Source organism: Cryptomeria japonica, chromosome 3, assembly GCF_030272615.1.
Source record: "Cryptomeria japonica chromosome 3, Sugi_1.0, whole genome shotgun sequence".
Taxonomy (NCBI): Eukaryota; Viridiplantae; Streptophyta; class Pinopsida; order Cupressales; family Cupressaceae; genus Cryptomeria; species Cryptomeria japonica.
Genome location: NC_081407.1, coordinates 556772504 through 557060861, shown reverse-complemented (window position 1 = coordinate 557060861; position 288358 = coordinate 556772504). Strand labels below are relative to the sequence as shown.

The following is a 288358-nucleotide window of genomic DNA, read 5'->3' as shown; positions in this document are numbered from 1 at the left end:
CTGTAGATCTTCTTGTCGATTTTCCTTTGCCATAGATCCTTAACAAACTTCATGCATGGCATACCAATCATTTATACATCTCCAGATAATCATTGTCCTTCATTAAATAATGCTTTTATCCATCCAATATGCATTGTCACAACTCGGTTGCAACTCAGTAAATACTAAACCTTACTCGGTAGACATTCCGCCTTCATTAACCGATATCGGTAACCTTAGGGTTTACCGACTAAGTTCCTTAGGGTTTACCGACTAGGTTCTTTACTCGGTGACATAGTATAGTATTAACCTTACTGATCAACAACATATGTAGGATATCAAAACAATCTAAACATCATGATCTCATCATTGTCTAACTCGGTAATAGTTTCCCATTGAATAACTTATTTCTCCCCTTATTCATCACATTTTTTCTATGTCTTTTACCGACATCTTAATTCTCTTCTAATCAATCTTCTCCAGATATGGCAATATCATACTAAATCAGATAATCAATTTCTTGACATCAATGACAAAATAATGTTATAAAGATAGTTATCATCCTTCTTCAGTTATATCAATAATCTTCAACAACCTTCTCAATATCTTTATTGAATATCAATAATCTTTCTTTCTACTGAAATGCCAACAATCTCCCCCTTTGGCATTGATGGTAAAACCAACAATTAAATGCTAATACCAACAAGATGTTCAAATTGATTCGGATTCAGATTGGTGTTAGACTTTCTCCTGTTATCCTTGATCTGTTGTCTTGCATTTAGTCTTCTCCCTGTTGCAGTAATCTCCCCCTGTCATTAGTCTTTTGTCATTTTCATCATTCAGGGCTTTACCATTCAGTCAACCATTTAGCCTACCAACAATTTAGTCTTCTCCCCCTTTGACAACAATGCCAAAAAGTAAAAGAACTAAATCATAATTTCTTCCTCTGTGAAGTGATTTGCCTTGTTGTGTAACATCTCAGTCTTGGTCAGATCAACTTGTTTCTATTCACTATTTCCTGCACACCTTTAGAAAACCTTCTAAAGTGCATAAATTAGCATCAATCCACACATAATATTATGTAGATTCATCAAATTGATGCTTTCACCGAACTCGGTCAGTGAGTAGAAGATAGGGGTAGGACCCCTAACTTGCTTCTGAGATACTCAAAAGTGTCCCTTGGCAATGGCTTTGTGAAGATGTCTGCTAATTGCTCCTTTGAACTGATATATTCCAGCACAACTTTCTTCTCTTGAACTTCTTCTCTGAGATAGTGATACTTTATAGATATATGCAGAAATAAGTTATATATTACTTATTTCATTGGATCCTTTGAAATGTTAATGGCACTAGTATTATCAAAGAATATAGTTACTGGCTCGGTAACTTTCTCATTTATACCTTCCAATAGTTGTTTGATCCATGCTATATTGGTACAATTCAATGCTACAGCAACATATTCAGCTTCTGTTGTAGACTGTGAAATACATTCTTGTTTCTTGCTAAGCCAACTTACTAGTATTTCTCCTAAAAAGAAATCTCTGCCACTTGTGCTTTTCCTGTCGTCTATGTTGCCTGCCCAATCAGCATCAGTATAAAATTTTAAATCAAAATTATTCCTCTTTTCATATACTAAGCCATAATCTTCAGTGCCTCTCAGGTATCTGAAAATTCTCTTGATTGCTGTCAAATGGGTTTCCTTGGGATCTGCAGAGAATCTTGCTACAATACCTACTACATGTTCTATATCCGGTCTACTATGCACAACATATTGCAACTTTTCAATCATAGATCGGTAAAGTGTCTCATCAACAGATGTAGATTCATCATTCTTTGATAGTTTACAGTTAGTAGTCATCGAAGTACTTACTAGTTTAGAATCCTCCATTCCTAATTTCTTCAAGATTTCCTTTATGTACTTGGATTGAGTAATGAAAATCTCATCTTTCATTTGCAGTATCTATAAACCTATAAAATACTTTATCTCACCGATTAGTGACATCTCAAATTCTTTGCACATTTTATTTCCAAATTTCTTGCATAAGGAGTCATTACCACAAAATATAATGTCATCAACAAATATGGCTGAGATTAGTATTCCATTGTCCTCATCTTTCTTCATGTACATATTGTTGTTTTCACTTGTCCTTATAAAACCAATCTTGATTAAATAAGAGTGCAATCTTTCATACCATGCTCTAGGTGCTTGTTTCAGACCATATAAGGCTTTGTTTAGTTTGCATACCTGATCTTTACTCATGTCTTCAACAAATCCCTCAGGTTGTTCAATGTAAACTTCTTCTAGTATACCATTCAAAAATGCAGATTTAACATCCATTTGATATACCTTGAAATTTTTGAAAGTAGCATATGCCAACAATGTTCTTACTCCCTCAAGTCTAGCCATAGGTGCAAATGTCTCACCATAATCTAATCCTTCTTCTTGAGCATAACCTTTGCAAACTAGTCTTTCTTTATTGTGAATAACCTCACCTTTTTCATTTAACTTGTTTCTGAAAATCCACTTAGTACCAATTACATTTTTGTCCTTTGGTCTTGGGATCAATGTCAATGTGTCATTCTTCTTGATTTGATCAATCTCTTATGTCATAGTATTTACCCAATCTTCACTGTTAAATGCCTCTTTTACTATTCTCAGTTCAAAGTCATATATCAAACATGTGTTATGTCTTCGTTTGTTTCTTGTCATCGTCGGATCATCCTTATCTTCTATAATCTGACTTGATGCATGATGTCTTCTAACATATTTGGCTAATATAGGCTCGATAGGTTCTGTATGATCTTCTTCATCACTCGATAACTAGACATTATCTTCATTTTCTTCAGCAACTTTCTCGGTAGGACTTCTCAGTTGAACATAAACAAATTCTTCATAATCTTCTGGTTCTTTGGAATTTCCTTCATCGTTTCTTTCTGCAAATTCATCAATTTTCACATTAGCACTTTCCACTATTTTGTTAGATGATTTGATCAGACATTTAAATGCTTTACTTCTAGAAGAATAACCAAGAAATGTTCCTTCTTCACTTTTCTGATCAAACTTTCCATTTTTGTCTTCTTTGTGAACATAGCATCTACTTCCAAAGATTTTAAAGTAACTTACTTTAGGTTTCTTGTCATACCAGATCTCATATGGTGTCTTTATAGTTCCTTTCTTCAGTTGAACTCAGTTCAGGGTGTAAACTGTAGTACTAATTGCTTCTCTCCAAAATGTTTGAGGTACCCTCTTTTCTATCATCAGGGTTCTCGCACAATCCACAATTGATCTGTTTCTTCTCTTAGCTAACCCATTTTGTTGAGGTGTTCTCGGTGTAGATACTTGCCTCTTTATACCATGATCATTGCAGAATAAGTTAAATTCATCGGAAGTGAATTCTCCTCCTCTATCAGATCTAAGACATTTTAGTTGTCTTCCTATTTCATTTTCAACTCTTGCCTTGTACAATTTAAACATTTGAAAAGCTTTCGATTTTTCTTTTAAAAACATGACTGACATCATCCTTGAGTAATCATCCACAAATAATATGAAATATTTATCACCATAATAACTTTGAACTTTCATAGGACCACAAAGATCAGTGTGTACTAGATCTAAAATTCCTTTAGAAGTGTAGGACTTACTTGTAAAGCTTGATCTTGTCATCTTACCCATCTGGCATCCTTGGCACATAGCATTCTTAGGTTTTTCCAGACTCGGTAGACCTCTTACTCGGTGCTTCTTACTTATTTTGATCAGATTATCAAAATTTACATGACAAAACCTTTTATGCCATAACCAGGTATCATCTATCTTTGCATAAAGACACTTGTTTCGAGTTGAGTCAAGATGTAATGTATTACCTTTTGTTTGTGTCCCGGTAGCAACTAACTTTCCATGCTTGTCATGAACTTTGACAATTCCTTTCTAAAATTCTATTTGGTATCCTGTATTGTTTAGCTGTGCTACACTCAACAAATTGTATTTCAAACCTTCAACCCAGTATACATCATCACATTTAGCATTGTCAAGAAGTTTTATAGATCCTTTACCTTTCACCAGACATGGTACATCATTACCAAATCTTACATAGCCTCCATCATAGTCTTCTAATTTAACAAACTTGTGTTTATCACCTGTCATATGATGTGAGCATCCAATGTCTGTGATCCAAGAGTCATTTTTATTTATGTGAGATATTAGGGCTTTTTCTTCATACCTTTCTTCATCAGATCCATCTTTAATAGCCACATAAACAACTTCCTCTGTATCAGTTTCATCAGATTTGTCATCGTTGGATTCCTCATCTGCTACTAGACATGTCTTTCTATCTCTCCTTCTGAAGTCTCGGTTTCCTTTGTATTAGTTATCTTTCTGCCTGTTATCTTGGTATTCTCTCTTTTCACTAGATTCTTTGTCAGGGCAGTTAGAAGCCATATGTCCTATTTTATCACAATTGAAACATTTTAAACGTAGCTTTCCTTTATACTTGCCTTTTCCTCTTGGTAACCTTCTAGCTAATAATGCTTCAAATTCTTGTTGCTTCTTGATTTCCTCATACAGTTTGTGCACTTTTTCCATGTTCTTGCGAAATCTTTCACTTGCTCCACTGTGATCCCCTTCAGAGTACTTACTCATTCTATCATTGTAATCATCAAATTCACCAATATGAAAAGAACTGAATGCATATTCTACTTTATTTACCGAAGACCCACTGTTATCAAAATTACTTAACTCAAATGCATGAAGCTTACCAATAGTAGCATCCAAAGAAACTGGCATGTTAGGTACAAACCTCAGTTCATTGATTGCAGAGACTCGAATAGCATAAGCTGGTAGAAGGGTTCTCAACAACTTACTTGTTATATCCTTTTCTTCAATAGTTCCATCTGCTCCTTTAATTTGATTGACAATCTCCTTTAGTCTTGTACTGTATTGGGTTGTGTTCTCACCTTCATTCATTCTCATGGATTCAAGTTGTCCTCTTAGACTATCTACTTTAGCTCATTGAACATGTTCATCACCTCCATATATAGATATGAGCTTAGTCCACATTGCTTTTGCATCATTACAGCCTTCTAGATCATTAAACTCTGAGTCGGTCAATGCTAATGTTATTTCAATCATAGCTTGAATATGTTCTTGCTTTGCCTTTATCTCTTCCAAGGTCATAGGATTAGTGCTCGTTGCAATGTAATCATTCTCCAGATAATATGTTGCATATTCTCCAATTCCTGTTAAATGCAGCTTCATCCTTTTCTGCCATGTGGAGAAACTTGACTTGTTCAGCTTCGGTGCATCCCTTTTAAACATCTTCGGATGTTTGCCTCAAGTACATTTAAACTTTTTCTTCCGGAGTCCAAAGCTCTGATACCAATTGTTAGCTCTGATACCAATTGTTAGTTCTGATACTAATTGTAAAGTACAGATGCCAATAGCTAACTAGATGAGAGGGGGGGGGTGAATCATACAAACTTAAACTTCCATAAAATCAACAAATTCAACCTCGGTAACTTATACTTCAGCAACTTAACCAAAAACTGCTAAACATACAAACTTATGAACACATAATCATCATAACACCAGATTTAACGTGGAAACCCAAATAGGGAAAAACCACTGTGGGATTTCAGACCCACTAAGAAATATACTCTTCTAGAGTATGCTCGGTTAAAAGCAAATCCTGTTAAAGATTACAAACACATTGCTAGATGTGACCCGGTTAAGGGATTTCACTCAGATCTGTTAGGATCTTCACTTTGTTAGAAGTGACCTTGTCAAAGGATTTCAAACACTTATTTAGAATGTTACCTTGCTAGAGGGTTTACAAATAATACTGTTAAGTCCACTCAGTTAAGAGATTTTTTGTTACTTACAAAATAATAGTAATAAAATATATCTGCAACTTCACATCTAAAATGCTAAAGCAGATTCTTATTTGCTCAAAACAATCGAGTCATAGGACTTATCTTGTCCCTCTGCTAGGCTCTCTACTCTGTTATTCAAACAGGTCTTCAAGCTTCTATGCTCGATAATCACTATGTAGCCTTCTTGTTCTTACACTTGCCCGAATTCATTGTTTTTTAACAATTCCTTATTTATAAACAATTACTAACCGCTAAATCTCCTTGATCACATTTCTCATGATCAATCTTAGCCATTAGATCTTCAAACTTGACCAAGTTCAATGTATCCTTTCGATCTAAAATTTTTTTACCTTGCCTCGGGACTTGCATTCCTATCTTGAAACTTGCACAAGGTTATTGCAGTTCAATCTGCGTTGTAGATCTTCCTGTCGATTTTCCTTTGCCATAGATCCTTAACAAACTTCATGCATGGCATACCAATCATTTATACATCTCTAGCTAATCATTGTCCTTCATTAAATAATGCTTTTATCCATCCAATGCGCACTATCACAACTCAGTTGCAACTTGGTAAATACTAAACCTTACTCGATAGACATTCCACCTTCATTAATCGATATCAAAAACCTTAGGGTTTACCGACTAGGTCCCTTAGGGTTTACCGGCTAGGTTCTTTACTCGGTGACATAGTATAGTATTAACGTTACAATCAACAACATATGTAGGATATCAAAACAATCTAAACATCATGATCTCATCATTGTCTAGCTTGGTAATAGTTGCACATTAAATAACTTATTTCTCCCCTTATTCATCACATTCTTTCTATGTCTTTTACCGACATCTTAATTCTCTTCTAATCAATCTTCTCAAGATATGGCAATATCATACTGAATCAGATAATCAATTTTTTGACATCAATGACAAAATAATGTTATAAAGATAGTTATCATCCTTCTTCAATTATATCAATAATCTTCAACAACCTTCTCAATATCCTTATTGAATATCAACAATCTTTCTTTCTACTAAAATGCCAACACATTAGAGACTAGTTTTGGACATGGACAAAGTTTTGATCACTGAGTTTTTTATGTTTTTGATTTGTTTTCTCCAATTTCAGTTTCAGGGATGAAATCACAGTAAACACGCAAGATGTATAATGACTTCAATCACAGCACGCTAACCCTACGAAAGTTGTCTTAGAGAAGAAAATCTTTGCTTGTTGACTTAGGTACACACCCAATAGCTAATCAAAATATGGTCGTTGAGTCTCAGGAAATGGATTCTCAATGTCATATTAGCTGACTCCAAATGCTAATGGGAGCACGATATGGTAAGTGTCTTGGGAGAGTTATTATCTCTCTTGCACAAAGATTATCCCCCTTTCGGAGGTGAATCGAGTAGCTTCTATCTTATAGTTCTTAGTCAGTAATTCTGTTCGAAATTACCCCTTAAAGTAATGCAAGTATGATTGAGGCCTATAGCCCATCAAGGTACTGAAACAATCTATAGTCACGTAAACAAGATTGAGACCACGAGGCCCTACAAAATGCTTGATATGAGAGATCTCAAAGAGAAAACTCAAATAATCCTATCCTCTGAGACTTTAATCATCAGATTCTTATTTATTATAGGGATTTGGAATGCTCAGGTACAGTTATACTCACTTGGGTTGTTCTCATAGGATGATTACATTTTCCCACTATGACAAGCCCGCCAAAGGTACACAAATCTCAAAACTTAGAAAAAGCTTCGAGGGTCTAGAGTTTTGATTGTCTATAAAAGATGAGCATACTCTCCTACCTCTTATATTTTTCTTCAAGCACAAAAGATAGATTTGTTCATTAACCAGATAGCAATTTAAGTGCCTAAAAAAAAATTGAACTTTAAAGAATACACTATGTTTGGTCGATTCTTTTTAGGCAACCTGCAAGAACAATGCATTAGTAGTCATTTTGCTTTTGATTCTTTGACAGGCGTATGTTCGATTGATAGATTCTTTGACAAGCATTCTGCAGAAAATTAGTTAGGCTATAAAATCTCAAGCAGATAGAAGACAGACCAGGTTTAGCGTCAGTGTTAGTAAAATCCAAATTTAATTCAAGAAAAAACCCTAGAAAGTATACTATTTTTGAAACAAGAAAACATAAATTCGTACGACAATGTATACCTTATCGTACGAGTATTCTCACAAGCCCAAATGACAAAACACAGAACCAAATAGTCAGAGCAGAAACTCATATGAGTATTCTCTCTGAAGCGCACGATAAAAAATAGGTCTTGACAGAATGTCATAGGATGAAGGATATATACTCGTATGATCTTTTCTAGAGGTTGTACGGACGAGACCTGAAAGATAAAGAAGTGATTTTGAGGCCAAATAATTGAATTTCAAGCCCCATGGTGGGCACCAAAAATGTGTGTGTGAACGGTGGATCGTATTTGTATGTGGAGTACACAACACTTCAATTAAGTCATTAGATGCATGGTTAGTAAATCAATCAATAATAACAATAAACCATCACAAAGCGACCTATTTCCTTCTAGTAGATGCGAGTTTAGTCTTTCTCTCAGATTTCATATGCAATACCAGTGATTAGACAACATCTAAATGAAGGATTTAATCTATATGTATGAAATTGAGTTAAATGAATGCAAGATTTAAGCTAGATATGCATGATTAATCTAACATGATTTAAGCAATATTAAGCTAAATGATTTAATAAGTATGCAATAATTAATATGTAATATATCAATGCACAAATCTCAATGAACCTAGAGCAAAAACAACATTATATTCTCCACGATCCTTGACTCAGAGATGAGAGCCTGAATTTATAGAAAATTTAGAAAGAAACCAACGGTTGAGATCAAATGATGATGAGCAGTCAATATTTTCCAAGAGGAAGCACAATCCAGGTGAATTGATGTGATTGGCTTCTTTCTCAGTTTTAAAGGAAATTGAACTAAAATTAAGATAAAATCAGAAAAAACTGATTTATTCTCTATTTTATTCAATTTTGTGATTTAATTGTTTAAATTGCTTTCTTTGAGATTTTTTTCAATTTTTAATTTGATTTTCAAGATTATCTCCATTTGATTTCTTTTCAATTTTTAATTCTTTTTTTCCAATTAATTCCTTTTTTGGTGATTTAATGGCAAATTTATTTATTTATTTAATTAAATATTCTAGGATATTCAATAAAATAAATAGGATAATTGTTTAAAAATGATTTACTTGAAATGATCAATTAATTAAATAGTTATTTAATTAATTCAGAGTGATTAATTTGCCATGTGATATTGATGATTTAAGAAATTAATTGTGTGCTCAAGATTAATTTTAATTGCCTTTGGTTAGGACCTTGGTGATGTTGTCGAGACTAGGGGCCCATGGTTTAGATGACCATTTTTAGGGTATTACAGATAGATGCATAGAGAAGACCCATAATGGAGCCTAAGTTGATTATTTAGACTCACACAAAGATGAAAACTAGGAAAAGTATAGAGTGCCTTATTAAATAGAAGTATTTTCCTCTTAAAGTTGTCACATTAAAAGATGATTATTTTATGTAGAAGTATCAACAATTAATTAGTGTCAAGGACAATTCTTGTGTGAAGGGGGATGTGGCATACCCTTAATTGTATTGTGCATGGAGATATAAGTAACCTACCTATGACTACTATAACTCTTGATTAAGTTGTATGATCACTAATTTTTGTAGGTAGTTAACTTAACCTAGGTTGCATCTAAGGTATAAATTAGGCATTTATAGGCAGCAATGTTTAGTTGATTAGAATCATATTATGAATTGTGGTATTATTTTGTACTTTTGATGTTTTTTCCCCTCAAAGGGGCTTATTATTCTCAAGGATTTGCAACATATTTCCTATTTTATTTTATATTGTATTCATCTATTGTCCATGTTGGTCTCAATAAGGCCATTGAGTATACATAATCTCACAAAAAATCCATATAGTTTCATCAACCAACAATGACATTGATGCGGGAGCATTTAGTCGTGTAAGGGCAATCCTGCATCACCCAAAAAATATTTTCTTTTGTTAGTTTTTCTTTCAATGTTTTTGCATTTCTGGATACCCATTTGGGTGAATAAGAAATTCCAACTTTTAGAATTATTTTGTTGCTTTTTCTAGTCAACGTGCTATTTTTAGAAAGTATAAATTTGAAGGCGAATGGAGACATAAATTTATAGGAAAACTTCATAATAGAAAAATAAGAACTTTGGCGAAAGACTCGGGCCAAATCATTTACAATTTAAAATTTATTCAAGTTTTAGTTTCCCAAAAAAATCCCTTGAAATCTCTTCTAAGTCAACTTTGAGGCACTAAATAGTCTTGTACGGCCCTAGAAATGGTAGGAATTGGCAAAACAAATTCTTAGCGCATACTTCACTCTGAGATATTTCCAACACTTCAAACGACACATCAATTGAACCACTAGATCAAAAGCTATGGCTTTCGGAAGTTGAACAACTTTTGGGAAAGTTTCCTATTTTCAAATTTGGCTCAGACTTGAAATTTCCAATTTCAAGTTTTGGCACCAGATCGCCAAATTTCAAATTTCAAGTTGTACTTTTGGCTTTGAATTGTAGGGAATTGATTTAGGACCCATTCCGGGAAACATGTAACAGTTTTTGGGGATGGCAAAGTTGGATTGTGAGAAAGAGAATTTTTCAAAAATTATGTAAGCTACAATGTGTTGCAGCCTATGAGGATTTAATCCTTCTGATTGTATTTTTTTGTATTGAAAATATATTTCAATCAATTAATAAATAAATCTTTTATTGTCAATTCTTGTGTTTTTCTAAGTATTGGGTTTTGCCCTCGTCAGGTAGTGTCGAAGTTAGTTGTTCCTAAGCGTGTGGACGGATCGCTGATCATGAGGCAATTCGCATAGGACTTGTGGTCATTAGCTCGAGATCAAGATGCCTCCAAGAGTGATGTGCGGTGGTAGAAATGTTGGTGGAATAAATGCTTTGGCAGACAAGGGTTTTAGAGCCCTCCAGAGACAAATTGATGCATTGCAAGAGGAGCTAAGAAGAGGGTTTAATCTGAGAAGACAAGAAAGTGAAGATGAAGAAGAGATTGAAGATCCATCTGAGTATGAAATAGAAGAAGCAGAAGATCAAAATCAAGTTAACTGTTAAGGGCCATTTCAAGGATAGGAAAGAGACCCAAGATTGAAGATTCTAATTATTCCAAAAATTTGAACCTGGAAGAGCTTATCGATTGGATAAATGAGATGGAAGAATATTTCGAGTATGAAGAGATAGAGGATCCAGACTAGGTCAATTTTGCAAAAACAAAGTTGAAGGGTCATGCCAATATTTGGTGGAAAGCGGTCTAGCTAGAAAGAAATAGGAAAGGGAAAGATCACCAGATGGGATTGGATGGTCAAGAAGCTAAATAAAAAGTTCATTCCAATGGACTACGAATTGGATTTGCTAAAGAAACTATAAGGATTGAAGCAAGGTAGAAAGTTTGTTAAGGAGTATACAAAGTATTTTTACAAAATGATTATTAGAACAAGCCATGTAGAGGCCAACAAGGAGAAAGTCGATCATTGCCTTAATGGGTTAAGGCCAAGTGTTCAAGAGGAGATAAGCCTGGTCAGAATGACCAATATTGAAGATGTGTATCAATTTTATTTGAAGGTGGAAGAGAAGTTGAATAAGAGATTTGAAGACAAGCAAAGAGGGTGAGGTTAAGGCGAAAGAGGTGGTGGAAGATCCTTTGGGAATCAAAATGAGGATCAAAAGAAAAATAAAGATGTGGGTACTAGTTGAAATCAGAAGAGTGGTAATTTTTATCACTCCCATGATCAAAAAAATAGTGAATAGAGAGAAAGAGGAATAAGAAAACCAGGACAAGGATCTAGGAGAGGTGGTTTCAGAGGAACTTATTTCCAGTGTGGTGAAGAAGGGCATTGAGCCTATGAATGTTCACAACACCAAGGAAGGACAGACAAAACAACTGAAGGTCATGCACAATTTGCACATGCAAACGAAGAAGCTCAATCTAAGAATTGTGATGATGCTGAAAGGGGAGAGGCCCTAATTGTCAGGAGAACCCTGCTAAATGAGGAGAAAGAACTAGATCAAAGAAAGAGTCTATTTCGCACAAAATACTAATCTGAGGATAAGTATTTTGATGTGATTATTGATAGCAGAAGCACTTTTAATCTGGTGTTCGAAGAGATGGTCACAAAGTTGAAGTTGAAGAGGGAAATACATCCACATCCATATCAAATTTCCTGGTTGTAGAAGGACCACAAATTTCTGGGCAATGACAATAGCTGGTGAAATTCAAGATTGGAAATTATTATGATGAGGTACTATGTGACATCATATCCATGGATGCGTGTCATATGTTGTTAAGGAGGCCATGGCAAGTTGATAGGCATGGTGCACACGATTTCCATGCTAATACCTATGCCTAACAAAGGATGGAGTTTTCAATATGTTAAAGCCCCTGAAGGAGGTGGAAGAAAAGCTATTAGAAGTGATAGAATATGTTTTGTTGATGGAAGAAAAATTTTGGAAGGCTTGAAACACGAACATGTGTTATGCTTTAATTCCTAGACTAGATAGAGAAGACAATGAAGAGGCACCTATAGAATTTTTAGGTTTGTTGAATGAGTTTCAGGACATTGTGTCTAATAATGTGTCTAAGGTTTTACCACTACTAAGAAAGATTTGTCATCAGATTGACTTGATCCCTAGAGCCAGTTTCCCAAATAAGACAGCCCCTAGGATGGCTTTGACATAAAATGAAGATTCGAATAGACAATTTCAAGAATTATTAAGAAAAGGATTGATCCGAGAGATTCTGAGTCTGTGTGCAATGCTTGAAGTACTAGCCCCAAAGAAGGATAGGGAGTGGAGGATGTGTATGAACTCTAGGGATATAAACAAGATAACAATCAAGTATAGATTTCCCCTGCCAAGGATGGATGACCTTATGGACTATTTGAGTGGAGCTCACTACTTCACAAAGATAGATTTTAAGAGTGGATATCACTAGGTCTAGATTAGAGAGGGTGATGAATGGAAGACCGCATTCAAAACAAAAAAAGGGTTGTACGAGTGGTTAGTCATGCCTTTTGAGATAACCAATGCATCAAGCACATTCATGTGGCTCATGAATGAGGTACTAAAAGAATTTGTGGGTAGGTTTGTTATTATGTATTTAGATGATATTTTAATTTTTAGTAAGAAACCAGATGAGAATTTAATGCATATTCATAGAGTCTTTGAGAAGTTAAGAGAGGAGAAATTATTTATTAATTTGAAGAAGTGTAGTTTTGTGAAGGAGTTAGTGTACTTGGGGTTTGTTGTCTCAATAGAAGGTCTTAAAATGGACCCAAAGAAGGTGAAGGATATTCTAGAATGGCCTATTCTAAGGAATACTACTGAGGTGAGGTTTTTCCATGGTTTGGCAAACTTTTATAGAAAGTTCATTAGAAACTTTAGTAGTATTTGTACACCCCTGACTGAAACAATGAGAGGGGATAGGAAAGAGTTCAAGTGGAGCATAGGAGCAGCAAAAAATTTTGACATGTTGAATAAGGTAAGAGAGAAACCTATTTTAGCCCTTCCAAATTTCAATAGGGTGTTTTAGGTGGAGTGTGATGCTAGTGGTAATGTCATTGGAGTTGTTTTGAGCTAGGAAGATAGACCCATTACATATTTCAGTGAAAAGAAATGATGCGAAGAAAAAGTATTCTATTTATGATCAAGAATTCTATGCAATAGTTCATGCATTGAAGAAATGGAGGCACTATCTATTGCTAAAAGAATTTATTTTGTAAACTGATCATCAAGCATTGCAGTATTTGAATAGCCAGGGAAAATTGAATCATGGACATTTGAAATGGGTGGATTTTTTGCAGAGTTATGGTTATGTCATTAAGAATAGGAGTGGAAGGTTTAACAAAGTTGTAGATGTCTTAAGTAGGAGGTAAAAAAAATTGACACAAATGAAGTTTGAAGTGGTTGGGTTCAATGAACTCGAGACATTGTATCCTGAGGATCCTGATTTTGTAGAGGCTTGGAAAGCTTGCAAGGAGCTTGTGTTTGGTGTGGAGCCTGATTAGTCTCCAAGTGGGAGATTGTTGATATGTGGTGATTGATCAGCAAAGTATTGTACACTCAGCACGTATCCTTGCCAGGGTCCGGAGTCGAGCCGGGCCCCGAGAAAGTGGGCGAAGCCCACTGCGAGGGTTCGAGGACGGCAACCCCCGAGAAATTTTTTTTGCCATTTTTGTTGATGAAAACCGACATTGTAATAAAACCCTAAAAAGGCCGACTTTGTTTGTTGCCCTAAAAACACATGTTATAAGCGGCTGGGATGCTTAAGGCATTGTAAGGTTGATGTATTGTTTTTGTTGGATAATAAGAAAGATTGGACGGTTGTGTATGGTGGACGTAATCCATTCTGGGTGAACCACATTAAATCTCTGTGTTATCTGTGTCCTATTTTATTCCTTTATCATTTGTATTTAAATCTGCATATAATTGTTAGTTCATATTTGCTTCGGATCTGCTTGAAACCCTAACAATTAGTATCAGAGCGAGGTATTCTATAAATTGGTAGGACTCTCAGATTTGAGTGGGAGCAATGGAGGATTCCAAATTCAAGGTCGAAAAGTTTAATGGCCAGAATTATCAATTATGGAAAATGTAGATGGAGGATTACCTGTATCAAAAGGATTTGTGGCGGCCATTGGAAGGAAAGGCAAAGAAAGCAACCACAATGTCAGATGAAGAGTGGGACATTTTAGATAGAAGGTTACTGGGATCCATTCGATTATGCCTTGCACCGTCTGTAGCTTTCAATATAACAAAAGCAAAAATGACTGTAGATTTGATGGCAACATTGGCTAAGTTGTAGGAGAAACCCTCGGCTTCAAATAAGGTATTTCTTATGAAGCGTTTGTTTAATTTGAAAATGTGTGAGGGAGGATCTGTAGCGGAGCATTTAAATGAATTTAATACAATTACCAGTCAATTGTCTTCAGTAAAAATTACTTTTGCAGAAGAGGTTAGGGCTCTCTTGATTTTATGTTCTTTGCCAGAAAGCTGGAATAGCTTGGTTATGGCTGTAAGTAACTCTGTCTCTGGTAAAAATACTTTGGTATTTTATGATATTGTTGGTGTTATCCTAAGCGAGGAAATGCGAAGGAAAAGCACAGGTGAGACTCCAACATCATCAAGTAGTGTTTTGAATGTGGAGAACAGAGGAAGATCAAAGGAAAGAGGAAAAGGCCCTTGGAATGAGATGTCATGAGGGAAGTAAAAGAAAGGATGAGGAAAGAAAGATTGTTGGTACTGCGGAAAGCCTAGTCATCTAAAGAAAGATTATTGGTCTCGGAAAAACAAAGGAGACAAAAATGAAAATGACAGTAAGGAAGCTAATATTGTAAGTAATACTTTACAAGATGCTTTAATCTTATGTTTGGATAATGTTAATGATTCCTGGGTAATAGATTCTGGAGCTTCATTTCATGCTACACCCCATAGAAAATATTTTCTAGATTATGTTCAAGGTGATTTTGGACAAGTATATTTGGGTGATGATGAGCCCTATCAAATTGTTGGAAAAGGAAAGATAAAGATCAAGTTGCAGAATGGAAATGACTGGTTTCTACAGGAGGTAAGACATGTTCCTAACTTAAGAATAAATTTAATTTATGCAGGGCAACTAGGTAGTGAAGGTTGCGTAGTTACCTTCTTAGATAGTATCTGGAAGGTCAGTAAAGGATCATTAGTAGTATCATAGTTACAATTGGTAGTGAAAGTAAAGGATCATCTTGTCCTATCATAGTTACCTTAGATAGGACAAGATGGATGGATTTAATAATCCAAGAGGGCATGTTGTTTAGGGGAAGCCAATTGTGTATTTTGAGGAGCTCCATGAGAGAGAACTTGATCAAAGAGAAGCATGATGGAGGAATGGTAGAACACTTTGGTCTAGATAAGACTATTGCCATTATTAGTGAACATTATTATTGACCCCGGTTATCGTAGGATGTGAAGAGATTTGTGCAAAGTTGTAGAGTATGTCAAATGGCTAAAGGAGTAAGCCAGAATATAGGCCTATATCAAGAATTACCTATACTATAGAGGTCATGGGATGATATAAATATGGACTTTGTCCTTGGTTTACCAAGGACATAGAGAGGAAATGATTCGATATTTGTGGTGGTTGGAAGGTTTTCAAAGATGGCACATTTCATCCCATGCCAAAAGACCCATGATGTTGTCCACATTGTTGATTTATTCTTTAGAGATGTGGTAAGACTACATTGTCTACCAAAAAGTATAGTTTTAGATTGTGACACGAATTTTGTTGCATACTTTTAGAGGACCTTGTGAAAGAAATTGAAAACAAAGTTGAAGTGCAGTTTTGCACACCATCCACAAACCGATGGGTAGACTAAAGTAGTGCATAAGATTTTGGGTAGCCTATTGAGATGCTTAGTAGGAGATAAACCCAAGGGATGGGACCTAATCTTACCACATGCAAAATTTTCTTATAACAATTATGCCAACAGGAGAATTGGTAGATCACCATTTCAAATTGTATATGGAGGCAGTCCAAGGACTGCTTCAAAATTGAGGATGGACCAAGAGAAGAAGACTAGTATCAAGGCCAAAGACTTTGTAAAGCACATCAAGAATCTATATGAAGAGGTGAGGAAGCAGATTAACAAGATGAATATGCAATATAAGGCGAAGGTGGATCGGAAGAGAAGGTATAAGGAGTTCCAGATTGGAGACCAAGTGATGGTCCACTTGAGAAAAGAAAGATTTCCAATGGGAACCTATAATAAGTTGAAGATAAAAAATCTCATCTCCTATAGGATTCTAAAAAAGCATGATTCAGGGAACGCATATGAGGTAGAGTTTCCAAATGGAATCAATATTTCCCTTGTGTTCAACATTGTAGATTTAATAGAATATCAAGAAGGTGGCACAGAGGAGGGACTGATAATAAAACAATGTAAAATCCCTACACCTACTTCAGAGAAGGAGGAGATTGAAGAAATCATGGATAACCATGTGGGAAGGAGTACCAGAAATAGGCAGTATGAGGAATATCTAGTGAAGTGGAAAGGAAGACTTGTTGAAGATTCATCATGGTTGTCTAAGGTGAAGGTTGACCATTTGGATTTTCCTCAACTAGCTAAGACATGATGGGGTCACTTCTCAAACTACTCTAGGTGTCTAATGCAAGATAATCTAGTGGTGTAAGGGCAATTAGGTGCATCACCCCAAAAAAATTCACTGGTTTTTTCATTTCTGGATACCTGTCTAGGTGAATAAGAAATTATAACTTTTAGAATTGCTTTGTTGCTTTTTCTAGTCAACCTGCTATTTTTAGAAAGTATCAATTTGAAGGTGGATAGAGACAAAAATTTATGGGAAAACTTTAGAACTAGAAAAATAAGCAATATGTCAAAAGAATCAAGCCAAAATCATTTACGGTTTGAAATTTATTCAAGTTTTAGTTTCCCAAAAAAATAGCCTGAAATCTCTTATGAGTTAAATTTGAGGCACTAAATGGTCCCATACGGCCCTAGAAATGCGAGAATCAGTGGAGAAAATTATTATCACATACTTCACTCTGGGAGCTTTCCAACGCTTCATACGACGTGTCAATCGGACCACCAGATCAAAAGTTATGGCTTTTGGAAGTTGGACAACTTTTTGGAAAGTTTCCCGTTTTCAAATTTGGCTTAAATTCATAATTTCCAATTTCAAGTTTTGGCGCCAGATTGCCAAATTTCAAATCTCAAATTGTACTTTTGGCTCCAAACTGTAGGGAGGCTATTTAGGACCCATTTCGGGAAACATGTATTAGTTTTTGGGGAAGGTAAAGTTGGATTGTGAGAAAGAGAATTTTCCAAAAATTGTGTAAGTTGTAATGTGTTGTGGCCTGTGAGGATTTAATCCTCCTAATTGTATTTTTTTGTATTGAAAAATATATTTCAATCAATAATAAATAAAAGTTTTGTTGTATAGTGTTGTGTTTTTCTAAGTCTCAGTTTTTGCCCTCATCAGCCATATGGGTATATAATTAATGTAAAGTCATATATATGTATAACGACATATATTAGTAAAATGCAAATCTATGCATATAAATTCATATATGCATAAAATGATATATGTAAAAAATACAAATCTACACCTACATTCCTTGAAGCCACATAACAAAATGTCTATACATTAAAGTTATAGTCTCATCAAATGATCACACTCTCTTGGCCTATTGGGAATATGAAGACTCAATCTTGTAATTTACACCTAGCCTCCACTTATCATATTTCCTACACTCAAGGTTCAATTGAATAACCACCTATTAATACAAATAAACAATGTACACATTAGTATATAAAACATGAAATACAAAGTGACATAAAAATTCGATGATTTTTGCCGCCCCCAACCCCCCTCTTTCCCTCCTCCACATTTTTTCCGATGCCCCTGCATGGGTTGGTCAGTGGGTAGTTTTTTTCAGCCCCCTAAACTTGTTTTTTGGCGCAACTTTTTCAACACAGTCAGATTTTCTAGCGAGTTTTTTCAGTGCCGATATTTTTTCCGGCAGGGAGATTTTTTTCAAGTAGATGGGGAATATTCCACAGACATTAGCATGATGTGGACGGTACGGTCAGCTATGTATGGCCCCTATGACCCTCTTTGTGCCCTAAAAGAGGGGTTTTTTTTTTCTTTTGGACATACGATATCGTTTTTTGGCAAATGAGATATCGCAAGAAAGCTAGTTTTGTCTACTTTTTAAATATGTGGGTCTCATCACCTGTTTTTGTTGCTTGTGCATTCTATAGCCATTTGAAGTCACGGGTGCTATTTTTAGTTCCAAGCTCATAAATTTTCACCAATTTCTCTATTTTTCACAATTCCAGTGGCGTTGGGACTGTGTTTCAAAGCTCTACACATCCACCTATGCACTTTTTCCAGATTTTACTCCAAGTACATTTTATTCAATTTTTTGTTTTTTCACACTCTGGTGAATTACTTATACATAGGAACTCGTGGAAACTTCTTGTTTGCATTGGATGACTCATTTTTTGGTTGTTCTTCATGTATTTCCAGTCTTGTGTCTGATTTTGACATTCTGAGCTTTCATTGTAAGCACTTATTATTTTGTAAACGCATTGAGATAAAGTGCCTCTGTATTGCACATGTATTATGGGATCTTGCACATCATTTTTGTGTCTTATTGTACTTGCACTATGATATAAAGTGCCATGGGGGTTTGATGTTTGCCTTTGTTTTGCCTTCATACCTTTCTCATGCATGTGTGCCTTGATTTGCACACCCTTTGTATTTTCTTGTACTTTCATGTTTGCATGTTCAGATGTTCTTAGTTCTTCTTCATGCTACATTAAGGAATTCAGATTCCATGTACCTATCATACCTCTCCCTTGTCAACATTATGGGGGGGTTTCTACTATTGGTGCTAATGCTTCCTTGGTTTCATGTTGGAGTGATCTATGTATTTAGTATTTATTCCTATGTACTAGGTGGATGCAGCGGCTAGTTACCCATGCATTTCGATGAGGTGAAGCACTTACCATATGGACACTCTTGCATTCCTATTTCTGGAGGCGACCTTCTATTTTTACACTTGATCAGTTTTTCAAACTATTGGAACTTGTTCCATCTGTATCTTTGGGTTCCACATGTTTTTCTTGTATTTGCCATTTGATTCATATTCGAGTAGTGTCATTGAGGGCACTCATGCAGATTCATGTCTTCTTGATCCTGATCATCTTTTGTTTCAGAGGAGGTTCTTATCTCAGCATCATAGTAGTCATTCTACGACAATGTTTGCAGCTTCTTCATGCTTCAATGTTTCTTCATGCTCATCTTTTGTTTCTATCTTTTGGAACATTCTTGTTTGGAGGCTTCTTAGTCCTTCACTTGTGTTTCTCTTCTTGGAGACGAGCTTTGTTACTACAAGGTTCTCTCCTTTTCTCCACTTTACAGAGATTTCATTGTACTTGGGTACTTCATTAGGCTTTGTTGTCGAGACCCATTTTTTTCTTTCATGCATCTAATCCTTGGTTTTTCTAGCTTCTCCCTAAGTTCATCTTGAGGGGGGGTGTTGGAGTAATAAGGTTCTTTACTTAATTAATTAAATCATATTGATTCATTAATTAAGTCACCTTTTACTTTATTTTCACTTAAGCTAAACTTAGGAAGCTAAACTTAGGCACATTAATAATTAATTCATTATTAATTATTAGTTGCTCTCCTTTTATAAGGATTGTTCCCTTTGTAATCATTACACTAATTATTATTACTACATATTTTTTCTCTAGGGTTTCAAAGAAACTTTTATGTTTTGTGTGAATATTCCATTGTTGTGACAGGTTATTTGCATACAGGTGTTCACTGGGTTCTATGAGGTTGTATTTCACAACTTTAACATGTTCTACGTCATGCTAACATCAATGGTATAGATTATTTCATATAATTTTTTGCTTCAGGCTTTCAAAGCACCTTGTTTGTGTTTTAGTATCTCTTGTATGTGACAAGTTATTTGCATGCAGGCGTTAACTGGGTTCTGTGTGTAATGCCCCGCCAGGAAACCCCTAAGGGTTTAAGTTAAAAACACTCAATTAGAGTGTAAATATTTTTTTTTTTAAATAATAATTAAGAGCATTAACGAAAAGTTACAACATCAAGATAATTTGGAGTTGTCTGAAACTTAGATAACACAGCGGAAGCCTAAATGATCCTAAGAGGTTTCCCAACGCGATTACATAACCTTACACCTAACTCAACTTGCGTCAAATGATACATAAATCTAGATGACTTAATTACGAGATAATGCTTAAGACTTGATTATACATATGTTCAATGATTTGACATCTTATAATAGATAGGAGGCGTTCATTTAATTTGGGTGGTTAGGAGGCCGTCGTGAGGTTATTTACTCAATGCACATTAACACCTAATTAATTTAAGAGGCCTCCCTTAAGGTTTAATGCGATTTAAATAATGAAGTTCATTCATTCGGTTTTAAGATAATCACCCACATTGATATCTTTCTTGAATATTAAAAGTATGGTTAATAAGAAGGATTCGTTCATTAAGGATTAAACTCCCATTAATAGAGTGTGGTTCCCTCATTAAGGTTTGAGCATAACCAAACTAAAGATTCATAGTTTCTTTATGGAGGATAGAATGCAAGTAGCCATAGAGTTCATTCATTGAAGTTTTAATAAATGCAAATAGAAGGAGCTCAACTTATTAAGGTGGAAATGTATTAGGACACATGAGTTCATCCTTTAAATTAAAATATAGTTAGCAAGATGAAATTCATCATTACAGGATTAAAATATAAGTTCATAGTGACGTTCTTCCCTTAGGATTAAAATACAATTATCTTATTGCATGTCACTATTTTTAGTAAATGAAGTTAATATGAAAGGATACATTTACCAAGATTAAGATATAAACAACTATATGAATACTTCCCTTTTCAGTTCAATTTTAGCAACATAAAGAGAATTCTTTTATAAGGGTTATAATTATGGATAAATAGTTGAGTTAACTCAATTTCCAAGTTAATTTTGGTAAGGATTATTGTTAAGATTAAAACGTGAAATAACTAAACAAATTCATCCAATGTAGTGGAACATAATTAACATGGCGTTGCTCATTTAAGAAGATAAAAGTAAATATCTATATGAGGTTCATCCTTTAAATTTCAACTTAGAATTTTAAAACATTAATTCAAACTTTGTATTCACATTCACATTCGATCAATTTACATGGTTAATAACAAGTTAATCCAAGGATGTAACCCAGCAAGATTCTATTCACTAGTACTACTTTTAATTCACATTTTCAAAATACTTTTCCATAATCTCATTTACAATCTTTCAAGAACCTAATTACTACATTTGTCAAGATGAATAATTTTATGCACTTAGAATTAAATTCGTTAGTTTTTCCATCATACACTTATACAAGATAACAACCATCCATGATAATTTAAAGCATGAAACATAGGAAGCTAAAACATCGCATAACACAAATATGATCTCGGAGTTCACCCCTAAAGGGCTACATCTCCGGGTCTGCTCAACTGCAAGACCCCTTTGGCAATTAATATCGTTAGGAATACATAAATTACATGTCTTTTACATCTTTGCCACTTAGGCGGATACAACCAATTTACAAATGACCACTTTGATCCCCAAGTCCTAATTGACTTCCACGTAGAGGCAGAATCAATAGTGCATGCTACAAGGAAGTACAAGGTCCATTGCCCAACAGTACCCTATTTAGAGACCTAAGACTTAACAGGTGTCCCAATGACAACACGACAGGGTCCAAACAATTACATCAAGGTTTTTCCATCACTTTAACAAGAAAATAAAAATCTTAAACTTATAACTTTCCAACTCGATACATTGTCCAACTTCCATTCATTTTACTAGCATATCGATGAAGTAATAACAAAATATACGAAGATAATTTAGATTCAAATTTCATACTCTCCTATACTCTAGTTTTCATTTCTAAAATTCTCGGGAGATCTTAATCATTCAAATCGAAAGACCATGCTTATTTAAAAAAAACGTCTTATTAAAATATATTTCATAACATTAGCACTGGTGTTCTATTTCAAAGGTCTTCAATTACAGACAATATTTGAGCTCTTCTCCAAGGATTACCCTTCCTATTAAAAGAAGTTCCAAATTTAAACGTTTGTTAATACCCATTTAATAAATCCAAGATTAATAAATTTTAATTAATCTACAAATAAAAACAGAATATGCAATCTCCATTATTTGATATATATATATATATATATATATATATATATTTGGCACTAAAATCTAAATTTATATTAAAAAAAATAGATTTTTCTACGAACTTATTACAACTTCTTTATTTCATCCCCCATGACATTTTCTTTCATTTTATATTTGTCAATATTATATATATATATATATATATATATATATATATATATATATATTTAAAATATATATAAAAAAAAATGAAATAAGTTTTATTTTATTGGGGAAACCCTAGCCTACGGGCCCCACCTCCCATCTCGGGAGTGGGTGGAACCCGCACGCAGGTCCCTGCGGCCCACAGCGTGGACGCAGGTTACTGCGAAGCCACACTGTGGACGCAGGTTCCCTGCGGCCCACAGCGTGGACGCAGGTCCCTGCGAGCCACACTGTGGTCACAGGTCTCCCTGCAGCCCACAGTGTGGACGCGGGGTTCCCTGCGGCCCACGTTGTGGACGCGGGGTTCCCTGCGAGCCACAACAGCGCTGCGGGGGAGGGGCGGGTTGAGCTTCGGCTCCCCCCCCGAAACCCTATTTTTTTTTTTGGGTTAATATATGACCCGACTTACTGTCGGATTTAATCATTAAAAATCTTCAAAAAAAAGAAGATATATATATATAAAAATAACGAAATCTCCCATTTTTTATTTTTATTTTATTTTTTACAGACCCATTCATTTTTCCAAATTTTTCCAAAATCTTCATTATGGGAAGAATATTTCCTCATCAAGTTTAAAACCACAAAATCTATTAACAAACAAGAATTTGATCCAAGAACTACCCACGTTTTCAAAACTGAATCCTACATTTAAACAACAATCATGGAGGTTTTGGAGCAAGAAATCTTCAAGACAAATTTCGGAGATATACTCACAATTTTAAAAGGAACAAAAACGGTGCATTCGAATCCTACCTCCAAACGCATTCCGGGAAGAGTTTTGATGAAGAGCTCCACCTGCAACTCCAAGCAAGAGAACTCCATTTTCTCCAACATTTTTTTCATCTCCATTTTTTTTCTTTTCCAAAAAAATGACCAAAAGAAAAGAACCCCCAAAAACATCTTCAAACTAGGTTAAAATGAGAAACCCTATTTTTGACCTAATTTTCAATTTCGAATTTAGGCATTTATTTTTAAAATAAAATAAAATAAATGAAAATCAAAATGGAAGTCATTCCTTTCCATTATTTATTACATCTTATTTGTTTTCCTTATTAAAATTAAAATGCTTCTATTTCTTATTGAGTTTTAAATTTTAATTTCTCAATATTAATTTTAGGCCTACTTCATATTTCGAAACTATTGACTAGGGTAAGGCGTTTTGATTAATTTTATTTTCTAAAAATCAATCTTTTATGCTATATCAACTTTACAAGTAAAAAGGAAATAATTTCTTTTAAATAATAAAATTTACCCTTTTTCTTCCAAAATGCGAAAATGAGTAATTTATTTCTATGTCCCAAATGACTTTAAATCTTTCCTTTCTAAAACGCATAACTCATTAAATTCGTTATTATTAAAATTAACTATTAAATTAACTCGCTATAACATAATATGGCGACCTTTTTAATAAATGATTATTCTCATGAAGGAGATCTATTTATTCTAATTTTCTCAACTACAAATGCGTAAATGAGCACATTAATCCCAGTTAAATCCTTTAAGCTTGCTACAATAATGATTAAAGCGATCTCTTTAAATTAACGATTAATCGTATAAAAGAAAACCACCTATTATAAATTTTCTACATTACTAATGCGTACATCCACACATTAAATTGAATTGAATATTTAGGATAACAAACTCCACTTACCCCGCGCAAGGCATGCAAATCGAGGAAGTCCACCAAATCACACGACATGCATTCCAATGAAAAGAAAGCCCCATGAATCCACACACGATGCTCTCCTGACCATGGCTAAGGCAAGACGAGAGTTTAATGACCACCAAATCTGAATTCTAAGGATGAAGGAAGCATACTCAACCTTGCAAATCCCAAAGGAGATGAACCTCGCCCTAAGCGGTGTTGTACCTGAAATCTCCTGCACCCATGAATCACGCAAGCATACATATACATATACATATTCAATGAAGGCGTTAGCTCGAGATTTATCACAAGAGTTAGGAAACAATTACATATACACAAGAATCGGTGCAAAAGTACAATAATAGGTATGCACGGTTATTTATATTATCTAAACTACACATAGCACCACGGTTAACCTACCATTCAAGAATGCCACATAGGAAGTCAACCAAGGTCAAACGGGTTTTACAAGTCCAACTAGGGTAGGGGCATTACACTGTGAGGATGTATTTCACAATTTTAACAGTTTGATGATCCTTAAAAATAAAGAGAATTATTTAAAGAAGTCATCAATGAAAATAAAACTAAGGTTATATTACCAAAATAATGAAATTCTTTTGGTATGCTACCTTAGTGTGTGCACAATAATGTGTTTCATAATTATCATTCATCCACACCTCATGTGAGCCCTATGGATATTTCTGATACATTTTAATATGGATATGCCTCCCATGATGATGACATACATTGTGATAATTTTTCATTAGCCTTGCATATATGCATTATTCATGCCTCAATTCATTTTCCCACAATACATGATATTATGAGCCTTAGTGAATAGATATTGTGGTATGGTTAAATTATACTTCTTTGTAATTATGAGCATTTAGATGATGAGATATTTCTTATTAGTGAGTTTAGATAATACTTTTAATTATAAGTTTTTACAATAGTTTGAGGCATCTTGTTTTCCTTATCCTTCACAAATTTGGCTCACTTTCATTGACTATTCTCTAGCCTAAGTTGACATGAGAATAGTGTGGACTTAGTGATGTTCTCTTGTGATTTATCTTCCAATCCTTGTGTAAGGCCTACCACTATGTGTAACTATTATAACTCTGTAAGGAGTCTTGATTAGCATTAAAATGTATGGTTTTGCCTCATTTATCCTTCCTTTTCCCTTTTCTTACATATTGGAGAACTTGAGCATTATTATAAGAAAATGGTATGTGCCTTGTATAAATGATTGAATTAAATTATTAGCTTGAGATTCAGTGGATTGGTAAATGCAAATTGTTAAGTCCTGAACTTATTGGATGGATTTCTAAACATTGATAGGTGTTTTATTAAATGATATTGAATTTAAGTTGGCTTAAGGATTGGATGTAATATTTGGCGATTGAGATTTAATAGCAAATGACCTTGTAAAACAAGTAAAGTGAATACAAGGAGATTATTGATTTAATATTGATTAATGAATTCTACTAAGACATTGAATTGGTCAAGTAATGAGGGGACAATGGAATGGAGGAAGAGCTTTATGAAATTTTCAAATAGTACGAGAAGAGACAACACAAACTAGATTAGAGGATGAACTTCAAGTATGTATAAGTGGTAAGTTACAGAATAATTTATTACTCTTATTAATTAGATTGGAGATAATTTAGGTAAGGCAACCAATGGTTAATTTTAATCTGAATGATCTTACTCTTTGTGATTTGGGGTTTGGATTTTCAATAATATGTTGGATAAATGTTATTAAATAATTTATAGAATAACCATGGTTAAATTAGTGATTATCATGATATACCAATGATGCTAGTAAATCGAATGTATAAATGTGATAGCTAATATGCAAGGTATAATGCCAATGGGAGGAAAGGGAGATTCACCAAAATACTATAAGTACTTCATTTGTTTAAGTGCTAGTTAAGACATGCCGTGTTAAAATATGTTCAATTGTTGTGTTAATTTATTTCTTTTGAAGTCAATATAATTAGTATTGATATTTATTTAATGTTGAAACCCATTTTGTGTTTGGTAAGGAGATGCTTAGCTTTGTGATTTTCGGTGCTTGTTTTAATTGGGTTAAAAATGCTTTAAATTGAATATAGTTTATGTTGGACATTGTTGCTACTAAGATATGTTATTGTCATTAATGTACACATATTCCTGCTCCGGTGATTGCAGATTGGTTTATTGGGATTATGGTTTGGTGTATGGAGTATTTATAGTATCATTATATTCTTTTGTCTTGGTTTTGGTGATCCAGGAAGCTTAATTGATCATATCAGATGATCCGGTTTTGCAGTTTGTTTTTCTGATTAGTGCTTTGTAGAGTTCAATATTTCCTCCGGTATATTCTAGTGTGATCAAATATTGTGCTAAGATTTTGGGAGACTGTTTGCGATGGTCTTTTGTATCTTGATTTTAGATGGTTCGTGATTTGGTGTTCCACAAGTTATCTTTCTTCGTGACAGTTGTTTTTGTTTGAGTGTTTCTGAGTTTCAGATGTTGATCGATGAAGATTTGATAAGTGGTGTTGGTGCAGTTGTTGCTGATGATTCTAACATATTTGTTGATGTTTCCTAATCATGTCCTATTTGTTTGGACGATCCATATTGATTGTTGTGTGAGTTTTTGGTGATTTTATTGAACCAGTGATGTTCTTTGTGTTATGCGGTTTTCCTGGTGGTGCAATGTGTTGCGGTAGGTCTTGGCATGATTTCCAGTGGTTTTGCATGTTTGGATATTTGATTTAGGTCCATGTTATGTCGGTTATATCATTGTATTAGTCTGTTGTTCAATCTTTTTATCGTGTGATATAATATTGTAATTGTCAATTGAGGGTTTAGCCGACCTTGTTGTCAAGGTTGATGAATTGTATAAATAGGTGATATTGTCATGTAAATTAGGTGTCGTGGTTGTGTCTACATTATCAAAGAGTGGTGTATGTGCAATCAATTCATTCATCCTTTGGCATTATGATTGAGCAAAGATTGGTATTGCAGTGCAAACAATTGAGCTTAATTGGAACTGTCATCAGGCATTTGGAGATGCTATTATTGTAGTTCATTCCTTCTCGATTGTAGTTTGAATCTTGTTGTAATTCAGTGAGACTTCCCTGATGGTTGTAGCCTTCTGGTTCATTATCTTTTGAGAAGTGAGCTCTAGGCAGTGTGCCTGAATGCATGTGCATTCCTCATTGTAATATTTTCACATACTACTACAGAGTATCATCTTATTGTGGGTAGGTTCCCACCATGGTTTTTCCTTTAACAGGGTTTTCCACGTGAAAATATTGGTGTTATGTGTTGTGCTATCTATTTTCTTATCTTTGTTATTGTTGTAGTTTATCAGATTTATTTTTGTGATTAAGTTTGTAGATCCGATGAAAAACAATTCACCCCCCCTCTCAGGTTTCCCTCATTGGTGTTGCCAACAATTGGTATCAGAGCTAGATCCTCTGGAAGAAGCTTAACCACTTGAGGAGATCTGAGATGGAAACTAGAATTGGAGGTGTTATCTTTAAGAAGAGACTTTGAGATTTGATGGCAGTAACTATTCTATATGGAAGAATCGGATGGAAGTGCACTTGAGATGTCTTAGAGAAGATTACTGGAAGATTACAAAGAATGCCTATTCTGCTCCTCTGAATGGACTAGTTACTACTGATGAGATCAAGAAAGCTAAACATAACATTAGAGCGAAGGAAGAATTGTTGAGTGCCCTGACTGATTCAGAAATGATAAATTTAATGGGACCTTAGATCGCACATGAGATCTGGGAGAATCTTGAGACCCTGTATGAAGGAGATAAACAAGTGAAAGTTTCTAAGTTGTAGAGTTTGAAAGGGAAATATGAGATGCTGAAGATGGGAGAAGATGAGAACATAAATACTTTTATGGCTAAGGTGAATGATCTCATCCTAGGTATCAGATGTGCTGGTGGAACCCTTGAAGAAGATGAAATTCTTGCTAAGGTGCTAAGATCTTTGCCTACTGCTTATAAACACAAGGAAGTTGCTATTAATGAGATCCGGAGTGTGACTATAGTGACAAGAGATATGTTGGTTGGAAAGATTGTTTCTTTTGATTTGAGCGAATTTGGTGAATCACATGGAAAGTCTGAGAAAACATTTAGAGCATCTATATTCGGTAAACAGAAGTCTAAACCTGAAGAATGCAAAATATCCAAATGTGAAAGAGAAAGAAGAGAGATGGAAAAGAAAGAAAGAGAACTGGATGAGCTTAAAGCATTGATTGCCTGGAGATTGCCTAAAGGAGTCGGTAAGTATGATGGAAAATTGCCCTTGAAATGTTTCTCTTGCAATAAGGTAGGGCATTTTGTTTCTAGGTGCCTAGAGAGAATGGCTAAGTATGATAGGCATGATAAATTTGATAAGCATGACATAAATGATAGATATGAGAAGAATGAGAAGTATGATAAGCCTTACAAGTCTAACCAGAAGTATAGGAGTTAGAAGAACTGATATTATGTTGTTGATGAAGGTGTTACAAATGAAGAATTAGAAGGAGATGAAGTTGTATTTCTTTCCATTAAGGAAGATGGACATGGACCTATTGATTCCACTAGCTGCACTATTGAGGAGAAAGCTTTAGTTGTTAAAGTTGAGGAAAGAGATGAATCAGTTATTGACAATGGTTGTTCACATCATATGACCGGTGATAATAGAAAATTTGTGAGTATGAAAAGGTATGATGGTGGAATAGTAAGATTTGGAGATGACAAAGCCTGTGTGATCTGTGGTAGAGGTTCTATATCCTTTGATGGTAAGCATAATACTAGTGATGTCTTTTATGTTGAAGGTTTGAAGCATAATCTTTTAATTTTTGGACAGATGGTTGACAAAGGTTATGATTTCCAATTCAAGAATGGTAAATGTAAGATCTTAAATGCCTCTGGTATAGAGATTGCATTTGGAACTAAGACTTAAGGTAATATCTTTCATTTGAATTCTGGTGAGAAAATTTGTTTGTTTACTCAGATTGATGAAAGTTGGTTGTGGCATAGGAGAATGTGCCATGTTAATTTAAATTCCATGATTAAGATCAGTTCTATTCAAGTTGTTAAAGATCTGCCTAAGATTGTTAAGCATGTTAATCCGGTATGTAAAGAATGTCAATTGGGTAAGCAAACAAGGATTTCTTTCAAGATCAAGTAGTATACATCTGATGGATTGCTAGGTCTTGTGCATACTGACCTGTGTGGACCTACAAATGTTAGAAGTGTGCAAGCTGATAGATATTTCATGTTACTAATTGATGATTATTCCAGGATGATGTGGGTTATCTTTTTTAAGGAAAAATCTGAAGCATTAGACAAGTTCAAGATATTCAAAGCAAAGGTTGAGACTAAGTCAGGATTGAACGTGAAATGTCTGAGATCTGATAGAGGTGGATAATTTTGTTCTAGTGAGTTACATTTATTCTATGAGAAGCATGGGAATAGAAGACAATTATCTAATCCTAGAACCCCTCAGCAGAATGGATTTGTTGAAAGGAAGAACATGAGTATTTTGGATTTTGCAAGGACTATGTTGATTGAAGGAAATGTTTCGAAGATCTATTGGAGAGAAGCTATTAGCACTGGTATTTACACATTCAACCGAGTTCATATTAAAGGTGATACCAGTAAGACTCCTTATGAGTTATGGTTTGGTCATGTTTCTATTGTGAGATATTTCACAGTATTTGATAGCAAATTTTATATCAAGAGAGATGAGGACATAGGAAAGTTTGATGCAAGAAGTGATGAAGGAATTTTCTTGGGATATTCAACAAAGAGAAAAGCTTACTGGTGCTACAATAAGAGATTGATGAAGATAGTGGAAAGTGCAAATGTGAAGATGGACAAGAACATTGGAAAAGAGATCAGAACTTGTGGATATGATGATGGTCAGCACATCATTCTAAATCTTATTCAGACTAAGGAATTGAAGCAGATTGATCCGATAGAAACTGTTAATCCAGATGTTGCTACTGCTGGTGGAGAGGTGAATGAACCTAAAAATTAGAACAATCAAAAGACTCTGAGGTATGTAAGATTGAATAATTCGGAAAATAAGATTATTGGAGATAAAAATAAAGGTGTGATGATAACAAGAAGGCTAGTTGTTGAAGAGGTATGTTTGATTTCTAAACTTGAACCTAAAGATGTTGCTGAAGCTTTTAAAGATGAAAACTGGATGAGAGCTATGGAAGAGGAATTAGATTAGATTGAAAAGAATAACACTTGGGAGCTTGTGCCTAGACCTAAAGATAAGAGTGTGATTGGTACTAAATGGGTATTCAATAATAAATTGAATGAAGTCGTTAAAGTTGTCAGAAATAAAGCAAGATCGAAATGCAAAGGATATTCAGAGAAAGAAGGAATTGATTATGAGGAGACTTTTGCTCTGATATCTAGACTTGAAGTTGTTATACTATTTCTTGCATATGTTGCTTATAAAGATTTCAAGGTGTATCCATGGATGTCAAATCTGCCTTCTTGAATGGTGATCTTGAGGAAGAAGTCTACATTGAGCAACCTAATGGATTTTCTTTATCAATTGATGGAGACATGGTATGAAAACTGAAGAAAGCTCTTTATGGATTGAAACAAGCCCTTAGAGCCTCGTATGCTAGATTAGATAAGTATTTGCTGAAATTAGGATTTAATAAAGGGACTGCTGATAGTAATTTGTACTTTAAGATTGAAAATGATAACATCTTGATTGTTGAAGTATTTGTTAATGATATTATCTTTGGAGGTGATGATAACTTGAGCATGAAGTTTGTCGGTGATATGCAGAAAGAATTTGAGATGTCTATGATAGGTGAGATAAAGTTTTTCTTAGGTTTGTAGATTTCACAGACTGGAAAAGGCATTTTTATATCTCAAACTAAATATGTGAAGGAATTGTTGAAGAAGTTTGGGTTAGATGACTCCAAACTGGTTGGAACTCCTATGGTGACTGGTTGCAAATTATCTAAGAATGATGAATCTCTAAAAGTTAATTAGAGCTTGTACAGGTCTATGGTTGGTGGACTGCTATATCTTAATCAAACTAGGTTTGACATTATGCATGTTGTGTGCATGGATGATAGATATCAAGATGATCCAAAAGAGAGTCATGTCACTGATGTGAAGAGAATATTCGAATACTTGATGGGAACTATGGATTATGGTTTGTAGTATCCGAAGAATAATGATTTCATGGTATGTTCTTACACTGATGTTGATTGGGTTGGTGATGTTGATGACCGGAAGAGTACCTTTGATGGTGCATTCTTTTTGGGTAATAAATTGGTTTATTGGGCTAGTAAGAAACAAGATTCAGTACATCCTTGTCTACTGCTAAAGCTAAGTACATTATTGTTGCTAGTAGCTGCACTCAGGCAGTTTGGATGAAGCAAATGTTGAAGGATATCAAAGTTATCTATAATGAGCCTATTGTTATATACTGTAATAATTCTAGTGCTATTAATATGTCAAAGAATCTGGTGCAACATTGAAAGACTAAACATGTGTCAATCAAATATCATTACTTGAGAGAGAAAGTCAATGAAGAGGAAGTGAAGTTGGAATATGTATCTAAAAAGGAACAGATTGTTGTTGTTCTCACTAAGCCTTTACTTGCAAATGCATTTGTCTATTTGAGAGACAAGTTAGGGGTATCCACCCCTCCTAATGAGAACTGGATGCATTGAGTTGCATCAATCCGGTGGACTTCATAGTCTTATCTCTTTATCTAGATTGATGAGTTGGTGTTGCTCCTTTGGTGGAATAGTTTGGTTATGTGTTTTAGGGGGAGAGAATCATGATTTTCCTATCAAAGTAGGAGAGTTTGGTTATTTTCTTTGAGATCTTTGGCATTGTTGTCAAAGGGGGAGAGAAGCATGTGAAAAACTATTTTATCTGCTTGATCTTAGGGGGACTTTGTTGGAGTTAATTTCTTTCTTTGCACTAATTGTTTTTCACGTTCATATGTTGTCAGCAATGCCAAAGGGGGAGATTGTAGGACATTGTTGCTACTAGTATATGTTGTTGTCATTAATGTCAAAATATTCCTGCTCTGGTGATTGCAGATTGGTTTATTGGGATTATGGTTTGGTGTATAGAGTATTTATAGTATCATTATATTCTTTTGTCTTGGTTTTGGTGACCCAGGAAGCTTAATTGATCATATCAGATGATCCAGTTTTGTAGTTTGCTTTTCTGATCAATGTTTTGTAGAGTTTAGTATTTCCTCTGGTATATTTTGGTGTAATCATATGTTGTGCTAAGATTTTGGGAGATCATTTGGGATGGTTTTGTGTATCTTCATTTCAGATGGTTCATGATTTGGTGCTCCGTAAGTTATCTTTCTTCATGATAGTTGTTGTTGTTTGAGTATTTTTGAGTTTCAGATGTTGATCGATGAAGATTTGATAAGTGGTGTTGGTGTAGTTGTTGCTCATGATTCTAACGTGCTTTCTTATGTTTCCTAATCATTGTGCGAGTTCTTGGTGATTGTGTTGAACCATTGATGTTTTTCGTGTTATGCGGTTTTCCTGGTGGTGTAGCGTGTTGCAGTTGATCTTGGCGTGATTTCTGGTGTTGTTGTGTGTTTAGAGATTTGATTTAGGTCAATGTTATGTCGTGTATATCATTGTATTGGTCCAGTGGTCGATCTTTGTATCGTGTGATGTAATTTTATAATTATGAGTTGAGGGTTTAGCTGACCTTGTTATCAAGGTAGATGAATTGTATAAATAGGTGATATTGTCATGTACATTAGGTGTCGTGGTTGTGTCTGCATTATCCGAGAGTGGTGTATGTGAGATCAAGTGATTCATCCTTCGGCATTGTGATTGAGTAGAGATTGGTGTTGCAGGGCAAACAATTGGGCTTAACTAGAATTGTCATCAGGCATTTGGAGATGCTATTATTGCAGTTCATTCCTTCCGGATTGTAGTCTGAATCTTGTTGTAAGTCAATGAGACTTCCCTAAGGGTTGTAGCCTTTTGAGTCATTATCTTTTGAGCAGTGAGCTCTAGGCAGTGTGCTTGAATTCATGTGCATTCCCCATTATAATATTTTCACATACTACTGCAGAGTATCATCTTATTGTGGGTAGGTTCCCACCATGGTTTTTCCCTTAAACGGGTTTTCCACATGAAAATATTGGTGTTATGTATTGCGATATCTATTTGTTTATCTTTGTTATTGCTGCAATTTATCAGATCTATTTTTGTGATTAAGTTTGTAGATCTGGTGAAAACTGATTCACCCCCCCCCCCCCCCACCCTCTCAATTTTCCCTTATTGTTGTTGCTAACAATTTCTACTATTATTTATATGGCTTTAATAAGGGTCGGGAATGTTGTGGAACCTTATATGTTGGTTTTTATTGAGTTTTGGACACTTTTAATGGTCATTTTAGTTGATAACAAAATTTAAGGGTTGGTAGATGGAATGGGTTATGTGTCCTCATCCTATTCCATCCACCAAGGTTTGTTGGGGAGTGGGTTGAGGTGGATAACTCCCTTCCATGATTCACCCCTTTTGATGGACACATGGAGTCACTTTTGAGGGATGATCCCCAAACTTCTATGACTCATTAAAAGATAAGATTTTCTTGTTAAATGGGAGGTGAAGGTGACAAGTGTCACCTACACATTATTGGATCCCAAATTGCAATTTTATATTTAATTTCATTGGGAACAGAGAGAAGGGGATTCTTGCATTCTTTTTGGGTTTTGGTTACTTCATTTTTTTTTTCAAATTCTAGATTTCATCTTTTTTAAACAAGGGGTTGTTGATTCCTTTGGGAAAGGCTTGTATATTCACTCAAAAAAGGTGAGGAGATTGGATGCTAATGGAAAGGAGGGAAGAATAAGAATTCACCCTTTTCATTCAATGTAGAAAGGTTAGTTTTTCTTATCTTATTGGTCATTTGAAATGTTTATGAGTATTCTTAAAATGGGTAATTTTATTGTTGCTATAGTGTATGGTATAGTTATGAAATTTTATATTTTTGAAAGTTTAATTTGATGAGTTCATGGAAGGTGTTGAGTCTAGGATGTATTCTTGAGTTATTAAGGTTATATTAATTGTCATAACCCTCTTTTTAGACCTTGATATTATTATTATTATTATTATTATTATTATTATTATTATTATTATTAATATTATTATTATTATTATTATTATTATTATTATTATTATTTCTACTATTATTATTACTATTATAATTACTACTATTATTATTACTACTACTACTACTACTACTACTACTACTACTACTACTACTACTACTACTACTACTACTACTACTACTACTACTACTACTGTTACTATTACTATTACTATTATTATTATTACTTTTGTGAGTAGTGTGTGTTAGAAATACTAAATGGAATAAGGTTGAAATTTAAATAAAAAAGGAATAATAAATGGTGACACACACACGAAGTCATGAATTTATTGGTAAAATTACTAAATTACTCAGCAATTAATGGAGCACATGGCATAGGAGAAATAAGACGAAACCTAGACACATGGCACATCAAGGGAAAGGGAATTTCAAATTCAATTTGATGAAATAATGGACAAGTGTTAACTCCATTGTGACAAGCCATAAGGAATATGTCATAGAATATGACAATAATAGTTTGGCATGAAATTATTTTGGGAAAAGAATCACTAAAACATTAATTTCTATTGAAATGGTAAATTACTCTCTTTTTCTATATAATGAATACTATATTTTTGAAAATGAAGGTCATTGTTATGTGACAAGTTAGTCTTTGAATTTATTAATAAATTTGTATTGAATTATGCTAGTTGTGTAGGAGAATTTTTGTGAACGTATTTCATAGTAAGAAGTAGAATTTTAGAAGCTCTTTGGAGGAGATCCTTATCAGGTTTCAATAAGAAGTTGAAGGAGGAGAACTGGAAATAGGTGCTTGATTAAACAACAAGAGTTTGATCTTCTTGCAGGTCCAAGTTCCAATCTTCCCTTTCTTTCGTAGTAATTACTTTTGTGCTCTCTTTCAAAAATGAAAAAGAAAAGAAGGGGTTTGCTTGTATGCATGTTGAAATTCCTTGGGGAAAAATTTAGAGGATAAATGTGTTGGAATCCAAGAACATTGAGAGGGGGGGGTGAATCAATGTTCTGCCGGTATTATCAATTTTAACCTTATTAACAATGCAATTCAATAACTAGTAACCATAAAACAATACAACAACAAATAGAAATGAAACAACCACAAGATCATACACCATAACACAGACATTTATACGTGGAAAACCTAAAAGAGGAAAAACCATGGTGGGATTGGTGACCCACAATATCTATCCATTGGCCAAATGAATAAATATTACAATAGAGGCCTGCACATGCAAGAAGGCCAACAACCTAGAGCACATTGCTCATTAAAAAAGGAGCCTCACTGACTACAAACACCAAATATGGAGTTACAAACAAAATTTTGAACTCTGAGAGTGCATCTGCTATGTTGGATGAGTTCCAGTTAAAGCATAGTCTGTATCGGTTTTCACTATGTCCTCGCTTATTGGTATCTTGCCTCACTTCCCAAACCTCTAAACCAATATCCAAGACCGACTACATAATATTACAAACACATTTTGTCAATCAAGATTGCTCGCACAATATCACATCACTGTAATTCATTACCTTGTCTATATCTTCAAAATAAACTAACCGGACTGACTTAAATACCCTTCCCAAACACAAACATAAATGCCTTATGTCGGCTTAGAGTGATATTATAATTTATTTGCATGTCGGCCTATGCAAAAATAAATTCATTAAACTTCGAGACCGATGCCTTTGATCATTGCCGTGTAGACCTGTTGGATCAATCTACCATGTTGGCCTCATATATCGGTTCCTAGTTTGCTGGTTTCCCTTGTCTATTGGTGTCGGTTCCTTGTGTACCGGATGACTTGAATGTCGATTGGTAAACAATGAATACCAGTGAGTAGCGGTTAAGTGACCAACCCAAAATGGTGTTTGTTGTCAACAATGACAACACTACTAAACCGGATGAGTATCAATTGCCAACAATCTCCCCCTTTGGCATTGATGGCAACACTCATGTGGAAAATGGATTGCTAAAGTGTTGTTTCGGTTCCCTGCCAAAAATTCCAAAATTGATCCCAAAAAATGTTGGAAGACTGCTCCCCCTGAGCTATACATTACTTCTTATGTCCCAATCATTTTTCACATCAACCTCTCCCCTTTTGACATCAATGACAAAGAATGGCGCAAAAAGGAATAAGAAATAAAATTTTGTACAAACCAAAATGTGATTACTAGATCTAGATATACTTGAAAATATTCGAGTAAGCATTCTTCAAAAATCCTAAGTATGCATCCCAACACGTCTTCAATGTGCTCAAAATGGATACAAAACCATTAAGAATATATGCATGAAGCTCTTCTTCTAATAGGTCTGTCGGAGTAGGTTTGTTCATTAACTCTATGCTTTCCCTCTTGTGAAGTAACATACTGTTCAATCGGGGACTCACCAAACCTCTTAATTTCCTTGCACGTCGGATTAGCCTATCCATGTCCTTCTCCAATGCAAAAATCTCAGACTCTGTTATCAAAATTTGACCATCAGTGGTATTGGTCAGTGTCTGAGTACCATCAAAACTGTTAGCCAATTGTTCTAACTGAGCCTTTTCTGCCTTTATTTTCACCACAAGTTTAGTTGTTAGTTTGTTGGTGTTAGTACATGACCTATATATAGTGCTACACTCATTTAGAGCCACATAAATCTTTGTTATCTCATCTATCAGCTTAGCCTTATCAAATCAAATCATGTTGTCACAAGTGACCTTACAAGATACATTATACCGCTCAATCAATTGTCGGTTTGATACTTGTTGAAGAGTTTTAAACTATTTGGAAATATGCTTTGTCAAACCTTTCACTTTATCAAATGGACTTCCAATCTGTCTACCTTATATTCTAGTGCAAGCTACTGCAAAAATGAAATGGCTTGCTCAATAACCTACTTATCTTCAGTCCCTTCCTTCCTTAATTTCTGAACTGCAACATACATCAATTCAAAATTGCTCAGTTGCTCAATATTATTTTGTGCAAAATCAACTTGACCGGATGAGTCAAGTGTCAATAATTAATGACTACCCAAAATCTTCCCAGAGGATTCAACCTTATGACTTGCACTGGTGGCTTCGCCACTTGGTACAGTAACCTGTTCAACATTAAGCTCTTCAGTATGTACATTTGGTGCTGGAGGTTCAATATCCTCAACATGTTTATTTTATGTATCCACATCGATAACCTCTATATCCTGAATGATTTGTTTCGGTGTATCCTTCTTATCCTGTACAGTTTCAATATTATCTAAAAGTATCTCTATATTAGGTACAAGTGATTCTATTGGAGGAATATCCTCTGATATTCTCTGATCCAAAACCGGTGTATCCATTCCCAATATGCCTTTTCCCTTATCATCTATCGGGATGTCTGGAGTGTTAGATTTTTGACAGACTTCCGGTGATGTAAAGAATCCAGGTTTATCTACAAAGAATTTTACCCAAGCCTCATGTGTCTCTTTAACTATCTCATTTACTCTACCTACCATGAGACTCACATGTTATTGTTTGCTCCGAAAAATTGTTTTATTCACAAAATCTAAACATTGTTGCATCTTTTCATCAATTATGGCTCCACAAATGGTTAACAACTCTTGTACCTTTATATGTCTATCCTCTTCAACCACAGATAATCTCCTAGCATCTAGTTTATTGTACAAGTCTGTCGGTATCTATTTTTTAGTCTCTAACAGTGTTTTTTTATATATATCTAAGTATAACAAAACCGATTCCTCTATTTCCATTTGCTCTATATCATCCATATGTACATAGTAATGTTGTATATTACTCAAAATTCCATCTTTAGTTATTTGATCAATCGACTCAACAATTGAGAGGGGATGAATGACTTTAATACTCTTACCAAATTTGAGAGCTATATATACATCTGATTTCTTCTTCTTGATATGAGTAGAAGTAGACCTCTTAACCAGTTTCCTCTTCTCTATGGGCTTCCTCTCCTTCAAAAATTTTTACTCTCTGCTTCTTTACTTCCTTAGCCTTCTTCCTTAGTATCCTGATGAAAGTTTTGGGAATCTGTGAGGGCACAACATCAGTATCAGAACCAGATGTAACAGGGGCAATATAAGTCTTTGGTTTCTTCCTCTTTACTATACCCTTGCCCGTTGCAGCTGTCGGTGAGGCCCGAACTGCTGTCAGAGAAGATCCTTTAGCAAGTCCATAATCTGTTTGATTTCAAAAGACATATTTTGTACAACTTCCCCAACCTTCTTGATCTTTCCTTCCATTTTTTTATTACTCAATCCAATTTCAACTTTAGTTTCTTTTTGCTTTGCAGTCCCAAAGGCTTTCTCTGCTTCATCAATCGGGGCATCAATAAGAGTCTTGGAATACAAGTCCAAGATCTCAACATCTACCTCATAGCCCATCTCTGTGATCCAAATCTTCTGTGGTTGCACTACCTCCATCAGTGTGTCATCCTTCTATACCATAAAATAGATTTCAGTTGAGTATTTGTCAACTATATGCTTTGGAACCCTTTCTCTCTTCTTCATTTCTTTCTAGAATGATTTGAAATAAACCCAAAGAATGGAGTCCCTATCTTGTCCCATATTCCTTATAGCATCTTTGATTTTTTTTCCTACCGATATATCAAATTCTCATTGGGTCTTGTCAGTTCTAGGTAACTCATTCAGAAAGAAAAGCATTAAACAGACAACAAGATTGTCATACCGGAAAATACCCTTCTTCTCACTCTTATTCTTCCCTAAGTTTATAATTAACTCATCACGCATCCATTGAAATAGATCTATCTTTTCATCCTCCTTAATCATTTTGTGAACACAGTAAATGCATGAACTGGATACAGAGTTCAACCGGTTTGATTGGGTTACCTTGTAACCAATGATCATGCTTGCAAATTGAACAACTTTGTCTCTGATAGTACTAATTCTTATTAACCAGCTGTCAGATGTTGTACCAGTTAACTTCTCCACCTCATTGCTAGATATCTTCTTCTTTCCATGGGTTGGACCGGTCTAGGGTAAACCGGTGATCACACAAATAGCCTCCTTGGTGATCTTGTGAGGCCAATCTAGCCATATGAATTCACCATGGACTCATCTCAGTGCATACCGGATCAATTCATCTTCAAATTTCAACATCTCCAAAATGTTGGTAAAACCCTGATCCTTAAGAATTTGAAATTCTGGTTTCATCGACCCATTCTAGTTTAGCAAGGTGCCAATATACATGTTCTTGATCACAGCAGAACCCAAATCCTGTAAAGTGTAGTGAATATATGAACGAACATCTTCGACATACAAAACTCCCTCAGGAACCCCAGAAAATGCACTGACTGAATCATTAACCTTCACGATCTGAGGGCATTGCTTGAAAATAGGGTGTGGGGGTTCCTTGATCTCAACAACAATAGGGGTAGCCACACTTGTCAGAGCAAAGGTCGATCCAGAAGCCATTGCAAACAAAAGATAGCTCGAAAACTGATAAAATACCACAAAACCTTCGTCACTGAAAGCTTTCGAAAACCATTGTGAATGCATTGGAATTCGCTTGAGATGTTTTTGATCATCTTGAATCGCCTTGAACTCGCTCTGAATGTTGTGTGATCAAAAATAAACCAACATTTCCCTTTTATTTTGTGAAAAAATGTAATTTTTTATTGACATTAATGCATGTCGGCATATCATACCGGATTCAAAATCCATTATCTCAACGTCGATGAATCTCTAGACTATCTTCACCAATATCTGAAACAAGCTTTCAGACCTCTACCATGGGTAATTCAAGATTCATCATTAATTTGCCTCCCCCTAAGGCTAAAGCCTTAGTTACCAAATGAGTTTCTTGTCGGTGCACGAACATTCTGCTCTACCAATTGAGTAACCAAAGAATTTACCTCTGTTGATTGATCTTCAATCTTCCTAATCCACTATTTAGCATGAGCCTGGTGGATCTCATCAACCTTTTTCTTTCCTTTCTCGTTTGATGTTTCATTCCCTTTCGATGTATTCTTACTTCTGCAATATTTGGCAATATGTCCTATTTTGTTGCATGCATAGCAAGTAACATTGTTTTTCTGAATTGCCTTGTTGAGTCCTTGACCATTCTTCAACCTACATTGATTAGCCATATGTCCAAACTTTCTTAATGCATGACATCTCACATTCATTCTACAATCTTTTGTCCTATGACCATACTTATTACACTTTGAACACTGACCAGGAAAAGTATTATTATTCTGATTTTCTCTATTTCTGCATTGACTTTCTCTATGACCAAACTCATTACAAACAAAGCATCTACCATTAAATTTATGTGCATTGGGTTGTCGTACCAGTGATTTCTGATTCCGGTTGTCTAGTAGATTCCCCTGATTTGCAATACCTAAGCTTTCTCCATGCTCAAATCCAAGACCTCCAATGTCTCCAGTGTCTCTTTGATCCTTCAATAATTCATCAAGCCTTGAAGAACTGACCCCGAACTTTTCTTTGTTTTCATTTGCAACATCCAGCTCACTTCTTAGGATTGACATCGTTCTTTCCAACTCTTGCTCATTGTTTTGTGATTAGACCAATTCAGTTCTCAACACTTCATTCTCATGCGCCAACCTAACGCATTCCTTAGATCTGTCTTTCAGAGATCTACCAAGATTTTCTCCATTCTTCTTCCGGTCTTCAATCTCCTTGGACATCCTCATAGTTATGGCTTGCATTTCATTCTTCATGACACCATTCTCCTGACTCGGTTTCTCACATTGTTCCTTAAGGGCATTCTTCTCTTCATCATTCAGATTTTGTAAAATTTCCTTCCGTTTAACTTGAACAGATGACAGTCTTTCCTGCAAGGTAAGAATGAATTCCTTTGGAGAGTTCAATTCATCTTGCAATTTCAAGTTCTTCAACCTTTCAGCATCATAGTCCTCAAGTGCTACTTCAAGTTCCTTTTGTAGACTCATCTCCATGAATTCCAGATTCATGATCTTCCTTAACCTATTAGACTTACTCCAAGGCACCAAGCTCTGATACGAATTGTTGGAATCCAAGAACAGTGAGAGGGGGGGGTGAATCATTGTTCTACCGGTGTAATTAGTTTTAACCGTATTAACAATGCAATTCTGTAACTGGTAACCATAAAAGAATACAATAACAAATAGAAATGAAACAACCACAAGAGCATACACCATAATACAAAGATTTATACGTGGAAAATCTCAAAGAGGAAAAACCACGGTGGGATTGGTGACCCACAATATCTACCCATTGGCCAAGTGAATAAATATTACAATAGGGGCCTGCACATGCAAGAAGGCCAACAACCTAGAGCATACTACTCATCACAAAAGGATCCTCACTTACTACAAACACCAAATATGGAGTTACAAACAAAATTCTGAACTCTGAGAGTGCATCTGCTATGTTGGATGAGTTCCGGGTAAAGCACAGTCTGTACCGGTTTTCACTGTGTCATTCCTTACCGGTATCTTGCTTCGCTTCCCAAACCTCTAAACCAATATCCAAGACCAACTACAGAATATTACATTTGCAATCTATCGATCAAGATTGCTCGCACAATATCACATCACTATAATTCATTACCTTGTCTATATCTTCAAAATAACCTAACCGGACTAACTTAAATACCCTTCCCAAACACAAACATAAATGCCTTATGTCGGCTTATAATGATATTACAAGTTATTTACATGTCGGCCTAAGAAAAAATAAACTCATTAAACTTCGAGACTGATGCCTTTGATCGTTGCCGTGTAGACCTGTCAGATCAATCTCCCATGTCGGCCTCATATAACAGTTCCTAGTTTGTTAGTTTCCCTTGTTTACCAGTGTCGGTTCCTTGTGTGTCGGATGACTTGAATGTTGGTTAGTAAACAATGAATACCGGTTAAGTGACTAACCCAAAATAGTGTGTGTTTCCATCAATGACAACACTACTAAACTGGATGAGTGTCAATTGCCAACAAAATGTAGTTTAAGGGTTTATTTATTTTTGCTTAAATCTGAAAAATAGATTCTAAATAGGTTAGGATAAATAATGTTGAAGTTTTCTCTTCTTTATATTTTTTATATTAGTGTTAGGAAAGATACTTTATCTACCTTCATCAAATTTAAAATTTAAAATTTAAATTTAGCAACTTAGTATTATCAAGAGAAAAAAAAATGCATATAGAAATGTGAATATTAGTTAATCCATTTTTTTTTGTAGGAAACCCATCTTTTTATTTAATCCAATTATTTATATTCTTTTCTCTACAAAATGTTAAAAGAAACACTTTTTCACAATTATAGCTATTACATTATATGAGAAATGGCATAAAAAAACTCTATATTTTGATTTTAATTATGCATTCCATAGGCTTATATTAAAATTGAGAAAATGAAGAAGTTGGATCCAAAAAATTTAAATGTATGATGATATGACATTTAGAGGGTTCCAACACTTGGAAATTGTAAGATCCTTCTATTTCTAATGTCATTAGAAGGAGAGGTGTTTTTTCATAGAAAATGAGAGAAAAAAGGGTACCAACCCTTTATAAAAGTTCCTATAAGGCAAGACAAAATAGATCCCCAAAATTGGGGAAAACACTCCACAGTAGTGAGGTAGAATTGTATCCAATTTTCTGAAAACAATTACAAAAAAAAAGAAATTAAAGAGCTAGGAACCCTGAGATCTACCATAGGCAATTCCAAGCCTTTTATAAGTTGCTCTATCACCCAACATATTATCATGAGTTTGGGATACAGATTTAAGAAGTCCTCTCTTCCTCCTAGAAATGATCCAAGAGATATTTGTTGTCAAGAGACATTGCTTAGGTAGTCAGATGTTGTCATTGATGGCAACTAATGCTAATGCACCCAACCGAATTTCATGATTTGTTCATATCGGAAGACAGATTGAGTTTTGGTTTGGTCTGGTGAGATAGAATAGGACATTTGGTAGTATGCAGTAATTTGGTTGGTGTTTCCCTTCTATTGAATATTTTGGGTTATGGATCTGTGGGAAGCTTTATGAAAGTGTTATTTACCTTATTCCAGGTTTGTGGCCTCTGGTGATGATTCTTGAGTGAGTTAAAAGGTCCGGTGTACATGTTTTTGGGTAGAACAATGTTCATCAGTAGTCTCGTGTGGTTAATCATTGTGCAGATTATGTGGATTGGTTTTGTTGGTTGATTTTGTGATTAAGGATGATCAGCCAACATATGGGAAGCGTGTGGACAATTCTTTTTGGTCCACATATGCATTTGAGTTCGGATTGAGCCTACTTGGTATACATGTTTGATCATTTGTACCATGTTCTTGAAGTCAACATGTAAAAGACCTAATTTGATGTTGTGAATATAAAAGACTAGTGGATATGATTATTTTATATATCGGTGGTTGTGTGAAAAGTATTTGTGAGTGATTGTGCACATTTTTACGTGTGCAAGTAAAAGATTTTTGCTCTTGAATACAGCAGAACAAAGCAGTGTAGCAAAGCAAAGTAAGATTGAATATTTTGAGCTTAATCGGAACTATTTCGAAGCATTTGTAGATGTTATGCATTAGTTCATTACTTCTTGTAATCTTTGTAATCATTTGTAAGGCAATGAGCCTTCCGAGGTTGTAGCCCTTTTTGTAAATTGAGCAGTGAGCTTTAGGCAGTGTGCATGAATGCATGTGCATTCCCCTTATGTAATATTTCTATACTTCTAACAGAGTATATTAATATTGTGGGTCTCAATCCCATCGTGTTTTTTCCCTTAACTGGGTTTTCCACGTAAAAATCCTAGTGTTATGGTGTTGTGGATATTTTCTTTATGTGTTTGCATCTTTCTTTTGTTGATTTGTAGTAGATGGTTGAAGAATCAGATTAATAATGTTAAAGATTCCATAACAATGATTCATCCCCCTCTCAGTGTTCTTTGATTCCAATAATTGGTATCAAAGCCTAGTTTCTCGGAAGAAGCCTAACAACTTGAGGAGGATCTGGGAAGGTGAATCAATGGATTTTGGTAGTATTCAACATCAGCTAATTGTTGCTCTTGAGGATCTTGATCAGTCCCGAGATCAAGTCTGAAATTTAAAGGAAAACCTTGAGGATGCTTAGAATTTCATCCAATCATTGAAAGATCAGTTGAACAAGTCAAGAGAGAAGAGAAATGAACTTGTTGATAAGATAAAGGAGAAATAAAGCCAAATCATTGATGACCAAGCCTTGAAGGAAAAGATAGAAGAATGTGAAAAACTTGCTAGAGATAATACAGTTCAGAAGAATGAGATGGAATCTATAGTGATGAGATTGACAAAGAAGATTGGGGAAAGGATGAAGAATGAGGAGAATCTTGTTTAGTCCCTGAAAGATAAATCTGAAGAATGTTGCAGACTTCAATGTGAGAATGGCCAATTGAAGTTTGACCTGCAAGAATCAAGAGAACATGAGGAAGAACTTGGAAAGGAGATCCTTCTTCTTAAATTTGATCTTGAAGGTGCAAATGAGTACAAGGAGAAGTTCAGGATCATCTTAGCCAGACTTTATGAGATTCTTGAAAGCCAGAAGAATCCAAACGATATGCAAGGTCTTGGATTTGAGAAGGGTGAGAGCTCCAAATCAGCACATCAAAAGAACAATTCTAGAGGCCCTTCAGTAAGGTAGCCTAATTCTCATAAGTTTAATGGTAATTATTTTGTTTACAATAAATTTGATCACATGGGTAGTCAATGCAGAAATAGGATGAATAATAATGGTCTATCTTTCTCCAGTCAATGTTTCAAATGTAATGAGTATGGTCATAAGTCAAATGAATGCAAAAGTGTGATGAACAATTTTTAAAATAGAAGAAATGTTAGATGCTATGCATGTGGTATGTTTGAACATGTTGCTAATCAATGCAGATCAAGAGGAAATCAAATGAACTTTAGGCCTATGCATGGAAATGTTGTTTTCTATGCTTGTGTAGTGTCATGAAATTGTGACCCTTGCAATTGTCGACCACATTAGGGTCCTCACGCACATGATTCAAATCCCTACACCATATCGGAGACTGGAGACTTGCTCGACACTTGAGAATTATACCTTGCTTGCCCTCTGCATTACCCGAACTGCATCATGTCTTGCAAAAAAGGGCAAGACAGGGGTGTGGTACCCCTGTCCCCTACCCCATTTTGGGGTAGGACCCTTTTCAAATGTTCTTTGGAGGTTGCACATTGAACGGGAAAACTCCCCCAGTGTCGGCCTATGATGAAAAATTAGTCAATTATCCCTAATTGACAAGTATTTAAGTCACATTTCCCCTTCCATTTTGGCATAACACAGATACATGAGATCACACATTTAAGCATTCATTTCCAACATTGAGCATTCCCAAGTCTCCCTTCAAGGCTAGGTGTTGCAATCAAGTCAAGGATTCAACCATTGAAGAGGAGATTCACTCCAACATTCAACTCCATACAAGCAATTCTATCAGCATTTCTATCACAACCTCCCTTGAGGTGATTTACATTTCAGTCTTTCATTTACATTTACTTGCAAGTGTAGACACCTAAAATTGTCCTATCTAATTAAATAAATATTTTTATTTATTTAATTATTTTAAGCCTAATTCTTTTATTAATTAAATAAATCTTTATTTATTTAATTAATTCATTTATCCTCTTCTAAGCCTTTTCTCATTTAAATAAATACTTTTATTTATTTAATTGATCCCACTTCTTCTATTAATTAAATAAATCTTTATTTATTTAATTAATTCATTAGCCTTTTCTACCCATGACACATGTCATTCATCTCTTAATTCCTACACTACCTACCCTCTCATCATTTTCTTATTTCCTCTACCTACCCTTTAATCCTAGTCGACCATCTATCTTTTACACATCTTAATCTTATCCCTCTGTTTCCTACAGTGTCTTCTATATAGGAGGATACTCTCCTTCATTATCAACCCTAAGCTCCTAGCATTCTAATCAATCTTATGATTTCAAACATTTTTGCGATCAAGCTATCAACCACATTTCCGTTCTTTGTTGAGCTCTTGTGCACACATAAAATCTGAGAGCAAATATATCAAGCAAGATCAATGGAGATTCAAACCCTAGTCGACATGTGATGGTATAATCTTTTTTATTTTGTTGATTTGCATTGTCTTAGGTAATCTTCATATGTTATGGTGGATCTTTGTTGTTGTTGGGCTAGGGTTTTGTGGTTGAATTCATTTAGTCTTTCAATATTGTTGTTTCCATTATCCACTTTTCACCATACACATTTTGGCACGCCCCGTGGGACATGGATTTTTGTTATATCTATGTTTTTTGCAGGTTTTTCTAACCCTATATTGTTGTTATGTAAAACAATTTGGAGAATAACCTTGTGCAGCTAGAGTTTTTGACACAAGATTAAGATCTTGGAGAGATCTAATCCGATTTCACAAATAGCTTGGAATTTTTGCACCAAATCTTGTTGGCAAGTTGAAGATAGTATCAAGAGATTTTGATCCAAAATTCAGAATTTTTGGAGCATATTTGTATTTTTTATGATTTTTTTATGATTTTTCATTAAAAAAATTAATTTTGAGAGCAAATTAGCGAATTTTTTGGATTTGTTTACAATTTTGGAACTTTCTCAAAATTATATAGGGCGTCTATTTTTTCTGATTTAAATTTGGGTGCAAATATTTCACCCAAATTTAAATCATGAAAAATTGGATCTTTAAAAATAAGGGTTTTGCATTATTTTGATCAGATCTCATAAAGGGCTTAGAATTTTGGCATAAATTTGTTTTTTACAACTCGAGAAAAGTAAAAGAAGTGCGCATTAAAAAATAACATTTTTGGGAGCATATTTGAATTTTCTATGAATTTTTTATGTATTTTCATAAAAAAAATAATTGTGAGACCAAATGAGCGAATTTTGCGGATTTTTTTTACAATTTTGGAAATATCTCAGAATTATACACAGGATCGGTTCTTTGTGATTTTAATTTTGATGCAAAATATTTCATAAAAAATCCAATCTTTAAAAATTAGGTTTTTTCATTATTTTGATCATATCTCCCAAACTACTTGGAATTTTTGTAGGAATGTTTTTATGCATGTTTAGAAGGCTATCATGAGGTTCTAGTTAAAAAATCAGATTTTTTGGATCAAGTGTTTTTTTTCTATGAATTTTTTATAATTTTTCATAAACAATTAATGTTTGGAGCAAATTAGAATTTTTTTTGGATTTTCTTACATTTCTGGAAATGTCTTGAAAATTTTACAAGTGGTATGTTTTTAATGATGCAAAATAAATCATGTAAAATCATATCTTTGAATCTATAAAAAAACGTCTTGTCGAAGGCCCCTATTTCACAGAGTCTTTTGGATCTAAAATTTACCTAACTTGTTTGCTTGCAGGAAGGGGTAATCATTTGAAACAACCCAAATTACTAATAAATCTTTGTTGCAAGACCTTGGCAAGGGTTTTCTTTTGATTTTGCATTGTGTGCCTTATTTCCATAGATTAGCAAACACTTCATTTCATGCACTAAAATTGAACCAGTGTCTTTTGTGTCTTGAGAAATAGGCTCTTTGTGTTTAATCTTTAGAGGGCCTACCTCCCCATATGGTCATTAGGACTACTAGCAAGGAGGGAATGATCCAAGTGGTAGCGAGGCAAACCCCCCTCTTTCGAACCACTATAAATAATTGTATCCATGGTGAAAGCCATGGGTAATATGTGCTAATTAGTTCATACCGACACTATGTCTCCCCATAAACCTGTTTGATCAAATTTATTTGATCAATAGTAGCGTGTAACCCCTACCAGTTGGGATTCTTCTATATTTATAGAATTGAAAGTGTCGCATGTATGGCCACACAACTGGATGCCCTTACTAGCACCTTTTTGTTTTAGAAAGCCAAAATCCTTCTAGTTGTTGGGGCGGGAGGTCGGACCTCTGGAGCGGCCCACACACATACGGTTCTTAGTAGAGATACAAAGTTTTCCACTGGGATTTTTCATGGAGATTGGTGCTTGGCTGCCTCAGAGAAGTGAGTGTCGAAGGTGGAGCCAGTGGAGTCAAGCATCTAAGTATCCGCTTTAAATAGCATAGCCTCGGGGGAAACCCCATGTGGGATTAACAACTATTGTCCTGGCCAACCATAAGAATTGTGTTTGTCTTCATTTAAACGTTCAAACATTCAAGATCAAACATCAAAACATTGTTTCTTTTGTGTCTTCAAGTGTATGCAAAACATTTTTACATCAAACAACACACTTTTCTTTGAGTCATTTTGAGTCTAGACACTTGCAAACATAGAGTCCTCATCAATATTGTGTCCTCTTGTCACGAAAAATGGTCACAAATTTATATTTGGTCACAACAACTTCACAAATTGGAAAAATTGCACTCAGGTTTTAGAAACGTGTTTGTGTCTGATAGAAACACGTTTGTGTCCTGTAACCGCGTGTAGGACAAAAACATGTCTGTGTTATCATAGCAAAATGCATTCACAAGATTCTTTGAAACGCGTCTATGAAGTATACAGGCACGTCTATATTCAGTATTGGGAAAATTTACAGTCCAGCAAACAAGAGCAATCAGTTTCAAAATTGTTGAGCTTAATAGGTATTTCTCCAGGTTTTCATCTAGCATTCAACCTATTTTTGGGTCTCACAAAGTTCATCATTGCTTTACACTTTGCATTATATTCACATTTGTCTAAATTTGAGTCAAAAGGTCACTTGTTTGTCCCCATATTGCTTTGTCAACACAATACATACAATAATATTTTGCTAAGTGGTCCCTCATCAAGGTCTATCACCTTTGGGTCTCATTTGGTCTTACTTGGAGTCAAGGTCAACTTACCTCATCAAGAGATCTATCATCTCTTGGGAAGTCACACCTACTCAACTACATACATACTTGGTCTTACACTTTGGACATTGCAAGTATGATAGAATTATAAAGCACTGAGAGGGGGGGTGAATCAGTGACAGGAAAAACAATACTACTTTAAACACTGACCGGTTTAGATACTTAACAAGTTTACTAAACACTATCCATGCAATCCAAAATGATATTAAAGCATCCACAATAAGTAAAGCATCCACCATAACACAAGTGTTTATACATGGAAAACCCAAATGGGAAAAACCACGGTGAGATGGGACTCACGAGTTAACTATCTGGAGTAATAGGTAACTGACCGGTTAAGGTCTACAAAAGTGTTATTCTAGGAGAAAATCTTGTTAAAGATCCCAAAGCTCTATTAGGAGTTATACCCTATTAAAGGTAGTACCCTGTTAGGAGTAACCTTGATAGAGGATTTCTTAATTCAAACTAATGCATCACCTTGTTAAAGGATTTGTACAATGAAGCTTGTTAGAGCTTACCCGGTTAGGGGATTTGAGTGTTGTAGTGATTAGAAAACAATAGGTGGTGTGATCTAGAAGTAGCACAACTTGCTTGAATAGATCCTCTTCTACGCACTCAAAACTACATCACCAACATATTATGCAATGCCTTCAACAACTTAGCACTTCTATCTCGCATCATATCATATATCCAAAATAATTCATCATAATGTCATTATATAGACATTAGATTTCATGTCGGCTTTAGAAATCATGTCACAATTTCCTAGGTGTAGTGTATCTAGACAATCAAACATAACTCATCACAAATTACCACCAAAATTTTTCAGTTAGGGGTAACTCATCATGACCAGTGATAACTCATCACACAATCAATGAATACTGGTTGGAACACCAATACTGGTTAAAGTTAACCACTATCAGCTTGTAAACCGATTGTCCTCCATTTTCTTCTTTGATGATCTCCGCTGAATCTTCAAGTTGGTGTCAAGTCATTTCCTATATATACTGGTTATCTACATGTACCGGTTTGACACTCTCTAAATCATCATAAACTAAACTTCCAATACCGGTTGCAATACAAGTAACTTTTAGAAGTAACACCGGTTTGTCTTAACTAAGATGACTAAGGCAATGTGAACATTTGTGTGTGTATGCATGTGCCATCAATGACAACACATGAAGTCATCCATTACAATCATCATCAAGCCAACAATCTCCCCCTTTGGTATTGATGGCAACACTTAGAAAATTTTACAACTTTACAACTAAGTGTGCTTACAAAAATTCTACAAACATATTTCTACTCTCCCTTAACAATACATACAAAATTTTCACAGCACATACATATTTTTACTCCCCCTTTGACAACAATGCCAAATTGAAAAGTAAAATACATATATATATAGCAAAATTTGCATCAAATGTTTACATATACAAAAACTTAAAAGTTTGCATTAAGGAGTGTTCACTTCAATTTGCAAGAAAATGTCACTGAAAGTAATCTTCATCTGAGGAAAATCATTATCCCATGTTTCCAATAATGTTTTAGTGATCTCAATGGTTGTCATAACCTGTGCAGAAAATTCTTCCATTGCATCAATTGTACTCATCTCTGGAGTCGCCAAAACCACTTCTACATCCTTGTATACCCATTGTAAGATGTCCACTTTAGGTCTTAACTAGTTCTTTAGTTCTTTCAAGGATTAGATTCTCTTAGCATGTTCATAATCATAGACATCTAACCAAATTTGCAAATCATCAACTGATTTGCCAAAAGCTAAGACTGAATCTTGTAAAGGTATGTAGGCATTACATATCTTTTCCAGTTCCAGTTTTGTCTTTGTCCACTTCTTAACTAAATCAACATAGAAAAATGAAACATTAGATGTGTAGGCTAGAATTTTGCCTCCTATCTCAATAGCTTTTCTCAAAAGATCTTTGTTCAAGGATAAAGCAATCTTCCCTATATCAATATCTTTCATTATTTGTTCTCCTCTTTTCTTCCTGTAGTTTTTCTCAGCCATAGTCTAGGTTGCTTCCTCAAGGGACTTCAATTGGTCAAAAGCATCAGCAACCAACTAGCCAAGCTTATCAATAGGAGTTGACAAGTTCCCTATAACAGTCTCTGGTAGAAGACTTGATAGAATTTCTACAGTAATTTAGATGGCTTATGCTTCCTTCCTTTGTTCCTTAAGCCTCTTCTTCTAAGCTTTGGATTGCATCATAGTTGCAATCTCTAATAATTTTGATGCACTCATATTGTCAACATCTATAGGCCCTTTGATGCCAAATGAGTCATCATCATCATCATTTTGTTGCTTGACTAATGCCTTTTTTGGTTCAGCAGATTTCTCCTTCTTAGTTTTCTCTTCCTCTTGTTCTTTCTCCTTTTCTTGTTCAGAGGACTTCTCTACAACTTTTTTTGCAAGTTTCTCCTGGGTAGCTTGTGAAACCGGTGGGAGTTGTGATTTCACTGGTTGATCTTTTACTAGTGGGGGTAGAATATCCACACTTGGTTGAGTTGTCGGTATATCCACTGCATTAACTAGTGAATCAGTACTAATGGGTGGCTGCTTATCTGGTTCAATCATGTTCCCAGATAGATCAATGATATCTTGTATGTCATCAACAAATATTATCGGTTGAGAAGTAGTGCCATCCTTCTTGTTGATCGGATAGATAATATCAACTTGTAATATTTCTTTCTCATCCATTTTCGGTCTTTTCATAGTATCTTGCTCATTAGCCGGTTGGGACTCTATCTTCTTATGCATTTTCTGAATGTCCCTTGCTATCTAATGAGTCTCAACTTCAACAGATTGCATCTTTCCACTTATTAGATTTAATCCCCTTTACTTAAAAGGAAATTGTGTTTTGTGTTTATCAAGCAATGCAATTAACTCATCTTTTGACAAATCAGGAAAATATTGAATAAACACATTATCAATAATTTATTTTTCTTTCTTCACAGCTTCTTCCCATTTATTCAAAAGAATAGAATATTAAGAATTAGAAATATCCTTCTTAAGATCTTGAGGTAATCGATTGTAATGACACAAATAGTTGATTGCATTGCTGCAAATGGCACACTGTTCATTCTACTGGAATAGAATATCCTATAGCCTATAACCATAGTAGCCAGTTTAACTGTTGGGTCCTTAACGTTATTAACAAAAAATGCACACCCATAAGAGGTAGATGAGGTTAAAGTGTTTACAGTCTCTTTACAAATTCGCCTCAGCTAGGGAACTTCATCGGCTGACCAAAAACCAGTCACAGCATGGATAGCTTCCTTGGTTATAGTGTGTGTCCTTTCCAGATACATGTTTTCGCCATGAACACGACTTAGAATGATTATGTGATGTTCTTCTTCAAAATCCTCAAGAAAATAAGCTGCATTATGAAAACCCTTCTCACAAACCCTAATATACTCGGGTTGAATCTTTCCTCTCTTATCGCAAAGGGATTTCAATTGAGAGTAAATTGACAATGATCCTAAATCTTCGATTTTACAATCAATATAACTAGATAAATCACCTTTTATGATAACACCTTTAGGAACTTGAGATGAAGAATTGTAAGACATTATTTTTTCCAATTCCACAACCTCCATAGGTTTTGATGTGATCATTAGCCTCTCTACTTGCTTAGATGACGAAGCCATTCAGATAAACTTGATTCGAAAAGGGATTTACAAAGAAATGCCTTAATTCTCGCATGTTGCCTCAATTACCAGTTGATTACTCATATGCACACCAGTTTCGCCTTCACTAATCTTCGAATAAGCTTCAATCACACAGTTTATGGTACAAATTCGTCTAAGACCAGCTAGCAAATCTCTCTTCGCTCTGCAAGTGCTCAAGAATTCTCTTTCGAATGTATTTAGGGTAAAAATAACATAGTAAAACTTGCTTTTATCCTTTTTACCTACTGCATTAATTTCTCGACTGCTAGGGTTACAAACCCTAATACACCACTTAACGATGCATACAATATTAACAAGTCTAAAGCCGGTTGCCAGACTTTCAAAAAACCGATTGACAAAAATATCAAGATCTCTCACAGAATAACTCAAAAATGCAAGCTTTCTTACCACTCATCTTTCAAGGGGTCTGGAAGTAGATTTACCGCTATGCTCCCCTTAGCCCTGTGAAAGGCTCAATTCACTAGTGCAGGATTATCCACACTGGGTGAAGGATTAGGTTCTTTTGAAGGCATATCATCACTCTTCTTTTTCCAGATTCGATTCATCTCTTCTCTGGTTTCCTCAACATTTACCTTCTTCTTACCTTTCTGATCTATAGAATGATTAACCGGTCTATTCTTTATGGTTCTACAGAACTTCGTCATGTGTCCCATTTTATGTCAATGATAGCAGGCCATTCCAGATGATCTCTAAGGTCCTGCATTGCCTCTTCTAGTTCTCCTTTTGCAATTCATAGCCACATGACCATAATTGTTACAAATGGTGCAAATGAAATTAGTTACCTTTTCCATCTCAAATGGACTAAATTGGTTGACATAGGGTTTCTGCCAGTTCATGTTACCCTGGTTGTCATAGATTCTCCTCGAGTTACCATTAGGTCTGGGATTCATGTGAGGTACTAGATTATTTGCTCCATATCTGCATTCAACTGATCTATGTCCATACATGTTGCATGTAAAACAATGACCTTCAAATCTCTTAGATACATACCTAGTATTTGCATTGTAGCTTGTATTCTCATTGGGTCTGTTTCTACACACATTTACAGTATGTCCAGGTTTATGATAGACAAAGCAAATAGGTTTAATAACTTTCTTACCGGTAGGCTTGTTAGCCTTAGGAGCATTTTTGTCCTTGTGAATGTTGCTCTTTGTTCCAGAAGACTCTCCTTTCTCAAATGTGTTGAATCCTAGTCCAGATGTATCTCCTTTCATCCTCTAAGATTAGATCTGTTCATCCAGCATAGAAGAACTCTTATTAAACTTTTCTAGCTTTCCATTAGCCTCTGTGAGCTTTCTTGTAAGATCTTCATTGTGTTTTGTAAGAGTCTCTCTTAGGGATGGTGCCATTTCAAGATCTATCCGCAAAGCTTCTTTTTATTCTTTTTCTTCATGCCAATGTTCACGCAAAGTTGTTTTCTCTTGTTTGATCTTAGCAATCTCATGATCTCTTTCTTTGACAAGGTCTTTAGCTTCCAACTCCTGGCTCATGTGGATAGTTAGGGCTTCTAACTCTCTTCTCATATTTATCTTTTCACCGTTCAGTTTTTCACTTCTTCAGCTAATGCATCAATGTTAGCTTCATCTAAAGAGCTATTATCAGATATTTCCAATATTTTTTCAATCGGCTCTCTCCTTTTGACTTATGAAGCCTTAAATCTGACCCTTAGGGTTTCAAGCTCTTCCTTGGTAGCTTCAAGCACTCTAGCCATCTCAAAGTAGCTCATATCCCCCATGGTGGCTTTAGGGTTTCCTTCCAAGCGATTAATCCTTAAAGAAGTTAGGCTTTAATACCAATTGATAGACTTATAAAGCACTGAGAGGGGGGGATGAATCGGTGACAACACAAACAACACTACTTTAAACACTGACCGGTTGAGATACTTAACAAGTTTACTAAAAACTATGCATGCAATCCAAAATGATATTAAAGCATTCACAATAAGTAAAGAATCCACCATAACACAAGTGTTTATACGTGGAAAACCGAAATGGTAAAAACCACGGTGAGATGGGACTCACAAGTTAACTATCTGCAGTAATAGGTAACTGATCGCTAAAGGTCTACAAAAGTGCTATGCTTGGAGCGAATCCTGTTAAAGATCCCAAAGCCTTGTTAGGAGCTATACCCTATTAAAGGTAGTACCCTGTTAGGAGTAACCTCAATAGAGGATTTCTGAATCCAAACTAATGGATCACCTTGTTAAAGGATTTGTACAATGAAGCTTGTTAGAGCTTACCCAGTTAGGGGATTTGACTATTGTAGTGATTAGAAAACAACAAGTGGTGTGATCTATAAGTAGCACAACTTGCTTTAATAGATCCTCTTTTGCACACTCAAAACTACATCACCAACATATTCTGCAATGCCTTCAACAACTTAACACTTCTATCTCGCATCATATTATATATCCAAAATAGTTCATCATAATATCATTATATAGACATTAGATTTCATGTCGGCTTTAGAAATCATATCTCAATTTCCTAGGTGTAGTGTATCTGGACAATCAAACATAACTCATCACAAATTACCGCCAAAATTTGTCGATTAAGGGTAACTCATCACGATCGGTGATAACTCATCACACAATCAATGAATATCGCTTAGAACACCAATACCAGTTAGAGTTAACCACTATCAACATGTAAACCGATTGTCCTACATTTGCTTCTTTGATGGTCTCCGCTAAATCTTCAAGTTGGTGTCAAGTCATTTCCTGTATATACCGGTTGTCTACATGTACCGGTTTGACACTCTCTAAACCATCATAAACTAAACTTCCAATACCGGTTCCAATAAAAGTAACTATTAGAAGTAATACCAGTTTGTCTTAACTAAGATGACTAAGACAATGTGAACATATGTGTGTGTATACATTTGCCATCAATGACAACACATGAAGTCATCCATTACAATCATCATCAAGCCAACAAAGTACACCTCAGATTCATTTACATTTCATCCAACTCTTGGTCTTCCATACTCTTTCCATTTTCATCTAGTCTCACACATCTTGGTCAAGACCTAGTTCATGGTTGAAACCCACTCCCAAAAATCTAGGAGGGAAGCTAAAGAGGCTTAAGAGTCTACAAACATGAGTGGTTATAGAAAGACTAACTTACTGCATGCAATGACACCCCTTACTACCTTCTAAAATTGCAATTCAACAAGATCTTGCATAGAGGAGTTGCAATGAAAACAAAGCATTTATAGATTTCTTTTACATGATCGACATGATGGAAAATCACTCTATAAAAAGCAATAGTATTGAACTAGATTTTTATGTTTCTAGTTTGTAATGTAGCTACTATACATAATTACTCAAAGAAGGTAGTTAATACTGTATATGGTGAAAATGGATAACAATAATAACGATATTGAAAGGCTAAATAGATTCAACCACAAAACCCTAGCCTAACAACAACAAAGATCCACCATAACATATGAAGATTACCTAAGACAATGCAAATCAAATGAAATCACAAAGATTATACCATCACATGTCCAATAGGGTTTGAATCTCCATTCTTCCTATCTCCATTGATCTTGCTTGATATATTTGCTCTCAGATTTTATGTGCACAAGAGTTCAACAAAGAACGGAATGTGGTTGCTAGTAGGATCGTAGTGTAGTCAAGTCCTTAAGATGATTCATTAGGGTGAATGATTAGAATGCTTGATTAGGGTTTGATAATGAAGGAAGCATCTCCTTATATAGAAGACACAATAAGAAATGGAGGGATAAGATTGAGAGGTGTAAAAGGAGGTCGGCTATGATTAGAGGGTAGGTAAAAGAAATAATAAAATAATGAAAGGGGTAGGTAATGTATGAATTAAGAGATGAATGACATGTGTCATGGGTAGAAAAGGTTAATGAATTAATTAAATAAATAAAGATTTATTTAATTAATAGAAGAAGTGGGATAATTAAATAAATAAAAATATTTATTTAATTTAGGAAAATGATAATTTAAATAAATAAATGTATTTATTTAAATGAGAAATAAGGCTAGAAGAGGATAAATGAATTAATTAAATAAATAAAAATTTATTTAATTAATAGAAGAATTAAGCTTAGATAATTAAATAAATAAAATATTTATTTAATTAGACATGACAATTTTGGGTGTCTACAAATACCACTAGTTCAAATTCAAATAACTATAGAGGTTTAAATTCACCATTTGTAACATCTCCACCACGAAAAATAAATGATTACTTATGTAGAAAACAACAAACCAGAAATTGATTAATTCCTTTCCTTTTTTTCTCCTCAATTCCTTGGAGTGTTTTGTGAAAGAAGTGGTTGAGATGCTAAGAGGACATGGGAAAAAACCCATCTCGTTCCACTGAGGCCTTATTTTCTGCCTCTACCATTTCCACCTTGCTTTGTGCCCCCATAGGAAAATCATTGTGCATGAAGTCCCACATTCTGCTACCCCTCCCTTGGCCAACATTATTGATTCCCCTGGCTCTAGCATGAAAAAGTGCATACAATTTCCATGTGTTGCCAAAACTGCTTCCCAACTTGGGTCTGCCAAATCCTCCACACCCTCGGTGACTGAAAATGAACCTAGGATCCCTAAATGCAAAGCCTTGCTTCCTAGTAGTTGCAAGAAGAAAGGGAAAAAGACTGCCCCCTCGCAAAAAAGGCCAAATTGACCATCTAGGAGGTTGTTAATGAGGAGGAGGAAGAAGCATGGGAAGATATTAGTAAAAATGAAAATACCCCTAGAAGGTCATATAGACTAGCTACCCACTCTATTGAAAAAGAAAATTGAAGAACCTAGTGGATTATGATTCAGAGGAAGAGGAGGAATAGGGTAGTGAGGATGAAGAGGAAAGAAAAAGTGAGGAAGCCGACAAAGGGGGGTAGAAGGAGGAGGAGGAGAGGGAAAGCTTTGAGATTGATGAAAACTCCACCCATAGTTTTGAGAGTATAAAAATGGGGCCAATCGATCTCACTAATGATATGATGCCAAAAGAAGAGGAGATGAACAAACCCGGGACAAAAGGGACCTATAAAACCCAAGAGGACGGGCCTTGTTCTAAATGTAATAGTATTGCTAATGAGCTAGAAAAGGTCAAAGCCAAGGTCACTAAACTCGAAAAAAATGGGAGTGTCTCCTAGTTTAGCTTTTGGATAATGCATAGTTTTGCCACCTCCTTGTGCCTGATGCAAAAACAGATTCTAGGAACTGATGAGAAAGATGAAGGAAATCACAAGGAACTGTTTAAGTTCCTCACTGAAGATTGGTCCAATGTCCTCAACCAATCTGGCTGCAAATTCGAGGATGTTCGCTAGGCATAAATCCTTTTTAGTTTTTGTTGTTAATGATGTTTATGGCCCTAGGCGGTCCTATGCTAAGACTTTTACTAGTTTAAATATTGCTTATGATTTAGATACTCTTAATAGTTTAGATATTGTTAATGTTGTTTATGGCCCTAGGTGTCCTTTTGCTAAGACTTTAAGTAGTTTAGCTAGCTCATTGGAGAAGGGTTCCAGAGGTAAAACATTCTTTTTGGTGATGTTGTTGATGATTAGTTTCTTATGTTAGTTAGTTGTTAATGTGTTGCTATTATTATTGTTTTATTTTATGCCCTTGGGTTGTTGTTTATCGAGACGACACCCTTTTTTTGTTGCATATTAATATAAAAAACAAACCAAAAATTGAAACAACTAGATATTTAAATTTAGTATTCATTTTATGATCACAAGTCTACAAGAGAATTAAAAATCAAATTAATGTGGACACATCACCCTCACCTTACAATATGGCATGGGAAGAGTATACTAAATGCACAATATCCAATCAAATCTACTATATTCAGGGCTACTAATCATCATATATCAGTGATGTCATAAGCCAAACTCAAAATGAATCACATATAAATATAAAGAGGATATGATAAAATTATTTTTCTATTATTTTATTCTATTGTTTCTCCTATTTGTAGCAAGCCGCTAAAATCATGTATACACTAATTGACACCAATCAAGTTTATCTTGGTCATTCATCACTTATGCAAGGAAATACATCATGAAAAAATTTCAGGCATGCATCTAAAAGGATGTACATTAGACAATTGATGCAAGAGCATTTGGGACCACAACAAATTATGTCACCAATAATAGTAGTAGGTTATGTTTTTCACTTTCTTTGGTTTTGAGTTGTTGCTTGGAAGGTTTTGCTAAGCATGCATACTTGAAGGTTTTCTATAATTGTTGTCCAATGCAACAACCTTATGTACAATTATCTTACAAGTCAACTACAAGTTATCTAAATATGGAAAGCTACTACAAGTTGTTATAGGTGTTTTTTAGCTTGTTCCTACTACAAGTGACTTGATAGCATGATGTCTTTATATACAAGGCATAGTTGGGTTGCTTTGTATGTTTGTCTTCACTATTCCACTTGGTGACCACTTAACTTCAACAAGGATCATGTTATTATAAGGCCCGCTTTTTTCATTCCCAGTGACTAATTATTGGAATTACAGATTATCATTATTATTATAGATATTCTTTATGATTATACATTAATAATATGCTATTGGACAGGTAAATTTTTAATATTATGAGTTATCTACATGATTTGTTATGCATGGAAAAGAATTATACTAGTTTCACTTAATTATCATTAAAATATGTAGTGAATCTTCTAGTTCGTTGAAATATATAACCATTTACTTTATATTATTTAAATTATTATTGTAATTTTTTTTATTATGCAACCACAAATGTTTCAAGCATGTAGGTGATATCAAGGCCAATGGAAGATTTTGGAGGTTCTCAAAAAAACATTCACCATGTGAATTCCCTATGACACCTAGACCTAACGTTATGTCACAATTAAGATTTTCAAGTTAGAAAATGTGTTAAAACTATTTTTTATTAATAAAAGTAGCAAAACAAGGGTTGGCCCTTTAAACAAACAGCCCATAGGCAACCAAAAACATTTAGCAAACCAAGGGTGTTGACCCTATACAAACACAAGTCGAATAGACCATCAACAACAAGTCACAAAACCATTGTTAAAAACAAAGGCCAAACAAACTATTGACAACACACTAGTAGAACCACTAGGAACCCTTCGAAAAAGTACGAATAACACCCACCACTCAAGAGGAAAAAATACATTTACACCTATGATAAACAACAGTCCAAGCAATGCTATTACGTGTTGGCCTGTTGTCATTGATGTGGTTTGGTCTGGCAGTTTGCTTCAGTATATGTTATAGATCTATTTCTTTAGCTCCTTTATTATGAAATGTATGAATGCTTACTTCATGCAACTTTGAGGTACGGTATCTATTTTACGGGAAGGTATTTTGGATCCAGTCCCATCCGATCATGATGAAGCCATAAGCTACAAGATGAATTTGGATTCGGTGTTATCCGAATATATTAGAGGCATGTTCTACAAGGTATTTGGGGATCAAGTTTGAAGTTGGCATCTTATGAAGACATTTTGTTGTTGTGTGTGGATATATCGCTCTCACCCCCTTTCCGATTGAGCCGACTTATCAAAATATTTGGTGTGGATATATATTACCATTTGTTTTGCAAGTTGGAGACATGGTTGTTGAAAAACAACTATTGTGTACATATTTTATATATGAATATTGTTATGCAGTGTATGTACAATGGATGTAAAAAGCAGTTTATGCATTTCAATGAAAATGTAATTATGTCAAATGCAACTCCAACAATTCAATTTTTGTATTCCAACTATAAGCCTATCATTCGGCAGTGAGACACCCCTTTGTACTATGTAACTCGATACACATTGCACTATACTGGAGAGATCACTCTCTTTGTGGTTTTTCCCATATTGGGTTTTCCACGTATAAATATGGTGTTATGTGTTTTGTGTTAGTTTCCTTTACTGCATTTTAAATATGTTATGTGAATGGTAAATAAGAAGTTTTAATAAGTTCAAGGGAATACGGATCCACCCCTCCCCTCTCAATATTTCAGATATTCAACATTAGGACCATCATTACAAGTGGGATCAAAGGGGAGAGTCCTATTAGAAGGTGTACTAGCACATGGAGCAGAAGGTTGTTGCAGAACAGGAGCAATAGGTGGAGCAAAAGGTTGCTACAGAATAGGAGTAGCAACAGTAACCACAAGGCTAGAGGACACCATATCAACAACACCTAGGGTGACTAGGGAGGCCGCAATCGCAATAAGAGGTACAACCTCATCCCAGAAAGAGTTGCCATCAACATGTGAAGAGTTACCAAAGTCATCAAAAGCAAAAGCTACAACAGTCAAATGATCACCATCAACATCCTTCCACCAAGTAGCAGCACCTTTACGACATGTAAGAGAACAATCCGCTAAATGGGCAATTGAGAAGCATCTACAGCATCGAAAGGGGATGCCCTCATAATCCAACGTTTAGGTCCACGACCTATCCCCAACCATAAGAACCACATCCCTAGGGAGAGGTATAGAGATGTCAATATTGGTTAGAATGCGAACAAACGTAGAAAGGCCCATCAAGGAAATGATATCATCAACTTTCAAAAAGTGGCCGATACAATTACCAATGACATCATAACAAGAATCTCCCAAAAATGGAGATGAAGATTGGGAAGACAAACCCATACTGGATGCACATTGAGTGGTTAGTAATAGGGTTGAAAGAAGATGTCCAAGGTTTTCCCAAGAGAGAGTGAGCTCCCCAAACCCACAACTTACTCAGGACCAGCCCACGAGCATCAAAAGAAGCAAAGGAAGCAATAAAGAAACCCTTAGCACAAGGGAAAAGCTCAATGCTACCAACAACCAAACGCTTCCAAGAGTCACTCACCCAACAATGTAGATCCCGGAGGGAAGGACAAAGTCGAGTGAATTTGCATACCAACCCACAACATTGGTAGACGACAACATTATCCTCCACATCTTGGCCACAAACCACAACAGGGGAAGTCTTGGCATAAAGAAAAGGTTGAGATTTCCCTTTAGGAGGCTGAGTAGCAACAGATCTAGCCACAAGGGCAAAGTTTCATCCACCACCATTAGAAAGTCTAGGAGTGGGCACCCCAACACACACAGATGCCTTAACCAGGTCACCATCAACAACTACCGATCCACCCGCAGAGGGCAAACCCTCCAAATTCGTAACAGGCACAAAATCCTCACCGTCCACCTGCAGCCGAAGGGATACCCTAGGCAACATAGGCCCAGTACCAAGCAGGCCAAAGACCATGTGGCAGGCGAGAGAAGCAGTGGGAGCAGACGCAACAACATTTGTTTTCAAACTCAACTTAGCGGGAGCAACAAGAGCGGTCTCCATTTTTCTACTAACATGTTTTAAATTGTTGTATTGACTTTTACATTGTGGTTCTAAGTGGTCTAAAGAGTTTTTTCATTATTATTTTGTGAAACTAAGTGTTTAAACTATGATTCTATTGGTTGGATATTTATTTGAGTAAATATTTTATATTTTATTGAGGTTTTGACCCTTCCCAACTCATGAGTCACCACCTCTTGGGAAGAATAAGAGTTTACTTGTTTATTTGACTAATCTTCTTAGAAGGTAGAGGGTCGTTTTTTGGATGTGTTGTAAAGAATTTTAACTTCAATTTTAATGGTTGATTGCAAGATTGAAGAATATGGAATGAATAAAGGAATGAATGGAGATTTGAAATCTTCTATTTTATTTAAAAATTGATGAATGAATTTTATTTGAAATTTTCCATTGATTATATAAGTGATTTTCTATGACAATTTGGTATTATTCTTATTTATATGTTCGTATGGAAATCATAGTAGTGTAGCTCTCCTAATTTATTAAGAGCAACTCCCTTGAAGTTTGAGGGAGTGAGGCCTTATTTGAGAAAAAAATTAATTTCCTTATAAAGGTAAAAATGTTGGCAATTTTTATAATTACCAATTTGTATTGGGGAATAGTATTACAATTCTTTATGAAGGAAAATTCTTACAAACAATGCCAATATTATTAAAAAAGTATTAGATATAAAAATGGTTAAGGGAGTGACATTAAATAGAAATGGGTGTGTGAGTATTTTGTTGTGTTTGTAATTATGGGAAAAGAATAATTTTTTTGTGAAAACTATTATTGTTTGTGAAGTTATAAAAAATAATTTGATCCCCCAAATGAGTGAATCCACCCTTCTCCCACTCTACATGAGTTTGTTTGAGATTCACAAATATTGTAAATATTTGTAAGGTTCATGTTAAATGTGTATTCTTTTAAGTATTATATTTGTGAATGTGCTATGAAATCGATTTTTTCGTAGACATATCCTAGCTCAAGGGTGGGTTAGAAAATCAAACATTATGACTAAGAGGAGAGCAACTCCTCCATTAGTTGTTTGTAAGAATTTATATTTACAAATTTATGGAAGAAAATGAAAAGATTATAACACTAATTGTACATTCCATCAAAATCTCAATGAGACAAACTTGTACTTTTTTTTTGACAAGTAATATTTAGAAGAAACTATTTATAGTTATAATTATTTATAAAAGATTTAATTAAATTTGAAAAAATAGATTATATTATTTAAATTGTTGCACAATACATTTGATATCATGGTGCATGTTTGATTATCATAATTCCTTTTTTTTCATTTCTCTTTATCATAATATAATCTTCTATGAAACATCTATTTATATTAGACAAATAAGTGAGTTACAGATTGATATCTATTTTTCATTTTTTTAGATGTTAAATTTATCTAATCATATTTAAACAATTCATTTTGTAAAACATATTCATGTGATTAATAAAAAAAATTGTTCAATTAATATCTTTTCACATAGAAAAAGAAATTTGATATTTTGTAATAAGAAGAGACTTGATCTAGTGCTTTACATCCCAGGAAGCTCTCACCAATCAAGCTAAGGCACCAACCCATATATAATACATACTTGTAAATTAAAAGAAAACTGAATTTATTAATTGTATTTATTCCCATAAATATATATATAATCCCAAAGAAAAATATAATTTCTGACTAGTCTATTAAAAACAATTTTAATAAAAAAAAGTATATATAAGAAAAAGAAATTTTGTTTAAGAAAAACAAGTAGATTGTTTTTTTTATGGTGAGGGAATTGAGGAAACCCCAACCCCAACCCCATAGCCGCTGCTCCTTAAAGGGGCCATGACACCTCAAAGAGGGCCAACCCATTTGGGTAAGGCAGTATCATTTACTTTTAATTTTTATAAAATGAATTTGGTTATTAAAAATTCTGAATTAAAAAGCAGAGAAAAGCATTGCTGTTTTCAGAAAATTTAAGACATCTGTAAGCATCAATAATAAAACAAAAATTATTCTGTGATAAAATAGAGCTCTATAGATCTTTGTGTCATCTGAATATGACTTCAAACCTTTATCTTGCTAATATCCTGAAAAGCACATAGGAAACAAGAGAATTAGAAAAACAACTCAAGTAAATGAGCAAATCCCATTTATCCTCAGACCTGTAAGATAAAGGAAAAAGAAAAATATTCTACCTGCAAATGAAAACAAGACAAACTAAAGTGGCTATTTATAAACTGATCTTTTTCCTTTAATATCAAATTAATTTTTTTTAATTATCTTTGTTTAATATTCAACTATTTATAAATAGTTTAATGTTTAGATTTGAATATTGATATTAAGATATTTTTTATGACTTCGAAGTTTATATTAGTTATTTTAATTTAAATATTTAAATGTTAAATTATAATTTAGTTAAGAATTTAATTAATTTTTAATATAATATTTATTTTTTTAATTTCAAAAATAAGTTTTTAATTGATTGATGAATCTCTTTAAGCAATCTTCTTAATTGCATCCAATGATTTTAAAATCTATTGAATTTCTATAATTCTAAATTCATTTTATAGGCTTTTGCAAATTTTTATGTTCTATAATAAATTATTAGTTGATGATTTTAAAAAAATTGGTTGGATTTTCATTTAGAAACATGCTTTTTTGGGATTTCCATTTAGAAACATGCTTTTTTTTTATTGTTTTTGCCTAAGTGAAAATTTGATCATGATAATGGTACTTTTTATCTTTGGCAACCAATTTATCTATTAGAAGTATGCTTTTGCAAATATTGATGTTCCTTAGTCAATTATTAGTTGATGACTTTTGAAACAAGGGACAATGCGGCATGTTACTGCGAATAGTTTTATGATATGTATTTAGAGTTAGGGTTAACTGAGATTAGTTATACACACCTAGTAAAAATTTGCACTTTGTGTTCTTGTATCGAGTTAGGCTAATTCAATTCTTGTATCGAGTTAGGCTAATTCAATCGTATCAAAAGACATTTTGCATATGAATACTATTCATAATTTTTGTTCTAAATTACTATGGAAGGGTAAAAAGGAGTACTTAAACCATATCAAACCAATTTACAGATACAAAACAACAATACACATGGGAAAAGCCTATCAAATGATCCAACTATCTCTAAAAAATTTGTTTGATGCTCTTGCATTGACAAGTACAGAAAAAATGGATGTATACAAGATTCAAAAAGGGAGGAGATCTGAAAGTGTCAATAAATTTATTGGAGAGGCATTCAATAACTATTTTTAAATGGATGTATACAAGATTCAAAAGGGGAGGAGAACTGAAAGTGTCAATAACTATTTTCGGCCTCTTAAAGCGTTCCAATATATGATAATTATAGTCTTGCATTTGCACAATCAAATTGAGCCTTACTATTCACCTTTTAAGCATCTTATTTTCATTGTTCCACTTTGCTAGTGGCATTAATATATTCATATGCTAAAAGTAAGCACCCCATTTTTTTAATTTTAGATAATTTTTTAATTAAAATAAATGTATATATATTGAAAAAATATATATTTAAAATATTCAAAGATAAATATTTTGTTATTAATAAAAAATATATTAATAAATAAGTCAATTTTAATTTATTCATATTATATTTATTATTTAAGTTTTTTAATAAGATAAATAATTATAAAATAAATTAGTTCTAATAACGTCTAATTATTGTAATTTCATAAAAGAAAAACTAATTAAATTAAATTTTAATGTTTAATCTAAATTAAAAATTCAAATACATTATACTAGATACAAAGTCAATATATCAAAATATAAATATTAATAAAAACAGTTTTTTTTAAAGTAATAAATAATAAATTTATTAAGTGAATAATAAAATTATTTTTGGTTCAGACCCCTATGCCTTCTTGTTGGCCTACTAAGCTTTTCTGGCATTTTGCTTGTCTTCCAAAAGCAGGGGCTTTTGCTTGGTTGGCGGTCCAAGATAAAATCCTTACTGGAATGCAATTGGATAGACTTGGGATTACAGCAGTTTTTCCTTGTGTTTTCTGTGGTTATTGTATGGAATCGATGGATCGCCTTTTTCTGCTATGTCCTTTTGCCTCTGAATGTTGGTAATGGTTGCTTGGTATGTTAGGATGGTTTTCTACTCTCTGTTCAAATCTACTTTCACAATTTATGTCCTGGCCCTTGTTGTTTCCCTCTTCGTTCTACTCATCTCTTTGGTTTGTTGCTCCATCTCTGGTGATTTGGAATCTTTGGCTTGAAACGAATTCAAGAATCTTCAAACATAAGTTTGCATCTTTGGCAGACATAATTGGTAAAATTCAAGCTTCTATTAGTGAAGTGATGCTTTCTTTCATTCATAAAAATTTAGATAATCTCAGGTCCTTTTCTCATTGGGATAATTAGGTTACTTGGCGATGGTCTTCACTTCATTTGATGCCTTCTCATGGGGTTATATCAGACAGATTTTCTTCGCTCCTTAAGCACAAGATGGCTAAATGGAGCCCTCCTCCTTTCCCTTCATTCAAACTTCAGTTTGATGGGGCCTCTAAGGGCAATCCGGGGAGGTCTGGGATTGGGGTAATTATTTTTTATCACTCTTCAAAAATCATCAAAGCAGTTGGTAAATATATTGGTTATGGCACTAATAACGTGGCTGAGTTTCAAGCTTTATCCTTTGGACTTGATCTTGCTCTTTCTCTAAACATTAAGGATATTGTTATTGAAGGTGATCCAATGCTGGTCTTTCAAGCGGTTGCTAGCAAGAAATGTCTCTCTTGGCACTTGCAAAAAATTTTGGAGCACATTCTCCTCCAACTTAATGGTTTTTCCACTTTCTCTATTTCTCACTGTTTTAGAGAGATTAATGTTTTCGCGGATTTTCTTGCAAACAAGGTTGTTGTTGAAGGTGCTGATTATATAGAACTTCCCCCTTTGGACTTTCCTATCTCCTGCATGAAACTTCTCTCTCGACAGTCCTTCCATTCAGAAACTTCCTTCATTCCCTTTTCTTGGTGTGGTTGTTCTTTCGTAAGTGCCTATAATGAGGGTGTTGGCCTTTGGGGCAATATCATTGTTATTGACATTTATTGGGAGAATCTCCTCATTAAGGAAAGAGTTTGTTGTGGTTTCTATTTTTGGATTGACCTACCTTTTGTTCGGTTGGCCTCCCCCATCTCCTTGCTTTGTGGGGAGTTTTACTTCCTTGTATGGCTATAGGGGGGATGGTGTCTTGCCTTATGGCAGTATCTCTGTTCTAGCTATTTTTGGTAGTAGCTCCTTATTAAGTATGGACGATGGAGGGGCAATTTAAGCCCAGTTGACATTTATTTGATAGTATATGGGATTTGGGTCAATTTTCATGTTTGTTCTATGGCTACATTTTTTAATATTATGGATACCCCCGTTGATGGATATCTTCGTTCTTCTTTTGTTAGTTTGGAGATTGTCCTTTGGTCTTTCTTTATTTTTCAAGCTTTGTGCCACGTTGGTTGGCATTTTATATGGGTGAGATTGTTTGGGTTCTCGTGTAATTATTTTCCCAAATGGTCTGAGAGAGGATACCTTATGATCGGCTGGCAGTTTTGGTAATTATTGGTTTTTTTTTCTTCGCATTGTCTTGTCCCATGAAGCTACATGATGGGTTTATGGGATTATCATCACAGTAGATGGATACCTCGGTTTCCTTTGGACTTCTTGGGGACTGATCTGGCATCAGATATTCTATGTTAATCATTATTTTTTGTGGTTGAATTTTGTTATAATGCTTTGATGCTCTGCTTTTTTGGTAATCACTTCTCTTTGCGGATAGATATGGGTGACCTTGCCATGAGCTTTCGTTTCACATTAAGTGGAGCTGATCCTTCTGTTGAATCATTATGCTCTCTGGGTGCCTTGTTGTTTAGGCAATTGCTTTAATGATTGGGCTTGTTGTAAGATATGAGGGAATTTTCATCTTTTGTTATGAGGTCTCTTGCTGGACATTTTCTCTTATGATGACAAGATAATCATGCAACGGTTATCCTCTTCTCTGTTATATTCCGGATAGATGTGCAGGTATGGCATTCATTCTTTTTTGTTCCTTTTCTTCCTATTACACAATGCTCTGCATTATTTGGAGATTTTTTGGCAAAATTGGTGGTTGGTGGCTTTTTCTGAGGAATTGGAAAGTGCAGTTTATTTGGTGGTGCAGATGGCTCCTAATCATGTTGTTACTGATATGGCTTTTGCTTTGGACTATTTTATGGATTGGCCTCGCCCTGTTTCCTAAGGGTTTTCTCCATCCTTCTCTACTTCTTATATGGAAAGGCATATGTATGCTAACCATTTTTATGTTGACAGGATTACTCTTTCTTGGTTCCCTTTTTGTTGTGTGTTTTGTTCTTTGCAGGGCCTTAGATTCATGTGGTGCATAGACAGATTGGTTTTTTGGGGTGCTAACACTGATTTTGCTTAAGATGTGGTGGCTTCATTTTGGGGTGTTATCTTCTTCACTGGTTCCTACAAGCTTTTCAAAGCTTCCTTTATATCTAATGTGATTGATGATGTAATCAGGGGTTGTATTTGGGTTGCCTATGGGCTATTGTAATGGATAGATAGGCTCTTGTTTTCTTGAGCAATACTGAAGGGTTTTCTTACTGGTTCTTTCCCTTCAGTGCTCATTGAACCAAACACCATGTAAAAAATATAAAGATTTAATATAATTTCAATGGGTCATCCACTTTTATATATATATATATATATATATATATATATATATTAAAATTAAAATATTAATAAAATTTATATCAAAATTATAATTAATATTTATCCCGATTTTATTCTAGTTCTAGGAATCCAATCATACCACATTATAATTATAAATGGGGGCATTCCTACATGCCCACAACATTCACAGGTTGAATATGGAATATTTTATAACGTGCACTTGCACCTTAACAAGGTGCAATGGTTACGTCGGTAGTCAAATATAGTTTGAATTATATTTTAGAGGCAAGAGGTTGTACGAAATGAAAAATTTCTTTGTTGGGATTAATTGTGTAAAATATAAGTAAATTGAATTTGAGAACGAATGAAAATTAGTTTCAACTCAAAAAATTGTGCAAAATGTTTCTACAATTCAATTTTTTTGCACAATGTTTGAAAACAATTAATATTAGAGGTTGATTATGTAAAATATGTTTGTTGTTGATGATTGAGAGAAAAGCATACAAAGTTTTGTATTATTAACTTTGTAGCATGTGTACGACAAAAGACCATGTTTGTGTAACATTGTCTTTGTTAGTGACATTACACCAATATGTCTATGCATCAAATCTATATTTGAGTATATTGTTTCAAGTACATTCATTGAGCATAATAAGTACATTTCATTATATTATTTATACAATAGCTAATAAATTATGTTAGTGCATTGTAACCAATATTATGTTGTAATTAATGTTATATTTTAACTAATTATCTTATTATTATTATTATTATATAACAATAATTTAATCTCCAAACACACATAAATATTTTAATTACTATTCATATTTTAATTATAAATAATTTATAATAATTAAGTCTAACAAACACAACTAAAACAAAATATGTTTTCAATTGATACCCATTGTTCCATTCTCAAACCTATTTTGCATCAAACCTAATTGAGCTTTAAACCTAACCACAATCAAAACTCTTATATAATGTTAACATAATACTATAAAAACAATGATTGCATACTAATTGAAGTATTAGTGGCTAGGGATTTTTTTGAACTGTTGCCGCTCAAAAACTCCCGCCCAGTGGCCTGCGTTCTGGGTAGGACGCTTGGAGGAAGCCCTTTGGCCTGCGTTGTCCCTGGTCCTGGAGGTTGCCCTTCGGCCTGCGTTGTCCCTGGTCCTGGAGGTCCTGGAGGTAGCCCTTCGGCCTGCGTTGTCCCTAGTCCTGGAGGTCCTAGAGGTAGCCCTTCGACCTGCGTTGTCCCTGGTCTTGGATGTAGCCCTTGTGCTGTTAGAGGGGCTGCCAAGAGTTCGTATGCAAATCGATTGGGTAAGGAGACTCAGTCGTTCCCTGTTTGTCGCTCCATTGTTGTTAACTTGGATGATGAAATGATTAATGAAATAGATCAAGTGGCCTATGATCTATCTTCTCATGTGGTTATCTGTCGATTTAAAGGCTTTTGGCCTAGTCTTCCAGGGCTTCATGATTGGGTCTCTAAGCAGTGGGAACCCCTTATTTCAGACTCGGTGCAAATTTTCCCTCTGGCCAAGGGTTTCTTTGTTGCTAAGTTTCAAAATGCAGCTGACAGAAAGATTATTCTTTGCAATCATTTTTTTTATTTGGGAGAATTGTTACCCTTTGATGATTAAACCATGGCATGAAGACTTCGTCCCTTTGTTTGAATCCTTCTGTAAGATGTCAATCTGAGTTAGACTCCCTAACCTCCCTCTTCACTTTTGGGTGGATTCACTTCTTGAGGTTGTGGGGGATGCTTTGGGAGATTTTCTGATGGTAGATGTTGAGTCTTCTCGATATCCTTCATTCTACCTACGCTCGTATCTTGGTGGACATTAATGCTTCTAAGGGGTTGCCCAAGGAGATTAAACTATCGACTCCCAAGGGTTTCTGGATCCAACCTCTGGATTATGAAGGCATTTCCTTCAGATGCAGAAGGTGCATCAAGACAGGTCATGTAGCGGCTAAATGTGATTTACACAAATTTAAAGCAAAGAAGCCTCCATCTTGGTGGATTGGGGCTTCCTCCCACCATTACACGATGTTAAAGGGCTCTTCACAAATGGGTATGAGGCCTAATATTTCTCCTGAAAATGTTGTTGAAGATGTTCCTCTTGCCTCTAGTGAGATGGTTCGTTCAGATCCAATCGGCGGTTCGAAGTTGTCAAATGCTACTGAATTTGTCCCTATTGCTGGTTTTGACAGGTCTGAGGGTGTTGTTCATGTGTCTAGGGAGGTTGTTGGAGCGGTCCCTGTGCCTGTTGTTGTTTCCAGGGGTGTTTCTAACCCAAGTGCTATTATGCTTGTTGGAGCTTCGTTGCTTGTTGGCTATCCCTCAATCGGTGGTTCGGAGGTGTCAAATGTTGTTGGATCTGCCCTTGTTGTTGGTTTTGACAAGTCTGAGGATGTTGTTCATGTGTCAAGGGAGGTTGTTGGAGCGGCCCCTGTGCCTGTTGTTGTTTGCAAGGGTGTTTTTGACCCAAGTCTTGATATGCCTATTGGAGCTTCGTTGCTTGTTGGCTATCCCTCAATTGCTGATTTTCTTGCGTTAAATTCATTGGAGTGGCAAGATGAGGCTACTAAAGTTGAAGATGGTTGGATAACAATAAAAGGTAAACGGTCTAAGAGGTCCTCGCCTTCTCTTGACATGACCCTTTGATCCCAGATGAAGGGTCTCAAAGGGAAATCCTAAGTGAGGGGGTTGTCTTAACCCTTGTGGGCAGTTGTGCTCTGTTTGTTTTGGGGTGCCTGTAGTTCCTCAGGCAACTTGTCTCTTTGGGGTTTCTACCCCTTGTTTATCTAGTAGGCTTGATGGTTTTCTATGTCTATTTTTTTTCACAGCTTCATTGCTTTTGTTGGAAGTTGTTGGGTCAGTTGTGCTGGTTTTTGGCTGTGGTTTTCATTGTTAATATCTTTGCACAGCCTACTTTGTTGGGTTCTAGATCCTAGTAAAATCTTTTAGATTTCAGGTCCCTTCAAAACTTGTTGTATGAGGTTTCTAGTCCCATTAAAACATGTTTTCCCTTATTCAAAAACATAATACTATAATATTATATAATTTTTTAATATTAATATTTATATATAATATTAATATAAATATTACATTGAAATTATGTTCATGTAAGGTCAAGCTTATAATACAAAACTAGTATTATATCATTGTATGTTATCATGCTATAGTATAATGGCTACTTATTACTATATTTTTAATTTTTGTATTAATAAATTGCAGTACATGAACCTAACCTAAATACTATAATATTACTAATTTATATTTTAATATAAATTGATGTATTTAAACTTTTTTTTGTTTGAAAGATCTAGATTAAATTAAAATAAATGAAATAATGACCCTAATTCTTGACATCATATTAATTGTAATCTTTATCAAACAATGTGAGCCATTAGCCTTAATCTAACCCTAATCATATTTCTAATTGATTTCGAAATGAAATTGTTATTGTAATATTTATTATATTATATTAATGTATATTATTATATAATTGTTTAACTTTTACTTACCTTCTCCTTCCATTATAAGTATCATTTACCAAAATAAAGTGAAAACCTACTTTTTAATAAAATATATTGATTAAAGATTTATATTTATATTTATTTATTTACTTATTTATTAACTCGCATAATTTTTTTTATTATACATTCCAAGGTAACCATAGTACATATGAATAATTAGGAAAGAAAACTTTCTCATTCTGTATTAAACTACCCAAAATTTAAGGTGGAGTTTCTCATTTAAATGAATCGAATATTTAATTTCTGTTTTTGTTTTATATACTAAGCTCCCTGATCTGACGTAGTATTTGTATAAGACATTTCATTAGATAATTTAAAAATCTGATTGCAAGCATGGATGAACTTTAAAGATTGCAATTACTAATATATAGTAAAGTGAATGGATTATTTTAAAGAGAAGATAATTAAATTTTTATTTAGCATCGCTAAAATGAAACCCTAAATCTAATTGCACCGCTATATCTTTTCTTTCATGCTTTTTATTCGTGTTTATTGATTTATAATTTTATTTTTATGACCTCCATTATTTTGTTCGTGTTTATCTGCTCTATTTGGCAATGTGGTAGGTGAGAACAACATTTGGTGGAGCAGGGGTGCCTCCATCTTGTGCTTCGGTTGGACCACTAGTAATTAATATCTTCAAACATTCTAAATCAAAAATTAATATAATATGATTTATCATATAAACAATATAGGAATTTGATAAATTTCAGTATGTGTGCGTGGTGGTAGCTGCGAGCCCCGTTATACAGGCGGTCTTGAGTTCGAGCCTTGCTGCTGACTGCCAGCCTGGCCCGTGGTTGACTGCGGGGACTCACACGGTGCCCCCCTTGACAATGATGGAATTCGTCGTCCAAAGGATCCAACCCATGTTCATCCGCCAGTTGTTGCCAGACATACTAAGGGTAGTTCATCCGCCAGTTGTTGCCGACATACTAAGGGTAGCACGAACCGCGAGGATGGCTCAGCACAGGTGTAGGGTGAGGTAAGCAAGGTATATGGTGTCAATGCTCATTGTCAGTTGCTCTCTTGATGGTTTGTCCCCTGTTCGTTGGCCAGGTAACTGATGGTTGGTGCTCTCAAGCTATATAAGTGTTTCATTGAGGATGCCTTGGTTCGGAGATGAGGTCCTCCCTTGTGATCTCAGTGGTTCATAGCTCCAGTCAAAAGCACGCACTCAAACAAAAAACAAAAAAATACAATTTCAAACATTAATTCTTTGTCTATATATCAGGGCAAACCGCTATATAGGTGTTTCATTGAGGATGTCTTGCCTCGGAGATGAGGTTCTCCCTTGTGATCTCACTGGTTCATAGCTTCAGTCAAAAGCGCCAAAAGCACGCACTCAAACAAAAAACAAAAAACAAAAAAATACAGGTTCAAACATTAATTCTTTGTCTATATATCAGGGCAAACCGCTATATAGGTGTTTCATTGAGGATGTCTTGCCTCGGAGATGAGGTTCTCCCTTGTGATCTCACTGGTTCATAGCTTCAGTCAAAAGCGCTTACTCAAAAACAAAACAAAAAAAAAAAGGTTAAAACATTAATTCTTTGTCTATATATGAGGGCAAACCGCTATATAGGTGTTTCATTGAGGACGCCTTGGCTCGGAGATGAGGTCCTCCCTTGTCATCTCACTGGTTCATAACTCCAGTCAAAATAGCTTAATCAAAAACAAAAAACAAAAAACAAAAGACAAAAGGCAAAAGGTTAAAACATTAATTCTTTGTCTATATATCAGGACAAACCGTCTGTAATACCATAATACCATGGTCAAGAAATCATGAGAAAGAATGTTACCTTAAAAGAAACCATGACATCTAATTTGAATTTTATTCGATCAAAATCCATATATGATTATGAATCCCAATTTACAAACACAGCCGTAGATGTTAGCTTACCTGCAATTGTCGCAGATAGCATAAATGATATCTGCCAGTATGGAGAGTAGAAAAAATTAAAGGGATGTTCAGGTGGCCATCATACGCAGCAAACTTCAAAATAAACGTCCGCCATTAAGCTTCTCATTTTTTGATTTGTAGAAAATGTTGCAAGGAGAAAGTCGGTTGAGTAAAGCTTTGTTCTAAAAGAAAAAGAAGCCGCCTAGAAAAAAAAGAGTAGTGTAGCGAATTTAGAGGTGGTCCATAGATCAAGGACATACTTAATGAGTTTGAAGTGACCGACATTGATGGCAAATGTTCCATCAAACTTTTATTGAAAAAGCCAACATAGATTGTGTACGTTTGACTCCAGATTTTTTGTTATATTTATATCGTGTTGACTGTAAACCAGCATAGAAAGTAACAATCCACCTCCTTATACCTACTCCATCGACATAACATTTACTGGTAAAGTTTACTTGCGTCAGAGGACATCGCTGAACACGCAAAGACCGTACCGAAAACGTAAATTTGGACGGAAAAAATTCTCGACGTAAGACATGAGGAAATCCATTGGCAGTTTCTCTCATATAATAGCCTATTGGCTAATTATTATTTTTAAGAAAGAAGAGGTACTATTTAAACATCTAGAGGTATTATAATAATATGGGTGTATATTGGTGGACAGCTACCACTCCATGTTATTATTGTTATTATAATTTTCAAAATAAATTTTTTGCTAGGGGAAGAGCACCAGTAGTTGATACCTTTTGTTCCAAAAATTGAACAAATAAAACGTATTGTTTGAAACATAAAATATCATTTTTTGTTAAGAAATGTACCAATAGTTGTTATGAAATGTACTAATATTGTAAAAAGTAACCAATCAGGTGATGTCATATCAGCTGCACAACTATTGGGGCCTCTCACGCCTAATGGTCTCACTTTTTTTTTTTTTTTTTTTGACACCTTGGCAAAAAGCATGCTAATGTGGCACCATACTTGATGATGTGGTGCTGAAAGCTTAGTTATAAGCAGGGCACTTGCCAAGTAAGCTACTGTAAAAAATTGGGAGTGATTTGGAATTTCCACGTAGGATTTTGAGAAGCGCGAAGTTAGGGTGCTCAACTACTGGTGCTCTTCCCCTAGACCAATTTAAGATCTCATTAAAGTGTACTCTACTTTTTTGTTTTACTTTGTTTTGCAAACGATAAGTGGCCAGTCCTGACAAATCGTGCAGCAAACTATTAATGCTCCGACAGATTTAAATGCAGAATTGCCTTTAATAAGGTACGAAATTCTTTGTGATGATTGGTTAAACCAATCAAAAAATTAGAATAGATGGATGCAATAGTATCCTGGATTGGCAGGAACTAAAAAAGGTTGAATTTTTATTTAGAAATATACTTTTTTTTGTGTTATCTAAGAAAAAAATTGAGCATGACAGTCATATTTTCTTTCTTTGACAACATTAAAAGCTAATCATTATGTTTGGCTGCTTATCACATATTCTTGTCATATATCTCTATTTTTCCTACTATGATGCTGATTAATATTCATTTAGACACTTCTCCTAGATTGATGTTTATTTCTTTGTTGGGTCGTGAGCTTTCTTTTGTCATTTAAGCATGGCCTAACTTTGTCAAGGTGATACACTATTATTCATTGATGCCAAACAATTTATTTGGGCCATAATGTTTCTTTTTTTCTTCTTCGCAAATATTTCCTATCTCCCCCATATGGCAGCCCATTATATTGGTTACCTTAGCTTCTTTAATGCTATGCAGGTTGTGCATGGGCATTTTCGATTGGCAGTCACAATCTTAGTAGTTTCATTTTGGAACAATTGTTAACTTTGCAAGAAAATTCGCCGCTTTCTAATAGGATTGTTGCTGGGGCAGTGCAATTCCTTTTAGAGAGAGAACCCTAAGTTGAGAAGTAATAGGGAATAGAGATAGATCCACCATTGAAGGGGGAAGAGTCAAGCTGTGAAGCTAGCTTTGCATGAGAGGAGTTACAAAGGAGGAAGAATAATATTGTGGTGCATTATTGAAATATATGATATGACGTTGTTCTAAGCATGTTGTAAGCCTATTACAAGGAATTTGTGTAATGTAGCATGCATGTGTAGCATTTCGCCTTCATTGTGATGCATGAGTTGATTGAGTGTTGGGTTATTAGGTTAGTTCATCCTTCATTGGACCCCCTTGCCTAGACTACATCAACACTTGTCACACATGCATTCACAGAAGAGAGGATGCATGATAGCCTCTTGTCACACATGCATGCAAGATATATATTTGAAATCTAATAACAAGCTTTCACACATTTCCTCTAGAAGTGTTATAAGTGATTTTTACATGTTCCCACGATTATTTCTCCAAACTTTGATCGGTCAATCACTCAAAATATTTGAACTCTTAAATTATCTCAACTCAACAAGTTAACAGATTATGATTGCCGAGATTGCTTTGGAAAGCCTCCTTCCAATAAATTCAAATAAATAAATGGTGACTAAATGTGAAGAGCTTGGTGTTTCCTTGTCGACCAGGATAGCACCATATAGAGATGATGAGATTGCTATTGGGTACAAGGCTACATTCAAAAGAACATTCACAAATGTGCATATAGAGTGTTGTATTGAGTGAACTTGGCACTTCACATCTATAAATCATTATGTTTAAGCTTTTTGAAACAAGTACAAGAAAGAGACTCATTAATGGTGGTACCTATGTAGCTAAGGCTCTATTCACCTGCAATCTCTAGCAATAAATATTTTATCTCAGGTGCACATCATTTTATTTTTTAACTTTTTCATTTTCCTTTCACTACTATATATTATAATTTCTGTTTTTATCAATGTAAATGTGATGTCTCCATCTTTAACCTAGAAAGTTAACCAACAATAAACAACTAGGTGATCAAGGGCGGGCAGCCTTGATTAGCATCTTCAATTAGCTAGAAGTTAGAAGATAACAATTTGAACATAGTACTAATAGTTAGCTGCATACTTATATCGATTATAACATAGAAACATTGTGGAAAATCATCTTATTCCATAAGACTTAACGATTTTCCTATCAGGTCTCCAAGAGAAGCACAATAGATCAAGATGTAATGAAGACAAGCAAGGCAATATGTATCCATTCATCAAGGGAGAAAGGCTTCATGAGCATGCAACACACCAAGTACATGATGTCAAATAAGATCCATACTGAAGCAGTACTCAGAATACTAAGGATACACAAGTAGTGATGAAGATCTCCTATATAAATCCCTCTTTATAATGAAGGCAGCACATATCAATGCCTATATCAATGCCTCATCGACCATACATATATCCATTCCTTGCCATCGCTGTCATACGGTTTCAGACAAAGTACTTTCAGGAATAAGACATAAAAAGATATACGATTTTCTCACTACCACCATTGCTGGTCCAGGGTTAAAGATCCGATTAAGGTTTGAAAATAAATAATCAACAGTTTGATTAAAAACCTTAACAAGCCACCATCGATTAACAACTTGATTTCCTATAAAGGGGTGCGATTTGCATAATAGACTAATCTGTATAATTCTTTGAGTGAAACGATTAAGGAAGTAATTACAAACAATAATAACAATTAGAACACTTAACCGGTGAGATTTAGAAGCATTAATCATTATTTATGACAAGAGGCGATTAAGGGGATATGTCTCTTCACCACCAAAGGATGTTACATCCAAGTTTACAAGATATATAATGGATATCCAATCCATTCTATCAATCATCAATTTGGAAACCTTTATTTCTGTGTATCTTTTATTGGATCTGCTCGTAGAGCATCAAGCTCTTGGCATATTTCAGTTGCATAGTTTGAAGGCATTATTCAGAGACAGCACCATTGTTGCAAGTGCAAATTGACCATAGCAGATACAGCATCATTATCATTGCTGCAAGAATACATATTCATATCTGAAACAGCTACATATTGCTACAAGCGATATCATCAAATATAGATTGCATATATTTAAGGATTGAAATCAGAAACAGCAATTCATCGCTATAGGCGATAGGAATCTAATATAGCATACTCTCCATTGTCAAATCAGAAAGGCCAATATCATATTGAACATCAAGATCATCCTTGCATAATTGTTACAAGTTATATCAGATACAGCAGTGATCAATATCTAATATATATATTGTTCTATGAAACATATATATATATAATCAATTGCATAATTTATACATTCATAAGTGGTATCATAGATCATAATTCATATTGATAAGTGAGACTTGAAGGAAAGAATTCTCTTGCAATTGATCTTTGCAAGTTAATTGTGTTAGGAACCGGGAAGGACAACTGAGAGGGGGCGGGGGGGTGAATCAGTTGTCAATAAATTATAACCCAAAACAAATTATTCCAACTTAAAACTCAGTGCCGGTAAAACAGATTAACAGTTATAGTATTACCAGTACAACTTAATGCATAAAACAGAAAGAGAAACAACATCCACAACACATGACACAAAGATTTTGACGTGGAAACCCTGTAAGGGGAAAAACCACAGTGGGAAACCTTACCCACAATCAGATGATACTACTGCAGATAGTAAGTGAATACAATAATGGAATCTGCACATGCAGAAAAGCCAACCACCTAGAGCTCACTGCTCAATCACAAAATTAGGAGTCACACTGACTACAAAGTTGGATGGTTAAATCCAATAACAATGTACTACCTCAATCTAGCATCTTCAATGCCGGATTCAGTACCTGTTTAAGCTCTGCGCATGAGGACCAAATACCTTCATGACCTTTAACAACCTTCAGATGATATTTGTGTGATTTGCACAAGGATCTGCTTATTTTCGCTCTTCACAATGATCTTCAATATACACACACTCACCCTTTTCTTCCAAATAAGATCTTACAATTATGTACACAAAACCTAAGACCTAATCATTAGGTCGGCTCCCAAAAGATATTACATTTAAATCAATTACAAACTAAGCCTTGGTGCAATACAATATATCGGCCTGAATACATTTACACATTATCCAATCAATAAATCATTTCCAAATCGTGTCGTGTTCATCTGGAACATGTTTTCCTATGCCGGTTCATAACCTAGACCTATCTGCCGGTTAAGGCAAATATGTGAACCCGATTAGCCCAATATGCAAAACACCAAATGCAAACATCCAATCCATGTCTTCGACATAACCAAATGATCTGCAGATGATAACAAGTCATCATCAACTTCCTGAGCTACCAGTGAAACATATATCGGTAATTGTGCATAAGCCAATATCCACACCGGGACCACAATGTGTCGGTTCATCAACAAACCAATATAACCAGAGTGCCAAATCAACAATGTGACCTCCAGAAAGATAAGTGTTGACATCAATGACAAAACCAATGCAACACATGACGAAGTCATCCATAATACCAACAATCTCCCCCTTTGGCATTGATGGCAACACTAGATGGAAAAACATCTAAGTGCCAAAAACATAATGCCAACAATCTCCCCTAAATAGATTAATCACAAAGTTTTGTGCCAAAAACAGAAATAGTATAACCAAAACCAAAATACATCTTCAAAGTACAATGTTTTTCCATAGACAACTCTCCCCCTTTGACATCAAATGCCAAAGCAGTTAAAAAACAAAATCAAAACATAACATACAGCTAACTACTCCCTCTGAGCAGTAGCTCTCCTTCATCAAGCCGGAAAAAAGTTTTTTTGTTAGTCCCTGTCGGTTTGATGCTAATCTGCATCATTTAGGTCTCTGTCTGTGGGGTGATTACCCCAAGCTTCTCTCTGAGATATTCAAATGTTTCCTTAGGCAAAGGCTTTGTAAAAATATCTGCAATTTGCTCTTTAGTGTTCACATAAACCAATCTTACTTCATTTGCTTCAACGTTTTCTTTTAGAAAATTATACTTAATAGAAACATGCTTTGTTTTAGAGTGAAATACCGGATTCTTTGATATATCTATTGTTGTTGAATTATCACAGTAAATAATTACCGATTCTTTGCATTTTACTTTGATATCCTTCAACATTTGCTTGATCCATAATACCTGAGTGCAATTAGTTGCTGCTGCAACATATTCTGCTTCTGTTGTAGATAATGATGTGCAGGTTTGCTTCTTGCTGATCCATGAAATTAATCTTCTGCCAAGAAAGAATGCACCGCCAGTGGTACTCTTTCTATCATCCACATCTCCTGCCCAATTTGCATCTGTATATGCACATAACTCAAAATTGTCATCCTTACGATACCATAAACCAAGATTTGTTGTGCCTTGCAGGTACCGAAAAACCATTTTTACTGCAGTTTCATGATTTTCTTTAGGATTGCTTTGAAATCTTGAAACAATACATACTGCATTCATTATATCAAGTCTGGTTTGTGTCAAATATAGTAACCCTCCAATCATAGATTTGTACCTTGTCAGATTTATAGGAGCTGAATCATCCTTTGATGTCAATTTATCTGTTGTAGTCATTGGAGTGCTTACCGGTTTAGAGTTTTCCACTCCAAATTTCTTCAAAAGTTCCTTCAAGTATTTTGTTTGACAAATGAATATACCTTTATCTGTTTGAGAAATCTGCAAACCTAGAAAAAAATTTATCTCTCCAATCATAGACATTTCAAATTCTTCCTGCATCTTATTAGCAAAGTCTTTGCATAGCTCTTCTTCTCCTCCAAAAATGATATCATCCACAAATACTTCAATAACCAAATATCATCATTGGTAATTTTGTTATACAAATTATTGTTAGCATTACCTTTTGTGTATCCAAGCTTTAAAAGATATTTATCCAGTCTAACATACCAAGCTCTGGGAGCTTGCTTCAATCCATATAAAGCTTTTCTTAATCTGCAAACCATATCCTTATCATCTGTTAATGAAAATCCATCAGGCTGCTCAATGTAAACTTCTTCTTCAAGATCTCCATTCAAAAATGCACATTTTACATCCATCTGATAAACCTTATAGTTCTTGTGAGCTGCAAATGCAAGAAATAGTCTTACTGCTTCAATTCTGGCTACCGGTGCAAAGGTTTCATTATAATCAATTCCTTCTTTCTGAAAATAACCTTTACAAACTAATCTTGCTTTGTTTCTGATTACTTCACCGTCTTCATTAAGTTTATTTCTAAATACCCATTTAGTTCCAATTACATTGTTGTCTTTAGGCCGAGGAACTAATGTCCAAGTACTATTCTTTTCAATCTGTTCTAATTCATGTTCCATTGCTTTTATCCAATGTTTATCCTGACATGCTTCAACAATTGATGTTGGTTCAACTTGAGAAATTAAACATACCTCTTCATTTGCCAATCTTCCTCTTGTTATAACACCTTGATTTTTATTTCCAATTATCTAATTTTCTAAATGATTCAATCTTACATACCTAGGTTTATTCTGATTTCCATTCACAGGTTGTTCTTCAATCACAATTGTGTTCTCTGATGATGTCGGTGTGACTGGTTCTTCATTATGTTCTGCTGCAATCCGTGTCGGTTCATTTATAATCATTTCTACTTCCGGTTCAAAACCTATAGATCTTGATTCTCCTCTAAAATGTTTATCTATTTTCACACTAGTACTTTCAATGATTTTCTGCAATCTTTTATTATAACATCTATATGTCTTGCTTCTAGTTGAATAACCAAGAAATATTCCTTCAACACTTCTAGGATCAAATTTGCCAATAGACTCATCTCTCTTAATATAGCATTTGCTTCCAAATATTCTGAAATATTTAAGAGTAGGAATATGACCGAACCATAGTTCATAAGGGCTCTTACCGGTTTCACCTTTGATGTGAACTTTGTTGAAAGTATAGAATGTTGTATTTACTACTTCTCTCCAGTACATATGAGGTAGATTTGCTTCCATCATCATGGTTCTTGCTACATTCAGTATAGTTTTGTTCTTCCTTTCCAAAACTCCATTCTGCTGGAGTGTCAGGGGTGTTGATAGTTGTCTTTTGATTCCATTCTCTTCGCAAAATGCATTGAATTCCCTATATGTGAATTCTCCTCCTTGATCGGATCTCAAACATTATATTTTCTTGTCGGTTTTATTCTCTACCATTGCTTTGTATATCTTGAATCTCCCAAAAGCTTCTGATTTCTCCCTGAGAAAACTAACCCAACACATTCTAGAATAATCATCAATTATTAGCATAAAGTATCTATCACCCTGAGGACTTCTTGTTATTGCTGGACCACATAAATCAATGTGAATTAAATCAAGATTATTATTGGATTTCTCATAAATGCTCTTAAATGTTGTTCTAACTTGCTTTCCCATTTGACATTCCTTACATACCGGATTATGAGGTTTCACAATCTTACGTAAATCCCTTACTACTTGTTGTGACGTTTTCACACATCGCCCCATTGCAAATGGGGACCCTTGCTTTTTTGCTTTTTAGGGTTTGTTTTTTTGGTCTTTTAGGGTTTTGTTAGTTAGCCTTTGCATTTTTGAGTGTTGTCGGGGAAATCAATAGGATAGCAAGTCCGGCTTGAGTGATGTCCTGATCCTGAAATTTGGCTAAGTCTGGAATGTCCTGATCCTGAAATTTGACTAAGTCTGGAAACTGAAAAACCTCAAAAAACTAGATTTTGCAATATAACTCCTGGAGGTCCAAAACCACTCTCAAACATCCTGAAAGTATATATGGAATATAACTTAAAGTCAAATTTCGCTCCTCTCCTTCGCTGAGGATCCAGAGCGAAAAGCGCTCCTGTCCCTCTCCAAGGGTCCAAGGCGAATCGCTCATGTCCCTCACCAAGGGTCCAGAGCGAAAAAGCTTAGTGGAGTCATTCCTGACCTCGTTTGGACAAATTGAGACATCAAAGGCATGATGGAGGACAAAATGAACGTGATAGAGCATCCAGACTTGATTAAGGACGATGAAATGATGGAGTATTTGTCTAGAAAGGTAAATTCGCTCCTGTCCCTCACCAAGGGACCAAAGCGATTTTATTCATATACACATTTTTAGACCTTGTTTGGACTCGAACTTTTATTCATGGCGTGTAAAGAGATGATATTTTCCTCAGCGAAGGAAATTTGAAGTGAAAAGTAAAAAGATTTGGCCCTGAGAGCAAAAATCGCTCCTGTCCCTCACTGAAGGACCGGAGCTTGAATTCCAATTTCGCATTATCCTTGCAAGATTTGAGTGGTTTCGCGATTTGAGGAGGTCAAGGGAAGTATGTTTTGCCCGTTGAATATAACTTAGGTACGCCACAATGAAGAAAATCGGCCTAAGTAACAAGTTCGCCCCTGTCCCTCTCCAAGGGACCAAGGTGACTGGCTAGGGCGCTCCTGTCCCTCTCCAAGGGACCAGAGCGATTTTCCCTCAAGACAAGATTCGAGCAAGAGAAAAACAAGTTTTACGTTTGAGGTGGGTGAAGGAAGACGCAGTCGATCCGTTGAAGATAATTTTCGAAGCTAGCAAAGGACGAATTGGCTTGTAATTGCAAAAGTGCTCCCGTCCCTCACTGAAGGACCGGAGCTTGAATTTCAAATTTGCACTGTTCTTGCAGGATCAAGACAATTTTATGATTTGAAGAGACCAAGGAGAACATGATTTATCCATTGAATATAATTTGGAAGGCTAACAAAGGACGGATAAGCTTGGATTTGCAAAATAGCTCCTGTCCCTCACCAAGGCACCAGGGCGAAAATGCTTTAAAGTGCACTCATTTCAAAGATCGAATAAATTGAACTCGAAATTCTAAGTAAAAATGCCATCTTGGACGTCAAAAATGAGGTCTTGGACGTAAAAAACAAGAAGTGTGAGGTCTAGAATGAGATCGCTCCTGTCCCTCACCAAGGGACCAGAGCGATCTTGTTAATAGCCATTATTTTTCATGATTGGGCGCCAAATATCCTTCAAATTACATTAAATGCCAGATTCGATAAAACCTTGAAATATTTTTAGCATTTAATAAAAGCGCATGGTATTTAATAATTAATTTTGAGCCTAAAAAAATCGAATTTTTTAATTATAAAGGCATTTAAAATTAATTATTATTATTTTAAAAAAAATAATAAAATAAAATTGGAGCGCTTGGGGTATTATTTAATGTTTTTATCAAGTCGGCCTCTTCTTTTATTAATTTTTATTTATCTTTTGGCCTATTTTTCCAAGTCGGCCCATGGAAATAAAATGGTGAGCGCTCTATATATTTGAGGCATGTTTTTCATTATTCAAATCATTCACTCATCATTTCAAGTGCGATTTGGAAGAGCAATTTGAGGAGCGAATTTCTACCAGGAGTGGAGACTAAGAAGGGCGAAATTCATCTTGAAGGCTATTGGAGAGGCGTATTTCTTGCTAGATTGGAGGATAAATTCCAGATGTTTTGAAGGTATTTGAAGGCGAATTTCCAGATCTTGAAGAAGCTAGTGGAAGATGGAGTTCTTTTCCAAGCTAAAGGGGGCGCATTTTGCTAAAGGGAGTCTTGATCTACATTTTGCCTAGCGAATTCATCTATTTTTACATCATTTCTTAGAGTTAATACTCAAGAGGAGGTATGGCGAAATCATCTTGACACCCTTATTCAAGGTTTGATTTTTTAGACATTTTTTGGAAAAATCTAAGTATTACATGGTTAATTAGGAAATGATAACTCAAGATTTATCATGAAGTTTCCTAATTAAAATTTTGAATCTTCCTTTTAAAGTTTAATTTTTAGATTTCAAGATATATTATTAATTGTGAAATGTTGTGTAGGTACCAAGATGGCGACTCCCAAGCTCGAAAGATCCACAAGTCGGAAGACTCTCCTCAAGGAAAATCAAGCCAGATCAAGGACGGTCAAGCAAGGACAAGGGCGACCTCCTCCAGCCTAGCATCGACAAGGACGGCCTTCTTTGGACTAACATCATCAAGGGCGACTTCTCCAATCCAGTATTCCAGGTCGAGGTACATCAATCATCCTGCACATCAAGGACACAAGAAGTTAGAACAAAGGGTTCGTTGAAGTAGATAGTTCCAGATGAATTAATTAAAGCTAGCTTCTCAACAACATCAAGTTGAATATTTACCAAGTTACAAGTGTCAGACGAGGTGGCATCCTAGTCATCACTTCTCCAATCAGTGTGGTCCACCTCAGCATTTCCAAATTCAATGTACCTAACTCATGGAAGGTGGCGCAAACTCCGATGTACCTACCCCAGCTATCCATTGGTGGAATTTTCTAGAGAGGACATGTGTCCAAGCAATACAATTTTATCATTGGTCAAGCATTAAATGTTATGTAATGGTTGTAACAAACCCTAATTAGGGTTTTCATTGTTGAATCTTGGCCATTGATCTCAAATTGATCTAAGTCATCGAATTGTATTGAGGGCACTATATAAGCCCTGGCATTTCATTTTGTAAAGGTGATAGTTAGAGTTAGAATATAGTTAGAAGCAGTTAGAAGATAGAGAGAGAATAGCAATTAGAGTAGAGTAGAGAGAGAAGGCAAAGATTGTTGCCAAGATGTTGTTGTAAGAGACTTGTAACTTCATTGAAGAAATGGTGAAATTTATGGGTCGATTCGACAATTTGCATGGTCTTTATACTTCTCATATTTGATTTCATGTTATTAGATGAGTGGAAGAAATGTGCTTGATTGATGGTGAAATTCGTATATCCATACTACTAGCAGTTTGTTGATTGCAGACTTGCCTTGCGTAGTCAACTGGAATCGTTCAGCTTAAGCCTAACTTCAATTATCGCTTCTTCATTGATATGCATCAGCGTGATGGTGTCTATGCCTGCAGTGATGATTTGAACATCATAAAGCTTTCCTTCGAAGATCGCACTAGCCTTGTGGAGATGGTCCTGCGATGTCAAAACAAGACCTAGTTAGAATTTCATCAAAGATCAATCATTGCTCCTACATTCTTAGTGTTAGGATTAGATCCTTTCCTCGCCCTCATCTTTTTTTCTTTTTTCAAATCGAAGATAGTAAAATCCTGTGTCCAGCAATATTCAAAGCAAATCAGAAGTTCAGGCATCAAGTGTAAGTCCCCTTGTGATTCCAGCAAATCACATCATACCACAGAGAGCTTATCCACACGTAGAGACCCTACATACAAGAACCTTGGAGTCATCCTGATTGATCCTTTTCGCGACATCTTCAGCAATCAGAGGCTTTATTCAAGAGAAGATAAGGTACCTTTAGGTATTTTATTCTGTGTTTGATAGTGTACAAAATACACGTCAACACTACCTTGGTTGAATAGATTTTTACAATGCAATCAAAATTCACATGACAGTCTTTTATGCCATAACCAACTTTCATCAATCTGAGCAATCAAACATGTCTTATCGCTGGTATTCAAATGAAAGATATTACCTTTAGTCTGATTACCGGTTGCAATTTCCAATCCAGTTCGGTTTATGATTTTGCAATTTCCATTCTTGAATTGTAATTGAAATCCTTTTCCCACTAACTGACCAACACTCAAAAGATTATGCTTTAAACCTTCAACATAATAAACATTGTCAGTATTGTGCTTACCATCCAAAGATATAGTGCCTCTTCCTTTGATTGAACAAGCTTTGTCATCTCCAAATCGTACTAGACCTCCATGATATTACTGTAATGATAAGAATTTGCTTTTATCACCAGTCATATGATGCGAGCATCCACTATCAATGATCCATTCATCCTTTTCTTCAATTTTTGTTGTTAATGCTTGCTCTACCGGTTTAACAATAGGTGTTGGTTGATCTTAATTATTGCAACAAATGCCCATCCACTATCTGTTGGATCTTCATCAGAATCATCTGTAACACCTTCATCTGCACAGTAACATGACTTATCTCTGTTTTTCCTAAATTTGTATCTCTGATATTCAGGGTTAGGTTTATATGTTCTCTTTGCCTCATCTCTTAGTCTTGAATGTCTATCAAGACACCTAGACGCCATATGACCAACTTTATTGCAATTAAAACTTTTGAAAGGTGCTTTACCTTCATACTTACTTCCTGTTGCACCTTTAGGCATCTTCCTTGCAAATAGTGCTTCAAGTTCTTCAAGTTCTTCATTTTCTCTTCTGATATCTTCAAGTTCTTTTGCATAAAGTGCTTTCCAATCAGATTTGTCATCTGATGATGATGATGATGATGATGATGCTTTGAAGGCTATATCAGTCTTGACTATAGCAACAGGACTAAATTCTTCAAGCTCAAATGCTGAAAGTTTTCCAGCCAAAGTATCCCTAGATACTGATGTATTAGGCATTGTTCTCAACTCATTAATAGTTGTCACTTTCATTTTGTAAGCCGGTGGCAAAGCTCTTAAAATTTTAGAAACAATTTCATCTTCACTTAAAGATCTTCCACAACATTGTATGCCTAAAACAATTTCATTAACTCTTTCCATAAATGCAGAAATTCTTTCATCCTCTTCCATTTTTAAATTTTCATACCTGACCCGATAACATTCCAGTTTTGCTATTTTGACAGTGGAATCTCCTTCATTCAATGTTTCCAGTTTATCCCAAATAGCTTTTGTTGTAGATCTGTCTGATAATCCCATGATTTGCTGATCTGATAATGCGCTCAGAAGTGCTTCTCTTGCTTTGCAATCATTCTCCAAGTCTTTAGCCAAGGTTGGTGGATTAGGGTTATTCTGATTAGGAGCAACATAGCCATTCTTTGTAACATCCCATATATCTCTTCCAATGCAGTTCAGATATGTCTCCATTCTGTTCTTCCATATACCATAGTTAGTTCCATCAAATTTGGGACTGTCCTTCTTGAAGATATTTGCTGCCATAGGATCTCCTCAAGCTGTTAGGCTTCTGCAAAAAGAGGACTAGGCTCTGATACCAATAGTTAGGAACCGGGAAGGACAACCGAGAGGGGGGGGGGTGAATCAGTTGTCAATTAATTATAACCAAAACAAATTATTCCAGCTTAAAACTCAGTGCCGGTAAAACAGATTAACAATTATAGTATTACCGATACAACTTAATGCATAAAACAGAAAGAGAAACAACATCCACAACACATGACACAGAGATTTTGACATGGAAACCCTATAAGGGAAAAACCACAGTGGGAAACCTTACCCACAATCAGATGATACTACTGCAGATAGTAAGTGAATACAATAATGGGGTCTGCACATGCAGAAAGGCCAACTGCCTAGAGCTCACTGCTCAATCACAAAATTAGGAGTCACACTGACTACACAGTTGGATGGTTAAATCCAATAACAATGTACTGCCTCAATTTAGCATCTTCAATGCTGGATTCAGTACCGGTTTAAGCTCTGCACATGAGGACCAAATACCTTCATGACCTTTAACAACCTTTAGATGATATCTGTTTGATTCGCACAAGGATCTGCTTATTTTCACTCTTCACAATGATCTGCAATATACACACACTCACCCTTTTCTTCCAAATAAGATCTTACAATTATTTATACAAAACCTAAGACCTAATCATTAGGTCGGCTCCCAAAAGATATTATATTTAAATCAATTACAAACTAAGCCTTGGTGCAATACAATATGTCGGCCTCAATACATTTACACATTATCCAGTCAATAAATCATTTCCAAATTGTGTCGTGCTGATCTGAAACATGTTTTCCTATGCCGGTTCATAACCTAGACCTATCTACCGGTTAAGGCAAATATGTGAACCCGATTAGTCCAATATGCAAAACGCCAAATGCAAACATCCAATCCATGTCTTCGACATAACCAAATGATCTACAGATGATAACAAGTCATCATCAACTTCCTGAGCTGCCGGTGAAACATATACCAATAACTGTGCATAAGCCAATATCCATATCGAGACCACAATGTGCCGGTTCATCAACAAACCAATATAACCAGAGTGCCAAATCAACAATGTAGACCTCCGGAAAGATAAGTGTTGACATTAATGACAAAACCAATGCAACACATGACGAAGTCATCCATAATACCAACAAATTGTCCCTATTTTCTAAGTTTGAACATGAGGGAACATTACAAGTGGTATCAAAGCATTACATTTTGTGGTTACATTGCATTGTTCCTAAAACGGGACATTACAGAAAATGTTGTATGAAATTCCACAAGTTGCAAGGTCACCTTCACTTAAGTGGAATTGAATTACATAATACTTTATCCACTCAATTAAGTGCAATTGATTTGTTATGAAAAAAAAAGTTAAGGATTTGGTCTTTGTGCACTCCAAATTTCATCTCATCACATAAGCAACCAAATTACCATGAAGGGGTCAACCAAATTACCATGAAGGAGTGGTGAGGAATTGGGTGTGGTGAGGAATTGGGGTCTAACTCCTAAGCGTACCAACTTGGGCAGAATTGTTACATTGCTTTCCAAAGTGTCTATAAATGAGGCAGATTCTACATATGACATGCATAGTAGGAATAGTAATGCAACTGATTATGGTTCAAATGAAATTGAACAAAATGTTGATTTTATTGCTCTTGATGAAGAGTAATATGAAAATTATTGAGAATTGATTGTAATTTTCATTTTGTACTAACATTTGACAAATCATTAAATTATGAATTTATAAGTATTTTCTTTTTTTTTTTTTATTATTAGGTATTTCAATATTTCATTTTTTCGCAATTATGAGTATTACTACAAAAACTGTTATACTGAAGCACCCAAACCTGTACCCATCCCTATACTAGGATCGGTAACTTAGACAATAATGCATTTTAACAGCAAGACAGCTAAAAAAATTGGAATTCTATCAAAGGAATGGATGTCAAAAAAAAATGATGCACGAGTCAAGACTAGGGCACAACATTTTCAAAAGACGAGATTTAACATTTGTTGGATTTCAAAAAAGTTAAAGGTCAATGACAAACGGGTATCTAGTTTGCATTGGCTAGAAAACATTTTTAGTTATTTTCTTGTTTTATTTTTCTGTTCAATGTCTGCAAACAAATTTATTCTTTTAAGACAGATAATTTTGAAGCAAAGTTTAAAGTCATAGTTTCCAGAAATATTTGCTGTAAGAAAGGTGTCAAAGAGAATTTTAATTGTTTGGATCAAATCAAAAAGGAGGTTTTCAAAAGATTTTAGAAGATTGGAAATTTTCGGGAAAAGTTGTACATTTTTTATTGCCAGGCAAAAAGTACAGAAATTCATTTCAAAAAATTATAATATCGAGTCACAAGATATTAGCTATCACTAAGTATTGAGAATGTGACAATTTAGTGCCCATTTTTAATATTTTTATGAACTCTATAATTTTTTGTGTATCCTTTTAATTTTATGCAATTTTTTTTGACCAATCATGTAATATTGAACAACAATAATTAAAAACTAAATATGGAACAATATTATTATATGCCAACAATAATTATTGGAATCATTTAGCACCTCAAATGATAATAAAATGTTGATACAAATTAGAGCTAAAATCCCCACAACAAAATGGCTAAATATTATTTATGTTAACATGTTGCTCCTAAGGCAGTTGTTTGACAGTTGACTTCTCCCATTTGACATTCCTCTATTAGTGTTACACCCATGGATGGGCGCTCTAAGGAGGCGGCATCCATCTCTTCTAGTAGGTTTGAGGATTTAAATGATAACATTTCTTCTACAATTGTTCCAAGGCAAAAGAAAGGTCTAACCAAATATGTATCCCAATAATTGCATAGGTAAGGGTCTAGCATCATTTAGGATGGATTCTTGGGTTCTATCTTGCACCTGGCAACCTGATTGCACTCGTGTTTGTTTTGTTTTGGCAGCTTGGTGCATTTCTTTTGGTTTCATCAATCAGGGAGCTTGTTGTGCTGGTCTTGAGTTCCATCCATTGTTCTAGGTTTATGGTCCCATCAAAACCAACTATCTTAATCAAAACAATAGTGACCACCTACAAGGTTCTCGGTACCACATATGGCTGAAAGTAGTTTCTACAACAATGAATATGGTGCAGTATGATAGCAAAACAAACTCTATAGTCACTACAGTCTTAACAATGTTGAATGCAAATAGATATGATAGGATGTAAGATGGTATGGTGACGCAATAGTCTGTACAATACCCTTACAATTGGTATGACCAAATTACTCATGATTAGATTTGTTATACGGCAACAAGATACTCTGAAAATCCTCCACAAATCTGAAACTTGTTTACAATCTTCAATACAATTGGAAATATTCAAAAACCAAATTGAAACTAGAATAAACTTCAATCTTTTAGCACCAATGTATTGGTGTAAAAAGGGTTTTGGACCTAAGTGGTTCTTTCTAGGACCTATTCACACATCATAGGTTTATGTTTACTTAGGGCATCATATTATGTCTTGGGTCATATTTACCTTTTTTGTCTCATTGTATAGGATTAAGACACATGACATACTTATGTTGTATGCTCTGGTCTAACCATGTCTTTATAAGCAAGGTGCATCATGTCCTCACAAAAAGGAACGAAAGGTCATTTGTAGTTTTTTATTTCATTTCTCTAATTTAGGATACATTTACCATCTCCTATTTTCTGATTTATTCATGTGTAGAAAACTTCATGCTACAAAAAAATCTTGGGTAATGGTTGGCTAGTATTAGAGATCAAATCTACATATGTCTTCCCTCAATTAGGCGACATCTTAAGGGGAGATTCCATTAAGAGCATCCTAGAGAAAAATGAACCTCATCATTGAGTCTAAAAGTCTCAAAAACCTATAAATCATAAACATAATAGGGTTTGAACATTTTTCATTTTTGAACTTTTTGAAGGGTTTGAAAAATTCTGCTTATTGGAAATTTGGAGACCTGTATGGATCTATACATCCTGTATTCTACATTCCATATAAACATATGCTAAGTAGTTGTTGTCAACTTCGTCAAAATATTGTGTCATATTCTATGGTCCCCGCATCACCTTGTCAATGAAAGGGAATGGATTAGTTCATTTTCTTTAAACTTTAATTTGGTTTTTAAACTGCACATGGTTCCCTTTCATGGGCTCCTAGCCACCTGGGGTGGAAGCCCAAGGTTCTTAACAACTCACTAGACTTGTAGTTGGGGCAAACACCATTGCCTCCTACAAAATGCTGCTTCATCAAGGTTTACATCCTAGATGCTATCAGACTCTTGTCACCCTACCCAACCTGCAAACAATATCACTCTATTATGCCACCCAGGCAGTGCTTAAACAAGTAGTGAGGCCCTCTAGCCACCAAAGGACCACCACTTGATCCAACCTTGCCCTAAAGAACTTAATTATTTGGACAGACCATATCTTATTGCCAAGTATTAGATGTTTGCATTCTTATTGGGACTGGAAAGCTAGCACTATGCACTTGCAGCCATATAGGTTTTGATTAAAAAAAATTTGCATTTTTTGGAAAACATTGCAAGTTAAAATTGTTTGTCGCTCTCATATTCGATATACAATGGCTTTCGCCCTAGCTATCCATTTTTTTGCAAAATAAAAGGCTTTCCAAAGTTGTTGCATTAGGCACATCTTATTTCAGATTGTGTAAATTATTGTATGCTTGACTATTAGCAAAATATGAGGCCTAATTCTCAATCACAAAGGTTGCATTTTCACATGAGTTCATCTCTAATCTGATATTTCAAGGGACTATCATGGGTTCTTCTCTTCATCCTTCCATGGTAACCTGGAATCATGGTAGTTATGAGTCATAGCGAAAGATCACACTGACACATCTTAGGGGGCTTAATGTTTTGCCTTACTTATGCTCTCATCCCTAAACCAGGTACAAACTACAACAAGTTACCATGAGCAAATAGAATTTATTATGTCCTAGAATAATTGTTGCAGTAATGATTTTGAATCGCATGACATTTCACAAATTAATTGTCCTCACACTCTATAGAACAAAATTTGAGGCTTGACACTTGTTCTTCTCCATTTCCTAGTAATCCAACTAGGGACAACCTCATACCCATTGATGATGCAGATAATATACCTTTTGATGATTGTATTTTACAAGAGTTTGCTTATTTAGGTCTTGAATATTGTCAGACATTGAGACTTCTCATGCCTCTCCTCCTACAACAAAGATCATCAATTCTTTAGCTTCTATGAGTCACTATATTGAGGTTCAAAACATGTGACTTTGTTATTTGGAGGATATTTTAAAGCCTCCTTCAGATTTATAGTAGTGGGTTTTTCATTGTCTTTCTAATTTAGAGCCATGCGATGATCACTGGATATGCATTCCAGTATTATGTTGTGAATATCATATTGTAGATTTAGGAGACATACTTGAGAGCATTCAACCCCCCTTTAGATCCTAGATTTCTTTACCTCACATTGCTTCTTGGAATGGGAGCTACTCATCAATCATTGTATATTTGTGAGGATTTGGTTGCTTGTAATTCAAGTTGAATCCCCATCCATCCCTTGCACATGTTTGTTTATATTCTCTCTTTTGTGCAGGATTTTCTTCCTAAATATTTCTCTCCTTTTCTTCATTTTATAAGGAGATGTTTGTAAACAAGCACCTAAATGACCTTATAGTCAAGACCCATCTTTAAATCATTGCATCCTACATCTTGCATGTTCTCTCTCTCCTTGAATTGCACTTAAGACACGCAAGAAGAGTGGGGAGGTAGAGGGGGCAAGTGTTAGTGTAAAAAGGATTCTAGACCTAAGTGGTTCACAACTAAAACCTCTTCAAACATCACAAGTTGAATTTACCTGGGGCGTCTTATTATGTCTTAGGTAGTATTTACCTTATTAGTCTCATTGCATAGGATTAAGACACGTCATAATTTTTTGTATGCACCTATCTAAGCTTGTCTTTATAAGCAAGTTGTATCTTGTCTTCACAATGTGGAATAAGAAGTCATTTGTGCTTTTGCACTTTTTTATTCTGATTTAGGATTGCATTCTCCATCTCCTATTTTCTAATTTCTCACATGTGTGGAAAACTTGATGCTACAAAAAATCCCAAGTGATTGTTGATTTTTCTGACAACATGATTCTTAAGTGAAATCGCTACAAAAGGGCAACCCCAATTAGAAACCAGGAGGGGTTTGTCCTCCAAATTCTTTCACTCCAAGGATTTTCATCTTTGGGTAAGAAAATGAAGACAAGTGCTCAAGCTTTGAAAAAGGGTTTAATTTCAATAGACAATGAATGATTTTTGTTGATGTGTTTTTTATGCACTATGCAACAAAGAATAAAATACTAAGTATTCTATCCTCTCTTGAACAAAATCCTCCCGAGTGCTAAACTACATGATCAAATTCGAATGTCAAGTCTTTAAGTGCTCTTGGATAGACTCAGTGTTTATGATGTGATATTGTTGGAATCACAAGGGGACTTACATTGAATCTTGAATGCTGCTAGAACATGGAATTTACTTGATTTTTAAAAAATAGGAAAAGGGATAAAGGGTTGAAAAAGCTAATCTAATCCTAGGAATGCAAGAGCGATGGACAATCTTTGGTGAAACTCAACTAAACTTTGCTTTGCCATGCAAAGCAACAACTCCACAAAGTTTAGTGTGATCTCCTAAGGTAAGCATACGATGTTCAAATCACTACCACAAACATAGACCCCATCAAGATGATGCATATCACTGAAGAAGTAGCAATGGAAGTTAAGCTTGAATAAATGAGTTAAGGTGACTATGCAAGATACTTCACAATCAATGAAATATTAGTAGTATGAACATAGGAACTTCACCATCAATAATGCACAAAGATCTTTCATCTATCTAATTATTATCATCCAACATGAGGATCTAACAAGAAACCATGCAATTATGTAGAAGAAACAACACATTCCACCATATCTTCAATGAGAAGGATGTTTATTTACAAGGTTTGGCAACAATTTCTGCCTTCTCCTCCTACTCTACTTCTAACTATTGTTCTAGATCTCTTAGCTATTGAACTATTAACTATTGCTGAACTCTTAACCTACTATTCACTATTAACTATTAACCTTTACAAATGAAGAAGTAGAGCCTAATATAGTGCTCTCATTACAATAAAGGGCCAAGATCGAATCCACATCAATGGCCGAGATTGAAAGATAAAAACCCTAAATAAGGTTTGTTATACCCATTACAAAGCATTTATGCTTGACCAATGACAAAATTACATTGAATAGGACACGTGTCCTTCCTTGAATTATCGACCAATAGATGATGAGGGTGGGTTCATCGAAGTTTGTGCTCACATGTGGTAGTTATTTGCCTCATTGGATAGGTCAAGTGCATTGAATTTGGATGCCTTAGAATGACATGATTGGGTATGTGATTACTAGGTGCCACCTCAACTTACCTGTGTAGCTCAGCACAAGTGTTGTAGGTGGTTGAGGCATATCTCTTGATACTCAATATTTCTAAGCTCAACCATAAATGAGACAAAGGTGGGAGATATTTCCAAATTGCATCACCTTCTAACTTTGATTAACACTTCTGGAACTGTCTCCTGCCTTGATCACCTATGCATCCGCTTCCTCCTCTGTAATAATTCCTTCCTTATAATGTCTTGAACTTGTCCTTGATCTCTTCTATGTGGTGAAATCTCTCCATGTCATCCTTGAGGGTCTTCGCCTTAGTAGAGTCCTTTTGCACTTGATTCCATATCTTGTATACGCTGAATTCCTTAATGTTTCTCCGAATGTTCATCTTTCTCTGCTTCCTTTCCTTACATCAAACCTTGAAAGGAGATACAATGAATCAAAATCATGATAATAAGCAACCTTTCATACTCCTTATACATCATTGATCATTAATTCGGATCTGTAAATGGCAATCTGCTGATAAAATTTGCTTGCAATCAGGTTTGATTAAGGTCTGATTTCCATTGGTTTCACGTCTGAGATGTCTGATTTTACTTAATTTCAAGTCTGAGACTCGCCCTTACTCATTACCTTTCTAAGGCGTGGATTCGAAGTGACTCCTCAAGAAGTTTGGACCTTTTGAAGGTCACTAACAATGCTTGTAGGGAGGTCGGACTTTTGAGGATTCACTTGCTGGAAGTGATCGGGCTTCTTGATGAGCACTGACAATGCCAAAAAGAGATAGAGCTTTTGAGACCTCACTGACAGGAAATGGTCGCGCTTTTCAATGGTCACTGACAGTGATTCAAAAAGATCAGGTTTTTCATGAGGCATTGACAGGGTGTGGTCGAGGTTTTTGGTAGGCATTGGAAGTGCTGATCCTTCATGATCTTGATCCCCTGGAGCTCTTCATCAAATCAGTCCTTTGCTTGATCAGATTCTTGAATCATTCATACCCCTTCTGTCAAGTCAATCTTATCTCACTTGAGGCATGGAGACAGCAGCACAATCATGCACTATTGGTCTTCACTCCCTAGGCCGGACTTTGGTCATTAACTGAAGTGATATCAACCTGGTTGGGGACTAGGAGCACTGACTGGAAGTGGTCGGAGTTTTGACCCCTCACTCACTGTGTGCAATTAGTTCGAGTTTTTTAAAGGTCATTGGCTGTGACCATAAAGGAGGTTGAAGATTTAACAAGGCACTGACAGTGGCCTCTTCCTTCTTAAATCATTGGCATCTCTTCATCTTTCTCAATCACATGGTTACTTAAACACTAAAATCACTCTCACTTCTAATGGCACAATCATATCCTCATGTTTTAGGTTGGTTTCAAGCATCAAGTGGAAATGACAAAGGCAGGTCGGACTTTTTGCCGTTCACTGGCAGTCTCATCAAGAGGATCGGATTTTTGGGGGGTCACTGACAGTGACCCAAAGGTGTCAACATCACTTGTTCCATTGGCTGGTTTAAAGCATTCCACTCAGTAACAGCTGATTTTACCAATCCCAAACATCATTATCTCTCAAGACTTTAAGCACTCATCTCAATCAATGTTCATTTTGCCAAATATAGGGATTCTCTCACCTTGATCGAGCTTTTGAAGGGTCACAAGAAATGCTTTCAAAGTGGTCAGACTTTTGAGACCCTACTGGCTGGGTATAAGGCAGGTCAGAGATTTGGAAGAACACTGACTAGAAATGGTTGGGCTTTTGATAGGGCATTGATAGTGGTTGGGGTTTTCACCCCTCCCTGATAGTAACTCAAAGATACCAATTTTACTTGCTCAATCACCTCAATCTCTTCAAATATCAAGCACTCACCTCTCCGACAATAAGGGTTCTTCATCCTCAACCAAGCCTCCATGGTTGTTAGGCCGTCATCTTGATTGACTTGCATCTAACCTCTCAATTCCTATGACTCGACACTTGCACTCATTGTTTCCATTTCTAATGATGATGATCAAATGAAATGATCATCATATCGTTCATTGTCAAGCCTTGAGAGCTACCCAACCTCAATTCCACCCAAAGAGATAGACATGACTTGATCGCCCCTTGACAACTTATGACACTGCACTTCCTATAAGTGAAAGGTTAATAGCTAAAGACGCCACAACTAACCTAGAAAGCAGAAAAAAGTGGAGGTCCTCTTTTGCAATGGAGCAATGTGTGAAATGGTCACAAAAATTTCCTTTGAACAGTTCTCTCTGATAAGCTCCTTTCTGGCCCCTTTAATTTGAATTTCCTTTTCCTAGTGAATATTTCCTCCAAAATTGTTTAAAAACACTTTATAATAAAATATTACATAAGACCTTATAATGTCCCATTTAGTGATCCATTTTATAATAATATTTAAATCATCATTTTATAATATTTTAAAACAAGGCTACTAGGACTAACTTAAAATATCATTATTAAATTAGTTCCCTAACTTTATCTCTTAGCCTATAGGAGATTAAAAAGTAGGCTTTCGGTACCCCCATTGTTTTATTAGAAAAAGAGAGACAAGGTAAACAGAATCTTATCAGGCACAAAAACCAAGTTCATTACGCACCAAGGTGACTTTTGACAAGTGTTATAAGTGTTGTCCTCATTTTTGGATTCTCAAAAATATGACAACCCCTACAAATTTTTGCTTAAAATGCGTCATTTTTGTCTCCAAGGCACGTTTTACGAGGTGCAAAACTCACATTTGTTAGTGTCAAATCATCAAGGGCTGTCTTTGCCATTATTGTCCAAGTTTTGGCCTTCATTTTCCTAGTTTTTTGTGTAATTTCGAGTTTCAGAGCAGTGACTGCAAGTTGGAGATTTTACTCTTAAGGCACGCTTTTCGAGGCAAAATTCTTGCTCCTTTCTGAACTAGACTGATCCTCAATTCATCCTTGATCCATGTTTCAAATTCCATCGTGTTCCAAGTTCGTTTGCTATGTCTTTCCTTCAAAATCGGGTTTTATTTTCTGGATTGCAAGTGGAAAATTTTCTTTCCCTTGCAAGTTTATTGTTTTCCTTATGTTTCAGTGTTGTAGGGGTTTTTTCTAGCAATTACAAGTGCACTTTATTTCAAACTTGTAAATTGTAACTTGCTTTTTATTTTCCCTTTTCCCTTTTTGTCTTTTAAGTTGTTTGTAGGTGTTAATTTTAACACTTTCAGATTGACATAACTTAGAATTTAAACTTAGTTTCTAATTAGTTTGTTTAACTGAAAGAAAATGACAATATAGAAATGAACAAATTGAGAGCAAGACACAGTTACCCTGGGAAAACCTCCTAGGAGAAAAAACCCAGCTAGAAAAGATCCTTAGATCTGATTATGGATTATAGTTATGTAATCATTACAACACTTATCTCATGTATTTGCAGGTTCAGATGTTGCTGTCCAAGAGGTGTGAGGTGACTGCCTTCAACATTCACTTGCTGTCATATGAAGAATAGATATTGTTGCTCCCTTCTCCAGATTGTAGGCTTTTAAGGAATTTGTTGTGTATGACCTTAAGATGACAGTCCTTCAATCAGTTCGGTTTGTATACATTAGTGACTGTCCTTCAAGTACTTCGCTAGATATGTTCAGTTTGTTGTGCATAGACTGAATGTTGCCAAATACCCTAAGGTGAATTTCGCACCTCCTAATGGTGGATGAGGTTGTTGTGCTTGAAGTTGACTGAAGTTCGCACTATGCAGACATAAGGATTTTCGCATAGGATGAGAGAGCTTATGTTTGCTTTATTGAAATAACAATAAATCTTAATCTTTATTTATATGGAGCGAAACCCCTTAGCTAGGTCGGCTTCCCAAATAATTAATCTTTTAATTATTTCCTCTTAATTGCCTTTGTTAATAGGGTCGGCCCTATTGGACAGCACGTTGCGTGTTTGGTTGATGTGTAGTGTGGGGGATAGGGCCACGTTTGAGGGAAAAGGGGCCAGCCCCTTTTTGGGCGGATTCCAATGTTGCCCAAGGCAATATGAATCTGCCCTTCCCTAATTAATATCAACACTCCCTCTTAATTAGGGAGGAGAACATAACTATAATCTTCCATCTTGCATACACAAGCAAGGAAAGGAATTACATAATATAATCTTCCAGCTTGCACACAAGCATAGACTGGATCCACCTTACATTACCTGCAGAGGGTGGAGAGGATCTTTTCGACCATCTTACATTGCCCGCAGAGGATGGTCAACAATTACACTAATACCATCTTACATTGCCCGCAGAGGATGGTCAACAATTACACTAATACCATCTTACATTGCCCGTAGAGGATGGTTTAACAATTACACTTCTCCCTGAGAAGTTTTTACAATACCATCTTACATTGCCCGCAGAGGATGGTTTAATATTTACAATACCATCTTACATTGCCCGCAGAGGATGGTTACTAATTACACTTCTCCCTGAGAAGTTTACAATACCACCTTACATTGCCCGCAGAGGGTGGTTAACATTTACAATACCATCTTACATTGCCCGCAGAGGATGGTTGATAATTACACTTCTTCCTGAGAAGTTTACAATACCACCTTACATTGCCCGCAGAGGGTGGTCTGATACAACACAACGTATCACTGAGATTGAGACTCCCTCTCAATTAGGGTTTCATTTTCCATAATACCAAGTCTGTCCCTGAAGTACGCAAACTTCATTTTGGATAGAGGCTTGGTAAGAATATCTGCAACCTGCTCATCAGTGCTGACATACTTCAGCTGAATAGCTCCTCTTTGCACCATATCCCGAATGAAATGGTAGTGGGTTTCCACATGTTTTGACCTGTCATGAAACACTAGATTAATGGACATTTTAATACAACTCTGGTTATCACAGTGAATAACTGTAGGATCCCAAGCCTGACCAAACAGCCTTGCAAGAAGCTTGCGAAGCCACACTGCTTCTCTAGAAGCTACACTTGCCGCAATATACTCAGCTTCAGCAGTACTCAATGCAACTGAGGATTGTTTTCTGCAAGCCCAAGAGATCACTGCGGATCCCAAGCTAAAACAAATACCGGAGGTGCTTTTCTTGTCTTTGACGCTTCCAGCCCAGTCTACATCTGAATAACCTTCCAAGGTTATTGGAGTGTTAAGTGGATACTTCAGCCCAAAACCAACTGTGCCTCGCAAATATCTTAGGATGTGCTTGGCCACAACAAGATGAACATGTTTGGGTATGCTCATAAACTAGCTAAGAGCATTCACAGCAAAACATATGTCTGGTCTAGTGTTAACAAGATACATCAGTGATCCAATCAATTGTCGGTACTCTGATGGATCTGCAAAACCAGAGTTAGCTGCAGAAACACTTAACTTCTTTAAGTTAGATTCCATAGGAGTAGACATGGGTTTACAATCCATCATTCTAAATCTTTTCAAAATGTCAATAGTATACTTTCCTTGACTTAGAAAAATTTCGTTAGATCTTTGCCATACTTCTAAACCTAAAAAATAATGCATTAGACCTAAGTTTTTCATTTCAAATTCTGAAGCTAGTTCTTTCTTGCATCTAATAATAAGTTCATCTTTACCAGTAAGGAATAGGTCATCCACATATAGAACTAGAATTAGCATTTCATCATTGGCTACCTTAAAGTATATGTTAGAGTCAACATCATTTTTACAAAAACCTAGACTTAACAAGTATTTATCAATTCTTTCATACCAAGCACGAGGAGCTTGTTTAAGGCCATACAGAGCTTTCTTCAACCTGCACACATGAGTTAATTTATCCTGAATCTCATAACCCTCAGGTTGCTCAATATAGACTTCTTCCTCAATGACACCATTAAGGAAAGCAATCTTAACATCCATCTGATGTAGTTTCCAACCCCTAGCAGCAACAATAGCTATTATCGTTCTAATAGAAGTATATCTAGCAACAGGAGCAAATGTTTCTTCATAGTCTATGCCTTCCTTTTGAGAAAAACCACGAGCTACAAATCTAGCCTTATATTTTTCAATACTACCATCAACATTATGTTTAATTTTAAATAACCATTTAGAGGAAACAACAGATTTACCTTTGGGTCTAGGCACAATATCCCACACATCATTCTTGATGATTGACTGATACTCTTCATCCATGGCAAGCTTGCAGGCATGATGAATCAAGGCTTCTTCAACATTGCAAGGTTCAGTTTCGATGAGATTGCACATCAATGCAACGTAGTTAGAGAAAACTTGAGGTCTCTTAGTTTCACGAAAAGTGCCACTGGGGGCTGCAAATCTTTCGGCTTCTTGAATGGTGTTTCTTACCCAAAGAGGCCTCTTTTTGGTAACGACAATGTCGCTAGGAATATCAGTGGGATTCATGGGCTCTGGTGGATCATGATGATCATCTTGAGGAGGAGGATCAACAGGCTCCCTCTGAATCTCAGGGTTAGTATCAACATTGATATCTTGATTGTCATTAGTTTCATCGATAACACAAGAACCTTTTGATTTCTTAAAAGCAATATCTTCTTCAAATGTAACATCCCTACTTACCTCAACATACCTTTGACCTGGGATGTATATCCTGAATGCCTTGGACGATTCACTGTAACCGACTAGCATGCCTTTCTTTCTGGAGGGTTCCAACTTGGTTCGCTTTTCTTTGGGCACATGAACACAAACAGGACTTCCAAAAATTCTGAGGTGACTGATGTCTGGTTTGGATCCTGTGAAGGCTTCTTCAGGGGTCATGTTCTTTAGAACACGGTGAGGGCATCTATTCTGGATATATACTGTTGTTTTGGAGGCCTCTGCCCATAGGGAGGTCTGCAAGTCTTGATCGTGAATCATAGCCTTTGCAGCCTCAATAATGGTCTTATTCTTTCTTTCAGCAACTCCATTTTGTTGAGGGTTGTATGGAACACAAAACTCCCTCTTAATTCCTGACTCAACACAAAAATCATAAAAGCTATCGGAGGTGTACTCACCTCCATTGTCAGATCTTAGACATTTAATTCTTTTACCCGAGGAGTTTTCAGTTAGTGCCTTAAACTCTTTAAATTTACTTAAGACTTCATCAGATTCTTTAGATTTCAAGAATTAGATCCAGGTTTTCCTAGAGAAATCGTCTATGAAGATCACGTAGTAAAGAAATCCACTAGGAGATGCTATAGACATAGGACCACATAAATCAAAGTGAACAAGTTCTAGTTTGTCTTTAGCTCTATTTTCACTTTATGAAAAGGACTTTTAACATTTTTACCTATAGCACAACCCTTGCAAGAGTTATCATGAATTTGGCTGAGTTTAGGCATACCTTTGACTAATTTTCCAAGAGTGGGAAGAGCTTGCTAGTGCAGGTGACCAAGTCTTCTATGCCATAGCTCACAGGATAAAGGAGCCTCATTAATGAGGGCTTGAATAGGATTAGTAGAAAGCTTATAAAGACTATCATATCTATTACTGATTATACGAGCAGATTTAAAGCTGGATTTCTTAGGCCAAGCAAGAACTTTACCCTCAGAAAATGCAATTTGATAACCTTTATCTTCTAGGGCAGAAATGGAAATAAGGTTTCTTTTAATTCCAGGAACAAACAAGATGTCACTAAAGTGCAGAGAGATGTCAGAGTCTAAATTTAAAGAAGTAGAACCAGAACCTTTAACCGAATAACGAGCGTCATCACCAATTACCACATGAAAGCTGGTATCCTTTTCTACTAAGTCTGAAAGATTATCACAGTAGCCTGTAATGTGTCTGGAGGCAACACTATCAATCAGCCATGTATTACTATCTGTAGGAATACTACTAGACAGAGCAGAGATAAATAAGAAGTCATCATTTTGTTCTGAGACTTCATTTAGGTTAGCTTCTCTTTGGTTGGGGTTAAACTGACATTCTTTAGCATAGTGACCAAGCTTGTCACATCTAAAACATCGAACACGAGAGGTATCTCTTGGTTTCTTCCAAGAGTGCTGGGAGCTAGAAGGTCTGAATTCCCTATTTATTTTTGGATAGGGCTTCCTCCAATTTCCACCTTTCTTGCATTGGGCTGCAAGCATGTGTTGATCATCACTATGAGGACTTTTGGTTTGCCCTCTTGTGATGAGGCGAGACTCTTCTTGGATGCAATCATTCTTAAGGCGATCAAGGGTGGGTAACTCAATTCTACCACTTATGGTTTGGATAAATGACTCCCATGAGTGTGGTAAGCCATTTAGGGCAATCATGACAAGGTCTTTATCTTCCATGTTATGACCAATTAAACCTAGCTGATTCTTTAGTTCATAAATTCTTATAAAGTAGGAAATAACAGAATCTTCTTTTCCCATTTTGATATTAAGTAGTTGTTGTCTTAAAGTAATTGCCCTACTGAGATTGTTAATTTCATATGTACCTTGTAGGTGGCTGAACATTTCCCTTGCAGTAGTAAATGATGCAATGGATGTGACTAGGTGGTCTTTGACTGAATTGATGATGATCTTCCTTGCTTTGATAGCATCCCTTTTGAATTGTTTTAGTTCAGCTGCATCTGTCGGTTCAGTTAGCTCTTTTGCTTCGATGAATTGAATAAGATCTTCTTCCTCTAGAGCCAACTTGATTCAAACCTTCCATGCAGTGAAATTAAGATTTTCATCAAGCCTATTTTCAACTTTCAGCCCCATTGACCTAACCTGCAAATGAGACACCAATCTGGAATAAAGGAGTACTAAATTCTGAAATCTGAAAGTTGATCTAGCCTATAGCTCTGATACCATGTTAATTTTAACACTTTCAGATTGACATAACCTAGAATTTAAACTTAGTTTCTAATCAGTTTGTTTAACTGAAAGAAAATGACAATATAGAAATGAACAAATTGAGAGCAAGACACAGTTACCCTGGGAAAACCTCCTAGGAGAAAAAACCCAGCCAGAAAAGATCCTTAGATCTGATTATGGATTATAGTTATGTAATCATTACAACACTTATCTCATGTATTTGCAGGTTCAGATGTTGCTGTCCAAGAGGTATGAGGTGACTGCCTTCAACATTCACTTGCTGTCATATGAAGAATAGATACTGTTGCTCCCTTCTCCAGATTGTAGGCTTTTAAGGAATTTGTTGTGTATGACCTTAAGATGACAGTCCTTCAATCAGTTCGGTTTGTATACATTAGTGACTGTCCTTCAAGTACTTCGCTGGATATGTATGACTGGTAGACCTCCAATCAGTTTGTTGTGCATACACTGAATGTTGCCAAATACCCTAAGGTGAATTTCGCACCTCCTAATGGTGGATGAGGTTGTTGTGCTTGAAGTTGACTGAAGTTCGCACTATGCAGACATAAGGATTTTCGCATAGGATGAGAGAGCTTATGTTTGCTTTATTGAAATAACAATGAATCTTAATCTTTATTTATATGGAGCGAAACCCCTTAGCTAGGTCGGCTTCCCAAATAATTAATCTTTTAATTATTTCCTCTTAATTGCCTTTGTTAATAGGGTCGGCCCTATTGGACAGCACGTTGAGTGTTTGGTTGATGTGTAGCGTGGGGGATAGAGCCACATTTGAGGGAAAAGGGGCCAGCCCCTTTTTGGGTGGATTCCAATGTTGCCCAAGGCAATATGAATCCACCCTTCCCTAATTAATATCAACGGTAGGAACTTCTTAGACAAATTACAAGTTAAATTAAAAATACAAGTTTAATGAGAACTTGTAACTTCTCATTAAAGTTCCTACTTTGTGCTTTTAAGTTGTAATCGGGGTTTTAATTTTTCTATTACAAGTCTTTTAAAGTTTTTAAAGTGTTTTTTATGTCTTGTGTTTACTTGTAATGGGAATTTTATTTCCCTATTGCAAGTTTTTAAGTTTTTATTCCTTTTAGTTGTAATGGGGGTTTTATTTCCCCATTACAAGTCGATTCGCTCTTTATGTTTGTGCTCTTCTTCCCTAAAAACCCGAATTTGCCCAAGGAAGAGAAAAGTGAAGTCATCAAAACTTGCAAAGGGGTTTCTAAAACCCAATTGCATCTTATTTGAAGGCATTTGCTACTTGTATTTGCTAAGGAACAACCCGACCTACACATTTGCTCCCACAAATACGTTTTTTGTGGTTTTCTTCCCCAAACTCTGTCCAACATTCATGTAAAACCATTGGGAATCAATGTTGGTTGCCACGTTTTTCACCAAAAATGGATTGGATGAACACGTGAAGCGTTTTTTAAGGTATTTTTGAAAATATTTTTGAAAACGTTTTTGGAATACACCCTTTGCTGGTTATTACCACGTTTTGAAGCATGAGAATCGCCTTCTTGCCACATTGCAAACATGTCTTGCACGTCCTCCATTAATGAGTGTTTGAAATCAAGCATATCTCTCCTTCTAAGTCCTTTTTGGTGGAAAGGTTTAAAGGCAAAACCGATTTTATTTGCTAATTGCAATCTTAATGTGGTGGCTTCTTCATCTATTTATAGAGCATTTTGGTTCTTCCCAAGCTCATTTGTTTTGGTCTAGGGCATTCTTCAAGCAAGATTCATTGAATGCAAGTTGTAAATGTACAAGATTTTCCCCTCTTTCATTTTTCCTATTTACTTGTATTCGGGTTTTCAAAACCCGATTACAAGTAACTGTGGTAATGTTGACATTCCCCCTTTGGTAAAAAGAGTTGGTCTATTTTTTACAAAATTTACAAATGTTAAAGAATTGCCATGAGACTCATTCATTTGATTTAGGGTTTTACAAATCTGATTGCAAACAAGAGTTTTTCCCATTTTCCAAGTTTGCCATTACTGGTTGGTATCATTCTTTCCATTTTCCCCTCATGTCAAAACCCCATTTCATCCATTCATTTCACTTTCATCCATTTTTCCCCATTTAAAGTCTACTTGCAGTCAGAATTTTAAAACCCGATTGAGGTTGTGTCTTCACTTGCAGTCAACCTTCCAGAACCCGAAATTGGTCCAAAATGCACTCAAAAACACTTCAAAACGAGTCTTAAAGGTCCAATTACAAGTGCAAACTTGTAGTTACCCATTACACATATGAAGTTGTATGTTTGTTCTCCACAATTGCAAGATAATGCTCTTGTTTTTCCACACATGTAATGCAGTTTCCAGAACCCAAAATTCACTTGTGAGCCCATTTTTGTATCAATTTATCCCTTCTGATGTCAAAACTGTTTGCACACACGACCTACCAAATCAATAAATTAAGGCATGGGTCTTATTTTGCAAGCAGATTCCAAGATTGGAGGATGATACAAAGAAGAGATACAACAACAATTCATGGTTGAGAGTATAGAATGCTTCCAAGACAAAGATAGGTTTCTTACTTCAGCCTTGCAAAGAAATTCCCTCCTGAAAAGCCAGTACAACCCCAAGAAAGAAGATAAGATTGAAGTTCGTTGGCGAAAGACACAAAGATCATAAAGGATGCAAATTCCCGTTCCAGTTCGAGATGTCTTCACCAATCCTAAATACTTCAAGTTCTAGTATCCTGAAGCAACATGAAGATCATCACAGACAAAGGATGATGTAGTTAGAGTCGTGTCTTCGGACGCATCGAATAGTTTCAATTACGCATTTGTAATTTTGTTTTGACAAGTTACATGTAAAAACAAGTTTTGTAATTGCAAGTGTCACTTTCACTTACACTTTTGTAAAATGTAATTACATGTAAGGCAACTACAAGTTGAGTTAGATTGTTGTTGAAATAAGTCATGGTGGTTGAGAGAATTTCTCAAGTTAGTTGGGATCCTCCCACCTTTTTCTCAAGGCTCCTCTCCAATTAATATTTGAGGGGGTCTATTGTAATTGATATCTTTTGGCAATGCAACAAAATTCTGTCAGTTTGTGTGTATACTCGAAGACTTTGAGCTTAGTTGTAAATCAAATTGCAATCAATTAAAAAAGGCAAATTGCTTTCAAACTTTGTGTTGATTCAAGGTGTTATGTGACGACATTTTTTGGAGATTGACTGTGAGTTTTGAGGTGTTATACAAGAGGGATTCAAGCTCAATCTTGCAGATTTTGAGCTGCTTATTGTGGTTGGAATTTTAAAGTAGTTTTAAGACTTGGTCTTGCAAACTTTGAGTTGCTTGTCACGTCTGAAACTACTGTGGGATGCTCAAGCAAAGGGGTAACTTGCAGACTTTGTGGTGCTTTTATTTTCTCTGTTTGTGCATAAGAGGTGCATCATGTGGTTAGACTTTGAGCTGCTACTTATTATGCTTGGTTACCAGAAAATCATCTAAAAAGGTTAAAAGGAGAATAGATAGTTGAAGACTTTAGTTTTCTTTATGTTTTCTCGTCCTAGGGAAGTGACAGAGGTCTTTGTGCTTTCATGGAAACTTTACTTCCCTTTATGTTCCAAAAATCCTACAAAAAAGTCTCATTTCTGTATTTGTTGTTATTTATTTCCAAAATTGCTATTACTTTTCTGTGAAGAGAAAAGAATATAGTTTTTCTTGAAAGAAGAAGAAAGACGGTTGTCTCACCCATATTAGATTAGTTTAATTTGTAGGTAGGGGGAGCCTTCCCTAAATTAGGAGAATATCATACTTGCACATCCCCCAGGTGTACAATCCTTGTAATTCTGAGAGTTACATTTGCCCATACCCTATGGGATAGTTTGGAACAAAAATATCAAATCTCCTACAAAAGCAAAATCTTGTAGATGAAGAACTTTTCATTTTGGAGATGGGTGGGTGAGGTGGATCTATATCAGCGCATCTTCTAAAACTCGGAGATCTTAAGGATAAACTCAACGTTGTCAACAAAACCATAGATGGTGAGGATATGATTGCTCTAATCATTAATAGCCTACCACCCTTATTTCAGATTTTTTTTGAGACTCTAAATGTATTGGTGAAAAACTAGACTTTGACCTTTTACAAAATCAATTTATAATCGTTATTCTAAGAGTTCATAAAGTGCACTTGCTGCATGATTTTATGGTACACGCCTTTGTTCTCCCCCCAATTCACAATCACAAAAAAAGGTATAGTACTTCTATTGCCAAAATTTTGGACATGTAAAGATTGATTGCCAAAACAAAACAATGGGGTGGACATTGCTAAGGAAGATCATGATGACTATGCATTGATGGCTTTTTTCAAAGTGTTGAAAAAAAGTTCTTGATTCCATGATCTAAGTGTATCCAGACACTTTGTGTAGAAAGGACAAGTTTATCATGTTTACAACTAATGATAGTCATAGGGATTATGTTTCTCTTGTTGACGCAAAAGTCATACAATTGAAGAGATACGTAATGTCAAAATTGCACTTAATGTTGGCATCAAACTTTTTGGGCAAAATATAAGGGATGTTCCAAGTTTAAGCAAAAAAAAGAAAAAATTCTTTATTAACTAGATTACAAAAATCCTAAAATTTTAGTTCAATTTTATGGTAAAGAGTGTCTTTTTTGTGATGCACACTACATTAAAGTAATTGCTCGAGGCACTAGGCCAAGTGGCGTGTACAAAGGCTTGTAATGACATATTGATCCTATTTTCCATGTTACACCAAAGACACTATAGCCCAGTCATAAATATAAGGAGATCAAAATAGAAAATAGCATTGTGCCACCACTGACAAATGTAGCTTCCAATTCACAAGGAGTTCTACTAAATTGGCTTTTGGCAAATTATTCTCCACTTGTGTATCAACAACACAAAACTAAAGATTTGCCCATTCTAGTTGAGATTCAGCCTATATAGAGTTCATCTCTAATTCGGACTTTCTCTGCATAGCATTCACCTATTATGCCTTGGAGGCCTCAATGGTACCATAAAAGTGAGCTTGACAATCATTTCACCAAATCAAATGCATCACCTCATAAAACAAACAAACCAATTGATAACTCCATAACAAAGTATCTTTATTATGTTCTTTTGCATATCTTTATCATATGTCTACTCTCATGAAGCTTGCTCGTGTAGATATTTCTTGTTGTTTCCACACATCTTCAAGGTATATTGCAATTTAATGACTAAACCTCTAGATCATTTTGGTTCAGTCATTAAAGGGCAATATTTGAATATTAATCTAATATTATAATAAAGTGTATGTGTCAATTGTCTATAATTAATTGTAGTTGGTTTGTGGTAACTTCCATCTTTTTAAGACTAATGTCTATTTTTAGCATGTAACTAGTTTCTATTTCTGGCATATGATCAATAATATAATATGATGCCCTCAACTTCAGTATGCCATTTTCTCTCAATCTCATTCTTCAGTTTTTACCAATGAAGCCAATGCAGTTCAAGGATTAAATAGAAACATGTGAGAAATTGGGTTGAAACTGCGGGGATGAATCAGCCTTCGCTAGTATTTGACAGGTTGAAGAATAAATGTAACAGCATAACCAATAAAGTCACAGAAAAACTCGTTCTTATAACAGCAACAATTATCAAAGATGTTGCATGAAGAATTTACTGCATTGGTGATTCTTACCTCTTTCTATTCGTTTGCTTTGATTTCAGATATTTACACCATTTGATTGATTGAAGTCATTCATATCTTGAACATTATAATAAAGTACAGTTTGAGGCCCACTGGAAGCAGATGCTATTTGAATTTCAGAAAATCCCTTGTACCGTTTCTCGAAGCTTGCGATGCACACATCAAAAATCTTTTTGTACAGTTCACTTTCCCGATACTTTGGTTGAGCTGCAAATTCCTTGAATGGCATCCACTAAACAAGCAATTTCACCAAAAAAGAAGGATGTTGAAAAGAAATTATTTCATTAGTCAATTTGTGCAAATAACAAAAGATAAGCTCTCTCAAAATAAGAAAGAGTAATCACCTTCGCTGCTTCAATTTCTGTTTCTTGTATCTTTATGACAAAAGAAAGTGGTTGCAAAATGCATATAAGATTTAAGTCAGACTTATTAAATGGTGCATTGTGGAAATGCCTGCAGTTCATCCACCAAAAGTTTACAGAAAATAATTAGGAGTTGAAACTAATTTAATCTCACATTCTCATACACAGAAACAACATCCAAAGAATAACCTGAAAAACGATACTACTTTATTCGCTCACTATACGAAATTAGTTGCCACAGAGAAGGATTGGTGATATATGTGGATAATTTGCAAGATCTGTGTAAGCAAGATAGAATATAAAGACTAAACCATACTGACGTATCTGATCAAAAAGAACTAAGCACTGAAATTTTGACAAAGTAAATACACCAGTTGAGATGCATATAAATTTCAATTTATCATCTTCCCAAAAGACAATTGTATGGCTTGCAAAACAAGATGCAGCTAAAGCCTTCCCCACTATATTTTGCTAACATCATATGTCAGTCTCATTTACAGAAATAATTTTGCATTAAGAGTTCAAAGCATACAACTGAACCATAAAAGTGAGTTCTCACTTTTGAGAACCTTAAAAAGGCAGTGTACAATGTGCAAGGTCAGAATCATACATTAACTGAAACAAGATATGATATGAAATAAAGTCAAAAATTACAATGTGAAACATTAAAGTTGACTCTTCATTTCAGAAAATTACTGCATTCCAAAGTAATAGACAGGGTATGCAACAATACATTAAAAATTACACATAATATTATAAAGTGAAATCTTAATATACCTCTTATGGAAATTTAACAAGAGAAAAGAAAATTTGAAGTTCTCGGTTGATATAATTATCAAAATCTAAATTAGGTTAAGTTTAGGCTGGAAGCAATGAATTCCCACTTGCAGCCAATGCTTTGAATAGCAGTTCATTGTTTTTAGTATTTAGTTAACATTTCATAACCTGGCACTCATTTCACCCTGTCACTTTCTTATCGTAACTCTGCTGTTGAGTCCCATTAACTAAATTCGGTCACTAGTGGACAATAAAATATTTTATTTTTCACTTGTGCACAGTATTAGCATGGATTGAACTGAATGTATAAATGAAAAGTACTTTTGAAAAATTGAAAGTATTTTATGACCAATCTCATACATGTGACCATTCAGTGCAGAATGTTAGCAATAATGATGCCAATAGAGATTGCATGTAGTCAGTTATGTTGTCCTGAAGTTTGTTATCAGTAAATGAATAAAACAAATCTTCCGTTGCCAACTTCTGTTTTCTGAATCCTCAAATTGTTGGCTTGCTAGTGTAGTAAAAACATTTGACTCACAAATGGCTGGACCCATAATTGTTTCTTAACCATAACTGCTTGGTCAACCAAACAATAAACAGGTTGGAAATTAGCAAAAGGACGCTGATGTGAAAGGTCTTCCGACTCTTCCCTAAACCCAAGCATTGTAGTACACTACCTTGTTAAATAAAGCTATTTTTTTCTCTGTAGTTATCAAGGTATGTGATCTATTTCTGCAAGTCATGTAATCTGGTAATGTAGCATTTTGATTTAAACATTTCAAGTAATGAAATCTCCTACTTTTCCATTGACCAAAATTCAATATATTTTCTGTCTTTGCAATTTGCACAGTTGATTAGCAAAATGAAATGAAGGTTTTGTTTGAAGAAATTAAATGTGAAGGTATTGGGTATAAATCAGCCCATGCAAGAGCTAGGGCTTTCTGATAAATTTCACGATACAGAAAAAAGTATTTAGTGGATTCAAGGGCTTTGAAGAAAAAATTTGCACTGGAGATTCTTCTTATTAAAAAAAAAGGATCCAAGAGCATGGCTTTTCTGGAGAACTTCAGGTAGAAGATGTTCATAAATTTTTCAGCATGCAGCTTGTAATGAACATTAAAATTGTGAAAATAATGATGATCCGGATCCTAAAAGATATTTGCAGGACAACACTATAAATTGCTGAAATTTAGGTGTTATAAGCATGATAGATTTAGAAATGATAAATAACATTCAAAGAATAAGGCATAGAAAAGATAATAAAACTCCAAGGGAAAAATTTAATAATCTATGTTCTATTTATGGCATACTTCAAGGGATGTAAGGTTGTCTGTCTTCCACTAGCTACAACTATGCTTTGATATATAATGCTAAATGTCCATCTAAATATGTATACAGCATATTACGAGTCTGTCAATTGAGAAAGAGGGCACTCTGCCCCTCTAAAGATGAAGGCAGAAACACTACTGCCACTTGGTAATGCCACATGTTCTGAATGGACCTTAGTGATTTGGTTTGTAGGTATCTTGAAGCTTGATTCAGCCAAAGTACTAAGATCCACAATTGTGCCAAGATTACCTTGTGCCAGTAAAAACATGTGTGTAGCATCTCATGAATTCATCTTCTACGTATTGAAAACCTTTGGAGGTGGTTCAGCACTACTGCAGACCATAAAACATGAATCAATATTACCACAAGCCATGAAAATGGGCATGCAATATCACTGTAGTTTTGTATTTAGAAAACTCGCCAAGATCAAATGATGAAAAAAACTAAGGACACGTTTTGCTAATTGAGAAATGTTTAATAGTTTTTGATGACTCTACTAGGAAACAAGATGCAACAAGTCAATCTTGCAAGCAAAAGATTTATCACTTCAAATTGAAAACTTTTCACCCTGGCTAATAAGGTATACATTGGAGCACAAAGGACAGGATTCTTAATCCTACTTTTTTAATGTTTTGTCAAGCACATAAGGGTAAGAGTTCATCTTCACCATAATTTGAGAGCTTATTGACATATTTTTCATTCAATTACTTATTGGCATATTTGCAAGAAATCAAGATCAAAATAAAGAGCCACTTTAATCAATGGGTGATAACACCCAAGGCAATGATCAACCTTCACTTCTGTTGTCATGGGGAAACACTATCAATCCCTTAGCACTTGTAGCTTGTCATGACTTCCCACAAGGCTTGAGGAAGAATTTTTCAAAATTTCATGGTGACGGCACACAACACCTTGATGAACATATTTTACCATTCACCACAACTTGCGGAATGCTTGGAGTAGCACACAAAGATGTTACAGTCAAACTTTTTGTTGAAAGCCTACTTGGAACAACAGTAGAATCATTTTGTCATCTTGACACTTAATCCACAACTAACTACGGAATTATATACATAATTCATGCTTCAAACCAATGAGGAGAGTCAGGTATTTGCTCAACTCTCCAGTGCAAGAAAGATAGCAACAAATGAATGGGGGAGTTTGTGGGCAATTCCACTGCCTCACTAGAAAGATCAACTCTTCATTCTAAGGCCATCTTTAGAAATCCCCCTAAGTTGCTTTACAAATGTGATTCCATGAAAATTTGGTTAAATTTTAAGAAGCTCAAGAGTAGGCAGTCATGCTAGAAGATGACATAATAACCACCGGCAAAATCCAAAAAGGTTCAATCAGGCAAATGATCCTAGTTTTAAATATCCCCTCCAACAAGCATTAGAATAATATTAATTTGTTAAAAGATAAGGCTTATAGTTGTAATTGTCACCTTAGTGGGAAGATTTATTTCACTTTTTTTTTTAAAGTTTGCTTCTTAGCTTTAAGTGAGTCATGTAATATTTATCTATTTGGATGGTTTCATTCTCCAATCTCTATATAAGGAGATGAACCTCATTGTAATTGTATCATGTTAGTTAATACAATATTAAAATATTGTGTTGTATTAATTTTTGCAATATGGTATTAGAGCAAGGAGTCACATGAAACGAAGTTGAATCTTGTGGAAAAACTTGTGAGGGTTTCAAGGTTAAATCATGGGTTGACTTTTTTTGTGTGGGTAGAATTTTTCAAAGAATTGTGTATGAATTTTAATGCAAGATAACTTGCATGTGCATGTATTTAGTTCCATGTACTTGCATATGAGTTGCAAGTCATTATAAGTGCATGCATGAACTTGCATGTCATTGTATGTGAAGGATTCATGGCATTTAATTTTCTAAGTATTTTTTCTATAATTTTTTTGCCTAGCTAGCTTGTGGGAATCTATTTGAAGGAATTGCAGTGGATTCCAGTGGATGTTCTGTGTGATGCTTTTACACAGATCAACATCCCAAAGATACTCAAAATTTCCACAAGAAGGCACCAAGGTTTGAAAATATTCAGTTTTATTATATTTTCCGGAAATGGGAAATTTTCATTGGAGTTGCTCTAATGACCAGCACAATGAAGATGGAGCAGACTCAAAAGGTTGGATAGCCATGCACTTTATCTATGGGTATCTAGAAGTAAAATGAGTTGAGGTACTTCTTGAAGCTAATACCAACACACTTTGTTGCCATGTTGAAGATCTTCCACATGCATTTCCAAGAGAGCTTGGAAAGATTATTAAGTCAAATGAATTGCGCATATTTTAAGAAGCCAACACTTTAAAGACAGGAGGGAATTCAATATAGATAAAACTTAAAATGGATGGTTGCCTAGTTATCTTGGGAGTTTGTGATCTTGGGAATCATACCCCTTACAACGGTTATGAGACAACTTGATGGAGCTCAGTGAAGTAAGTCAACATGGATTGTTGTCCAATTGTTTGGAAGATCTATGATTAGGGAATTCAAGGAGGTGGTAATCTGGGAACTGGAGAATTCAGCTCAGGAGCTACATCTTTATGAAGGTTCGAGGCAAATTTGTTAGGGATTGTCACTCACATGAAAAAAGATTTCACCTTTACAATGTTACTGCTCTATACTTTCCTACTAGAATTTCCATAATAATACCAAAATTTCTCTGTTTTTATTTGTTACTGATAAGCATGCCTTACATTTTAAACTACACAAAAGGATTTCACCTTCAAACTCCTTCCTTAGGGGAAGATCACCCAACATGAGGCTCTCAAAAACAAATGATTCTTAATCTTACAAAGACATAATTCTTTTATGCAATCATGGATGCTCAAGCACAAACCTGGGCCTCCAAATATACTCTTGTGGCCTTGCCTAGAATGTATCGCTCATCCTTTTCCTAGTGAGCTTCTGAACAAGTTGAATGCCTTTCTCCCTTTGTTTCTTTTTCTTGTTTTTCTTATTGCATGTATATGCCCAACATGCAAGACTTCTATGCTTTCACACGCATTGATAATTGTGCACACTTTCTTCAGCACTTAGGAGGCAAAAATTGTCTCTCAAAACAAATAACCTAAAGATAATTCACAGAAAATTTTCACTCACTCTAAACAATGGATCAAGACAATCAAGTATCAACATACTGAACTTGGCAATCAAAAACTTTATTTTCCCTTTTATACTTCTCCTAATTTGACCTGCTTTGACTCCATGTTAAAATTTGCAATATAAAACTAACATAGCAAGATTAAATTATTATAAGACTCAGGGAATATATATACAATGCCATTTTTTTTTTAGTTCACAACAAACTTTTGTTGCGATCCTCTAAACAAGGAAACAAGCTCACTCAACCAACCCTCTAGATGAACAACTTCTTAAGATTGACTATCTGGTACCAAATCCTAACCAATAAAATCAAATATACATATTTAATCTTTTGTTACTAGTTTGGCCCCTTGGACCTATCGGTTCTAGTCCAATCTGTCCAGTATGCGAAAACAAGTTCAATTCTCAAAGGGGTCCATCCAAGGTTCTTAAAAAGACCCAAGTAAACCCATCCCGAATTCAGCTTCCATTCACTCCTACCACATTGAACCCATCACTATTTTTGTTTTCTTTCTTTTCTTTTTTCTTTTTTCTTATTTTGGCATTTGACATTAACTTGTACACCTAAAAATGCCACCAAACCCTTAAAAATGGATTCCGAGGCATTTTAAAGACAAAAAAAAAAAAAAACTGACCACAAAGAAAGGAACACGAAGAAGTGGGATATCGGACCAAAGCATACTGACTCGGAGGCTTCCACTTCCCATAATGCTGCACTTGATGTTGAGAACAAGCTAGCTAGTAAGCATGATAGTGTCAGTGGCATTGCTTGTGGTTCTAATATATCTAAACCTACAACAACTAATGTGGATGGTGATGATGGTGATGATAGTATTTTTGAACACCCATATGACATTGTTGCCTGATCAATGATGGCTGATTGTTGACACTTTGATATTATTATTTTAAATTTCAACATATATCATGACAATCGAGTTCAACTACTCGGCATTGTAGTATTTTTAATTTTCATGATGGTTTTGCTCATAGTTCGCAGACTCAGACTCGGAGAGTACACGGCAAGCCCAAAATGATCAACTTGGCAAATACTCGGCAACTTAAAAAGTACTAAAAATTGAAAACTCTTAAAGAAACATAATTCTTTTTTTAAATTCAATTGCAAAATATATTAAACTAAAATTTGACATCTTGAAAATGATTTTATAGCAAAATCAACATGTGTAAAATGCATTTTAACCAGAATTTTACCTACGCCAACATTTTTACCACCCCCCATCCCCCCTTTTTTTTCTATAAAAACGCAAGTTAAACTTGCAAAAACTTGCCCAGCAAAAAAAAATAGAGTACTCGACAACTCGGAGAGTACTCGCAAAGTTTGCAAGCTATGGTTTTGTTTATTATATAATACTAAATAATGATAGTTAATAAATTATACCTATATTCTAATTATGTCACTTAATTTCTAACAAAAACTTGAATAAAAACTTCTGCAAAATTTGTATGAGTTTTATATTTGCTTATCATAACGATGGACCAATGTGTGATCCGAAATGTTGATAAAAACAGAAGTCTCAATTTTTCCAACAGTTTTTATTCAGTCCCATATATAGGTAAAAGCTATTAATCATTTTTTTACGATGGTTTTCTAGAGGTATAGTGCGTTGCACTTACAAACTTGATAATGCATCCATAGTAAATATAGACCTAATAAATTAATCAATGAACAGCCACTACCTGAGTACTGCAACTTCCAAAAATTTAGCATCAATCTGCATCCCCAAGGGAAAACAACTGAGTAATGTCAGTAACGAATGAAATAATAAGTAACCAGATTAATGAACACTTTACCTGTAGCATATCACATCTATCAATCTATAACTAGTTAAAAAGACTAAGCAAAGTGCCATCACCCCTGTCTCTTCCTTAACTTCTCTCACGACTCCGTTGAAGATATCTTCCCCCTATCAAGTGAAGGAAAATAACCAGTTCAATCATCCCTTTCAAATTTTATGCCATTAGAGATATTCAATATTTTGCAAGCTACACTCTCCAAAGCAATAATGCACCTCATACCTGGACAAGCAATCCTGTTGGCATCTTCCATATCCCTGAGCCTCTATATGCGCCATTTTTCTCCTGTACTACAAGCACCTAAACATAATGGTTGTATGCTAATTAGAAAACTTGCATACTTATGCATTTTTTTGTTCATTCAGAGATTGTACTTGCCTTGTCTACTCAGCTAAGCCACGCCCGAAATCAAATTTGGTAGTTTACCCAATTCAGCATTTGTACAATTAAGCATGTAAAATGTCGGGAATTTTAACACTGTTCTCTAATATCAATATCCCGATGACATACCACTTGAACTCTTCCCATATTATTAACAAGTGCCACAGGTTTCCGTTCTAATATTGTAATAGAATTAATAAATGTAATTATTATTATCTGAATAAATAAGAATGATCTTTTGAATTAGTTGATTAATAGTCTATTCCTAAATCGTAAGACTGTAGTTATATTATTTAGAAATAGGAATAGTCAATGTGATTTCAATTATAATTGTAAATTCGAATTATATACATTGTAGATTAAAATTAAATGTATTGTAATTTGATTTTAATTTTGATTTTAAAAAATGAGATTGTATTAGAAATAGTAAGAAATATTGAGATATTATCTAATTCTATTCCACTTGTAAGTGATAGAGTATTAAATTACATGAGAATAACCGTTACAAAACTAAAATAAATAATTTTAATATTATAATAACTAAAATATTGTTATTCTGAATATTATATTATTATTATTATATTAACAATATTACTTTCTTATCAAAGTTTTATATTATTAAATTGCAGGAGGATAACCCTAACCTAGCTAAAATAATATTATTAATTTATATATTTTAGGATTATTGTTAAGTTAGTGTTATGTTTATAGTTGACGTTAGATTAGGCTTAAGTTAAATTTTAATTTATGATTATGTTAAGATTCAATTAGAGATATGGATAGATTTAACGTTAGATTAAAAGTAATTGTCATATAGATAAACACTAAGTTGCCTGTTTGGGTTCAGGTTCGAAGAACTGGTATGCCGGTACGGCAAAATTTTGAAAAGGGGTTTGAGTTTGTTAGAACAAAAACATGTAAATTTTATATATATATATGCAGCCTATAAGCATGAATTAAGATTAGCATGTCACATAGCATCATATAAACAACAAAACCAACATAAACTTGTAATCATAGCATCATATACATCAATTTTAATATCAAAATGGCAAAATACTCAAGTATCATTGTCTCAACTTTCAACAATTTAAAGTTTAATCATCAAATGGATTCTCTAATTCATATCCTCCTCATCATTGACATTGACATTAGATGAACCAATGCCAATGCCACTTCCACTATAAGTTTGCTCGCAATCCGAGTCATCAAATGCAACAAGCTGAGAAGCCAATGCATCCAAATCAGTACGCTCTAGCTCTATATCCCACATCTTCGTTTCCCCTTGTTTGTAGTCATGTTGCTTGTGTGAAAGAAGACGTAGGTTGGAATGCACATATGCTAAATTTTCTGCTCTTTTTTATTGCAATCTATTGTGCTTTACAAAGTATGTGCACATATACTATTGTTTGCAACACAAATGAGGAGAAATGAGCCAAGTTTATGTTTTAAAACCCACTTTTAAGGTATTATTTTAATTTTTTAAGTGGTGGATTTGAAAAAAAATTAAATTTTGCAAAAAAAAACCTTGGTTTTTGGACTGTCAGATGCTTGGGTTTGACCTGAGTCCACCTAGGTTCAACCTGGTTCAAACCAGGCTTGTGAATCACGGACCTTGTTCGGACCACAGGCGGACTGGACCAGGATCCCGAACCAGGACCGAACCGGACCAATACCAAGGGCCCAGGGGGGCAAACCCTACAACTTAGGATAAACATTAAGATTTTTATATTATTGTATTTTAATTATTATATTATTTTTTAACAAGAATATGCATTAAATCTATTTTAAAAGATAACCCTAACCTAACTAAATTAAATAATTTTAATATTATTATACTAACATACCTATATTTTTACAAATATATATAAAGATACTACGAGAAATATATATTGAAACAAAATTTAACCATATTAAAAAAAATAATCATATAAAATAGTTAAAGTTGCCACATATTCAAAGCAAAACCTAACTCCCATAAAAATATAAGAATAATGTATATATAAAAAAGTTAAAGATTAAATATTGTACATCAAATGTTACAAATAATGTATATATAAAAATATTAATTATTTAAAGTTCATAATAATCACATATTTTATAAAGTATAAATTTATGAAAAAATGGAGTAATAGTAAATTTAAGAGTTGATAAAAGTATTAAGAGTGGATATAAAAAAGCTTATAGTCAACAAAACAAAAAATCAAAATCAAAATGTCATATTTTATATACTTTAAATTAGTGAATAAGTTTATATAGATTTCATGTCTATTCATCACAAAATTTAAATTTATACAAAATTTAATAAACATAGTAAGAGTCTTTCGAAACTTAAGTTGGTGTTAGATGAGCCTTAGTTTAAATATGGTAAGGTTCAATTAGAGATATGATTAAATTTAAGATTAGGGTTAGAGTATTGTAGATAAATATTAGTATTCTTATATTATTGTATTTTAATTATTATATTACAATTATAATATTTATTAATATATTATAATTCTACTATAATATTATTTTACAGATTTTTATATATTTATTGTTATTATGTTGTTATTTATTAATTTATTATTATAGATATTAGTACTATATTATTAATAACATTATTTTATTATCAAACTTGTATATTATTTAATTGCACAAGGATAATTAAAATAATATTGTTAATTTATACTTTTTTATATTATATATATGTTTATTTATTTATATAATATAAAACTTTAAAAAATCGAGTTATAGATTCTAAATAATTTGATAAATATTTGTTTATTGGATGTGTAAAATAAATTTGAAAAGAAAATTTAAACATACTAAAGATTATGTTAATGTACCTAAAACATTGCTTAAAAAAAATTATTTAGATAGTGGATCCATGAAATCCACTAATAAGATGTAAATAACAAGTGAAATATCAAAAGAAAAAAGTCACAATTCTAATTGGTGGAAAAGCAATTGAATAATAGTGAGTGCAACCAATTGCAATAGTATTACCCTAACTACAAGTACTAATAATTCTTTCATATTAAAACTATATGAAATTATCAATTTAGTTCATAGAAGGAATAATAAAAATAAATTATAAGTAAATAAGCATGTATTGGATAGATTTATCATCTATATGTACAATGAAATTATATGCTTCATATTATCTATATGTACCAACAAACATAACATCAGTATATTACTAAGAAATGCAACTATAGACAAGAAAGAGTGTAGGTGTGACAGCCATTTCAAATTGTCTGCAAAATGCTACTGACTTTATGCATATACCTCTCCGTTATCATTCATGACAAAAGCACAAACTCCTACTTGATGTGAAGCATTAGCAGGAAGTGTGCAAGGACTTTTAGGGATCCAGTACACCAGCATTACGTATGTGCGTTCTGCATGATGATACCAAAACTCCTCCTGTCAGGTACAAGACAACATACACAAAGGTTCAAAATGAACAGAAACACCAAATATGGTAATATGTGATCATTTTTTTAGCAACATGTAACAACCATTTAATAAGATATTAAAAGGTGCTCCCTCGACAAGAAAAGCACTCATAAAATATAGGTGGCTTAAGGCCGTTTCAAATATTTTTTCAGCTACACGAGGAAAGTAATTTGGCAGGAAGAAAACAATTAATTCTTTTTGTAAAAATTAAAATTATATTCGTATAGAAGAAAAAAGTCAAGGAAAACACTTTTGCAGCAGTAAGTAACTATGTGGAGAAGAAAATCAGAAAGTGCTAGTATCAACAACAGGAATAATATTTCCTTCTATACATAGAGTAACTTCAAACCATCTTTCATAGGGAATATTAAAAAAAATGACCACGAGATTTCATTTACCAAACAAACTAGTAGGTTAGTTTTGGATCACTTTCCTCATTTAGTGTGCTGATATTCCAAGCTGCAGAGGTGGAGGCGTGAGGTTTGTACAAAATTTTGGCCTTTGACCCACAAACACTTTCCTCTATAGAGCGTTCAACTTGAGCATTTACACAGTTTGCGACATAGTTGATCTTACAATACACTGTAATGTCGCTAGCAAGACCATTAACACAAATTTATTAGAATATTTAATTATATTTTAGTCACCTATAATTAGTTCCTTGTTTAATGGTCATTTAGTTTTTAGTTAATTAGCTTTTAAGCTTTATTTAGCATTTAGCTTTTTTTTTTTAATTAATTAGCTTTTAAGCTTTATTTACCATTTAGCTTTTTCTTTTTAGTTAATTAGCTTTTAAGCTTAATTTAGCTTTTAGCTCTTTAATCCTTTACTTTAACGTTATGTTCTAATTATAAAACATCGTCTTGTAACCTCTATATATACGTGTTCGTTCAATGTAATCATCCGATTATTGAATCATTCATTCAATTTATTTTTCATGGTATCACAGCGGGTCAATAGGATTCTTTAAAGTGGCGAATTTTTTAATAAAAATTCATGGCCTTCTTTCTGGAATATTTTCCAGATTTTTTTAATTGTTTTTTTATAAAAAAACGATTTTGCTTTTTTGAAATTTTTTTTAGGGTTTCTGGTTCATGGGCGAACTTTTGTGTTGGGCAGCAGTTCATGTTTTTTTAGAGTTCTGGAGATTTTCGGGCCTGCAACCTGGAGTTTTTTTTGCAGATTGAAAATTTTCCTAAGGCTTTGACCCTTCAGTTCAAGTCGAAATTTTATTTTTTTTTCAAATTCTTGGTGGGTTTTTCGAGACCTCAACTGGGTCGTCGTCAGATTTTTCTGGGTGCATCGTTTTCCGTGCCTCAATTTTTGAACCGTTGGATCTGTATTCTGATTTCATATTCTTAGTGGGTTTTTCGAGAGCTTTTCTGGGTTGGTCTCATATATTTCTGGGTGCCTCGTTTTCCATGCCTCAAATTATGTGCTAGCAAATTTGCCTTGGAATTTAAAAACAGTTCCTGCTATTTCTGTGAACGTTGGGATTTTTGCTATTTTTTGGGCACCATTTATGTTGTTTTAAGTGTGCAGAAAATTTTAATTTCTGGGTTTCTTCCAAACCTTGAAATTTGCACCTTGGAATTTGTGCCAGAATTCTCCTCCAAGGTTTCAGATTTTTTGTGCAGCTGCTTCTATTCTGATTTTTGAATCAGATTCTTCTGTCTCATGCTTTCACTAGGTTGACCTCGTTCAACCTCCATTTTTGTGATGGCATCTTTGACTAACATCATGTTGGAACACAGACAAAAGTTCAACAAGTGTCGCAACACCTGGAAACAGTGCATGTTCACGATATCTGAATATCGTTGCCTTGATCGGATCGATTTAGGCCAGACCTCGTCTTACAGGTCCCAGGGTTTTCACGATTTTTTCCTGAAAAATTGTCGATCAGTTTTTTGATTTTTTCCACAAAAAATTATGGGAGGGTTTTCACAATTTTTTCCTCAAAAATTGTTCGCAGGGTTTATAATTTTCCCTTAAAAATTATCTCATCTATAATCCGCGATATTTGCGTAAGATTTTAGTTATGGAGGGTTTTCACGATTTTTTCCTCAAAAATTGTTCGCAGGGTTTATAATTTTCCCTTAAAAATTATCTCATCTCTAATCCGTGATATTCGCATAAGATTTTATAATATAGGGTAGTTAGTAGATTGAATGACCATTAAGGGAGGGTATTAGAATATTTAATTATATTTTCGTCACCTATTTTTAGTTCCTTGTTTAATAGTCATTTAGCTTTTAAGCTTTATTTAGCATTTTCTTTTTAATTAATTAGCTTTTAAGCTTTATTTAGCATTTAGCTTTTTCTTTTTAGTTAATTAGCTTTTAAGCTTAATTTAGCTTTTAGCTCTTTAATCTTTTACTTTAAGGTTATGTTCTAATTATAGAACATCGTCTTGTAACCTCTATATATACGTGTGTATATCGTTCAATGTAATCATCCGATTATTGAATCATTCATTCAATTTATTTTTCAAAATTCACCAATTTTTATTAAATTAATCAACACAAACCTAAGTTCTTTTTGATCACGCAGATCCCAATGTGGGCAAGATGAGAGCATATGGAAACTAGAATGTAGACAAGTAATCACAAACTAACTGTTATCAGGCCATCCAGATTACAACAATACCAAACTACCAAAGCATACAACAAAATCTATCAATGCCAAAATGGCAAACAATGATCTGTAAATTCTGATAAATACCAAACTATAAGATAACAAGTGGACATGCATCAACGTTGAAATGGCAAACTATATCATTTGATTCTGAATCAATGGCAAAAGCAGATATTGATATGCAAATAAAAGGGATCCAATGGTGAATTGTTGTAATATACACCCCTAATTTTTTTGAAAATATTATCAAACCAAATATATGCAGATCAACTTCCCTTCTACTTTCTAATCACCTAGATTCCAAAGGGGGCAAGGTGAGAGAATACAAGGTTCATGATTACAATTAACTGAAAACAACACCTAAAAGGAAAACACTAGGCATCAAATCCAACCAATACCACTTATTCAGTAGGGTGCACATATACTGAAAGAAGTAAACATCCACTTATTCAATGGAAATTACAATGGCACTTCCACTTTTTAGTGGAAAAGCTTATACAATACTAATATGAAACACAGCTTCTTCCACTTATCTAGTGGTAAGTGGAGGGTCAGCGAGGGCGTGGCTCAAATACATATAGTACTTAAGAAATAAGTTATTAAAAGATGTGTAAGGAATAAGTATAAGAACTATAAATGAAACTTTACCACACTATGTAAAGTTTACACTAATAAACATTTTAAACATGAAAATATTTGCATTGAAATTTGAACATTAACAATGGTGGACAGAGTTTTGTAACTTTGGGAGCGAACAAAGAATAAGTATAAGAATTGCAAATGAAACTTTGGCAAACTAAGTGAAATTTAAACTAATTAACATAAAAAGCATGGCAATGATTGCATTAACAATAAGAATAGTGGGTGGAGGTTTGGGGTCAAGGGGTAGTGCCTCTTGTGGGAATTTGGGGCAGAGCCCCCAACAAGGTCAAGGGGCAACGCCACTTAAGGAAGTTTGCAGACAAAATCCCCAATGGGGTCAAGGGGCAACGCGCCCAGCAAGGTTGAGGGGCACCACCTCTCACAGGGTCTAGGGGTGGTGGCAATGTGGCAGGGGGACATTTCCCCAAAGCCCCTGCATCTTGAAAACATAGGAATTTTGGGCAAGGGGACACGTCCCCGTGGTTCAGGAACAATAGCCAAATCCAACTCACTGGCTGTACTACCATCCAATGTTACAATTTAGAATGCATGAAAATAATAGCAATCGACAGTATGACCATCCAAAGCAATACAAGATAAGTCCATTTACAATTTTGACATCAGATGAGGTTAATTGCTGATATAGATAGCTAGTAATGATAGCTACCTATAACAACCCAAAATAATACCAAATACAGAATTGCAGGAAACACCACCTTGCCTCCACTGGTGCATATATCATCGTACTTGGTACGGGTACGGATATGATACAGCAATGGTATGACATGCGTGTCGTACCTGGACATTTCAAAAAAGCAATATTTTTAGCCACGCTAGATTCGTAAAAATTAGGTTTCATTAAAAACTGCTCCAAATTTGCACATTGTGGATGCGTGTTTGTTGAGCACTCATATAGATTAGGTTTCATCAAACTTGTGTGGCAATGTGAACAGCTCTACACAATTTTTTTCAACCCTTTTTTTCTGCGCCATTTTATTTGGGTATTTTTTGGTGCAATTTTATCCTAACAACTACGTTTGGTTTGAAAAGCCACGATTTCCAATCTGAAATTTCTCAACGGGTCGCCCTTAATAACCATTTAAAATGCCTTGAATAATAATAATAATAAGCCGCCAACTTATATATATTAAAAAGGTTATGTATTCTAAACCATATTAAATTATAATTCATATTTAATTATTATATTTTTAAATTTTTAATAACTAGATTTTGTCTAAACTTAAAATGTTAGGTTTGAGAATTAAATTTTCATATTTTTTTATTTTTTTATAATTTATAATTAGTTTTCTTTATTATAATTTTTATTTTTAAACAAATTTAAAATTTCATTGTGAAAAAAAAACATGGCGTTGTCAAGCCTTTCCTATGCTACGGTTTCTAGAGTTGAATCTAGGCGTTTTGCAAAAGGTGTTGGCCTTCACTACGGTGAGGTTGGGGGATACGGACGTCCCTCCTGGTCTAAACCAGATAATGGATTTCACCCTCGAGGATGTTTCGGGAGAGAGGCGCCAGGGCAGCAATATGCAACCAGAAAGGGCATCAACAGAGCCGCTAGTCAGGGCGCGAGGGCAAGGGAGACTAGCGAAAGCTCCAAAGGGGAGGTTTTAGTGGACAGCAAGTAGTGGGAGAAACCTAGGGATTTCTTCCAGGGTATCCCAAGATAGCTAACGAAGTAAAAGATAATGAGAAATATTTCTCTAAGCTGGGTTTAATCGAGAGATTCAAGGGATTTTGGCCAAGTTTGAGTGATCTTCACAAATGGATCACAACGTTCTGGAAACCCATTCTTGAGAGTGATGTCCAGATTTTTCCAGGGGCATGAGGTCATTTCATGGTTGTTTTTTTATTATGAATCAGATCGGAAGAAGGTCCTCTAAGAGTACCAATGGAGTTGGGAGGACAAATATGTACTGCTCTTGAAACCGTGGTACTTGGCCTTCAATCCCACCACGGAATCCTTTGACAAAGTCCCAATGTGGGTAAGACTTTCGTACCTTCCCTTACAATTCTGGTTTGAATCTTGTTTTGAGGCTATTCGAGATTCATTGGGAAAAATTTTGGGATTGGAAAAAGGTTCCCTAGGGTTTCAACACACAACATTTGTTTGTATCCTGGTTGAAATGGATATAAAAAAGGGCTTTCCAACTGATTTATTTTTGAAGTCCAGAGAAGGAAATTGGTTGCAATCAGTGGACTATGAGGGCATCCCCTGTTGATGTCACTATTTCCAGATGGGTCATACTATTGCAAGTTGTGAACAGAAAAAATCGAAACAGCAGGGTATGTGGTGGACAAATGTCTCTGATACCCATTATGTGGTGGAAAACAACAATCAAAACGATCCGCCTCAAGCCTCTAATGGGATAGATGCTGAATAAGTCACATCTTTGTGTGTTGACAATTCTTCTTCCATGCCTGAAGGGGATTCAGGGGCTTTGGCAAATGCCAACGTCGATGATGGTTCTAGGGTCGACAATATCAGGAAAAGATAGTAACCAAGAAGTGAGGGCAAAACCTAGCCCAAAGATAGGTTGTGATGATGGGGAGAAGGAAATTGTAAAACAAGATTGTGTACGAAGTTCGGAGGTTAAGCTAGTTCCTATTGATGGATACAAGAACGAGCTACAGGAAGCCAAGGGACGGGAGGAAGGATGGACATAGGTGAAGAGGAAAAGAGATAAGAGGGTCAAGGAGGATATTTCGTTCAATATGCTTCTTCGTTCTCATGATAAGAGTAGAGTCAAAACAACTATGTAATGGTTGACCTGTTAAGGGGTCTTGCACTTTGGTGCCTTGTTGATCTGGGGAGGGGGTTCCCCTGTTGTAACCCCACTTGGTTTAGGCCAGGTTTAAATCCCGATGCTTTAATAAAAATAAGCAACAATTACCGATCAAAAAAAAAAATACATTGCGGAAGTGATTTTTATAAGATTTCATAATAATAATTATTCTTTATATTTAAATTTTTAAGTTGTAATATATTTTTAATTAATAAAAATTTCCTTTAATGACTTTAAATTTGTGTTATATATATACATATGTATATGTTTAATTATGGATGTTGTATCTTGTCATATCCATATTAGGGGTCTTGAAAAATGGTCACATCCGTATCTAATACCGTATCTATTTTTGTACCTGTATCTGCATCCATGCAACTTTGACCAAATATCTTGGGCAATCACCCATCTGGAACCTACAACAATGTATATCATGGGAATGATGCAAAATATGCTGGTGTAGGTCTAAAAATACTTGTCCCTTTCTGCCAATAGCTTTTGTACAGGTCTGATATGAATTCGTGGTGCAGGATAATCTCCAACCAGCCCAGTAAAACATCCATAAATCATGCAAAATGATGAAGTTCACCTCCCAAAGTTGGTATTCAGCATCAATGACCCCTAATGCCATCAGACAATTAGAAATGATCAAAGAGAAAGGAAGGTGATTTACACTGTCCAACTCTCACACCTTGCTTGGAATTGGCACAATTTGCACCTGGCCATATAAATCTGCAGCAAACACCATCTAATGTCGTTGAACCAGTAAATGATGCAATGAATGAGGAGCAGCCACGCTTATAGAATAGTATTCATCTATTTTTGTAGTCTCATGGGCTGTAGCCAGCCTCTAACATGCTAATAGCTACAAGACAGTCCTGGAATGGTACGTCCCAACTAGATGACAAACCATTAACATTACTCATCAAATCTCATCAAAAAAATTGAATACACAACAACAAAAATGTTAGATACTGACAATCTCAAAACACAACAAAAATCCTCATATTTGCAACTCAAACTGGAGCTTTAATTTGTAGCACAATGATGGCCTCTAAATAAAACCACACCAGCTAGCTACCGGGGTTTACATCCCCAAAACTAGAAATATTGAGAGGGTTTTCACCCTCAAAAGATTTGGAAGAACTCAATTTCATTCCAACAGCATAAAGTAGCATTCAGAAGTCTATCTCTCAAAATGAGCACAAATCTTCCTTATATAGCTTTGTGGAGGGAAAATATCCAATTTAAAATTGTAATAATTCCTGTACCACTCTAAATGACCTTTTTGAAGAACCAAGGGTACGCAATTAATGAGGAGCAATGCAGAGAGCAGGTGAGGGTTCCAACGCTGATTGGACACCTTTCTACAGGGTGTAAGTTAGTGCCAATGGCTGTGTACATAGGTCATGAGTCAATTCGACTGTGCCTCTACTCTTTTTGTTTGATTCCCTTCTAGTTTGGCACCTTTGTTCTAGTTTTCCTTCTTTCTGGCGTGGATCTCTGGTGGATTTAGGTGTTGCATGCCGTCATGTCCCCTCTTTAGCTCTGTCTAGCAGAGACATGTGAGTTAGCCTATTATGGAGTCTTGTAGGCTGGCAATGGTGGATAGAGACTCAGTCAGGATATTCCGTGTTTGGATTTGGTGTTTCTGGCAGTAGTAGACCAGTTTGGAGGTGTTCCTTGATTTTAGGAGGCAGTTCCTACATTTTAGGAGGCAGTTCCTACTTTTTAGGAGGTTGTGACAGCGTCCAGGGTTGGGGTTCCATGAGACCATTCCTTGGTTTCAGTTTCAGGAGATTTGGATGTGTTTCCTAGTTTCTAGGAGCATCCCTAGATTTTAGGGATGAGACTGCCAGTTGATCCATGATTTCCGACATCAGTCACAGACAGGTGACAGGTTCAGTTTCAGGCTTTTGGTGTGTTTAGAGCTTTCTATAGCTATTTGGGTTATATTTTTAATATATTTAAATATTTCCTAAGTTAGCGTTTTAATATTTTAAATAAGGTTGTCTATAGCCATTTCAGAGTAATAATGGGTTTTTGGCTTCATCTGGATTCGTATGCCCATGTGTTATAGCTCATTGGAAAGGTCTTGAACTTTTCTAAATGATTTTCACTTGCCAAGGTCCTTTTGGCGCTTGGAGTTATTTTATATTGAAAAAGTGGTGTTTTCTCTATACTTGGGCGCCCAATATTGGGAAATATGACTTTATATTAAAGCGCACTTTTCATATATCTTTAGGGTTCGATTTGGAAGGAAAGAGATATAAGGAGAAGGAAACCTAATTTCTCATTATCTTTTACATATTGAAAACTTGTTTGGTGCGATATTGCTATGGTAGAGAAATTCTTCAATCTGGGACGCAAACCCCATGATTGGTACTGGCTGGGACGTATCCCTCAGCTATTGATTGGTAGTGGATTCTTTTGGCATTGGCATTATTGGTCAGAGTGTATGCGCTATTCCTTGTGGAGATTCAGATTGCTTGGTGAAGGTTTCAGCAGGTTGGTTGAATTTCCCAGCTGGGGCATGATTGTTTCAGCTTGATGCCACCATTACAGCAAATACACTATACGCTGGAAGTGGTGAAGACTTCCATTCAACCATACTTGGTGTTCTTGGTTTGTGTTCATCATCTACCCTTCAGTTGGCGCCATTATTGGATGTAAGCACATCCCAAGTGCGTAGGGAATAATCTGGATATTATAAATCAGAAATCTGCCTGGTACGATTTGTATCAATTCTGATTTAATTGAATGTTCTTACTTGTTTCAGTTTCCTTCCTTATTTGTTGTTCTTTATTCATTACTTGCTTATATATTCAAAAAAATACAAAAAGAAACCAAACATTCTGCAACTTCTCTCTATTTTGTAAGACCATCAGCAAAATCACAGGAAAATATAGTTTATTATTTTAAAAATTACAGCAGATCAGCAAGGGGATCCATCAGGGATCTTTCACATGCCTTATTTTGGTTTTTCTAGTTTGCTTTTTTTCTTGTTTGAATATTTTCTTTGCAATGATTGCCTTCAAGACTCCCAATTGTTATCTATCAAGAATGCTCTATGAGGGGAGGAAGCCTCATATTTTGGGCATGAGAAAGCAGATAATATTTTGTTCCATGTAACTCAAGTAAATCAAAATGATCAGCAGTCAAGGAAGAAGTTGAAACCAAGCGATTGTCTTGAGAAAAACAATAGGAGACCAACTATTGTGGATGCCCATAAATTCATGGGCATCCACATATTCTTGCCTTTCTTTGATATGTGGTTCAGGAAAAACTAGAACCCAATATAGAAGATATGTATATTACTTTGGTGGCAAATGACTACTACTTTGTGGTTTTCTCCCACATGATAACGAGAAATGCAATTTTTGAAGGAGGTCCCTATTTCCACAATCAAGCAAGAATTTTTATCAAACCATGGCATGTAGGGTTTCCCCTGATGGATAAGTTATCATCCAAAACTCCTATCTAGATTTGCCTTTCTTGTCTCTCAATGGAATTTTTGAGACAATAAATTTTGCAATCCATAGCAGCAATCATTGGTAAGCCTTTGGGTCCTTCACTCCAGACACTTAACAAAAAGGGCAATCACGTATGCCCATCATTGTGTTCAAATTAATTTAAATAATCCTCTTCTTGAATCCATGGAGATTAGGCTTGGCAATTTGATTTCGATCAAACAGATTGATTATGAATCTTTGCCCTTTAGATGTTATTGTTGTATATATCTTTTGGCAATGCAACAAAATTATGTTGTTTGCCCTCTCGGGTAAACGGTTAAATGCAGAAAGTAAATGCACAGAACATAATGGAAATACATTAAATAACCAGTCTCTATATTAATTCAACAGTCCATGTACATCAAGTGCTTATAACATTACATTTGACATGACTATCATGATGATACTTCGAAGAAAAGGTACACAATATATGATACCCGAAGGGGTGCGACACAACCATCGCGACTCCAACTACCTACCCGTCGGCTAACTAACTGACCATCGTAACTCATTATTACCAACGACAACATAAACATAATATGACAACATAACATAATGATTATTCCCGGCAACATCATCCCCCCCAAGAAAAGAAGTCGACTCCGACGACTTAATACAAAATAGAGATGAACGGCAGAAACTACTGACGCCAGTCGGGCCCGGATCTTATACACTTCCTGCGTCCTCGCCTGAAAACCCTTTTCTGCTACCATCCGATGCTCAAGTGCGGATTTCACCAATATTGCTTCCTTTGCCATCACAGTCCTCCTGTGCCTAACCCAAACTTGTCTGCAAAACATGTTTTTCAATCTCAGGTTCCACCAACTGATACTCAAATGATATTGTCTCCCTAGCCAATTTGTCCTCGATAGCCACCCGTGCTGCTCTCCCGGCATCCAACTCCTGGGTACGCTGAACTAAGTCTCATGTGACTATTGCCTCCAACCTGGTGGTCAACTCCTCCCAAGCCCTCTGTGCATCCACCAAGGCAACCTCACGTCCAGCCGAGACATACTCCGAGTTCCTCAAAGCGTATCTATCCTACCTGGAGGTGGCCACAACCCGCTGGCACAAAGGCTAGGAGACACCTCAAATCCTCCATCACACTCCCCAAAGGCTAAAAACTGAACTGAATAACTCCCTGGTGTCATACAACTGCGCGGACCTGCAATGTCTTCCCTCAAACTCTATTTGTTCCCAACCTCCAAATCTATCTCCCTCTACGGCTTATGGCTTCCCCGCCAATGCTTAGCTGCAGGCTTCTTTCTCATAGTATGGACAACCACAACACTTCCCGTGGTATTTTGTAGCTCAAAAATAAACTGGGGGTCTGGGGGCAACGCCCCCAACAAGGTTGAGGGGCAGCGCCCCTCGCGGGGTCTGGGGTAGCGCCCCAACGGGGTCGAGGGGCAGCGCCCCCACCGCCAACACCAATTTACACCCCTCAAAACCATACGAGAGTCCATGGCGCACAGCATTTCAGTGATATTTTAAGATGCCGAAAACCCTTCTTTTACACTCTGAATTTCCAGTGTCCTGGCTTCAAACTCCAGCGAATCATTTTAAATCTGGTCATCGTCGTTTTTTTTTGTTTTTGTTTTTTTTAGGCACTGTAATGTCCCCAATGGCACCCCGGCCAACAACCTCCCTGGTACCTTCGATCGTGCGGCCTACACCCCTCCACCGTACAACGGAGCGGCTGCGCGGCTTTGTGCAGCTTTGTGTGCGGCTGCAAGGGGGTTTATGCTAGGTGTGCGGTTGACCACCGTACGGTGTTACCACTGCCGGTGGCCCACCGCACAGTGGTCGCCGTCAGTGTTACCACCGCACGGTGGTCGCCGTCGGTGTTGCCACCGCCGGGGTGGCCCATTGCACGGTGGTCACCGCCGTACAGTGGTCCGTTCCTTTTTTATAATTTTTTTTTTTTCCTTCTTAATATAATTTTTTGACCGTACGGTCGCTGTCGTACGACCGTACGGTTTTTTTCATTTTTTATAAATTTTTGACCGTACGGTCGCCTGTCATATGACCATACTTTTTTTTTTCTTCTCATCTCCTAATTTAGTTGTCTTAGAGAGTCATCTGCTCGAGTCCCCTGTCTCTGGGATTGCCCTTCATCCTTCTCGGTTTTCCTCGCCCGAGAGTCGCCTACTGTGGTCCTGTGCCTCTTGAATCACCTGCCTGGCCTCTCAAGTCCCCTTCCATCCTCTCGGGTGTCTGTTCGAGCTCTCGGGTGTCCGTTCGGCCTCTCAGGTTCCCTGCGCGCTTCCCGTGGTAGGGTTTCAATTTGGGCCCGTTGGTGGCCAATCTATTTTCAATAGCCATCGGAAGACCTGGAACCACAAATTCTACAGGGACCACGACCTCCTTCCCGTACATAAGAAGAAGAAGAAGAATAAAGATTTTAAAGACTGCGGTCTTCCATACAGGGTTCCAATCGTGGCCAACACTCTTCGGATTATCTACGTCGCCAGGGTTTGGGGCGTCTCCCTTCCAATATTCTTTGTATTTCGGCAGGTACACCTCTGTTGGTTGCTCTGGTTCCTCTACTTCGAGCCTGTAGCTTTGGAACATTTCGTAATCCTCCATTTGCCAGTGGAAGAGCCCATCAAGTGAGCATACCTCATCTTCAGAACATCCCTCCAATTCGAGCACCCCTTCACTGTTCGGCTCCATCGCGTTCTTGCCCTTGCTTTCATCGGGACCCCCTTCCCCTTTATTAGAGTCCTCTGAGTCTGAGTCTGAAGAGCCGAGCTCTTCGCCGACATCTTGGGTGTGTAGGTCAATGGTATATTTCCGCCCTCCCTTCTCCATGGAAAGTGTATTTTTCTTCCAGTTGTGGTTTACCCTCGCATTGATCAACCACGCTCTCCCCAGGATGGCGTCATAGCCTTTCTTCTTCGAGGGAATAACCACGAAATCTAACAAGAATGGTTGCGTACCAATCGTCACTTGCTGGGCCATCAACAGGCCGAGTGGCTTAATGCCGTGTTGGTCCGCTCCCACCAGGTTGAATGTGGGTGGCCACAGGGTGGGCTTCCCCAGCCGCTTCCATGTTTCTTCTGGTAGTACATTCACCCCAGATCCCCCGTCCACAATGGTGTCCTTCAGAATGGTCCCACGGATACCCATTTCTACCACAGCTAGGTGTCTACCACTGCTCAAGGCTAGTAACATCGGGTCAGTCGAAGGGCTGACGGAAACCTCCCCCTGTGGTGTACTCTTCAAAGCGGTGGCGGGAACCCCTACCTGTGGTGCACTCGACGATGCGGTAGCGGGAACCCCTACCTGTGGTGCACTCGACGATGCGGTGCTTTGCACATTGGTGAGGATGGCAATCCTCAATTGTGGCATAGAGTCTAGGTCTTTTACCTTTATCGGCACCTCTATCTACAAGATTTGCCCAATGATGTTATTTTCCGCTTCCGTACGGGATGATGTACTCGCCACCTCGTTGTCCCGTCGTTCGGTCGTCATCTCACGTTCAATATTGGCCTTTGCCTCCCGTAATCTCTCCTTCTCCGTATGAGGGTCGGGATAAGTGGCTTTTTTCGTCTGGGCGTGGGTGATTGCCAGTACTTCTTTCTCACCAATCTTCTTAGCCTTCTCAATGTTGAGGAGATTAACCCCTGCCTATGGGCAATTTGCGTCCTCATGGTCGCCTGGCCCACACCAATGACAGAGGTGCTGAGGGGTGGCTTCCTTCGTGCAATCACGGGCGAAGTGCCCCCACTGATTACAGGCCCTACATTGGATAATTGGCCGGCCCTTGGCGTCATACTGGATACGGCTTCCGTTATTGTTATTGTTGCTATTCCTTCCGTTGCCGCGTCTGTTGTCCCGGTATCCTCCAGATGATGCCGTTGTGTTAGTATGTTGGCCGGTACCCGCTGGTGCGGATGTTGTGGCCTGCTCCGTGAACAGCACCTGGTTCATTTGCGTACTTCGGGTTTTCATGTTGTATGGGCACTCCTTGGTGGAGTGTCCCATCACTTGGCAAATCTCGCAGAATGCCTTCTTTTGGCAAGTACCCTTTGTGTGCCCTTCCTCTTTGCACTCAGTGCACCATATGTCCCCTTTGTTCCGACCAGTGCTTCTCATTATTTTGAATTCCTTTCTCATTCGCTCCATGTCTTTCTGGAGCGCTTACACCCGTTTGCCAGCCTCGTCGTCGCTGCTGCTTTCCTGTGAAGAGTCATCGTCCTTGGATGAGGATTTATTACTTTTCTTCTTTGATGTTTTGTGTTCGCTCTCCAGGTCCATCGCCCTATTATAAGCGTCGTCATATGACGTCGGGGGTACAATTTTCATCTTCCTCCGTAGGGAGGATTTCAACCCTTCAACGAACCATCGTTCTTCAATCCATCTGCGGGTTGGCTTTCCATTTTACCCAAGAGTTCTTTCAACCTCCGACCGTATGCCCGTACTGTCTCCCTGGTACCTTGTTTGGTACTGTATATCTCCGTTAAAATTTCATTGTCATCACGGAGCAACCGAAACTCCCCCGTGAATTCCTTCTGTAGATTGGCCCACGTGGCCACTTTTTGCTTGTCCACATCGGAGTACCAATCTATGGCAACTCCTCGTAACGTGGCTGGGAACTGCTGTACCCAGTCATCCTGGTCTGTTACTCCGTTGGCGGACCAAATGGTTTCACATGTACGGCAGTGCCGTAAGGGGTCTTCCTTGCCCTCCCCTGTGAACTTTGGCAATTTTTGTTTACTCGCCATCCCACCGTTGGGTCTCGCTCCTCTAATTCCTTGTGTGCTTCTACCTGGCGATCCTCCGCCTCCTGCAACTGAACCTCCACTCGTGGGTCCTCCGGAAAAAGTTGCTGACACCAAACCAAACAAATTGCCTCCTGTACGGTACCCTTGTGCTCCCTCGGCACCTTCGGTTGTACCGTCACCTTCCGGTGTCTCCCTCCGGTTGGTTGTCTCCCTCCGGTTGTCCTCTGAAATGGACAAATTCTTTAGCAAGTCTCTAGTAGCGTTGATCAGGTTTAGACTTCGCCTTGTTTGTTTCACCAACTCTTCGCGGCTTCTTACCCTACGGTGGTATTCTGGCGAACTGTAGAGTTCTCCTTCGACACCCTCTGTGACTCCTTCTGGCAGCCCTACAACAGTGTAGACAGTGTAGTTCTCTCCGTCTATCTCTGCCTCCGCAACCTCCGTGACACCTCCTGGGTTCCCTTTGGGCAACCCCTCGGCCGGTCGTCCCTCGGCAAGCTGCCTTAGCCTACGCCTTCGTTCTATCTGCTGTCTGAGATTCAACGCGGTTTGTGCCACTTCCCATTCGTCACTCTGTATCTTTTTATTTTTGTCCTTATTTAGTCTATTGGGCATAAGTCACTTCCATACACAGCAAATACACACCATGTACACAAAAAAACTTTTATTATTTTTATTTTTATTTTGCCTTTCGGCCACAATTTATATCAGCAGTGTGTCGGGATTATTACAAGGTTCAATTTCCTCCTGGCCTGGCGCCATCTCGTTCCGTTTCTCGTCGGCTGTTCTCTTCGTAGCGTTGCAGGATTTGTTGTCGTCGCTCTTCCTGGGCAATCTCCTCCAGGCGGGCCTGTTGTGCCAGCGATGCCTGTGCAAGCAACCGGGGGAGGTGGTTCATCAACCGGTTTACTCCTGTGTACAGTTCTGTTCAGGCGTCGTCGACCTCTGGGTTTATTTCACCAACGGGTAGGCCCATTGTGTCTGTGCCCCATCCGTGTCTTCCATTCCCGAGTACGTCTAGGCAGCGGCGCCAAATGTTTTCTTCTTCTCGGGTAAACGGTTAAATGCAGAAAGTAAATGCACAGAACATAATGGAAATACATTAAATAACTAATCTCTATATTAATTCAACAGTCCATGTACATCAAGTGCTTATAACATTACATTTGACATGACTATCATGATGATACTTCGAAGAAAAGGCACACAATATATGATACCCGAAGGGGTGCGACACAACCGTCGCGACTCCAACTACCTACCCGTCGGCTAACTAACTGACCGTCGTAACTCATTATTACCGACGACAACATAACCATAATATGACAACATAACATAATGATTATTCCCGGCAACATATGCCAGTTTGTATGTGCACTCTAAGACTTTGAGCTTAGATGTAAATCAGATTGCTTTCATTAAAAGAGCCAAGTTGTGTTGAGACTTTGTGCCAATTCCAATTGTTATGTGACGACATTTTTTGGAGTCGATTGTGATTTTTGTTCTATTGTTCAAGAGAGATTTAAATTCAATTTTGCAAACTTTGAGCTGCTAATTGTAATTAGAGTTATATGTTTGGTTTTCAGATTTGGTCTTGCAGACTTTGAGTTGCTTATCATATTTGAAGCTAGTGTGGGAAGCTCAAGAGGGAAGATAGCTTGTAGACTTTGTGTTGCTTATATTTTTAAGACTTGTGCATGTAAGGTGAAGTGCATCATGTAGTTAGACTTTGAGCTGGTACATATTGTGCTTGGTTACTAGAAATCCATCTAAAAAGGTTGATAGGAGAATAGATAGTTGAAGACTTTGAGTTTTCTTTTTGTTTTCCCGTCCCAGGGAAGTGACGGAGGTCTTTGTGCCTTCATGGAAACTTTGCTTCCCTTTATGTTCCAAAATTCCTACAAAAAAGTCTTATTTTTGTATTTGTTGTTATTTATATCTAATTGCTATTACTTTTATGTGAACAGAAAAGAGTATAATTTTTCTTGAAAGAAGAAGAAAGACTGTTGTCCCATCCATATTAGATTAGTTTAGTTTGTAGATACGAGGAGCCTTCCCTAAATTAGGAGAGTATCATACTCACACACTATGGCTGAAACCACAATTTTGTGCATCCCCGAGGTGTACAAAATTTTCAACCAACAATATGGTCACTTACAACGAAATTCTCCAAAACTCAATCCCCAAATTCCTCAAATGCATGTTGAGTCACATACTACAAATACAAAAGCAAAAGGCAAAGCCCTAATCCAAGCTGAGATGCCAAAGTCAAATGGATTTATTCTGATAAAATCTTGTTCAAAAGGTAAATCTAGAACACCTCACTTCAATATGCTCCTAAAGGATTCATATCCAATAGGTTTGATGCTTTGGAACAATTTGAGGATGTGGTTACAATGGATCATGATAATTATTTGAAAAATCTGGAAATGTTTCTTACAAGATCAGTTTTGGCTCCCAATCGTCGCTCTGTTAATCCTCGTTCAAATTTAAAGGTGATTTCAAAGAATATGAATTCTCAAGTTTCAAATATTGTAGAAAAAGTTGATATGCAAGAGATAATCCATGAGCTACAACATGAAGAAGTTGGAGTTGGTCCTATGATGGAATAGCACGTAGAATCTCATGTAGATATTGCTCCTTTAGATCCTATGAATGGAAACAAGGAAAAGAAGAGGGTAAAAAGAAAGTACCTCAAATTCTTGGCTTACAGTAAAAAATATATCAAGAAAGGAGGGAATGACAAAGGGGTAAAAAGTAGGGAGAAAAGGGGACCTAGAAAACATCAAATTAATTGCAGAAGCTTTGGTCGAGTCTAGAGTTATAAAACACTAAATTCCCACTTTTGTAACTCCCAAAAATGATAGTGATTTAATGGAATGAAAGGGGTTTGCACAACATCCCTTAACAAAAGGTTGTTTGAGATCATATTCATATTCATAAACTAAACATCGTTTTCATTTAGGTAACAAAGATTTCAATTCAAGAAATGAAAAGCAATTCTGCTAAGATTTGATGAGAAGGTCAATGTCTCTATATAGGTGCTCAAGGATCTGTAGGGGGGTTGGCTTGCTTTTGGAACCCTCGCAAGATAATTCCTTTTTGGTGGTATGGAGGTAGGAATTCCCTATCACTAGTTGCTTCTTGTTTTGATTCTAGAGTCATGATATTGCTTACTAATGTTTACGCTTCAATTAAGCTTTTGGGTAAAGTTTCTCTTTGAAATCATATAAGAGTTGTTTGTTCCTTAGTTCCCTCTTTTCCTTGGATTTTGGTAGGGCAATTTAATGTAATAGTTCACCTGTCAAAGAAAAACGAGGGTGGCGATCAATTGGGCCCTTCATCAGCTTTACTGAAAGATGACAATTCCTTCCTAAATGTGGTGGATATGATCCCGAAAAATGAGATATTTACCTCAAATAACAGATGTGGTAATGATTCAATTTTTTGAGAGATTGGACAAGTTTCTTGACTCTGACTTCTACATTGGAAACAATTGTAATTCTTCTTCGGTGATCCTCGTTGGAAAGGTTCTAAACATTGGCAGATAAATTTTCCTCTTCAATGCTCTCAATATTCAAAAATCCTCAACTCAAGTTTCAACTCATGTGGCTGCATGATTCTAACTTTCATGAGCCTATGGTGGAATGGTGGTCTCAAGGAAGCCTAGATTCAGTACAGCTATGTACACTTTCTTTAAGATGCTCCAATTTGTAAAATTTAAGTTAAAAAAGTGGAACAAGACCTGTTTTGGAAATATTTTTCAAGTTAAGGCTTTTCTTCAATAGAAGTTAGAGAGAGTGAACTTTCTCTATAAAGATGAAGGCATGACTAAAGAGCTTTTAAGGGAAGAATTAATCTGTGCTAAGGAACATTCAAAATGGGAGCTTAAGGAGATCATTTCGAAACAAAATTCTCGTGTTGATTGGTTTCAAGGAGGAGACAAAAACATTGTATTCTTTTACAATTCCGTGAAAGAACATAAAAGTGGAAATACTATAACCTCTCTTACCTCATCTCAAGGAAACCTGTTGACCTCCTAAGATATTTCTATGGAAACCATCCATCACTTTTCTTCTTCATTTGTTGAACAAGTTTCTAATGCTATTGACGAAAAGAGACACTATGAAGAGTACTCCTTCTTAAGTTACAAGAAAAATGAATGTGTGTCTACTAAGTCCTATTTCAATTGATGAACTTAGGTTTTTGTTTTCCAAATGAAGAAAGGTAAGTCTCAAGGAAACCTGTTGACCTCCTAAGATATTTCTATGGAAACCATCCATCACTTTTCTTCTTCATTTGTTGAAAAAGTTTCTAATGCTATTGACGAAAAGAGACACTATGAAGAGTACTCCTCCTTAAGTTTCAAGAAAAATGAATATGTGTCTACTAAGTCCTATTTCAATTGATGAACTTAGGTTTTTGTTTTCCAAATGAAGAAAGGTAAGTCTCCAAGACTAAACAGTTGTCTATTGAATTCTTTCAAGAGTTTTGAGACATCATTAATAATGACCTATTGGTAGTTGTTCAAGAGTCTCTAATAAGAGGATGCGCAAAGCTATCAACTCCACTTTTATTGCTTTAATTCCTAAAAAAGACCAAGCTTCTTCTTGACATTTTTTCCATCCAATTGCTTAATGCAATGTTACGCATAAAATAATTACCAAATTGATTGTAGAAAGGCTAAAGAAGTGTTTAGCTTCCTTGATCTCTCTTGAACAAGGAGGATTTGTGAAAGGGAGGCAAATCTTGGATGGTATTGTGGTAGCAATCGAAGCTATTCATTCCATATCGATTTCTAAAGAATGTTTATTAAGCTTGATACGTCCAAGGCCTGTGATAGAGTCAATTGGTCTTTTCTCCAAAAGGTGCTTTCCGCTTTTCGTTTTAGTTTAAATTGGATCAACCAATGATGAGTTGTGTAAGTTTGGCATCCTTCTCTCTGTTAATCAATGGGATTCCTTATATACTCCCTTTCCAATTTCTAGGGGCCTCAAGCAAGGAGATCCATTATCTCCTTGTTTTTTTTTTTAATGGTTGAAGGCTTGGTCAGATTACCGAAACAACACAAATAGATAGGTCTTGTTCCAAGAAGGTCAAGGAATCAAAACCTTGCTTCTCAATCTCATCTCTAGTTTGCGGATAATATAGCCTTGTTGTGGATGGCCAAACTGAGAAAGGCTATTAATTTCGAGGCAGTGTTAAATACTTGCTTATTTGCTTCTAGTCAAAAGATTAATAAGGATAAGTCTAGTATTGTTTTCTTCAAAACTTTGAAGCTCATTCAACATAGTATTGCGAGAATTTTCATTCTCATATTAGAATCTAGCCTATAAATCATTTGGGAATCCCCCTTGCAACTAGTAGTCTTAGGCAGGTTTACTAAGAGTAGATTTCGCATCAAGGTTAGCTACTAGACTTTTCATTGGCTTTCTTTTGCAAGTCGGTTGACCCTTTTAAAATTTGCCTTGCATGTGTTGGCTATCTACAAATTTATTCTCTCAAGAGCCCCGAAAATTTTTCATAAGGATTTTGATGCTCTCTCTAGAAACTTCTTATCGAAAACCTAGAGAATCAACAGCGAAGCCTAGTGAGTTTGGAATTGGTGTGCAGACCTAAGCAGGCTCAAGGTCTTGGCCTACAACAGCATAAGCTGAATCACATGGCCTCAGTAGCCAAACTTTATCCGAGGTTGTGTATAAATCCAAATCAGCCATGGACGAGGATTCTTAATTTTAAATACTCGAGAGGAGTAGATACTGAAGACATTCCTAGCTGTAAGGAAAGAACAACGTGGAAACGCCTTCCACTGTGTTTAATTCAATGGGGAGAGTAGCAAAGGTGATTTTCAATTTCAGATTACAGTCACTAAGATGCACATTAACAAGATAACAGAGCAAACAACAGATTCACACAAGCACAAAGAGAACACGTAATTTACGTGGGAAAACCCTTACAAATAAAAAACCCTCCACCAAAGCCAATCTCTTGTATTACAATAAAATTTATACTACATACAAGGTACAGATTTAGCTCTCAGGTGTATAATACACTATCTCTATTCTAGCAACATTCAACCTACAGATAGAATTCAACGCACGCATCACACAGTCAACAGGCACAACACTCTTCAATTCAGCATCCAACACCAACCACATAGACCAACTGCTCACAACCTCCAATCGTCACCCTCTACATCCAACCATCGAAATCAGTCGTTTATGACTTCTGGTCTGCAAGGTAAACTGTCCCTCTGACCTCAGTTACAGACGTTTCTGCAAGAATTCTTCCAGACCTCTCTCTCTCTCTCTCTCTCTCTCTCTCCGACAACTGTTTCTTCAGATGATTATATCTCTACTCAAGAAAACGGTTCGTTTCAGTTACATGGATCCAACTGTTGAACTTCCTCAGACTCTCGATAACATGCCATGTTATTTCCATCACTCCTTTGAGTCATTCCATTTTCCACCAATCACGAACAGACAACTGGGCAGGTCAACATAAGTCCATCGCGGTCCCAACTGAATCTCAAAGGCTATCGGCAAATACTCCAACATGGACCAATCACCTGCTTCCAACTTAGCATGTTAGCATGAGTCAACCGTGGTCCCCACCAAGACCATCTTATCAACTTATTGGCATATCGGCACCCGATGGAAATGTAACTCATTAGTTCATTGTCATCAAGCTTTGTTCCACCCGACCTCCGATCCCCGATAGTGTTGCATCTTAGCATGAGTCAGTCGTGGTCCCCACCAAGACCATCTTATCGGCTTATCGGCATATCGACACCCAATGGAAATGTAACTCATTAATTCATTGTCATCAAGCTTTGTTCCACCTGATCTCAGATAGTGCTACATCTCAACATGAGTCAGTCGTGGTCCTGTTGTGACCTTTTTCACACATCGCCCCATTGAGAATGGGGATCCTCCCTTTTTCCTGCTTTCTAGGGGTTTTGTTAGGGCCTTGTGACCTTCCGGCATCAATATTGCTAGAGTTTGTCAGTTTTGAATGGTTTGAATTTTGACAGTCATGAGTCCATTTGTGCAAGCCATGGTTAGAACAGAGTCTAGACATCATCAATGTGACTAGAAAGTCCAAAGGACGAAGATTGCAATTGATTTGGGTAGATTTGGACAACTTTCTATTTTTGGAAAGTTTTGCTTTTTGCTTTTTGCTTTTTGCTTTTTGCTTTTTGCTTTTTCCTATTTTTTTAGGAAGTTGCATTTTTGGCACTTTAAGCACGATCCCCGAAATGGCTATTTTTAGAAAGTTTTTCCTATTTTTTAGGGATGCTTGCTTTTTCTACTTTTGGAAAGAGGATCTAGGGTTTGCACTGTCGACTCTGAATTACACTGGAAATGATCAACAAATTCCTCCGAAATTCAAGTTTTGTTCGAAAAAGCCAGATTCCTAAATTTTAGGGATCATGAGGTATTCAAGGGATGATTGAAGTATGGTTTTCAAATTTCAAGGCAATCCGAGGAGTATTGTTCAAGTTATGAAGATTCGAAATTTTTGATCTCATGGTGCATGGATTTCTCTAGGTCCGCCCTCCTTGGTTCTTGAAATCCATGAAGTCCGCCTTGGAGGTGATAGCAATGGGTCATGAAGTTGAGAAATTCTACCCTTGTCTGAGTGTAAGGTGCCTAAGGTGATCCAACTCCGCCCTCACCATGGTACAAGGAAGTGATAAAGTCCGCCCAAGGGTATGAAGGTATCATGTGTCAAGGTTCCTAACAGCTAGCAAGTCCGCCCTACCTTGCAACCAGTAGTTCCTAAAAGAGATAAGGTCCGCCTAAGATGATGGTGCATGAATCAAACAAAGTCCGCCTTAGGAAGAAAGTTGAAGGGTCCAATGCAAGGTAAAGTCCGCCATGAGTCATGAAGAGAGCAAAGTCCGCCCTATGCTGCAGATGAAAGGTTCCTATGTGAATTGAACTCCGCCCAAGGTAATAAGTGAAGTGCAAAGATCAATCCAAGTTCGCCTTGAGGATGGAGAAATTTGGTTAAGTGAAGGTGCATAAGTCTCTTGAACCCCACCAAGTATGAGGTGCACATGTGTCTTGAAGTCTGCCCATAAGGTGCATGAATGTGTCAAAGTCCGCCCTCAACATACAAACTGAAGTGTAACAACTAGAGCAAAGCCCACCCTAGAATGGAGGACGCCACAATTAGGGTGGTTCATAAGTCAAATCAAGTCCCCCCAGCATCACAAGTAATGGGGCATCAAATCAATGAAGTCCGCTGACATCATGGTTCCTAACTTAAGACAAGTCCGCCCAGCAACATTTGCAAAAGGGAAACAAAACAAGTAAAGTCCGCCTTCATGGTTAAGAAACATGCTAAATAGAAAGAAGGAGAATATTCTCATGGGATGTCAGCAAGAAATTCGAACTGGGTGCATATTTAGAAAGTTTTTGACATGGAAAGAAAGAAGATTAAGTTCGAATCATAAACTGAAAACCAAAATAGAAACTTCCATTCAGACTCAGATTCACAATTCGAACTTGGCAGGGAGATGACAACTCAACTCAAATTCAATATAGAAACTTTCTTTGCAAACTCAGAAGACTAAAGACTGAATAGAAACAAACTTTTAGAAGATTTCTGAGTTTCTAAATGAAGAATTCGGACTTCAATACAAATACACTTCATTCTTACATTTTCTCACATGAAGTTTGAGCTTTGGATAGCAAGAGGAGAGAGTTTCTAAGAGGCTTTGTGCAGGTTGAAAGGGTTTTTGAGAGAGATTTTGTGCAGGTCTAAGATTTTCAACAAGTTTACACACAGATTGGAGAAGATTCTTGACTGTTTGAAGAGCTAATTCACAGATTTTCTGAGACAGACCTCCGATTTTCCATCCTTAGCAGCTTCTTTTCCCTTCTTCCTCATTCTTCCAAAGGTGAAAATAGATTCTATGGGCAGAGTATTGGGTTCTCAACCTGGTTTTTATTCAATGTTTTAAAAAGAAAGAATGAATATAACAGATTTTCCTTCTTTTCTTTCTCATTTTCTGCCTTGTGAACAAGTCAGTATGATCTCAATCAAGTTGTCTTGGACTTAGTTCTGATTTTCGATTAAAATCAGACGTGCAGCTTCCTGAATTTGGTTATATTCAAGGGATTTTCTTGAGATTTTCAGAATATCCAAGTGCTGTAAAATCCCCTTCAAAGTGCTAAGTGTTGGAGAAAGAGTAAAATTGTGATACACTTACTGCTAACCTTCAAAATTTACACTTAAAGTTAGAATCTTAACTTAATTTTATTTTGGTTTTGCAGATAATAGATGACGGTTGAGGCAGGATCATTGCAGAAAACAAAAATGGAGTTTAAGGCCAAATTCAGAATTGAAGACAAGTCCACGAGCAAGATTCGTGCAAGTATGAAGATGGCCAAAACTTGGCTAAGTATGGGAAATACTTCAGAGAAAATTCCAATTTCCTCCAGGTGAAGGCATGGAGAAATTCTTCTCCAAATTTAGGCACTTGAAGGAATTTCAGGGTATCAAAAAGAAAAGTCCTCGGATTCGGTGAAAATATGAAAAAATTAAATAAATTTCTGACTTCTTGGGAGATTTCATCTACAATCCCAGACCTATTGAGGCAATCAGGGCAACTTCTTGAAGGATTTCATCTACTGAAGAATTAAAGACAAGCTCTCAATCAGAATCCATACTTAGACAATTTCTTCACAAATTGGAGAAATCGAGGAGGAAATCCAACACGCTAAGGTGGCACCTCGTCATCTTCCGACCAATAAGATAGTTCCAAGTCAACGTGGCCAGATTCAATGAGCCTGACTTATCCAAAAGGAAACTGGATGCCACTTCAGTGAAATTAGCAGTTGTGCCACTTGTCATCTTTTCTTTTGTTCAAACTATTAGAGTTTTGGGAAACCCTAATTAGGGTTTTGAACTTTTAATCTTGGCCCTTGATCATTGTTCGATCTTGGCCATTCAAAATTTTGGACTCTTATATAAGGTCGCCTCCTCTCATTTGGAGAGTTTGAGGTTTTTGAAATATTGTTGCAAGAAGGTCATTTTTGGACAATACATTACTTGTGTGCTTTCTCTTAAGGCCTTGTAATCTCTTTTATCTAAATGATTAGCAAGGTTTTAGTTTAGATTTTATTTCTTGTATGTTAGATGAATGCAAGATTTGATAAGTATTGATTTGTGGTGAATCTCCACTCATACTTTTGATGGACAGATGATTTTTGTTCATTGTGTAAAGTTAGTCTGAGCTTTCCTTTGTGTATGCATATCTTCCGATCATAACCACATCCCTTCAAGATTGCATCCGCTTTGTGTAGTTGTCCTAAGTGAGGCGAAGCGTGTGATTATTGAGATCACCTGGTCAATACCGTCTCTTCAATTCCTAGGAATAGATTAGTACTTCTAAACCCTTGTCTCCTTTTCAGTTTTTCCATGATGCAAGTCCCAAGTGATAGAGCATCATTGTCTAAACCTTCATTGTGAATTGAACAATCTAAGCGTAAGTCCCTTTGTGTATTACCAGCATATCACAACGCCCATTGAGCTTATCCACACGTCAAGACCTGACAAAAGAAACCTTGGAATAGCCATATGATCTTCTCGCAATCTTAGCATACGCGGTGATTTTTCAAGAGAGAATAAATTATCTTTGGGTACTTTATTCTAATGTTTGGCATATGATAAAGCATACACCAACAGGTCCCCACCAAGACCATCTCAAAGATAATCGGCATATCGGCATAGAATCGAATTTCGGCATTAAAAAGACTTTTCCAAAAACTCAAGTTCTACCGCTAGCACTTTTGCTCGACACAGAATAGTCTTATCGGAAAGATCTCATCGGACAGAAAAGTGACTTCGGCTACCGAAAAACTTAAGTTCTACTGATAACACTTTTGCTCCACTTCAACGTTCGACGCCACCAAGACTTCTATAAGTCTTATCGAACTCACTGCATCTCCAGCTGCGTGTAAAACATTAAAGGTATTCAGCCGCCTTTGGAGTTGGTCAACAACACAACAGTTTTTCACACCGAACTGATCACTACAGAAACCAAATACCATTTGATCGAAATTCCAACCAGTGAGTTTGAGACACCCATTCTCAACACTAGCATGGAGATCACTAGGAGAGGTTCTATAATTTGGAATACTTTAAAAAGAGGAGCAATGCTTATAAAGGAAGGACTTTTTGGATAGTCAACAAGGGCAATAAAGCATTATCTTGGGTAGATTCTTGGGACAAACAATCCTTTCTTCTTTTCCTCAATTGTGGGCACTTTGTGATGTTTTCAAGAAGCGCATAAGCACAAGGTCGCTGATTTTAAATGCTCTTCTTCTTTAGGGGGTTTCACTATTAGAAGATGGAAGGAATCATGTTGACGTCCAGGAGGGGTTTTGCGAAGGATCGAGATTTTTTGGCTTCCATCCTTAAAGAAATGACATGTAGCTCTTTGAAGGATTTTGTGATGTCTCCACTTTAAAACAATTCTTTTTTGTGGGCATTAGCCAATTTTCAAACATTTTCCATAAGTTTCCTAATGTGCTTGGAGGATTCCAATGTTCTTAGAGAGCTTGGTTCTTAATTTCAGTGGGTTTTGACAGCAATTGCTATTTATAGCAAGGGCTAGCGTGGTACCAATCTTTTTGGGTTTTCCCAGGTTTGTTCTCTTTGGTCATCGAAGTAAATAAAGGAAAAATACATTTAATAAAAAGGGGATTATTTTATAAAAAATTAATAAAATATTTATGCCTAACCCTAACCCTGGAAAGTGCAAGTGGTTATAAAAATCCCCAAAGAGCCCATTTTTACACATCACACGAGAGGAATCGAAGTGGTGGAAGCGGAATTTGCAGAGGAAGAAATTGAGTGAAGAGAGTAGTCGAAATATAGGATCGTATGGATCCGTATATCGCAGAGCAGCCCGAGCACAGATCATACGAACCAATTCAAAGGGTACACGGGGCAAGCAGAACCAGCCGTACGTGCTAGTACAAGCATCGCGAGCAGGAGGAACTAACTCATCCATAAGGACAACATGTACGGGCCGAATAGGAGTCGTGCGTGAAGTGCAACAGTATAATCCATACGATGTAAGGCCAGCAAGCCAGCGAGTTCGTACATCGTACACGTACGAACTCGTGAGGGTCATACCGTACGGCGGAACAGTTGATCTGACACCGCGCGGCAGCAAGAAAAGAAATCCATACGATCGCATACAGATACCAATCAGAGAAGAGGCAAGACCGTACGGCCAACAGAAGGGGGCGTGCACCTCGTACGGCCAGCAGTCGTACCATCCTTTCCACAATGGTATCCGTACACGCAAGGAGCAGTTGTAGAAAAGAATCGAAGGCATCTGTGCAAGAATTCGAGCCATCCGTACGGAACTGTGTGTAGTGTTCGTACAAAATGAAGAAGTTGTACGGATTGGAAGTACCACGTACAAGCATTACAGCGCGCTTGGCAGGGAATTTGGTACGATGGTCCGTAGTAGCTGGGGGGGCCCCAGTCGCACAACAAATTCAAACCGTTATAATAACGGCCAGGGAGCAGGAAATGACAAAGGGAAAAATCAGCACAGCAACCATAGTGCCACCATGACAGCTACGGAGCCTAGCAACAGCAACAAGAAGGTGAAGATCAGGCCAAAAATTTGGAAAGACCCGAACAGAATCACTGCAGAAAATGTGGCTTTTAAGAGTGTGACCGGCAGTGAATGTCGTACTTGGTGGGAGGAAACCCCTTCTGACCATATGATAAAAGATTCTCTCTGCAAGGCACAGGTGGACCACGCCATCCAGATGCCACCATTTAACATTAAGGATTTTGAACTTGTGCTTCGTACTATGGTGTCCGGATACAACCGCCACGAGAGAGCCTCCATTATTCAATTCCAGGGCTACACAATAAGGGTTTCATTCAAAGCTGAGGACTTCAAGAGGGTATTTGGTATATCCGATAAAGGAGCATCTGCAGCAAAACTAGCCAAGAAACTCACCAGGGAGAAAAAGAAATGGTTGTTGGACTTTGTGTGCAGGGATGATTTGACGGAAGAACAATGGAAGAGTGTTTAGTCTGCAAATAATAGTAGAGGACTGAAGCGTGCTTTCATTGCACCCAGGGAGTGGAGGATGTTGATAGACTTGGTGAAAAGCCGACTCAAAGGGGCCAGCCAAGCATCTGACATAGCCATCTAGATGATAGGACTAATGAATGGCATCAAGTGTGTAAGGTTTATAACTGGGCGCAGCTCTTATCTGAGAGGATTCATGATTTCCTCAACGTGGAGCATAAAACATTCTATATGCGCCACCATGCCATTAGTTTGTTTCTGGATGCAGTACGAACACAGATACCTTCAGAGATGTGGGGTACTTTTGAGCCACACGGTAGGGTGGAACCCAACAAACCCTCCATGTACTATTATGTTCACCTGGACACCCTTGGAGATGCCATACAGCCAGCGAAGAGGAGGAGGAAGTTGGACATAGCAGTAGAGGTGGAAGAAGATAGCGGCATGGAAGACTCGGATGAGGAAGCGGAGGAAATGGAGGAACGGGAGAGTGGAGATGAAGGATTCTGCATGGCGCCACACAATGTCAAAGAGTAACAAGAAGAAGCAGAGTCACAGCAACAAGAAGGGGAGGAGGAAGAAGAGCAGCCGGAGCATGGAAGGTTGCGAGCATGGTGGAGAAGCACTCGGGTGGAATTTACACCCCCCCAATTACCTCCTTTTGCGCACCTAGTACCTAAGGAAGCACTCACAGTGGCTAGCCCGGTAGGCGACGTGAGACAAGTAGGAGTGTTGTTCAGGAAAGTTGACGAAGGGGCGCCTTCAGCACAAAAGCGGGTGTCGCTGCCGCAAATAGGTGTGGTCGTACTAGAACCACAAATCGTACCAACAGCAGCAGACCATACTAGTAGACAGACAGACCGTACGAGTGGAGGCTTAAGCGGCACAGTAGTGGTGGACCATATGGTGGCAAGGGTGTACGTGCACCATGCAAGGGAAGCGGACACCGTGCGGAGTAATGAGAGTCAGGAGATGGTCGTATAGGAGGTAGCCGTACAGGAGGCTAGTACTAGTACAGCATGTACTAGTACGAAGGAGGTGACTGTAGCGGTTGAGAACAGTGCAGCATCCCTAGGAGGGAAGGAGTCTGTGGACGTACTAATGATAGACACGGATGGAGGGGATGGCCAGGAGGAGTTGGCAGTGTTGGGCACATTGGTTGACGATGATATAGATGCATCCTTTGACAGGTGGCTCGAGCAGTTTGCACTTACACCTCACCTCCCCACTTCGCCTTCACCCCACGACATGGCAGTTGGCCAAGGCGAGACACAGCATAGGACCGCTCCTATTATAGATCAGGTTCAGGACAAGATGATGTCCGCAGAGGAGCAGGGCAGGGAGACTGGGGGAAGTGGACATGATCAGTTAATCATTGATGTAGAGGATAGCGGGTCTGGAGGACCACTGGCAGGGCTCCATATTACACCACCAAACCCTAGAGATCCAACAGGCTCCCTCCAAAATTTCCTTGGGGACTTACAGGGGATATCGGACATAGCCCGAGGTATGGCACAGTTGGCTAGACATATGGATGGCGGCAACTCAGCTGATGCTGAGAAGCTATTGCACTTCATGGCTTCGAGATGCGAGGAGTTTGCGCGCCACTTTGAGCAGGGGGGTGGCCCAACAGTGGTACATCGGAGATGGCGCAGGAGTGGAAGCACAGGCGACTGGTGGAGGGAGTAGGCACCTTGGGAGCCACCTTGCACAGTATGGAGAGGTTGTTCTGAGATGTCTACTTGCAGATGACACAAAGTAAGATGGAGCAACAGACACAACAATTGTACGTCAAGAAATTGGAGAAAGAGGTAGAACAGCGTGAGCAGATGGCCACAGTGGAAGAGAACTTGTTGATTGAGTTGGAGGCGAAGGAGGCAAAGGTGGCCACTTATGACGCACGTTGCAGCAGGCAGGAGGTGGAGTTGAAGGCACTTGCAGCAAAGGTGGTTGACCTGACTCTGCAGGTGGAGCAAAAGGACAAGAAATTATTGGAGGTTGCACACATGGTCAAGAAGGCACACGAGTGACAACTGACTCCTTAGAAGAACCTTCGGCTCCACACAAGACGGCAGCCTTCTTCTTCAGCCACGACAGGGACGCCTCCTCCCCCTCATAAGTCTTAGTATCTTTTATTTTGTCGTTCCAGCTCATGTTTGTTCTAGTCATCTGGAAGACAACTACTTTTGGGGGGGGCTAATGTTAGGGGCTAACAACACATGTTAGTTTATAGTTGTTTGGGTTGTTTATAGTATCCGTACGTGATCATATGGATTGCTTTTTTTTCCTGTTGTGCGGTGTCAGATCAACTGTTCCGCCATACGGTATGACCCTCACGAGTTCATAGGTGTACGACGTACGGACTCCCTGGCTTGCTGGTCGTACACCGTACGGATTATACTGATGCACTTCGCGCATGACTCATATCCGGCCCGTACATGTCGTCCGTACGAATGAGTTAGTTCCTCCTGCTCGTGATGCTCGTTCGGGCACATACGGTTGGTTTTGCTCACCCTGTGTACCCTCTGAATTGGTCTGTACGATCTATGCTCGGGCTGCTCTGTGATGTATGGATCCGTACGATCCTGTACTTCGACTACTCTCTTCACTCAATTTTCTTACTCTACAAATTCCGCTTCCACCACTTCAATTCCTCCTGTGTGATGTGTAAAAATGGGCTCTTTGGGGATTTTTATAACCACTTGCACTTTCCAAGGTTAGGGTTAGGTATCACCCAGTACAGTGAGTTTGGTCCCGCCTCCAGTTCTCCTGGCTAGAAGGCTATGATGAACAAGTCTTCGGTTTTCAACACCATCTTCAAACAGGGACCTAGTGTTGCCCCGTATTCCTCTAGGTCAATTTCTTCCTCCAGGTCTACAGGTTCCCCTTATTTGCATTATCGGCTTTGCTCTTGGCTTCGGCTTCCTCATCGATATCATATGCTACATACCCCTCTCGAAGACCTTCATATGGAGCCCTCTTCCTCCAATGTCTTGAAATTCGTACCCACACAGCCAGGTCCGCAAAGTACGCATTTGTAAAGTGTTTATGGATCCTCGGAACTGCAACACCTTCCACCCGCTTTGGCACAAGTCATTCTTCCATGAATGTGAGCGGTTTGGCCCAATCTTCATATCGGCGATAGGGCTCTGCTTTCACCACCGAGTCCTCGTCCTTGCCTAGATTGACTTTTTTCACATTTGTTTCCTCGTACTTGATAGTTTTATCCCGTTCAAACCGATGGGTCGGTGTGTCATCCACCCGTGCCACCCCTTCCTGATACCTACCATACTCCGAAGGGGATGACATCTCTTTCGTACTGCCACTTGATTCCCCAATCTCGCATATCTGCAACAAGTGGCACTCCGGATGGAATACCTTGTAGTCCTCCATCTGCCAATGGAAGAGTCCAGCCAATGAGCTAGTTTCATCTTCAGAGCATCCATCCAGTTCCAACACTCCTTCCTCGTTGGGTTCCATCCCTCCTCTGCCTCCTTCAGAACCCCACTCCCATATGTTTGAGTCATCCGAGTCGGAGTCGGAGTCGGAGTCGGACGATGCAAGCTCTTCATTGGCGGCCTAGTTCCTTAGGTCAATCACATACTTATGGCCCTCGCTCTCGATCGAGAGTGTATTCTTTATCCAATTATGATTGGCTTTGGCCATGATCAGCCATCCCCTTCCGAGGAGGGCGTCGTATGCTTTCCTTTCCAATGGAATGACCACGAAGTCCAGAAATAATTGTTGCCTTCCAACCACCACTTTTTGTGCCATGAGAGTCCCGAGGGGTTTGATGTCGTGTTGATCCGCAATGACAAGGTGGAATGTTGGTGGCCAAAGGGTAGGCTTGCCAAGACCCCTCCAAGTTTCTTTCGGTAGTACGTTGACGCCAGACCAGTCATCCACAATGGTGTTTGTGAGCTTCTGCCCCATTATCTCCATCTCCACCACGGCAGGTTTCCATCCAATGCTTACTGTGAGCAGCATAGGGTCTACGGCATCCTTACCAAGTTCCGTAACTGGAACCGTACTAGATGGTTCTATTGTCCTTCGGTGTTCCTAGTTGGCAGTGGTGTCATCGACTGCATTTGTCAAGGCCATCCGCAGCTGCGGCATGGTTTGTAGGAGGTCGGATACCCGCACGGGTATAGTGGTTTGTAACATCTACTTGATGATAGTTTTTTCCAATCTCGACCGAAGTGGAGTACTGGCAGCCTAGTGCGAGGTACTTCGTTCTTCTGCCATCGCACGTTAAATGTTTGCCCTAGCCTCCCAAGGTCTTTCCTTCTCTGTGCAAGGGTCAGGGTACGCGGCTTTCTTACTTTGCAATATTGTGATTGCCAGTACATCTTCCTCCAGTTCCTTTATCTCCAGCATATTCACCCATTTTTGCTTTGGACACTCAGTGTCCTCATGATTCCTTGGACCGCACCACTTGCACAGCAAACTCCACACACTATCTGCATCTTGACATTCCCGCGCAAAGTGACCCCATTCGTTGCATTTCCGACATTGGATCATGGGCCATCCTTTTGCGTCGTACTGAATTTTACTCCTTGGCGTGTTCTTGTTGGATCGGTTGTTACGGTACCCTCCAGGAGAGGCATCTAAGTTTGTTGTCGGCTTCAGAGGTGTCGCTGGCGGTGTGACATGGTTGGGTTGGGTGAAGAGCACTTGGGTGCTCTGTGCTTTCAGGTTGTACGGGCATTCCTTGATGGAATGTCCCATTACTTGGCAGATGTCACAGAAGGCTTTTCGAGGGCAGCTCCCCTTAGTGTCGTTCTGTCTTATAGTCGATGCACCATAGTTCCTTTCCCTCCTTGCCATTTTCTTTGTTAGCCTTCAGTTCTTTCATTATTCTCATCATATCCCTTCGAAGTGCTTGTAGAGTCTTAGACTCCCTGTCGCTGTCTTCATCTGTACTATCACCATCACTCACTCGGCGCTTCCCTGGAGATGTCTTACTTTCACTTTCAATATCGATCGCGCGGTTGTATGCTTCGTCATATGGCGGCGGAGGGACCACCTTCATCTTTCGTTTGAGGGACGATACCAGCCCTTCGACAAACCATCTCTTCTTCAGCCCATCAGTCGGTTGGTTCTCCATTTTATTCAGTAGTTCCTTCAACCTTCGGTTGTAAGCCCGCACACTTTCGCTTTTTACCTACTTGGTATTGTAAAACTCCGCCACAATTTCATTGTCATCACGTAGGAGTTTGAATTCCTCCTGGAAGGCCTTCTTCAAGTTGTTCCATGATGTTTTATATTGGGCATCAAGGTCCATATACCAGTGAATTGCTATACCTCAAAGGGTGGCCAGAAATGCCTTCAACTAGTAATCCTCCACATCCTCACCATTTGCTTGCCAAATGGTTACACGTCTTAGTGTGGCATACGAGATCCTCAGACCCATCACCCGTAAACCTTGGAAGCTTCTATTTGTCCATGTTCTGCATTGGTTTTGTCCTGGGATTGTTTTGTAGGGATGCTTGGAAGGAAGTGTGTGTGGTACTATGTACCGCTTGGTAGGTAGTGAGTGCGTACGACGAGGACAGAATGTTCTACTCTTCGTGTACCAATGCCTGTCCTGCACTCTCGATCCCACTTGGACCTTCACCATGTCTGTCCCTACGTCCTCAACACTGTGATTACTTTCGCCTCTATACTCCTCCCTCCTTCCCGGAGTTTTAGGCTCCAGACCTCCTATTTTATTTTCCTCCACCAAGGACAAATTCCCAATGCGGAACAATGTCGTTTCAAAGATATTGGCGATCTCTTCGTGCAGATCCCATACCGCCTCCTCTCCTTGTTCAGAGTACTCCGACGAACTGCTCTGCGACTCGGCTCCAAAGTCTTCACTCGACGTCGAGTGTGGGGCCTGGTCAGCGAGATCCTCCTCCACGACGTCTAGAAGTGGCAGGTTCCTAGCGACCTCCTCCAACTCCTTCCACGTACACGGTCTCTGTCTCTCCCAACTACGACTCCAACTCACACTCCTACTCCTACTACATCTCTCTGCACTCCTTGAGTCAACAACTTCCCTTAGCCTTCGTCTCCGCTCATCCTGTTCTCTTATGCGGAGGGATCTCCATACAGTTCCCTCGTCTACTTCTTCGGTGGTAGTGGTACATCTGTCTTTGTTTGGCCGTAGGGGCATTAATTGTCGAGAGTACGACGTCGGCTCGTATCCCTTTCCTCTTCCTCCTCACGGTTCCACTCTTCATACCTTTGCAGTACTTGTTGCCGACGGAGTTCCCATGCAGTTTGCTCCCTTCGGTCTCGGAGTGCAATCATATTTCTAGCGAGCAACCTTGGAATGCTCCCAAGCAGATCAAAGACGGGAGTGTTGACAGTGAGTTCACCACGTACCGTGCCTTCAAAGACGGCTCTCTCTTGAGCCTCCCTTTGCACGTACTGCGTGACCGACAAGTCCCACAACTCTACCAAGTTTGTCGTCAATTGATCCTCTCATGCCTCTTCCTCAATTTGTTCTTCGTGTGTGTCACTGTCTACGACAATCAATTGTTGGTTGAATGGCCGGCCCATTAATTCCTTCCGCCTGCAGCCATGGTTATCTCCAGGTTCGTACTGGCAACAGCGCCAAAATCTTTAGTCCCTACGGTGAGGTTGGTAAACTCACGGATAAATAGAGATATTACACACGTACCAACAACTCATGTATATTAAAGCATAGATAACAATTACAGGAATGGATATAGCAGAATTATAGTATCTTTATTGTATTCCAAATATGCCAGTACAATGCTAACTACCCGTGGTTCCATCCACACACTATATAGACCCGACGGTTGGCCAAGCTACCAACCGTCACAACCTACCAATTACCAACTACCCTACGGGAACCTCTCGGCAACCTATACATAACAAAACATAAACACCCCAAACAACTATAAACTAACATGTGTTATTAGCCCCTAACAAGGGGGTTTTGCGGAGGATCTAGATTTTTGGATTCCATCGTTAAAGAAATGCCTTGTAGCTCTTTGAAGGACTTTGTGATGTCTCCACTTTTACACAATTCTTTTTTGTGGACATTAGCCAATTTTCGAACATTTCCGTAAGTTTCCTAATGCGCTTGGAGGATTCCAATGTTCTTAGAGAGCTTGGTTCTCAATTTCAGTGGGTTTTGACAGCAATTGCTATTTAAAGTAAGTGCTTGTGTGGTACCAATCTTTTTGGGTTTTCCTAGGTTTGTTCTCTTTGGTCATCGAAGAACACTACTATTTATAGTAATTGCTTGCATGGCACCAATCTATCTAGGTTTTTCAAGGTTTGTTTACTTTTGTCTTTAGACAACACTACTATTTATAGTAAGAGGTTGCATGGCACCAATCTTTTTGGGTTTTTCTAGGTTTTGTTCTACTTGGTCCTCGAAGAACACTACTATATATAGTAAGTGGTTGCATGGCACCGATCTTTCTAGGTTTTTCTAGTTTTGTTCTCTTTACTTTTCGAAGAGCAATGCTATTTATAGTATGTCCTCCTATCATCATCCATTATCATCTCTCAGCTTCAATTGGTTCTAGCATGTTCAATTTTGTTTTAGGTGCCTTAGTGAGTTTTTGTAAGGTGAGAAATTATTTTAATATTTCAAAAAGTGTCTCCAATTGGAATTCCTAGGCTACAAGAGACATAAGTTGTTTTTAAAAGTTACATTATATTCATATATAAGAATTTGCCCTAATTTCTCCCTCCAAGTCTCTATATTGAGATTTGGTCTCTCATTCTTTCATTTTGCTTGTGCACACATAACAAGATGTTGTTGAAATGAACTTGGAAAGTTCATTCAGAAATTGTTAAGGACGAAAACCCTCTACAATTGATCTAGTTTCGGTGGTGAAAGATCTACCCTAGCTAGTGTTGTGACCTTTTCACACATCGTCCCATTGCAAATGGGGACCCCCCTCTTTTTGCTTAGGTGTCTAGTTGCTTTTTAGTGTTTCGTTAGTTTGCTAGTAGTTCTTGATCTGCAAAAGCAATTCACTTTCAAAAGTTTGGCTAAAGTTTGCGCTTTGAGCTAGCCTAGATGAAGGGTCCTTATGATAGAAGGTTGGAAGCGTATGCGCAATATTGACAATTTTGTGAATGTTGTCAATATTGTCAATATGTTGTAAAGTTGTCAAATTTTCTCATGTTGCAAAGTTGTCTGGAAAGAGGTCAAGATGAGCGAACTTCCCAAATTTCCTTCTAGGGGTCGTTTTTCCACCCTATGGAGAATGGTTGAAACCAAGTGTTGAATGATCAAGTTCGTTTCAAGGTAGTGCGAAATTGGAAATTTCCTTGTGTGGTTCAATTTTCCACTCTTCCTTGTAGAGGTCGAATTTCCACCCTTTGACAAGTTGGAAATCAAAATTTCCTTGTACACATCAAATTTCCACTCTTGGAGATTGAATGTTACATAAAAAATGAAAGAGAAGTAGGATCTTCCTTGTCAAGGTCGTTTTTCCACCCTTTAAAATTGAACGAAAAATCAGGTATAATTGAAGAAAAGAATTGAAAATTGGAAATTTCCTTGTGGGGGTCGATTTTCCACTCCTAGGGAAAATTTACAAGGCAAAATAAGGTGAAAGAGTGGAATTTCCTTGTATACCATGAATTTCCACCCTTTGTTTGAAAATGAAATTTCCTTGTGTAGTTCAATTTTCCACTCTCCAAGCAAATTGATGAACAATACAAGTAAAATGGAACAAAGAAGGATGAAAAACAAGGAAATCAAAATCTTCCTTCTATGTAGCAATTTTCCACCCTTCCTTGTGAGGTTCAAATTTTCACCCTTGTCTATTTTGAATTTCCACCCTTCCTTGTCTAGTTCATTCAAATTTCCACCCTTATCATGTTCGAATTGCCACCCTTTTGGATTTAAATTTCAAAGAAATTGTTGAAGAAAGGGCAAGTCGGCTGTGCAAACTTTTTTGAGAAAAAAAAATTAAAGAATTTTATTTGCCCCTAACTAGGCCGACTTGTGCGAGTGCCATGGGGCAAGACCCCTATGAAGCAAGGGAAAGGTGTGTTATTAATCATAATTCAAATTCAAAATTGCCAAATAAATTTGCATCAAAGAACACTTCCAGATTCACAAAGGAGAAAAATCAGACCAAAGTTGTGAGAAATAAAAGGAGGGAAGATTACTTGTGAGCAGATTTTAATCGGAATTGCAATATTAGCATCCAAATTCGCAAGAGCTGAAGCCAAGAATAAATTTTCAGTCAGCAGCAGGCTTCTAAATTCAAAATCAGATCAGAATCTATTTACCAACATTGAAGAGCGAATTGAGGCAGTTATCGAGTTATTGAGTTGAAGAAGAGAAGGCTGATTGAAGATCAAAGCCTGAATCGGGTGTAAATCAATCGAATTTCAGGCCTTGCATTCAACATTCATATTTACATCAGACCTTGTCAAGTATGGAATATCGGATTTTGGCTTAATTTGTGATGAGTTTCATATTCGAAGATTGTGAATGTCACAATTCCATTCCTAGAATTAGCATTTAAGGTGTTCATTTCTGATTTTAGGATTTGAATTCGAAGTTTATAAGTGGAAATCAGAACTTAAATAATTCTGGAATTGGTGATTTGAAAGCATTTTTAGTAATTATTCATTTTCAAACCAGGGTTTATCGACTTCAAGTTTCATACAAGAACATGTCGGGAGCAAGGACCAGAGGTAGTGCAAAGAAAGCTCAAATGAGGACCGTGCTTAGAGGTTTCCTCTCGAAGTCTCAGATTTCATCAAGATGGAAGAAAGTTGGAGATACCAACCTGGAACAGTTGGATTTGGTTAAGCTCAAAAGAAGAATGTTCGGCACTCGAGACCAAAGGCCATCTACCTTAGCAAGCAACATGGTTAAAAATGGAATCTACCAAGCAGCAGGTTTTCCGCCAGCAATTCAATGCAATGAGTTGATGGTTGAGTGTGCAAGGCATTATGATCCCCAAACAAGGACAATACTAGCACCTAATGGAATATTTCTTGCACTCCTCTCAAACGAAGCAATTAGACAAACATTTCGCATTCCCCATTACGATGGGATGTTGAATAGAACAAACAACAATCATCGGCATTATTTGAAAAGGCACTCGGAAGATGTATGGGCCTTCTTACCTTGGATTGGATGAGCAGACCAAAGAGACCTGAATCCAAGCTACCAAAGAAGCTCATGTGCATTGATTTCAAGGATGAGTACAATGATATGGTGCTCGTGTTTAATAGAATCATGGGGAGCCCACAAGGAGCAGCGTTAGAAACATAGATGTTCTAATATGTAGAGGAGATTTTGCTAGGTTTGAAGATGATAAATTGGGCTAAGCTGATTAGCAACAACCTAGATGTACAATTGAGGAACTTAGAAAGGACAAAAACATTTTACATGAGTTCTTATGTAGTATACATGTTGGCTAGAAACATAAGGTATAAAGGATTGATATGCAAAGGCAATGTAGGAAATAAGAGAGGTCAACTCAAGGCATATGATTGCTATTCCCAATTGCAACTACATGAGAAGGAGCATTATAGAAGAGTAAACGATGCATTCTCAATGTATCTCACTTGCTACTATAGGGAGGAACACACAAAAGGTTATCAAGGGAAGCTATGGTGCTAGTAGAAAAGTATGGTTCATGGTTCATCCAGTTTCCGACATTTACATACATAAGAATCCAGGGGTGCTCATACCATCCATACAAGCTTCCAAGATATCCAACCGATAAGATGGTGTTACTTGAGGTGGAAAGGCAGTTACCAAATTTGATTTCATTCAGAAGGAGAAGCATAGAAACAAGGTATCCTTTCTTGTCTTAGTTGGCAAGATGTTTGAGACTGTTGGATATCATTAGCATATGATGAACCGGCATGTTGATATGATGATATTATATGTTGTCATTGATGTCAATAAGTTCAAGTGAACCGATATGAAGAGGTATGAAGAGATGCAGTGAACCGGTGTCGAGGTTTCACTTAGTGTGACTGTCGGTTGATAGTCTCAGCTCTAGGATTATCAGTTTGGCGATCGAGCTTGTGCAATGCAACCGATGATACTCTGTGATGAGTTAGCTAAGAGATGTGAATGAGATCGAGGTGCCACGTCAGCCTTGTGCACGTGAAGGATTTTCTTGAGGATCTTGCATGAGAAGATCGACCGCGTTTGAAGTCTACCTCGGGAATGATCATTCTTCTTGTTAGTGGAATGAGAAGAGAGCGTGATGGGTTACTGATTCCCATGTGCGGTGATCAATGAACGATGCAGATTGTCTTGTGATCTGTTTTGAGATTGTAATGCTCTATGCAATATGTTTGGACGGTCAGGATTGGACCGCCTGTGTTGTAAACCTAAGACGCTTAGGGTTTAGGGTTTATGCTACCAACCTAGCTGTTGTCTATAAGGTCGATGATGTTTGTTATTGTTGTTGTTGGCAAATGTTGTGTGTGTGTGTATCCAAGTGATGAGATACTTGATAACTGCCAGACCAATAAGAAGGAAACTGCAAAGTGTGATTGCAGAGTAGAGGATATGAAAAGGATCTGCATTGGCATGTAGTGTTGTTATTAGATCAGTGTTTTACCTGTTGTCTTCTAATCATTTCAACAGTTGGAAAATCCCTTTACCGGGTAGCTTTAACAGGCTTATTGTAAAACCTGTAACCAGGTGACGCAAGCTCATTGAGTTCTTCAAATCCTCTAGCGAGGTAACTTTTAACAGGGTTTCAACCTTTAACGGGGTATATAGCCATCCCTTAACCGGGTGATCTCTAACAGGATCGGTTCCTAAGAGAACCTTATTGTAAAGTCTTTAACCGGACTAGGCTCCTAACAGGGCGAGCTTCAAAAGAGTTCAAAAACAAGCTTGTGGGTATTCATCCCCACCGTGGTTTTTCCCATTTGGGTTTCCACGTGAAAAATCTGGGTGTTATGTCTTATGCATTTTTCATGTGATGTTTATGAATTGATTGGTTGAAAGATTATGCATGCAGAGTTAATAGGTTATGATATAATTGGTATATCACATGCATATGTTTATGGGTGAAGTTGATGTCGAGTATTGATTGTATCTAAAGTGTTCAGACTTATCAATTTATGGTGTCTGGTGTCTTACTGTGTTTAACCGGTATTGTCATGGTTAAGTTCAGTAATGCTGATAACCAGTTGGTATTGCTTTAACTAGATAAGTTGTTGAGAAAGATTTTACCTGTACTGATTCACCCCCCCCCCCCCCTCTCAGTACTGTTGGTGTCCGTTTTATCATCTACCAAACATTAGGATAGGATACCCGAAGGTATTCTATCCTCTCCTGAAAAATCACTACTGATTCCAAGGTCTATATGTGCGAACAAGCGACTTTAGTGGAATAGCTTCTTGGGTAGTGTATGCTGAAATTTTCAAGGGGGACTTACGTTTGACAAGTATTCTTGAACTGCTGGACTTAGATGGATATAGCAATTTAGGCTCTTCTTTCTTTTTTGGGGGATTTTCTGGGATTTAGACTTTCAAAAGAAAGGGAAAAAGGGATAGAGTTCAGGAAGGCTAATCTAATCCTACGAATTCTGGAGACGGTATCAATTGGGTGCTCTCGAGAAACCAAACCTTGCTTCGCCACACTAGGGACAACTACAAGGCCGATGCAATCTTCAATGGGTTGTGCTTATGATCGAGATGTTGGGATGCACAGGGGATGGGCTCAGACTAACTTTGCACGGTGAGATGGAAATCATCCATACACCAAAAGTATGAGCGGAGATACACCATCAATTGACACTTATCAAATCCTTCCTTCGAATTAACAACAATGAAACCAAATCTAAATTATTTATAACTAAGTGTTGAGGCAATTGAAACCATGCAAATCATTCAAATAATAGAGATTGCAAAGCAGCGCACATGCAATATATTATCTGGAAATGACCTTAAGCAACAATACATCAAAAACCTCACCCTTTTCAAATGAGGGGAGGCAACCTTATATAGCTTCTCAAAAATAAATGAATGGCCAAGATCAAACAGTGATCAAGGGCCAAGATTGAAAGTCCTAAACCCTAATTAGGGTTTCCCGAAATACTATCAGTTCAAGCAAATGAAAGAGTGACAAGTGGCGCAGCTGCTAATTTTACTGAGGTGAGTGGCCACTTTCCTCTTTCAGAGATTCAACGTATCTGGACACCACGAGCTTGACCTCCTCCATGGTGACACTTGGCAAACCGCCAATTTGGAAGTCGACGAGATCCACATCGTCGGCGCATGTAGCAAGGATGCCTTCCCACTCCACCGCTTGGGTGAGGAAGTTATCATCGATGGAGAGGAAGTTTGCAATCTTCGAAAGATCACCTTTGTCAATCATCCCTGAATCTCGGAAGAAGCTTGTCTGAATCCTGGCTCTCAGGTTCTCTTCTTGTAAATGCTTCTCCCTTAGGCTTTCCTTCTGCCAGATCTCCGACGCCACCCGAAATACCTTGCCCAGGATCTCTCTAACCCTTGCCTCTGTCTCAAAACACTTGGTCTCGGATTTCTTCAGGACCTCAATCCGAGTGACCAGAGCATAGTACCACGTGCCGAAATCATACCTGTCTCCTGTCTGTATGATGCCTGCATCCACTAAGCTCTTCTTTGACATGCCTCGGATAACTTTCAGGTGAGGGAGTATTTCATTCTGAATTTCATCCACTTCTTCCCAATTGGATGATAGATCCTGGATACGATCAATCAACAAAGAAGTTGCCTCATGCACTGATACTAAGTTTTCTACCAGGGTGTCACCACGTATCACAGCATCTGAAATCCACTCCTTTTCTTGAGTGTACGATCCCTTCATCTCATCATAGTCCTTCATTGATCCTTGCTAAAGAGGCTGTGGTGGAGTAGCTGGGACTTCATGGTTGAGCGGGCTGGTAAGGTGAAGAACATACTTCCTCCACTACTGGTTCTCTTCTTCCACTTTCTTTCTCTTTTCTTTCTCATGAGCTAGCCTTGTCTTTAGAACATTACAGGAGTCGTCAAAATATTGGATCTCCTGGTCCTGGGTAGGCTTACCCATCTCTATGGTGGTGATCTTGTAGTCATCTGCGGTGACATTGTCCCTAGTCTTCCCTTCTTTGGGCACTGCTATCTGGACTGTCCTGAATCCGGCACTGGCTCTCTGAATCAAGGAGAACTTCCTAGCTGGTTTGGACAGTTTAGCTGCGGCGGGCTCATTCACCTTCTCTAGGAATGCTGCGGTAGCCTCCTCGGTTGAGTGGACCTCCTTGGGAACCTTGGCCTTTATCCTTGCTCTCAGCCAATCAGGAATGGTTTCCGATCAAACTCATCGTCTGCTTCTCCTGGGTTCGCTGGTATGCCATCCAAGAAGATTATAGGGGCTTCATCCTGCCCTCTGTCTGTAGTTCAGAAGACCTTCTCCATCACCCCCTCAACTGGCTAAGAAAGAACTCTTACTTCATCATTACTCACATAGATGTTCATCTCTTGTTCCCCAATTGTACTCTGATCAGGCGCAATGGAAGCAGCACTTAGGATGGAGTGACTTTCGTTGGATTCTCTTCTCTCAACTACAGCCCTTTTCCCTATGCACTTTGTGGAGCTTCCACCCAACTCCTTTCTCTTTCAAGATCCAACACTTTTCGGATTCCGAGCATCACCGACAAAGGTACAAGGGTGGACGGACAGAGTATCATCCACTCCCATTAATTCATAAGTTAGAACCATACCTTTGGCCTTCAACTGTTTTGTCTTTTCAGATGCCCACCACCTTGAGTACTCAACCACTGACCTCATGAAGTCTGCTAGATCTGATTTTTCTCCCTCTGTCCAATCTATCAAGACTAAAGGTTCATTCTTCATCTTCTCAAAACCCGGTTGCTAAAGTTCTAGGCTTTCTTCCGCCTGATCGGCAACTTTGAACACTTTCGTTGCTCTCACCATACTTAAAGGAATTCTTGACCAGAACCTCTTCCGGATCTCGAAACTATCGGCTGCATTAGCCCAGTAGTCTTCCAGATCCAGTCTGTGCTCAAACGTTGTCCCTTCGATCTTCTTTATCCTCTAGAATGGATCGAAATCTTTTCTTGCCTTGTATTGGTAAAAGGGATACCAGGCCAGTTCTTTCTCAATGGTAGCTGCAGCCTATAATGATGGACATGTTTCCAGCCCATTACCAATTGTAAGTGAGGATGTCCCTGCCTTCTTCTGCTTATCCCTTTGAATCACTATATACTCCTCCAATTGTCTCACAACCTCGAGCAACACCACTCGGTTGGTAGGGTAAGCTGGAAGCTTGTATGGAGGACCAGAGAATCCTTGAATTCGGAGGTAAGTGAACTTTGGATATTGGATGTACCAACACCCGAACCGACCGATCAAGTCCATAGACTCTTGAGAGAGCCTCTGGTGCAGGCCACCTTGAAGGGTCCGGGTAATGTGCATCAGGAAGGCATCATTCACCCTTTTGAAATGGAACTTTTCCTCCATATGGAGCTGGGGATAGCAATCATATACCGGAAATTGGTTCTCCTTGTTCCCAACTTCTCCTCTACAAGTGAGACCTCTATACCTGTAGGTCCTGGCTAAATAATAGAACAAGTAAGAACTCATGAAGAAAGTCCTATTTGCCTCCAGATTCCTTAGCCGGCTGTCTAAGCTGTCGCTGATCATACGGGCCTAGTCTATCATTTTTACTCCATTGATTATTTCATTAATGAAATAATACATCCAGGGTTCGAATGGAGCTCCCTGAGGATTTCCTATTATTCTATGGAGCAAGACAATCATGTCCCCAATGTCCTCCTTGAAGTATGCTTGCACTAGGCTTTTTCTCTGGAGTTTAGAGGCGACCTTCCTCGGCTTGTCTAGCCAAGAATAACTATGGCATCATATTCTTCCAGGTGATCATGGTACAGACTGTAAGCTTCGTCCTTGGTCATATATACTGTGTTGTGGTACTCAGGGATCCTGAAGGCCTCTCTGATGGCCTCATCGCTGACATTCACCAACACTCTTCCATCAGGTGCAACAATATCCTTACTGATGGGGTTGTAGTGTTTGGCACATTCAACTACTAGTTCATTGCACTGCATGGTGGGGAGGAAGCCGGCAGTGTGCACGATACCACTCTTCATCATTTTCCGCGCAATGGTGGTAGGCACAAGGTTGTCCAAACCAAACATTCGCTTCTTAAACTCCCTCAGATTGATGTGTCCGAGGTTGGTGTCGCTGATGTTCTTCCACTTGGAAGTCATCCTTGACTTTGGAGGAGCATCTTTATCTACTTGGAACTTCATGGTGCTTAAAACCTGCAGATGAATGATAAAAACTTTAAGTTAGAAAAATTTTGCAGAATTTCGAAAAAAATAACGAGGCCGCGAAATGGCTAAGTGTTGGAAAATTTTCCATTTTTTCACTCTCATACTTAGCCACAAAAGTTGAATTTTCACCTCCAAACCCTCAGCCTTGAAGCTGGTTGAAGTCACCATCAAGTGTTAAAACTTTCGAAAATTTTCATACTTAGCCAAAAAAATCGAATTTTCACCTGCAGACCCTCAGCCTTGAAACTGGTTGAAGTCACCATCAAGTGTTAAAACTTTCGAAAATTTTCATACTTAGCCAAAAAAATTGAATTTTCACCTCCAGACCCTCAGCCTTGAAACTAGTTGAAGTCACCATCAAGTGTTAAAATTTTCAAAAAATTTCATACTTAGCCAAAAAAATAATTTTCTTTCTCCAAAATTTTTGAAAAAAATCATTTATTAAATGCTGGAAAATATTCAGAAAATTCACAATTTTAATTTTACCTCTGACTTGGATAGGAATAAGGCTAGACTTTTCTCCAAAATATTGAGAAAATTCAGAAAAGATGCCTTTCTCCAGAAATCTGTAAGCCTTCTGCCAAAAAAAATATTATCCCACTTCCAGCAATATCTAGAATTTCCTCCAGATGATCTTCAAACTGACATACTTTACTAAGCTCTCCTTAGTAATTTTGAATTTCTTGGTGTAATAATGAATTTGATAATGAAGTATTTGTAGACAAGTTTTAAGCAAAAACCCTAAAATCATCCAACTCATACTTCTAATTCTAAAAAAAACTTTCCATTTTGATTTAAGTTTGAAGATATTCATTAATCCTCCAATATTCCCTTTCAAAAAACTTTCCATTTTGAATTAATATCTCAATAATTTTTTATATTCTCTCAATATTCTCAAAAAAACTTTCCATTTTGGATTTATTTTGAGGATTTTTTTTTATTTAGATATTTCTTCATTTTGGATTTAATTTGAAATCTCTGTGGATTTTGTTGACTTTGTTTGACCTTCCATGTGTAGGTTGATTTTTCAAATTTTATCTCATCTTTTTCAAATTTTTGGCGGACTTTGCCAACCTCTCCAAGGTATGGCGGACTTCGTCTAGAACTCCTTCGTGGCGTGAAAAATTGACAAAGGCATTGGGGCGGACTTTGCTGTTGACTCCTCCATGGCCTCCTTTACCTTGGCGGACTTTGGTGTTGACTCCTCCATGGACCCTCCTAGCCTATGGCGTACTTTGGAGGTTGCTCCCAACACTTGGCAAGCTTTGGCGGACTTTGGTGGTCTCTCGTCTTGGGCGGACTTCAACCTTAGCCCCTTCATGGCTTCTTGAACCTTGGGCGGACTTTACCTTGGCCTCTTCATGGCCCCTTCAACCTTGGGCGGACTTTACCTTGGCCTCTTCATGGCCCCTCTTCCTTGGGCGGACTTTACCTTGGCCTCTTCATGGCCCCTTCAACCTTGGGCGGACTTTGGCTTGGCCTCTTCATTGGGCAGACTTTGGAGAGTGCTCCATCATGACCTCCTTAACCCTTGGCGGACTTGGGCATCCTTCCCCTTGCTTGGGCGGACTTTGGTGTTAGCTGGCCATCATGGTCTCTTCAGCACATGGCGGACTTCTGGTTGGGCACCCATGTGACCTCCATAGACTTAGGCGGACTTCAACCCTTACTCCCCTATGGTCTCCTAAGGCATAGCGGACTTTGGAGTGGGCACCCATATGACCTCCATTGGCATGGCAGACTTTAACCTCAGCACCCACATGACCTCCATTGGCATGGCGGACTTGGAGCTTGGCACCTTCATGGCCTCTTCAACCTTCGTGATGGGGTTTGAACCTACAAAAACACTTCAAAACCCTTGTTAGCCAGACTTAATTTTCAAAGAAATTTCAAAATTTCACAGTTTAATCTAATTTAACTGGATTAACTTGAAATTTGAAATCCATGCTTAGGTGGATCATCTGAAAAAGCAAAAAGCCTAAAATCTAGGGATTCAGCTTTTTAGGTCAAAACTTGGAATTTTCGAGTTCCGGTCGAAGCTGGTCAGTAGTACAAGTGTAAACCCTAGGTTTGCATCCCGGAAAAAGCAAAAAGCCTAAAATCTAGGGATTTAGCTTTTTTAGGTCAAAACTTGGAATTTTCGAGTTCCAGTCGAAGCAGGTCAGTGGCACAAGTGTAAACCCTAGGTTTGCATCCCGAAAAAGCAAAAAGCCTAAAATCTAGGGATTTAGCTTTTTTAGGTCAAAACTTGGAATTTTTGAGATCTGGTCGGAGTTGGTCGATGGTGCAAGTCTAAACCCTGGGTTTGCATCCCGAAAAAGCAAAAAGTCGACATCCCTAAAAAATAGGGAAAACTTTCTAAAAATAGCCATACCCCGGCTAAAAAGGCCAAAAACGAAACTTCCTAAAAAAAAGGAAAAAAACAAAAAAGCAAAAATAGAAAGTTGTCCAAATTCGTCCAAATCAATTGCGATCTTTGTCCTTTGGCCTCTCTAAGCACTCTGGTGGTGTTCAAACTTCGGAATCACATAACTTGCAAAAACTAACTTTCAATCGTCAGGGCCTGAAATGCTCTGAGCTAGACAAGGCTTGGTGAAACTGCAGCAAAAGGTCACAAGATACTAACAAAATCCTAGAAAGCAGGAAAAGAGAGGGTCCCCACTTTGCAATGGGGCGATGTGTGAAAAAGGTCACAACAAGTACCAGTTGGGGTATCTGTTGTTCATCATTACTCATCAGAGACATGTCATACAACCCAAGCAACTGAGACAGCTAATACAAAATTGCAGTTTTATCAACTTGGCATATTAATTGCATGAAATTTCCACAGTCCATAATGAATTACAAATATGCCTTCTGGATTTCACTCCGTGAACAATTTTTTCATCAACATTTTGGATCATGCTCCATGATCCATCATCAGGATGAGAAAGCTTGAAAAGAGAAATGAAAATAGCAGCAGACCAAGGTGACTAAAAAGAAATAGATGGAAGGGGGGGAAAAGGGGAAGAGGCACAAAGTCCAAGGAAGAAGGGGGGAAAAAACAAACCAAGATGGGGATAAGGAAAAGAAAAACAGATAAATCCAGAAGCCTAGATCAAGAAGCCATATTTGCAACTTGGCATATACAAGCGTAGATCATACTTTGATCCTCATCATAAGATTCATATAGTGGAAGGGAAAAGTTGCAAGCATAGAATCGACCTAGAAGATAATTAACCGCACGAATGAATTTGCAATCAAAAGAAAGAAGTGGTCCAGGATGTCAGTTGATTTCATTAGAAGATGCAATGCTTTTCCAGTTCCTGATCAAGTGAAAGATAATTGAGAATATGTACTACCCCAATACGAGCAAGAAAAAGATAAGCCTACCCTAGCACCAAGTTGTTCACAACCTAAGCTTACAAATATAAACACATTGATGAAAGAAATTATAGACAATTCAAGATGGTGGATTGACCAACAAATTGACAAGTTGAGAAATAAGGGTGTATCCCTTACAGACGGTAAGGTGGATGATGACAACTCTTCTTCCGATGAAGATGAAGCAACCAAAAGTAACGAAGAAAGAAACAGTGAGGGAGAAATTCAAGTTTCCAGGAAAAGAAAGGATACAACTGAGAGTCCTCAAATAGGGAGAATTATGGGAAAGGAGGTTGCTAGCGAGGAATCTTGATGTAAGAAATCAAAAACAAGTGCTACTCAATCGGTTACAAGCACTTCATCGGTTAGAGAACTGGAAATAAATCAAACTTCCATTGTAGAGAACAACTCAAGATTGGAACGTGGAATAGAGTTTCGAGATCAAGAACAATGAGCAACCTCTCAAGGTCAAGCATCTCCAATTATCGATCATCTTAAGGTATAAGAGACAATTGTAGGGGAGGATTTGGGAAATTTTAACCCAAACACAAATGAAGAGCTAAATGAGGTCATCATTTTGGCCTTGAGAGGAATCGATAATGATGAGAACCCATTTATGGGCATCACGCATAAATATGTCACCTAAGTGTACCCTACACTTGGAAGCAAGCTTCTTCCACCAATTCATCCTTTGCAATCATTAAGCAATCATCCATATTATACTATCATATCATCCCATCCATCTCCATCCCCATCCATTCATACTTATCCTCATTCCCTACTTTTGACATTGATAAAGAAACAAATAAGCTCTTGAATCCTATTTCAAAAATCCCTTAATAAGTCCAAGCATAAGCATACATATTCACCATACCTAAAGTAAGAGCATATCATTCCTATGCGACATAGCCCTTATAGAGTGCATACTACTTCCCCTCGCCCTTTCCATCTATAATTCCATCCATCCATTATCGCCATTTATAATCCCAACCTTCTATCCACCCAACAACTTCACCCTTGGTGCTACAAGGGGTTTCTCTCCTTAACGATTGGAACATCAACCAATCCTAACACACCACGAAGTAAATCCAAGCTAGACACAAGATCCACAATCTTTTAAAGACCGCTTTTCAGCACCTTGAACCTACTGACACTTTATCCACACAATTAAAACACCTTTTTAAATGATTTTTAAAAGGTACCCTTTCTGACAACTTGATTTAATTATTTAACTTATAATCCCTTTACAAACACCCAATAGCCTACAAGAAAACTTGGGAAAATAGGATAAGGGTCATGTTGATGTGTTTTTTATGCACAAAACATTTCGGAATAAAATACCAAGGTAATTTACCCTCTCTTGAACAAAATCACCTCAGATGCTAAGAATGAGATCAACTAAAATGATTCCAAGGTTTCTACATGTCAGGTCTTGACGAGTGGGTAAGTTCAGTGGTTTCATGTGAATTGTTGTGTTTCACTTGGGGACTTACGCAAATGTTTGGATTATCATGAATGATGCGGAATAGGTGTGCTGACAACTTAAGATTTATCAATATGGCTCTGGATTTACTTCTTACTAAAAAAAGGACAAAAGGAATAGGGTTCAGAAAATCTATTCTAATCCTAGGAATGTAGGAAATGATGAATGGATCTAGTGGAATCAAACCAAGCAAGGTCTCACAATCAGGTATTGACACAAGCTTAGTGCAATCGTCTAAGGTATACTTAAGATTTTCAATCTATCACCATCAAACGTAGACACCATCCAAGTTGATGCTTGTCAACGGATGCGTAATAGTTGAAGTTATGCTTACTTAAATTCCAGTTGACCACACAAGGTGCACTTACCAGCGGCAAGAGGCTAGTGGTATGGATTCCACACAAATGAATTCAACAAATCTTCCACTCAATCTAACATACATGAAAATAAATTCTAATCTAAATTCTAGTCTAACTTGGAGGAATTGAGAACCATGAATGCAAATACAACACTTGAAGAGCAAAATCACCAACAATTGAACAATGATTAGGATTCAAATAGCTGCAGCATATACCAACAATTCTACAAAAACTCTTACAAATGAGAGACAAGGAGGCATATATAGAGTCTCTTACAAAATGGATGGCCCAGATTGATCTAAGATCAACGACTGAGATCATGCGAACAAAACCCTAGAATTGCCCTAATTAGGGTTACATCAAAAATGGTGCCACCAACATATGGCCCAACGAAAAGATACCTAGTCATCTAATAGGGAATCTTCAAGAAGATTCCTCCCTGCATCTCTCTCTCTCCTAGCATAATCCAAGAATCTAGCCAATACTGAATCTAACTCCTCCATGGAAATGCTAGGCAAGGTATCCTGTTGTAAATCAATCACGTCCAATGAATCCGAGCAAGCATTCAAAGTGTTTTCCCATTCTGGCATGAGCTTCTGCAAATTATGAACATGAATCAACAAAGAGACCAAGTCGTCTATCTGACTCTTCTTCAAAGAGTCCAACTGGCAAAAATACATAAATTTCATCTTGTCTCTTAATTCGGCTAAGTGTAAACCACTAGCATCACTAACATCAACACCCAATAATTCCTCAATCGAGGCAAGGATCTTCATCTGAATGTCCTGAATTAATCCTTCCATCTCCATACAACTCGACTAGGCGTTCTCATACGTTGATTTCTTCACAGCTAATGCACAATACCAGCCGTGGAAATCATATCTGTCTCCACTGTGCACAATGTTCTCGCTGACCAAGGTGGAATTGGGAACCTTCTTCAAAGCCTGGAGGCGTGGAATAGTCTTGTCTTGAATAGGCCGGAATTCTTCCCAAACTCCCTCCAAATACTGGATTCTGAATACGAGCCATGTTGTCCTATCATATGCATGGACAAACTGAGTAAGGAAATCATCTGCCTGCTTTCTTGTGCTCTCAATCCACTTTTCCACCTCCAAGTGTGTACCTCTCGCTACCTCACAGTGTGAATGTATTCCATGGTCAACTGCAATAGGGGAAATAAGGGTGGGATTTCCATGCCTTGTCCCTGCAATATACTCTCTTAGTCTGATATTCTCTTCTTTGTACCTTTCTTTTTCTTCAACCTCTCTGTCTAACCTTGCATCAATTGCCTGGAGGTTTTCACCAATCTCATGAAATTCCTGTTTTCTGGATGTACGACCAAGGGCAACTGAAGTGATCTGGAAATCCATAGGAGTAGCAATGTTCGTTGTCACACCTGCAATAGGAATAGCAATTTGCATTCCTGTCTCATCTCTAGCTATGTGCGATAAAATCTCCACTTTCTTGGGCTCCTTCTCCTTAGCACTCCTAGCTAGGTAGTCATCAATATCATCAATAGGTTGTACCTCTATCATTTGTTTACTTTTCTCCATACTTCTCATCAACCATTCAGGAATAGCGGCCATCTTCATACCATCATCGAGACATATTTCTTGATCAAGTCCTTTCAATGCCGAGATAACATCATCATTATCATAGAAATTATTCCATGTCCAATCATATACCTCATTTCCCAAATTGACTTCCAATAGGACAGTAGGGGATCCCGGCTGATCATCATTCTCATTAGGAGGTGCAGATGTCGCTGTGGCATGAAATTCCTGAGTATTCCCTGGTAGTATCACTGTGTTGGAACATTGTTGAGTCTCCTTATTCTCTTCTGTTACTTCAATCACTTCGATTGATGAGACACTAGGAGGGGGTGAAGGAATGATAGGCGGAATGATAGTCTTATGTTTCTTCTTCACCTCCACAATCTTCTTCCCTCTGGCCTTGACTTCTCCAAGCGTGTTCTTCCTTCTCTTGGGAGCTTGACTCTCTTCGTCTGCATGAATCCTAACATCACTAATAGTCCTTTGATCATCCTCGGAAGTAGACTCTTCCGGCTTCACTCTTTCATAAGTGAAGGGAACACCCATGTCAACTAATTTGTTCATCTGTATATCCACCCATGCACGGGAGAAATTCAACACTTCTCTCATCAGTATATTCAGGTCAGTCTCTTCTGACTCTGACCAATTTGGCAATAGGATTGCCTTCTTCATTTCATTCTCATAATGCGGGTGTGTATGATCTTTGTTATCTAAAACCTGATAAAAATGAGGAAAAGTCCACACTTCCTCATGAAATCCACTGACATTCTGGACCACATTCTTCTCTTCACTGCTTGCTCGTCCATCAGGTTAGCCCAATAATCTTCTATGTCAATTTTGTGAGTGAACTTTTCTCCCCTGATCCTTACGACCTTCTTGTCTGGATCAAATCTTTCTCTTTTCTTGTATGTAGCAAATCGATAGAATGCAAGTTCCTCACCTGCAGTGCTGGCGGCTATGGCAGACTGGCAAACCTCTGATGTCTTCCCAATTGAAATAGGGAATGTCATGCCTGTCTTGTGCTTCTCTCTCTGAATAACATCGAACTCTAGAAGCTGTCTTACCACTTCCAACAATATCATTCTGTCAGTCGGATACCTAGGAAATCTGTAGGGTTCAGATTGAAACCCATGAATCCTGAGGTATGTGAAAGTGGGAAACTGTATATACCACGATCCATATTTTTCTATTAACTCTGTTGCCTCCTTGGACAATCTTCTGTGGATTCCACCCTGCAGCATCCACGTGATGTACATAGTGAATGCATCATTCACTCTCTTATAGTCTTCAATTCTATACATGCTCAGCTGGGGGTAGCATTCATGACTCCGAAAGTGTCCTTGCCCATTACCAATTTCTCCTTTGCATATCAATCCTCTGTATGAAACAAACCGTGCAAGCAGGTATATCAGGTAGGAAGTCATGGCAAATGACTTGGACCAATCTACATTCCTTAGCTGAAAATCCAGGTTGTCACTTATAATCTTGGACCAATTCACTAGTGTTCCTCTCAGACAATCCTGAATGAAGTAGAACATCCATCCATCGAATACTGCTCCCTGTGGCGTCCCCATCACTCTGTTGAGTAGGAATATCAAATCACTATATTCCTCCTTAAAATCTATGCACATAAGTGTCTTGGGAGCCTTTGAATGATGAGACCTAGGCTCAATCATCCACTCTTTGTTAATTAAATTCTTGCATACACCCATCTTCTTCGTGTATCTTTCTGCATAATCCTCCTTGGTCACATCCTTCATGTCCGTTCCGTGCGGAATTTCAAACACCTCTACAATGGCATCCTCAGCAAGGTAGGCGATGACAACGCCCTTTGGACTCTTGATCATTCTTGTGAGCGGATCGTAACATCGTGCACACTCTAGGATCAACTCACTACACTGTATGAAATATGGGAATCCAACGGCATGGAAGATGCCACTCTTCGTAATATTCGCATATGCTGGGGAAGGAACTTGATCTCCGACTCCGAACATCCGACGTTGCATCTGGTCGAAGTCTAGGAAATGCATGTTTGTATCAGTGATCTCCTTCCATCTTGATGAAATCTTAAGTTCTGGATAAAAAACAGTCTCCAGCATCTTCAGTAGTTCTTTTCTTTCCTTATATCCAAACTTTGACATTGCACCTGTACGAATCTCGAAGTTAGACTTAGGAAAATAAATAATGCTCGTAATAAAATTCCTGACTTTCTAAATATTTAGCTAATTAAGGCATGGAGTCAGGAAAATAATCCATACACTTGGTAAATTTTAGCAATTAAGTTCAAAGTGTGACAACACTAAGGCATGGAAGCCTTCCATAAAATTCACTAATACCTCCTTATGCTTAGAAAATATGCAAGCTAAAAATGCAAAGGGGTATACCGGATTGATGATGACTAAGGAGAGGTGTGAAAGGTTGTGTTTTCACACAAAGTATGTCTGAAGACACCTTCCGCAGTCAACAATGGAGGTCAACAATTCTGAAGACAACCTGAAAATCAAACTTTTAAAACATGTAATCTTCAAAAATGTGCATAAAACTCGATAAAAATCAGTTTAATGATGCAAACAATCATATTCAGGAATGTAAGTGTGGCTGGTAAATTTTAGTTTTCTGAGGACAAGTCTGAAAATTGGTTACTTCAGACTTACCAGCACCTTGCAAAGTGGTTAAAATCCCTGAAAATGATGAAAAATGGCTAAGGAAACAGCTCCAAGCAAAATCGCCAAAACTGGTTAGGTGGCTGGAAATGAAAATTTTTTAGGACAACCGCCTAACAATGGAATTTTCAGACCTGCAACAACGATAAAATGGTCTAAAAAATGCACAGAAAACTCCATAAAATGCCTCCAAATGCAAATTGCCTAAGTTGGAATTGGCTGGGCAATAAAAACTTAAGTCTGAAAATTAATGGCAGCCACTAATGGAGATCAAAATCTGAAGCAAACCTCAGATCTGAAGCGAATCAGCAAGCTGGAAATGATGGCAGCCACCAAGAATGCATGAAAATCACCAAAATGTGGCACCAAATCACTCCCCAAGCAAAATCGAAATTTTCCCATGTATGGCGCTAAACTGAAAATCTGAAAATGTTGTCAATGGCAGCCTTGATCTGCAGCAATGGAGGTCTGGACAGAAAGCAAATGATGGAGGAAAATATCGCCTAAGCCTCCAAACATAAAATTGCCAACTTTCACCAAAAAAAGCCAAATTTGGAAAAATCGCCAAACATAGCAAAAATCGATCTGGAACTACTCTTTAATGGCAGCCAAGGGGAATAGATTAGCAAGTTGGAAAAAATAGAGGAGAAAATATCCTCAATCCAAACATTTCACTTCAATCACTAGCTAAAATTCACCCAACTTGGAGAAAAAATCGCTTTCATGGAGACACCTGGCAGAAATAATAATAAAATAATGCTAAAGCTCCTCTCTTATACTTGCTTCCACCTCTCGCTTTCACCGCACAAGCAATCTGGGATAAAACACTTGCTTAAATACTTGACTGGTGAAAACCTAACTTGCTTCTAGAAGGTTAAAATATTAAATGATTATTGCAAGTTATTTAATTTTGCTTTTAAAATTTTAAATAATCGTTAATCATTATTTAAAAGCAATTAAAATGGGGCTTATTTATTAAAATATTGAAATTTAAATCCAAAATTAAGCCTCCAGGGGAAAATCGACTTGGGTTGGGATTGAAAAATCCCTTTAAAAATCATTAAAATTGTCAAAAATTCCCCATAAGGGAAAATCGATCCATGCTTGGATAAAAATCCATGCACAACTTCATCAAAAATGCACACAAAAACCTCCCAGGGGAAAATCGATATGAGTTTGGACAAAAATCCAAACAAAAATGCACTCTACTTGCAAAAAATCACCCCCCAGGGAAATTCGACCTCAGTCTGGATGAAAATCCGGACTCAACTCTTCAAAATATTCCCAGTGGAAAATCGATCTCTGTCTGGATGAAAATCCGGACAAAAAACCTTACAAAATGTTCTCAGGGGAAAATCGACCTCTGTCTGGATGAAAATCTAGACAAAAATCTGCACTTAGTTGTCACAAAAATCCTGGTGGAAAATCGACCCAAGCATAGAATCATCCTCAACGTTGTCTGCACTTTAGACCGCATTCCAGTCCACACTCCTAGTGGAAAATCAATGGTAGTCTGGAAAAATCCTAACACTTAGCCAAATTTTAGCACTTCCAGGGGAAAATCGATCCAGGTATGGATAAACAGTGGGGGAAAATAGTAGCAAGTATGGATTTCAGGGGAAACCCATGTGTAGTGTGGATTTTGAGTGGGGGAATGGGTTGGGTAGTCTGGAATGTGAGGGGAAAAGCACCTCTAGCATGGAATTTGACCCTTTAACCCTTGGAATATGAATTTCCCTTAGAATTTTATCATGACCACTCAAAATCACTTAGCAACATTAAATTTAAACTAGACTTAGGCAAATTTTCCAAAAATATGAGCAAAAAGCTAGGAAAATATTGGAATAAAGTGCGAAACCAACTTAAATAATACCTTAGGAGCGAGAAAACAACTCCATAAGGTTTGTAAACACCTTGGCACTTTAAAACCACTGATGCGCGTGTTTAAAAACACATTAACGCTCAAAAGGTCAACACTTAGGCAAAACTTAGGATCATTAAAATATCAACTTTTGCAACTTGATCCTATAACTTCAAAAACCCTAGACGGTACTAGGCATGATCAAAACTCTGAGACTCGGGCACGGGAAACGCAAAATTGCCCACTAAGCAGCCAAAACCCTAACCTAACAACGCAGAAAGCCGGCAAAGAGGGGGTCCCCGTTAGCAATGGGGCAATGTGTGAAAAGGTCACAACAGGTCACCAATAGCTTATGCTCAAGAAGGGGGCATTAAAAAATCCACTATCCTCATTAGCCATTTTATAATCCTCATCCTATTATTTACTAACATTATCTCTTCCATTCCTTACATCCCAATCTCCATACATCTAATCATCCACCTTTCTTCCTATCTCTTCAAACCCCATACATCTGTCATCCCTTGAGACTTGGTTCTCCTTTCAAGAGACCACCCAAGTCCTATCAACCCACCTACTCCCTTGAGAGGCATCCCTAGGCCCTTTCCTAACTTCATTGCCTCTAAATGATTGAGGCATCGTACTACTGATTCTATTCAACAAAATGTCTATATTTATCTTCTTTGAAATAGCTTTGCTTCCACTAGTCACAATGCTATCACAAAGAGGGGCAAAATGTAGACACATAAATCATCCTAGCATCATCTATACTAACATTTCATCAAAGCTAATTAAATAAATATTACTTAATTAGTCTAAACCAAATGTCACATCTAATTAAATTGTTTATTATTATTTAACTACCTCGATTTCCAACTCACAAGAATAATTTAATTAAATAATGTTATATTATTTAATTTCCCTCTATTCCCTCCACCATCCCAAATTTCCCTTCCAATTTTTATGTTTGACTTTTATGGTTGCAACAAATTACATTTTTTAATAAATACAATCTTAGCTATTCATCTTAAACAAAATAAATATAAACCCTTTAGTTTCTCCTTGATCTTAAGAAATTGCTCTCATTGAATTTCCACTATAAATCTCATCCTTAAATCCTCACTATCCATCCTCCCTACCAAAAATCTATAAATTGTCACATCATACTATACAAATCAAGCAAGCATCTATCACAAATATATGTTGCCAACATTTCAGGCAACCACATCTCGAATTCCTTGGAGAAAATTTATTTTATATTGGAAATCGAATTTGGTAACTTTGTTCCTTTGTTTACAATTATTCAAATTTCATTGTTTGCTCGATCATGAGGTTTGCAAGTAGTTTTAGAATAGAAAGCATTGCGTTTACATTTCATTTTCCAGTTTAAGCTCTAATCTTCTTGTTTACATTATGTAAGGAAGATGTGTGGGAAGGTAGGGTTAAATAGAAGGAAAGCAGTGTTTTTGCAGCATAAAACCCACATCCAAACTGCATTTCCACATCCAGACAAGTTTCACTGTCAGAATCATCAAGTACTTGCCACAAGTTTGGTAGTGGTTAGTCACAAGTTACCATTAGGGTAACTCTGCCCCGAGAACTATGCTTCAGCAAAATTATCTTCTTTGTTTCTAGGCTGTGAGGATGTCCTCTAGTTTTCATTCCACTTTGAAGGCTTATGAAATTCTTGCTCAACAGATTGAGGTACTCATATTGATGACCCAGGCAATCCACCAATATTTGTTGACTGTCTCATTGTTAGCAGCCCCTAAACAGAATGATTTATGTTGACTAATGCAATATGGATAGACAATTTTTTGCTTTGAAATGGGTTTCCATGTTCTAGTGAAGGATGGTGGGTTAAGTGGTGACCAGGACTAAAGGCTTGTATACCACCAGTCTCAGTGGCCATGTGACTTGACATAGAAGCATTGTCAATATTTATTTCAGTTTGAATGGGAGCTATATTAGTAACAATTACATCTTAAGGGCTTAATTTTATGGGGAAAAACAGCAAATAAGGGAGGTTTGGGACCTCATTAACAGGTCAGAAAAACATAGGATTCTTGTTAGCAAAGTTGGAGACAAGCATCCAGCTAAAGAAGGAACAAAAGAAAAAAGACAGAATTGGAAGAGTTATTGCCAATTTTTTCAGAAATAAAATCGACATGAAGGAAAAAATAAGTGCACGGTACATGATATGAAAATCCCTATATGCATACATGTATTGTACTCAAAATACAATTACTCCTAGATCCTAGTTGATTTCTAATGTAAAGTCGAATCAATTTGTGAACAAAATAATGGTTCAAATTTCATAATAGCTCAATTATTCTGCAGATTGAGAGGACCATAACAACATAAATTACTAAATCTTACCTCAATTAATGCAGGAACGAGGTTTGTTTTTGCTATTGGCACTTTTATCCACACTCCTTTCTTTCCCTATACAGTGCATGAAAGTAAATATTAAGAAAAATAAAGTAAAATATATGCCAGATCAAATCGTAGTCTTTATAAAGGTTTTGTGTTCGATTTGAATGTTTTTTGTTGGAAAAATTCAAATTAGATTGAGATCCTAGCATATAAAGTGTACTGCTTAACAAGCATACACTGAGATCAGCTCATAAAAATTGCCTTCCTTCAAACACTACATATGCACAATATCTTACTATTTAACATTGAACAATGTTAAGAGGACATTCAAATGGGATATCACATATACAACCCAAAATAAAGCTAATGATAAAGCACTTACCTGTCCAAATTGGGGATCACATTATAGAAAGTGAAAGCTACATAATGTTTCCATGAATCCAGTTAAGAAAATTAAAAGATGTCAAAAAATTATCATGGGATCCTCTTTTAGCACTGACTTAAAACATTCTTTGTTTTCAACCAAAGAAATTAATCCTCAAACATATGGCCAACCAAAGATTAACGAAGTTGGAGTCCTGCTATGACTGATTATGGACAAACCCCACCTCCCTCCTGTCTACATTCTAGGACAAAAAGCTTCAAACTTTGGTCAATAATTCTCTCTCCTAGAAAGTAGATGACCATAATATCTTAGTGAGTTTTCATGTTGTCTGCTCATTCACCGAAGTTCCACTTACAAAACCAGCTTTCTCATTAAAAGTCGTACTGATGATGAGAACACAAAGCTGGAATTATGTCTGCAATCTACCTTTTTACCTTTTTCAGCAGATTGTATGGGCAAACAAAGTATGTCACGATAGGCTTACCTTATCTCCAGTTGATGCTGACATTTTCATCAAAAAAATTCAGGAAAAAGATTAGGCAACCTTAAACTTGCAATCAAAATGGTAGAAAAAATATTTTGATGACACAGACATTAAACAAACTCTTGGAAGCAAAATTTTGGGTAGGTTTTGTTAATGTTTTTGGGTAGCTTCGGGAGGTATTACCCAGAAAGACTCCACAAGTCAAGTCGGCCTAATTAAGGAAAAATTTAAGTTACTATTGCTAAGTCGGCTTAAGTGGAAATGGCACCTAACTTACTCCTGGTTTGTATAAATAGAAGAGAGACTCTTCTCATTTATATACATTCGATTCACATTCACTGGAAAACCAAGAAGGAGATTCGCTATTATTCTCAAAAGTTCGCTACTAGGTTAAATTGCTGTACTCTGCCAATCTGGGCATGATTCTTGAAGTGCTGCGTTTGCACTGTTGTACTTGGATTATCATTAAAAGGTTTTGCTGGGTTTTTCTCCCTTGAATAGAAGGGTTTTCCCAGGATAAATATTTTGTTCACTCTTAATACATAACAGGTTTCACTCTCATTCAAGTAGCATCTTCTTGAGAAATCAATTTACCAAAGGAAATAGGGGACAATGGTTCACTTGCTATACAAGTGCACATAAAAATCTTTATCTGCATACCTTTTCACACCATCATGCTGTTGTACCTACACAAAATCCTTCATGCAAGGTCAAATTATATGTCTAAAACTTGTCATTTGTCATAGCCAGTCTTTACTAATGTTATCATCATCAAATCTGGTCAGCACCTACGCAAGGTTTACAAGAGATATTCAAGCATGTCAACCAAGGAAAACGTTTCAGCTTAGATACAAGGTAAGGCAATAAATCAGTGCAACATAGAAGTAAATTAGTAAATAAATGAAAAGCAAAGCTTTGAAGGCATGTTTAGAAGATTGCAGAAAGATCAGCTCTGGAACCCTCTATTGGTGGTCAAGTTGTGGGCAGACCAGTGCTAGAACCCTCTATTATTAATTTCAGAAAAGGCAAGGAGATTGATCCTCAACAATCTCCATAGAAGAAATACAAAAGGAAGTTTATTTTACAAGCAAAGGAAGAAGAGGGGTAAATTGGATAGCCTATCTGGAGGCTTTACTGACCCCATTTCACCAGTAAACCCAGCTAGCCCTCAATTGGCTCTAGAAAAAAACGTAAGAGCTAACATTTGAAATTTCGGGGAGAGATGGGAAGCAACCAATGCTAGAGTCAAAATTAGACCAGCCCCTAGAGGGAGATGATACAGAAAATTCAACTGCAAATGTAATAACCACCCCTGATTTTTTTTTGTTTTTTGAGAGATATGTTTCACAAGATGTGATCCAATTAAGTACTTTGCTGATTGTTTACTTTCAGATTCCATTCAAGATAAGGAACATACACAAACATAATATTTTTGCAACATAATATATGAGCAATGAACTGATAACAACTACTCTTTGTTCAACCATCACCGAACTCTTTCAAGATATTACAAATCAGAATTAAACATATTGGTAGTTCAATTTCATAACATTGCAGACCTGGGAAAAAGCAGTACTGACTGAGATTTTACAACAGCAACTCTGCTACAGCAACCTGGGCATACAAGAATTCTACGAACCACAAACCCAGCTTCCAATACTCAGAAAATAAGATTTAGAAGTCTGCTACAGCAAACTGGGTGCAAGAAACACAGGGAGGAGCCACTTTGATGACAATAAACTCTGCCTCCAATAACCACTTGCTAGTAAGGAGGGCCGCTGCCTGTCTAGGGGCGTTTTGGCTCAATAAATTCTGTTCTTTTCCAAATCTCACAAGTAATAGCTCTAAAGATAGCACCCAGCCAAGATGAAAACAATGTCAAAGTACCCAGAAGCGGATTTAAATCTCTCTAAAATTCTAAATGTTATGAACCAAAAAACGTGCTTCAGCCACCACAAAAAGTCAATTCCAGATTTTTGATAATAAGCTCCAGCAAGGAGTATGTCACATTCACTAGCTTCTTCTATTCCTCAAATCACCCCTTCAAACTTGCAATCATATGCTGATAATAATCCTGAATGTAGTATATAATTATAATGTGCACAAAGATCATACCAGTCATGCAGGCACAAAACTAAATCTCCAGACTGTATCTTGCAACAGCGTAGAGATTGTTAGCTATGAGGGTTTTCGTCCTCAAAAACCCTTGAAACGAACTCTCCAAAGAGCTCACAATATCTCCAAATTCTCCAACCAAAAAACCCATCCCAAATGAACACAAGTTTTCTTTTCTAACATTCTTGAGAGATTCCACTCTCTTCACCAATCCATGTGGGATAAAACATTTCTTCGTAAATAAGCCTCACATAAGGATATAAAAAGGGCCGTGTTGTGACGTTTTCACGCATCGCCCCGTTGCAAATGGGGACCCCCACTTTTTTGCTTTCTACGTTAGTTGTCTTAGCTTAGCCGTTGGTTCTTGTCAAGTCTTTGCTATTAGCCTTTTATTTGTAGTTGCTCAGGAGCTGATCAAGTCTCTCCCTTTAGGATGAGGTGAGGAACAACACTTTCTTTGCCCTCCAAAGCTTCCGACCTGCCTTTCCCAGTACTACCAATGGATGCCCAAGTCTGATCGCTTCCCTCCCATCTCCTTTCACTACCTCTCCATCATTCATCCCTCTCCACCTCACCTTCCTAACATTTCATCCCTACACCCTTCCTTCCATCTCACCCATCACCACCTTTTATTCCAACCCTTATACCTCCCAACTTTCATTTACCATACCTTCTAGCCTACCTACCCTCATACCCTCCAATCCCTACACTTTCTAACCTATATCTCACCCTCTTAATCTACCCATCCGCACTTCATACCCTTAACCACCATCAGCATAGCTATTCCAAGAACACATCCTTGATCTCTTGGTCAGCATAGCTATTCCGACACAGTGATTGTCGGAGTAGTTAACACTACTGGCATTACCCAAAAATGCTACTCCGCCTTTGTAGGACGATGACCATTAATCCTTCCAACTCTGCAGAAATTTTCCAGGGTTGCCCATGCCCATTTATTGCACACACAAACTTACCCCTTTATTCCCCTAAGCTTACCTATCCTAACCCACCCCATCCCATCCTAGTTATGGTGAATTTAATGTGTTATTTCAACAAATTGCATGGTCTCTACTTCTCAATTCATTTTCATGTTGTTTAGTTGAATGAAAGAATTTTGTGCATGATCAATGGTGAAATTCATATATCCATACCACTAGCAATTTGTTGATTGTAAGTTTGCCTTGTGTGGTCAACTTGAATCCTTATATGAGCTTTACTTCAATTGCTATTCACACTTTGATATGCATCACCTTGATGGTATCCTCGTTGTTAATAATGATTTGAACATCACACTTTGATATGCATCACCTTGATGGTATCCTCGTTGTTAATAATGATTTGAACATCACGTGCTTACCTTAGGAGATCGCACTAAGCTTTGTAGAGTTGTTGCTTTGCATGCCAAAGCAAGGCTTAGTTGAGTTTCACCAAAGATTGTCCATCGTTCCTACATTCTTAGGATTAGATTAGAATCTCTAAACTTTATGTCTTTTGCCATTTTATTTTCTAAGCAAATAGTTAGAATCTAAGTTCCAGCAATATCCAAACGTTTAGCATTCAAGTATTCAATGTAAGTCCCCTTGGATTACCAACAATCACATCAACCAATTGAGCTTATCCACGAGTCAAGACCTGACAGTAGAAACCTGGATGTTGTCTCATTTGATCGCGAAGCATAGCATTTGAGAGACTTTATTCAAGAGAGGATAAGATACCTCGGTATTTTATTCTGTGTTTGAAGTGTCTAAAAAACACATCAACAAGCCCCCTTTTCAAAACAACGTTGTGAAACTAGGCCAAGGGGTACAAGTCGTTTAAGTCATAAAGTGACAATATAATATACTTAAGTAACTAAAAATCAAAATATATTTCTTTTAACACAACTAAACTTCACCCAACATATTTCATTGCTGGGAAAATAGAGGTCGACTCACTGCTAAAAATAGTAAGTGTGTCCAAACACCGAACTGGCCCAATCTAGGATGTGCTAAAACTTACTATAAATAGTAAGTGCAAAAATGGCCACTGCTAAAAAAAGAAAGTCTCAGACAACTTGTTCTAAATCACTCCAGAAGGTGTCGTTCATCTTCATTAATCCATCTGAACTCATTGGTGCATTAGAAAACCCCCCAAAAGCCAACACCAACTGCACTACGAGAGAACCGTGAAAATGGGGACATTACAAAAAAACAAACCATGCATGCATTAGCTCATCACTTTAAATCGGAGCATTTACTTAAATGCCATCAGGAGCAGTTGAAGAAAGTACAACATTTTCTACCAAATCCAATGTGCTGGAACGGATCACAAAACTGATAGCTAAAGAGAAAGAAAAAAATCAGATTATTCTTAGCCTACAACAGTCTTTAGAGCAAGAAAGGAAGAAATGGCAAAGAAAGATGAATAGATCCCACTCCTATCATGCCAATTATCAACTTTTGACTCTACTACAGAAAGGGCAAGCAAGCCTTCTTCATATGCATCCAAAAATGTCATGCATTGAAGCATGTGGAAGAAGACAACAACAAACTCGTAAAATATGAACAATTAAGGCAGGACAAAGAAAATCTAGAGAAGTGTAAGGCTGAGGCAGAAGGACGATTCAGCCTTGCTTGAGAGGTAGGAGAGGCTTTATTGCCTTGTAAGAAACCATCAAGTATGTATGCATTCTTTTTGAGAGAGCAACTCTTAATGTGAAAATTGATGAGAATTTATCGCAACCTTCCTTTGGATTTTAAGGGTGATAACAGTAGTTTAAGAAAGTTATTTTAAGAATACTATTGAGTTGCAAAATATGATGTGTGAATTCTACCAACACGAGTTCCTATTGTGGCACCTCAATAAGTCCATGCTTAATATATATGTTAGTAATATTCAATTGAAAAGTTTGGTCTCCCTACTTTGTCACCAAATTATATGGTGAGAAAGAGTAGCAGAATCTCCCAGTGTTGGAGCTACCGTTGGACTATTAATGAGATTTATCCTAAAACTACAAGCTTTGCCAAATCCTTTTAAACATTGGCATACCCTCTTGACATTAAGGCCAAATATGCTTAAACCGCATTGCTTGTTTTCAGGACCATCAAGCATACCTCCCTGCTGCAGCCAATCGTTATTGTATTGATCAGTGGGAAGTGTTGCTAGACTATTTGAAGAGAAGGGAGATTATCTCTCCTAGGAAATTGAGACGGGATCTCAAGAGGGCATGGGCAATCATTACCTTCATCCAAAAACACAAGCATGCATGGATAGGAATGGTTTAGGCCACCTCTCATAAAAATGCCAGCAATATATGGACCACACTAGGACAGATGCCACCAAACAAATTTCAGAAGTGGTATGCAAAGATTTTGGAGCACCAAAGATATGCAGCAAAAAGGAAGTATGCAAATTACAGTGCAGAGGATTGTGACTGCAACCGAATTCAGAGGGAGAAGAAAATTGTTAAAGAGCAGGATCTACAATTTGTGCCATCAGGACATGCCTTACCGTCAGTGTGGGGCGAATGATGAAACTAAATACTCTCTTATCTATTATCAAAAGGCTTTGTGTATTTTCCTTTGAAACTGCTGATATGGTGAGCTTAATAGTACAACTAATAGCTTATGATTGTTTTAAAGTGAAATATATGGTATTTTTGAGCTTATTCTTCTTGAGGTTAAATAAAACAACCATACAATATTTTGTTTTTTGCCTATATCTATATTTTTTATGCCAAATAGAGAGTCCTGTGAAGAATAAAAAGAATCTAGAGCTAAAACACGAACACTCTTGAACATTCCAAGGCTGTCCTCACAGTTACAATCAGCTCTGGAATAAACTGATAGTTGGCTCTAGAACCAAACAATCGACTCCAAAAGTGTGGGATGGTAATAAAATCAACTTAGTTTACTGATGAATGGCATTCGACACCTGTCCTAGAAATTTGGCAAAGATAATCACAATGAGGAACCTCCAATTGCATATTTAATGGGACAAAAGTTGTAAAGAGTTTCGTGACCACCCTGTTTTGGAATGCCAACATGCACGTCCTATTTTAGAAGAATCAATTGTACAACTGATGTAACCGCAACTTCAATTTTCCACCTAAAATTTAGAAATACCATACATCAAGATTAAAATATTATTGTCTCATACCTAGAATACAGAAAAATCTTCAAGTTAAAACTAAAGCTATTTTCTCTCATGCATTAGACTTGAGAATAAGTAACTGTTGCATGAATTGCAATCTGGCAATCTCAAATAAGTTAGGATTCTATAAATAATCTTCTTCAAACCACGGATAGAAGAAATTATTTAATGCATCAAAAAGTCAGAATACAGAAAAGCTAGAATCTTGCAACAAAGTAAGAGCATACAAACTGGTTCTATTGCTTCTTAATAAGAAGCAAGCAAGTTTGACACATTTGTAGACTCGAAGAAGTTAAGAACTCATCCTGAAGGTGGAGTATGGCTTCCTCTTCCTAAAGGAGATGAATTTTGATGCAATACTTTCTATTTTTAAGTATTTGTATTGTTGTTTATGTTTCCGAATTTGTTCTAGTTTCTTGATTTTCTGTGTAAGACCTACAAGCATTATAACTCGACATATTTCAAAAAAAATATATAGTTTTCCTTTTACATTTCATACAAATGTATTTCCTTTTCAAGTACGTGTATTTCCTTTTTCATGCAAGTGTGTTTCCTTTTTCAAAACAAGTGTTTATCCCTTTCAAGCAATAGTAGACCAGATTTGATTAATTCCGGAAAGTTTGTAGAATAGGAAAGTGTTTCTTGAGAGGAAACTACTACCCCAAGAACTCAAAATCCTACTTGTTGTGACCTTTTCACACATCGCCCCATTGCAAACGGGGACCCCTCTTCTTGCTTTCCGCGTCTTGTTAGTTTAGCGTTTTGGCAGCGTAGCCGGCAATTTTGAGCTTTCAATGTCCGAGTCTCAAGTTTTGAAATGTGATCATGCATAATTGCTATTAGGGTTTTGAAAATTTTGCATAGGATCAATTGTGTAAAGTGTTGAAGGTTTAAATGATCCTAGATTTTTGTCTAAGTGTTGACCTTTTTAGCGTAGACATGTTTTAAACGTTCAAGTCGGTGATATTTTAGTGTCTAAGAGTTTTAAGGTCCTTTAGGGGTTGTTTTCTCGCTCCTAGGAGGCAATTCAAGTTGAACTTGCACTTTATACCGCTAAAATTACTTGTCTCACTCAAATTTTGGTAAATTTGCCCAAGTCCCAATGCGTTTTATTGAAAATTAGAAGTGTCTAGATGATTTTGAGTGGTTAAATCGTTAAATTCCTACTGACAATCCATGTTTTAAGGGTCTAAATGTCAAAATTTCTGATGGGAGGTGCTTTTCCCCTCACATTTTCGATGACCCATGATTTTCCCCCACTCAAAAATCCTGATGGAATATGAATTTCCACTAGAGTTCCGATGGACCACCTTTTTCCCCCATTCAGATTCCTGATGGAGGGCGATTTTCCACCAAGGAGAGTAAAATTTGACTAAGTGTTGGGAAATCCTCCTGATGACCCACGATTTTCCCCTGGAGTGCAGATGACTTTGAAATTCATGTTCCTGATGCATATCGATTTTCCACCAGGGCAGTTAATGATCAAATTTTGAGGATTGTTATGTGGATAATTGTTCTTGATGGATGGCGATTTTCCCCCAAGGCAATTTTAATGGGATTTTGATTTAAATGACTATCCAGATAGGGGTCAATTTTCCCCCAAGGTGAATTTTTAAGCTTAAGTGATGAAAATGAATTGGATTTTGACTCCAGATGAATGACGATTTCCCTTGGAGACATTTTTGTGCAATGTGATGATTTTTTATTGGGATTTTTATCCCAATAGGGGTCGATTTTCCCGCAGAGGGTAATTTTAATAATTTTAATAAGTTTTATTTGGATTTTTTAACCAAATGAGGGGTGATTTTCTGCCAGGGGTCATAAGTTGATTAAATTTTGAAAATTTTAAATAAATGGGCCCCAAATTTGATTGTTTTTTACAATGATTAGCGATTATTTAAATTCCAAAAGTAATTATTAAATGACTTGCAACAATAATTAATTTAAAGGCACTTTCTAGAAGCAAGTTGATTTTCCCAGGCAGGCTATAAAGCAAAGTTTTATCCCACATTGCTTGTGTGGTGAAAACTCAAGGAGAAAACAAGTTTAAAACAGGATGGCCAGCATTAAAATATTATTATACTTGCTGAGTGTTGCATCCAGGTGGGCTGATTTGGGCGATTTTTCCAGCTGGGAAATTTTTGTTAAGTGTCATTTTCACACCATTGGAGCTGAAGTTTGCAGATTGAAGATCATTTTCTGCCCAATCAGACCTGGGCGATATTTTTTGAAGGCCATTGGAGCAAGTTTAGGGGGTGATTTTCATACTTGGGCGATTTTTCCTTGCATTGTGCCACTCCTCTAGCTGGGCGATTTTTGTTTTAGGAGAATATCCCTCCATTTTGGGGAGAAACATTTTCCTTAGGGAGGCACCATTGCTAGGAGTTAGATGTGATTTGTATCAGACCTGAGTTTGTTGCCATTTGTAAGAACCTCAAAAGGCCTTCAACTCTGACAACTGAAGTTTAGTTGAACCTGTTGCGTTTTAAGTTTGTTCTTTGCAAATTTTTGAACAGCAAGTATAACTTTGACTATTACAAGCTCAAAAAGCAACTATAGGGAATTGCTAGAAATCAATTATAATTCGATAGTAAACTGATCAAACCTTTATTACATTTATTCAACTTTTATTTACCCTCAATACATAAACAAACAATATTAGAGAGGAAACTGATAAATACCAAGAAGTTCTGGAAACCCTTATTTCTTTCTTGCTGGTCATACACAGTCCATTATGACAGCATGCTGTAACTTATTCCAGACTGGCCCGAACAGCTTGCATGATAGCTTAATGGAAGACTCCAGGCTAGGCGCACCTTTTGCTTATTTTTAATATATTTTTACAGTCCTCCAACATGCAGATCGCAGTCTCCTTCAGGTGATTGGCGCAACTACCAAGCAGCCGTACAGCCACCAAATAATATCCCCTTTGTGTATCTCTGTTTTCCCTCTTGCTGCTGCAACAAAACACTGAAGATTAACAGTGCCTCTCTAACTAATTAGCACAAACTTGGTCCCTGAATGAAACCAACTGAATAAGCAAGATCAACTGATATTTCACAGCCTCTGATGTTGTTGTACAAGACTCCCACATTTTCCTGTACCGATACCTCTGATCACTGCAGAAGAATCTTCTGCTGAAACCCTTGGCCAAAACTCCTCTTAGAGCTCCAATCAAAAAATATCAAAACTTAGCATAATGAAAAAAAGACCTAAAATCTTCTTTTATCTTCTCCTCTTAGGGTTTGGCGTGATTTCCAAGAAAGGTACGATTTTGGCATTAAATGAAATTCTTAACATTTATTATTCATTTTTTACTATTGAAGTATCAAAAATAAATCACTTTCAAATTAATATAAAATTGGCCCCGTCTGATGAGAAATAAACCCTCACTTAAGTTATAACTTAAAGTGACCTTTTAAAACATTAGAACATTAAAGTTCGCCATTTAATATTTAATTAAAGTAATTCAATATTAATATCTCTCTAAGTATCCATCAGAATTGTCTGCCGTCAAAACTGGAGATTGCCAAACCATACTCTGCTCTTGCCCAACCCACTGGCTATAAATAGCAGGACTGCTAAAAATAGAAAGTATCTCAAACGGAATCCTGGAGACCCCAAACGAAAGTCGGTCCTGGAATGCTTACTCTGAAGATGAAGAATCAAACTCTGAAGGACCCTCTTACTAACCTTATTAGCCTACGAGGGTCAGTGATAGGCTAATCTACTCAGCTAACAGATGTCAACTAGAAGGGGACATCACACCATTGCTGAAGCTGATCGTCCATTGCTGGCTGGAAACACAATTTTCAGACTTAGTTTTCATCTACCAGAAATTCCACATTAAGGCGATTTTTGTTGAAGACTAATTTAAGGAGTTTTAAGGGCATTTTCAAAGGTCACCATTGATGTTGCAAGTCTGAAACTCTTGTTGCAGGCTGTCTTCAAACCAAACTTCATTTCCAGCCACCTTCTTAGTCGGGCGATTTCATTTAGAGGGCATTTTTATGACATTTTGTGATCATTTTCTCAGTTTGCCACCATTGTTTGAGGTGCTGGTAAATCTGAAACCCCATTTTTCAGACTTGTATGCAGACTGATTTTCCTTTACCAGCCCTATATTCATGCCCAGATTTGACTATATTGACCTTGGGAAGGTTGTTTTCATCACGCATTTGCAATATACATAGCTGCAACATTATTTAAGTGACTAATCCAAAGTGTTGCAGGTTGTCTTCAAACATATTGGCAGCCATTAGTGAGTCTGGAAAGGTGTCTTCAGACATTTCTTGAGTGAAAATCAGACTTTTCACACCTTTCCTAAGACATTTCCAGATTTGGTATACTCCTTTGAGCCTTAATTTTGATAAATTTTCTGAGTATGTTAATGTCTTCAAACTTAGTTAAGTCTGAAAATGATGATTTCTAGAGGTTTTATGAGGATTTTGACCCTATTCTTATCAATTTCTGTTCTATTTTCAGAATTCATTAGAAATGTAGATGAAATTCCTGATTTTCATTCCTACAAAGTGTCTAAACAATTAGGAATCAGAACTTATCTAATTCTAAAAATAGCTATCAGGAAAAAATTTCTGAAGTTATTGACTTCCAGCTTCATACAGGTACAATGTCGAAATCTGGAATCGGAGTTCGGAAGGAGCAAATGAAGATTGTCCAAGAGGGATTCTATCCAAAATCCAAGTTGTCATCCACATGGAAGGGGATCACAGACACAAACATGCACTTCCTGAATATGGAGCAGATGCGGCAAAGGATGTACGGAACAAGAAACCAAATTCCCTCTCTCCTACTTATGTGAATATCATGAGGAGTGGTATCTATCATGCCACTGGATTTCCGCAATCCATACAGTGCAGCGAGTTGATCCTAGAATGCGCAAGGCGTTACGATCCTCTCTCCCAAACGATCAAGACTCCCAAGGGCGTAACCATTGCCTACCTTGCTGAGGACGCTATTGCCGAAGTGTTTAGAATCCCACGCAGTGCAAACATGAAGGATAGGACAAAAGATGAATATGAGGCGAAGAATAAATCGAAGGCGGATGCATGCAAGACCATTGTTAATAAAGAGTGGATGATTGAGCCAAGGCCTCATCATTCCAAGGCACCAAAGACACTCATGTGCACAAATTTGGAGGAATATAGCGATTTGGTATTCCTATTGCACAGTGATGGGGATGCCACAAGGTGCTTTATATGATGGATGGATGTTCTATTTTATCCAAGATTGTCTAAGAGGAACAATGATCAATTGGTCAAAAATCATCAGCGACAATCTAGATTTCCAGTTGGGAAATGTGGAGAGATCCAAGTCATTCGCCATGACTTCTTACCTTGTGTATATACTTGCACGATTTGTCACATAGAAAGGATTGATATGCAGAGGTGAAGTCGAAAATGGACAAGGGTAATACAGGAGCTATGAATGCTATCCACAATTGGGCATGTATAGAATTGAAGATTACAGGAGGGTGAATGATGCATTCACCATGTATATTACGAGGATGTTGCAAGGAGGATTCCACAAGAGGTTGTCCAAGGAGGCAACGGAATTCATTGAACAATATGGATCATGGTACATATAGTTTCCCACTTTCACATACCTAAGGATTCAGGGATTCCAATCCGAACCATACAAACTTCCTAGGTATCCTACCAACAGAATGATCCTATTGGAAGTGGTGAGACATCTTCTGGAATATGATTTCGTCCAAAAGGAGAAGCATAGAACTGGGATGACTTTTCCTATTTCTATAGGGAAAACATTGGAAGTGTGCCAAACCGCTACTGCAGCTAGTATGGTGATTGAACAGCTTGCATTTTATTACCTTGGGACATACAAGAAAAGAGAAAGATTTCATCCACACAAGAAGGTTGGAAGGATCAGAGGAGATTGATTCATACACAAGCAGGACATTGAAGATTGTTGGGCCAACCTGATGGACGAGCAAGCAGTGAAGAGAAGAATGTGGGCCAGGATGTCCGTGGATTTCATGAGAAGGTTTGAACCCTTTCTCATTCTTGATCAGGTATTGGATGATAAGGATCATAATCACCTGCAATATGAAAATGAAATGAAGAGGTCTATCCTATTGCCTAGTTGGTTGAAGCAGGAGGTGACAGATTTGAATGAATTGTTGAGAAAAGTCATAAGTTTCTTTAGAGGATGGGTAGACAAGCAAATGAACAGATTAGTAGATATGGGTGTTATCTTCACATATGAGAAGATGAAACGGGAGGATTCTTCTTCCAAAGATGACCAGAGGACAATTAGTGATATAAGGATTCATGTAGATGAAGAGAGTCGTGCTCCAAAGCGAAGGAAGAATACACCAGGAGAAACTAGGGCTAAGGGGAAGAAGATTGAAGATGCAAAGAAGAAGCAAAAGCCTAGTATTCCTTTATCTCCCCTCAGGTTCTCATCAATCAAGGAGATTGATATGCCCGAACAAAGTAGAGAATTTGAACAATGTTCCAACATGGTGATTATACCCGATAATACTTAGGAGTTGCATGCCACAGCCACATCCGCACCACCTAATGAAGATGATGATCAACCGAGATCTCCCACTGTCCATTTGGAGGTTAGTTTGGGAAAGAAGTGTATGATTTGACTAAGGACAATGATGATGATGATGTTATCTCAGCATTTAAGGAACTTGATCGAGAGATGTGTCTTGATGACGAGATGGAGATAACTACTATTCCCGATTGGCTAATGAAGAGCATGGAGAAAAGTAAGAAGATGATCAAGGCGCAGCCCATTAATGATATTGATGACTACCTAGCTAGGAGCAATCAAGAGAGAGAGCCTAGGAGGGCTAAGATACTTTCACACATAGCTAGAGATGAGACTGGAATGCGGATTGCACAAGTGGTCGTCCCCATTGGTGATGTGACTATGGATGCGGCTACTCCCATGGATTTCCATATCACTTCGGTTACCCTTGGACGAACTACGAAACAACAAGAGTTCCAGGAATTCAATGATATAGTTCAGGCAATCAATGCCAGGGTGGATAAGGAGATTCAGGAAAAAGAGAAGTATAAAGAAAAAAATATCAGCCTTAAAGAGTATATTGCAAGATTAAGGCGTGAGAATCTCACCTTTGTTCCCCCTATTGCAGTTAATCGTGGACTTCATACTAATTATGAGGCAGAGAGGGCTACACTCTCGAAATTGGGAAAATGGATTGAAGATGTGAGGAGACAGGCGGATGATTTTCTTACTCAATTTGTCCAGGCATTTGATAGGACAACGGCGCTTATATTCAGAATGCAATATTTGGAGGGAGTTCGAGACGAATTCCAGCCTATTCAAGTGAAGACTATTCCTCGCCTCAGAGTTTTGAAGAGGATTCCTATGTCCACGTTGATCGGGGAAGTTGTGCATGATGGAGACAGATACAATTTCCATGGCTGGTATTGTTCATTGGCCATGAAGAAATCCACTTATGAGCACGCGTGCAAGGATTGTGCAGAGATGGAAGGATCAATTCAAGAGATACAATCAAAGATCCTTACATCAATCGAAGAGTTATTGGGGGTAGATGTCAATGATGCCAGCGGTCTACACTTAGCATAGTTGAGAGATAAAGTGAAGTTCATTTCTTTGAAGAAGATTCAGATGGATGATGTGGTTTCCTTGCTGATCCATGTCCACAATTCTCAAAGCTTATTCCAGATTGGGAGAACACTTTAGATGCTTGTTCTGATTCGTTGGATGTGATTGATGTGCAGCAGGATGCTTTGCCTAGCATTTCCATGGAGGAGTTAGATTTTGTATTGGCTAGATTCCTGGAATATGTTGTGAGAGAGAGAGATGCAAGCTAGAATCTTCTAGAAGATTGCCTATTTGATGATTAGGAATTATTTCATTGGGCCATATGTTGGTGGCTCCATTTTTTATGTAAACCCTAATTCGGGCAACTTTAGGGCATTGTTGGCATGATCTTGGCCCCTGATTTTGATTAAATCTTGCCCATTCATTTCTTTTGAGACTCTATATAAACCCCAGTGCCTCTCATTTGTAAGAGAGATTTTTGAGAATTGTCAGTATATGCTGCAGATTTGAATACAAATCATTGTTCAGCTTGATGGTGATTTTTGTTTAAGTGTTGCATTGCATTTGTCATTGCCTCCAAGTTAGATTAGAAATTTAGATTAGAATTTTCTTTCAAGTATTTTAGAATGAATGAAGAGATTTGTTGAATGCATTTGTCTGGAATTCATTTAGTCCATACCACTAGCCTCTTGCTGATTGTAAGTGTGCCTTGTGTGGTCAACTGGAATTTTATGAGCACTTAATTTCAATTGTTATATGTCCATTGTTATGTATTAACTTGAATGGTATCAATGTTTGATGGTAATGATTTGAACCATAGTTGGACTACTCGCGACTCAGCTCGACTCGCCAAGCCCCTGAGAAAAAAACTCGGCAAAAACTAGGGAAAAACTCGAAAAAACTCGGCGAAAAACTCAGCAACGTAAAAACACGCTTAATTTTAATAAAAAATACATTTTTTTTGCAAAATTTAATGAGAAGATGCATCCAATGAGTCAATAAATGATAACACAAAAGAAACAAGCCAATACTAGATATATTTAAATGCAAAGTGTCTACAAAATCACATCCTCATGAGGAATGCTGATGGCTGGAAGCAAACTAGTAAATAGTTTTTGTAAAACCAAAAGTAAATACATCATTACAAATTACAATTACAACTTCCTCTTCCCAACTCTAGCTAAAACTAGAGGAGAGGTAAAACTAGAGAGTCTAGTCCTAGAAGTCTGCAGTGGGCGTTGTTTGCCACATACGGGTAAACGATTAAATGCAGAAAGTAAATGCACAGAACATAATGGAAATATATTAAAGAACTAGTTTCTGTATAAATTCAACAGTCCATGTACATCAAGTGCTTATAACATTACACCCAGATACGACTATCATGCTGATACTAAGAAGGAACGGTATGCAATATATAATACCCGAAGGGGTGCGACAAACTGTCGCGTCCAATTGCCCTTCGGGACGACTAACTAACTAACTGCCATAACTCATTATTACCGACGACAACATAAACATAATATGACAACATAACATAATGATTATTCCCGGCAACATCATTCCCCCCCAAGAAAAGAAGTCGTCTTCGGACGACTTAATACAAAATAGAGATGACATTAAATAGAACCAAGGTATAGAACTGCAGGAACTGTTGACGCCAGTCGAGCCCGAAACTCATACACCTGTTGCATCCTCGCCTGAAAACCCTTTGTTGCTACCATCCGATGCTCAAGTGCGGATTTCACCATTATTGCTTCCGCAAGGAATTCTTTTTTTTTTCCTTGACATCACAGTCCTCTTGTGCCTAAACCAAACTTGTCTGCAAGACACGCTTTTTAGTCTCAGCCTCCACCAACTGCTACTCAAATGATACTATCTCCCTAGCCAATTTGTCCTCGATAGCCACCCGTGATGCCCTCTCAGCATCCAACTCTTGGGTACGCTGAGCTAAGTCTCCCGCTACTACTGCCTCCAACCTGGTGGTCAGCTCCTCCCGAGCCCTCTATGCATCCACCAAGGCAACCTCACGTCTAGCCGAGACATACTCCGAGTTCCTCAAAGCGTACCATGCATGCCTAGAAGTGGCCACAATCTTCTGGCACAAAGGCTAGGAGATGCCTCAAATCCTCCATCGCACTCCCCAAATTTTGATAACTGAACTGAATAACTCCCTGGTACCGTATGACTTCGCGTGCCTGCAATGCTTTCCCTCAAACTCTGTTTGTACCTCCAAATCCGTCTCCCTCTACGGCTTATGGCTTCCCGCCAATGCTGAGCTTCAAGCTTCTTTCTCACAGTACGGGACAACCCAACACTTACCGTGCCTTATCTAATGCCCTTCGCTCAACTCAAAAGTGTATTGTAGCTCAAAAATAAACTGGGGGTCTGGGGGCAGTGCCCCCAGCAGGGTCGAGGGGCCACCAACACCAATTTACAACCCTCTGAACCACACGAAAGTCCACGGCGCACATCATTTCTCTGATATTTTAAGATGCCAAAACCCTTATGCTCGGTACTCTAATATTTTCAGCGTCCTGGCTCCAGACGTCATCGAATGATTTTTCAATGTGGTCGTCGTTTTGTTTTTTTTCACTGTAATGTCCCCGATGGCACCCCGGCCATACAATTGCCCCGTACGGCCAACAACAACACTGACACCTCCAATTGTACGGCCACCTTCCCGTGCGGTCAACACCCCTCCACCGTACGAATCACCCCATACGGAATACACGACCAACCATCTATCATACACACCGTACGGGCCTCATACACGACCAACCGTACGGGCCTCCTTCTGCACGCCCAACGCAAGTGACAATCAACCGTACGGTGGTATTCCACCGTCGCCTCCGTCGTCGGTGGTCCATTGTACAGTGGTTCCACCGCATGGGGTCCCACCGTACAGTGGTTCCACCGCACGGTGATTCCACCATACTGTGGTCCCACCACCACTGTCAACGATGATTTTCTTTTTTCTTTTTTTTTTTAGTAATATTTTTTTTTCTAATTGTCCAGATTCGGCTCGGGTTTCGTGCCTCCGGGATCGCCCTTTCTCGGTTTGCCTCGCCCGAGAGTCTTCCGCTTTGTTCCCGTGCCTCTCGAGTCGCCTGCCCGGCCTCTCAGGTCCCCTTCCATCCTATCGGGTTCCCCTCCGGACTCTCGGGTGTCCTTCCGGCCTCTCGGGTCCCCTGCGCGCTTCTCGTGGTAGGGTTTCAATTTGGACCCATTGGTGGCAAGTCTATTTTCAATGGCCATCCGAAGACCTGGAACCTGTTGTGACCATTTCACACATCGCCCCATCGCAAATGGGGACCCCCTCTTTTTGCTTGTTTTTCGTTCGTTTTCGCTTTCGTTTTTAGGGTTTTGTTAGTCAGTTAGTCGTCTGGATTTAGGGTTAAGCCCCTAGGGTTTTAAATTTTACCTGTTCAAGCCAGAGTCCAGTCGTTTTTTGAGAGTTTTCGAGCTTCTTTTCTAGAATGCAATGAATTCGCCAAAATGGTCTAATTTTCAATTGGAATGTTAATGCAGAGCTTAAATTTGTCTAAGTGTCGAAGGTGAAATGTGAATTTTTGTCCGATTGAATATTTTGACCAAATTTTGACCTTTTTTGATTTTGATCCTAGGCATTGGAATTGATTTGTTTTCGCCTCGTGAAGTGTTAAAATGTGAAAAATCATGTTATTTTGGCCTGTAGGAGCAAAATCGCTCCTGTCCCTCAGTGAAGGACGGGAGCTCATTTTCAAATATCTCACTATCCCTGCAGAGTCCAGACAAATTTCAAGTTGGAAGTGATGGAGAACGGCAAGATCTTTCCATTGAATATAAATTGAAGATTTTCATGAGCACAGAAATGCCTCCAGGAGGAAAATCGCTCCTGTCCCTCAGTGAAGGACCGGAGCTACAAATCAAATTTCGCCTTGTCCTTGCAAGATTTTGATGACTTGATAATTTGAAAGGGTCCAAAGGAAGATGCTTTGCCAAATGAATATAATTTGAGATGCAAAAATGAAGGAGAATGACCTAGAATGCCTAAATCGCTCCTGTCCCTCTCCAAGGGACCAGGGCGAGGTACCTTGTAGCTCTCGTCCCTCTCCCAGGGACCAGAGCGATTTCCTTCATTAGACAGAATCCAGGCAAATGTCAAGGCAAGTTTACGTTCAAAAACAAGGGAAAACATGAGATGGACGCATTGAATACAAATTGAAGATTTTTTGGACGTCCACAAAGGTTCTAAATGCCTAGTTCGCTCCTGTCCCTCAGGAAGGGACCAGAGCGATTTTTGCCATAATTGCTTTTCTTGCAAAATTACAGACAGTGTCAAGGCATGAACGAATGGAGTGAAGAAAGACGAATCCATTGAATATAAACTTGGAACCTGGCAAGGTGAAAATAAAGGCCATAAAGGGAGGATCGCTCCTGTCCCTCTCCAAGGGACCAGGGCGACATAGTGGTGATGATGCTTCTTATGCAAGTTCAAGGTCGTTCCTCCAAAGTTCAAGGTCGATCCAAGTCAAGACAAGGTGGCGAGGGGCATTTCAAGGCGTCTTTAGCAAGCACAAACATTAAAAGGTCGTCACAATGATGAAATTCGCATCCTAGGACATAGATCGCTCCTGTCCCTCTCCAAGGGACCAGGGCGATGTTAGATGCATTGGTCATTTTGTGCAAGATTTACGTAAGAACAAGATTTCATGAGGTAATGCATGGTCCAAGGCATCGTTTGAAGATAAATGCAAGAGTTTTCAACGTCCAAACATTGCCAATCAAGGTGAAAAGCTCCCATCGCTCCTGTCCTTTGGACAAGGACTAGGGCGATCTTATCAAAAGCCCTCATATTCCTTCGAGGTCAAAGCAAGGCGAGGTTAGGTAAGGTGAAGGACGACGTTTGAAAGACATCCCAATAAAGATCGAAGTTAAAAGATGCAAGATGAACGTGGAAACAAGAAGATCGCTCCTGTCCTCTGGACAAGGACCAGGGCGATGTACACTCAAAAGGCACTTAAGCACACATGCAAGATGATCAAATGCGAAGAACCTATCAAGATGATCAACTTTTAACGTGGAGATGAAGGAGTTGATCGTGAAAAAATGCAAAATCAGGACAAAAATGTTGAATCGCTCCTGTCCCTCTCCAAGGGACCAGAGCGATGAGGTACGTCCCTTTGTCTTCCAATTTTGGCGCCAAATAAACAAATTTAAATTTCCTTAAATGCTAAATCGATTAAAAAATTGAAAATCCATTTTTATTTAGCATTTAATATGGCGTTATCTTTTATTAATTATTTTTGCCTTTATTAAAAAATCGAAATTTGCAAACGCAAGGCATTAATAATTAATTAATTAATTAATATAAAATCGAATTTAGAGCGCTCAATTAAGCAAGTCGGCCTTCTTATTTTATTGCAAATCATTTAAAATCATTTTTAAAAGTGTTCTTTATTTATCAAGTCGGCCTAGGGGATGAAAAGGTGTGAGCGCTATATATAAGGGGAGTGAAATTTTCATTTTCACATCATTATTTTTTATCCTTCATACGATCTTGAGGAGAAGCGAAGGTGATGCGAAGTATATCATCAAGTGTGGAGTGCGAATTGCGTTGAAGACCAAAGGTGGTGCGAATTTCATTCATCCAAAGGTGGCGCTTTATACATCAAGGGTGGTGCGAACTTGAAGACCTTCGTTTGGGTGAATTTACCAAGGGTTGAAGACTCTTGTCAAAGGCGAACTTGGAGATCCATTTAAGACCACGCCAAAGGCGATACTTGAAGATCACATTGAAATCCAAAGGTGGCGAAGTCGATTTTGAGGAGACCGCATTGAAGACTATTTTATTCCTCCAATTTTGCCTAGGCGATCTTTTCCTTTTTGCATTCTAGAGTTAGCTCTCTATCGAGGTATGGCGATTTTAATTTTTATTGCTTTATTCATTCGTCGTCATATTTTAAATTTTGAAATTTTGAGTTTCGAATCTCTTGGCTCAATCGTTGCTTTTTTTTTTATTTTTAGGAAATGATAACTCTAAAGACTTATCATGAGGTTTCCTAAAAACTTTATCTCTCTAATCAACGTTATTTATTGCAAAATGTAGTTCTTATAATGAAATGTTGTGTAGGTATGGCGACCCCAAAGGCGGGAGCATCCACCAGCTGCTCGGCTCTCATGAAAGAAGATCAGAAGACCGAAGAAGTGGAGACCAAGATCGTGTCTAAGTGGAGCAACATTGGAGATACAAACCTGGGGAACTTTAGCACGAAGAAGTTTCGAGAGGTCCCTTACATTGGCAAGCCATCACCTGTCGCCCGGAGAATAATAGAGAGTGGCATCATCAAGGCGGCCGGTTTTCCTCCAGCTATTCAGTGCCACGAGTTGATGATCGAGTGTGCCCGTCACTACAATCCACAGTCCAGGACAATTGTGTCCAATGAGGGAAACACTTTGGCGTACCTTTCAGAGGAAGCCATAAGTGAAGCTTTCCATCTTCCAGAGCACAGGGACATGATATATAAGAGCATTGAAGGAGCCAGATCAGTGTACGATGATGATCCAGATGCTTGCCTAAGCATAATCAACAAGAACTGGCTACTCAAGAGTCGTCCCCGTCTGAGCAAAGTACCGAACACACCGCATCGGATTGATTTCCAGGAGGAGTACAGAGATTTGATTACCATGCTCAACAGAGTTACAGGAGCACCTCATGCCTTCTATTTTGAGAAGTGGATGTTTTACTTCATCCAGGTGATTGTTCAAGGAAAAGGTACGATACATTGGGCTAGGATAATTAGCCATTGCTTAGACGTACAGTTGAGAAGACTCAGGGCTACTAAGTCCTTCCACATGAGTTCATACGTCATCTATGCGTTGATCAGGAGTGTTGAGTATGCAGGACTACCTCACAGAGGAATGATTGGAAGAGGACCCGGCGAGGTCAGAGCTTGTGAATCCTATACCTACTTGCATCATCCACCAAGGAAGAACTACAAGTTAGTCAATGATACTTTCACGATAAACATCACAAGGACGTTGCAAGGAGGGATTCACAACAGATTATCTCAGGATGCCCAGGAGTTCATCAAGAGGTACGGTGCTTGGTTCATTCAGTTTCCCAAATTCACTTACATTAGAGTGCATGGATGTCCTTTACCTCCATACATGTTGCCGAGGTATCCAACAGACAGAATTGTGTTACTTGAGGTAACAAGGCAGTTGGCAGCATATGTGAAGGCATTCAGACACAGACATCAGAATGGAGTTCAGGTACCTATTATTTTGGGTAATTCAGTTGAGGTATGTCCTAATGTCTTAGCCATGGATGACGCAGAGAAGGAGTTAGCCTTGTATTCTTTTTCATCTTTTGCTTGGAGGAATAGTTTTGATCCACATGGACATTTAGAGGAGACGGTCGGTAGAAGATTTAGGCATGAGCACCAGATTGAAGATTTTATGATGAACCTCCTAGATGATCTCGAAGTGAAACGAAAGATACACTCTAGATTGCCTTTGGATTTCATCAGGAAATGCAGGATTTACAGAGTGGCCGACCAAGCTCAGGACAATGGCAGGCACATCCAGTCTTCCTATGATAGAGAAAGCAAAACAATAAGGTTGGATTGGAATGAGCCTGAGGTCGTGGATTTAGATGATTTGATGGCACCAGTCTTGTCTTGTACTCGCAGATGGGTAGACGTTCAGCATCAGAAGTTGAGAGAACAAGGCATAGCTATGTCTTTTACTTTGGAAGAGAATCCAGCCGAAGGTGGAGCCAGTGTTAGTGAAGGCAATCCTAATCCTAGGAATTCAGGTGAAGGTAACCTTCGATGTGCCAGTGAGGGCAATCTCCATCCGAGAGGTTCAAAGAGAAAGGAAAGATCAGAAAAGAAAGAGCCTTCCAAGAAAAAGCAAGGTGCCAACAAAGATCAAACACCAGGTACTTCTTCCAGACCAGAGGATAGAACAATTCGAGTGGAAGAGTCCATGGAGTCTATGGTACAGAATGACAGACAGGAGGAAGGACAGGCACGGCATGTTTCGTCAGATGGATCTCTCCAAGACTATGATTTAGAAGAAGATAATGAAGTAACATCTCCTCCCAGACAAGAAGAAATAGTACATAAAGAAATTCAAGTTCAAGAGACAAGATCGAATATCCCAGATTGGTTAAAGGAAAGATTGACTAAGGTGATCGTAATTGAGGACGAGGACAGTGCAATTGATTTAGAGAGCCTTGTTGGGCGTTCACATGTGATAACAGAGAAGAAGAAGGCTACAAAGATGTCCAAGATGATTCGAGATGAGACTGGATCTAGAAAACTGCAGATAGCTACACCGGCAGCAGATAAATATGAGGGTGAGATCCTAGCAGAGGATTATGATGTACAGACTATTGAGTTAGGACCATCCACAGCAGAGCAGACTTTAGATGATGCCACCGACACATTTGAGGCATTGAAGGACAAGTTTAGAGAAGAAGTGGAAAAGAATAGAAAGCTTGAGAGAGAGAGAGGTGCATGGAGGACATATTTCAGTCACATCAATGAACCTTTGGGACGTCAGGATCCAGTTAGATCACCAGTGCAGGCATTGCCCCTTCAATCAATCAATGAAGCAGAAAGATTCAGGAACCTGGTCCAGCGTACATGTAGTTGGATGGATAGATCTCACACAGTGGCCATAGAATTTGTTTCAAGGATGTCGAAGATCACCCATCAGGCTATCCAAGTTCTTGAGATAATCCACAGATTGATGGCAACAGTAGCTGCATTTGCCCATACCAAGGACGTTGTCATCCCTGTCTTGAAAGTAATAAGACATACATCCAGAAGAATTTTAGCGCAGGAGAGGATCTTGGAGGGTGATTCTCACAGTTTGTTTCAGTGGTCAACCTTACTCCATATAAAGAGTGTTCTCTTCGAGGACATCAATGTTAGATGTGGTCAAGTTGAGGAGGTGATCAATCCGATCCAGGACAGAGTATTTGAGGTACTTCGTACCATTCTTGGCAGAAGGATCGAGGTCGAGACAGATGTGGATATACAAGAATTTGAGGATAGAATCAAGATCATCTTTCGCAAGGACGCAGATGTTACAGATGAGCAGTATGATCAGATATATGCCACCATGCTCCTGATTGATAGAACAAAGGAACTTGAACCTACTTGGGACGCAGCTCTTCTAGATGCATTCGATCAGGTCATCCACTTAGAAGAGAGTATCAAGAATCTTCCCGAGATTCCAATCACAGAAATCGAAGGAATCGTGACAAAATTCATTGCATATGCTAAGAAAGAGAATTGGAAAGGGAATAAGATTCTAGATGAAAGGTTGTTACAGATGACATGACATCTTATTTCTCATTGGTTGATACCTCCTAGATTTTTGTGCCAAATTTAATATTTGGCTATGTATTTAATATTGTTCAGTAAAAAGGAGGTCATTTGTAGCAAACCCTAATTAGGGTTTAGGTGTCATGATCTTGTCCGTTGATTTACTTTCAATCTGGACCTTTCATTGTAACTGGGGATGCTATTTATACCCCCATTTTTCATTTCATTTGGTAATAGTTAATAGTCGAATAGTCAGATAAGAGTGAAATAGAGAGATTAGAGTTAGAAGCAAATTTTATTTTGTAGCAAGATTGAGTCTTGAAGAGAGAAATTCAAGCAATTGTTGTATATGATGACTTGGAAATCAATAAAATATTGAAGTTATGGTGTTTTGTTGCAAATTTCTTGAGTTATCTTCATGGTTGTTGGATGTACTTGAATCACGCTGAATCAAAGTAGTTTGTTAATTTGAAAGACTAAGTGTGAGATTTGATATTTGGTGGGATTCGCAATCCAAACCACTAGCTTCTTGCTGATTGTAGGAACGCCTTGCGTGGTCGACTGGAGAACATTTTGAGTCCTTAACCTTCAAGCATTTTCGTATCTAGGATATGTACCTTCGTAGTAGTGTCCTTGGTCTTTGATGCATTGAACATCATTATTACCTTAGAAGATCGCACTAATTTCAATTGAGTTGTTATCTTATGGCAAAATTGAAGTTGGTTGAGTCTTGCCAAATCTCATTCATGCTAAGTCGTTCATAGGGTTAGGCTAGATTAGACTTCCTTAAACCCTGTCCTTTTGCTATTTTTTGAAAGCTCCTTTTAGTTTAGTAGAATCTTCGAGCCTTTGGAATCCGTAAGACGCCTTGGAGGAAACAGCAAATCACATCATACCACTAAAAAAGCTTGTCCACACGTGGAGACCCCACTAAAAGAACCTTGGAGTCCATCTAACTGATCCTTTTTGCAGATCTTCAGCAGTTAGAGACTATTTTCTCAAGAGAGGATAAGATGCCTGTCGGTATTTTATTCTGTGTATGATTGTGTATAAAATACACGTCAACAGAACCACAAATTATACAGGGACCATGGTCTCCTCCCCGTACATAAGAAGAAGAAGACTAATAAAGATTTTGAAGGCTGCGGCCTTCCACACAGGGTTCCAATCGTTGCCGACACGAATGATCTTGGGATTATCTACATCATCGAGGTTTGGGATGTCTCCCTTCCAATATTCTCTGTATTCTGGCAGGTACACCTTCTCTGTTACTTGCTCTGGTTCCTCTACTTCGAGCCTGTACCTCTGGAACATTTTGTAATCCTCCATCTGCCAGTGGAAGAGCCCGTTCAATGACCCCGTCTCATCCTCGGAGCACTCTCCTAGTTTGAGAATCCCTTCATCGTTGGCCTCCCTGCAGCCTCGTCATTCGTCCCTCAGGTCGCCTTCTCCTTCACCCTCTGATTCCGAAGATGATGCCAATTCCTCACTAACCAACTGTGTCCCAAGGTCTATGATAGACTTCCTTCCTCCATTCTCCATAGACAGAGTGTTCTTCCAGTTGTGGGTGGCCTTGGCTGCCACCAGCCACCCTCTCCCTAAGATTGCATCATACCCTTTTTTCTTTAGTGGGATTACCACGAAGTCCAGTATGAAGGGTTGTGTCCCGATGGTAACTTGCTGGCCCATCAGTGTCCCGATGGGTTTGATTCCATGCTGATCTGCTCCCAGCAGATTGCATGTAGATGGCCACAGCGTTGGCTTCCCTAGCTTCCGCCAGGTTTCTTCTGGAAGAACATTCACTCCTGATCCACCATCAACGATGGTATCAATTAGAATGGTGCCAAGGATACCCATCTCCACAATGGTCGGGCTCCTTCCAGTGTTAACTGCCAACAGCCTGGGGTCTATTGCAGACCCCCCAGGAAGATTTGTGCGGTAGTTGGTATTGGTGCGTGGTTGGGAGAGATTATTCAGCAATGTCATTCGTAACTGAGGCATCGTCTAGAGGAGGTCGTGTACCTTCACAGGCACCTACAGTTTTAAAATTTGATGTAGTATAGCCTCCTCCGCCTCCAGTTGGCTGGAAACCCGTCGTACCCTTCACCTTCTCCCCCTCTCATATCTCTTTCTCAATTTCTTCCCGTGCTTCCCATACCCTTCGCTTCTCTATCTCCGGGTCTGGGCACATTGCTTGTCTGGCTTGGGCACAGGTTACAGGCAGCACTTCCTCTTCTTTGGTTTCCTCGATATTGAGCAAGTTGACGTCGGATTTCGGGCAGGTGGCCTCTTCATGGTCTCCCGATCCGCACCATTTGCACAAATATTGTGTGGCCTCTCTCTTCGGGCAGTCTCGGGCGAAGTGCCCCCACTGGCTACACGCTCTGCATTGTACCATCGGTCGGCCTTTGGAGTTGTATTGGATCTGGTTCCTTGTATTTTTATTGTTGTTTCGTCCTCCCCACCGGTTATCTCGGTAGCCTCCCGATGTTGCATTGTTGTTCGCCTGGAAGTTATCGGTACCGCCAGATGTAGTTGGTTGTTCCTGCGTAAGCAATACTTGTTGGCTTCGTGTTTTCATGTTGTCGGGGCATTCCCTGGTGGGATGCCCCATCAACTAGCATATATCACAATAGGCCTTCTTTTGGCAGGAGCCTTTCGTGTGGCCGTCCGTCTTACATTCTGTGCACCAAAGCTCCCCTTCGTCGGTCTTGCTCGGATCTCCCTTCATAACCTTCATCTCTTTCATCATCCTCAGCATGTCCTTCTGCAAGGCTTGCACCTTTTTCTCGTACTCGCCATCGCTGTTGCTTCCCTCGAAAGAGTCATCATCCTTGGACGAGCTAGATCCATCGCTCTATTATATGCATCTTTGTACGAGGTTGGCGGAACAATTTTCATCTTCTTCCGGATGGAGTGTTTCAGTCCCTCCACGAACAATCTCTTTTTCAACCCATCCGCTGGTTGACTCTCCATTTTCCCCAATAGTTCCTTGAGCCGCCGACTATAGGCTCGGACAGTCTCATTCTTGTTCTGCTTTGTGCCATAGATTTCGGCTACTATTTCATTGTCGTCTCTGAGGAGGCGAAACTCTATCCCGAACTCCTTCAGGTCGGGCCATGTGTCGACTTTGGCCTTATCCATATCTGAGTACCAGTCGATGGCCACTCCCCTTAAGTTTGCTAGAAATTGTGTTACCCATTCGTCCTGGTCGGTAACACCGTTCACTGACCATATGGTTTCGCAAGTGTGGCAATGGCGGATAGGGATCTTCCTTCCCGTCGCCGTTGAACTTTGGCAACTTCTGCTTACTTGCCATCCCACCGCTAGGTCTCGCTCCTCTCGTGCCTTGTGTGCTTGTACCTGGTGATCCTCCGCCTCCGCCTCTTGCACCTGACCCTCCACTCGTGGGTCCTTCGGAGAAGGTTGTTGACCCCGAACTGAACAAATTGCCTCCCGTACGGTACCCTTGTGCTCCCTCGGCACCGTCGGTCGTACCGTCACCTTCAGTCATCTCCCTCCAGTTGTCCTCCGAAATGGACAAGTTCTTTAGTAGGTCTCTGGTAGCATCGATCAGGTTTAGACTTCGCCTTGTTTGTTCCACCAACTCTTCGCGACTTCTTACCCTACGGTGGTATTCTGGCAAACTGTAGAGTTCTCCTTCGGCACCCTCCCTGACTCCTAGGTTCCCTTCGGGCAACCTTACGACAGTGTAGAGAGTGTAATTCTCTCCGTCTATCTCTGCCTCCGCAACCTCCGTGACACCTCTTGGGTTCCCTTCAAGCAACCCCTCGGCCAGTCGTCCCTCGGCAAGCTACCTTAGCCTACGCCTTCGTTCTATTTGTTGTCTGAGATTCAACGCTCTTTGTGACACTTCCCATTCGTCACTTTGTATCTTTTTTATTTTTGTCCTTATTTAGTATATTTGGCATAAATCACTTCCGTACATAGCAAGCACACACTATGTACACAAAAAAAAAAAAACTTTTTTATTATTTTGCCTTTCGGCCACGATTTATATCAACAGTGTGCCGGGATTATTATAGGGTTCAATTTCCCCTTCGTCTCTTGCCATCACGCTCTGCGTCCCACGACGATTGTTCCGTTTGCGCGTCGTCGGCCTCTGGGTTAATCTCACCAACGGGTAGGCCCATCGTGTCCGTACGCCATCCGCTCCTTCCTTTCCCGAGTATGTCTAGGCAACGGCGCCAAATGTTTGCCACATACGGGTAAACGATTAAATGCAAAAAGTAAATGCACATAACATAATGGAAATATATTAAAGAACTAGTTTCTGTATAAATTCAACAGTCCATGTACATCAAGTGCTTATAACATTACACCCAGATACGACTATCATGTTGATACTAAGAAGGAACGGTATGCAATATATAATACCCGAAGCGTTGCGACCAACCGTCGCGCCCAACTGCCCTTCGGGGCGACTAACTAACTGACTGCCGTAACTCATTATTACCGACGACAACATAACATAATGATTAGTCCCGGCAACAGGCGTGATTGTGCCTCCTTGCTCGGTATGGTGAGCTCATCCTCCATCCTGGATGAAGCTATGTCTCCACCTGCTTGTGGCATTGGCAGTGACTCCTCATCTTCATCCTCTTCCTCCTCAATGTCATCCAGCGTGAAACCAAATCCACTCCCCTCCTCCTCCATAGCTTGCCTCTCCAAATCAGTGTTGTCATCCTCAAAAAACAATGGAGGTTGCTCCTGTGATGTCCAATCACTGTAAGGATCTATATCATCCAAGTCAAGTGGACCACCTGCTACTTCCTCTACCTTCCTTATGCGCAATCGAAGATTATATTGCACAAAGACAAGGTCATTGAGGTGTTTTTGAGCTAGCTTGCTCCTCTTCTTCGTGTCGATGGCTTCAAACAAGCTCTAATTGTGCTCACAACTGGATGAACTACAAGGTTGACATAAGATTCTGAGGGCAAATTTTTTGAGATTTGGGGTATTTCCACCCCAAATTTTCCACCAAGCATCTGTAAATTCAAATTAGGTTGAAAGTAGCACCCCTCGCCGGGGTCTGAGGGTGAGAAAAAGAGGGGTACAAAGATAGGTCTAGATCTTGGTGGAGATCTACAAACGCGCAATATTTGAAATTTCATCATTCAAACTCGTAGTTTCAAACTTTCAACTCTAAAATGTATAATACCAAGATTTCTTCAATTCTAATTATGTTGTTATATGGAGCCTAATCAGACTCGGAGGTTAAATTTTCCCTACTTCCATCAACGCAGTTTCCCCCTATATTTTTCGATGGGGGTTTGGGGGCAGCGCCTCTTGCGCGCTCCCTGCGCGATTGAGGGCGGGGTCGAGGGGCAGCACTCTGCGAGGCCAAAAATACTTTTATAATTTTATAAAGGCATCGGGTGTTATAAAGTATAAGAAAGGAAAAAGACATATTGAAATGCCACTTATACTTAAATGTTATATTTCATGTGTATATTCTGATGAAGAGAATGAAATTGACCTGAAAAAACAAAAATTGATAATTTTTTGACATGTTTGGGCCTCTTTTTTTAGTCTAGCCGAGCTTTTTAAAGAAACTCAACTCGGTAAGTTTTTGCTGCGAGTTAAAGTCATAAAAACTCGCAGAGCTCAAAAACTCAGCGAGTTTCAAAAAACTCGCCGAGTACTCTGCGAGTGTTCCATCTATGATTTGAACATCTTTGAAGTATACCTTAGATGATTGCAGTTGTTCGACTTGATAGTGAGACCTTGCCTAGTAGGATTCCATTGAATCATTCACCCTTTTCTTGCATTCTAGGTTTTAGAATAGAATTCCTAAACCCTATTCCCTTTTGTCCTTTTTTAGAAATCTTTGTTAGATTAGATTGAGAGCTGAATTGCAAAATCTTAAGTCACCAGTATTCCTATTCCAAATCCAATTCATGAGAAGTCTCCATATTGAACAATTGCGTAAGTCCCCAAGTGAAAACAGCAATATCACATCAAGCCATTGAGTTACCCACATGTCAAGAACTGACCATAGAAACCTTGGAATCGTCATATGAACTTCTAGTGATCTTAACATATGAAGTGATTTTGTTCAAGAGAGAGTAAAATACTTTGGTATTTTATTCTATGTTCATGTCAGCCTAGATAGATAAATAATAAATGATGAGAAATTAAGAAACTACAACAGCTGCATCATTACCTATCTATTGGTTCTCAAGTATCAACACAAAGCTAACCAGCACTTGTATACACTGACATGGAATTTTATATGTTTTCACCAGCACAAACAACCTAATATATGACACAGCTAACACACCCATTCTTTTTGGCTAAAAGCACTGACCAAAAAGAATAGTAACCTATGTTATCCCGAGTTTCCGGGACGGCAATTTTTTTTGCCAATTTTGGGGACAACGGGGTGACAACAAAGGGGACGGCTATATAAAATATAGGGAAAATTTAAAATATATATAGGGATATTTTAAATGTTCACATGAAAAATAGATAAAGCATGTATATATTATTATATACATTATATTCATATGAAAACATGGATAATGCATGTTTATGTACATCATGGAACCTTAACATACCACATTTGCGTTCAGAATTCATTGTCAATACTCAATATGCATTCATAATTCATAATCCATTGTCAATATGCCAGCACTTGTTTGCTTGTAGTTCATTAATTCTTTATGGTTGGAAGATATTTTGATAGTATTCCATTAGTATTATCACCTACAACCGCTTCCTTATGCATTACCAAGTTTTGGGTGTTTGTGAAACTCGTTACCAAGCTGTTATTCATATTTCTGAGTTCTTTTGGCTATGATTCAGACCTGTTTACCTTTCATATCAATGAAAATTACCTAATCAAAATTATCTCCCAAAAATTTACTAAATGTCTGATCTGTAAATATAATGCAACGTGCCTTCCAAAATGTGGGCAAATAGATTCAAATATGTAATAACTTATTTATCGAAACAAACTGAACTAGGGACCACAAAAAGAAATAAAAAAATGTTTTTTTAAAGCATTTTAGCCTTTTTTTATTTCTAAATGTGCTGAGAAAAGGGGGACGGTTGGCCATCCCTAGGACAGTTATGGGACGTCACGAGCATCCCCAATCGTCCAAGGGACGGGGGGATGTCCCCTTTGAGAATCATTGTCGTCCCCAAGTTTCTAGGACGTTTCCCACAAATTTTGTAATTTTAAGGACGGCAGGGGGGTGTTCTCTGGCCGTCCCCTAGTCCCCAAAATGTCCCCGGCACGGGGACGGGGGGATTTAGCCCAGGGACGCATACCTGAGTAACTTAGATAATAACACAAGAATTAAATTGGATTGAAAATTTTAAATAGGACTTAAATTTAATAATGGCATACAAGGTTACAACTTCCACATCAATATAAAATGCAACACAAAGCCTAAAAAATCACTAATTTCTATTCAATATACCAAAACAACACAAATCAAATGCTAATATTGACAAATAGTTGTAATATTTGCATTGCATAAAAATCTAAGTGATACAGAACTTAATAAGTACTTATAGTATTTTGCATGCAATAAAATAAATGAAAAGGACATGTTAATCTCTACACTTAAAAATGGTTTGCTTTGCAATCCAAGCAAGCACAAAATACAAATTGGCCAAAATAGCTTGTCTAAAACAAGAAATCCTTGACAAGAAAATCTAGACAAAGATCTTCTAGAAGATCATCTTGAGATAAAGATATGCCTATAATAGCTAAAAATAGCCAATCTAATAGTTGGCTCTTCTATGTGATTCTGATGCAACACCTTTATTCTAACCATGACACTCTTAGAAGAAACTTGAACTCTGATAATTCAATAATTCATCCTCTACTCGATGACAACGTCCATACAATCTTTTTTGTTGGAAATCGGATCATCGACCTTGAAGCACCTTGAATGAAGTGGAAGAATTCTGAAAGCTTCTGAAATCCTCATTTAAACCTGCAAATCCCTTGCTTGGGATGCACCTCTAATCTACATGGTCTTTTTTGTGTTTCTACGATCAAAACTTGTCCATTATTTGTACAAGTGTGCACTTTTTCACTTGCACGCGACTATTTGTTATGTTTTAAGTTGACTTGGAACACTCTACATAGGCATGCACCATTCCATTTATGCACCTTTTTTCATGCTTTTAACTTGACTTGCCCACCCTTTCTAAAGGGCATTGCTCATGGTCTTGATGGGCACCTTTTATGTTTTTTATTTAACTTAAGTTGGATATTCCTTTATGTAGAGCACTCCAAAACACCACATGTCCACTTTTTCTTTCAATTTTCACTTGACTTTGCCTGCTTAGCAAAGAGGAGCAATCTTTTCACTTATGCCACTTCTTGTTGCAATTTCATGTTGACATTGGACAACTTACAAAAAGGAGCACCCTTTTTCACTTATGGGTCATTTTCACTTGACTTCACTTAAAGTTGGACAATCAATGGGAAAGAGCACAATAAACATTACTTGTCCAAAATTCATAGCTTGAAACACATGGAAGTACTTATCCTTTGGAAAGAAGCACTCCAATACCCTAGGATCCAATTTTCCTATGACAACCATTTTTGGCATCTCTTTTGTGGCCAAGCTCCATTTTGTCTCTCACTTAATGCATTGGAAAGCAAATCTTGTTGGCCATGTATTGACATTGGTCAAAGCTTGAGAAGCGTGACGTTCACTAACATGGAAAACATGGATTTGATCAAAACTTCTTAAACAAGATAATCAACTGAAAACGATTCCATATCAAAAATTTAGTATGAAAACAACATCTATTGAAAATATCAGTCAATATTTTAAATGCAGCCAAACACTGGAAGGAAGGAAGGTGTGCTAATACTAGTGAAAACTCCTATATGCTTAGCTGCTATTTTCAAATGCATGAAATTATATGTTTCACTTTAAAATATTAAAGCAAAAATAGTCAGAACTGCAAAAAAGTTTCTCGTTGTGTTTGATGTATCAGCAATCTTTCAAGGAAAGAAAAAGATATAAAACCATAAAACAACATAAATGGGCAATTGATGGTCTGTTTTTTACCCTCAAAATGAAGCAAAGTGCACTAGAAATATAACATATATGTATCATGGAAAGAATCTAGTAGCAAAAAACTTCTAGAAAAAGAAACACAATATGGCATCCTCCTACAACTTTTGTTAAAGCTCACCTTTTTTTCCCATTCAACTAATGATGCCTTAAGTGAAGAAACAAACCGAGCCACATCTGAAGGTGAATTGTCAAGCTCAACAATCATACCATCATACAAGTCTTCGCGTGCATTAAGCAATTCTGGTTCATGCTCACCAGAAGGTGCACTTGAAACGTCTCCATCTGTTTCATGCTCCATTAAATCTGTCTCACCAGGTGATACGTAAGCTATTAATATGGACTATTTAGCTGAGTTTGCAATTCAGCAACCTGAAAAGAAGACTGAAAATTTGTGAAGACGGGGCCTGAACAAAGAATACTTTAAAACTAAGGAATCGTGAAAAGAGTAGATTAATATGCTATTCATTCAAAACCAAGTCTAAGAATGTTGATCTTTCTTAGCTGTATGTAGATTGTAGTTACTGATTTCATAAACAAAATAGAATGCAACAAATATGTTCATCATATGTATGCAGCTTAAAACAAGAATTATTTACAAGAACCTAGACATCAATAACATACTCTTGAATAAACATACCAAGTATAAGAAGAATAGCATATTCCTTAATATATGAAGGAATATACAGTCTCCAAAAATATGCAGGCCTGACTTATATATGATAAGTTTTAACCTTTTTGATAGAGAGCTTCAATTATGACAATCATAATTCATATATACAGATGGGACAAAGGAAAAGATTGACCACAATTCTCCAATTGGAGCACCAGAAATCAAAACTAAATTAAAGCACCATATGCATTAAATTAACAGAAGTATTCCTTTATAACGAGTTTCTCTGTTTGTGTTTATATACAACAATTGCATGGCATGTGATGATAATACTATTCATCTCTTCCCTGGCAGTCATCCTTGCCAGTAACTGGGCACTAGTGATAGGGAGAGCAGATGTTGGCATAGATTTGGAGACAACATTGTTGTGCATGTAAAAGGTTCTTGGACTGGGCTTCACAGATGCAGAAGACTACGGTGATAAAATGGTGCAAACTTTTACCCTCAGCTAACAGTAACTCCAAGTGACCAAAAGCTTGGCAAGCTTTATATCTCTGCATGAGATCTCTGGCTTATATGACGTCACCCCTAACCTATACCAACTTTTGTTCCCTGTGAGAACTTTTTATCTTTATTTGCATATAGTTGTTGTCACTCTGTTCATTTACCTTTCAATCTTGCCACCTTGTTAGTTAACAGATTTGTCTCTTCAAAATAATAAAGAAAGTGACTCTCTTTTGCCCAAATAGCTAACAAACAGTTGGGTAAATTATTAAGTATTTTCCCTCTGAATTTTAGAAAGGTACAGCTCACTTTGTATGATTGAAATTTTTTTTTTCGAATATATAAATCCAGGTATACTTTTTAGCAGAAAGTAGTAAAGGCATCTAACATTTGCCCATCACCATGTAACAAATGCAGAAATTGAAAGCTTAAACCAAAATAACAATTTTTGGAACTTCAACTTATAACTCAAAGGTTATTGCAACACAGTGAAAAGCTTCCAACACTAGCATCAACTCACAGATCGACAACCATTATGTGCAGAGAAAACTGCAATTTTTAACACTAACTGAATTCCCAAGAAAATGAAGATCACTTATGTGAATGTCAATATCTCAAAGAACATAACATTCAAATTGCATAATTTCACAGGTTCAAAACAAAACATTAGTAATATCTAGATTCAATGCACCCAAACAATGAAACTTAGAAACTCGGAAAAACTCCATTGATCTTCAGATTTGATCAAGTCTCACTCATATATCAAAGTATAAGGAGGATCAAATCAAAAACACAGTCCATTAAACACAAATTTATAAGAATTCAGTTTGTAACTGCCATAATCGCTTGAAACCGATTCTTTAAAGGAATCGTATAAAACATAAGCATTAAAACATAAAATTAAAGAAAATATAGAAACAAGGTCCATGACATGGACGAATAGAAATAAGATGGTATTATGGTAGCGCTGATGCATCTGCCTGGCTCGTACCAGTGTCTCCTTGTTGCATTGGCTGCTCTTGTGCTTGGCAGTTCTTATAGTCTTGAAAAGCCTTCGAAACTGCCAGAATTTCCTGCCTGCGTAAAATAGTGATGCTTCTTGTCCTTATTCCCCATAGGGCTCTACCAGTTCTGATAGCAGCACATTTGGCAATGAAGGTCTTAGTGTGGTTGGCACACCATGTCAAAGATGAATCAATCCTGGCCAATCTGCTATGATTTTCTTCATTGAAGACCTTCACGTTGGCTAGAGCATCAATGTTGCTTTCAAATTCAGTTTTAAGTTCTTCGCTAGTAGCATCGCCTGAATTATCCTTTCCCTTAATGTAGCAGCCAATATCAGCAAACTCCTACAAAATGTTGTCTATCACCTTGTTGGCGTCTTTCAACAGTTTGTGTAACTCTCGAACATTCTGTTGCAAGAAATTACATTTCCATTTGATGTTTTCTATCCACACCACACACTGACTATCTGGGACATTAGAGATTATCTTCTCAGCGACAACAAAATTGGGCCCATGTCTATTATTTCCTAAAGTTCTCTAATTGTTTGCACATGTGTAGCCTCCTATTACTTAGTGGTTTCAATTTCTAAATTAACACCATTTCTAGCTAAAATAAATTCATGATAGGCCTTGCGTATATTATCAATGAAAGGGGGCCCTTTCACCTTGATTCCCTTGATCCAACTCTAAGTCACCAGATCAAAATAACTATCCGTCTGCACTTTGACCATTAATTCTTTAATCATCAGACTTAGGATCTAATATGAATCTTGAAGGGCTGGATGATTGTGAATTTGTGACAATCAAAACGCACATCAACCAGAGCCTTTAATTCCTCTTTATCAAACTTGTCTTTCTCTGCCTTCTCCATAAGTTTAGTCACAGTGATTTGAAAGTTGTGAAGATTTGCATCCCTACTCGGTGGATCCATATCAATTCTAGTCATATTAAATTCAGCTATTGTAGCTTAACTGAGATCTTCTTGTGCAGTAGGGTGTGCAATCTCAACAAACAAATGGTCTGAATTCTCATCTTCTACCAACCTCGTTGTGGTTTTAAGTTTCTTAACCTTAGGAGTGGAGGTGGACTGCAATGGCTCTTCAGAGGACTTTTTAACAGATTCAATCTTTCTTTTTCTAGACAATGTTGTTTGCAACCAAGATGGGGAGGACAAGGTTTTCATGGCACTTTCCATAGAATTAGGAGAAAATAATAAAGTTCTCTTTACAGGATGAGTTTTATCTACATTTGGCACATTAAAAGGGAAAGGAGTCTATGGCTTACCACTTATAGGCTATCCATCAATACCAGTATCCGTGGCTGTCTCTGTTGACCCCTTTTCTTGAGCTACTCCTTTTCCTTTGTCCTTTTCTCCCTTATCCCCCAGTTCTTTTCCCTGTCTTTCTTCTTTCTCTTTTTCAGCCCTTATGTCAAATAATGGGCCTTCCCCACAGGTTTTCTCCAGTGACTTATTCTTTATAGGTGGTTCTTCATCACATCCATCCTTACTCGGATCAGTTGTTAGCATTGTTTTGATGGCAAGGGTAGAAGAAGAAGTGCTAACATACCTGAGTTGCTTCATTTCCAGCTTCCCACAGCTCACCCATAACCAGCCATACCCCCTTATTGGAGCAAGGAGCATCAACACCAGCTGGGACGTAGGGTTTCCAGGCAACATTCAGTAGATTAGGTTCAAAGCAGGTTTGAAAGAAGCAGATCAGATATGAGAAAATTCAGATCAGTAACCATAGAGGGCAGATCAGACCTCTGGAACACCATATCAGTCCAATTTTGTCATGTACCAGTCAAAATCAGACCTGCACATGGTAGGATCGGGTATGTAATTGTCCATTTAACTTCAATAAAGTGAAAACCAGCCTCATTCATTACTTGTACTTGCTATTCTATCATTTCCAGCAATTATTTCTTATTTTTTATCAATTTGCAAATCCAAGCAAAAAAACAAAAAAAAAAATCAGAAATTACAAAAAACTCAAAAAAATCAGCGAAACATCAAAAGACGAGTGGTGGTACCACGGATTGATTAGCTTGGGACACCATTTGATCACCTCATATGATGAGTTCACCAAAAAGCTCATCGACCATTTTGACCAAAAGGATCCGAAAATGTATTTTAGGGAGTTAGCTCAGCTCAGACAATATGGATCAATAGAGATCTACATCCTCACTTTCAGAGGTTGGCGATGATGGTGTATGATATTTCAGCGAGACGGTTGGTTGTCCTATTCATTGAGGGACTTTCCAAACCCTTACGTGGGTGACCCACCCACTTTACAAGAGGCCATGAAGAAGGCCCGTAGCATGGAGCTTGCTGCCCTAAAGAACAAATTCACATCAAAACCTTTTTCCAGTAGTAAGGATAAAAAACCTTTCCATAAGACCATGGACCAGCAAAAAAAACCTTCCCAAAAACCTTAAGAGGAGTCACATAATGACTTAAGACACAAGAAATTATGCTTCAAATGCAAGGAACCATGGGACCCTAAGCACAAGTGCCCTTTAAAGGGGAAGGCTAACAAAGTGGAATACTATTCAACTAACGATACCAATTCTGAAAATTCAAATCAGCACACTGAAATTTGTGACAGCGAATCAAAGGATGCGTCTGAGGGGTCAGTGAAGGAGCGGGAGGATAATAGACCCATGGCACAGCTCTCTAGCATTCAGCGTGAGGGGTCTTTAGAGATTTGTGGAGTTCTTGCTGGGTAACGAGTGATCACTTTGTTGGACATAGGTGCTACACATAATTTTATTGATGAGGGTTTGGTGGCCCAAAGAGGGCTTAAGGCTTTGAAATTTGAGGGCTTTAGAGTGAAGGTGGCTGATGGCTTCACTCTCTCTTGTAACAGGATGATCTCCAATTTGACTCTCTAGCTGAATGATTATGTCTTCCAAGAAAATTACTATGTGGTGAATATGGGAGAAATGGATATTGTATTAGGTATGAGATGGCTACATATGATTGAGGAATTTTATCTCAAATGTGTGCACCATGGAGATGAGGTTTGAAGTGGATAGTCGGAAGCATGTGCTGAGAGGTATGATCGATAGAAGTCTTCGGATGGTTTCTTTGAGGATGGAGCGTTTGATCATACATGAGCAGGTAGAGTGAGTTGCAGAGTGTGTGGTAATGCCCACATCAGAGGAGCGGCAGAAGTGGAGCTACCCTCCAGACATTTAGAAGATCCTAACTAAACACAGTAAGGTGTTTAGTGACATAACACCAGGTAGACCTCCAGACAGGGGGATAGAGCACATTATTGAGATGGAGGAAGGGGCTAAACCAGTCATCATCACCCCATACAAGCATCCAAAGCGACTAGAGGATGAAATAGAGAAGACAATTAAGGAGCAGCTCGAGATGGGGCACATTCAGCCTAGTAAGAGTCCTTTTGCATCAACCGTGGTATTGGTTAAGAAGGATGGGACTCTTCACATGTGCATCGACTACCGTGCATTGAATAAGAAAACAATTAAGAACCAATACCCCATATCTCGCATTGAGCTGATTGATGAGTTGCACGGAGCATGTTACTTCTCCAAGATCGATTTGAGATCTGGTTACCATCAAATACGGATGAGGGAGGAGGATGTGGATAAAATAGCTTTCAAATGCCATTGCGGACACTTTGAGTTCTTTGTTATGCCCTTTGGGTTAACCAACGCACCAGTCACATTCCAACCCTGTATGAATAGGGTGTTTCGGAATCAGTTGCAAAGGTTTGTGTTGATCTTCTTTGATGACATATTGGTATTCAGTAGGACTTGGAATGAGCATCTGAGGCACTTGGAGAAGGTGCTAGATATTCTGGAGAGGGAGTCCTTGTATGCCAAGGAGTCCAAGTGTGAGTTTGGGATGATAGAGTTGCTCTACTTGGAGCACATTATTAGCTCAGAGGGAGTCAGGGTTGATCCGGAAAAGATCCGAGCTATTGTTGATTGGCCTCCACCTAGGAATCTCACCTAGCTTAGGGGATTATTTGGGCTATGCTGATTCTACAAAAGCTTCATCAAGGGGTTTTCATAGTGAGTAGCACCTCTCACGAACTTGACGAAGAAGGGGGCCTTTGTATGGACAGAGCAAGCACAATAGTGTTTCGATCAATTTAAGCAGTTGATGAGCTTGTGTCCGATCCTTGCATTACCAGATTTCTCTCCACCGTTTGAGTTATAGTGTGACGCCTCTGGAGAGGAAATTGGTGCGATGTTAATGCAGAACAAGCACCCTATAGTATTTGAGAGTTGGAAATTGAGGGGCCAGAGAAGAGTTGCAGCATATATGACAAGGAGATGTTAGCCATCATGCATGCATTGGATAAGTTCAGGCTATACTTGGTAGAGAGTAAATTTGTGGTTAAGACGGACCATAACAACCTAAAACATTCAATCAGCGGGACCTCAATGACCGTCAGCAGAAATGGGTAAGCTCTAGGCTTACGATTTTGACATTGCATATATAAAAGGCAAGAAGAACATTATTGTTGATGCCCTATCCAAGAGACTCCATTTGTGCTCTATTAAGGAGATTACAGATGAATGGCAAGGGTTGATTTCTGCTGAGTAAGCTAAGGACACGTGGGCCGCTAGTATCATTGACGGGACAATATGGGATGACAAATATACAGTTGTAAATGATCTCATCATTTATAAAGGAAGGATTTTCTTAGTTCCAAATTCAGAGATGAAGCGACAAATATTGAGAGCCTTCCATGATGCACCAATGGCAGGACACCCAGGGTACTTCAAGACATCGCCAGATACGAGAGAGATTCACTTAAAAGGGGCTCAAGTTAGAGGTTCTTAGGTACATCCATGAATGTCCTACCTGTCAGCAGAATAAGCACGAGCACACTTTTCCGACAGGTTTATTGCAGCCCTTACCCATTCCAAGCAGGAAGTGGGAATGCATCTCGATGGACTTCATCACGGGATTGCCCAAAGCCCAAGGCAGGGATAGCATTTATGTTGTAGTGGACAAGCTTACAAAGTTTGCAGGCTTCTTTCCCATCAACACTACATACACAACGGTACAGATTGCAAATTTGTTCTTCTGAGAGGTATTCAGATTACATGGGTTGCCGAGGAGCATAGTTAGTGATAGGGACAGCAGGTTCAGTTGTTTAGACTCAGCAACACCAAGCTCACCCCGAGCACCCCCAGATAGAAGACAGATGGACAAACAGAAGTTGTTAATAAATGGGTGGAGGGATACCTTTGGAATTATATATCAGGGCAGCAAAAGGCATGGGTTAGGTGGCTTCATATGTGTGAGTAGTGTTACAATACGACCTACCACATGTCCATCCAAATGTTGCCATTCATGGTGCTATATGGGTATGATGCACCTAATTTTTTGGATTTGCTTTTTGGTGATAGTCGAGTGCCTAGTACCACGGACCTACTATAGGACAGCTAGGATATCATTACGTCCTTGATGGAAAACATTCAAAAGGCTCAAAATCAGCAGAAACAGTATGCCAATCAGAACAGGGTTGAGCGTTCATTTGAGATTGGGGATATGGTATACCTTATGTTGCAGCCTTACCGACAGTCCACTCTCAGGAAGAGTGGAGCCAAGAAACTCAAGCCACGTTATTATGGACCGTTCAAAGTCATCAAATTTTGTAGCACCCACAGATGAGGTTGCTTGAGGACAAGCAAACTCAAGGAGGGCGAACTGTAATGTCCCCTTCCTAAGCACAGATGTTTCTAGCAAGGGTTAGCCTATCATCGAGGTCTCGTAGGCCAATATTTATACCCAAGAGAAGAGACTGAGGAGAAGGCTCATCAGGGAGTATTTAGTGAAATGGAAGGATCTGCCAATGGAGGATGCTACATGGGAGAGTGAGTAGACTTTGCAGCACCCGTAGATGAGGTTGCTTGAGGACAAGCAATCTCAGAGAAGGCGAGTTGTAATGTCCCCTTCCTAAGGACAAATGTTTCTAGCAGGGGTTAGCTTATCATTGAGGTCCCGTAGGCTAACGCAATGGATAGGGAGCCTAGTTAGGGGTCTTGTGACCCTTTGAGGAGCTTTGGGAGGCCTTTCGAGAGTCCAAGGTCAGTCTCCTAATTTTTAGGATGGGGGCCTATTTTTTAGGAGACTGTCAATTGACCAGGTGACCACTCGAGGGCCTAGGGAGCATAGCAAGGGGCCTTATGAGAGTTCAAGGGTTTTCTCACAGGTTTTCATCAACAAAGGCATAGGGAAGGTGCATCTATAGGCTATTTGAGAAGAAAAATCAGATATCAGCAGTGTTGGAGAGCAAGTTTTGGGAAGAAATTAGCAGATCTGGGCCTGTTGCTTCATTTCCAGCTTCCCACGGCTCACCCATAACTAGCTGCACCCCCTTATTGCAGCAAGGAGCATCAATACATGCTGGGACGTAGGGTTTCCAGGCAACATTCAGTAGATCAGATTCAAAGCAAGTTTGAAAGGTGCAGATCAGCTCTGAGAAAATTCAGATCAGACCTCTGGAACACCATATCAGTCCAATTTCGTCATGTACCAGTCAAAATGAGACCTACACATGATTGGATCGGGTATGTAATGTTGGCATTTGATGCTGTTCCGGTGATGCTCCGATGAAGATTGGTGATATCTGATGCATGTAGATTCTTAGGAGTTGTCATTGATGGGAACTCAGCCTATTGATCTTATCCGGAACGAAGTTTGGAACATCCGATATGAAGTTTTGGTGCAAGTCTGTCAGTAATACTCTGTGTACAGTCTTGGTGAGCATTTCTTATTTCCAGTGATTTGAGTTAAGCTGATTGGGTATGAGAAGCAGATTATTATGCAATATTATCCTTCGGCGATGATTCTTTGGCATGTTAGTAGGTCGGGTATCCGGTTGAGTAGTTAAACAAGGTTATCTTCATTTTTGGTGGTGTAATGTGTGGACCGGATTTCTTGAGCTGATTCCGATGGTTATTGGCAAGTTCAAGGTGATTGGGCTGACTTATGGGAAGCGTGTGATCGTGTGTCTTGGATCCGGAATATGGTTTTGTGAAGATTTGAGCCGACTTGAAGCTGCATGTTTCATATTCTGATATTTTGTGAAGCCGACTTGTGGGAGATCATTTTTTGCTTGTGCGGACATATATGATCGATTGGGATAATGCTTTTTGGTGATGATATGATATGTGAGATAATTTTGGGAGCAATTCAGTGCAGCCGATCACTTTGTGCCTAACTGGAACTGATACTTGGCATAGTTAGATGTTGTTTTCCAATTCATTACTCATTGTAATCATTTCTTATCAGCCTATAAGGCAATCAGCCTTCCTCCGGGGTTGTGGCCCTGTTTTTGTAACTGAGCAGTGAGCTTTCGACAGTGTGCCTGAATGCATGTGCATTCCAACTTTTGTAATATTGTTTTGCTACTAGCCATAGTGGAATAATATTGTGGGTTCAAATCCCACCGTGGTTTTTCCCTTTCCAGGTTTCCACGTAAAAATATTGGTGTTATGGTTATGTGCTTGATTGTTTTGTGTTTCTGCATTTTAGTCTCTTAATTGTGCATCCGGTTGATTAAGAATCAGATTAATAAATTTATATATACCGGAACACTGATTCACGCCCCCCCCCCCCCCCCCCTCCTTAGTGTTCATTGATTCCAACATGTAATTGTCCATTTAACTTCAATAAAGTGAAACTACCCTCATTCATTACTTGTACTTGCTGTTCTATCATTTCCAGCAATTATTTCTTGTTTTTTATAAATTTGCAAATCCAAGCAAAAAAACCCTAAAAAATCAAAAATTACAAAAAAAAACTCAAAAAAATCAGCAAAACATCAAAACAAAATCAGAAAAAAAGCAGCTTAAATAGTAAAATCAGAAAAACAATATCAAATTGCCAGATTGGGGTGAGCCACTACAGAATTCAAAAGATTTTCATATCACTTATATTCACCAACATATTGAACAATGAATATAGTAATAGAAGTTAAGTTTTCATTTACTTGTTTAGCCTAACTTTGCAAAATTATTAAAGATCATTCAATTAAAAAGTATGAACACATCAACTCCACATTAAGCAATTTTATCAATCATCCATTCAATCTATCAACTTGGAAATTAAACCTATTCTAATGAGAGCCAAGAAACCATGCTAACTTGCAAAAGTGAACAAACATTCACCAAAATTCAATGAATTGTGTCTATTACTTAAGAAGTATCACTACAACAATTTCTCTGAAATCTCTCTCTAACAAATGAAAAGAGAAGGGTTTATACAAACACCCCAATACAAAGCAACGGTACAGATTGATCTATGATCAACGGCCAAGATTAACCGATAAAACCCTAATTAGGGTTTGTTGCAACCACCTTCTCACAAACCAATGACAAAATAGGAATCACTGAAAATGATTTAATATCTTCCATTTGCTGAGTCAGGTTCACTGAATCTAGATGTGTTGACTTGGAATCTCCTGATTGGATGAATGATGACCAGGATGCCACCTCCAGCTTGCATTTGGCTTGTGCTTGTGCATCTTGACATCCTCTTGCAATTTTGAACTCTTAAGGTTGAGATCTTTCTCCTTGTGAATCACGTCTTTGCCCTGGGAATCCTTGTCTTGAAATTCCTTGTAGTTGTAGTTCCCTCTTGCTTGTTGGGAAATCCTTTGCCTTTACCATCATTGTATCCCTTTAGGAAAATTCGCCTCCTTGCTGGAAAGTTCTCTTTGAAACCTGATTTGTTTGATAAGGATTACCTCCAAAAAATCTAATAAAAATGACCTTCTTTCTGCTGTTAAATTCATTCTCCAAGCACTTGCTTCTTTTGTTTAACTTGAAATCTGATCTTAAACCTTCTGCTCTTACACGTTTCCTGAGGATTTAATACTCTAGGTTGATCTAAATTTCAATCTCACACTATTTCCTTTGTATCCACTTTCAATCAGACCTTGGTGGAAATTTGACGAGAATAGGGACTGTTTTGATATTCTTTTCTTCTTGCACCTTATTCACATCTTCATCTCCTTGGAGTCTCGGTTCCTAACTTTGGTCTTCTTTCTTTCCCTAACTTGAGTATGCATTGGTGAGTCCTTTATCTTGATGATGATTTACCTCCTTGAATGCTGTGAAGTCTTCCTGATTCCTCCTCCCATATTCTTTGGTGCAGACATGGTACCTGTATGAAGCTTAAAATTGATGACTTTGTAAGGCAATGAAAACATAGAGGAAAACTAGTTAATTCCAGAATTTCTTTAATAATTCTGATTTTTTTCTTGTGAATTTCAGACATTTTAATCTTCTAAAATCAGAATTCAAAACTAAGAATGGTCAAACCTTGACAAAATCTAGAAAATGGAATTCTAAAACCTGATTTTTTACCTTTTAAGGATGTCTGATTATAACTTAGAGATATCGATCCACTATAGATCTGGAAATTAAATTTCAGTCCCAAAATCCAAAGATAAAAGGGAGAAATTCTGCGATTTTGTCCTCAAAGTATGATCACCAAGGCTGAATGTATGTCTGAAACTTCTTTGCCTGTAAATGATGAGGGCTTTGTTTGGTTGATCAGCCCTTCTCCTTCACTAGTCTGCTATTGCAAGGTTTGCCTAGAGCAAAATCGAACTTGTGAAGTGAATGATTGTTGTTCCCTTCTTTTAAAGTCTTGTGAATCCTCTATTAAAGAGGTTGACGCATGCTTTCTATCTCAGAAAACAATAACTCTTGCCTCTCATAAGCAATTTGCAAAAAAAAACAATAAAGCCTTTGCTTTCTTTCCTTAATGAATTTGCAAATAAAGCCATAAAACTTGTTGATTCCTTTCTTGAGCGATTTTGGTAAATAAAACAATTGAATTCTTTTTGAATAAAATAATTGATTTTCCCTTTCTAGGAAATCGACCTCATGAAGGAAATATTCTTCCACTTCTAAGTGAATTTTCCAAGTGGATTTTCAATTTAACCTTACTTCTTTACTTGGGAAAATCAACCGCCAAGTGGATTTTCCCTTTTACCTCACAAGGAATTTTCAAGTACTTAGAAACCTTTTGCTCACCTATACTTGGGAAAATAGGACCTCACGTGGATTTGTCCTCTTTACCTTGTGAATTTTTGACCTCTTAACCTTCAACTTGGGAAATTTGAACCTTAAGTGAAATTTTTCTCTCTTTCCAAGTGGACTTGTTCACTTTGTCTTCAATTTTGGAAATTTGAACTCTTAAGTGAATTTTCTCTTTCTTTCCAAGTGGACATTTTTACTTCTTTGACGAATTTATTTCAATTGGATTTTCCATTTCTCCTTGGTGGATTTCATGCCTTCAACAAGATTTCTTACTGAGGAGGTCGGATTTTATTTGAAACGGGATTTTCTCATTTCCTTGCACACAAAAGTAACCTTGGACATCTCCGAAAAATAGAAACTCCTAAAAATAGAAATTTCTAAAAAATAAAAAAAGCAAAAATGAAAAAAGAATTCCTAAATTGGCCCCAAAATGCCAAAAATGAAACTTTTTGAAACAGAAAAAAGCAAAAAAAAAGCAACTTTCCTAAAAAAAAAGAGGAAGTTGTCAAAATTGATCCTAAAAAATTGCGTTTTTACTCCTTCAACATGTCTAAAGCACATTTGTAGCATCAAAACGTTCTTTTGATCATTCTTTCTCCTTATTAATTTGATGACTCCTCCAAATTTGAAGAACTTGACTCATTTGTGAAAGAGAAAACCTAAGACGCCAAAACACTACCCTAAAAGCGAAAACAAGTGGGTCCCCATTTGCAATGGGGCGATGTGTGATTACGTCAGAACAAGCCTGTGCAGTAATACTATGATGTTTGTTGTCTCCCTTTTCAGATAAGACCTATGAATTGTTGTCAAGAGCTAAGACTACCCTCTCCTTGGTGTAGCAAACCATTCCTTAGCTATAACACCCCTATAGAAACCCTTCTTTGTATTAAATTCGCATTGTGAGAGAGTGGGGTCCCAATGTGAATAGGGTCCTCGATCTGGTAGGCAGAAATAAGCATTAATTGTGGCTCGATCTAGGGTTAACAAAACCCTATCATCCTAAGTTTTGATTTGCCGAGTGTTAGGGTCATATCTTTTTAGGCAACCCATAATCAAGTCCGCGCACTAGATTGCCACTAGAAATGTTGCCACCTCTAGCAACCCACTTTCCACCAATTTTCAGGTAATTGGGTGTCTATTAGGGTTCTTTATTCTCCTCCATAATTCATTTAAGTCAATATATCCCAGCCGAGTATCTCTGTTGGTTGAAAACTTTGTACACTTGGGGAAATATACAAAATTGTGGTTTCAACCACTGTGTGTGAGTAAAACTCTCCTAATTAAGGGAAGGCTCCCCCTATCTATCTACAACTTAAAACTAAAATAGGATGGAACAGCAGTCTTTCTTCTTCTTTCAAGAAAGCCAATATCATTTTCTCTTCACAGAAAAGTGATAGTAACAACTTTTGAAATGAAATGAGAGAAAAGAAATGAAGTTTCCTGAAAGCTCAAAGACTTCTATCACTTCCTTCGGGACGGGACAGCAATGTCAAGCTCAAAGTCTTGATTATGTGAAGTCCTATCTAACCTTTTTCTATATTAATGATATTCAGAACAAATTATATCAGCACAAAGACTGAAATACCTTATTTTCTTCTACGTAAAACAGTAAGAAGTAGTACAAGCTCAAAGACTCATAGCTATTTCTTACAAAATCTGCTTCTAAACTCTCTTAAGAACAAGTGCAAGCACAAAGTCTTACAGCTCCTCTCAAAAGAATATTTACTCTAAGTTATATTAACCTCTAATACTTGCAGCACAAAGACTGCAAATCAAATTCGATTAAGCTCTTAAAGAAACACTTGCAAGAAAGATAATATGGAACACAAACTCAAGAACGTAGCACAAAGACTCAAAGCTTGAGCAATTTTCTTCTATTTCTTTCAATTCTTGAATTCACATATGAAAGCTCGAAGACTTCTTTGCTGTAAATTTGGCAGAGTTTTTGCTTGTTTTTCTAAAAGATAAAGATTGCAATAGACCCCTCAAGTATTTATAGAAGAGGAGTCTTGAGAAAAAAATGGGAGGATTCTAACTAACTTGAGAGATTCTCTTAACCACCAAGGCTTGTTCAATAACTAACTATGACTTATTCCAACTACAGTTCTAACTAAACACAACTTGTAGTTGCTTTACATGTAATTACAAAAGTGCAAGTAAAGACTTGACTTGCAATTTACAAAATGTTTTTACATGTAACTTGTCAAAAAAAAGACTACAACTAAGAGATTACACTCTGGAAAAAAACACAACCAAGTGTTGAAAAACACTTAAGCTGCAGCATGTCATCTCATGAATCCTTCGAACTTCTGGATGATCGTTCGTAGCTCAGCAGGATTCAGTTCGTGGGTGTTCTTGGCAACAAGCATGGTCTTCACAATGGTGTCATGGCATTGAAGAAGCATAGAGTCGTTCTTTTCCAAAGTGGACTGGATTTCATGCAAAAAGATTTGATGTTTCATCAAAACCTGAATTGAGGCAGCTGAAAATTGCTCGCTTCTCCACTCATTATGAATCTTCACCTGTAAATCTGCGAGACTTCTTCTTCCGGCATCAACTCTCCATTCTAACCCGTGTTATTGCAAGAGGCCTTCTCACACTGGGAAACAACACCTTGGAACACTTCAACTTGCAATCTCATTGCATCATCAATCTCCTCAATGAGGGATTTGAGAACAAGGGCTTTGTTCTCTAGAAGTTCTTCAAATTCCAAATACATGACCCTGGAAGGAATAATGGCATGCTCCTGAAGAACACTCAATTGTTGTTGAGGCATTGTGTGCCAAATTGTCAAACTACCTTCAACCCTTTCCAAATTCTGTTTGAAAGTCTCAGAGGTATGATTCAATTTTTCTTCAATGGTCTCCAACTTAGACATCATTTGGGAAATGTCTTTCAGCACTTGTGCACACAGATCATGAAGTTGATCCACCCAAGAATCCAACGCTTGTACTTTTTGAGCCGCTCTTTCAACTCCCCGAATTAATTCTTGTGAACCGGAAGAACTTGTAGGATTACTCCCTTCACCAACAGGTTTTGTAATTTTGTGAACAGCTGCAACAAGTTGCCTATTCTCCTCTTCTAGCTTGTCTTTCTTTGCTAGAAGTTCATCATACCACTGTACTAGTGAAGCTACGGATTGTTGGGCATCAGGCTTGACCACTTCATGCATTTGTTTACCCAATTCTATCCTTGTAACCTTGTAATCAGCAGCTTGCATTTCCTCACGTGGCTTATCCGCAAGGGGCTCAACAATTTCTGCCACTTTCATCTTGTTGTTGTCAACGGTTACTGTTGAAATCGTCTTGGCTTTTTTAGCAACCTTGGGCCTAGACTATTTGAGTTGTTGATAATCAAAGACATCAGGAGAGATTTCCTGCTTCTTCCTCTTTGGGGTAAAAGAACTAAGCCATGGAGGTAAAACGACTAGTTCTCCTCTAGTAGCTACCGAAGACGAAGGAGAAGCAGTTTCCGTATGGACAGCCGTGGTCACCCTGGGAGGAGTATCTATTTGAATGGCAACCATGGTTTGCTCGATAACCAAAGGGCAGGAAGATTGCCTCATAAATTCTTCAAAGCCAGAAGTAGAGGTATCAACCTCTAACAAATGGATCCATGCAAGAGTATCCTCAAGGATTTCCAGCAAACTCTCTTGTTGATGATCAAGAGGTGGCTCAACTGCTGAAATAGGAACGGTATTCTGAGGAGACTCCTCCACTATTATGTCAGGAGGAGATAGAGGCAGCTACATGGGAACTAAGGAGGGAATCTCATGAGGTGACTCCGAAGTCAATCATCGGATTGTTGTCCTTCCTCCGGATTATCAGGATCAATCACTTGAATGTGAATCTGGGATTTTTCTTTTCCGCGAACTGTCGCCTCCTTAGGAGGAAGTACTATTGCCCGACTAACCCGAAATTTGATCCTAGTGCCTGAAGATGATGCACCTTCCTTATTGTCAATCTAAATCTCAGACTTACGTCCAAGAGGCCCTATAGAGTCATCTTCTTTTCCAACCTTGATCTTGATGAGTCTAACACCATTACCTTTGAGCCAAGTGCCGGTGTTAGCTAAGATAGGCTGAAATCTTTCAAGAATGGAAGTGCATTCTTTATGTGACCATTGGATTAAAGGAAGTGGGGCTTCCTCAACCCTTCGTGAGACAAACTCTGAATCAAGCACATTACCATCATCAATCATTCCTTGCGAAATGTCCACCAGGTTCAAATCAATAACCTACTCAACAGTAAGCCTGTAGTAGTCCATCTTGAGAACCTCCATTTTTGTACGGAGATCTACCCAGATATCCTCAATACGATGCACATGTACAAAGGACTTTTTTTATCTTTTCCTTCATACCCCGATAGTCAAAATCTGCCCTCGACTTAAATCTTTTGAGTTTAATCTCCTGCATCTCAGTCTCCATAGCTTTGGCTTTGACGGATGTGACAAGAGAATACCGGCCAATCTTCAATGGGTTAGTTGTAGAAATCCCCATTCCAACCTTATGTTTGACAGATTGATGAGCGTGCACGGCCATGATCTGTCTTCCCAACTCCATAAGAATGATCTTATCGGTCGGGTATCTAGGAAGCATGTATGGCTGCCCACTGTAACATCCAACTCTTACATAAGTGAAAGTCGGGAATTGAAGAAACAAGCATCCATACTCGTTCACTCTTTCCCATGCTTCATCTGACACCCTTTTGTTCTTTAGAGTCTTGTCAAACTGGCACATGAAGTAACCAAAGAATGCATCTTAAACCCTTCTGAAATGTAATCTGTTGGGTCTCAAAGGCAACTGATCATAATATTCCCACACAGGTATAAGCGAGCGATCACCCTTGGTAGAAAGACCAGGGAAATGTCTTAGTGATGTTGCCAAATACACTAAGTATGAATTCATGTAGAAAGCCATGGTAGTAGGGACTGTTACAAGTTGTTCGCACAAAGCATTACTAATAATCTCTCCCCGTGATATATGATGGGACTGCCTTATGAACATGGTAAACTGATACATCCAAGGCTCAAACACATTAGAATGCTCAAGACCCATCATCCTGCTGAGGAGAGTAATGATGTCTCCAATTTCCCACTTGAAGTCACAACGGTACAACTTAGCCCACCTCGTGAAGGCGGCTCGTGGCTCATGAATCCACCTGTTAATGTGGTTTTGCAATCCTTTTCCCTCTTGACATAGTACTCAGCTGCACTATCCTTTGAAATTTCCGTATAAACAGGTGCTGGTGGTATTCTGAAGACTTTCTCAATAGTATCCGCATCAAGGCGGATTATTGCCTCATCATCATCATTTCTAATGGTTCTCGTCTCCTTGTCAAAGTGGTGAGCGCAAGTGAGAACAAATTCAGGCTCTAGGGCAGCCATTGGAAAAAAAGATGCATGATGAATGTGGCTGTCCAGCAACCGTTGCATATTACTATCCTACGGATCCTCCACCCTCTTAATGAATTTTGACATGTCCACATGCCCTATCTCCGTATCCTTGATATGATCCAAAGGAGAGGAAACTTGTGAAGGTGAAACTTCATTCTGGTACTTGTCATATTTATACTTCATCTTCTTCGGAATGGGAGATGATGGTAAATCTGACATTGAAGAACAACCTGGTATGCTGTGATGAAGACTTAAAAGTGTTAAAGCAACATCATAATCAGCTGCAACTAACATTTTTCCTTCTTCAAATGGGAAGAACTCCACCCCTTGCACTTCACAACTTTGTGAGAGAAAGATGGGAAATAAATGGGAATGCTGGAAACTTGACTTTGACCAATTTCAGATCTTGGGGAAAGTTTTACAAGTATACAAGTGGGGAAGAACGAACATGCAATCGGATTTTTAAAACCCGAATGCAAGTATACTTGTAAAAGGGAAAATGGAGAAATGAGTGAAAAATGAGATTTGGACATGTGGGAAATGACGTGAATGGAATGTGTGGATATAGGCAATGAGTATGGATAAAAATGGGAAGATTTTGGGAATGTTATTTTCAAGAAAATGGGAAGAACTTTCAACATGCAATCGGTTCTAAAAACCCGATTTTGGAAAAATGGGTATTTTTCATCTTTGCAACTTGGAATTTCAACAAAAGATGGTTAAAGTCTTATAACCATAAGGGAAGATCAATTATTTTCATCCAACTTGTAATCGGGATTTAAAATCCCGAATACAAGTAAAGAGGGAAAATGGGGAAGAACAATGCAATTCACAAAATGCTTTGCAAAGGGGAAAATCTCTCTCACAAAACCGATTTTAGGGCAAAACCAACATATATACAAATTTACAACTAGAATGGAAAAACAAGAAGACAAGAAAATGGAACAAGAAGAAAAGAAAACATACCTTGCTTCAATACAAAATGCCTCTTCAAAAGATGAAACAATCTTTGAATGAAGAAGACAATCCTTCAAATAGAAAAAGATTCCAAAACCCTTGCCACGTTTTTCCAACCTCGGATTTGGAGAATAACAGCCAAAATGTGTTTCAAGATGCAAGAAAATGGGTCGAATCTCTATCCAAACCCCACGCCTAGGTGAAGGAAGCGAAAACAACTTAGGAGAGTGTTGAAATGGTGACAAATTTCAAAGAAAATCGTGGCATTAATAAACACGTTTTTTGCTGTTCATATATCATTAAAACCTAACGATTTGAACCTCTAAATGGCATGGGACGTGTTCATGAATGCATAAAAATAGGAAACAATCCAAAACGCCTCTTACCTCCTAAAATTCCTCCACAAAATTTGCTTGAAATCTTCAACAAATCCGCCTTCTTGGCTGGTCGAGTTCTTGGAAATGAAGAACAAGTTTCAATTTTATGAAAATCGGGTTTTTGACTTCATATTACATGTTTAAAATGTCACTTTATCTTGCACAAGGCAAAATCGGGTTTTCGAAACCCTTTAGCAAGTTTAAAATGCCTTTATTTTTATTCATGGAGCAAATCGGGTTTTTAAAACTCAATTACAAGTTTAAAATGTCACTTTATCTCCATTCTAGGCAAAATCGGGTTTTTAAAACTCAATTACAAGTTTAAAATGTCACTTTATCTCCATTCTAGGCAAAATCGGGTTTTTGAGAGAGAAATACAAGTTATAATAACTTGTAAGGGGAAAATAAAATCCCCTCAACAAGTTTTAATAGCTTAACACATGTAATAGGGGAATAAAATCCCCATTACAAGTAAAAACACTAAAATAGGAACTTTATAAAAGAATTACAAGTGACTTTTAAAATTTGCAATTTAAAATTAACTTGTAACTTATCCAAAAAATCCCTATCATGACTTAAAAAGCAAAAAAGCATCAAGGGGGAAATAAAAAGTGAGTTACAAGTTCATTTTTCATAAAGTGCACTTGTAACTAGCTAAAAATTTCCCTACAAAGACTAAAACAAAGGAAAACATAAAAACTTGCAACTTAAGGAAAATTTCCCACCTGCAGAAAAGGAGAAAAAACCCGAAATTGAAGGAAAAACATAGCAAACGAACCTAGAATGCGATGAAATTTGAAACGTGATTCGAAGATGGACTGAGGATTAAGCCAGTCCAAGGGCACAGCAAAATTCTGCCTCGGGAAGCGTGCCATAGAGTAAAATTTTTATTTTTTTACAAAAATTTTATGTAATGGTCCTTCATTTTTGAAAACAAAAATGAGGACAACAATCTCCAACCTTTGGTAATGTACTTTCTAACGCATTCAAATGTTCGTAACCAAAATATTTGAACTTCATTTTGGATTAAGTTTCAATATTCCGAGAAAAGATTTGACAGAATCTTCTTTACACAATTTTAAAAAACCCTAGCACCAAGCGGAAAAAAAAAATTTAAAAACCCTAGCGCTATGAAAAATATGCCCTTTAACAATTCTCAGATGACCTATCTCGCTTGTAACAATGTCGTGGCTTATGCTTTGATTCTAGGCGCTAATAATCTTCGCTGCAAATATATCCAATTGAACTTGATCGAGCTCTTGAATTATGTTCTTCTAAATGGAAATTTGAGTTAAGTTACCCTTTTTTGCAACCATATTAATTCCACATGTACCTTGGCCTTTTGAAATTAATGCTCAATACTTTGGGTGGCATAAACACTTAGGCCACAATTTAGTTAGGAAAGTTCATCAGACTCCACTCAATGTTATAAAACTTCAATTCATCTATGCTTTGTAAAAATTGCTCCCATTTTCCTTTATTTCGGCTCCTTTTAGTTTGAGATTGGATGTCGAGCATGATGAGGTTTCGCAACTCTTTTGTGACTCAATTATACTTTAGGCTTCAATGTGTAAACTTTTGGTGCCCTCCACTCCTTTAGCTTTGATACGGCTTGAGCAATCATGCTCTGACTCGATTAGAAAACTGCATCGGGGTCCGACAATCATTTTAAAACCTAGAGGACCCAACAACTAAAACATAAATTGGATAAATTTTACCTAAAGCGGAAAGTAATTTTGAGATTAAGTGTTAGACTCCAACAAGAGATTTAAAACTCACTTTTTGAAAGTTTTGAGACCGAAAGCCAAGTACTGAATGAGGTGTTGAGGTCCGACATGACTTTTAAAACTAAAGACAAACATCACCAGCATTAAGAGCATTTTCAAAGAGGAAACGCAGAGACTTGAGCCAGTATGAGAAGGTTTGTCGGACTCCAACGGGACTATTAAAGTGAAACTCTGATGAACTTTCAAAAGTGACTAAGCGTCCAGACTTTTGATAGGGAATATGGAGTCATTAAACGTGGATAATCACATTTGAATTTTAAAGATGAAGAGAAAGACCAAAATTTCGATAAAGGGGAGGGGGGATTTGAGGCAACAAACGTCCATTTTTAAACTCATAGCTTTAGAAAGCCATTCATTCAAGGCTGCCTCTACATATTTCTTTTGACCAATTGCTCCTCCAACTATGTCACTCTGGCCCCATCTCCTTGACTTCTCATTTCAATTCTCTATCTTCAAATGGGAAACAATATTTTCTGGAGAGAAAATAAATAACTCCAGTTGTAGTCCCCCCATTTCATCCATTCATGTCAATTTTAGTTGGTTAACCAGTGTATTCTACAAGCCACATATATCTTTTAGGAATCGCTCTCCTACTTTATGTACTTTGACTGAAATGTAATGCAACTGTCACTCAAATTATAAGTAGGTTGTGATATTCCCCTTAAATTTTTTTTAATTTTTCAATGAGAATTACAAAGCAAACACCATAACCTGTTAAGGTTAGAGAAATAATCCAAACAACTGAAAGGGAACCCTTCCACCTTTTGTTCACCGAGAGCCCAATCTGGGAAGGTGAGAGCATACGGTGTTTCGGGGATCGTTAGCACCATAAACCAAACTAAAATTACAATGCACGGGCGGCAAGCCAGCCCCTTCTGCTTATCCAGCAGGATAGAAACTAAACTTCTTGGGGGTAAACCAGCCAAGGAAAACAACAAGAAACTTAAACTCAATCACTCTAAATCACACCCAAACCAACACTATGCATTAGGTGACCAAGTACAAATAGAGAGATAACATCAACATGAGCTCCAACTAACATCACGCTTCCCAATGCACACCCCAGAAAGTACGCCTAGGCATAAAGGTACGATTTGCAATTAAAAATTGAATACTTAAAATTAAAGGCTGCAAACTTACAAAACACATCGCCTACATCATAGAAGTTGTTCAAGCCAATACCCAAAATGATAGGTCGCACAGGCAGGGAGGTAGGATCGAAACTTCGCTTCAGCCACACAAGAACCAGCAACACTGAAAAAATACAGCAGCAAACCAACTCTCTCAAATCCTCACACGCAACCACAAGAACATCACGAAATCCACACAAAAGAGCCTTAGCTAGGAGTGATGTCTCACACTCGAAACTGCAATTGAAAAGTCTAGGAGGTTTTCACCCTCGAAGAAGTCTGGAATCAATCCGACAGCATAACATTATATTTTCTCTGGATAACCAAATGATGAGCCAAACACCTGTATATATAGATTTTTAAGTCTGAAATTCAAATTCAACTCCCACCAAATTCACCTCTCCAATTTGCATTTCATTTCCAATAGTGGACCCAAGTATGGCGTCCCCCCCCTAAGTCAAACCCACGCCTAGCAAAGGGGACCACGATTTTTGGCATAAAATATACTTTGTCACATAAAATAAAGTCTCCTTATTCATTTTGGCGTCCCCCTTCATGGCACAAATAATTTGCCTAGCAGACTTAGGATAACTCATATTATGCACAATTCCCAATATCATTAATCAGTAATAAAATAATTAAATATTAAACCTTAGGAAGGAAATAATATTTAATCGAATAATTTATAACTCCAATACCGATTATCAACAAAATCCAAGATGAAGCTGAGCAATGAAGACCACTGAACTGCGCTGGATCAGGACCATATCCAAGACTACCAAAAATAGAAATGCCCAAACTTCCACTTACTAAAAATAGTGAGTCATGAAATACTGCTCCGAAATTCATCATCTTCGCTCCCAAAGAAAGAGCTTGGAAAGCTCAGTAAAACTGCACCATCCAGACAGCCAAACCCTAACTTACTAAAAATAGTAAGTTCACATTTCACCAAAGAGTTGACTACATGTTATGCCATACTGGAGCTCATGGAAAACCTAGAAGGAAACCACAAGCAAAACTGAAGAATTCCCTCCTGACTAACCCTGACAAGCTCGAGCAGAACTCCACAGAAGATGGAAACCCTAATTCTCCTTTCCACTTAGCCTACGGGTCTTTGGAATAGGCCAATGGACCACTGAATGCATCATCACTAAGAAGGGGACATTACATAGGTCATCTGATCTATAGGTCTTTCTATAAATTCATCCTACATGTTCTATAGCACACTTAGGCTACTATGTCAAGTTTAGGCTACTCTATTTCAGTGTCAGTCTTCACTAGCTTGGATTGTACATCAGCAGTGATGCACAGATGTTCCAAATCAGGTAGGCAATCTAGTGGATAACACCGTGAACTGTAGAAACTTAATGTGCTATTAAAGCAACGAACCACAACAATGAAAATGCCAAATATCGGGATATTTATATTACATTCAAAATAAAAATTAGATTCATAATTCAAATACAATTGATTAATGGTGCAATGCTTCCAATGATCATTCATCCCCAAAGCCCACACAAAGCTCCTCATCACTCACACTGGTAGAGTCCACAAATCAAGCTCTTCCCAACCAATAGCAACCGACCATATTTGTCCCACATCATCATCAATTTCAGTTGTCTCTTGTGGATCTACATCCCACCAAACTATTGCACTCTCCTTGTGCTCAATTATGTCAGTCAATGAAATGCAAAGGTGCTATATACAACTAAAAGCATCCCTGCCCTCCTAAAGGTAAGCTTGTTTCTCTTAACAAAGTAAATGAAGTTATAAGTAGAATGATTCCTCTCAACAACAGAAGAACTAGAACCTAAGACAACAAATGAATGGCTAGTGTGGTTGTCAAAGAATTAGGCCCGTGCATAGTGCACCACATAATTGGATCCTATTATGCCATGGTCTCTCTATCCAACTTGACCTCTTCTACATACACCCTGAGAGTGGCAAATAAGTCCACTAAACACGAATTATGCTCATACTTGTAGAATCATAAAATCCTCTAGGTAGCCTTTACCTCACCTTCACCTTCACCTCAATACCCGGTATTGGGTTAACTCTACCAAGCCTTTACACATACCACTTTAGATTCAATCCAAACTAGTGGGTACAAATGTTTGGTTTTCACCACAACCTCACAATCTATTTATTTCAGCTCTTTCTTTAGGACAATTCCTTATGTCTACAACTTTACCTCATAAATGAAGGAGGTGTGCATTAACTCTTGTAATGGTGCCTTGAAATTAAAGTTTATAGAAATGACATCTCCACACCTCGCATCCCCCATTTCCCCAAATTTTGCTTATAATTTGATTGCATATTATCTCAAAGGGGACATCTTATCAAAGGGACCCTTGGCAAATTCTCCTAATAACTCAGGAAGGTAACTAAAAGGTGCACTATCAATAGAACTAGTTGCCTCACCCTCCCACATCTATACCTGGAGTTTCAGGTTTAACCCTCTTTATCTCTTATAAGTTTATAACCCTTTTTCTCACTCATATTGTGGCAATAACTCATAGTAACACTACAACTGATGAAATTTATGATTACTATACATATGTCATTATGTCAATAAATTATGCACGGGCTCAACACAAAGATTTTATTTTTATTTTTCTTACTTCAGGTCACATGAAGCACAAAAGCAGAACATACACAAAATGACTCCTTGTTCTTCAACCTTCATCAAACTCCACTTTTATTCTTCTTACCTCAAGTTAAAGTAGAGGATATACAAAAGATGAAAATGTAATTTGACTACTATTATAAAAAAAATTCAAATCTTAATCATCTATTTAATAATTTATAGAAATTTACATATAAACATTTTTAAAATGATTTTAATTTAAAAAATAAGTTAAAATACTTTAATTACTGCTGTTTGTTGTTTTTGGGGTTGTCTAACTATTTTCAATAAAAACAATAGTTCTACAAACCAAAAACAGCATTTTATAGCCATATACAATTCTATGAAAAATTTATTGGATATTTAAATTGAAAACAAAACAAACAACTATCACATAACCATTATCTTCAGATTTAGCTATATAGGAATGAACAATTAAAAAAAACATCTAAATCCCAAAAAAAGGAGGGGGCATGGCTACATTGAAGGATTGATAACTTTCGGCTTGACCAACGTGTTGAAACTTGAACACTAGGCACTTGCACTTTCTCAACACTAGGCACTTGCGCTTGCTCTTTCTATTGCACTACCTCTTGCTAAAGCTCTCACTCTTGCAGCCATGCTTGCTCTCACTCTTGCCAACTTGAAGTCTTGATCAATGCTTCCAAGCTTTAAAAGCTATTTGGATTGAGAGTGTAAGGTGTGTTTATAGTTTTCGAAGTGCTTAGGGTGTAGGCGGGGCCCATAAACTTCTAGAGTAAGAATTAGGAGTAGAAACATCAAGAAAAATGTCTAATTTTATTTCTAAATTTGCTTTTTGGAGGTGTTTCAGGCAGAGACAACCAACAATCTCAAAGTCACACAAGAGACACCTAGGCATTTCCCCAAAGTTTTAGGAACTCTAGAATTTCTCTCAGAGATGTCCCCTCTTTGAGATAGACATCGATCACCAAGATGAATGGATGAGTGAAATTTAATGATGTCTACAAGACCATTAGTCTATGAGACCAAGAGCATCCTTGTTAACAACTTTCAAATTTTTTTCATTGTGAACACTAGCATGATGTTTCCCAGCTATCAGCAAGTGTCGAGGACATCCCTGTCTCCAGAAACATCATTTTCTACGAGAAGAGGGAACGCATCCCAATATAACACTAGTTTTGAACCCCCAGCTTACCTGAGGTGCGTGAATTAGGTCTTTTGCACGTCTCCCTAAGGGATCATTGGCTCGCCCTCTTATCTTATCGCTATTAATACCTGATCTAGGTTGTTGTGCCACCGATAACCCTAGGTTAACAAAAAAACCCAAAAAAGAAACCATTCTGATTCATTTCTTCTGCACAACCTCACCAAACACTGTTTTCCATTACGTTTCTCGTTTCTGGTAACATAGTACCCACCACCCTTGTCCTGGCCACACCAAATTTCAACGGAGCTTTATAGTCGAGTGTGATACTCAGGTCGTGTAATTGGAGCAATCTTGAGCTGAGAAGACAGGTCATGACTTAAGAGTCAGCAAAAGAATGCACTCAAGTTCACGCAAAAGAAGTAAATGTTACCCTATCTGCAAGTAGCCAATCAGTGGCAAGCATACTCAATATTTGTGGACAAACTGATTGTGACAATGTAAAATACTTCTCGTTACAGAAGCTTTAAACCAACAGACGACAAAATGGGACACAAAAATACTTTATGTGCAAAGTTACCATTTTTGATCCGAATTATGGATTCGGATGATAACACCTGAGTGAGAACCTGCGGTATTGTAAATTCTGTGTACAAGAACCAAAAATCATAGAATTGAAGCAACCCAAAAAGTAATCTATTTCATTCGAAAATCCAACATATAGAAGTTCATGAGATTCCAAGGGTCACAGAGACCTCTTGAGAATCGAAGCCCAATAGTCACATTTGTTTATTACATAATAAAATCTAAAAACTACGAAATTTTCAAAAAAACTATATGAAAATTTACCCTAGCTTCAACTAGACATAACTTTCTACTCGGGACTCGAAACTACGAGCCATTGATCTCGTTGGAAAGGTCTCCAAGAGATGTAGACCCACATTTGAAAGAGGATAGCTTTCAGCTATGCTCTTTCGCCGGTGGCAGGGGCTAAAAATGCCCTTAAGACCTTCAAAATTGCAAAATACTAACATATAGATAAACTAAACTAAAATATATATATAATTCAAAAATTCTTCTGATCAATTTTTAAAAAGCAAAAAAAGTTATATTTACCAAAAACAATTCATTTCTTACACACGACAATAGAGAAAAAGGAAATCTGCATGTGTACTTCCACAAGGGAGAACTCTCACTCAGGATTTAATGTGAGAAAAAAAGCAACCTTTATATTAACCTTCAGCGTTATACAAATGACGGTAAGATGCGATCTTATCCAACCGATAAATAGCAGCTTCTCAATGAAATTGCACAATCGATTGCCAGCGATGGAAGACCGAGAATAATAAACCCCCAACCACAACCATATGCAGGGAAAATTATAAAAACTTGCGTTACAGGGATACATAGTTACGGGGTATAAAGGAGAAAGGCACCAAATAACAAACCTTGAGAGTTAAAGAATTGCATTTGACGCTGTGAGCAGATTGATCTGTGACTTGTGCTTATTCCATATACAAGCAATGCTGTGTCCTGCAATACTTTCAGATTTTCACAGATGAGGGAAGACCCTCATAAGCAGAGTTGAAATGGTCCAGAAATACCCACTACTGCTTCCTTGAAATGGTCCAGAAATACCCAATACTGCTTCCTCGAAGTACTGTTTGAATACATCGACAATAGCGTGAAGCTCGAGCTTTTTTGTATTTTCTCCTTTTGGTTGGCTTTCTATTATTCAATCGATTATATAATTGATTGGTTAATATTCAGAAAGTCAAATTGTATATGAGTTATTATTATGTGTTTTTGTATTTGAAGATGTTAAATTGCATTAATTTGACAATCTATCTAATTTCAGGGAATATGATCTATCATTTGCAAAAACATATTAAGAACAGCTATGATGGAGCAGTAAAAAGAGCCTAGATTTGTGTAATCATTCTAGAGTATCTAAATAGATAAAAAAAAAATTGACATCAATTAATCATCGGATTATAAAATCGGTCTTTTTCCAAGGTTGATCTAGGAGAACTTGTCTCCTAGTGATTCAACAACCTTCTAAAGGTATTCATAAATACCACCAATCCAAACAAAAGAACAAACAATAGTGAATCAAGTGAAATAGAAATTACGAGTGTGTTATGGATTAGATCGTATCTAGGTCTAATGATCAATATATATGTCCACAAAAGTAAATCTAATCTGTAAGATAACTCTTCAGTAGAAATGGTCAATTATTCAACTCCCAAGACAATCAAAAACACGGATCTTCCATATAGTGTCTTGAGACACCTAATTTTTATTGCATCAATAAACACACTCCATCTTTTCTCAAGCTAAGTGTCATTAACATTCTTGGCATTTGCTTTCTAAACTAGCATTTAATGTTCCAATTTCCTAGTATTCATTACTTACAACTATTATCTAGATTAGTCCATGTAAGTATTCCTCGCATTAATTAATTAGTCTAGATAACACTATTAGAATAGGAAATTGGAGCACTCTCCTTTGTATTTTAATGAACTTGTCTCCTATTATACAACTAGTTTTCCTCTTGGGTTTCTTATCACTTTTAGAATTTTTTACTCTAATATAATTATGATTTTAGCATCTATTCCAAGATTTCTCAAATATTTTATTAACATTTGTTTATTTAGTTTGATTAGAGTTTGGTCATCCATAATAGTTTCTCGCTCCCAAACCTATAGGAGGTACTATGTATATCACCTTATATAGAAATATATTATCAATAATTTTAACAAAAATCCATGTTGGGTGTAATGCTACTCTATGGTTAATTACATTTTTATTAAGCCAATTGGTCATAAAGAACATCTAACCATATCATAATTTGATGAGAATGAGAATCCACATGAGAAGGTCCTTAAAGAAGCAATACCTTTACACATCATGGCAAAGTATGCAAACATATCTATCAAATGACCTTTAGTTGAAAGTGGATCTATAGCCTTAAAAATGCACTAAGATTAATTGAGACAACTAGAATTAGATTTATCAAAGGTATAATATGCCTATATCATGCAAGGGTATTATCGTTCCTCCAATTCATGTTGGATTGTGCAAGTTAGTCACGTTATTTTATATGATGCCCAAAAATTTAACTTTCGATTGTATGCGAGATTTTAGTGTGATTAGTCAATCAATTTGAAACTAGAAACTAACATACCAATGAAACTTTTGAATATAAAGACCAACTAAGCTTAAACTGATTTAAAACAAGTTAATCCCCCGAGATGTGTCTCATTGTTCTCTATCTCACAGGATTCCTCAAGTCAATGGTTGCTCTCAGATCATTGAGCAACTAACATTTGGAATGACAACTCCAAGAACGAGTGATAATGGATGATGATCTACATGCAAGATGCACTTAAGATCTATATGATATGATAAACTTATATTCAGATATGATTAGTTATGCTATGATGAAGATAATGATATGGTAAAGAAACTAACAAGCTATGCTAACATGATTCATGATCAAAATGTTATGTTAATATGCTCCTAAATGATTAAAATGCTAATTATCAAATAGAGACTAAATGCTTGATGAAAGTAGACTATAATATGGATACATGAAAATTGGATATGAATAATGAAGGAAATGAAACCTATTTATAGAAGAAATGGGCAATTGGATGGCTAAGACGAAATAATCTTAACAAGGGTTAGGATTGAAGGATACTCAATTCATGTTTACGATTTTCACCAATGAAATGGTGACAATTGTCAACATGAGATGGCTTGAGAGGAGAGAGGAGAGGCATTAAATGTGTGAGAAGACATGGTGGTCACCCTAGAGGGTAAGGTTAGCATTGAGCTATTGGATAATCCTTTTGTCCAAAGGATAAACTCTTGTGCAAGGGTTAATGGATAACCATGGTCAAAACAATGAATGTTTGAAGAGACCCATGGGTTAGATAAGGGTTAAGCTATAGAGAAAGTCTCTAACCAAGGGTTGAAGTTGAGTTAACCATGAATGGTTATTGAAGACTTTGGAGGTTAGCTTGATGAAGACATAAAGCCTTTAATGGTTTATGAAGACTTTGAGGATTTTTGAGATGTGACCTTCTCTTAAGGAATGTGCAAATGCTTAAGGGGGGGATTAGGCTAATTAGGATGGTTTAGAAGAATCTAGAAGATAATTAGTCATGCAAATGGATTTGTTAGGAGAATGCAAGTGGGAAGATATTTTTGGATTTAATTTGAAATAAAATGATTTATTTAAAAAAGGCGGATTACGACTTGCATTGGAAGGATGTTTAAATAAATATTGATTTATTTAAATGGGAGAGAGATTTTAATTAAATGTAAATTTAATTAAATGGAAAGGGGGGCTTAATTAAATAAAAATGATTTATTTAATAGAGGAATTGAATATGGTCAATTGGATTAAATAATTTATTTAATCAATAGAAGAATGTGGGGGGAATCGATTAAATATGATTTAATTAATAAAGGGATTAATTTTAATGGATTAAATAAACATTAAATATTTAATTAGTTAGATGGTCAAATTTATACGTCTGCATTTTGCCCCTCTTTGAAGTGATGTGTGTGTGCGGGTTAGCTCAAAGAAAAATCGCTTGATATTGAGAAAATAAAAATAAAAAATTGATGTTTGCCTCATATGCTAATTTGATGTAATGATAATGCAATGATGCCCCCTCGGGAGATAAATCGAGGAGTTTTCGATTTTTGAGAAATTTTCATCAATTTTTAATTTTTTCGATTTTTTAATTATGTTGATGATGTTGACGATGTGAAATTGTTGGATATTCGTAGATTGATTCATCTCCCAAAAAAAAAATTGATATTAGTTAGGTTAATAATCATGAAAAAATGGGAAAAATATATTCCCACTTATTAACCCTCCCTTTTTACGCCCTTAAAAAGGTAAAAAGTGAAAAAGAAGATTCATTTGCACACTTGTCTTCTTGTGATTGGTGAATTTTAGCTCTGACAAGAAGATGTTGATCCTGTACCACACTCACCGATTTGAGCGCATTAGGTGGTACGAGTGACCCACTGCATATGGACCACTGGTAAGTGACTAAAATCCACTCGTATTTGTACAATTTTGTTGATTTTAATCACATTTTTCATGTTTTAGGTTGGATTTTTATATTTTAGCGCATAGGTTTGAGGTTTTAGCGCATACAAAATGTTTTTTAGCGCATAGATAGCTAGGGTTTGAAAATAGCGCATCCGCCTGATAGTTTAGCACTTATGGGTGTTAGGTGAGTGCATCGTCTTAATTTAGCGCATATGCAGCATTGTTTAGTGCATTAGCCCCGTTTTTAGCGCGTGATGTCCTTTTTCCGTATTGGAGCCACAATTTAGCGCTTTTGAGTTGAAGATTAGTGTGTAGGGTTAAGTTAGCGCATGTGCTTTGAACTTCACCACATTTGCTGTGAAGATTAGCGCATAGGGGCAGTCTAGTGCATTGGAGATGTGTTTTAGCACGTCCAATTGTAAGATAAAAAATTTATGTTATGTGGTTGAGTTTTTATCAAGTTGAGATGATTCAACTTGATTTGATTGGTGTTGATATGGGTCGGATTGATCTGATTGTTGGATATGGGTCACAATATAGGTCTTTGATTGGATTCATGATAGGTTGATGCTTGATAGATCGATTATTTGATGTGATTTGTGATATGGGTTAACTTAATTTGTTGGGATCTCTGATATGAATTTATGATATGGTGCCCTTTGATCCTGATATGGATTTTAGATCGATATGGTTCTAATATGGTTTTGTTTTTCGTTATGGGTCTAACCTTGAGGAGTGATTGTTTGAGGCTGATATCATGTTCTTTGATTTCTTTGATGATTGTGATTGATAGATTTGATTTGATCAATGATTGTTTTTTGTTTAAGTTGTGATTGAATTTTGATTGATTTTGGATATGGGTCTATTGGATCTTGATATAGTGCTTGTTGATTGTGATATGTTATTGGAGTGAGATTTTATTGTTGGATTCAGATATTGTGTTATTTTGATTTTGTTTAGTGTGATTGAGATGCTTGATACGTTGTTGATTGATTTGATAAAATCGATAGATTAGATTTGATTTATGATTGATGGTTGATATCTATTTGACTTGATATGGTTTCAATATGCAGGAGAGGTTAGGTGTCCTTCAGTCTCAGGAGCGATTCCCGAAGACATGGAGACTGATCCCTCAGCTATCACAGGCTGATAGAGATATCATCGAGAGGTATGGATCATCCTCTCTTCTTGACATGCATTGGTATAAATTAATCGGGGTCTATTGATAGCGTTGGCGGAGCGGTGGTATAGCGACACCAACACCTTCCTCTCGCAACAGGGGAGATGACGGTGACCCTTGAGGACGTGTACAGGACACTGCAAATCCCTGTTGTGGGAGATTTGCTATCGTATGAGCATATTGAGGAGGGTGGCACCGAGGCACTACAACGAGTGTTTCAGGATGAGCACATTAGTGGGTACGAGATCGCCTAGCAGGGGATAGCTGATAGGTACGCACCATTGCCTTTTGTCCTTATAGGTTTCATTAGAGGATTCTTATGTCCCAATCGTAGTTCGAAGGGACTAGCAGTGGGTTGGGGATTAGTGCTAGAGTACATGGTGATGGAGGGCAGGAGATTCGCCTGGGGGTCATGCATGCTAGCTCATTTATATAGAGAGCTTCATCAAGTGGTGTACCTGGAGTACACGAGCTTATCGACAAGGGTGACATTGCTACAGGTGTGGGTCTAGGAGCACATAGCGATTACTCGACCACTAGCAGATAGAGATAGACCAGTCAGTCGCCCTTATGTATTTGGATACATAGGTGTTGTTGTCCAACGTAAGCTGGGCAAACTAGAGTATTGGTGTCGAGTACTAGATTATTTGGATACGGTCATCTGGAGGTCATATTTGGATTGTGAAGCCTGACCTGAGGATGCACAAGAGATGCCTTATACGTTTGCATCATGTTATTTGATTGGTCAGATGTTGTTTATTATTGAGAGGTTCTTACACAACCAGGTGTATCGACAGTATGGTCGACAACAGGGTATACCACAGGGAGCTTGCTTATACGCTTGTCGCCAACAAGATGTTTCAGAGTGGGGTCCTAAGATCTCTTTTGATGTTGTCATGTAGAGTATCTGAGCTTGGGTGTACAAACTTGGGATTATGCCATCGAGGTTATCGATGCTGGTATGACAATGGAGTATTCACAATTTTGGATATCACATGCAGTGCCACATTTTCTAATCTAGTTGAGCTAGTGCTAACCTTTGATGATGAGGATGAGGACAGACCACAGGGTCGTGGAGAGCAGAGATGCAGGGATGATGATGATGGAGATGATGATGAGGAGGGTGGTGGTGGTGGTTTTGTTGTTGTTGCGAGGGTTATCCAGGAGATGTAAGACCCTAAAAATGGTCACCTAAACCATGGGCCCCTAATCTTGGCTACATCACCAAGGTCCTAACCAAAGGTAATTAAATTAATCATGAGCACCTAATTAATTAATTTCTAAATCATCAATGTCACATGGCAAATAAATCATTTTATATTAATTAAATATTTATTTAATTAATTAATCATTCCAAGTAAATCATTTTAGTCAATTATCCTATTTACTTAATTAAATATCCTAGCATATTTAATTAATAAATCAATTTGCCATTAAATCATTAAAAAGGAATTAATTTGCAAAAAAGAATTAAATTTGAAAAAAGGAATTAAATTGAAAAATCTCAGAAAAGCAGTTAAATCAATTAAATATCAAAATTGAATAAAAATATGAAATAAATCAGTTTTTATGATTTTATCTTAAATTTAGTTCAATTTCCTTTAAAGCTGAGAAAAGCAGCCAATCACATCAATTCACCTGGATTGTGCTTCCTCTTAAAGAATCTCTACCGCTCATCGTTAATCAAGCTTGACCATTGGTCTCTCTCTGGATTTTCTATAAATTTAGGCTCTCATCTCTTATCACCTTGTGAGAACGACCCAAGTGAGTACAACTAAACCCAAGCATTCTAACTCACTATAATAAATAGGCCTTTCGGGATTAAAGTCTCGGGGGACAGGATTATTTGAGTTTTCTCTTTGAGATCTCTTATATCGGGCATTTTGTAGGACCTCGCGGTCTCAATCACGCTTGTGTGTCTACATCTTGTTTCGGTACCTTGTCGGGGCTATAGGCCTCAATCGCGCTTACGCGACTTCAAGGGGTAATTTCAAATGGAAATCCTTACTATGAACATTAAAATAGTAGGTACCCAGTTCACCTCTGAAAGGGGGATAATCTTTGTGCAAGAGAGATAGTAACTCTCCCAAGATACTTGTCATTTCGTGCCCCCATTAGTGTTTGGAGTCGGCTAATACGACGACGTTGAGAATCCATTGCGTGAGACTCAGCATTCGTATTCTGATTAGCTATTGGGTGTGTACCCGAGTCTGCAAGCAAAGGTTTTCTCTCTCAGCCAACTTCCTTAGAATTAGTGTGTTGTGTTTGAAGTCACTTTGTATCTTGTGTGTTTGTTGTGTTCCTGGAAACTGAAAATTGAAACTCTGAAACTAGAAAACAATCAAAAACATCAAGAACTCAGTGGTCAAAACTATGTCCTTGTTAGAAACTCATCCCTGTCTGGTCCTGTGTCGTACGAGTATTCTACTTTATCATCCTGGTCTGTGAGAATTATCGTCTAGTTAACTGTCAACTGTCATACAAGTCACCATCATCTTTAACAGTTTGTTGTCTAAGAAGCATTAAATTGTCGTACAAAAATAGGCAGCAACTCGTACGAGTTTCCCAATTTGTCATTTGGAAGTCCTTAAATTGTCGTCTGATAAGTAATCTTATGTCGTACGAACCTCTGGTTCTGTTAGTCCAAAAGCCTATTTTTTGCGTACTTTTTCAGATATGTCATACTTGCCTAATCAGTTTGCAAAGAGCGTATATCTAGTCATTATAATCTTGAGTATAAACAATATTGATAGTGTACCCTTGTCGTTGTCTTGCATGACTTTGTTGATTATATCTCAGCTAGTTCGATCAACCCCTCATAAAACTGATCAATCTGATCTGCTTAGATCATGTCTTACACAGGATAGATCGTTCCTAAAACCAGACTTAGTCTTCATCTCCTTAATTTAACCTGAAATGAACAACTAGCTCCGACTTAATCTTGACTTCTGTATCACCCCTAGCTCTCGGTCATGTCAATTGTAAATGCCTATTCAAACCAAAAGTTCTCGTAAGACAACTGCAAAAGGTAAGGGACAACGCTTTTCATCACAGGATAATCCATTCTTTATAGAAGATCTTGTCTCTAACAAACCTTCATCGTCAAGTATACCGATTTTTTTGTCAACCCTTCTCTCCCACCATGCCTGGAGAAAGGCAAGAAAGATAAGATGCTAAACGCAATACTCATGATAATATTAGCACCCATGCTACTGATAGTGACTCCTCATCTAGCGAGTTTGAAACTTCTGAACCTACAAAATTTGTTATAAATTACTATCAAAAGGATAAGGATTTTCGAAAAATGATGAAAATTATCATGGCCAGAGAAAAAGAAGAGCATTTTCTAGAGTTGGCAAAACAAGGCGCTAAACTTCTCATTGATTATAACATTGAAAGCCATAACTAAAGAAGAAGATACTCCATTGATGATGGTAAACAAATAATTGCAAGCATTGCAAACTGAAATCAAGGAACTGAAAAACAAGGATAAATCGTCTACAAAGTATTCTTTGGACACGATCTGCTCGTTCCCATTTGACAAGAACCTTTACATGCCTCCATTTCCTTCAAGAGTGGAGATTCCTAAGTTTTAAAAATATGACGGTAACTCAGATCCTCAAGACCATGTCCGATAATTATGTGCTTTATGTATGGATTTCATGCACGAACAGACATATCTCATGCGCCTCTTTCCAAGAAGTTTAGGAGGACAAGCTATGGAATGGTTTCAAGTCTTCTTGTGGGAATTAAATCTTTTGAAGAACTGGTTGAATTGTTTCTTCAAAAATACTCCTATAACATTCGTCATCCGATCACAATGATCGAACTTTGTAATACCAAACAGAAGACAGGAGAACATTTTCTCACTTTCCTTCAGCATTGGAGAAAGATGTTCTCTAGATATTCATGACCCATTCCTAATTCTGAGAATATGGACATTTTTGTCAATAATATGATTCCTAAGTTGAAATATAATATCCAAATGTAAGTATACCCTTCATTCAACAAGCTGGTGGATAGTGATCTCAAAATGGAAGATGTGCTTATAAGGAACGGAGATATATCACTTTATAAAGAAACACATCAAGGCTCTAGTTTGAAAGAGAAGAACAAATACTAGAAATACGACAAAGATAATAACAGAATTATTGTTAATGATGGAGTGGTTGAATCTATCAAACCAAAATCAAAACCTGTGGTATTCAATCTGACTAGCGGCACACAAGCCCTCAAAGCAGTTGAAAGCGCTACAGAAAACCTACCTAAGAAATCAAAAGAGTGGTTTAAAGAGAAGTCTTGGATTTCAAAACCTAAGCGTGATTTTACTCCTCTAGGAGAATCCTATGAGTCATCTCTTAAGACCCTATTGGAAAATGAACTGATCACATTGCTTGACAACTCCAAGCCATATGATCCTGAGGTCAAACCCAAATGGTGGAGGGAAAACGAGTACTGTGAATATCATCGAAACAAGGGTCATACAACAAATAACTGCATGAAACTCAAACACGAGATTCAAGACCTTATCAATGCTAGCAAAATTGTTTTTGGAAATCATGCAACCAATGTTGATCACAAAGCTTTCAAAGATCCCTTACCTGCTTGTGAGCAGGCTGATTCCTCGAAATCCAAGGGAGGTGCCAAAGTTAATTACACCTATGCCAACAAAGATAATGTGATCAACATGCTTGAACCTTCCCAATATGAATATTGCAATGTGATCATAATCAAAGATTAGAAAAACAAAACGCAAACTTTGAATGTCGTGACCTGCGCTAAAAAAAAGGTTACTCTCAAAGGAGCTAGTTCCTCCTCTCCTGATAAGACATCATCAAATCCATTGACAACATCAAACCTACCGAATTCTTCACATAAACAACTAGATACGATCATGACTAAATCTAAACAGTTGGCTTCATCATCTTCTTTTGGTTATAGCATTGTTGAACAATTAAAATGAACTATCGCTCAAATCTCCATTCTTGAACTACTTAAAATATCTTTTGCTCATAGAGAAATTCTAGACAAAGCTTTGCTCGTTACTAACATCCTTAAAGACTTAGATTTCGGTCAGTTTTAATCTATGGTGGGTCACCTAACTTCACCTCACTACCTGTCCTTCTATGAAGAAGATGACAATTCCCTGAATCATCCACATAACTAGCCATTGCACATTGAAGCTATGATCAATAAACACTGAGTCAAGCGTGTTTTCATAGATGGAGGCATTGGGTTGAATATTTGTACCTACAATTTACTGATGCAGTTGGGATTTTTTGATAATGTCATTGATCCAAAAAAGAAAATAACAATCAAAGCTTATAATGAAGAAGAAAGAACCTCTAAGGGTCTGATACTATTACCAATCAGGGTGGGACCTGTAGAAAGAGATGTTATTTGTCAGGTGCTTGATCTTCCTCTATCCTACAATATCTTGTTGGGCAGACCATGGATTCATGAAATGAAAGCAATTCCATCTACTTACCATCAGTTCTTGAAATTTCCCTACAATGGAGTTGAAGTCAATGTTCCTGCCAATACAACCTACACCTGTAATGCTTTAAAACAGTGTGTTGATATCATTGTTCCTCATAACAGAGCAGCCTCTGCAACTGAAAGTTTAGAAACTTTGATAAAAGACTTAGAAAAGAAATTGAAAATCACAGGTACTGGCATGGATGGATACAAGATAAAACCTATACTCTCACTAATGTCTCTTCCACCATCACTAAGACAGTCTGGAAAACCATCTGAAGCTATGAAGCCACAAACTTCAACTACAAACATCATCTATGATGGCATTTTTGTACAGTCCTCTACTTCCCTTGCGGATGAAATTGAAGAGGTGATTATTCTCAAATGGCTTTTCAAATAAGAGAGTAAAAATAGAGAAGGGCAACACTGTGATATTTCCCCTGAACAATATGGTCCAGGTTATAAGATGATTCAACACATGGGATATTCAGGTACCGGTCCACTAGGAAAGCGCCAAGAAGGAATTATCGAACCTATCAAGCTACAAACTAAGTCTACAAATGATAAAAATGGACTTGGATACCATCTAGAAGAGTCGTCAAATAAAAAACACACTTCTCATTAACAACCTAAGTGGAGGAAAAATATACTACATCAAAAATCACAAGAAGCAAATATTCAGCAAGTTCAGGAAGAGTATGAGAAAGAACAAGAAGAACTGGAAATAAAGAGAGAAGAAGCAACTTGTAATCAAGTTCCAACTATATCAGCAGTAACACTACAAGAACTAGATATTCCAGAAGACATAAGAGAAGAGGTGGAAGGAATTAAAGACATGTTTGCACCGCTAAACAATCATGTCACGTATATAGGAAGAATGCAAGACGAGGATTCAAAAACAAACTCGAATGAGTATGAATGGGGTCCAGAGCCTCTATCAGATGTATCTACCAAAGAAACTCTTGAAGAACCTAATGATATCATAGACAAAGCACAAGAGATAATATGCTTGAAGCTGCAATGAGAAATGGAGGAAATCAGACTAAAAAGACAAGAAGTTTATGAACAATAGCTAAAAGAAGGAAAAGCACAAGAAAATTCCTCACCTACTGTATCTCCCTCTAATTAGATAGAGAAAATAAGATATGGGAATACAAATGAAGAACTGGAGGCTAGACAAGCAGGACCAATCATCAGTCTAGAGGAAGCTGAATGGGAAAGAAGACATAAACTAACAGAGTCATCAAGGTTATGTCAACAAGTATGTCAACTACAAGTGATCATTGAACCAAGTCATGAAGGAACTTGTAGCATAAAAGATGTTGATATTGATACTATATATGCTTTCACCAAGCCACTTGAAGAGGAGTTAGATGCTTCATCTTATGACTCTGATCACTCTGAGATAAGATCTATTTATGACATTACCTATTCGACACCAAACTATGACTACTTTGTCATGAATGTCGAAACTCTGTCTGAAGAACCTGTTACTGTTGAACCGCAATATGTAGTCTAGTCTGAAGTAGAAGAAGGTGCTAGTGGTAGGTCTGTTGGGTTAGATCCTCTAAATGCTAACGTAATCTTCAATGATCGTGTTATTACTCTTCCCGGTCTTGAGATGCTTACGCAAGGTAGTCTTCTAGAATTCAACTTGTCGGTCCAAGGTTGTGATGACAATACCATGAATTCCCTTGAACCTGTTGAATCTTTATCCATGGTACATCCTGAGCTTATTGATTGTACTCTCCAAGATCAACCCTTCAATATCCCTACCTTTGCCAATGATTATACATTAGTCTGCTATCTTAATGCAGTCAAACAAATGAACTCTTCCACTAGTGAACAAAGTGAGAACATGATAGAAGCATATGTTTAGTATCTTAGTCTGAAAAATAAATAAAAATAAGTGTTCTAATGGCAAAAACCACATTGCGGCGGTGTCAAGATAAAAAATAGTAAAAATAAAGGACGTACCTAACGGTGAAAACCTCTCTGAGGCACCTGAAGGTGAGATACTTGATATTTTGCCTGATCAATTTCAAGAGTGATCATCAGTGCTGATTGAACCTACACAATCAGTGTACATTGGAACAGAATAAACTCAACATATCATACATGTAGCTCAATCCCTATTAGCAGAAGAACTGAAAGAATTTGCTAAATTCTTTACAAAGAAAAAGGTCAACTTTGCATGGACATATGCTGATATGCCAGGTTTGGATCCTAACCTCATAATGCACCATATTTCTATTGCTCCTGGAGTTAAAAACTGTTAAGAAAAAACTCTGAAAGATGCATCATCATGTTGCATTACTTGTTAAGGCTGAGCTAGAAAAATTGCTAAAAGATGGATTCATCAGAGCAATTGATTATGTTGAGTGGATATCTAATATTGTACCTATTTCCAAACCCGACAAATCAATACGTGTTTTCACAGATTTCAAAGATTTAAACAAAGCATGTCCAAAAGATGATTTTCCACTGCTTAACATAGACATGATATTGGACATGACTGCTGGCTATGAAATGTAATCTTTAATGGATGGTTTTTTCGGATACAATCAGATCAAAATTGCACCTGAGATCAAGAGAAAATAACATTCACCTATGCATGGGGAACTTTCTGCTGGAATGTGATGCCCTTCGGCTTAAAGAATGCGGACGCCACTTATCAAAGATCTATAACAATGATCTTTCATGATATGATGCACGAAAACATGGAGGACTATGTCGATGATACTCTACTCAAATCTATGAAAAGGTCAACACATCTCTTAGAACTGGATCCAATCTTAGACAGGATGGAAAAAATTAAACTCAGACTAAATCCTAAGAAATGTGCATTTGAAATTACATCTGGCAAGCTCCTAGGATACATATTTTCAGTGAAAGGAATTGAAGTGGACCTAGAAAAAGTTAAAGCTATAATGGAAATGCCACCTCCAAAGAATGTCAGTCAAATGAGGACTCTACAAGGGCGGCTCCAATCAATAAGACACTTCATTTCTCAGCTCGCAAATAAAGCTCAACCATTCACAAAAGAATTACGGAAAGGAGTTACATACAACTGGGATGAAGACTGTGAACAACACCTAAAGCAAATCAAGGAAAATCTTTCTAATCCACCTATCTTAATGCCACTGATTCAAGACAAACCCTTGATTCTTTACATATCAGCTACTGATACATCACCGAGGGCACTTTTGGCTCAACAAGATGAGAATAAAAAGGAAAGAGCTATATATTATATCAGTTGGACATTGGTGTCCTATGAGATGAACTACACTATCATTGAGACATCTTGTCTAGCATTGGTCTTTGCATCACAAAAATTAAGACATTACATGCTAGCACATTCTATCAAACTAGTGGCTAAGATTGATTCGCTCAAATATCTTCTCAACAAGGCAACGCTTACAAGGAGATTTGCTAAGTGGGTTATGATACTTACAAAATTTAACATTGAATATGTAGAACACAAATTAATCAAAGGAAAAGTCATTGCAAATCAAATTGTCGATGCATTGCTTGAAGACAATCAACCTTTGCACATACAATTTCCAGATGAATCCATAATGCATCTTACTCAGTGATCCTGGAAAATGTTATTTGATGGGTCTTTTACTCAACAAGGTTTTGGTGCTGAAATTTTTTTTATCACTCCTCAAAGATACTCAATCCCAAAGGCATACAAGATCCTCTTTCCTTGTACAAACAATATTGCAGAATATGAAGCCTTGGTAAATGGAATCAATCTAGCTATTGAATGGAAAGTTGTTGACTTATACATCTATGGCGACTCTCAATTGATGATCAACTAGATCAATGATATATATCAAACTCGGGATGAAAAACTGATTCCCTATAAAATAATGGTTGATGAATTTAAGAAATACTTTACCTTTGTAGCATTTCCACAGATTCCTAGATCAACAAACAGAGCAACAATTTCTATGGCTACAGTAGCATCTATGGAAAATTGATTACCACTATGAATTTTTGGTGGAAGAGCTTCATTGTCCTGCTTATGATTCCCTTGAGTCCCAATTGGTTTATTTTATCATTGGATATGACTCATCTCGTTATAGTCATATCTACTCTTACTTATGTGATCAAATTATCCCTGATAACCTTACCCGTAATGAGAAAAGAAACTTGATCCGAAATGCTTCACGGTACGTCATCATCGCTAACGACCTGTATAAACAAGGTTTAGATAGTACTTTTCTTAGGTTTCTAGAACCTGAAGAGCCTCAACGTGCATTATATGAAGTCCATGAAGGTATTTGTGGATCTCACTCAAACGGTCTAACTTTAGTTTGGAAACTACTAAGGGCTGGCTACTATTGGCCAGATATGGAAAAAGATGTTATAAAATTTGCTAAAACTTGTGAGAAATGTCATCTACATGGGAATCTCATACATGCTCCAGCAAGAGAGCTAATACCTTTTATCACACATTGGCCTTTTCAGCAACGGGCGTTTGATCTCATCAGCCAAATCTATCCTGCATCATCTAATGGACATAAGTTTATCATAACTGCCACTGAATACTTCACCAAGTGGGTTCGCTAATCAAAGCAACCAACAAACAGGTGGCTATGTTCATTCTTAACTATATCATCTGCAAGTATAGAATTCCTTCTTCAATTGTGACTGACAATGAAGGGTAGTTCAAAAACAAGGATCTAGATGAACTCTGTGAAAAGTTCAAAATCAAACAACATTGGTCTTCTATATATTACCCTCAAGGTAACGGACAAGCTGAAGCATCTAATAAAAATTTGTTGACTATCTTTCACAGAAAGGTCAACAAATCTGGAAATGATTGGCATCTGCAACTCCATCTGACACTGTGGGCTTATAGAACAAGCATCAAAACACCTACTGGGGCCACACCTTTTGCTTTGGTGTATGGGACCAAAGCAGTCTTGCCTATTGAAGTGGAAATTCCTTCTTTGAGAGTTTCTTTGCAAGGTCTTATTACCGATGAATATCTATATTGCAAGAACTAGAATTGTTGGATGAATTGGCAAGTGGCGTTTGATCATCTAAGAGCTTACGAGAAGAGAATGTCTAGAGGTTATAACAAGAAAGTTTGACACAGAGAATTTCAGGTTGGTGACCTTGTTTTAAGAGAGAATCCTAAAAATCAACAGTTTTGAGAATAAAAGGGGAAGTTTGAACCCAACTATCTGGGTCCCTACATCGTTACTACAACCTTTGGCTTTGGTGCCTACCAACTCTCAACATCGGAAGGAGAACAGCTCCACAAACCAATCAACACCATCCACTTGAAGAAATTCTACACTTAGCATTCTCTGCTCCAGCAATCTGTACAGCTAAAGAGTCCTGAAAAAAAATAAAAAATCATAAAAAGTCTTGAAGAAAGAAAAAAAAAAAAAGGAACAAAAAAGAAAACAACAAAAAAAATCAAAATATGAAAAAAAAATTCAAATGCCTTAGTGAAAACCTGGTAAACAGGCACCTTGGTAGTAAAAAAAAGAGAGAATATCTGCCAAGAAGGTGAAAACCTGGTAAACAGGCGCCTCTTGTACTGAAGTGCTCTGTCTATCAACGCAAATTTGGCATTTCTTGTTTTGTTTCCCGCTTTCCTACATCTTTGCTTTAGCTTGCACATATCCTTCAGTCGCTTTTGTGACACCTTGGTTCTTCTTGGAACCCTCATGGATTGAAACCGATCAATGTCCTAGTCTTAGGGTCATCAACTTATCAATCTAAATGTCCTAAGAAATTTAACCAAGTCCGTTTTCTGTCAGTAATACTAGGTCATCCACTCTGCATCAGTCACCTATCTCTTAATCACTGCAGAGTTTTACCACTGAGTAAACAAGCAAAATAAGAACAATGAAAACAATCACTAATACTGTTTGAGATTTGATTGAAATTTTCTTTGTGTGTTGTCTTTTCAATTGGTTTTGACTAAGAGGAGCAAGGACTGGAGTCATAATACTTTTCTTTGTTTCCTGCTTGTAGGAGTGATTTCGATGATCTGGAAACATCTCGTAAGTTGGGTGTCTGTGATAAGTGCGTTCACATCAAGGTGAAATCACCACACATACCTTGACTCCATTTATTTGTATGCTACAGGGAGGTTGGAATCATTTCCTTGTTTGTTTTGAGTAAATTTCTTTATCATGCAATCTAGATACATGCTTAATTTGTCCTAGGATATGAACGATACAAGGGTCATTGAGGACAAGATAATCAATATTACATATGACAAGGAATTTGTCTGGTGTGTTTGAACGCAAGCCACATTCAGGTCATCCTGGCTCTTTATGCATTGATGCTTATGTTCACTTGCTATATTAAAATGGATGTGGTATTCAGGTCATCCTGTCTCTTTGTGCCTTGGTGCTTGTGTTTATTCCTATATTTTCGCTCAATGATGATAAAAAGCAAATTAAAATCCAGTGACACAGTCCTTGTTTGCATACATGAGCATATCATATAGATCCATAAGCCCATTACGAATTCATTTGCATTCATACTATTGCATGAAAAATAACAAAAAAAACAAACATTTACATTATTAGATCATCATTTTCATTCATCCAATCATTTATTTGCATATAAAAAAGAAATAAAAACATTCATATTCATCTGCATTACATACATACATACATACATACTGAAAATAAATGGATTCATACAAAACAACAACATATAGAAAGACATCTCATAAATCATCTCATATCAATAACACAAGTACGAACAAGCTCAAATCCTGAACTCATATATATATATATATATATATATATATATATATATATATATATATATATATATATATATATATATATATATATATCATCAGTGTCAAAGGGTACAAATGATATCAAATTGTCATAAATACTGTCAATCGGGGCAAGAATCATATAAACTACAAAAATGGGGTACAAAGTCTGGGAAATATCTAAAAATATAACTCTCCGCCTCTCCCTCATCGCTTGGAGGAGGAGGTGGTGGCTACTCAACAGGGGCATCATCCTATCTGGGTGTCCTAGCTCCCTCTGATCGAGCCATGTACTGGGAATATGGTACAACCTGTCTATCTGTCAGCACTACTGCACTATAAGCTGCTACATAATATGTTGCTCGACTAGACTGGTGAAGGACCTCACGTTGAGAGTCAGCTAGCTCTGCTCTCAATCTCTGAATCTCATGGTCTCACTTTACTCTCACTCTTTGCATCTCCTGGTCTTGCTCTGTCCTCAGACTTTGCAGTTATCGCTCACGCTCTGCAATCTGTGCCTGCATCACTGTCATCTACGTCTGCAAGCCCCGCACTTTACCCCTCAAGGTACGAATGATATTCGTAGGTGTCTGACCTCCTACTCCTCCCTCCTCACCTCCACCACCCTGCTCCTCTCTCCTTTGTCGTACCTGTCTAGGAGCATCCTCATCACCAAGGTCCGCTGCCTCACCCATCCAACATCTACTATGACCTCTCCTCCCCTGTCCTCGTCTGCATCTCCACCAACTGCTCCTAATGATCCTCCCTCTCTCCTCTGTCGTTGTCACCCTGCTACTGGTGCTTTGCTGCTACTCACACCTAGATCTCCTCCAACCCTCCTAGGTGTCGCCTCTCTCTGAGCTTGAGCTAGCGCATCGTCACCCTCATCTATATGAGGAGCATGCTCTCCAGGATCTGTGAATTGAGGAAAGGGATGTCTTTGAAACCAATCTCTATATTGGGGCAATACCCCCGCATCTGCAACATCCTCAAGGTACTCCCATCTCTGTAGCTGTAAACCCACTAACTCCCGCATGGTCAAGGCATATGACAGTCTAGGCCCCCATCCTTGTCTCTCCTCATCTGCAAACCTAGTATATGTTGTAAACTCCTGGGAGATACTCTATGGCCTCCCATACTGCCTCAAAACCCTACTAACTACAAAACGCTCAATAATAACTGAAGATCTACCCAAAAGTGGCCGCATCATAAACATATCTCTATGCTACCTCCTCTAGTCATCCCACAGCTCTAGACCCCTGTATGGTCTCCATACTACTTCTATCAGGCCATCTAACTATCTCCTCTAATAATTAATCTTGCCCAGGTCGGGTTGTGTGATATAACCATAATATCTATATACAATAGGCTAGCCATCCTGTCGTGAATCATCCACAATCGGTCTGCAAACTAGGATGTGCTCCCAGACCCAAATATACAAAACTAGAACGCTTGTCGCCATACTCTTCGCCCCTCTATAGGTGATCCCATGCATCTCATGGTATATATTCACGAGTAAGCCTGAACCCCAACCTAATCTGACTGGATGAATAAGCAATCTCTCCAGCATCCTACCCCATCCACATAAGAACCCCTGTTGTCCCCTATCAGACATCACGAAGCAACCAATAATGCTAGCCAAAACGCACGCCAAAGGGAATTGTGCTCCATACCTGCTCAATAGATCATCCCAAGTGATATCTCGATTCAAGATAGTGCCATCCTGAAATATGCGTCTCAGTGCCTCAATGCCTTGTCGTGGAGTCGCATCATAATCAACCTTATCTCCAACAAATGGTATCCTCATAATATTGTAAACATCCTCAAGAGTGATAGTCATCTCCCCAGTCGACAGGTGGAAGGTGTTATGCTCGCTATGAAATTGCTCAACTAACACAGTCAACAATCCATGATTCACATGGATATCAGTCATCTGCAACAAGTATCCAAATCCACACGAACCGATGTGATCTCTCTGTGCATCTGATAAATCTCGCACTAATCTCATAATGGGTGGATATGTACATCTGAATTGAATATCTGGCAATTGAACCTACAAAATTGAACACAAAATCATCATTCTACGATCAAAGTTGAGCTAAGAATGTGTCAAAAATGCTAATGAATCCAAATTTAGAAGAATGAAATTCAAAATTTGATGTTTTGCGATCATTAAAAGCATACAATGTTTTCCATATGAGTAAGTACAAAAAAGCAACAACTCGTACAAGTAAATATTACGAGTTGTATGAGTAAAGTATCCTATATGACTTTCTATTCCACACAAGACGATAAAATGGTTACTGAAGAACACACTTGTACGATTCAAGAGTATACACCATACGACAAAACTAATGGCTTCATACAAGAAAATATTATGATAAAACGACTAGGGACGAACTAAAATGAAACTTTGCATGAAAAATTCAACAAAAATTCACAAAATGAGAAGTTGAATAGGCTTAAGATCGATCACTTAACACTGTTGGGTAGTTTTGAGGTTGATTATGTCATCTTTGGCGCTCTAATCGGTGATCTAGAACAGGAATTACCATTTTTCTCTAGGGAAGGTTTTTGAAATTTTGAACTTTGAGAGGTAAAAATGAATTGAAAATGACCCTTTCAACCCCTTATATAAGAGAAACCCTAATTTTCAAACTTGCTCTGATTGACACAAAATTTGTACTCTTAGCTAGATTAGCCATCCCGAGTCCAATTTCGGGATCGAAATTGAAATCTAACATCAATTTTCTAGTCAAATTTTTGCAACATTGACCACTTGACACTTTCATCTTCGCATCACTTTGCACTCAAATCTTTTCTGAATCAATTATGATCTCAAATTAATTCTCCAATCACTCGTCGTGCTCAGATTATCATCGATATATCATTTTATTAAATATAAATTGCCTAAAATCACTATGATCTCGCTATCTTTCGATTTCGCTCCTGAGGGGGCATACTTATTACGTCAACATTATCACTGATTACATCATCAAAAGTCAAGAATTTTTTCAAATCTTCATCTAAAGATGAGCATAAAATCTTTTCATTCAAAGATTAATCGAACTTTAGTCAATCTCTAGGGGCATATCAAATTTGTCCTCATCTGAATCAATCTTCAAATCGGTGTTCAGTTTCATCGCATCAAATCAAGCTGGACATTCTATTTCACTAATTGGTTCTTGTTCAATCAAGTTCGGAATTGGTTTTATCTCTTCGCTCAACCAATTCTAGTTCAATCAAGTTCTAGATTGGTGCTCGTTTCTTGATCCATCAAGTTCAAGAATGATATCTCGTTCTTCACTGGTCCTAAGTTCAATCAAGTTCAGGATCGACATCACTCTAATCTGTTCAACTTCATCGCTTCAAATCAAGCTGAACATCTCGCTCTTCATCGGTTTGTGATTCATCAAGTTCAAAACTGATATCTTTTCGACATCAACTATTCTTTGAATTGATGCGTTGCTCGCACATCGATTCAAAGAGGAGCAAATGTAATACCCTAAAAATGGTCACCTAAACCATGGGCCCCTAATCTTGGCTACATCACCAAGGTCCTAACCAAAGGTAATTAAATCAATCATGAGCACCTAATTAATTAATTTTTAAATCATCAATGTCACATGGCAAATAAATTATTCTATATTAATTAAATATTTATTTAATTAATTAATCATTCCAAGTAAATCATTTTAATCAATTATCCTATTTATTTAATTAAATATCCTATCATATTTAATTAATAAATCAATTTGCCATTAAATCATTAAAAAGGAATTAATTTGCAAAAAAGAATTAAATTTGAAAAAAAGGAATTAAATTGAAAAATCTCAGAAAAGCAATTAAATCAATTAAATATCAAAATTGAATAAAAATATGAAATAAATCAGTTTTTTATGATTTTATCTTAAATTTAGTTCAATTTCCTTTAAAGCTGAGAAAAGCAGCCAATCACATCAATTCACCTGGATTGTGCTTCCTCTTAAAGAATCTCTACCGCTCATCGTTAATCAAGCTCGACCATTGGTCTCTCTCTGGATTTTCTATAAATTTAGGCTCTCATCTCTTGTTCAAGACTACCCTGGAGATTTATTGTTATTATGGTGTTTTTGCTCTAGGATCATTGAGATTTTGTGCATTGAGAATATTACATCTTAGTTTATTGCATATTAGTTTAATCATGATTGCTTTAATTCATCTAGCTCAATATTCACTCATCTAGCTTAATCTTGCATCCATTTAGCTCAATTTTGTGCTCATATAGATTAAATCCTTCATTTAGGTGTCGTTTAGTCACTGGTGTTGCATAAAGAAATATGAGAGCAAGACTAAAACTCACATCTACTAGAAGGCAATATGTCACTTTGTAATGCTTTTATTATTCATTGATTATTGATTTACTAGCCATGCATCTAATGTCTTAATTGAAGTGTTGTGTATTCAAATAGAGATACAAGTCCACTTTTCACACACACAAGAGACAGAGAGAGCAGTACAGAGGAGGAGATCAAAGATCCTCCCTCCACCAGTTATACGTATAGGGGTAGCAGGTACCTCTTCTCTGGCACCTAGTTAGATTTGAGTGCCCTTGTAGCAGCATTATGCATAGATCAAGGCATTAAAGGTCTTTGTCCAGCGGTTACAGGCACATGTGGCACAGGAGCAGAGCCAAATTGCAGCACAACAGAGACAAATTGCCCAGTTGCAGATAAAGAGGGATACCACACTAGAGTGGCAGGGTCGAGTGGAGGCTTTGGTCGACCGTTTAGACAAAGAAACAGTAGGAGCCCCGCTCAGAGACACTTTGAGAGAGATCCAATATTCAGCCAAATATGTCAAGTACTATAGTCAATTATATGAGGATTTGGTCCCTCGAGAGAAGAGATCACCTAGCTACGTAGCTGTGGTCGCTACTAGATTAGGACCTAGTCATACCAGGACTGACAGCAGGGGTGTGACATGGCCATTATGACAAGACCCACCTGGCAAAGATCCTGGGGAAGGAACATTTGGTGGTGACACAGGTGCTGCGAGACCTTCTGCATTTGGAGGCAGTCATGCCTGATTGTACTATTTATGATATAGATCTTTTTTTTTCATGTATCCTATATACAAACATGATATCATTTGTATACTTGACCTTGATTTGAGATTTATATGAGATGCGTAGAGATTTTCCTTGGTTCCATATGTGATGGTTATACATGATGATGCATTTTTAGATGATGATGATTATGGATGATTATGATTTCTATTTATTTGCTTACAAATGTTTATATGTGATGACTCCTGTATATGATGTTGTGGATGATTTCATGATGATGTTACATGGTCTGCATGATTTGATGTATATGTTGATATATGAAGATGATGATTTTATAAATGATTCTATGTTTATGGTTGCAGATGGTGTTAATGTGGTGTGTGCTTTCTTTTTTATAAGTATTTTTATGGTGATGTGATCTATATGTTTTGAAGGTGATATACCCCTATATGATGATGTGTTATGTGTTGCGATGCAGTGGTGATTACATGGGAAATGCACTTATGTGATGTTGTCGAAATGCAAAATAAATGTAAATGATGAATCTTGGTAAATGCCTCTAATAATGATATACAATTGTTTGTATTCTAATGATGAGGATGATAATGATAATGATATGTTACTTTAAATGCAAAATTGATGTGTGTTATGTTGCTAAATGAAATGATATTATGATGATAATGAGAAATAAATGTAACTATATATGAATGTTATTAATATGAAATCTTTTTATGCAATCTAATTATACAATGTTGTCATTTTGTTAGCCAATAGTTTGTGCTCCTTTTGTCATCATTGAGCTTTTGAAATGTTGGAAGTCAATACAAACATCAATGGTATAATTGAACCAAGATGACCTGAGTACAAATTATATGGATTTTGATATTGCAAAATGACACAAGCGTCGAGGTATAATTAAACCAAGATGACCTGAGTGTTGTTTGTGTAAAACAAACAAGATTCAATCATTGAGCATATTCAAAATGTGAAATGTCTTCAATGATATGTTTCCAATTATGTCTTGGGACAAATTTCCATAGTACTAATGATCGACTTAGAGATAGAAAACAAAGAAAATATCAAACTCGTTCCTTGATTCTCTAGTTGAAGACATCCTTGAGTTGCTTCAGAGATCTGACAATCCAAAAATCAAGATACAAATAGTCAAATCTCATGCTAAAGTAATCAAACCATGATTCAGAATAGATCATCCATCGTGTTTCATTCTGTACCGATCCGGAAGTTGAGTCTCATCACTGGTTTGAAATGTTTTTTTCAAATGTTCCATATTGTGTTGCATTTGGCATCAAATGTTTTGATGTTCATCATTGATTTTCATGACCTTTGTTTGTGAGATATATCTGTGTTCATGCGGTTGTTGCTTGTTTTAAACTCAAAAGGTGAATTACCCCCGATGAGGTCAAAATTTTGCCCCCAACCCTGGACACAACTGTTGATATAGATATATACACTGATTACCAAGCCATGGTGATATATTATATAGGTAAAATATTATAGACAATGAAGGACAGTGACTACGCTAAGTGTGTCCAAGATTGAACTGCATTAAAGAGCTATGTCGACTGATGGCCTAGATGAAATGGATGCAAAAGGGTATGATATATGTACTGATAGATAGAAAATGCAATCTATTAAAAATAGTCATTGTTGCCAGGTTTTCACTTCTTGCTTTTATTGCCCTTTTTTTTATAATTTATTTTTTGTAATTTTCTTGATTTTTCTCTTCTTGTTTTTTATTTGTTTTGTTGCTTTTTCATGCATTAGATGACTTAGGTGTAAAATTTCTTGAGATGAATGCGGTTGATAGGTTCATCAAACAAGTCTCCTTTTGATGTAGATAACTGATATGCCCCTTATCTAGAGGCCGATATGATGATGAAAGGACCCAACCAGTTTGGTTCAAACTTGCCTTTCTTTTCTCGATCCTGTTGATTGCGGGGATTTTCCTTAAATACAAATCACTAATTTGAAATGCCCTTGGTTTTACCCTATGGTTGTAGCTCCTACACATGCGTTGCTGGTATGCTTTGAGGTGATCAAAAGCATGTTGACAACACTCATCCAACAACTCTAATTCTTGCAGTCGGTTTACTCTCTACTCCTCATCTGGAATGAGTCCTTTCAGTGACACTCTGAGTGATGGAATTTCGACCTCAATGGGTGAAATGGTCTATGATCCATATACAAGTGAGTATGGTGTGACTCTTTTTGGTGTGTGGATGCTAGTTTGGTATGCCCATAAGGTGGGATTCAACTGAATATGCTAATCACGACTAGCATCGTTCATTGTTTTCTTTAGGATTTTCAGAATAATTTTGTTTGAAGCCTCTGCTTGGCCATTCCCCTGAGGATAATAAGGTGTGGAGAAGCGATGCTGGATATAGAATCTGTCGCAAAGTTCCTGCACATCTTGATTTTTTAAGGGTCTATCATTATCAGTGATAATGGAACTGGGGATGCCATACTGACAAATAAGATAAATCAGGATGAAGGAAGATATTTGTTTGTCGACAACAGTAGTCAAGGGAACAACTTAAACCCATTTTGTAAAATACTCAGTGGATGTGAGTATGAACTTGTGTCCATTAGATGAGGAGGGATGGACCTTACTAACGAGGTCAAGTCTTCACTGACAAAAAGGCCATGATGTAGTGAATGGTTGCAACTCTTGTTGTGTCGGTGCATGTATAAGATTGTCATGGATTTGACATATCAAACATTTTTTGATAAATGTGTAGGATTCTTTTTCCATGGTTAGCCAATAATACCCCATCCTTCGAAGTTTCTTGGCTAGAGTAGGACCACTTGAATGTGTTCCATAAATACCTTCATGTAGTTTTTGTAAGGTGGTTTCAGATTCGTTACAATCAAGACACGGAAGGAGAGTACCATCAAGACCTCATCTATAAAGTGTATCAATAGTTAGGGTATAACGAGTTGCTTAACATATAAAGTTGTGTTTCTAGTTTTTAGATAGATCTGGTGGAAGGGTATTATCTTTTAGGTAGGCATAGATATTTCCATAGAGTGGTGAGTAAGAACCGACTAGGTGGCATATGACCTGGGATTCAAGATTGTCGTGAGCAGGGAAAAACAATTGCTTTACTAGGAACTCACAACGACTCTATTTTTCTGGTATTTGTAGGAGTGAGGCAATGGTTGCCATGGCATCTGCAACTTTGTTATCAAGCTTGGGGATCTGTTCAAATTTGATATCCATAAAGTATTTCTTGAAGTCGTCCACCATTCTTTTGTATGGAATCAACTTGTCATCCTTTGTTTGATAGTCATCATTTACCTGATTGATGACTAATTGAGAGTTGCCAAAGACTTGTAATTATGCGATCTTCATTTCTACTACCACTTTGATTCCTATGACTAGGGATTCATACTTAGCTATGTTGTTTTTGCAAGGGAACATTAACCTGTAAGATCTTGGGATGGTGTGTCCTTGTGGAGTGACGAATAGGATGCCGACACATGATCCATGTTGTGTGTATGATCCATCAAAGTACAAAATCCATGGTTGTGTTGTGATGGTCAAGACATCTGCATCGGGAAATTCAACATGCATCAAATGATTATCTTGTAATGGTGCTTCTGCCAACTAATCTGCTATAGATTGACCTTTGATTTCTCTTCTCTCTATATACTGAATGTCAAACTCGCTCAAAATCATCACCCATTTAGCTAGTCTTCTTGTTAAAGAAGCTTTACTGAGTAGATACTTTAATGGGTCTATTTTTTCTTTTAGCTTGATTGTGTGAGCAAGCATAGAGTGTCAAAACTTATGGGAAGCAAACACCACAGCTAAACAAGATTTTTCAATGAAGGTATAGTTGAGCTCATAGCCATTCAATGTTCTGTTGATGTAGTAGATCACTCTTTCTTTGCGTATTGAATCTTCTTGTGCTAACAAAGCTCTTAGAGATACCTGTGTGGCTGATATGTAGATAAGTAGAGGTTTGTCTGCTAGTGGTGGCACCAATATGGGTGGATTCATCAGGTGTTGCTTTAATTGGTGGAATGATTTTGCACATCTGTCCACCCATCTGAAAGGAACATTCTTGTGGAGTAGGTGAGTGAAAGGGAGGCACTTGTTGGCTAATTGAGCAATGAATCTTCTGATGGATCATAGTCGTCCCTACAAAGATCTTTACTGACTGATATTTTGAGGAGGTGGCATCTCCATGATTGCTTGTACTTTTGCAGGATCTACCTCAATGCCCTTTTCTGATACTATGTATACCAATAGTTTTCCGAATGTTACACCAAACACACATTTTTTTGGGTTTAGCTGCACATTGAATTGTTCTAGCCTTTGAAAGATTTTGTCAAGAATCTCCAGATGTTCTTCTCTCGTAAATGATTTGGCTAATAGGTCATCTACATAGTCTTCCATGAATGTGTGCATCATATCATGAGAGATTGTGGTCATTGCTCGTTGATAGGTCGCTCCTGCATTCTCTAAGCCAAAAGGCATGACATTCCAGCAGTGGGTACCCCATGGACATGTAAATGTCATTTTATCTTGGTCTTCTGGAGCTATTTTGATTCGATTATGGCCCGATAAACTGCCCATAAGTGATAACATGACATGTCCTACTATTAAATCTATGATTGTGTCAATGCTGGGTAAAGGAAAATCATCCTTAGGGCAATCCTTGTTCATATCTCTGAAGTCGATGCATATCCTGATACTTTTGTCAGGTTTTGAAATAGGTACTATGTTAGAGATCCATTCTGCATAGTCAATTGGTCAAATAAAACCAACATGTAATAGTTTCTTTAATTCTGCTTTAAATAGCAGTGCCAAATGTGGATTCATTTTTCTCAACTTCTGTTTGACAGGCTTAGCTCCTAAGCTATGGATAAATGGTGCATGATTAAATCTGGATCTACTCCCGGCATATATGCATACGACCAAGCAAAGTTGATTTGCTTTTCTTTGAAAAACTTTTTGAAACTTGGTTTCTCTTGATTTGTTAAGGATGCAACCAAATGCAAAGTCTTTGCTATTTCTGTTGTGTCCATATTTACTGATTGCATTGGCTCAATCAATATTGGTGATCTCTCCTAAGAGTTCTCAGGAAGAGTGTCAAGTCTTTCATCTGTCAATGCCTCAAAGAGGTTTTCACCATTGGATACGTCCTTTTTATTTACTTTTTTTGTGATCTAATATTGCCATTAGATGGTTTTCACCATCAGATCATTTTTGTGTTTTATTTGTTTTGTGACTGAAAGACTTGGCACTCCCTTGGTTGAAGATATCGTTATGATTTTTGCTGGTTGAGCATGTTTCGGGGTTTACTGAATAGAGGTAATGGACAACAGTGTCATCATCTGCGAAGATAGGTATATTGAGTTGTTTAGGTTGTTCCCAGTCTATGAGTTTAGGATATACGAGGGGTAAGGAATTGTTAGGTGGATTAAGGTCTATTTTTGTAAGGGTCATGATAGAGACATTGTCAAAGTTATCAATAAGATCAAGGCCTATGATGGCATTCTCCTCGGGATTGCCCATTTCGTATTGGATCTGCTCATTCTCACTAGCATCATAGATATGTTGTGGTCCAAATTCAAATAATCAAGATCTTGAGCCTTCTCCTTCACAAAGTAAGGGCATATAGGTATGAACTACATCTATATCAATGTCTTCGGTTAAATAAGAGCGAGTATCCCATTCCCACTCATTTGAGTCTGTGTCAAACTTATCTTGTAGTTTATAGAATTGCTCATAGAAATTTTGAGTCGCTTCTACTTTTCGAATGGCAAATGCTTTTTGTTGTGCACATTCCTCCTCTTTCCGCTTTTGGATTGGTTTTTTTGCTTCTGGTTGTTGTGCAATTTCTTGTTTTTGTTATTGTTGTCGTACAGATTCTTGTTGTCGATACAGTTGCCTGTAGACTGGAATATCCTAACCAAAGCCTATCCCTAATTTATCTTTAGCACTTTGAGTAGGAAGATGTATGGATTCCAGAATACCTTCTTTTCTTTTGCCAATAGGACCTTTTCCTATATATCCGATCTTTTGCATGATCCTGAATCCATTGCCATATTTCTCTGTTGGAATTGTGATACTTAACATTGTTGCTCATGTGTCCTTGTCGTCCTTGTATAACCAGTTCAAGACATCCTTGTCTTCTGTTTCATCTGCTAGTGTTCCCGCTTGAATAAACATACCATCAAAGAGTTTAATGGGATGTGAAGATTTTTACTTGGATGTTGATGGTTGTCCATGAGACCTTGGTGAAATTGACAATTGTGATAGACATAAGGATGGTTCAAAAGAGTATTCTCCCATGCCTTTGTCCTTTAACTTCAAATTTTTCATAAAATCTGTGGATAGAGGTTTGCGTTGGTCTTTATTGTTTGATGATGTGGAAGCGAGAGCTTCCCTATTATGTGGTACAAGGACATTCTAAGTTGCTTTGAGATTACTGCAACACTGAAAAGGATCAGTGTCTGCTGAGATGGAAATCACTTGTCCATCATACAATAATTTTAGGTACTGGTGGTATGTAGATGGTACTACCTGCATTTCATGGATCCAAGGATGACCCAAGAGTATGTTGTAAGACAAGTCTATGTACAAGACTTGACAAAGAGTGTCCCTTTGAACTGGTCCTTTTGATGATCTTTATTCGTCATCGTATGCTTTTATTGTTATCTTTTTCCTAGGATCAATGGCTATTTTTGTGAAACCCAATGCATGGATAAGTTTCAGAGTAAAAATATTTTGGTTGACTCCTCCATTTATTAGTGTGAGATGTGGACCAGCTCTGATACCATGTGAGATTTTGCCAAGATCAAGAGGCAATGGAAAGCACAAATAAGAGAGACAAAATATATGATAGAAATAAACTATATTCTATCAAGATAAAAATACTAATCAACTGAATCATCAATCGTTCGTTACATACAATGAATATGAGCCTACTTATATAGGCAAGGCTATATGGATATGTGAGCACACAAACATGACATGTGGCTCAATAAGAAATAAGGGTAGGTAGGAAATCGGTGTTGGTAGGTAGGAGAAACAATATAATATTCCACATGAGGTGGATCACCCACTGGAGGTAGAATTATCACTCCACAATAAGTGGATGTGATAAAGAAGTAACAAGATCAACACCATAAAAGGTGGAATTTCTCCTACACACACTATCCCAATGTGGCACAAACACCCAAGTGTCTCATACCCAAACTACTATGAAATGCATTTCCTAAGTAAACTTAAGTATAGTGTAATAATATCCAAGATGAATAATTATTTACACCAACACCCCCCCTTAAGTGCAACTTAGGGGAATGCACTTAAGTCTACAATGCAACTAAGAAATGCAAGATGGGTCTCGGCTACGAGGCCATGTTAGGTACCCATATACAAATGCGAATGCATGAAAACCAATGCAAAGAAATCTCTCACAAAGCGGGGAAAGATAGAAAAACCCAATGGGAAAAAACCTTCCCCCAAAAGAGAGATGAAAACTAGATACAAAGAACTTTCATAGAAGTATGTTAAGAACAAAACCCCATGTGAGGAAAAAGTCCCCCCCATATGAGAGAAGAAGAAGAGAGACTAGGAAGCCCCCCCTCAATCTGGAATCTACACCAATGATAGAAGCTCGAAGATGAATGAAGAAACTGCTCCATGAATGTCGAACCACGTTCCTCCCCTTAAGAAGAAACAAAACCAAAGTTGTATCCATAAAGTCTCCCCAACAATGAAAGGAAGATGCAGAAAAAATACTCGTGATGAAAGGAATCTCTGAAAACTGCTCAAGTGTCCCCATGTCGATGCTGAAAGGTACCCCCTCCAAAGGTGGTAAACTATGCCACACTACTGAAAAAGGCACTCCAAGATCTAGTGGAGATGAATGTAGAACAATATCCAAAGACTCATATGTCTTGCCAAAAGATAAAGAGACCTCCTCCAAGTGTTGTACAAAAGTATCCACAATCATGTCAACCTCTAAAGATTGATCATGTAGAGAATGCACAAGAGGGTTAAAGTGATCCCTTGCAACAATCAAAGAAGGATCATCTTCATCAAAAAGAAGATGAATATCATCAATGGTGTCTCCCAAATCTACAATGTAGGACTCCACAAACAAACCTGCAATGTCTGTCAAGTAGGCATCCCAATCAACTGAAGTTGGAAGACATGAAATATCCTGCTGGACTAAATCATAAGGAGGCAAAATTGTCACACTAGCTGCATCATCAGGTGCAATAGGTGGTGTGATATCAATAGAAGGAGATGAAATGAAAGGCTCAAGAATGGGGTCAAATGTGAGAATCCCCAAGTTCAAATTCCCAAAGTTCTCCTCAAAATTTGAATCATCAACATAGGAAGAACCAACCTTATTAATAGGACCAAAATTTGAAAAAGAGTACAACCGAGATGCATGATCAACCACCCCAGTCGCAATGATAGCTCCACTCTCCAAGTCTCTAATGATAACTGAATCAGGTGTGAACTCCACAATTTTCCTAGTTGCCCCATCTGTGATTTGATAGATGGAAAGAAGACAACACATCATTGAAGGAGTTATCCCCAATGGCAATAGATCCTTTCCCAATCACATCCATGTATGTATGATTGCCCATCAAAATCTGTGGCATGTGGCAAGGCTCAAATGTAGAAAACATAGATTGCAAAGATTCCATATGATGAGAAGCCCTTGAATCTAGAAGCCATCTCCCTGAATCATGACTTGTAGTAGCACAAAGAGCTTGTCCCTTTCCTTTATCTATCCCAAAAGAGTGATTCTTTCCTTTATCCTTGGAAGAAGAAGCCGATGTAGACATTCTAGAAGGTAGGTTGATTCTATTCTTCTCAAGAAGATTCTTCAACTCATCAATATCCTTCTTATAACAATGATGTTCATCATGTCCTGACTTCTTGCAATATCCACAAAAAAGATTGTCCTTATATGATTTCCTCTTAGGTGAGAATGGTGAATCACCTTATTGTGGAGAGGAAGATTGTGCTCCATCTTGTTGTGGTTTAGAATTAGGTTGCTTTTGATTCTTGCCTTGTCCTTGATTACTTTGATTCCCTTTGTTAGCCACCAAAGCTTGTGACTTTGAAGATTTGAGAATCCCCATCGTGGTCAACTTAGATTGCTCAAGTATCAACATCTCCGTGAATGAATCAAATGAGGGAGAAGTGTATGAGGAACCTTGAGCTAACCTATGGGTGTGAAAGCTAGATACAAAAGTTGCATACTCTGAAGGAAGCTTGTCCAACAAGTTATAAACCAATTGAGCATCCTTTTTGTCAATTCCACAATCCTTTAGCTTTGCTCTTAGCTCAGTTGCTTTTGTGACATAATCTTGGATTGTATCAAAATCCCTGGGATCCAAAGTTGTGAGTTCACTATCAAGCTTGTAGCCCTTAATCTCATCAAGTTGACCATACAATTTCTTAAAAATATCTCAAGCCTCTTTAATTGTTGTACACTTATCAATGTGAAAAATGAGGTCATCTGATACATACTTTCTAAGAGTTCCAAGTGCCATAGCATTCTTAGTAAGCCATTCAATTTGAGCATTAGGATTAGACTTAGGATCAGGTGGTGCTGTAATAGTTTCATTTACATAATGAATGAGTCCTTTTTCTATTAGTTTACTCCATGCCTTAATTTTCCATGATGCATAATTATGAGGAGTTAAAAGTGGAAATTTAGGAGAACCCATAGCACCAAAATGAAAAAACACAAGATAGAGAGAGGCACAATCACACAAGACACCCCCCCCAAATACTCAATCAAGAAATCCCTCCAAAATGGTGATTTTGGAACTTTATACTTAGTGTGTATACAATGGACCACTTGCAAAACAAGGCAAAGTGGACTTCTGATTTCAATTTACAACTTCTCAAAATGAGATCTAAGAGACTTCAACAAATACTGCTAATGATCTAAACTAAGATCCAAGCAAAATGCAAGTACCAAATATGCCAAAAATGGCCAAATACAAAAGGTACAGTTTCTAATTAAAATCATTGCAAACAGATGGCAAATTATGAAAGTAGATGAAAAAATATGCACTTAAAAAAAAAACGGCACCTGAAAAGGAGTTCATATGAGCCCAAAGGAAGCCTCTAAAGTTGTAAAAATCAGGATTTCAGGATTTTCAAAAAACCTGTATCCAAAAATCAGAAAAATCCTACACCACTATACAGATCACAAAATTCTACCCCAAAACAAAAAAAATTGCTCGAAAAAACGAGTCCAGATGAGTGAGATATTGCTATTTGAAAATTGCCTGCAAAATTATAATTTCTGGAAAATTTCCGTCGCAGCGTCAAACTTCCTCTAGATTTGGCCTCCGAAGTCCGATTTGGATGAAAGAAAAGGCAAAACTGACTTTCTTGGACCTCCTAAATCCAATGGTAACTTTAGATTTGACCCATCGAGCTTCAATAATAACTTTCAATAGAAAACTCCAAAATACACAATACAAAATAGCATCAATTTCTCTCAATTAGCAAACCAATGACACTCTAATGGCTCTGATACCATGTGAGACGTGGACCAGTTTTGATACCATGTGATATTTTGACAAGATCAAGAAGCAATGGAAAACACAAATAAGAGAGACAGAATGTATGATAGAAATAAACTGTATTCTATCAAGATGAAAATACTGATCAATTGGATCATCAATCGTTCGTTACATATAATGAATATGAGCCTGCTTATATAGGCAAGGCTATATGGATATGTGAGCACACAAACATGACATGTGGCTCAATAAGAAACAAGGGTAGGTAGGAAATAGGTGTGGGTAGGTAGGAGAAACAAAATAATATTCCACATGAGGTGGATCACCCACTGGAGGTGGAATTATCACTCCACAATAAGTGGATATGATAAAGAAGTAACAAGATCAACACCATAAAAGGTGGAATTTCTCCTACACACACTATCCCAATGTGGCACAAACACCCAAGTGTCTCATACCCAAACTACTATGAAATGCATTTCCTAAGTAAACTTAAGTATAGTGTAATAATATCCAAGATAAATAATTATTTACACCAACAATTAGTACATGTTTCACTTGATGTTTATAAACCAGGACTTCAATATGGAGTCGAGTATTATATGGATGACTCAAAGAGATTTTATCATGTTAAAAAAATGACAGATTATGAGGCATGGTTAAATGCCCCACCGTGGCTTGAAATCAATCAATATCCAAGTTATTTGGAATCGTAGTGTCAACAAGGGCTTTCTCTAGAATATCCTTGTGTGCTGGTGAGATCTTGAGAAGCTTTAATATTGATATGTGGGCTGGTGTTTTCTATAACTGATCTACTGGGCTATATTGCTCTTTCAGAGGAGTGGTCACTTTGCAAGTGTTTCCATTCTATATATACTTGGATTAGGTCCATGTAGTTACATTTACCGAGACTTGCTCTTGCTTCTCCTTGATTTTAATGACATTGATTTGATTGTCATATGCCGATGTGATTAATGATGTTGTTGTATACATGATTTATACGAGCCCCCTTGTTGTTTGAGGATGATGATTCTCCTTTGTCATAATTAGGAAGTGGATTCTTGAATGCTTCATGATCATTATTAGTTTTATGTCCATCCACTGTTATAATACCTTTGTCAAGTAAATCTTGAACTAATTTATTCAATCTTAGGCGATCATTTGTTCGATGACCTTTACTTCAATGATACTCACAATGATGTGTGTCATTCCACCATGGTGGTTTAACTTGTGGTTCAAAATCTCTTGTATTTGGTAATGTAATGATTTTGTTTGCCAAAAGTTCCTTGAATGTTGATTCAAGTTATTGTCCCAAAGGTGTGAATTTGCTTCAATATGGTGCAGGGGATGGCTTTGGTTTGTTGTTTTCTGGATTTTTGATTGGTGTAGTTCCTAACAAGTTCAATACTGGTTGTTTTTGTTTTATGTTATAAATGTCAACTACACTATCATTGACGATGTTCTTGTTTCTCATCCATAATTTGGACTTATCGGCATTGTTGTTGGTATTATTGTTATTGTGGTTATAGTTGTTTGAAAAAATGGTACCTTCCTTAGAGAATTTTAAGATTCCCCTTTTAATCAAGGTTTCTTCGATTTTGATGTATTGTTATTGATCAACTTTTGGAAGCTAGGTGGACATTGCAATTGGATTCGATAACACATTTCACTACTAAGATTGTCCATAAAGATATCCATCCTTTCCTTTTCAGGTATCATGCGGGGGCATCTAGAAATCAATCTTCTCCATCTTTGTAGGAATGTCATGAATGGTTCATTGTTTTTTTGTTTGGTATTACAAAGGTCGAGCATGGTTATCTCATGTTGGATATTGTAAGAGTATTATGATATGAATTTGTTTAATAACCCTTCAAATGATCTTGGGTCCAGTGAGAGTTTTGAGAGCCATTCCATAGTTTGTCCCCCTAGACTTCTTGGAAACAATCTCACTATATAAGTGTCATTATGTGCGAATTCCAAACTCATGGCACAAATTTCCCTTACATGATCTTGGGATTCAGTTGCGCCATTATAATTGTAATATTTGGAAATGTCACAATTGGGTGGAAATGGTATCATGTTCAAGTGTCAATCAAAGGGGTAGTGGAAAATATCCTCTAAGGAATATCTTTTTGTTGTCCCTTGTTGCATGTCTTGCATTTGTTGTGTCAATGCATTCAAGGGCTCATTATCATCCTGGTTATTATGGTGATGTGTTCTTAGTTATTCTCTTGTTTCATGATGTGTTCTTGGTTCCTCATTATTATCCTTGTCGTTGGTATTATATTGTATGTTCTTAGCTCCTCTTTTGTTTCATGATTTTGTTGTGCTAGTTGATCCATATCAAAATCCGCAGGGATCTTAACGCTTTTGCTTGCTAGCATGAGAAAGTATTTTTGCTTGTTGGATTCGATGAGTTTTTCTATGAGTTTCTAGAAACCAGGGTTTTCTTGGGCTGCTTGAATTAGTTCCTCAGTGATTTTGTCTTCACCAGTATCAAAGAAAGGGTTTGTTCTTCTAGATCCCATGACCAGTTGTGATTGTAATTCTTGTTCTCTACACTTTTGAGCTCGAGTTACAATTGGCATGTGAATTAGCTGCGTAAAACTTGCTTCAATAAGTGATTGGATCCTCAAGTAGATAAGCCAAATTTATATTTCCTCCTTTGTTGGGATGTTGTGATAGTGCAAATCTTTGTTCAAAGGCAGAAGTTTTTAGGGACTCTTTGTTAAATTCAGTCCCATGACCACGTGAGTAATTTTGAAATCGATATAGGAATGTCCGATGTTTTAGCAAAAGTTTGTAGTTTATATAAAGAAACTCTCTTCTCTTCAAGATTGTCTCTTGACTAGGCCTATTTCTCTTCAAATCAGTTTTCTAACGAAGATTCTTCTTCTTTAAGTTTTAAGGGGTGGTCATACAAGTGATCAAAGTTCCTATTTTGGATAGGTTGTTTTGAGAATAAAATACTTTTTTTTGACATCCAAGCTTACTAAGTCGAGTAGAGGGTTTTGATATTCCCCTATTGATATGACTAAGTATGTCAAAAGATTTGATGAAGTTTCCTGATGAAGGATGATATATCTTGATTTAGAAACTAGATTGTCTTGACCAACTTGGATAATCTAGCTAAGTATTTGATGTTGATTTTTTTGTTGAACTTTGAAACTTAGATCACTAGTTGATATCCTCTGATTTTTCTTGAAGAAATCCATTCTATGAATTTTGGATATGAGAGAAGAGCTAAAAGGGTATCTAAAAATGATGTCAATTTTTTGAAAAAGTATCATAATCTTCTCTCTGTTTGAGACAAAATTTCTTACTATGCACTAAAACATGCAGGGTATGCGCTAGATTATGAGTTAAATGCGCTACTCTGAGCTACCAATGCAATAAGTTGTCCTTCCAATGCACTAATCTTTGTTGTTTATGCGCTAACTGGTGAATTGAAGTTTTGAAAATTTGTTTTGGGACTCATGCACTATTGTTTGATTTGGATGAGCTAATGTTTACTTCTCAAGCGCTAACCTGTAAATAGTATGCGCTACAATGATGATTCAATGCGCTAATCTGAACTGTTTATGTGCTAAGCTGTGCTGAAGTTGAAAATTTTATAAATTGACTTGTGTTTGTGAAAATTTTGTTTGTTTTGATGGATGATCTTGTAAAAATGACTTGAAAGCACAATAGCAAGTAAAAAGACAGTTTGTATAGTCTAAACAAAGAGTGTCTGTTCAATAGGATTTTTTTTGAATCCCTTTTTGTTTTCACTAGTTTGAACAAGAAATACACACCAACCAAACTCTCTTAATCTCAAAGGTCATTTAAAATATCAATAGCCCACACTTGATACTCCATTAGCTCAAACAACCCTGTCACACCCTAAGGTGCACCCTTTTTTTTTGCCTTTTGCCAGAAGTTGACCCAAAGAGAATTGCTTCTCAATTAGATCATTTTCTTGGGATATTTATGGTGAGTGTCTTGGGGACAGATTCTTCCCCACCCTTGCACTATGATATTATAAATGTTTGGCTAACTGACTCGGCGAGACTTCTAGTTCTAAGGTTTTTAGTAGGGCTTATGTTCCGTCTTCAGTGATTAACTCCCTCGGGAGGCTTCCCAACCTTTTAAACAAAGGCTTTACGTATCTCAAGGATACTAGGGGAAGGCTAATCGCTGAGAAAAACCGTTGAACATGATTTTCATCACATCCACATTTGATTATAGTGGGTTGGAATACTTGGCGTTAGTCGTTCCCCACTTAGGTTGTTCCCCTCTCACCTGCCTTATGGGCTTCTCGAGAGGGTAGGCCTACTAAAGGATTTATCTTAATTGCGAAAATTGAAGGAAAGCAAGTAAAATGATGAGTTTGTATTTTTGATCACCCAATTAAGGGGAGAGCATATAACTATCACCTTCGATTCATGAAAGACACTCTTTATTTTTAACCAAATATCGCAATGTTATATAAATGCTACTTTGGAAATTTGTTCCAAAAGACATGGTGTTGATTATATCCAAGATAGAAATTGTGAAAAGATAACAATTCTTGAACTCTGAAAATAAATCCTTGTCAACAAAATAAATCGCCAAAATGATAACAACGATTTCAATTTGAAAGCCCTCTAACATTGAAGTGGCTTGTTCTTTGTTACCAAAATCACAATGGTTTGTTCTTTTTAATCCTATTTGTTCCAAAAAGGAATTTTGTTTTTGTTCTTTTTAGTAACACCAAAATGAGTGTGATATAGTTTGCAAAAAGAAAATTTTGTTTGCTTGTTCTTTTTACCTTTTGCAAAATTGAAAATGATGTTCTTTTTAAAGCTTTCCAAAGGAAAATGATGTTCTTTTTATCCTTTTTGGAAAATGAAAATTTGTAACAAAAAAGAATAAAAAGACTAATATAAGTCCTTGAGTACCTGCAAAACAAATGTTAAAACTTGCAAAACCCGTTCAAATAGTCAGTTTGATATGGTGGCTTGACAAGCCTAATTTTTCCTTTCTATTTTACAAATCAGATTTATTTCCATGTTATGCGCTAAACAGAGAAATATATGCACTAAAAGATGGACCCTAAGCGCTATTTTGCAGACTCTATGCACTATACTAATAATTAGTTGCGCTGAACTGGCACTCGAGTGTGCTAAAAGAACATAATAGACCAGGCGTTAAGATGGGGTTGTGATGCACTATGACATCCTTCCTATGCACTGAAAAGTTAAACAAATGTGCTAAAGGATCTTGTGTATGTGCTAGAAGATCTTGTAGATGCGCTATTATGTGTTTCTAGCGTGAAATTGTCTTCAACTTGCATGCAAAAAATGATTTTAAAAATGGAGACGGCCCCCATGGTGAGCACAAAAATGTATGCGATATTTTAGTGTGATTAGTCAATCAATTTGAAACTAGAAACTAACATACCAATGAAACTTTTGAATATAAAGACCAAATAAGCTTAAACTGATTCAAAACAAGTTAATCTCCCAAGATGTATCTCATTGTTCTCTATCTCACAGGATTCCTCAAGTCAATGGTTGCTCTCAGATCATTGAGCAACTAACTTTTGGAATGACAACTCCAAGAACGAGTGATGATGGATGATGATCTACATGCAAGATGCACTTAAGATCTATATGATATGATAAACTTATTTAGATATGATTAGTTTATGCTATGATGAAGATAATGATATGGTAAAGAAACTAACAAGCTATGCTAACATGATTCATGATCAAAATGCTATGTTAATATGCTCCTAAATGATTAAAATGCTAATTATCAAAGAGACAGAAAATGCTTGATAAAAGTAGACTATAATCTGGATACATGAAACTTGGACATGAATAATGAAGGAAATGAGACCTATTTATAGAAGAAATGGGCAATTGGATGGCTAAGATTGAATAGTCTTAACAAGGGTTAGGATAGAAGGATACTCAATCCATGTTTACAATTTTCACCAATGAAATGGTGACAATTGTCAACATGAGATGGCTTGAGAGGAGAGAGAAGAGGCATTAAATGCCCGAGAAGACATGCTGGTCACCCTAGGGGGTAAGGTTAGCATTGAGTTATTGGATAATCCTTTTGTCCAAAGGATAAACTCTTGTGCAAGGGTTAATGGATAACCATGGTCAAAACAATGAATGCTTGAAGAGACCCATGGGTTAGAGAAGGGTTAAGTTAGAGAGAAAGTCTCTAACCAAGGGTTGAAGTTGAGTTAACCATTAATGGTTAATGAAGACTTTGGAGGTTAGCTTGTTGAAGACACAAAGCCTTTAATGGTTAATGAAGACTTTGAGGATTTTTGAGAAGTGGCCTTCTCGTAAGGAATGTGCAAATGCTTAAGCGGGGGATTAAGCTAATTGGGATGATTTAGAAGAATCTAGAAGATAATTAGTCATGCAAATGGATTTGTTAGGATAATGCAAGTGAGAGGATATTTTTGGATTTAATTTGAAATAAAATGATTTATTTAAAAAAGGTGGATTGCAACTTGCATTGGAAGGATATTTAAATAAATATTGATTTATTTAAATGGGAGAGAGATTTTGATTAAATGTAAATTTAATTAAATGGAAAGGGGGGCAAAATTAAATAAAAATGATTTATTTAATAGAGAATGTGGTCAATTGGATTAAATAAATTGAATAATTTATTTAATCAATAGAAGAATGCGGGGGGGATTAATTAAATATGATTTAATTAATAGAGGAATTGATTTTAATGGATTAAATAAACATTAAATATTTATTTAGTCAGATGGTCAGATTTATACGTCTACAATGACAATTTCCTTGGTCATCCATGGTTATGTACCATGAAAATTCCTCCCTTTAAATTGCATCAATGTTAAGATTTTTAGCATAAAAAAAAACTTATTTAATTTATCTATCCTTAACCATATATTAAATGCAATCCTTTGGAAACTAGGATACAAAGGCACTAGAACAAACAAGAAATAATAGAGACAATATGGACATTGAACCATAAGAGGCTAGACAACATCATGGTGTAGGCTATCAACTTGAAGAAATGACATGACGATTAAAGGAATGAGATGAAAACAAAATCACGAGATTTTACCTAGTGTATATCCTAGTGAAGCTTCTTTTTCATTTATTATTCATGATAATTATTATGGAATCAATTATGGTCTCTTAGCTCATTTATATTTTTAGGATTTAATTGTATAATTGGGGTGTTCTCATTAATTACCTTACATAATATGTATGCTATTATTATTCATGATACATTTTACATCCACACATACATACAAAGGAAGCTAATGCACATTTAAAACAAAAAAATGAATGTCATGCACCATCATCGAAAATATAACATCACATGTAGTATCAAACATCCAATGTAACTAGATAGTCCAACATAGATCATAGCATGTCTCATAATATAAATGACAATATTACAATACATAAAATACCAAAAAAATAATAATTAGAATCATGTGACAATGTCTTGAAGGGACATTCTCTAGATTATCACTCCTCCACCTCAATCCAGTTGTTATCGTGATTCCTCATCCTTAATCATGACCTTGATCAAGATTTGTCATGTACCATAGAGGTAACCTCATGAATCCATTTAACATATTCACATAACTCATTGATCTTGATCTAGTAATCTTTATTGATTACATGTTTAGAGTCCAAGTCTTGTGTCAAACTAGTAACAAATTTTATCGCTAGATGGTTTAGGCGTGGCTCACTAGGTCTCCCAATAAGCACTCTCTCTCTCTTGAGCATGTCCTACCCTACATACATGGCATCTAAGTTTGAGTAGACTTGAATTTGTGAAAGCATGACTTTATCTCACTTATCATGTGTGATTTCCCTCTTGGCCTCCATATCACTTCTATCGTGAACCAACTACCTTGCTCGCCATATAAAAAAAATGGAGAGAATAATCCATCACACACATAGTCTCAATCTATGTAATTGGTTAATATGAATTAGATGGGCTATATGATATGCTCAATAGTTAACAAAATAAGGGTAACTCACTCTATAACAGTCCTTAAAAATTTGTATCCATCATCATTCACATATAAATAATAGTAATAAAACCTTTCCAATAAACATTGATTAGGATTGGTTGTACTAGAGCAATATCCAATGCACCTCAAGGATCATCTCCTTCTACAATAATTGCTTTCTTTATGGCATGAAGAGGATAAAAAGACATTGGGATCTTTCCTACCATGTAGAAAAACTAAGTAGTACCTTCACATCATCATTGACCGACAACTATATCATGAGTTAACCTCATTGTCTTTGGTCCTAGATAGGTTAATAGATGTGCAACTATCTCTTTCTCTCCCACCAAAATGGAGATCGCCAATGTCAGTTGAACAATATAAGATCAGAGACACAATTTGTCCTTACCCAGACTATCTTAACTTATCTAAAAAAATAAAAAGCTCTATGGTTGTCAACTTCTTCCAAAAACAATTTAAATTAAAATAACTAAATGTAATCAAATTGAAACCTACCATCAACATCTAAGACCAACAAGAATTGTCCCTCCAAACAATATCAATCAACACCTATCAATTGAACCTCTACTTCAAGGGTTTGATTGAGTAATCTCGTAAGGTGTTTTTGTTAGCGTATTTTTTTTTAATGATGGTTCAAGCATATCCAAAAAGGCTTTTAACGTTTCATGACTTTGTGAAAAATTGAGTTGGTCAAAGCTATGTGGGTATGTGAGAGGAGGTAAGCTTTAAGAATTTTTAAAGCTGTGATATTTTCATAAGCCACATTGCATGTCCTTTTTATGGTGATCAAATATCAAAAGGAACACTTTGTCACGTTTGTTTCTCAAGGAAGTTTATTTAAGCTTTTTAACAAACTCATGTATATATTTTTCTTGGAGCCGGCATTCCAACCGAAAAAACGATATGTCGTAATCCAAAACATACATAAAACACATACATAACATAGCATGGAGACAAAGTGGATCCCGTTTTAAGGATGTTAAGATTGACAGAGCAAAAGAAGAAACGAAATTCGAGACAGGAGCAAAAGGGAATTTTAAATTGTTGCCACACAAGTCCCACCTAATGTAATTTTTAAATCTTTTAAATCGATTTTTTTTCTAGCTATGATTTTTTAATTATTTTTTTAATATATTATTCTTTTAATTTATTTTATATATCATTATCAATTGTGAATATATATTTTTAATTTTTTTTTTGTTTTATATATATATATTACAGTATATTATATTATTTATTTACAACTTTTTTTTTTTTATAATTAAATAGTTGTTAGGGGCAACACCTATTATATTAAATAAAAAAGTTTTAGTTACATACGAAGCTACTACTAGAATCCACCAACTGCTATTTCTGCATCCTTGCATACCACTACCTAGAACTAATTTTTTGCTAAGCCCATATCTTGCAAGATTGGGTGTACTAGAAAAAGATTATACAATGCATAAGGCAACCAAATGAAAAATATGTCATACACAATTCATACCTATAAATTTTTGCCCATAAAAGAAAAGGAGCTACAAACCTGCTACCTGTCAACTATATACACTATAATAGTTATACCAAGGTCATAATTCAAAAGGGCCTCAAACTATTTAAAACAAAAAATTTGGGGATTATATGCCTCTTGCCTACGCCTCTGCATCCTGGGTCGTGTTCTCCTCGTTCAAATTTTCTTCTAGTTCCTCCATCTTTTGTGCCAACACATCTCTTACCACCACATGACACTCCATTCCACAACCCACATGAGCTTCAAAATCCGTCATTTCGTCCACATTCGGTAGTTGTTCGAAGTCCACTCTTCTTCATGGTCCAAGCCCCAATCATTATCAGGTGCCTCTTCTCCATTCTCCAGAAGATCAATGTCTTGACAACCACTCAAACCCTTAGCTTCCACATAGCTCTTTTTCCAAGTGCTAGCAAAATCAAACAGAATGCTAGTGACCCGCAGGAAAAAAGTAATGTTGTGATCCTTCACATCCCACTCACCCACCAGTCTCTGTTGTTCTAGGGTCTGCACTACAACATATTTCTTCACCTTGACGCCTCTACCAATAGACATATAGTAATTTTGTGGGAGGGGGAGGCGAAGATTATCATCTACATTATCTAGAACAACATCAATTTCTCTCATAAAAGGGTGCCTAAAAACCATTTGGGAAACCTTTTTGGCTCTGGTTTTCTCACGGCCATATATATCAACAAGGCTAAAAATATCATCGGGATATCAAAGTTAACCTGATAGCGATGGTAAGCCTTTAAAAATTCCTCCCCTAGCACCCTCTTGTTGGCATGCAAAATAAGAGTGTGTTTTGTTGACAGAACATAAAGCAACCTTTTGTCTGTAACTTCCCCCCAAAAGGCCATCTAACATTTCATCGCTTCCATCATAATGGGTGTGTCCATGTCTGAATGCTTCAACCTCTCCCTCTCTCCAGCACAACAAGCCAAATCTAGATTACAGTGCTAATGCATCAGGATTTAGCCAACTTGCACTCTTTATAATTGTTTGCCATTATATAATATGATTACTATTGACGCGTGAATTGTTCCCCATATCACTTGCATTAAATGCACCATTCTTTCACACATGTCCCCATATGTGTGATGCACTTATAAAGGAATGATTTGAAGTGCTTTTCATATCTAGTGTCCATTTCCTTCAAACATTAAATCATCCTAATACAAAGGTAACTTCCTATTCATAGTAAGTACATAATCAGAATCATGTGAAGAAAAGGGAGTAAGAGATATCAAATATATCCATTATGGTGGATTGCCTCCAAATCTAGCCATGATGTAAACTCCAGATTTCTCCTAACATAGTTCAGTCCTACGATTGTCCTTTCCTCGCAGCCTCTTTGGCCAACTTGTCTGCCAACTCATTACCCTCTCTGTAGATGTGGCTCACCTTAAATTCATTCAAACCATTCAACATGCTTTTAATTGGGTGAGGAATTTAGTTAAGAATCCAATTTTGGGTTTCATTTTTTTAGACTGCATTGCCAACAATTAATGAGTCCCCTTCTAGATGAACCCATTTTCCATCCATTTCTATGCCAATTTGCAGTCCTCTCATGGCTGTGTGGAATTTTGCCATGTTGTTGGTTGAATGTCCCACATGCTTTACCATCTCCTTTAGGGGAATTCCATTGTCATCCCTAATTATACATCCAATGCCACTCAGACCCGGATTGCCTAGGGATGCCCCATCAGAATTTATTTTCACCCACCCTGGTTCTGGAGCACACTAGTGTGTATAGGATCTGGGATCAATGACCTTATCTTGACTACGTTCACCAAATAATGAAGGGACCGCGAGGCTAGTAAAGGTTAGCTTAATCTTGCTATCCCAATTGGTGCAAATGTTTTTCTTGAGTGTTTTTAATTTGGTTGCTTCATTGACAAGTTCAACAAGTTGTGCTTTAATCTTTTGGCATAGCCTCTTTGATTCCATATTTTTGTCTTGAAAGATTCTATGGTTCCGTTCTTTCCAAATCTCCCAAATTAGTAGTGATGGCAATATATTTCATAGATCACCAAACACAACCTTTGATGGTTTCCCAAGCTACATTTTGAACCAATCATCAATTCCTAGTGGCATTAAACAACTCTACTTTAATTTATTCATGAAATGCCACCAACATTTGGAGGAATAACCAAATCATAAGAGTAAATGATCCACCAATTCAAAGTTGTTCAAACAGAGCACACATTTGCTTGCCCCCTGAATTTCAAATTTCATTAATCTGTCACAATTGAGAATCTTCTTTTGCACCGCCATCTAGGCAAAAACTCCAGCCTTTGGGAGGCAGTGCCTATTCCAAAGTAGTTTGGTTGGCCAGTTTTGGGATGCAATATTTGCTTCCTTTAGTTTATATCCCAAACTTACTTTGTATTTTCTATCTTTATATATACACCATATAGTGACATCCCCATTCCTTGATGGAATGATAATTTAGTCCTTGAAAATGTTCTTTAGAAGATCCTTATTCTCTTGCCTAATATTAAGATTGTCCATAGACTGACAAATCCAAGTTTTCACTCCATTGTGGTTGTTGATATAGTCGTAGTAAACAACGTTGACTCCCTATTGTCTTTCTAATGCCTCCTTGGCTTCATCTAGATTATGGTTGTGGCCAAGAATATGCCCACCCCCCTCCCCCCAAGAGTCATTCTAGAAGGAAGCATTTTGGCCATTGCCTATTTCCCATGAAACACGTTTGTTAATGATGTCTCTACAGTCCATGACATAATTCCAAATTATCGAGCCCTTGGTGGATTTAATGTTGTAAGTATCCTTTTGTTTAGTAGAGTCCAAGTATTTTCTTCTAACAATCCTAACCCATTTTTATTCAACATTGTTGCACAATGCCCAGACCAACTTAGCCCCCATAGTAAGATTCATGATGGATAGTTGTCTAATTCTGACTCCTCCCGCATCATTAGGTAGACAAAATTTATTTTAGGAAATTAAAGGCAACTTATTTTGTTCCCCCACACCATTCCAAAGGAATTTCCTCATTATTTGGATTAAATCATCCTCCATCACCTTTTGGAGTTTGAGGAGAGCCATGGAGAAAATAGGCATAGATGAAATGATAGATTTGATCATGGCAAGTCTCCATGCAGAAGATAGTCACTTACCTTTCCATTTTTCTATTTTTTTTTGCATTTGCTAACTATTTTCTCCCAATAATTTATTTTATTAGAACCCATGAAGAGAGGTGTTCTTAAAATTTTACCTGGAAAGTTAGCAACTCTTATATTTATGATCCTTGATAGTTCTCTTTGCAATCTAGGTTGAGTGTCAAGGAAGAAGACTTCAGATTTTTGCCAATTTATACTTTGACCTAATGCCAAAGAGTATTCATTGAGACATTTTTTGACTTCTTTGGCTTACATCCTATTGGACTCACCAAAGAGAATAGTGTCATCTACAAATTGAAGATGAGTGGTATGTTCGACTCCATTTGCCACATTCACCCCATACCAAGTGCCTTCTTGATGCATTTTTCCAATTGTCCTACCCAAGGATTCTACCTTAATGATGAAAAGAAAAGGAGATAGGGGATCTCCATGGCAGATGCCCCTGGTAGAGGGAAAGAAACCATGAGCATCACCATTGATTAGAATTGAGAATTTAGGCGTCGCTAGACAACTCTTGACGCAATTAGTCCATTTGAAAGCAAAGCTAAATTTTTAGAGGGCTTCTATTAGGAATTGTCTATCAACTAGATCATAGGCCTTTAGGATGTCCAATTTTAGGATCATACAAGGATCTCTAGATTTTCTTGCAGAATGTAATGTTTCATGAGTTGTGATGATCCCTTCCACAATAAACCTTCTAGGAGCAAAGTTGCTCTGTTCATTTGAAATGAGGTTGTTGAGAACCAACTTGAGTCTATTTGCTATGAGTTTGGTCACAATCTTATAGACCATGTTACATAAAGCAATTGGCCTGAAATCTCCCATCTCCTATGGACAACTCTTTTTTGGAATGAGAGCAAGAAAAGTGTGGTTTAAGGCTCCCAACATTGTCATATCTCTCCTTGATTCTTCAACTGCCAAAACTAAATCTCACCCAATGGTATCCTAAAATGTTTAGAAAAAGGCAACTTAAAAAACATCTGAACCTAGAGCTTTGTTCGGGTTGAGTTGGAAAGTAGCTTTCTTGACTTCCTCCATGTTTGTTTTTTGAAAAAGGAACTTATTCTACTCATCATTGATAACTAATGGGATAAATTCTAGGATTTTCTCTTACATGCCTATTTGTCTATGTGTCCCTATTTAAAATGGATTTAAAAAGGTCCACTGCCTCCTTATTGACTTCTTCTGTATTTTGATTCATTCTCCCATTCATTTTTCTGATCTTCATGATCCTATTCTTACATCTATTTGCTATTTCTATTCTGTTAAAAAATTCATGTTTCTGTCTCTTTTAACCAAATTTCTCTGGATTTTTGTCTCCAGTGGATCTCTTTTCTATTCAGAATCTCATTGAGTTCTTCCTTCAAATATTTTTCTTTCTAAAAATCGACACTGCTCATACCTTCATGGACAATGTTTTCATTTAAAGCCACAAGATTTGCTTCCACTCTTTTCTTTTATGCAAAGATGTTCTTAAAGTGTTCTTGATTCCACTCGTTGAGTTTGGTCTTGATATATTTTAGTTTATTGCATATCTTATCTAAACGAGAATCATTGCCTAAGTTGATCTCATTTCACCAATTAACAATTAGCCCTAGCAGATTACCATCCCTAGTCCACATGATTTCAAATTTGAAAGGGTTACTCGCCACCAGACAATCTGGGTTAATTTAAGTTGAACATGAAAGTGATTTGAGCTCGTTAATCATAGAACAATCACTTCTTGGAGAATGCCCTGTTGGTTCCAATCTCCATACAACAAATTTTTTGTCTAGTCTATCGACTATGTTTGTAAAACCATATCTTCTAAATCAGTCCATGTGAATAAACCATTCCTTGGAATGATATCCATTAATTGATTATTGTCCAAAAAACTTTGAAAATCTCTTTACACCATTGTGAATCTCTGCAATCCACCCATCTTCTCTCAAGAATTCAAAATGGTGTTAAATTTCCCTACAATAATGCCCTTTTCATCACTGGTGATCTCCAACCTTCCCGATAATTGCTACCATAACACCCTTTTATCTATTGTAGACACTAGTCCATATGTATTGATGATGAAGAAGCTTTCATTATTGTACAAAAGTTTAAAATTTGCATGCATCCAATGATTCCTTTCCTCCAAGATTTCTCCTTTGACAGTAAGAGGATTCCAAAGAACTCCTATGCCCCCAAACACACCCTCAACTTCTCCAAAATGCCCCAACCACTGTCTCCAACTCCTCATTTTCCTTTCTACTTCTTCCTTGCTCCATTTGGTTTCTTGTAATAACCATACATCCCTCTTTGTTTCATTTATATTTGACGCTTGATCAAGCACCATTTGTTAGGGGCATTTAAGCCCCTGACATTCTAGGTAGTGATCCTTGTAGCCATTGGTTTGACTTGCTGCCTTTGCTGCTATTTCCAGTTTTGTTTTGTTTATTTTTTGTCATCTTCTTCCCTTTGGTTTGATGTTTGGTTTCTTTATTTTCGAGAGAGTTAATTCAAAACCCTTTTCTTTGCAATCCCCATTCTCTTCCTCACCACTTCCCAACTCTTCCTCCCAATATGTTTCCCCTTCCTCCTCAAATTTATCTTCCTCATTTTTCATTTAGGGTTCATTGACTTCTGTTTCCAGATTATCACATGCTTCCCGATCCTTCTTACAATCATTCAACGATATCATGTTCATGTTTTCATGCTTAGATCCTTGTATTGATTGGTCAATTTTCCTTTTATTCTCTTTGCTCACAGAATCTCCACATTCATTCATAGTGTCATGTATGTTCCTTGTCATGGACCAATCCATTTTCGATGCTGGAAGTGTTTTATGGGAAAATTAGCCATATTTAATCAGATTTAAGAGAGTAAACCATTAATACTCTAATCTAATTAACTAATCCATAAACACAATGAATAGAATCAAAATCAATAGAATGAGTCATAATCTAATTAAGACTCCCACTATTGATTTGAATCATAGCTTCCATTGCTCTTGTTCATCATCGTGTTGTCATGGCTTTCAATTGTTAGAGTAAAGGTATTAGTTTACTTAATTAATTAAATCATATTGATTTAATAATTAAGTCACATTTTCTCTATTTCACTTAAGCTAAATTTAGGAAGCTAAACTTAGGAATATTAATAATTAATTATTAATTATTAATTGCTTTTAGGGTTTTCCTTTTTAGGTTTGATCTCCTTTTATAAGGATCGATCCCTTTTGTAATTCATTATCTGATTATCATTTATTTCATTCTTTTGCTCTAAGTTTTCAAAGCAATCTTTGTGTTTTGTGAATCTTCCATTATTGTGATAGGTTATTTGCATATAGCGATTCACTGGGTTCTGTGAGGTTATATTCTACAACTTTTACATGGTATCAGAGCTTCAGACCCGAGGCTTTCTTGTTCTTTAGATTGGGAGATTTTACCTAAATCAGGTCTTCTGTGCAATTTGGGTTGATTTGGACCTCACCGTTGTATCTGACATGTGTCAAATAGTCAAGATTGACCTTTTGTTTATCAAAATTTGATTCACGAGGCCAAATCTGTGAGGGTTTGAAAATTCAACTTTTTTATATGGTCCAGGGGGGCACTTAGTTTTTTTTGAGCAATTTGAGCGAAAGGGCTTCACGGTTGGCTTCAGGAGGCTATTGGGACGAATTTTGATATATAATTCGATATACTTTGGCATCAGAGGCAAAAAAAAGTTTTGTTTTCTGGGTTGTATGACCCTCTATACGACACTGTGGTATGAAAATTATAAAAAAAAAATATTAATTTTTTTCAAATTCCGTCAGTGGTGTTTTAGCCAGCGGAGGTTTATTAACTACGTGGTCTGTGGTGGTTAAACACACCGCTGATAGTTAAATTGCTAGCAGTTTTCTACACCATCGGCCGCTGCCCACCCGTCGACCACTTTGCCGCCACCGGCCGCTCCGCCACCCAGCTCCGCTTCGCCACCACCTCTGCCCGACCACCTCCTGTGAGCCACCAGGCTTGTTTTTTGGTTCCCTTTTCAATCTAGTAGGGGTTTTTTCGCAATATCTTGAGCATACGAAGGTGAAATTGGACAAACCTTATATCGTTAGAAAGCTCTTTCCGAGCCGGATCCATTTT

The 288358-nt window shown here is 37.3% G+C and overlaps 2 protein-coding genes across 8 annotated transcripts; both read right to left on the bottom strand.

Annotated features, from left to right (window-relative positions):
• Nucleotides 1-64392: 64392 nt before the first annotated feature.
• On the bottom strand, nt 64393-239232 carry LOC131029902 (nudix hydrolase 8). 7 transcript variants are annotated; one of them, XM_057960569.2, is made up of 10 exons: nt 238956-239230; nt 212067-212251; nt 178856-178921; nt 121329-121466; nt 117900-117977; nt 117737-117787; nt 117561-117595; nt 110617-110725; nt 110264-110504; nt 64393-64581 (listed from the first exon to the last, which is right to left on the bottom strand). In XM_057960569.2, the coding sequence occupies exons 1-9, from the start codon at nt 238975-238977 to the stop codon at nt 110289-110291; spliced, it is 900 nt and encodes a 299-aa protein (XP_057816552.1). In that variant the 5' UTR covers nt 238978-239230; the 3' UTR covers nt 64393-64581; nt 110264-110288. The 7 variants fall into 7 exon arrangements, with proteins under 7 accessions (XP_057816552.1, XP_057816556.1, XP_057816555.1 ...); XM_057960570.2 differs by lacking the exon at nt 64393-64581 and adding an exon at nt 77740-78557 and having other exon boundaries at nt 238956-239231; XM_057960573.2 differs by lacking the exon at nt 121329-121466 and having other exon boundaries at nt 238956-239232.
• An 18139-nt stretch (nt 239233-257371) lies between these two features.
• On the bottom strand, nt 257372-281368 carry LOC131029872 (protein MAIN-LIKE 1-like). The gene is made up of 2 exons (XM_057960525.1): nt 281318-281368; nt 257372-258055 (listed from the first exon to the last, which is right to left on the bottom strand). The coding sequence occupies exons 1-2, from the start codon at nt 281366-281368 to the stop codon at nt 257372-257374; spliced, it is 735 nt and encodes a 244-aa protein (XP_057816508.1).
• Between the last annotated feature and the right edge of the window lie 6990 nt (nt 281369-288358).

Coding starts and splice junctions, on each gene's coding strand:
- LOC131029902 (XM_057960570.2), bottom strand. CDS start 238,977: ATGCAATTCTTTAACTCTCAAG. Junction 212,252..238,955: donor GCAATTCTTTAACTCTCAAG/GTTTGTTATTTG, acceptor CTGGTGAGACAG/ATTTAATGGAGCATGAAACA. Junction 117,978..121,328: donor TCATGAATGATAACGGAGAG/GTATATGCATAA, acceptor CATTATGTTTAG/GTGCTTGTAGTACAGGAGAA.
- LOC131029872 (XM_057960525.1), bottom strand. CDS start 281,368: ATGACGGATTTTGAAGCTCATGTGGGTTGTGGAATGGAGTGTCATGTG. Junction 258,056..281,317: donor GAATGGAGTGTCATGTGGTG/GTAAGAGATGTG, acceptor TCAATTTTGTAG/GTTCAATTGCCAGATATTCA.